This window comes from Entelurus aequoreus, linkage group LG16 (genome assembly GCF_033978785.1).
Source record: "Entelurus aequoreus isolate RoL-2023_Sb linkage group LG16, RoL_Eaeq_v1.1, whole genome shotgun sequence".
Classification (NCBI taxonomy): Eukaryota; Metazoa; Chordata; class Actinopteri; order Syngnathiformes; family Syngnathidae; genus Entelurus; species Entelurus aequoreus.
The window spans coordinates 40,209,410-40,481,909 of record NC_084746.1 but is presented as its reverse complement, the minus strand read 5'-3'; the positions used below and the strand labels follow the sequence as shown (position 1 = coordinate 40,481,909).

Below are 272,500 nucleotides of genomic sequence, written 5' to 3'. Positions count from 1 at the left end.
AAATATTTGATTGTGACGTCACATCTTCTCATGCACGCTGCACACTTAGGAGCCGCACATCACTTTATAATAACAACCAAATATTTGATTGTGACGTCACATCTTCTCATGCATGCTGCACTATAGGAGCCGCACATCACTTTATAATAACAACCAAATATTTGATTGTGACGTCACATCTTCTCATGCATGCTGCAATATAGGAGCCGCACATCACTTTATAATAACCACCAAATATTTATTGTGACGTCACATCTTCTCATGCACGCTGCACACTTAGGAGCCGCACATCACTTTATAATAACAACCAAATATTTGATTGTGACGTCACATCTTCTCATGCATGCTTCACTATAGGAGCCGCACATCACTTTATAATAACAACCACATATTTGATTGTGACGTCACATCTTCTCATGCATGCTTCACTCTTTAGGAGCCGCACATCACTTTATAATAACCACCAAATATTTTATTGTGACGTCACATCTTCTCATGCATGCTTCACTATAGGAGCCGCACATCACTTTATAATAACAACCACATATTTGATTGTGACGTCACATCTTCTCATGCATGCTTCATTATAGGAGCCGCACATCACTTTATAATAACAACCAAATATTTGATTGTGACGTCACATCTTCTCATGCATGCTTCATTATAGGAGCCGCACATCACTTTATAATAACAACCAAATATTTTATTGTGACGTCACATCTTCCCATGCACGCTGCACACTTAGGAGCCGCACATCACTTTATAATAACAACCAAATATTTGATTGTGACGTCACATCTTCTCATGCATGCTGCACTCTTAGGAGCCGCACGTCACTTTATAATAACTACCAAATATTTGATTGTGACGTCACATCTATTTGATGCCATTTATGCAATAAAAACACCAATATACTATTTGACAAAAATATATTTACTTAGCCATCCGTGACAAAAATACAATTATGGGTGTACACATTGTTTGATATTAATTATGAATAGTTTTATATTTTAACTTTGCCATGCAGCTGTCATGAGGCCGACATTTCCCATAATAGATATGTGGAAATAACTTGTCAAATACACTTGTTTTTATTGATGTTTGTGAACAATTAGGAATATCTAATGGTGTAAATATATAGTTGAACCCTATTTAACTTACATTTGAACATAAATGTTGTTTTGGGGGTCTACAATATTTAGCATACATTTGAATGAATGAGGACCAAAATAAAGTAGGTTGTTGTTTTTTTCACAGTCATGACAAATATGTTCATACAACATTTTGCAAAGAGACGAGGCTAATATGCAAAAATAATGCATTTAGATGTCATCCAGAATCATTAGGAACCAAAGTCATTCTGATCATGAAAATGATACAAAAATAAACCTGCTGCATTTGAGTTATTAAATCTACATAGTCTGTTGTCCTGTGTTCCTTCAGGGATATGGTCCTTGGACTGTGTGAGTCCACCCCTGTGTTCCTTCAGGGATATGGTCCTTGGACTTTGTGAGTCCACCCTCGTGTTCCTTCAGGGATATGGTCCTTGGACTGTGTGAGTCCACCCTCGTGTTCCCTCAGGGACATGGTCTTTGGACTTTGTGAGTCCACCCCTGTGTTCCTTCAGGGATATGGTCCTTGGACTTTGTGAGTCCACCCTCGTGTGCCTTCAGGGATAAGGTCTTTGGACTTTGTGAGTCCACCCTCGTGTTCCTTCAGGGATAAGGTCCTTGGACTTTGTGAGTCCACCCTGGTGTTCCTTCAGGGAAATGGTCCTTGGACTTTGTGAGTCCACCCTTGTGTTCCTTTAGGGATATGGTCCTTGGACTTTGTGAGTCCACCCTTGTGTTCCTTTAGGGATATATGGTCCTCGGACTTTGTGAGTCCACCCTTGTGTTCCTTCACGGATATGGTCCTTGGACTTTGTGAGTCCATTCTCGTGTTCATTCAGGGATATGATCCTTGGAGTTTGTGAGTCCACCCTTGTGTTCCTTCAGGGATATGGTCCTTGGACTTTGTGAGTCCACCGTTGTGTTCCTTTAGGAATATGGTCCTTGGACTTTGTGAGTCCACCCTTGTGTTCCTTCAGGGATATGCTCCTTGGACTTTGTGAGTCCACTCTCATGTTCCTCCTTGGACTTTGTGAGTCCACCCTCATGTTCATTCAGGGATATGATCCTTGGACTTTGTGAGTCCACCCTCGTATTTCAGCAATGTTCTCGGCGGACAATATGACTGAAATATAACTTGGATGTACTTTAGAGTAGTCAGTGTACAGCTGTACTATTCCCAGAACAAAACTTCCACACTACCAGTCAATCATGGTGGTGGTATAGCATCATGGTTCGGGCTGCACGAGTTCTACCGGCAAAAGGGAGCTGCGGTGCATTGACAAAATGGGCCGCGTGGCAATTGTCTAACATACTAAGGAGCATTACCAGCGTAGGCTTTTTGTGGCCCTCGATTTGACAATAAGCAGTTGAATTATGGAACATTTAACCCCTTCCTCCCTCCGTAGCTAAACAAACTATTTGTTTGGTCTTTTTCTTTGAGGTGGACTAAGTCACACATAGGATGTTTATTTACAGGGACCCCATTAGCTGGGCTTAACAAACAAACAAACATATACAGTCATCTTTCCCATCAGATTGGACTATGAAGATCCTTAGTCAGAGACCGCCCCAATTGGCGCCCCCAAGTGGTTGTGGCCCTCAACAACAAAGAGCCCAAGCACGCCTCCAAAATCTGTATGAATCCAGACCTGGATCCAATTGAGCACCTGTGCATTTTTGGGGGAATTGTGTGCATTGTTGACAATGTTTATGTGAGACAAGAACACACTTGTGTCCTTCCCTTTGTGCGTCCTACACACTAAAACATGCTGGGTTATTTTGATAAGCCAATTTATGAGTTGCGAGTGTTGAGTTCAATTTTGGAGTTATTTTTATGAAGTGCAATCCATTTTTTGGGTTATAAGGGTATTATTTTAACTAAATTTCTGGGTTTTCAAAATTATGAACCATTTCTGGGTTGTTTTTCAATGAGTAACGCATTTTTGGGTGAACTGCTTTTTTTACTTAAAGGCCTACTGAAACCCACTACTACCGACCACGCAGTCTGATAGTTTATATATCAATGATGAAATCTTAACATTGCAACACATGCCAATATGGCCGGGTTAACTTATAAAGTGCAATTTTAAATTTCCCGGGGAACTTCCGGTTCAAAATGCCTTTGGAGGATGACGTATGCGCGTGACGTCGCGAGGTCCACGGAAGTGTTTGGACCCTTTTGGACACAATACAAACAGCTCTGTTTTCTTCGACAAAATTCCACAGTATTCTGGACATCTGTGTTGGTGAATCTTTTGCAATTTGTTTAATGAACAATGGAGGCTGCAAAGAAGAACGTTGTAGGTGGGATCGGTGTATGCGGCTGGCTGTAGCAACACAACAAGGAGGACTTTGTTGGATAGAAGACGCGCTAGCGGCGAACTCACCTTGACTTCCTACGTCTCCAGGCCGCCGACCGCATCGTCGATCGCTGGAACGCAGGTGAGCATGGGTGTTGATGAGAGGAGGAGGGCTGGCTGGCGTAGGTGGAGCGCTAATGTTTTTATCATAGCTCTGACGAGGTCCCGTTGTTAAGTTAGCGTCGTTAGCAACAGCATTGCTAGGCTTCGACAGGCGTCGAATACACATTAACCGTGTATTTACATGTCCAGTGTTTGGTTCGGTGTCTCCTGATAGTAGTATTGTTGATCTTCTGTCTATCCTTCCAGTCAGGGATTTATTTATTTTGTTTCTATCTGCATTTGAGACAGATGCTATCACGTTAGCTCATGCTAAGAGCTTCGTCGATGTATTGTCGTGGCGATAAAAGTCACTGTTAATGTCCATTTCGCCTTCTCGACTCTCATTTTCAAGAGGATATAGTATCCGTGGTGGTTTAAAATACAAATCCGTGATCCACAATAGAAAAAGGAGAGAGTGTGGATTCCAATGAGCCAGCTTGTACCTAAGTTACGGTCAGAGCGAAAAAATATATCTCTTGAACTGCATTCTAGTCTGTCACTCTGACGTTCCTCATCCACGAATCTTTCATCCTCGCTCAAATTAATGGGGTAATCGTCACTTTCTCGCTCCTAATATCTCTCGCTCCATTGTAAACAACGGGGAATTGTGAGCAGCACTACCGCTTGTGACGTCACGCAACTTCCGGTAGGGGCAAGGCTTTTTTTATCAGCGAGCAAAAGTTGCGAACTTTATCGTCGATTTTCTCTACTAAATCCTTTCAGCAAAAATATGGCAATATCGCGAAATGATCAAGTATGACACATAGAATGGATCTGCTATTCCCGTTTAACTAAAAAAAATTCATTTCAGTAGGCCTTTAAAAAGTACCTTTATTGTTGAAGGGAATTTTATTAAGGATTAATCTCATTAACATTATTTACAATCACACATCTTATGTACATGAACATATATGAGCTTGCTGTATAGAACTACTATGACCATACACGGCAATTCACTCATATCTTGCTTTTGAGTATATTTTAATGGTATAAAAATAATTTAGCTCAGTAGTTGGGAAGAAGGAGTAAAATGTATAATTTTTAACCAACTATTGGGTCAAGGAGCGCGGAATTGTGCAACCCAATAGTTGGATTGAGAATAACCTAACATTGTAGTGAGCATAACTCAGCTTTTGTGTTAAATAAACTTAAACCCAATAGTTGGGTTATGAATCAACCAACATTGAGTTAACATAACTCAACTTTTGGGTTAAATAATTCAACGCAAAAGTTGGGTTGGAAAAATGAACCCAAAATGTAGAGTTAAAATAAATCAAGTAAGGGGCTCGTCCTATTTTGAACCAGCAGTTGGGTTAAAATTGGGTTATTTTTTAACCCAACATTTTTTAGTGTATAAATAGTGAAAAACCACTAGCGAGAGGCGGCTAACTGCAGATAATTGGGATTAATCAATTCCGCCAATAACACACTTTTAAAAAACATAAACCCGCCTACAAGGCTAATCTGCATAATAACCAAGCTGTAGTGACATTGTTATTGTAAGAGCTAACACAGAGGAACTACTTTTCTGGCGTCGAGACACATTGTCTTACTCACACTGCTCCTCCGACAAGCAGCTACGAGCTAGCTAGAGCAGCTAATAACCTTGATTGCTGCCGGCCATAATGTAAAGAAGCGTGACCTTCTGTTAGTACAAGTTCATGCTGGATAATAATAATAATCATGTAGGTCACATATGGTAGAAGGTTGTGGCACCAAGACAGGAAGTTGGTCAATCTTGAAAATCCACACGCTACCAACTTGATATTGTATGGCTCAAAACTCGACATAAGACCATCGCAACATTGCTAGGAAGCTTTTTAAAAAAAAAAATCTGAGTGAGGATTATTCTGAATTTAGCAGCTCGACGAGAGCACAAGTGCTGAAAGATACAACCATCAGTCGAGAGCCCACATATAAGCCACTGTTCTATGTTCTTGTTGGAAATATTACATTTACAAACAGACTAACAGCATGTATATAAACTGTTGTTGGATGTTTTTTAGAGGTTTTATAGCCTAAATGAAATGTATCCCCAGTATCTGCCTTGCTAGCTGCCTCTAGCGGGTTTTTGTTTACTATTTATAATGCACAGAAAAGGCATAAACACGTGTGTCCTTGTCTCACGTAATGGACAACATTTTAAAAATAGTGCAGAAGGAAGGTAGAAGATTCCAGTAAGAACCTCTGAAGGTCTGCTGGATTTAATGCACATGAGGATTAAGGCAGGGCTGGATAATAATGGTCAAATATTTACAACTTGACAATTTAGTCATGTGACGTCTATATTCGCTTGTGTTGCCATTGTGTGCACTAAATCTGTTGACTTATTTTCAGAGCAGTTCATTTATACCAGGGGTGTCCAAACCACGGCCCGTGGGCCAAATGTTCTAGGCCTGAGAGGCGTCACAAGTTTAAAAGGAATCTGGTGCCTTTAACTTAATTTGAAGTATCTGATAGCATAATTGCTACAATTGTGTTGTCATCTTGCGGATATTATGAGTTATTTGGGTTAATGACCATGAATTGTACTTTAAGGCGAGCACAGCACAGGATTTTTATATATGACCCAATACAAACCTTTCAGACTCATGGCGCAAATGAACACACAAAGTCAACACACATGACACAACCTGCTCACTCAACTTTGTGGATATTATACAAAAAATGTCCAAACACAGCACATAATTCAAATTATTTAAATCTCCTGCAATGCATGATGGGAAAAATGCAAAACACACTCCACACTTATCCATGTTTGGCGCATTTTAGCTGCTTGATATTTCTGATTGATTACAAAACTTTAAGGAGATCGTTACGGAAGTAAACAAGGGACTCTGACTTTCACTTTTTCTTAATATCCAATTATAGGATCCATTAAATTAATATATTGTTACTTTTAATGTGGTCGGCTTTCGGCCCCCGGCCAAACTATTTTAGCCCAATCCGGACCCCAAATAAAAAAGTTTGGACACCCCTGATCTATGCCGTATACGAGCTGTACATGAAAGTATCTTTTGAAGAAGGGCTGTTGAACTCAATTGTTTTGGGGAACACAGGAACTCTTTATTTACTATTTCTCTTATTTTGTATATTCCGGACCAACCAACTTTAAGGAACACTACTAGTGTAACTGAAGAAGGTGAACAAAAGACCACTGATTGCATCTGAAGTAAACAAGTTCCAGAAATGCAAAAATGTGTAACTGCCCAAAAGGAGAGGACTTAAAGGGGTGCCTTGAGGAACGCCTGGTTTGGACCCCAGTGTTCACTGTTTGCTAGCAATGTTCAGATGTTAATGCAAGGATCTGCCAATGTGTTTACAGCGGTCCAAGGTCCTCTATACAACAGGAGTACTGCTGCGAAAATGTTTGTCCCCAAGTTTTGAACTGAACCCGGGAACCAGTCTGGTGTCAAGCCCAGGCCGGATGTGGCTCCCGGGCCGCCAGTTGAGTAGCCCTGCTTGAAAGTGTTATTTGCTGCAGTAAAATGGTTGCTGAAAAGCGAGGGGTGTCCAGTATCGACGCAACATAGTATTTATTTCTACGCCTCCCAGTCAACGTGGGCTGCATCGGGCCGGCATGATCCGAAGGCAGGCAACACTTTCCCGTGTCATGAGTCGGGTGACTTGGTCCAGACTGAGTCCTGCCACCACTTCCCCATTCACCTGTAAGATTTCATCACCAACGCCCAGGAGACCCACGTAGGGAACGTCGCCAGTGCCGTCACCCACTTTCTCCACATACACACCTAGGAACCACAAAAAGCAAAGCCAGTAAATTCAAAGAAAAGTTTCTAAACAAAAAGTAAAACTTTTTTTTTTAAAAAAAGAGTCCTTACCTGTATCAGGTCGACCTTTGCCCCTCGAGATGACGAAACCAAAAGGACCGTTCGGGGGTCTAATTAGCTCCAGGAGGAGGGAGCCATCAGGGAACGCTTGAGAAACCCTTCCAGCTGGTCGGACCACCCGAGAGGCCAGAATGTCCTCAACACTGAGGGCCCGCTGGAGCTGGCCATCGGGGCTGTCCAGGCTGTGATGTATCATCGAGTTATTTCATCTACTTTAGCCTCAAGGGGAACTGGGGGGGAGGAGGGTTTAGCTATCGTTCACAATCATTATGAGAGACAAGAAGACAAAATGTTTTTGTTTGCTTTCTAACATGTAAAAATCGTCTCTTTCTAGGTGGCCAGCAACACAGCTAATGGGAGCAATCACATTTTTTCTCTAAAATCACTTTAAAAATGCATTTAAAAATACTTCATTTACATTCTGTAACCTGTATAATAACCAAACTGTAACAACATTGTTGTTGTAAGAGTGAACGCTGAGGAACTCTTTTTCTAGCGTAGTAACACGTGGACGTGCTACGGTATTAGCCGTAAAAGCTAACTACGGCAAGAGATAAGCTAGCTTCTACAACAACACAAAACGTGTTTGAGTTTGTAATACACAACACTGTGATAGAACACCAATCTGTACTGAGTGAAAAACACTAACAATCATATTACAGTATCTGTAAAGTATTATTTCATGTTTTGTTTGTACACAGCTAGCGAGTACTGTAATGTACGGTGAAGTGCTGCACGTATAGTGACTCACTCCATGGACAGTTGTCTGTTTGGTCCAGCTGGGCGGGGACGTTTTTTTCCAGTCAATTATGGGTAAGCACACCATTTATGTCCAAATAGTTTGGCTTCAAATTCCACATGTTGCAGCTTCGAGTGACTTTCATCTCACTCTATCGGCTTCTGTCTGCTCCAACATCTCACTCTTCCTTCTTGCCGATTTCTATAAGCAGCAGTTCATCCTTTGTATATTTAGTTTGAAAAAGATAAGGTTGTGAATCCTCATTTGTCCAAAAATAGTCGTCTTTGTTGTTTGTTACCGAGTGAAGACACACGCCTTGTTTACGGACCTAGGACGCACCTTGTTGCCAGAAGTCGGAAGTGCGCTACCATGGAAACAGAAATAAATGCGTCGAAGAACTAGTTCCGCCAATGATTAAAATGACTAAAATACAGTAAATATTGAACATATTACATATTGTTATGAAGGTGTCTGTTACTACATTATATATATATACACTTGCAGTGTGTATATTGTACATATTACATATTGTTATGAAGGTGTCTGTTACTACATTTTATATATATACTTGCAGTGTGTATATTGTACATATTACATATTGTTAGGAAGGTGTCTGTTACTACATTATATATATACTTGCAGTGTGTATATTGTATATATTACATATTGTTATGAAGGTGTATGTTACTACATTATATATATACTTGCTGTGTGTACATTGTACATATTACATATTGTTATGAAGGTGTCTGTTACTACATTATATATATACTTGCAGTGTGTATATTGTACATGTTACATATTTTTATGAAGGTGTCTGTTACTACATTTTACATATATACTTGCAGTGGGTATATTGTACATATTACATATTGATATAAAGGTGTCTGTTACTACATTATGTATATACTTACAGTGTGTATATTGTATATTTTACATTTTGTTATGAAGGTGTCTGTTACTACATTATATATATATACTTGCAGTGTGTATATTGTACATATTACATATTGTTATGAAGGTGTATGTTACTACATTATATATATACTTGCAGTGTGTATATTGTACCTATTACATATTGTTATGAAGGTGTCTGTTACTACATTATATATATACTTGCTGTGTGTACATTGTACATATTACATATTGTTATGAAGGTGTCTGTTACTACATTATATATATACTTGCAGTGGGTATATTGTACATATTACATATTGTTATGAAGGTGTCTGTTACTACATTATATATATATATATATATATATATATATATATATATATATATATATATATATCTATATCTATATATATATATATATATATATATATATATATATATATATATATATATATATATATATATATACTTGCAGTGTGTATATTGTACATATTACATATTGTTATGAAGGTGTCTGTTACTACATTATACATATACTTGCAGTGTGTATATAAAAGGTTGATGAAGGCTTTGAAGGCTACAACGGTGTCGCATCTTCATAAACATTTTTTTAATCATCTTTAAAATACTACTAAAAAAAGACATGTATGTTCTTGTCTCATAATGATTGTGAATGATAGGCAAAAGTCCCCAAAAAAAGTGCAGTTCCCCTTGAATACACACTGGACATTGTATTAGTTGTGTGTAGAATGGTTCAGTGTGACCTACCTTGGTGCCAGCCCATAAGGAATCTGCACCTCACCCAGAATGGTTGCACGCTCTGTTCTCCTCTCCAAACTCTGCACAGATGAGGCTTTACGCAGTTGGGCCAATGGCAGCACCTGGTGGCAGAAGACAATATTGCAAGACATAACAAGCTGACCCATTGACACTTTAGTGTAGGTCAGGGATGTCAAACATGCGGCCCAGGGGCCAGATCAGGCCCGCTAACATGTTCTCAGCGGCCTGGGAGACGAGCTTACTAAGTGTAAAATGAAGCTGCATTTTCAAATGACAGAAAGTGCTGTTCTGCACATTGATATAGTTTTGTGAAAATTACTGTCTTCTATGCAAATTTTAAGAAAGTGAACAGTGTGTGATTTACTGCAATACTTTCAGTCTTTTAAGTTTTTATTTCTGTTTTGTTGAAATTGTTCACACATTGCACAGCTTTTATTTTTCTATCAATACACACGGATGCCTCAAAGGCAGTGAGTAACTTAAGCCTCTTGAATAGTTTCTACCTCAGTGTGGTTTGATGAGTTAGCACATGATGAATATGTGGAAATGACAAATGAGGGAGTTGATGCATGGAAGAGTTTGCATTTATGCTTTATTTAATTTTTTGTTCAATCCCAGATGGGCTTAAAGTTTAATTGCTTTGTAGATACACTGGGAATAACTTTAAGTTCATTGTGTTCTTCACTGTGTTTTTGAAACGGCACTGATTTTTTCCTAGGAATTTTCAACCAACTTGAAGTGTTTTGTCAAGAGGATTATTTGTGATATGTACATTTTAGCACGGTGGCACAGGGGTTAGTGCATGTGCCTCACAATTCGAAGGTCTTGAGTAGTCCTGAGTTCAATCCCGGGCTCAGGATCTTTCTGTGTGGAGTTTGCATGTTCTCCCCGTGACTGCGTGGGTTCCCTCCGGGTACTCCGGCTCCCTCCCACCCCCCAAAACATGCACCTGGGGATAGGTTGATTGGCAACACTAAATTGTCCCTCATGTGTGAATGTGAGTGTGAACGTTGTCTGTCTATCTGTGTTGGCCCTGCGATGAGGTGGCGACTTGTCCAGGGTGTACCCCGCCTTCCGCCCGAATGCAGCTGAAATAGGCTCCAGCGCCCCCCGCGACCCCAAAAAGGGGTAGAAAAAGGATGGATGTACATTTTCAGAACTGTTCTATTTTGGGTCGAAGTAAAACAAAGACAACAATTTTGTTGTATTTTTAAGTTATTGTGGCATGATTTTACCTGTGTAGCCCACGTGGGACTAGATTTACCTTCATGCAACCCCTGAGCTAACATGAGTTTGACACCCCTGGTCTAGATACACCTGAGAAGATAAGCCTTGTGCAGCCAACATGTTGCTGACCGTGTGCAGGGTCTGCAGCGAGGGCGTCCTCTGCATGCGGGTGGCAGGCTGGGGTCTGCGTGTGGGGCTCGGGGAAGAAGTGTTGGGCCTGGCAGTGGGGATGCTGAGCTGCTCCATGCTGCTGGAGCGGCCCCCTTTTACAAGCCTCCCAACACTGTTTAGACCGATGGAGGAAAAGAAGCGACGAAGAAAAAGCTTTGGGCGCCCATCCGTCTTCCTATAAAAGCACAGGTTAGTACAGTATTCGGTTGTTCGTTGGAATTAGGTCCGCAAGTGTCCACAAGAGGGCGGTGTTGCTTTGACTATCATCCCCCATCCTGTTGACTACAGGTCAGGGTTTTAATCCCCTCAGGAGTAGCTTTGGGCGAGGGATTTATCAGGGCAAACTAGATAAACTATCTGGGCTCACCTGGACCCATCAGAGGTGTCCTCCCATGCGGCCTCAGCTCTCAGATGTTCCGCTCTCAGAAGCTCAGCTCTGAGATCCTCGGCCCGAGATAAGGCCAGGTTGCGACTGGCGGGATGGAACTCTGAGGCAGGGCCGGTGTCTGCGCTCACTGGTGAAATAACAGGAAATTGTTGGGCATTAAATATCAGGGGCCTAGCTCCAAATTCAGGGGCCCCAGGGTACCCATCCCACCCTAAAATAAATGAGTTTTAATCTTTTTTGGCCAAAGTATGAATTGAAATACTCATAAAACCTTTCATTATTCATGTAAATATGATGATACATCTGCCAGGTGTTCCTTTACTTCACAGTGTCAAGTAGGGAGATGAGCTGATACACATAAGATTATAGTCAGAGGCAGGCCCGGCCCTAACCAATCTGGCGCCCTAGGCAAGATTTTAGGTGGCGCCCCCCCACATCGGCAGTGAAGTGTATATACTCACAAGAAACCGAATAGCTTTGTCGTTGACCTTTTTTTTTTACTTAAAGAAAGCAAATTAACAATCAGAATAGTTACCAAGATAAAAAAAAATATGAATAAATAAATGAATACAAAAAATAAAAAATGAATATATGAAATACAATATTTTTTACATACATAAACACAAAATAAAACGTGTCAACAAGTTGCATAAAATAAATTAAAAATACAATATAAATAAGGCACTGCACAAAACAAGATATCAAACCAGTATGACTTTAACAACTATATTACAAAAAAGGGGATCCTACAGAGTTCTTTATTTGTGCTTTTTAATATTGCATTAACTAGAATGACTTACAAATGACTGCACACCAGGGAGTACTGTAATTACCTAACGTTACATTATTATTTTCCATAACAATTTAGCCCCCTCCACAATATTAACCCGACGTTGAAACAGAACTAGCTATTTATTGATTAGCAATTGCCGAATCATGTAACATTAGCTTAATGCTAAAAAGCCAGGTTACTATCACATTCTGTAACAGACAAATAATTTCATGTAGGCTAACGTTACCTACCTGCTACCTCTGTCTTTTTCTCGTTTCTCCTCCTCTTCTTTTCTATTTTTTCTTCCCTGGGCACCTGACAGTTTTGGCCGTTTTGACATCTTGTGTTGATTTTTTGATGTGGTGACGTCCAAAAAGAGTCATGATACGGAAAGGGAGGGGGCGCACCGTGCGGGGGGAAGGGGGGAGGCGTAATGTTGTAACAAATAATATTTATATTAAATAGGCTTTACTTTGTATTTTAATTAACGTGGGATTATTATTTTTTGTGTTTAGAAATAATAGTACCAACTTGTTTTTTGTTTTTTTTTCTCCAACATTTGTGGCACTGGCGTGGCGCCCCCTGATGGACGGCGCCCTTAGCATTTGCCTATACGGCCTATGCCACGGGCCGGCCCTGGTCAGAGGATAATACGAGTCATAAAAATACATCATTATTATGAGTGCATCTTCTGGGAGTTAAGTCCCCCGGTCTTTAAAAAGTAGCGAGGCCTGTTTGTAACTTTAATCGAGGGTCTTTGAACGCTTCACAGTTATGAGCAATGAGATGCAAAAGTGAAATGTTTTAAAGAGTATTACAAGTTTTACAGTCATTTCTTGTAATGTTACAGTAAATTCTGATTACAGTATTTAACTGTGGAAAAATATTGTTAATTACTGTGATAAATGTGTGTCTATATACAAGCTCCTATTAACATAAACAGCTCAAATCAAAAGTTTCTGGTCTAAAACTGCACACGCAATTCTCTATTTGTGTGCCCTCACCTACTCCATCCAGCGGGTCATCCCAGACGGCAGCAGCTGGCAGAACCGGGGAGTACCTGAGCGTGGAGGGTCTTATACAGGGTGCTGGATTGCTCGTTGCAAGGGCCCCTTGTGGTGAAGATGTAAGTGACTCCGTTCTCATCTCTGGTGGGTCTAAGAGGACTGAATGCTGATGCCCGACTTCACCCGCCTGATTTGAGGTCATCAGACCCGCAGAAGAACGGTTCCTTGAGCTTGACTTGAGAGCTGACTTTATAGGCAAAGTAGGCGTTTCTCTCAGTCCAACAGAGGCCCCCAGCAAGCGTGGTTCCAGAGTGACGGGGCTGTCTGGGGCGAAGGAAACAGCTCTGCTCAAGTTGACTCTATTCCTGGGATTGGAGTTCCGCCTCTGAGCCCACGACGGCCCATAAGGCCCATGGCCGCCGGACTCCAGTCGACTTTCTCCTTTTCTGCTCCTTCTCCTCAGTTTCCCAAACCCTGAAGATTTCCAACCGATGCTGCTTTTACTCTCCCCAAGAACAAAAGCTCCTGCAAATGTTACGGTTAGAGGAGCTTTAGGACGGGCGATGACTTCCGGTTTGGAGGGAGGCACCCAGCAAGGAACCGTTTTTCCCCTTGTGTCTTCAAGATATCCAGTCTGCTGTGACTCAGTCGTTTGTGGATCTGGGAGTGAGGAGACCGGCTGAGGTTCCCTCATGACAGAACCACACGCCTCACATTTCTTCACCAGCACAATAATCTCTTTAATGACTGTGGTGGTATTAACACTCACACCCATGTCTTGCTTCTGTAACACAGGCATAGAGACACTCCTGTGGCTCCTGCTCCTCTCTGAACCACTACTGCTAGAGTCTGTATTGCTGTCCCGAGTCTTGGATTTGGGCAACGTGGGTCTACCGCGCTGTTTCACTCTGTCCAAGTAGCGCGACTCCGCTTCTTTCTCTGATTCATCCTCAAAACGTACGCGTGTGGGTGAGCAGCCATACCGCCTGGATCGACCTGCCTGATCTCCGGGGGAAGTGTCTTTTTGGTCAGGGACAAGGAGGGCACCAGACGTACTCTGACATGCCAGATCGTCTTTGGCTTGAATACATTTCTGCGCCGATGCTGGATTGTGAGATTCCACTTGCTGCTTTTTACTGCAAGAAATAAACCATTGACTTCATTACCATGCATCATCAAATCTGTACGCATCTTTATGTGCGGTATCGATCATGCTAGGGCCAGCTATCAGCCCACTTACACAGTGGATCTGTGATCAGAACTGGATCTTCTGCAGGGGCGGTCACCTTTAACCTGGTTGGAGCGAGCCTTGAGACGTGCTCGCTCCAGGAGCCGCTTGGCTTGCTCGTGTCTTGGACTCAGAGGAAGTTCATCGTTGATTACAAGGAGTGAACTGAACCAAAGGAAAGAAAGGAAGGACGATTGTCAGAGCGGTAGAAGTAAATGTACATTCCCACCAGAGATGGGGACTTGAGTCTGAGACTCGGACTCGAGTCGCACAAACAAAGACTCATGACTTGACTTTCGATTTGCTGTCAAAGTGTGTCATGAACAATGTTCATGTCATTATCCATTTCATAATTTAGTTCATTTCAGTTTTTCCAATTTGTTGCCCAGCGATATGAAAAATTGCAAGCAGAACTGGTTCCTCTGCCTTGGTGTTACACGCAACCTAACGCATGCATGTAGCCAGATTTCAAACCAACATTGACCATGGCAGCTCCATTTAAAATTGGTTTGAATTTGGTTTTAAAGACTGCACACAGACATGCTGACTGACTCAACAACTTCAAGCTCCGTCTGGCACCTCACAACGCAGAAGGAAAGGCCAGTGAGTCACTTTGTTAGGTGAAAGTGAAACTTAGCCTCTCGCTGAATGCAGCCCTTGTCGCTGCTGCTGAACGAATAATGAAGGAGTCTTTCCCCGCACTTAAAATGACAAAATTGGCTGTTGGGGAATATTTATCTGAGTTTAGCGCACAATTGTGCTAAACGTATTTGCAGAGTGCAGACAAGTTAACAAAACCAAAGGCGACACACATGATCATTTGTCCACCACAGCAGTAACCCTCGCAATTTTCTAAACTCAAGTGAAATAAAAGTTGTGTTAACATGAACTAACTACACTTTGGCACAAATACTAACTTGTTACCCAGGAAGATATAGTAAGCTGACATGCTAACCTGCTAGCTAACTAATTGAAGCTAAGGCATGTTATGTTTTGCTTAAATGCTAAAAATAAAATACAATTGAGGCAGACAATCAGATGATTAATCAATTCATAGATAACATTAATATATAATATAGTACCCCGCCTTCCGCCCGAATGCGGCCATTTGAGACTCAAGACTTTATTTTGGACTCATGCAGAAGTCGAAGTCAAGTGACTTGGACTTTTAAAATAAAATGACTTGTGAACATCTCTGTTCACACTATATTTGAGGTATTGTGCAGAAATATGGGAAACAACTACAAATGTGCGCTTCATTTCACTAACTGTGTTACAAAAAAGATCAGTTATAATAATACATCATGTTGGATATAGTGAACATAAACACTTTATTTATTGAATCACAAATATTGAAATTCAATGCCTTGGTGCATTCGCAAACATCTAAAATTATGTAAACTAGGGATGTCCGATAATGGCTTTTTGCCGATATCCGATATTGTCCACGATATCAACCGATACCGATATATACAGTCGTGGAATTAACACATTATTATGCCTAATTTGGGAAACCAGGTATGGTGAAGATAAAGTCCTTTTAAAAAAAATTAATAAAATAAGATAAATAAATTAAAAACATTTCTTGAATAAAAAAGAAAGTAAAACAATATAAAAACAGTTACATAGAAACTAATAATTAATGAAAATGAGTAAAATTAACTGTTAAAGGTTAGTACTATTAGTGGACCAGCAGCACGCACAATCATGTGTGCTTACGGACTGTATCCCTTGCAGACTGTATTGATATATATTGATATATAATGTAGGAACCAGAATATTAATAACAGAAAGAAACAACCCTTTTGTGTGAATAAGTGTGAATGAGTGTAAATGGGGGAGGGAGGTTTTTTGGGTTGGTGCACTAATTGTAGGTGTATCTTGTGTTTTTTATGTTGATTTAATAAAAAAAACAAAAAACAACAACAACAAAAAACGATACCGATAATTTCTAATATTACATTTTAAAGCATTTATCGGCCGATGATATCGGCAGGCCGATATTATCGGACATCTCTAATGTAAACTATAACCTGCTAGCCAAGAATGTACAACAATTATTCTCAACAAAAGAGAAATATAACCTTAGATTTAAAACGTACAACACTTAAGACCTTTGGTATATCAGTATGTAGAATTAAATTATAGAATGGCAAGTACAAAGAACAATGTTGATAAACGTCTTGGACCATTTAAAAAAAATTGATAATGCTTATTTATGTATTTTATATTATTTACTTACTTATGGTAAATCTATGTATTTATTATTTATTCACTGTTCTGTTACAAACAGAAAACCCAAAAATGAGAGGACACTGCTATGACATGGAAAGGGGTAGGATTAAATAAGCTCTGTCTCTTCCTACTCCTTTTCGGACGTGCTGTGATGAAACAACTGGAAATATGTGATGCATTACATTATATCGAAATAAACTGAAATTTAACTGAACTGGAAAAAAACTGCAGAGTATGATGCCCAATTCGGATTGTTTAAATCATGTTACCAAGAAAAAATTTGACTTCTATCTACAACCACTGACAAAATGATGGAATCACCAGACTTGGAGGATGTTCATTCAGTTGTTTATTTAGTAGAAAAAGCAGTTAGCAGACAGGACAGTTACGTCTGATAGTGTGGATCCCAAAAAATGCAAGCAATAACTCTTCATCTTTATTGTGAAGGCTCTCAAAAATTAGTCAACAAAATGCGATGGGGGCGTAAACAAGCACACCAAAAGAATAGGAAACAAACCTAAAACATAAACCAGGGCGCTGGGCAAAGCTAGGAGTAAACTGGGCAGACCTGGATAACGGGAGAGTAGCTGGGGACACAGACAGGATTCTATCCTGTGGGAAAATACTGCAACTGTGGAAACGTCGTAGGAAAAACAAAGCTACGGTGCCAACATGCTGCCCGAGTACAGGTAAATGGTGGGCCCACTAATTAGGTTCAGGTGTGCCCTGCCACCCACCACACTGTGAGAGAGAAATGGAGAACAGGTGCGGGGAACAGAAAACAAACCCAGAGGGACATGAGAATGCCACAGACACAACTATGGTCATTTCAAATGGCAACTCTCTGGCTTTAGGAAATGAAATCGATCATTTAAATGGTTGTAGTCAGTAAGTTTTATTTTTAGATCAAGCAGAGTGAAAACAAATATGAAGTTACCCTGTACATTTTCATTTCCAAAGCTAACACCTAATCTGTTCGTAGACTGTAGTTAAAAGAGTGTTCAGAATTTGGAGAGCTGTTGCAGCAGGTGGATTGACATGAATCATGGCGCCACCTCGAGTGATGCCAATTGAAACAAAGTTATCAAACTTCGTCAAGAAGGTAAATCATCACTCAATGTTGCAAAAGCTGTTGATTGTTCAGTCAGCTGTGTTTAACATCTGGACCAAGTACAACTGGTTGTACTGTAAAACATATTTTGTTTGACCTTTTAAGTGAAATGACAATAAATTAATGTATTACATTAGGGTTAGAGGTTAGGGTTAGGGTGCCACTCATACACCCGTATGAGTGGCACCTGAAACAATGGAGGTGAAGTGTCTTGCCTAAGGACACAACAGGGTTGATGGAAGCTGGACTCGTACCTGGAACACTCAAGTTGCTAGCACGGCCGCTCTACCAACTGAGCCACACCATTCCATTCCATTTATAAAGTTCCATTCCATTCCAACATGGGATGTTTGTAAAAGGCCAACATAGTGGTCAACCAAGGAAAGCATCAAGACTGAAAACTTAAATCAATGTCTTGAAAACAGAAAATGAGCAGCAAAACAAATGAAGTCATCGTCTGTAACTGAATTGTAAGAAACGCTCTAAAGGAAATGGGATTTCAATACAGAAAAGCTAAAAGAAAGCGGTCGTTATCATCTAAACAGAAAAAAACAAGGTTCCAAAGGGCAAAGAAAAAGCAATGGTGGACTATGGATGACTGCATTAAAGTCATAATCAGTGATGAATCGCAAATCTGCACTGAGCAAAGTGATGATGTTGGAACTTTTGTTGGGTGTCCTTCCAATGACATTTCTGAAGACGACTGCCTGAAGAACATTAGCAGTCATTGATGATATGAGGCTGCATGTCAGGTCATGGCACTGGGGACATCAATACATCTTCTATACATGCACAAGTTGAAGACTTTTCTTATTCCATCAGTCAAAAAGAGGTTTGGGGACAATGATAACGCATCTTTAGAGCAAAAACTGAAGACTTGAGGTCAATGTCATGGCCTGCAAAAAGTACGCATCTCAATCCAATGTAAAATGTGTGGTGGAAATAGAAGAAAATGGTGGATGACAAGACTCCAACCTGCAAAGCTGATCAGCAATCTGAGAAAGTTGGAGCAAGAGTTCTGTTTGTCACTCGTTAAGTCCATGCCTCAGAGACTACAAGCTCTTATAAAAGCCAGAGGTGGTGCAACAAAGTACTACTGGTGTGTTATTGGTTGGCTTTTCATGATTCCATAGTTTTTTTTTCCCGCAGAATTGGCCGATTCAATACATTTTACTCTGCTTTATCTGAAATGAAAACAGTGACTGACGACCACGATGTATTTTCCTCATTTCTTTTACTGAGTCTTAAAGCCAGAAATGACATTTGAAATTACTTTAGTTTTGTGTCAAGTCTGTTATATGCTTTTTTTCTACAAAACTAAACAAGTGAATGAACATCCTCCAAGACTAGTGAGTCCATGATATGTTCTAAGGGTTGTATACCACAACATCTTTTTGCAACTGACGGTTTTCTTTCCTTCATCCAGCATTTACTTTCACGCCCGTCTGTTTTGGTGAAAAATGGCGTCGTTTCTCACCTTTCGATGATGAATGAACTGATGAAGCGACCTGAACCTTCAGAGTCTGAAAGTTCAAATATGTATGCAACGCCAGTCGCATTGGATACATATTTGACTTATAGACTAGACAGAATAGGATACTTTTTTGTATTTATCCCATAATTACCTTGTTGCAGTGCAGCAAGCGTTATGAAAAACAAAAAATAATTAAAGCTGCAAACAGCGATGGACGGGACCGACTTTGAGGGCTCATAAAATCCAAACCGGAGCAGTAATTGAAACTCTTTCATCAACCTTTAATCAGAAGGGTTCAATCTCTCTCCTGTGCTAATTTGAAGCCAACACGACAAACGCGCTCAGAGGAGATAATGTTTGAAAAAAGGTGACTGTTTTTACTCAACTTTTGTTTTGAAGGGGGAATTGCAAACTTCCTGTTGATTCTTTCTGGGGGTTGTCAGTGTATGAAGTATAGGTCTAAGTCAAACCTACATAGAGGTTTTTGTTTCATGTCTCTATGACATTCCTACTGGGAGTTAGAGGCAGTTTTGTCTGTGTTTTCTTCCTAGGGGGTTTTTGTGATCTTTGTTGCAGAAATTTTTTTAGTTCCATATTTTCTTGTTCAACAATCTTTGATGTTGTTTCAATAATCTCTATAAGTGTGGGAGGATGCAATCCTGAATGTAGGTCCTCTTGTTTAGTCGTCCCTTGGAACATAGTAGTGTCGATGCTGAATTTAGGTGCTTGTTTTCTGTCAGAGTCCATTATCATCGTTGTTGTGGTAGCTGTGTAAACTTTAAAAATTGTCCAGGTCCTTGATGTCATGGACAACAATTACTCTTGCTTCTGGACTTCCATTCAGCTTGATGTAGATTTTACAGTTGGCGCTCCAAGTTCCCTGGATTTTCCCCTGCTTCCTCAAGTCGCGTGCTTTCTTGGCGATTCCAGCATTACGTTTTGTGAGATGCTCATTCATGTACACATTTGTTCCCTTCAGCTTCTTTCCCTGTCTCAGCAATGCCATTTTAGATTTTCTGTTTACGAGTTTCACAAGAACGACTGGAGTGGCGTTGTTGTTTCTTCCGTTCAGTGGGATGCATGTTTCGATGGTATTAATGTCAATTTCAATTTCTTTTGATTTCAGAAAGTTGACCACTTGCTGTTCTGCTGAGACCATATCCATTTCATCTGGTTCACCTTCATTATTCACAGCTTTCACATAGGATCTAGGTTTAATTCGGTGCCCTGTCACGATGATATCATTCATTCGTTTATCCTGATCTATTTCATCTATGATGTTCCTCAGCATGTTGTTGTCTTCTTGAAGGGTCTTCATTTGTTTGCTCATTTCAGTGGCTTCATTATTTCTGGAGTTGTTCTCTTTTTTCATTTCTTTAATTTCTTCTTTAATTTCTTTTATATCATCTTTCCATCCATCCATCCATCATTTCTTTCCATTTTTCTATCATTTCTTCTTTAAATTCCTGGAGTATTTTTTGTAGTATCCCTTCTTGATTCCCATCATGTTCTGTATCAGTCTTTCCTTTAGCTTTTGGCATCGTGGCAGTCGCTGACGTCAGTGCCTCTTATGTCTTAACGGCAGTTACTTCTTTAGCGACTTGCGGCACTTTTAACTTGTTTTTTCAACAATTTCGTACCTTGCGCCATTCAGAGATCAATTTGAGGTGTCAGCCTGTCAACTTATATCACTCTGCGACATCTGAATCACTTTAAAACAGCTGTAAACTCGCCGTAGCTTTTGGTTGCATCAAGGCCATTCGAGGGAGTCAAATCGTAGATTAAGATGTTGTTTTCCTTCGAGCAGTCAAAACAATGGTCCGTGCTGGCTCTCTCAGCTAGGCTACCGGCTCTTCCAACTCGCCTTATTTCAGCGTATCCGTGCCTCTCAGCTAACCAAAATCAGATCGAAGATGCAGGGTGACTCTCCTGTGGCTGTGATCGCAAATCATCGCAAATCAGTGGTCAAAATCTTCAGACTTAACAAAAACTCCGGTAGCAGAAGCTGAGCCTTTTTCTTTGCGTCATCTCTCATTGAAGGAGGAGGAGCTTTTTTTAAACATTTGTTTGACATTTTTTGACACACAGGTAACAGAAATACAATACAAATCAAATGTTTTGCTTCCTTTTTTCCCGCCCACTTCATTTTATAGGATTATTAAGCCCTTTGCAATTAAAACTGGCAAACCAAACGACACACCCGCCGGACGTCGCTGTTAGATGAGGCTGGGTCATATAGCAAAAAGATGCAAACAGCAAATATATGGTATATAAAAATGCAAGTTTGTGGTAAAAATAAAACAAATAAAAAAATAAAACAGTGGCCCCCACCCCAAAACTCTTGGAGAAACATCCCACTAAACACGGTGACCACAATATGTCCTCCCCACAAAAAACAACCACTGACAAACAAATGTGACATTTGGTTAGCAAATAAAGTGCACTAAGGTATGTTTGAATAAGATCAAATTTAATTACAGATTACTATCAAAACCTAGTCCTTAAATCAAATATATGAAGATGATATACAACTGGCAAATGAGTCAATAAGGTAATATAAAAAATATTGACATCTGAATAAGGTAGAAGACAATAAGACAAGTTATCTCACGCTTCTGGGATTTGTAGTCCTCCAGCTCGCATGCTAGCATGCCTCCTAGATCTAATCTGGGGCAACTCCCATTTTAATTTTTAGTCCACAAAGTCTGCAGCCCTCGTTTGATCATCGAATCTGGCCGTTGGATAAAGTGATCCGCACGAGACCAAAGCTCACGTTGGGGCATGAATGCAGCCTTTTCACCGCAGTACGGCGGCTCGTTTCCGAGCTAAGGTTGGAGTGAAGCTGGGAAAAATCGCAATCCCAAGCCCAGGGGTGTCAAACTCAAATACAGAGTGGGCCAAAATTTAAAACAAAGCCGCAGGCCTAGGTTGAGCAAATTAACCTTTTTATAGGGACCCAAACAAGTTTTGCATTGAATATTGAACAAGCAAGGCTTATATAACTTTATAGTGACATGCAAAATCGAGTTTCAAATAATAATAATAATAATTAAAAAATATCAATGGCCTATCAAATACAATTTAAATAAAAATTGAATGCCTCTTTTCTATTTGCAGCCTTCTGAGGTAAATATCAACATTAACTTTTTCCACAGGCTAATAAATTTGAAAATAAAATAACAATGAATAAACCAACCATTCAGGACTTTAAACTGCTCAGTTTGCAACACACTGATCTAATCTGATGTGCCCAAGCCAGATACCTGCCATCTTTTCTTGGATGCTAGTTCATTAATGTCGGGGCTCAGGCTTTGAGCTGAGGCAACCTTCATTATCGAACGAAGGTGTTCATCAGTCATTATATATCTCGTCGTCCACCCGGACCACAGTCTTGGGGGCGTGCCTTAAAGGCACTGCCTTTAACGTCCTCTACGAGCTGTCGTTACGTCCGCTTTTCATCCATTCTAACAACGTGCCGGCCCAGTCACAAGATATGTGCGGCTTCTGTACGCACACACGCGTGAATGCAGTACTAATTCTTCCGGGACGCTACAAAATACACCTACGCTACCACCAAACCCCCCCCCCCCACACACACACACACACCTTGTAGCGTCCCGGAAGAGTTAGTGCTGCAAAGGATTCTGGGTATTTGTTCTGTTGTGTTTATGTTGTGTTACGGTGCGGATGTTCTCCCGAAATGCGTTTGTCATTCTTGTTTAGTGTGGGTTCACAGTGTGGCGTGTATTTCTAACAGTGTTAAAGTTGTTTATACGGCTACCCTCAGTGTAACCTGTATCGCCGTTGATCAAGTATGCATTGCATTCACTTGTGTGTGCGTGCAGAAGCCGCACATATTATGTGACTGGGCCAGCACTCGTTGGACTGGATGAAAAGCGGACGTGACGATTTTCGGGAGGGGCACTGAAATTTGTGAGTCTCCCGGGAGGGTTGGCAAGTATGAGAATTAGCGTTGAATGCGGTGTTACCGCGGCACCGCCGCTGTATATAATCGGCGGGCCAGCTCTAGTATTAAATTGATATCGCCTCAAGGGCCAAGTGAAATTACACGGTGGGCCAAATTTGGCCCGCGGGCCAGAGTTTGACACCCATGTTCTAGCCCATATAGGATAGAGGGGAAGCTTCACCCGCCCATCGTAGAATCTGGTTCCGTACTTGAAATAAATCCACTCGTATAACGAGCAGCCCGAGAAGTTTGGCCAACTTTAGGCCTTGTGCGCAGGGTCCGGTGGGTACGGTCTGATGTGGGCTTGTTTCAGCACCTCCTGCAAGAACTGAGCGGTGAACTCAGTCCTACGGGGGCCCCTTAAAGCCCTTAGGAAGTCCCACCACTCGGATGTTCTTCCACCTCGAGCAGCCCTGCAGATCATCGCGTTTTTATGTGACGAGAGAACGCTCTTGAATGGTTCCATAACAGCCGCTATCTCTCCTCTGACAAGGACTTCAAGATTGTCGAAGATGTCAGCTCGCATTTCGACCGTCTTCTGACTTCTGCTCCTAGAAAGGGCTGAGCCGACGGCCATCATACACTATATTGCCAAAAGTATTTGGCCACCCATCCAAATGATGAGAGTCAGGTGTCCTAATCACTTGGCCCGGCCAACAGGTGTATACAATCAAGCACGTAGGCGTGGAGACTGTTTCTACAAACGTTTGTGAACGAATGGGCCGCTCTCAGTGATTTCCAGCGTGGAACTGTCATAGGATGCCACCTGTGCAACCAACCCAGTCGTGAAATGTCCTCGCTCCTAAATATTCCAAAGTCAACTGTCGGCTTTATTATAAGAAAAGTGAAGAGTTTGGGAACAACAGCAACTCAGCCACCAAGTGGTAGGCCACGTAAACTGACAGAGAGGGTCAGCATAGTGCAAAGACTTTCTGCACAGTCAGTTGCTACAGAGCTCCAAACTTCATGTGACCTTCCAATTAGCCCACGTACAGTACGCAGAGAGCTTCATGGAATGGGTTTCCATGGCTGAGCAGCCGGAAAGCCATACATCACCAAGTCCAATGCAAAGCGTGGGATGCAGTGGTGTAAAGTATGTGCCCACTGGACTCTAGAGCAGTCGAGATGCCTTCTCTGGAGTGATGAATCACACTTTTCCATCTGGTAATCTGATGGACCAGTCTGGGTTTGGAGGTTGCCAGGAGAACGCTACATTTCGGACTGCATTGTGTTGAGTGTTTAATTTGGCGGAGGAGGAACTTTGGTGTGGGGTTGTTTTTCAGGAGTTGGGCTTGGCCCCTCAGTTCCAGTGAAAGGAACTTTGAATGCTCCAGGATACCAAAACATTTTGGACAATTCCATGCTCCCAACCTTGTGGGAACAGTTTCTCTTCCAACATGACTGTGCACCAGTGCACAAAGCAAGGTCCATAAAGACATGGATGACAGAGTCTGGTGTGGATGAACTTGACTGGCCTGCACAGAGTCCTGGCCTGAATGGTCAGGACTCTGAATGATGGAGATCTGAATGATGGAATTCATCCCAATCCTTTGGGATGAATTAGAACGGAGACTGAGAGCCAGGCCTTCTCGGCCAACATCAGTGTGTGACCTCACCAATGTGCTTTTGGAAGAATGGTGGAAAATTCCTATAAACACACTCCGCAACCTTGTGGACAGCCTTCCCAGAAGAGTTGAAGCTGTAATAGCTGCAAAAGGTCATATTGAACCCTATGGGTTAGGAATGGGATGGCACTTCAAGTTCATATGTGAGTCAAGGCAGGTGGCCAAATACTTTGACCACCGGGGCGTATAGCTCGGTTGGTAGAGCGGCCGTGCCAGAAACTTGAGGGTTCCAGGTTCGATCCCCACTTCTGCCATCCAAGTCACTGCTGTTGTGTCCTTGGGCAAGACACTTTACCCACCTGCTCCCAGTGCCACCCACACTGGTGTAAAAATGTAACTTAGATATTGGTTTTCACAATGTAAAGTGCTTTGAGTCACTAGAGAAAAGCGCTATATAAATATAATTCACTTCACTTTTGGCAATATAGTGTATCTGGATGTGGAGACGCACGAGGCTTGGAGCTGCCTGGCATGTCGGATTTCCCTCGGCCAGACATCGCGGAATTCACAGGCGCAATCCTCAAAGAAGCCTCATTGGACAGGTTGGTGAAAAGTATGGTGTCGTTGACAGCTGGAGTTAGCAAAAGTGCCAATAAACATTAAAAAAGTTCACACCTATCTCCCACTAAGCACGCCCTGCACTGTCCATGCTCAACCCGAAGTCCCTCATTTTGATAATTAAATGTGGAAAACTGCAGCTAAATGACACCGATTGACGTATTTAATCTTTTCTAAGCCGTTTTATGCAATATCCCAGATAGTCTGGGGCGTGGCATCAGCACACAGAAGCAAAGCAACACGTCATCTATCCATCCCTCCTCCTTATGGCCCCGCAGATAAGCTGCTCTGCATTGTTCCTCATCGCCTGTCACCGTCTTTATCCTCTGGCCCGGCGATAAAGATAGCATGATACACTCGCCACGTGGATTATCCTTGTCATGGACACACGTTCATTCATTCTCATACTGTTGTACATACTGTTTTTCACCAGATTAACTTTGTTTTATCCCAACATGGCCAAACAATGGTGAGCAGTCTGGTTATGGTGGCCCATCTGTTCCAGGCTACAGAATTATGATTCCATGAATACCTTCTGTAATAATAATCATGTCATCTTAGCGAGGTTTGAAGTTAAAACCAATTAATCAAATAGTTGTAGTACAAACCTCCCTTCTGAAAATACTCAAATCAATTATTCTTCCAATACTCAATCCATTTCTGTAAGGCTCCACCTACACGATCAATGATCTCATATCTCAACAGTGTCATGATTAAATTGAAGCGGATGTTAAAGGCCTACTGAAACCCACTACTGCCGACCACGCAGTCTGATAGTTTATACATCAATGATGAAATCTTAACATTGCAACACATGCCAATACGGCCGGGTTAACTTATAAAGTGCAATTTTAAATTTCCCGCTAAACTTCCGGTTGAAAACGTCTATATATGATGACGTATGTGCGTGACGTCAATCGTTGAAACGGAAGTATTGGTACCCCATTGAATCCAATACAAAAAAGCTCTGTTTTCATCTCAAAATTCCACAGTATTCTGCACATCTGTGTTGGTGAATCTTTTGCAATTTGTTTAATGAACAATGAAGACTGCAAAGAAGAAAGTTGTAGGTGGGATCGGTGTATTAGCGGCAGTGTTGGGACTAACGCGTTACAAAGTAACGCGTTAGTCCCAACACTGCCGTTAGTTTCGGCGGTAACTAGTAATCTAACGCGTTATTTTTTATATTCAGTAACTCAGTTACCGTTACTACATGATGCGTTACTGCGTTATTTTACGTTATTTTTTATGTAGTATTGGCTAGAAACTGAAGATCTGAGTGTGTTTTATTGCAGCGCTCCGGTGGAAAAGAAGAGGCGTACGTGCTTTGTGTGGGTGGGGGCGGGGGGGCTCTCATACCGTAGTCGAGGAGCGCAGGGGAGACGTATATGTACTAACAACCTTCACTTTACCCGGAAGAGGGTCTTTACAGCTGAGGGTGAATGACGAGCCCGGCGGTTTGTTGCAACTTGGTGACTTTATTGGACGCAGCCATCCACCAAGCTAGAGAACCTGCACACACTCACTGTCGCCGCTCCCTCACTTCTCTCGCCCACTCACTCACTGACGTCACTCACCCACATGCTGTCATATTTTAAAGGGCCACACACACACACATACGCTACTCTCATAACAACTAACGTGACATCATGGTGAAGCCAGAAGTCGAGTTTTTTAACATGGAGACATTCTCAATACTTTTCTTTTGTCGAGCACAAAGAAAATACAATTTTAGTTAAATGTAAGTTGTGTTTTGGATCAAAGATCCTATCTACTTAGGGTTAAAGTTAAAGTGCCATTATGTTGCAGCTATTTAAAATAGTTTTGTCAATTTGTTCTGGCCTGAAATAAATTGGCCCTTTGAAACATATCTTTGTCTTTGTGTGTTGTATGTAGACCACATTGTTTGTGTGTTGTATGTAGACCACATTGTTTGTGTGTTGTATGTAGACCACATTTTTTGTGTGTTGTATGTAGACCACATTGTTTGTGTGTTGTATGTAGACCACATTGTTTGTGTGTTGTATGTAGACCACATTGTTTGTATGTTGTATGTAGACCACATTGTTTGTGTGTTGTATGTAGACCACATTGTTTGTGTGTTGTATGTAGACCACATTGTTTGTATGTTGTATGTAGACCACATTGTTTGTGTGTTGTATGTAGACCACATTGCTTTCTGAGTTCAGTGATGCAAATGCATGTCAAGTTGATCAACAGATTGTATTATTCTCCAGTGCAATAACAGTACTGAAATGAAGGCTAAAAGGGCATTAATGGGAGCCTTAAAAAAGAAAGGGGGGCGGGGGGGGGGAGTAACTAAATAGTTACTTTTCACAGTAACGCATTACTTTTTGGTGTAAGTAACTGAGTTAGTAACTGAGTTACTTTTGAAATAAAGTAACTAGTAATTGGAACTAGTTACTGGTTTTCAGTAACTAACCAAACACTGATTAGCGGCTGGCTGTAGCAACACAACCAGGAGGACTTTGACTTGGATAGCAGACGCGCTAGCCGACGCTAGCCGACGCTAGCCACCGACCGCACGGATGATCGGGTGAAGTCCTTCGTCCTTCCGTCGATCGCTGGAACGCAGGTGAGCACGGGTGTTGATGAGCAGATGAGGGCTGGCTGGCGTAGGTGGATAGCTAATGTTTTTAGCATAGCTTTGTGAGATCCCGTTGCTAAGTTAGCTTCAATGGCGTCGTTAGCAACAGCATTGTTAAGCTTCGCCAAGCTGGAAATTATTAACCGTGTAGTTACATGTCCATGGTTTAATAGTATTGTTGATCTTCTGTCTATCCTTCCAGTCAGGGATTTATTTATTTAGTTTCTATCTGCATTTGAGCCCGATGCTATCACGTTAGCTCAGTAGCTAAAGAGCTTAGCTGATGTATTGTCGTGGAGATAAAAGTCACTGTGAATGTCCATTTCGCGTTCTCGACTCTCATTTTCAAGAGGATATAGTATCCGAGGTGGTTTAAAATACAAATCCGTGATCCACAATAGAAAAAGGAGAAAGTGTGGAATCCAATGAGCCCTTGTACCTAAGTTACGGTCAGAGCGAAAAAAGATACGTCCTGCACTGCACTGTAGTCCTTCACTCTCACTTTCTTCATCCACGAATCTTTCATCCTCGCTCAAATTAATGGGGTAATCGTCGCTTTCTCGGTCCGAATCTCTCTCGCTGCATTGTAAACAATGGGAAAATGTGAGGAGCCTTTCAACTGTTGACGTCACGCTACTTCCGGTACAGGCAAGGCTTTTTTTATCAGCGACCAAAAGTTGCGACCCTTTATCGTCGTTGTTCTCTACTAAATCCTTTCAGCAAAAATGTGGCAATATCGCGAAATGATCAAGTATGACACATAGAATGGATCTGCTATCCCCGTTTAAATAAAAAAAATTCATTCCAGTAGGCCTTTAATGATTGCTTATTTATAGTGAAATGACTGACAAATAACAGCAAAAGTAGGAAGAGAGAAAACAAGTCCACATCACAGTTGATAGCTTTGTGCAAAGGGAAGCATCAAATATTAATATCAAGCGTGAATCATCCCTTGGAAAAAAAAAACCTCATCTGTGTCATCATCAGCCTTGAGTTTTTTTCCTCTGATATGCCTCGTACCGTATTGAGAAGAAGAGATAGGATCTGACGTGTGTCATAAGAAAAGGATATAAATATCGCACAGAAGTGGTGACTGATTGCATACCTCAAGTAGGGCACAAGTTCCTGAAGAATGACTGAGTCCTCCAATCCCCCGTGGGCGCCTTCATCTGACATAAAAACACACAAAAAGAGGTGTCTTGTTTGCAGCAGGATGCAAAATAACTACCAACGCGATTTGTGTCAAGCCCATTTTTCAAATTTGGATAAAAATGCAGATTTCTTTTTTTTTCTTCTTTTTTTTTTAAGTCACAGCAAACAAGTTTTAATTAATTGTGCTTTTTGCTTTGACTTAAAAGATTGTATTGTTTATCCATTTGTTGCCTTGTTGGAGTCATGACATACGCTGCTGATTGCAGAACCTGCTACCTTCACAACAACTGGTTTACGCATATGAATAGATACACTCACACACACACACACACACACACACACACACACACACACACACACACACACACACACACACACACACACACACACACACACACACACACACACACACTCAGACCCCTCCTCCCCCCACAGCTCCAGCTGCTAATAATAGCAGCATGCACATCTGCACAGCTGACATCTGTTCTACAGGGAATATTACATTCTGCACTTTTGTTATGCAACAACTACTGCTGCAACTTGTGAATGGCAAACAAATAATACATTGTATACTGTATTAGGAAATTGTATATGTTTACTTGTATGATATATATATATATATATATATATTTGTCTGTGTTGCAATGGAGTTTTTTCAACCATAAAAACACATTGTTTATTTTTTTCTGTTTATGTTTTTCTCTCTCCATGCTCATTAAAACTAAAAAGCACAATATTCATGTAGACGTCATTGGTCAGTATTTAGATTGTAGGTTCATGTTTTTAGCTCACGCCTGGACAGATTGATAATTGTCATTATACAACTTAATATAAGATACCAGAAGGAATTATAACGATGAATTAAGGGATGTCATGAGATGAGTTTGCTCAGTGTAAAATTGGGCTGCAGTTTTAAATGAAAGAAACTGCAGTTCTCAATGTGTCCACTGGATGTCGCAATAGCAATTTTGTTAGGCAAGCAATTGGGGCGAGCAGGTATACCAAACAAAAAGTACACGGTAAAGTGACTCCTCCCCCTCCACCCAACGTAAAACAAACAGGAGTAAAATAAATAATTGGTAAGTAACCCCATTTCAAATGCAGCATGAGACTCTGCACATTGACATAGTTCTGTGAACATTATTGTATTCTTTATAAGTTTAAAGAAAGTAAAATAAAGACTTAAATGCAGCATGAGACTGCATTGACATAGTTCTGTGAACATTATTGTCTTCTCTACAAGTTTAAAGAAAGTGAAATAAAGACTTAAATGCAGCCTGAGACTCTGCACATTGACATAGTTTTGTGAACATTATTGTCTTCTCTACAAGTTTAAAGGCCTACTGAAATGAATTTTTTTTTTATTTAAACGGGGATAGCAGATCTATTCTATGTGTCATACTTGATCATTTCGCGATATTGCCATATTTTTGCTGAAAGGATTTAGTAGAGAATAACGACGATAAAGATCGCAACTTTTGGTATCTGACAAAAAAAAGCCTTGCCCCTACCGGAAGTAGCGTGACGTAGTCAGTTGAACATTTCCGCAAAGCTCCATATTGTTTACAGTGATGGCGGTCAGAAGTGAGAGCAATTAGGACCGAGAAAGCGACGATTTCTCCATTAATTTGAGTGAGGATGAAAGATTTGTGGATGAGGAAAGTGCAAGTGAAGGACTAGTGGGGAGTGAAAGCGATTCAGATAGGGAAGATGCTGTGAGAGGCGGGGGTGACCTGATATTCAGCTGGGAATGACTAAAACAGTAAATAAACACAAGACATATATATACTCTATTAGCCACAACACAACCAGGCTTATATTTAATATGCCACAAATTAATCCCGCATAACAAACACCTAGGTGTTTGTTATGCTAGCTCCTAGCTCCTAGCTACTAGCTCCCGTCCATATAACCCGCCAATACAATTCAAACACCTGCACAACACACACAATCACTCAGCCCAAAGGACCGTTCACCTAACCCAAGGTTCATAAAGCTTATATATTTAACCAAAGTTACGTACGTGACACGCACGTACGGGCAAGCGATCAAATGTTTGGAAGCGCAGCTGCGTACTCACGGTAACGCGTCTGCGTCTGTGTATCCAAATCAAAGTAATCCTGGTAAGAGTCTGTGTTGTCCCAGTTCTCTACAGGCGTCAGTGTATCGAAGTCAAAGTCCTCCTGGTAAGAGTCTCTGTTGTCCGAGTTCTTCGATCTTGACTGCATCTTTCGGGAATGTAAACAAACACCGGCTGTGTTGTGTTGCTGACTTCCCTCGCAAAATACTCCGCTTCGCACCGACAACTTTCTTCTTTGCTGGCTCAGCTTCTTTCTCCATAATGCAATGAACAAATTGCAACAGATTCGCCAACACAGATGTCCAGAATACTGTGGAATTTTGCGATGAAAACTGACGACTTTAAGCTGGCCGCTGTGCTGGACTAAAATGTCCTGTCTAACTTGTGACGTCACATCCGCAGCGTCATCATACCAAGACGTTTTCAGCAGATATTTCGCGGGAAATTTAAAATTGCACTTTAGTAAACTAACCCGGCCGTATTGGCATGTGTTGCAATGTTAAGATTTCATCATTGATATATAAACTATCAGACTGCGTGGTCGGTAGTAGTGGGTTTCAGTAGGCCTTTAAAGAAAGTGAAATAAACACTTAAATGCAGCATGAGACTCTGCACATTGACATAGTTCTGTGAACATTATTGTCTTCTCTACAAGTTTAAAGAAAGTAAAATAAAGACTTAAATGCAGCATGAGACTCTGCACATTGACATGTCAGTCTTTTAAGTTATGAAGGTTCTCGTTCACCCTCTTGAATAGTTTCTACCTTAGTTTGTAGGTTTGTTGACATAGCACAGGATGAATGTCTGTAAATGACAGCTGAGGTAGTTCATACATAGAATAGTTTTTATTTATGCTTTATTTAGTTTTTTGTTCAATCCTAGATGGGCTTAAAGTTGAATTACTTCGTAGATACACTGGGAATAAGTCCAAGTTCATGGTGTTTTTGAAACCCGCACTAATTATTCCCTCAAAATTTTCAACTCACTTGAAGTGTTTAGTCAAGACCATTATTTGTGATATGTACATTTTCAGAATCTGCTAGTTCTATTTTGGTCAAAAGTGAAACAAAGAAACAATCTGACATAGTTGTATGTTTAAGTTATCATGCCATGATTTTAACCGTACGGCCCACGTGGGAATAGATTTTCCTCCATGCGCCCCTGAGCTAACATGAGTTTGACACCCCTGAATTAGACTTTATATGGTTATTTATATGGCCAAAATACTCTTCATTCTGCCAGGCTGTTTTTCAACGTTCGTCTTCCACATATCTTATAAGGCTGCCTGTTGCAGTTAAAATAGTATTCATTTTCTTCTGGGCACCAACTTAAAGGCCTATTGGAACATATTTTGTTTACATTCGAGATGTCCAAAGTGAGGCAATTTCCTGCAGCTTATTTTTCATTAACCCTTCGCATTTCTCACTGAGATGTCACATTTTACACTTTGTCACATGACACATCAAAATTTGGATGTTTTATTCAGATGAATTTGCATATATTGAGATTTTTGTATATGCAGATTATTATTTCATGCATGAAAAGTATCGGCATGACCCTGCATCCTTCAATTGTTCTGTATGCCATCCTCGCTGGAAAAAGTTTGGACACCCCTGATTTACATCCTACTTTAGGGGTCACCAAAGTGCGCCTCTGGGGCCAATTGTGACACGCAACCATTTTCATATACCTGTGGCCCATTCTCAAAATTTGTTTCATTCTTAAAACTGTGCTGTAGGTTGACTTTTATTGTTATATACTGTACCCAAGTCACTCATACTGTACACAGAACACACAAGGGACGTAAGTACAATTAAAAAAAAAAATTAAATACAAGGATTAAATAAAAAATGAATAGAAATCATACTGTTGTATGATTTATCAGTGCAGTGGTTGTGTTGCAGTGGAATAGGTATTGGCAGATTTATTTTAAGACGGAATAATGAAACCACGACACCTTTTAGTTATCATTGTCCTCGTTATAGAATAGTGGTTCTCAAACTTTTTGTCATGACGCAGAGTCGAACCCACGTTTCCTCTGCAGCTGGAGCTGCCAGCACCTCCGCTGGCAGCGCGCTCAGACACGCCCCTGCTCGCGCTGAGCGCAACACGCCCACACAGCAACAAGCCTGCAGACAATCACTGATCTGCGCACCTGGACTTGATGAGGGGGAGCGGCATAAAGACCAGCGGACCCGAGGAGCCTTCCAGTAAGCATCACGTTTGGCATTCCCTTTCCCCGTACTTTACTCGCCTTTGTTTTGCTCTCTCTCTCCGTGTCACCCTGGTTCATGTCCCTTGTGTCTTCCACAGTGACTTCCCTGTCTTCCGTGATCGTTAGTGATGGGTCCGGCAACACCGATGCATGCGTCGAGCTCATAGAGCAAAACCCTGTGTCGGTGCGCGTACCACTTTTAGAAAGTCACGTGACCGATCATGAGCTGTTTCGGTCACGTGACCGATCCACGAACTGTGTCGCACTCCCGCCTCTTCTGTGCCCTGAGAGCGGGTCTTTTCTACAGCCGGAGAAATAATAACTAAGAAGAAAAATCGTCTAAAATGTAATACTTTGGAAAAACTTTTTTTTTTGTTGTAAAAATGTGGAAAAAAAAAAATTCCCAGTCTACGATCTCTTAGATTTCCATGTTATGATACATGTTCACATTATTTATTGACTGTATCTAAAAAAGATAAAAATATATTTTTATTTAAATGAAAATATGAAATAATCCTAAATGAAATACAATGACTTGGTTTATATTATTGTATATACTAGGTCATAAAATCAGTGTCAGTTGAGTCGGTCCATAGGTTGCCTGTAGGGATTTTTAATGTCCAGCAGATGTCAGTATTTAATGATACAGTATCGACACAGTATCAATACAGTTTTGCAATGTGTCGAAACGCTTCATGACGCCTCATCAACCCATCACTAGTGATCGTGACTTGTCACTCGACATCCATCCGGATTCCTGACTGCCTTCCTCGATCCACGACCTCCCTGCTCGGATCTGGACCACGCTGCCTCGCTCCTGCCCTCAACCTCTTGCCTGTCCACGAACTGCCTCTTCGCCTTGCCCCTCTTGATTCGACGAAGGATACAACCAACACTCACAGACAACAACCCCTGGTAACATTTACATTATTAATATTACACATAGTCCACACTCATTCAGTAAGAGTAGCATACACAAGCCACGTAATCATCAAAGGTTTAAATAAACCTTGTGAAACCGCAGTTCTGCCTTGGTCGTCGCCTCCTTCCCTTCTCCGTACATAACATTTTTTTCACCAAGTCCCACCTCCAGAAAATACCAAGTATTCATTAAAACATGGCAGGTTTTATTTTAACTAGGGAGATGTCCGATAATATCGGACTGCCGATATTATCGGCCGATAAATGCTTTCAAATGTAATATCGGAAATTATCGGTTTCAAAAAGTAAAATTTACGACTTTTTAGAACGCCGCTGTACGGAGTGGTACACGGACGTAGGGAGAAGTACAGAGCGCCAATAAACCTTAAAGGCACTGCCTTTTCCTGCCGGCCCAATCACATAATATCTACGGCTTTTCACACACACAAGTGTATGCAATGCATACCGGGTCAACAGCCATAAAGGTCACACTGAGGGTGGCCGTATAAACAACTTTAACACTGTTACAAATATGCGCCACACTGTGAACCCACACCAAACAAGAATGACAAACACATTTCGGGAGAACATCCGCACCGTAACATAACATAAACACAACAGAACAAATACGCAGAACCCCTTGCAGCACTAACTCTTCCGAGACCCTACAATATACACCCCCGCTACCCCCCCCCCCCCCCCCCCCTCCCAAACCCCGCCTACCTCAACCTCCTCATGCTCTCTCAGGGAGAGCTGCCAAATTCCAAGCTGCTGTTTTGAGGCATGTTAAAAAAAATAATGCACTTTGTGTCTTCAATAATAAATATGGCAGTGCCATGTTGGCATTTTTTTCCATAACTTGAGTTGATTTATTTTGGAAAACCTTGTTACATTGTTTAATGCATCCAGCGGGGCATCACAACAAAATTAGGCATAATAATGTGTTGATTCCACGATTGTATATATCGGTATTGGTATTGATATCGGAAACGGTAATTAAGAGTTGGACAATATCTGATATCGGCAAAAAAGCCATTATCGGACATCTCTAATTTTTTATTTATTTTTTTTTTTTTTATAATGTCCTGCCCAGCTTCTCGGGCAAATCATATAGCAGATGTAGATGCCCATATCGGCTGTTCAGATTTACTTTACAAAAGAGAAGTGTAGGATACTTCTCTTGTTGCCTTACTTGTATTTTGACTTTATTAAATGTATTTATATTATCATTTGGTGCAGCCGGGCCGGAGCAGGAGGGGATAGAAAGAGAGAAAAAGGAAGACAGAGGGGGGGATTGTGGGGACAAGAGGGGGATTAGACAGAGAGACAAAAACAACAACAGCAAACACAACAACAACAACAACAACAGAGCAACATCAGCAAATACGACATGTACAAATATGATGGTAAAAGTAATAGCAAATAAGCAGTTAGCGAAAATTTTAAAAAAATAAATAAATTAAAAAAAATACAGAAATGACAATGAGCATTATTACACAAAAAATGGAGCAATATGAATACCAATAGAAATAGTGCTATTGATAATAAACAATACCAGTACTTTACCTTTATTATCAGCAATACAATTGTTCAAATGCAACAATACATATACATAATGATAACTTGAGATACGAAAGAATGCAGAAAAATGGAGGGGAAGAAAGAGAAGCAACCTTAACCTTGTAGATTGTCATAGTAACAATAGGTTAAGCTTTGTCAGTGTGCCATGTGTTATACCCAGTTTACCCTAGGGCAACAACGTTAATATATGTTTGATGAAACGTGATTATGTGCATGAGTGTATGTGTGCATATGTACTTGTATATGTACAGTATGTGTATGTGTGCTTGTACAGTGAATGTATATGTACAGTATGTGTATATGTGTGTACAGCGAATGTATATGTACAGTATGTGTATACAGTATGTGTGTTTGAACAGTGAATGTATATGTACAGTATGTGTAAATGTGTGTTTGTACAGTGAATGTATATGTACAGTATATGTATGTGTGTGTTTGTACAGTGAATGTATGTGTAGTATGTGTATGTGTGTGTTTGTACAGTGAATGTATATGTACAGTATGTGTATATGTATGTTTTTACAGTGAATGTATATGTACAGTATGTGTATACAGTATGTTTGTATAATGAATGTGCGTGTGGATGTACGAACTTTGAGTGTGTAAATATGTACTGTATTTATTTGTATATGTATGTGGGAGCGTAGGTACCTATGTATGTCTGTATGTATGTGTGTGAGTATATGTGAATTTGCATGTACAATACATTTGACTCCCAGTGTGTGCGGGAGCCAGAGTACGGCCCCAGCCTCCCCGAGAACCCATCCCACAAACAGTAGGTGTGGTGCCCAGGGAACCACGGGCCACCGCCCCCACGCAGCCAAGCCGGACAGTGACAGGAACCCCAGAGCCTGGCCCACCGTGCCGCCCACAAGGGCCAGCAGCAGGCCGCAGACAGACGCACCCGGCAGAGGACAAGGCACGAGAAAAACAGGGGGAAGCCAGACCCCAAGCCAGCGAGAGACCACACCCCACACGGACAGAAAGGCGGGACGCCCCGCCCGAGGGGCCCGGAGACCCCCCGCAACCGGACGGGAAGACCGCCCCCGCCCCACCGGCAACAGGGCCCCCACGAGCCCCCCCCCCCACCCCCGGAGAGCGCGGCGAGGCCAGCCCACGGCCACCCCACCCAAGCCGGCCGCCACAGGACCACCCAGCACAGGGCCACAGGAACCACCCACCCCACCCGCAGGGACCCCAACGATGGAGATGGAACAACCAGCAACCGCCCCGCCGAGTCCCCCCCCCCCCTGAGGTAGGGGAATAAATAAATAAAATAAATAAATACATAATAATAATAATAATAATATTAATAAAATATTTTTTTTTTAAAAAGGGGAAAAGAATAAATAAATAAATAATTAAATCTATTTATAAAAACAATAAATAAATAAATAAATAAAAAAAGAATTAAAAGAAGATCACAGATATGCTGACACACAAGGTCGCTACCCCAACATCTCTAATTTTAACAAGTAAATGTAATATTTTACCACTGTGACAGTACACACGCTGCACAAACATCATCAATGATACTCCATGTACAGAACATATTTACAGAGGTCTACAGCGTACACTAGATAGATCCGTATACCAGTTGAACAATCATGAAGAATACCAACTGTATCCTTGATCATGGTCCCGGCATTTGAGCAGTTTGGACCAGACATTTAGCCAATGTTAATTGCTCTCCTTTTCCACTGTTAACTTTAACTTTCCCTTTCTTTGGCCCCCAGACAATGCTGCCTCTAACTTTGGGAACATAATGGAGGTTACATTTAAAACGTTAATACAGAAAAACTAAAGTTTTGTCCTCCTGCAACTATGTATTATTCTGCCACACATGATACTTGTCACACCGCGGTGAGGGATGTCTTGTCTTGGGTTTTTTTGTGTCTTGTGAATTTCATGTTTTAGTTTTAAAAATAACTCTCCTCTCGTTTCAGGTCACTTGCCCTCCCTTATGTGTCATCAGTCTGACGTCATCCCTGATCCCTGATTGTTTCCACCTGTTCCCCATTACCCCCATGTGTCGGAATGCTTCGTGCATCTCCAGCCTCATACCCAAGCCTTGTCTCGTCTTGTTATCCAGATCCTGAATTTCCAAGTTGGTATTTTGAGTTTTCCTTTTCTCCTCTTAAGCAGAGTGAATTTTTGTTAGTGAAGTTTTCAAGTCGCAGTGGTGAGTTCAGTTTACTTTTACCGTCTCTTCTTTTTCTCATTTTTGAGTGACCTTTTGTTAATTATTTCTCTAGATAAGAATCAGTGTAGAAGCTTTATAGCCTGTTTTTCCCTCCTTTTGGAGCGTCTTTTGTTGTTTAAATTCCATAGTTATATTCCTTGTTCCGGTTGCAGTTAGTCCAGAACGCACGACTTTTAACAGGGGCCAGGAAACGCGAGCATATAACCCCAATTCTTCAGAGTTTGCACTGGCTCCCTGTTCATTTTAGAATTGATTTTAAAACTTTGCTGTTTGTTTTTAAAGCTTTACATGGACTGGCACCTCAGTATATCTCGGACTTCATCCAAATTTACAATCCCACGCGCGCTCTGAGGTCCGAGAGCCAGCTCCAGCTCGTAGTGCCCAAGACCAGACTTAAATCCAGGGGTGACAGGGCCTTCTCTGTGGTCGGCCCTAAGCTCTGGAACACTCTGCCCCTCCATGTTCAAACTGCTCCCACAGTGGAGTGTTTTAAGTCTCGTCTTAAGACCCACTTTTATTCTTTGGCTTTTAACACTACGTGAGTTGTGTGGTCCTCTGTTGTCTTGTGTTTTTAAAATGTTATTTCTCTTTAGTGTTTTAATTGGTTTTACCCTTCAAAATCGTTTTTAATATTTATTTAATATTTTTAATATTGGTTTTATATGTATACATTTTTTGTGTTTTTATTCAGTCATTGGTGGATCTAAGGATTATATTTGAATATTGTTTTTAATATTGTTGTGCAGCACTTTGGAAACATTTTGTTGTTTAAATGTGCTATATAAATAAAGTGGATTGGATTGAAAGTGGATTAGAGAGATATTTTGGTTTCCTCCTTTTGGAGTGATTTTCGGTTTGTTTACATTTTGTGAAACCTTTTCGCCGAGTTAAAGTTTATAGCTGTTGTTGTATTGCCCTGACTCAAGAGGTGAAAAGTGAACTTTTCAAAATAAAAGCCCGCCGGATTATTCCCCACCTCTGCATCTGAGTCCTATTTTTTGACCAAGTCCTGACAATACTGAAGTGCTGTTTCTTTCTGTGTTTGTAAGGACGAAACGTGCGCCCCACAACCAGCACGACCTGTGTAAAACTCTGCCTGGTGGGCTACTGCTCAGCAGTTCTGTACACTTTGCAAAATATGAGGTTATTTCACAGGTGTGCATCTGAGTTTATTTGTGATTGACGAATGACCAGTCCAAGGTGTATCCTGCCTCTTACCCAAAGTCAGCTGGGATAGGCTCCAGCTGACCCTAATGAGGATAAGCGGTATAGAAAATTAATAAATTAACGAGCTTATTAGCCTATTGAACTGGTTTTAAAGGCCTACTGAAACCCACTACTACCGACCACGCAGTCTGATAGTTTATATATCAATGATGACATCTTAACATTGCAACACATGCCAATACGGCCGGGTTAACTTATAAAGTGCAATTTTAAATTTCCCGCGAAACTTCCGGTTGAAAACGTCTATGTATGATGACGTATGCGCGTGACGTCAATGGTTGAAACGGAAGTATTCGGACCCCATTGGATCCAATACAAAAAGCTCTGTTTTGATCGCAAAATTCCACAGTATTCTGGACATCTGTGTTGGTGAATCTTTTGCAATTTGTTTAATGAACAATGAAGACTGCAAAGAAGAAAGCTGTAGGTGGGATCGGTGTATTAGCGGCGGACTACAGCAACACAACCAGGAGGACTTTGAGATGGATAGCAGATGCGCTATCCAATGCTAGCCGCCGACCGCATCTATGATCGGGTGAAGTCCTTTGTCGCTCCGTCGATCGCTGGAACGCAGGTGAGCACGGGTGTTGATGAGCAGATGAGGGCTGGCGTAGGTGGAGAGCTAATGTTTTTATCATAGCTTTGACGAGGTCCCGTAGCTAAGTTAGCTTCAATGGCGTCGTTAGCAACAGCATTGTTAAGCTTCGCCAGGCTGGAAAGCATTAACCGTGTAGTTACATGTCCATGGTTTAATAGTATTGTTGATTTTCTGTCTATCCTTCCAGTCAGGGGTTTATTTATTTTGTTTCTATCTGCAGTTAAGCCCGATGCTATCACGTTAGCTCCGTAGCTAAAGAGCTTCACCGATGTATTGTCGTGGAGATAAAAGTCACTGTGAATGTCCATTTCACGTTCTCGACTCTCATTTTCAAGAGGATATAGCATCCGAGGTGGTTTAAACTACAAATCCGTGATCCACAATAGAAAATGGAGAAAGTGTGGAATCCAATGAGCCCTTGTACCTAAGTTACGGTCAGAGCGAAAAAAGATACGTCCTGCACTGCACTCTAGTCCTTCACTCTCACGTTCCTCATCCACGAATCTTTCATCCTCGCTCAAATTAATGGGGTAATCGTCGCTTTCTCGGTCCGAAACGCTCTCGCTGCTGGTGTAAACAATGGGGAAATGTGAGGAGCCTTTCAACCTGCGACGTCACGCTACTTCCGGTCAAGCAAGGCTTTTTTTATCACCGACCAAAAGTTGCGAACTTTATCGTCGATGTTCTCTACTAAATCCTTTCAGCAAAAATATGGCAATATCGCGAAATGATCAAGTATGACACATACAATGGATCTGCTATCCCCGTTTAAATAAAAAAAAATCATTTCAGTAGGCCTTTAACTGAGGCTGTAAAATGCACTAACTCATGCAATTAATCATAAAACATTATCGCATTAATCACACAATTTATTCTGACCACACATGCTCCTCTACCTTTACGGTCAATGATCAGGTCAATGCATAAATGGCCCCCGTGGACCCAAATCAAGTTTGGTCACTAGTGACCTACATTCACTGGATTTGTGTCCACAGTCTTACCTTTATAATCTGTTGTTGCATCTCCAGCTTGTCCACCGCACTCCTCTTGTCCTCCTCTGTTCAATCTCACCTGAGGTCTTTGCCGCACTTTCAGTTTCTCCTGAGCTGCTCCTTGTAAGGAAGCGCCGGCCGAGGTGCACGGCCCGCCATGCTCCCGATGAGGGTCTGTCTGAGTGTCGCCCTTACAATGTAGAGCGGAGGGGATGCTGTGGGGGTCCATGCCATTTAGGAGCAAAGTCTCTGGGCGAGCCACCCTCCAGAAGCCCTTTGGGGGTGCCCAGCGTCTTGTTATTGCTGTTGTGGACCATGTAAGACTGTCGTCTGCACGCTTCTCTTCTTCTGCAGCTTGGGTCTGGAACACTGCCAGATCCACATCCGCCGGAGGGCTGTGGATCTCCAACCTGACCTGCATCTCCACCTCCTCCTCCTCGTCATCGGTGCTGCTCACCGGGCCTGATTGACAGGAAGGCAGAGATGCCGGACTTTTTCCAACGGGGCTCAGCCTGAAGGGAACATCCTGCTCCTTGTTAACCGGCTTTGTTGCTCCCGGAGAGTTGATAGTGAGCCCGGGGGCTAAACTGGAGCTGGGTCCTGGTTCGATTTCCTCTTCCAGTTTCTCTTCCTCCATTGGCTGCTCGTTAACAATAAAGCCCACTCATATCCTGCACAGAGAACATCAACGTGTGAGCAACTTCTAGTTGTTGTAGAGACGTGGACTCGGTCACGTTGCTTCATCCACTGATTACTTTGCAATGCACAGGATAATCCTTTAGAATGAGAGTTAAGCAACTGAGCCCCATCTCCACCCAGCACTGTTTATTCCGAGATAATAACACACTACATAAAAAAAAATTTAAAAAAAAGGAAAGTCTAGTCGTTTCTTCAATCGGGTGCGCTTAGATTAAAGCAGAGCGAGGGAAGAATGTATGAAAAGCAGGAGCGTTAGCGTCTTTTATCAATGAGAAAGTTACCGTAATTTTCTGCCAGAGTCGCATGACGATCTCAGCGCAAAAGATGGAGCAACTTTCCTCCGCGGATGGGGAAGCATCCTCAAATGTTCTGGCTGGATGCTGATGTGGATCCGCGTTGCAAGCAGCTCGATCGGTCCTTCTCTTTGGCCTGATTGGCGCGGTAATCCCCCAGAAATCAGTGGGATTAAAAATGGAATATAAATGTTTCCTCCTGCGTTGCGCACTATAGTCGCTTTCCGAGTGTTACGTAACGTCCACGCACTGATATGGCAATGAAGAGGATTAAATAACAAAACGGGGTTCAGGATATTCGATTAAATCCCTTAAATGGTGTCAAAGGCAAACATTGTGAAATAATCAGAGTAGTAAAACAGCCCCGTGTATTTTTTTTTTTTTTTTTTTTTCAAAACCTTTATTTATAATCAACATACAATCAAGAAATATAATAATCAAAATAGTACAAAACAGCGCCAGGGGGTTGTAAACTCAATAAAGCAACTAAAGAAGAATGCTATATATATATATATATATATATATATATATATATATATATATATATATATATATATATATATATATATATATATATATATATATATATGTGTGTATGTATGTATGTATGTATATATATATATATAAGTGAATTATATTTATATAGCGCTTTTCTCTAGTGACTCAAAGCGCTTTACATAGTGAAACCCAATATCTAAGTTACATTTAAACCAGTGTGGGTGGCATTGGGAGCAGGTGGGTAAAGTGTCTTGCCCAAGGACACAACGGCAGTGACTAGGATGGCGGAAGCGGGGATCGAACCTGCAACCCTTAAGTTGCTGGCACAGCCACTCTACCAACCGAGCTATACCGCCCCGTATGTATGTATGTATGTATGTATGTATGTATGTATGTATGTATATATATATATATATATATATATATATATATATATATATATATATATATATATATATATATATATATATATATATATATATGTATATTGTGTGTAACGCCATAGGCTCATACAAGTTGTGTAAATAATCAAAATTTGGAGCACAGAATCATCGTTTTCACAGCTTTTTGGTTTTCAGAGGTAGAAAGCGTTTTAAAGTAAAATTCTAATTCTTTTTTAAAGGCACAAAAAACAGGTCGGGTATTGAGAAACTTACATTTTTGAATATAAAACTTGGCCAATAGTATAATGAGGTTGCAAAGGTAAAATTCATTTAGCTCCGTGTAATTTCATCGTCTTATTCCCTCTGTGTTGATGTAATAATATCATGCAGGCAAAAAAATTATTCCACTCCGGTTGCAACAATCTCAAGATTGTGATCATCACCCTTGTTCACTACTGCCTCGTTTCTCTTGTTATATTCTTATTTTTACTGTTATATTGTTATTCTAATTGTTGCTTTTTATTTTCATTCTTATTGTAATATTTTTCTATTTTATTTCCATTTATACCCCCATTATTTACTTTTTACTTTTTAAATTCGATCTCAATTCTGTACACTGCATGCTGGAATTTGAATTTTCCTGAGGGAACTCTCCTGAAGGAATCAATAAAGTACTATCTATCTGATAGATTGATTCCTTCAGGAGAATTCCCTCAGGAAAATTTAAATTCCAGCAAATTCCAGTTTTTCAACCACTGTGCCGTGGCACACTAGTGCATACTTGCCAACCTTGAGACCTCCAATATCGGGAGGGGGGTGGAGGGTGTCTTGGCCGGGGGGGCGGAGCGGTTGGGGGCGTGGTTGGGCGGGGGCGTGGTTGGGGGCGTGGTTAAGAGGAGAGTATTTTACAGCTTGAATTCACCAACTCAAGTATTTCAATATATATATATATATATATATATATATATATATATATATATATATATATATATATATATATATATATATATATATATATATATATATATGTAAATACTTGACTTTCAGTGAATTCTAGCTATATATATATATTTATTTTATTATATATATATAAATATAAATAAAAGAAATACTTGAATTTTAGTGTTCATTTATTTACACATATACACACACACACACAACACTCATCTATACTCATTGTTGTACTTGAAAGTACAATGCTTTGCAGCCAGAAGCACAGCCTTTGAAGGAATATAGCTGTGGGCAGCATCTGTGAAATTTATTTTGCAGGAAAAGAGTGAGTTAAGGGTTGAATTGTCCATCCTCTTTCTATTCTCTGTCACTATTTTTCGAACCATACTGAACACCCTCTCTGATGATGCATTGCTGTGTGGCACGCATAAAAGTGCTTTCATCAAATGCACGAGTGTGGGGAATCTTCCATCTCTCCCTAGCATGGCCCAAAACCGGTCAATCCTTGCTTCCTGGGGAAGATGTTCCCTGGCAAGCAATTGGTACTCCAGTACTTGTACCCGGAGGCTGGTCAGGTCCACTCGCAGCTGCAGCAGACTTTTTCCTAGCTCCATAAGTGCAAATGAAAATGAGCAAATTAAGCACAAGTGAGCTTGGGATATAATTGCTTTCTCTAGTCTTATCCTCTATAACGGGTCGGGAACCTTTTTGGCTGAGAGAGCCATGAGAGCCATGAAAGCCAAATATTTTAAAATGTATTTTCGTGAGAGCCATATAATATTCTTTAACTCTGAATACAACTAAGTGCGTGCATTTTTAAGTAAGACCAACATTTTTAGAGTACAATAAGTCTCTTTTTCTTTTTAATAACATTGTTATTCTGAAGGTAACCAATAATAAATTAAATACTTCTTACCATTAATGCTGCATGGTTTCGTTTCTCCAGTCAATTTTTCTGTCACTAGGAATAAACAAAGCACAACATTACTTATTAGTGGTCTGTCTCCTAGCAGTGGTTCTCAACCTTTTTTCAGTGATGTACCCCCTGTGAAAATGTTTTTAATTCAAGTACCCCCTAATCAGAGCAAAGCATTTTTGGTTGAAAAATAGAGATAAAGAAGTAAAATACAGCACTATGTCATCAGTTTCTGATTTATTAAATTGTATAACAGTGCAAAATATTGCTCATTTGTTGTGGTCTTTCTTGAACTATTTGGAAAAAAAGATATAAAAATAACTAAAAATTTGTTGAAAAGTAAACAAGTGATTCAATTATAAATAAAGATTTCTACACATAGAAGTAATCATCAACTTAAAGTGCCCTCTTTGGGGATTGTAATAGAGATCCATCTGGATTCATGAATTTAATTCTAAACATTTCTTCACAAAAAAAGAAATCTTTAACATCAATATTTATGGAACATGTCCACAAAAAATGTAGCTGTCAACACTGAATATTGCATTGTAATGAATGGAATAGCCTACTTGATTTGATGTTCAGTTTATGAACTTACATTCATATTTTGTTGAAGTATTATTCAATAAATATATTTATAAAGGATTTTTGAATTGTTGCTATTTTTAGAATATTTAAAAAAAAATCTCACGTACCCCTTGGCATACCTTCAAGTACCCCCAGGGGTACACGTACCCCCATTTGAGAACCACTGTCCTAGCATATTGTAATATATTTACATTTACACATAAGCGACTTTACATTTACCTTAGCACTGTGTTCAGTGACTCAAAGAGGTTTTCTGCTGTGCCAATGTTGCACACTGGCATGTGCAGAAACTTCGTCACCACCTCCTCAGTTTTCGGATCGCAAACCCTGGCCAATATCACAAACTCCTTAAAAAAAAAATATATATATATATAAATATATTTAGAAAGCAATTTTCACAGCAGCCACAACATTTCAACATCTTCACGGATTTGTTGTAAACATCCGCAAATGAGAATGGGATGTTGCTTGCAGCTATCAGCATAGACATCTTTGTCTCGGCATATATTACACCATCGGGTCTCCATTTTGCGAGGTGGCCCATAACACTGGACTGTGACCGGTGCTGCGCTGCCGCCGCCTTGTGCTTCGCTCTCCGTTCATGAATGATTATATCATTTCGGCCACCGTGTTCAATTGAGAAGTCTGTTCTACAAAATTTACAGGCAACATAGCCCTTCCCCTTCGAACTGTCCTGGATGAATTGAAATTCTTGTTTCCTTTCGCTTTGGAACTTGCAAGCGTATTTCTTCATCTTGCTCGGCGTCGCCATGGCTGTATTCCTCGTTCTTCTGCTGCGTCTACTAATACTTGTTGTGCACTCCCAAAAGCCGTAGATCAGGGGTCACCAACCTTTTTGAAACCAAGGGCTACTTCTTGGGTACTGATTACTGCGAAGGGCTACCAGTTAGATACACACTTAAATAAATTGCCAGAAGTAGCCAATTTGCTCAATTTACCTTTAACTCTGTTATTATTAATAATTAATTATATTTATCTTTGTTGAAACACTGATCATCTTAATGATTTCTCACAATAAATATATATAGAAACAGATAAATATCAATATGCAACACTTTATTTTTATATTTTCTCTAAGTGCACATTTTTCAAATTGAACATTTTCAAATGATCACTTCTAAGACAGTCTTGTGAAATCACAATATCCCATTTTAACTAGCTAGCCACTAAAAAATTTTTAACAAATCATGAATTACTTTGCACCATGTTTGTACAAATAATAACTCATGTAAAATACAAAAGTAAACTCTCAAATTTTTAAATCATGTCACACTTTGAACTGGACACCAAATCTGTTATCTGTTTCTTTGTCAGTTAGTGGGAAGCCTGGCATTGCATGCTGTTAACTAATGTGTTGTACTCTGGTGTGTAACTTGACACTGCAACTCTGAGTGAGTCTTGCAGATGTGCATCAGTGAGGCGTGTTCTGTGTTTGTTCTTGATGAAGTTCATGTCAGAAAAGGCTGATTCACAAAGATAAGATTTTTCCTCATTGTTTGCGGAACCTTCTTAATCTTTTGGACATATTTTCACAGCAATCTGGCCTTAAGCTTAATTGATAAATGTAAAATGTTAAGGATCGGAAATCTAAAGGGAACGTCCTTTCGAATGGAATGCAAAGTGCCTGTTTTGTGGACAGATGGACCAGTTAACATACTTGGTGTTGTTGTCCCAGAAAATCTGGAAGATCTAGGCTCAGTAAATTATGATAATCGACTAAGAAAGCTGGACAAAATTATGCAATTATGGAAAGGGAAATCCCTAACCTTGTATGGTAAAATGTCTATTGCCAACTCGTTAATTATTCCTCAATTTATTTATTTGTTTTTGTCATTACCAGCTCCATCACAAAACTTTTTTAAGATTTATGAGCGGAGGGTCTTCGATTTTGTCTGGAACGGCAAACCAGAAAAGATTAAAAGAAAGGTTTTGTACAAAGAGTATGAATATGGGGGCCTGAAACTTCTCAACCTTGAAGCTATGTGTCTGTCTTTAAAAGCATCAATTGTTCCAAAGATGTATTTAAACATTGAGTGGTACACAAATGTCCTGTTGGACAAAAAACATGTACTGTATCAAAATAAAATTGTATCCTTTTTTACAAGTGATCCCCTCCCAGAGAGTCTGCTGGGAAACATGGCGGGGTTCATAAAGGAAACAATCCACTCATAGTGGTGTTTTCAATTTTATGTGCCAGAAAAAAGAGACGATATTTTGCAGCAGTTAATATGGATGAACTCTAATATTGTAATAGATGGAAAGCCTTTCTTTTGGAAAAATATGTTTGAAAGAGGAATCATTTTTGTCAATGATATTATCAATAGAATGGTAAAATTATGAAGTATGATGAATTTAGAGCTATGCATGGTGATGCTTGCTCAAGCTTTTCATTTTATCAACTAACTGGAGTAATTGGGAAAAGATGGAAACAAATAATTAATTAATTATGGAACTACTAAATTATTAGTTTGTAAACCACTAATAAGAAATTCTAGTTGGCAAAAAGGAACTAAAATAAATAGAAAAATATGTCATTTTTATTTAATAAAGAAATCTTTGAAGGCTGCTTCATACAACACAAATGGAAAATGGGAGGACTTTTTTGACTGCCCGTTGCCATGGGATGCCATATTCAAACTAATCTATAAAACCACTATCGATGTGCAAAATTGTTATTTTCAAATTAAAATTATTTATAACTTCTTACCCACAGGGAAAATGTTAAAATTATGGAATATGACAGAGTCCGATGATTGCCGATTTTGTTGTCAGGAGCCTGAATCCACCCGGCATTTGTTTTGGTATTGTCATATTGTGTCTTTGTTTTGGGTGGAAGTTGAAAAAATGTGTTTAAGGATTGGTTTCTTTATGAAGCTTAATGTGGTTTCTGTTATTTTAGGAGAGTTCATTGACAATCATGATTTAGTCAATTTAATTATAGTACTCGGTAAAATGTTTATTTTTAAGGCCAAAAACAGATATTCACTTAGTATTACTTTCTTTAAAACATTTATTCAGTATTTTCTAACTTTAGAAAGTTACATGGTTGAAAACGATAATGATGCCAAAAAACATTTTAAAAAAAGATGAGAAGTCCTCAAAGGCTTATTTTGAAAGTATAATTATGTTTATAGATTATATGATATCTGTTGTTGTGTTCCCTAATTTGAGTGACCTGGACATAATCTGGACTGTACATAAATGCTTATTTTGAAAATGTAATTTTGTTTATAAATTATATGCAATCTGTTGTGTTCCCTAATTTTTTTCCATGTACATGAATGAAGGTGTGTGTTGCTGAGTCCGACTTGGACATTATCTGGACTGGGCCTGGTTTAAAAAACCCTTTAAACAAATCTAATTTCATTGACAACCTGGTCTGTTGAAGATAAGGCCCTTTTTAAAAAAATAAAATAAAATAAGATAAATAAATAAAAAACATTTTCTTGTATAAAAAAGAAAGTAAAACAATATAAAAATAATTACATAAAAAATAGTAATTAATGAAAATGTTAGTGGACCAGCAGCCTATACAATCATGTGTGCTTCAGGGACTGTGTCCCTTGCAGATGTGTTGTCTATGTTGTGGGAACCAGAATATTGGTAGCAGAAAGAAATAACCCCTTTTGTGTGAGTGGGTGTGGATGAGTGTGCATGGGGGAGGTTGTTTGGGTTGATGCACTGATTGAAAGTGTATCTTGTGTTTTTTCTATGTAGATTTATTTAAAAAAAAAAAAAAAAAAAAAAAAAACATTTATTTTTTTATTTTTTTTATTTTTATTTTTATTTTATTTTTTAGAACAGGCCCGCGGGCGACTCATCTGGTCCCTACGGGCGACCTGGTGCCCGCGGGCACCGCGTTGGTGACCCCTGCCGTAGATGTTATGACGCAGGCAAGTTTATATTGTGGGAAAGCGGACGTGAGAACCGCTGTCCCCACTCACTCAGGTCCGCATTGAGCTGGAGGGGGCGTGGCCTCCAGCTCCGGCTGAATACCGGGAGTTTGTCGGGAGAAGGGAGGTTGTCGGGAGAGGCGCTGAATATCGGGATTCTCCCGCTAAAAACGGGACGGTTGGCAAGTATGCACTAGTGTCAATCAATCAATCAATCAATGTTTATTTATATACCGTGAGATACAGTCTGGTGTGCCGTGGGAGATTATGTCATAACACCTATTTGGGTTAAAAATATTTTTTGCCAACCACTAATTATAATCTGCAAATTATGTGCTGTTGTTGTGTGTCGGTGGTGTCTTCAGCTCGGCAGCGTAACCGTGTAATACTCTTCCATATCAGTAGGTGGCAGCCAGTAGTTAATTGCTTTGTAGATGTCGGGAACACTTTGTGTGAGACGACAAGGGTTTGTCGTATCTAATGCTTAAACCAAAAATAAACAAAAGGTGAGTGCCCCTAAGAAAAGGCATTGAAGCTCAGGGAAGGCTATGCAGAACAAAACTAAAACCTAACTGGCTACAAAGTCAACAAAAACAGAATGCTGGACGACAGCAAAGACTTACTGTGGAGCCAAGACGGCGTCCACAAAGTACATCCGAACATGAAATGACAATTAACAATGTCCCCACAAGAAGGATAGCAACAACTTAAATAGTATTGATTGTTAAAACAAAGCAGATGCAGGGAATAGCGTTTAAGGAAGACATGAAACTGCTACAGGAAAACACCAACAAAACAGGAAAAGCCACCAAAATAGGAGTGCAAGACAAGAACTAAAATACTACACACAGGAAGACAGCAAAAAAAACTCAAAATAAGTCACGGCGTGATGTGACAGGTCGTGACAGTACACCTACTTTGAGACAACAGCTATAGTGATGCATGGTTGGTTATGGTTTAAGTCATATCCAACAATTGTGACAACAACTTTATTGTCTACTGAGTTTCATTTTTTAATGATATCTGCTGGTAGTGTGCCTCCGGATATTTTCAATGAAAAAAATGTGCCTCGGCTCAAAAAAGGTTGAAAAACACTGAACTATCTATATATACATCTATATCAGTGGTTCTTAACCTGGGTTCGATCGAACCCTAGGGGTTCGGTGAGTCGGGCTCAGGGGTTCGGCGGAGGTCAAGACACACCCGACTCATCGTGTAAATAAAAACTTCTCCCTATTGGCGTATTACGGATACGGCAACAGCAGAAGTCAGACTGGTTTGCAGGTGTGTAATTTGTTGTGAGTTTATGCACTGTGTTGGTTTTGTTGTTTAAACAAGGTAATGTTCATGCACGGTTCATTTTGTGCACCAGTAAAAAAAACATGGTAACACTTTAGTATGGGGAACATATTCACCATTAATTAGTTGCTTATTAACATGCAAATTAGTAACATATTGGCTCTTAACTAGTCATTATTAAGTACTTATTAATGCCTTATTCGGCATGACCTTATTATAACCCTAACCCTCTAACCCTGGCCCTAGCCCTCTAACCCTAACCCTAACTCTAACCCGAACCTTAACCCTAACCAAATAACTCTAAATTAAATATTTGTTACTTAGAATATGTTCCCCTAGTGTCCAAAAAACTCTAAATTAAGTCTTTGTTACTTAGAATATGTTGTAAGTGTTACCAAAAATATATAATAACTTTGTCTTGAATTTGAAAAAAGGAGAGTTCGGTGAATGCGCATATGAAACTGGTGGGGTTTGGTACCTCCAACAAGGTTAAGAACCACTGGGTTAGGGTTAGGGTTAGGGTTAGAGCAGGGGTCGGGAACCTTTTTGGCTGAGAGAGCCATGAAAGCCAAATATTTTTAAAATGTATTTCCGTGAGAGCCATATAATATTTTTTTAACACTGAATGCAACTAAATGCGTGCATTTTTAAGTAAGACCAACATTTTTCGAGTATAATAAGTCTCAGAATAACATTGTTATTCTGAAGCTAACCATCAATCCATCCATTTTCTACCGCTTGTCCCATTCAATAATAAGTAAAATACTTCTTACAATCAATGCGACTTCTCGAACAGGTGGGGTAGAAAACGGATGGATGGATTAAAATGCATGAGAATGTTTTATATTTTGAACGTTATTTTTAACTCTGTGATTACCAGCGGAATTATTCATTACTTATCGTGTTAAGCAATGTCAGATGAAGCTAACCATCAATCCATCCATTTTCTACCGCTTGTCCCATTCAATAATAAGTAAAATACTTCTTACAATCAATGCGACTTCTCGAACAGGTGGGGTAGAAAACGGATGGATGGATTAAAATGCATGAGAATGTTTTATATTTTGAACGTTATTTTTAACTCTGTGATTACCAGCGGAATTATTCATTACTTATCGTGTTAAGCAATGTCAGTTAAGATTTATCTGAGAGCCACATACAGTCATCAAAAGAGCCACATCTGGCTCGAGAGCCATAGGTTCCCTACCCCTGGGTTAGAGGGTTAGGGCCAAGGTTAGAGGGTTAGGGTTATAACAAAGCCATGCCAAATAAGGCATTAATAAGTACTTAATAATGACTAGTTAAGAGCCAATATGTTACTAATTTGCATGTTAATAAGCAACTAATTAATGGTGAATATGTTCCCCATACTAAAGTGTTACCATGTTTTTTTTACTGGTGCACAAAATGAACCGTGCATGAACATCACCTTGTTCAAAGAACAAAACCAACAGTGTCTAAACTCACAACAAATTCCACACCTGCAAATCAGTCTGACTTCTGCTGTTGCCGTATCCGTAATACGCCGATGGGGAGAAGTTTTTATTTACACGATGAGTCGGGTGTGTCTTGACCTCCGCCGAACCCCTGAGCCCGACTCACCGAACCCCTAGGGTTCGATCGAACCCAGGTTAAGAACCACTGCTCTAACCCTAACCCTAACCAAATAACTCTAAATTAAGTCTTTGTTACTTAGAATATGTTCCCCTAGTGTCCAAAACACTCTAAATTAAGTCTTTGTTACTTAGAATATGTTCCCCATACTAAAGTGTTACCAAAAACATATGACTTTGTCTTGAATTTGAAAAAACCCCAAAACATTTTATTTTTCACTAAAGGGATCGGTGAATGCACATATAAAACTGCTGGGGTTCGGTACCTCCAACAAGGTTAAGAACCACTGGTCTATCTATATCTTGTTTTGTGCCCTTTTTAAGGGCGCACATGCATGCCTTCGCCACTAGAGGACGCCCTCCGCCCATTGCTCCCCCCCTCCGCCTCCCCAGCTAGCTGTAACCGGCTAGCCGTGTGGAGTTGACACCCTCCCCGAACCTCGGCAGCGGCTGAGCTGCACCGTCGACATGGCAAGGAAATATCGCATTTTGTTAAAAAAAGATGAACATCTTCCAAGTCGTTTGGAATGAGTGAGTAGCCGCGACAACGTTCGCCCCGCAGTATCTGCCGTGTGTTGTGTTTCTGGGGGGCATTATTAGTGTTGTGTAGCTGTGTTGCTAATAATGCTCGGCTGCCATTAGCATGTTAGCATTTGTTACTCATCCGAAGTATTTTTGTTAGCTGCTCAACAGCCGATATACTAATAGTTGCAGACATATACTAATAGTCGCAGACTTATACTACTAGTCGCAGACATATCATTTATTTGTGCGGCTAATGTGGCAGCGTTTAAAAACAATTAGGATGCTACGGGAAATAAATGTTACATAATCTCCTCAAGCCAAATGGCTTCACTTTTTTTGTATCACGCCCCTAATCCTTGATTAGTATTCGCCGACTGTTGACTTGTTGAAGTAAATATCAAGACGGTGAGCGTAGAATGAAGCACATGAAGTCACTTCGGCTGTAATTTACACGACGTTGACTGAGCTAGCCACCCTTAGCATCAGCAGGCTAATGCTCATCGCCGTAAGTCTGCAGAGTACAGCTTTCTATCAGTTAAACATGTGGTACGTGTGACACGATAGTCACGACAGTAAGCAAATTGAGCCTACAATCAAAGCGTACCTGTGGCTCAATGCTACTTTAATTCTATTAGCAAACGTCAGCCCTCACAACAAGTCGGGGATAGCGTTGAGAGGCTAGATCGGCTAATGCAAGCACCCTTTGTCCACAACCACAGCTAGACTTTAGTAGGCCACACAAGCAGTTGTTTTGGTCCCGAGGCTAGTTATTAGTCCCTGCTATTTTGCTCCGATCTATGCTGCAATACCACATATCTTGTCTGTATAAATACTCAACATAGTTACAATATAGTCAGGTTTTGCCAATTAAATGATGTGAGTATGCCCTTTTCACTGCTGCAATTGAAGAGATTGTTCATGGCAGTAACATGCTTTCATTCTTCTTTCTTGCAGTATTCATCGTGTGATGTGACCCCAAATCCACAATGTGTGAGGACATTTAAGAACGATTGAGTTCGGAAGAAAAAAATCTTGATTCCAGTGGAATCTTTCATATATTATTATTATTATTATATTTTTTTCTGTTTCATAGTTTATACACATTCACACACACTCATCCCACCCACATCAAAACAGTAATCATGCCCGTTCAAGCGCCACAGTGGACAGAGTTCCTGCTATGCCCGATCTGCACGCAGACATTTGAGGAGACTGTTCGGTGGCCCATCAGTTTGGGCTGCGGACACACCGTCTGCAAGATGTGCCTGAATAAGTTGCACCGCAAGGCCTGTCCCTTCGACCAGACGGCCATCAGCACGGACATCGAGCAGCTGCCTGTCAACACGGCCCTCTTGCAGCTGGTGGGAGGCCAGGTGAGTCATGGCTTTACTTATTTACACATTAGTGCAGTGGTTCTTAACCTGGGTTCGATCGAACCCTAGGAGTTTGGTGAGTCGGCCTCGGGTTCGGCGGAGCCTCCGCCACGGAGGTAAAGACACATCCGACATATCGTGTAAATAAAAACTTCTCCCTATCGGCGTATTATGGATACCCCCAAACAATGTTTCCTCTAATTTTACATCTGATTTGCAGGTTGTTTGATTGATCGATTGAAACTTTTACTAGTAGATTGCAAAGGAAGAGAATACATTATATGAAACAGTACAGTTTACACAGTACATTACATATTCCGTACAATTGACCACTAAATGGTAACACCCGAATACGTTTTTCAACTTGTTTAAGTCGGGGTCCACGTCAATCAATTTATGGTAATGTGTGTAAGGTGTGTAATTTGTTGTGAGTTCATGCACTGTGTTGGTTTTGTTCTTTGAACAAGGTGATGTTCATGCACGGTTCATTTTGTGCACCAGAAAAAAAACATGACTTTTTCTTGAATTTGAAAAAATATATACTTTTTTTTTTTCACCAAAGAAGGGTTCGTTGAATGCGCATATGAAACTGGTGGGGTTTCGGTACCTCCAACAAGGTTAAGAACCAATGCATTAGTGCCACCCTCTGTCTCAATCATGCACCGCCCTAATGGTACGTGGAATATGCAGTGCCGTAAGTTGTATTTAGCAAATTTGTCAAACTTGAGACTTTTCCATTCACTGTTAGGCCCACAAGTAGTGAAGTGAATTATATTGCGCTTTTCTCTATAGTGACTCAAAGCGCTTTACATAGTGAAACCCAATATCTAAGTTACATTTAAATCAGTGTGGGTGGCATTAGGAGCAGGTGGGTAAAGTGTCTTGCCCAAGGACACAACGGCAGTGACTAGGATGGCGAAAGCGGGAATCGAACCTGGAACCCTCAAGTTTCTGGCACGGCCACTCTACCAACTGAGCTATACCGCCCGTATGTATGTGGACAAAGACAGTTTTACCTGTGTACACCATCCCAAAACCTCGATGTGATTAAAGTATTTTAGAGCTTTTACAAAAGTATTTCAAATAACATTTTGAAAAAGAGTCCATGTAGGTATGTGTAAAATAAAAAATTTATTCACATGAAACCAGTGTTATCAGACGACGATTGCGGTGTTAAAAGTATAATTTTCCAGTGATAAATATTAAGAAAGTTATGGACTTTTAAAACCGGGGAAAACGCACTCATTTAGGGTCAACTTTAAATACAAAGTCACTGGGAATCAAGATTTTAGCTGTGACCGTTTTATTAAAAATGTCATGATTTTCTTAATATTTAGCCAATTTTTCAAAGGTTGGCATCATTAGAATGTTTGCTATACTAAGAAAAAAAGAGGTTTCACAGTTACGGTGTATTTTTAATTGAGTAAATTCATGATACTGTTGGAAGTTATTGAAAATCTGGGTAAACATGGCTGCTCGGACTGGACTTGTGAGTCACAAAACAAACGACCAGGAACTCGGCAGGTGCAAAAAATCAGTTTGCGATTGCCATCCATTTTCTACCGCGTGTCCCTCACGGGGTCGCAGGGGTAGCTGGAGCCTACCCCAGCTGCATTCGGGCAGGTGGGTACACCTTGAACAAGTCATCACCTCATCACAGTGTGCGAATGGATCAATTTAAAAGATATTTGGCAGGCTCACAGATAAATGTAAAACTTATGTTTTAATAGATATTTTTTGCAGAGTACTATTCCAATCCGAACATTTTGACATACTAGATCAACTAAAATATGTGTTCTAGGTCATAAGTATTGGTGTATAGTGGAGTTGAAAGCCGTGGTCCGGTCGCTACTCACGATGGCCCGATCAAGTGTAAAACAATGACCACGGCGGAGATCCAGCCAGCGGCAAATACACACATACCTACTACATGATATTTGAACATACTAGTTGTAGGTAGAACCCTCACAAACTTTTAGAGCTCACTGGTTTTCCGTCAGAAGTGATGGAAATTGAAATAATATATCATAAGCGCTATTAACTACTGTACAGAAGCCTTGTTTTTACATTAACTCCTGTTACAAGTGTGTAAAAAGGTCAACCACATTTTTTATTAAAATTATTATTAAAAGAAACAAAATAAAGTTAGTCATAGTTTTTTTCTGACATGTCTAAAACAAAAAAAAATAAATGTGAAAAAAATAACCATAGCGATATACAGGGTTTCCTCAGATGGCCAATATACCTGTGGCGGTCAGGGTGTGGCCAGGAGGTGTGGTCAATATGATGTCATCCTATAAACTGCATGATCTGTGATGATGCATATATTTTCTATAAAAACAATGTTATACATACATTTTAAAAACTAATCTGTGTTATTGATTAATATTACCATACATTGTTTCTTTACCTTGTTTTGCTCCATTTTTCAGTTGTTGCTGCTTATTTTACTCTGTACTTTGTTGAGAAATGTTCAAGTTCTGAGAGACTTCTCCAATGCATTTAGTGACATTTTCTTTATTAAAAAGCTACAAATTTAACAACACATTTAGCATATTTGTCTGGTGTTATTGGAGTCTGTACTTGTGTTTAGAGACTCTTCTGTCGCTCGATGTCCGCGAAGAACAGCGAGAGCTGCAGCGAGCCTGACGTCACACTTGCTTCACGCGTCTGCTCCAGCCTTTCACTTCTTAAAAGAGCTAATTGCACATTTAGTAGAGCTCTGTCCGCGGGTACATCTCGGATATAATAAAGTACATCCACATCGCAGACCTGCTGCCTCTGCTCCAGACAATCCCGTGGGTATCGCTTATGTCATCACAACATCTGCTTTCAACAATGGCTGCCAAATTTTTGATGCATCCCTAGTCAGTAGTGCGCCACAATTAGGCTATATATATATCCATTTATGCTTTAAGGCATTGCTGGTGTAAATGTTAATTTGTTATTGATGTCCGGAGTTCCAATGATTGTGAACATACTCCGGCTGCACGATTTTGAGAAAAAACATAATTGCGACTTTTCTCTTCAAAATTGCGATTGCGATTCGATTTGCGATCTTTATATTTTTATTTTATATTTTTTATAAATGCATAGAACTACACAAATACATGTCACTTTTAGACTGTCAACATATTCTTGGTGACAGTTCCAAGGTACCACACATTAGAACTACCGGTGTATGCAAATAATTTACTTAAAAATGTTTTATCTTTAATCAGACAGACTCAGAGCTTTTTACATCATGCTGTTAAACTTAAGAAATTATCAATAGAAACTATACAGTGTTTATAATGTAACGTATTTATAATAAATAATGCAAGTAACCATTTAAAAGGATATAAACTTGTATTTCTCATTACTGTATATTTGTTTACCATTGTACTGTAATTGGAAGGAAAATAACTTTGTTATCCTAGATAAACAAAAAAATAATAAAATTAACTAACTTCTAAGGAAAAATGTAACCTAAATAAATATTGGACATCTTAAAGTGCATTTTTCTCCCAGTTGGGAAAATTAGGTTGGACTTTGTCTCTTTGTTTATTGCTATCAGGTGATCAGGACGGCATTTTAGCAAGTTGGTCCGTGTTGATGGGCTCATATCGCCCATCCTATTTGATGCTGAAATATTCTCACTGGCAAGTTGTGAGGCTCTTTGTAGTGTGAGTGTGTTTGAGATTGGGTGTGACTGAAAAGAGAGCTCACTCTGTTCAGTTAATTCCAAAGTTAAATAAATGCACTCAGGTGCTGAGAGCGATGCACAAAGTAAGACGTCTTTCTTCCTGTTTGAGGCAAGAAACAAACAAACGCAAGGCTCCACAATTTTGATTTGCGAACATGGCTGTCACTCAAATGCCGGTGACGGCGGAGGGTAAAAAATACCTCATCCTCTTGTGGTTATTTACAGCACCAATTAAAACCTTGATGTCGATTTCGATTTGCCCGAAACTGGATTGGCGGAGAACGAGGAAGTGTTGTTGTGTATTTGAGAGTGAAGCTCGGAGACAGAAGTGTGTGCATGGGAGAGAATGTGTGTCGGAATTGGACCAGTTGTTAGCAAAATATCGGTTAAAAAGAGCGTCAGACAATATGTTACTTCATACATTATATTACTTTTATTTGTTTTCCCGTAAAAATCCCTCATTTTTAAGATGTGGCGGCTTTTACAGTATTATGCCGTGTCGAGGAGACACTTATCAATTGCATGCAGGGGAACCCTGATATAGTATTTCTTACAATTACGCTTAAAAATGAAAATCAATACATAGTTATTAGATTTTATTGTATTCAAAAAGCAGTATGAAAAAGTGGAACTTCCCACCCTTTATTTGAAAATTAACTACCTAGCTTTCTTGTCATTATCATGTATATAATAATTAATTTACCGCTATTATTTTAATGTATAATTTATGATAATCTTTACCCCCTGTATAAAACTTTTTTTTTGGCACCAACATACACATTAAGCACATGCACATACAAGTACTAAGTGATGGTAGCACCATAAAATAAGTAAATACCCAAATAATAAAAAATATAATACTGTAAGCACCTGGTGATACTATATATTGAAAATCATTTCTTAGTATCTCTTTAAACTGAAACACAAACACTTCTTCGTGTTGTGCGTACATTCCAAATTTAAGATGGAATTTACCCTTAAATTATAACCTCAAAGGGGCTTTTTGCAACTTGACCAACAGTTGCATTTTTTAAAGCAAAACATATAACAAAACCACCACCGGCTAGCTTTTGTTACCATTAGTGGTTTAACAGAACACATCTGTTTTACAAATGTGTCATTTTCCCATCATGTTGTTGTTATGACATTCAATGATGCTAGCTGTCTAAATCACTATTATTAGCTAACACCCAGAGCTAATGTGTGTGCAGTGTATATTGTGTAAAATACTTTGGAAAGTTAGCACCCTGTAGGCATCTGTAAATGTTGCAAACAGCCTCTTTAAATTACCCTTAAAATATAGAATGCCCAGTCTTACTCAACAAAAGTCAAAATGCAAACATCTTGGCAAATTTTTTAAATATCTTCACTTGTGACACAAGTAATTAACCACCGTAGAATGTACAAAAAAACAATATAATCCATTCTCTCATAACTTTATAATAGGTAGTGATAATTCCCTTTGGAATACATCTTTGAATATGTGCTACAATAAGCAAAACAACCTTTGCACCATTAATCCTTTTGATCCTGACATCTCACACGTACTGTGGAAAAAGTGAAAGAATAAGCAAACTGCACAGAAACATTGCTTTTAGCCGAGTTGCCGTCTCGCGGGATAGGCTGATCTTATGTGATATAAACCTCGACCGCTGTTCAAAGTCTAAAGTTTTGTACAACAGCAGATATATGAGAACATGTCCAATTAGTACATTGTAGTCTACATTTAAAATATAGCAACTGTTTTTAGACATATTTCAGTGCTGAAAGAATGCATTGTGTTTAATTCAGCGCCCAAATCAAGTGTTTACTTGGTCTAATCTTTGAGCCGGTGTTTGCAATTACTGTTTTAGCTTTCAATCACAAATAACTGATAAACACAGGCACCAGAAAAGCTGTCACGAGAATCTCTTGAGAACTAACAGTTCAAATCTTACAGTGCAAAGACGATAACTGTGCAAGTAGATTCAGGTTTATAAAAAAAGCACTGAAGGGATAAAAATAGCTACAGTTCTTGGATAAGAAGCTGGTATTTTTCTGTGTGTGTGTGTTAAGAGTAATTAATGCTGCTGTGGTGTGGTATGCATGGCCACATCATTTCGCAATAGAACTACAGCTAAGTAAAACAAGTAAAAGCCTAGAAATAAAAACTTCCGTCACTTTTTGCACGGCTGATAAAAGGAAGGACACGTTATACCGGTGGTTTTTACAGCCACTGGATAAATTATTAAATCGTGTTTTCCTCCTATCATTTCCTGTTGAAAATCTGAATCATATTTCTTTACTTCACCAATACCTTTTGAACTGGATGCTTCTAACTTTGTAGGAATAGTTTGGGAAGTTCGTAAGGGCGTGCTTGTAACTAAAATGGAGCGCTGACTGACCTCAACCCCATTGAACACATTTGAGAATATACAACCAACCTCAGTCTTGGGTCCAACATCAGTGCCCTCTGACTTCACAAATGTTAAATGACCAGACACACCCAAACATCTTGTACAGTGTTTCTTAGAAGTACATTTTTACTTCCTGTGCACCAGTACTGCGACTGAAGGCATTGCATTATTTCACTCTGATTTCTTATTATTGTGTGCAGGTCCCTAAGGCTCAGCCAGTTTCTTTGATTACCAGTCCTGAGGACTCTCAGCATTATGAGGAAGCCAAGCAGTGTGTGGAGGAGCTGGCTCTCTACCTGAAACCCCTCAGCAACACACGAGGTGCCCAACGCACACACATCCATGTGCTTGTTTGCCCTTTTGTTATGATCCCTTGACATTCTAGTTGCCCTCAGATTTAGTCTTGCTTTTGGGATGCCAGTTTTATATTTGGCCTGCAGCGATGTCTAGAAGAGATCAGATACTATAACAATATGACCAGTATCTTGCACCCAGCATTTCGAAATGTGCCTGGTTGAGCGGCATGCTCGTCTGCTGAGTCACGCAAGTTAGCGCATGTGATAAGCAAATTTCACATCCTTAAACACAAACTGACATTGTAGATGTGATTCATTATGATGAGATTTTTCAATGCAACCCAAAAGCACATGTTAACATTTACAGCCACACATGCAGTTAGCAGCTTGACTCAGTAAGGAGATTCAAACCCTTCGTAGTCCAAAATATAAGAATAAAGATGTTTCATTCTTGTGCCGCTTCTCTCCCTCTTCCAGTACCTCAGGGTTTCCCCTAAACTGCCAAGATACCTGTGGTGGTGGGGGTGTGGTTATGGGCGTAGTCACCATGATGTAATTGAATAATTTGCTATGATATGTATTTTTAAAAAAGCCCCCCAAAATATATACATACATTAAAAAACAAATCTGTTATTAGTATTATAATTTTGCTATATATTCAATTGTTGCTGCTTTTTGTACACTGTACAAGTGAGATTTTTTCAAGCGTCTATATTCAAGACTTTTAATTAGTTTTTTATTAAAAACAACTAGCAACAAATCTAGCATCTTTTCTGGTGTTATAAAATGTAGTCGTGTTTGGAGACTCTTTACTTCTGTCTCTCCATGTCCCTGACAAAAGAGGCAAGCAACAGCAAGCGTGACGTCACACTTGCTTGGCGCTGTTGCTCCAGTTGGACTTTTTCTTCTTAACAGCCGCCACTTTTCGGTACATCACTTGTCAATAGTGCACAAATAATAGGCTATACATATATCAATTCGACTGTAACAACCAGCTAATGTTAATATTTTATGTTCGTGGGGTTTGGATTTCATGTCAGTTTTTCCCATGTTTGCACACACCGTCTGTGCCTGACAGGTGATTGGCGAAGAATGAGGTAGTGTTGTGTGTCTGGGGTAGCGCAGACTCACAGAGACGAAAGTGTTTTCACGGGAGGTAAAACCTGTTGGAATTGTGCCGTTTGTTATCATAAGATTGGTAGTAAAATGTAAAAATAACGTCAGACTTTGTGTGATTTCTTCAGCAGGCTACAATATATTACTTTTGTTTGTTTTAAAGTAAAACACATATTTTGAAGGTGTGGCGGTAATACAAATGCTGTCATTCAATTACCCTGTTCCTGCATTATTGGTTCATGTGAAAATGGAAGGATTTATTATATTTAACAACTGAAGTAAGTTGTGATTATCATCAGTGTTTATAGGTGCCATAGCTGAAACAGCTAAATTAGTATATTGTGTAAGGTGCACGCACAGCACAAACACGCCTGTGAATATTAGATTATTTTTAAATGTCAAATTGAACCGTGCTTCACTGCACCAGCAAGTCCAAGTATTAAATTATAACATCCTTTAACACAAATACTGTGAAAGTAATTCATGCAACTAGCCAGAAGGGCGGCTTCTGACATCTTTTAGATTAACACTGCAAAGCAAGGATGCATTTACATTTTACAATACCCTAAATTTGTATGTTCCAAACTTTAATTGCAGAAGTTTGAGTGAGTGGTGTGGGTAGACCGGCGTCGCCGTAGGTGCCCATTTTAGGCTAATGTACTTGATGTTCATTGGAAGATCAGGGAAGTGAATATATGTATTTTGCCAGGGGTGGGTCTGAGCAGCACGGCTCAAAGCATGCTGAGTCGACCCATGCAGAGGAAGCTGGTCACTCTGGTCCACTGCCAGTTGGTGGAGGAGGAGGGCCGCGTGAGGGCTATGAGAGCCGCACGCTCTTTGGGTGAACGAACAGTCACAGAACTCATCTTGCAGCACCAGAACCCTCAGCAGTTATCTTCCAACCTGTGGGCTGCTGTACGTGCACGTGGATGTCAATTTCTTGGCCCAGGTAAATCACTCATGAAAAACCTAATTAATTTCTTCAAAATATTCTATTAATCAGTCTTTTGTTTGCTTCTTTAAGCGATGCAAGAAGAAGCTCTGAAACTGGTCCTTCTGGCACTGGAGGATGGCTCGGCTCTGTCCCGGAAGGTGTTGGTTCTCTTTGTAGTCCAGAGGCTTGAACCTCGCTTCCCCCAGGCCTCCAAGACAAGCATAGGCCATGTGGTACAGCTCCTCTATAGGGCCTCCTGCTTCAAGGTACGCAGTTTTGTCAAGAACCAGAAGAAATGTCACATTTGCTAACCATGTTTGGTAAATAGTGTTTTTGAGCATTATATTCTGTGGTGGATATTTACATTGGGTTTCAGTCATCTAGAATATAATTTATGTAATATATTTGTGGTGTTCTTAGGTGACCAAACGCGACGAGGATTCATCCCTCATGCAACTGAAAGAGGAGTTCCGTACTTACGAGGCACTGCGACGTGAGCATGACTCTCAGATTGTTCAAATTGCCATGGAGGGCGGCTTGCGCATCGCACCCGATCAGTGGTCTTCTCTGTTGTATGGGGATCAGTCGCACAAGTCGCATATGCAGTCCATCATAGATAAGGTGGGTGAGAGTCTTTGCTTCTGGTATACATTCTCTGTATATCTCCACATTGTCTGGTGTCTTTCAATGTAATGTTGGACAAGGCTGCCTGCCAAGCGTAAAACCGCATGTGTGTTAACCCCCTCTTTCACTTCGACCTTCATAGCTGCAGACCCCAGCATCCTTTGCTCAAAGTGTCCAAGAGCTGACTATTGCCCTGCAGAGAACTGGAGACCCAGCCAACCTCAACAGGCTGCGGCCTCACCTCGAACTGCTTGCCAACATTGATCCCAGTCCGGGTAAGAATGGCGCTAAATCAACTAAGCCGGAAAGACAGTGAGGGCTTGAAAAGACAAGTCTGTTGAGCTAGAACTGCTCAAGTATGAAATGGCAATGTTTAAATCTAATGTCTGCTTTGCTTATTTCTATTCCCAGACGCACCCCCTCCCACATGGGAGCAGCTTGAGAAGGGGTTGGTGGCAGTGAAGACTGTCGTGCACGGCCTTGTGGACTTCATCCAGAACCACAGCAAGAAAGGTGCGGACCCTCAGCAGGTCAGTGAGACTTCTGTTTACTATATTAAGTGCAAACATTAGTTTTTGTCCACTTACAGCAGGGCTATTCATCTGGCAGACCGGGGGAAATGACACCATACCGGCCCCTGAGTTCAGTTCAAAACTTGGGAGACAAACATTTTTGCAGCAAATTCTCTAAAAAGACTAGTGCTTCTGTTGTATAGAGGAACTTCAGATCCTTGCATCTATCAAACAACACTGCGGTCCAAACTTGTGATATACATATCTGAGGCGTTCCCAAGGCACCTCTTAAGCACTCCCCTTTTTGGCAGTTACACATTTTTTAGTCAATTGTTCAAGTTCTTTAGTTATACTGCTGGGTTTTCCCAATGTGTAATTGATAGTTGCGGCCCCCACAGCAAAATTAAAGCTGCCACAATTGAAAAATTAGTGTTTTTTACATGAAAACAAATTAAAGTAATATAATGTATTGCGTCCAGAAGAAGTCACACAAACTTGACGCTTTTTTAACATTTATTGCCAACAACAGACCTAATTCCAACACGTATTCCCTCCTGTGCAAACACGTCCGTGTCCGTGATTAACTCCCAGACACACAATAACAACACTTCCTCATACTCCGCCAATCCTCAATCAGGCACAGTATTAGAACCCTGAACATCAATAACACATGAACATAAACATTAACACCAGCAGGTCGTAACAGTATGAATGGACATATTTATCCTATTATTTGTGCACTACTGACGAGTGATGCACCGAAAAAAGACTTCGATCACCGGCTGTTGTGATGACGTGAGCTATACCCACTGGATTGTCTGGAACAGAGGCAGCATGTCTGCGATGTGGATGCACTTAGAAAATATCCGAGATATACCCGTGGAAAGAGCTCTACTAAATGTGTAATGTGCAAGTATTAAAAGAGGATAGTGGAGACTGTTAGGGAGAGAATGCAGTTGGAGCCTCGGCACTAAGCAAGTGTGACGTCAGGCTCGCTGCAGCGCTCACCGCTTGCCGCGGACATCTTGCTCGTCGTTTTTTAATTTTTTTAAAAAAGTCACCAAAAGGTTTGAAGGAGTTTCTAGTAAATTGAAAAATTATCAACGAAGTACATTGTAAAATAAGTAGCAACAATTAACAATAGAGAAAAATTATATCAGAAAAAATATTTGGTAATAATATTAATAAAACAGATTTGTTGTTAATTGTATGTCTAACTTTTTTTTTAGCTTTTTAAAGAAAATATTTGCATCATCTCAGATGATGCAAATTATATGATAATATCATATAATTGCCGCCACAGGTATAATGACAATCTGAGGGAAAACCTGTACTTGTAGAATTCCTCAAGGTTCCATTTTGGGTCCTCTTTTTTTCATTATTTGTGCTATTAAACTGGTGGACGTGCAACTTCAGTTTAAAAACCCTGTAAGAAACTCAACATTTTTGCAGAAGATTTTAAAAAACTAGTGATGTATACCGAGTACCAGTATTTAGTAACGTTTCCTAATTGGGTCGGTCCTCCTGGACTGAGAAGATTCTGGACTAACGGTACTGACGTCACTCCATTGCGACGCGTTTGCAATGTGGCATTAATTTTTATTTTTTTTATTTAGCCTTTATTTAACCAGGTAAAATCCCATTGAGATCAAAGATCTCTTTTCCAAGGGAGACCTGGCCAAGAGGGCAGCAGCAAGGTTACATTAAAAACCGCAAACAACACAACATCAAATTTACAACATTAAAACTTGCTCACATAACGCATGTGCATACAGACAAGGTAGACTGCAGTCCTTTCACAGAAGCTTTAAACTCATTCAATGTAACAAGGGTTTGAAGTTGAATATTCGATTGTAGGTTATTCCAAGCCTTCGGTGCTGAAAACCTAAATGCTTTCTTGCCCAGTTCAGTTCTTACTTTGGGGACGACCAATTGCAGAACATTCATTGAACGAAGATTGTGACTTCCTTGTTCCTTTTTTTAAAAGACAAGATAGATAGGATGGAGTGATACAAAGAATGGTTTTGTAGACAAAAACATACCAATGATTGAGGCGTCGAGCACATAAAGATGTCCAGTTAACCATTGAGTATAACACAATTAATAACACCTTGCTTAAATGTGTTTCAGTTAGTTCTGTCTCAATGCTACAACTGGACGATTGAGCATTACACTTGATCACTGAGTCTTTTGACATTTATTGTTCGCACATACATAGGTCCGTAGCTGTCAACCTACGGTCCGTCACTCAAATACGTCCGTATGCAACATAAACAAACTATTTCTATTGTTACGAAATGCACATTGATGGTATTGATTTATATGGTATATTGGATATGATATATCATTTAAAAAGTATGTGCTCTGTACATTAATACATAAATTATATTTCCATTTATTGTAGCTGAGAAAGGCTCCAGCGACCCCGAAGGGAATAAGCGGTAGAAAATGGATGGATGGATGGATGGATATTTCCAGCTGGGTGTAATTGCAATTAATTAAAAAAAAGTGATGGATCTGTGTGCTCTTTACAAGATGATTACATAAGAACTGCATTAGCAAACAGTTGACTTGTTTAAGACTTAAAAAGCAGGTGTCGATTAAAGACTTTCCTGCTGTGAGATGTGTTACACCATGTTATGGAGTTGTTCTTGTGCTAATAAAAAATGCTTTTTACCACATCTTTAATTACACATAGTACAGATAAATACTGGTATCAATAACAAATATCGTATCGATAAAATCTTAACGATATACATCCCTACTAAAAACACTAGAGTGCTGTCATAGAGCTGATCTTTGACTCGCTTTTTTTGCAAAAGGTCTTTATAAACAGCAGAGCGATTCTGTAACTCTGACAAAATTAATGGACCAAAATCAAATGTCTACTGTAGAGAATGCTGGTTCTCCAGAATAGAATATACAAAGTACGGTAAGACAAATAGTGAAGGGGGAAGTCCGGCCTCCCGATCTTTAGCTTTCTGGAAATGTGGCTATCAAAACAATTTAGTTGAATATCCCTGAATTACTGTATATAATAAGATGAATTCATATTTAGTAATGCACTGTTTGTCTTTAGCCTCCTCAGCACAGCAAGTACAAGACTTACATGTGCCGTGACATGAAGCTGAAGGGAGGCTGTCCTCGTGGAACGAACTGCACCTTTGCTCACTCTCAGGAAGAACTGGAGAAGTGAGTGACAGTTTAACAGTAATAATAATGTGTTTAAATGTGTGTATTTTTTCTTTTTCATGTTGATGTTTTTCAAATTTCTTCACTGTGCTTTGTGTATATAGGTATCGAAAGATGAATAAACGTCTGGGAGCTCGCCTCCCCGGTTCAGGAATGCCAGATGATGGCCTTCCCCTGGATGTGGGAGTGACCAGAAAGCCTTCTCCCCTCACCAATGGGAGCATCACACCCTCCCTGCCCCAGCTCATCGCACGCGGTGCAGACAACGTCCCGTATGAACTTCTGCGTAAGCCCATCAAGATGGATGGAGGGAGTGCTCCAGGATCACCACCTGATCTGTGAGTATACAATTATTTATACTGTTAATTTATGTGCAGCTGTGTATGCAAATTAGGCCTCTGGTCACTACTGGGTGCTTGTCTGTAGTTAGAGTTTGAGGCTATAAAACAGGGTAGTGCTCGGCGATATGGACCAAAACTCCTGAATATGGCTGAATATGCGATATAAATATCGCAATATTCTTTCCAGAAAGTAAATTTAGACAAAGTCAAACCCAAATATGCGTGCAAAGTTGTTTTAAAACAAATACTTAAAACATGAGTATATTTCTGTAAATGTTAAAGTTTCATATTCACATAGAAATATTAAAAAGCCTAAAAAATATAATAAGAATACCTTATTTTGCGGACTATAAGGCGCACTTAAAATACTTTCATTTTCTCACAAATCGACAGTGCGCCTTATAACCCGGTGCGCATAATGTACAGAATAATTCTGGTTTTGCTTGCTGACCTCGAAGCTATTTTATTTGGTACATGGTGTTATAAATGTGACCAGTAGATGGCAGTCACACATAAGAGATACGTGTAGACTGTCAAAATGACTATGACTTTGGCATGCTATGGATCGGCCTGGGCCGATATTTGATAAGTCAATTAAACAACGATAAATAAAAATTAAAGTTGGTAAGTTTTCCAGCGTTGTTAAATTGCCATGTGCATGTTTCAAGAGCATTCACGCTTTTGTCGCTTTCAGCGGCTACATGCGTTTGTACCACAGCGGAAAGAAAAGAATGGGGTAGATTATCTTGTCCTCATTAAGTGTCTTTGACTATTTTTGAAGCGACGCAGAGCCTGGCCGGCTCGCATCACACAGTGCAATTAGTTACTAACATGTAGCAGCTAACATGGACAAAATGAACACAACCAAATGCCACTGCACCAGTGTGGGAATATTTCAGTTTATACCTTTGGAACAAGAAGAGCCTATAAACGCGGAGAAGCCAGTTTGCCGAATGTGCTCGACTAGTACAACGCCCACTTGAAATACAACCACTTGACAGTCCAAACTCACTTGGCGTTGGGTGAAAACAAAATAGTGTACACTCACAGACATACAACGCCAAAGATATGTTGGCGTTGTAATAAAACTACCATTTTGTAAAAGTGCTGTCATGTCATGTTGGAGTTTCCTCACTCGGAATCTGCCGACTTAATTTTTTTTTGCATATGACCTGAATACATCTGTTTAAACGGTAGTGGTTATATTGTTACTTTGCACTTTTGTTGTAGAAGGTCCTCACTTGATTGTCAGTTAAGTCATGCACAACTCCACTTCTGCCTGCTTGTTCAATATTGGGAGTGCAACTTTGTTCGTCAGTAATTTATTTAGTTATTTTATTTATTGTTATGATTGTGTATATTTGAGCCCCCCTATCTGATGCATTAATTAAAAATTAATACATTTTAGTATATACCGGTAAGTGAAAAATATTGCTAACAAATTGTTTTATTTAACTTGGAGATTTAAACGTTTTCATTTCAATTACAACTTCAAAATACACGAGAATTACAAGTTTATTACATTTGAAAAGATATACGTGCATTGTTTTTATGTATTATTAAATCAATGTTTAATTTGGTCTCATAAAAATAATCGCAAGAATATCGTTTATTGGCAATAACTTGTAGGTCAATATACCGTCCTGCAAAAATGTGTTATCGGCCCAGGCTTAGCTATGAAGCCGTACCGCTTGATGGATTATCGCAGCATTACAGCTACAGTAGTCAGGCGTACTGTGCTTCAACATACAGTATTATTATGGCGTGTGTATAAGGACCACAAAATGGCACCTATTAGCAGACATAATCTGGCGTTTCGTTTTGCAATATTATGCAAAACCAACTTTTCTTGCCTTCTGGTACCTGCTGGTGTGTATTTGGTAAAGATGTCCGATATCGGTCTGCCGATATTATCGGCCAATAAATGCTTTAAAATGTAATGTCGGAAATTATCGGTATCGGTTTCAAAAAGTAAAATGTATGCCTTTTTAAATGGCCACTGTACGGAGTGGTACACGGGCGTAAGGAGAAGTACAGAGCGGCAATAAACCTTAAAGGCACTGCCTTTGCATGCCGGCCCAATCACATAATATCTACGGCTTTTCACACACACAAGTGAATGCAACGCATACTTGGTCAACAGCTTTACAGGTCACACTGAGGGTGTCCGTATAAACAACTTTAACACTTACAAATATGCGCCACACTGTGAACCCACACCAAACAAGAATAACAAACACATTTCGGGAGAACATCCGCACCGTTACACAACATAAACACAACAGAAAAAATACCCAGAACCCCTTGCAGCACTAACTCCTCCGGTACGCCACAATATACACCCCCGGCTACCCCGCTACCCCCCACCTCAACCCCGCCCACCTCAACCTTCTCATGCTCTCTCAGGGAGAGCATGTCCCAAATTCCAGGCTGCTGTTTTGAGGCATGTTAAAAAAAATAATGCACTTTGTGACTTCAATAATAAATATGGCAGTGCCATGTTTAAGATTAAAGATTAAAGTACCAATGATTGTCACACACACACTAGATGTGGTGAAATTTGTCCTCTGCATTTGACCCATCCCCTTGGGGAGCAGTGGGCAGCAGCGGCGCCGCGCCCGGGAATCAACCCTTGATGCTGAGTGCCAAGCAGGGAGGAAACGGGTCCCATTTTTATAGTCTTTGGTATGACTCGGCTGGGATTTGAACTCCAACCTACCGATCTCAGGGCGGACACTCTAACCACTAGGCCACTGAGATGTTGGCTTTTTTTTTCCATAACTTGAGTTGATTTATTTTGGAAAACCTTGTTACATTGTTTAATGCATCCAGCGGGGCATCACAACAAAATTAGGCATAATAATGTGTTAATCCCACGATTGTATATATCGTATCGGTTGATATCGGAATCGGTAATTAAGAGTTGGACAATATCGGATATCGGCAAAAAAGCCATTATCGGACATCTCTAGTATTTGGGACCTGCATAAGTACTGAAAATTTGCGTGCATCCGCCATTGTAGTTTTCTCTATGTTGTTATGGGACATTCATCCTCCACTGTTGCCATTTCTAATACTAAGTAGCGTAAAGTTTTCATTTACAGTATATTTGTCAGTAGACTCGCTATGGAAGTCATAATATGACCCCTTTAATGTGCCTTGTATTCTGGTAAGGATTTTGTATGGAAATTAACCTGAATAGACTCGCTCAATGGCAGTGCGCCTTATAATCCGGTGCGCTATATGGTTTGAAAAATACGGTAGTAAAGTATAATCTTCAATCTTTGAAACAAACCGTGGCTATGCTCAAATTATTCGCTAACAACAAAAATACAAAATATAATATAAAATAAAGTCCCTGGTTTAGGAAAACATTTTAAACGTCCGCAGCAACTTCAAAATAATTGATCAATCAATCAAAGTTTATTTATAAAGCCCTTAATCACAAGTGTCTCAAAGGGCTGCACAAGCCACAACGACATCCTCGGCTCAGATCCCACATCAGGGGAAAAAAAAAACTTAACCCAATGGGAACATCGAGAAACCTACCTTTTAAATCTGATTTTTTTTTCATACCATTGCAACTAGGAACATATTTACACAAAATTTGTATTTGGGCAGAAATGTCTTCTCCATCATACATCCATCTCTCTCGTGTTGTATCGATCGAATCAACTCGCCACGCATGAATACGTGTTGCTGGAATAATTTCAAGGTTAAAAGGACCTGATTGCTGACAATACTGCTGCAGATTCTTTTTTCATTGAGAGCAAAATCCGGAGATAAACAGCATCGGCAAGACGCTGACAAAGGAGAACAAAATACATGATACAAACTGGAAGGTTGACATATGCTTCACACAGTCCTTGTACTGGAGTTTGTGTCAAGCGAGCGCTGTACACTATGTGCGTAGAGAAGGGGGGACACTGCACGCAGCGCAATTGGAATGAGCAGAGAGACCTCCATGTCAAGATATTAAGGATTACATATATCACATGGCGGTCTTGTCTCAAATACATACCTCTTTCTTAAATATATCAGGATACTTTGTAATACCGGTATACCGCCCAGCCCTACAAGAGGGGTCCCCAAGTTTAATGACTTGGTTACCACATTGGGTTAACAGAATTTGGCCGGGACCCAGGCTATCTATTACTCACAAGTGAAAAGTTTCGCTTGTGCTGAACACCCTCTGACTTGTAAAATGTGTAGAGATAGACTAAAGCCCCGTTTACACACCAAATCAGATTTGTTTGCCCTCAAGTGACACAGATCTAAGCGCTTCAAATCTGATCTTTTGGCAAGCAACAGATTCAGGCCACATCAGGAGGTAGTCCTGAATCCCATTGGAATCTGATATTTTTAAATGTGACTGCAGTGTAAACGCAATCCAACCTGTATGTGATTTTTTTCCGTCGTCTTTGGGCGAGCTACGTCACTCGTGTGCGCCGTAAGGATGCAGTCGCCAGCAGAAATGGATATTTCATCACTACACCCGGGGTTGGTTTCTATTTAAAACCACCACATTTTCGGTGCATCACTTGTCAATAGTGCACAAATAATAGTCTATATGTAATATATGAATATATATTTTGATTCCAAAGAAATAGCGATTGTTGAAGGACCGGAATTGATGCTGTGCCGCATTTGTTTACATGTGAGTTGAAAAATAAATCTGATGTCCATGTCTTCTCTACTTAACAGACATAAAAAGATTACATATATTACACTATACACATCCATTCATACTTTATATTACTTTCATTTACTTTCACCTAAAAAAAACACTAATTTTTAAGGTGTGGTGACTTTTATTTTATTTTGTAATAGTAGCGACTGCCTTTGTTTTCACTTTATGGAAGTGCGCATGCAAGTGACGTCGGGGCCACATTGGGACCTGTGCGTGTTTACACTGCAGTCTGATAAAAGTCACATTTAATTGATGTGTAAACAGTCAGCTGGAAAAAAATCTGATCTCTAAAAAATCTGATTTGGGCCACTTTAACTTGCAGTGTAAACATAGTCTAAGAGTTTAGCCACCATCTGTAAAATGTAACCCTTTATGTTTGTAGCTTGGACCCTGTGCCCAAAACTGGTATGTCTCTGCCACCTCATGTCATGGCGCACCAAAGGATGACTGCAGATCACCTCTCCGGTGTGAAGCAGATGCCCGTGGTCGCCCGAGGTTCACCTGTGTACCAGCAGCCACAGCTCCCTGAGATGTTTTACTCTGGGAATCGCCCCCCACCTTCTGTGTCCCAGTATGAGACTTCACAATACCCACCAGGTAAGATTCAGCTATAGACTGTTTTACATCGGTTGTAAGTTACCTCTTAAGTTATACTGTATATAATCTTAATTTTTTCAGGGTATCCCTACCAACAGCCACCACAATATGTCTCTCGCGACTACATCCGTAACCCTCCACCACCCAATGAGTCAGGACCTCCTTACCATGACCCATACCCTGGTTACGGCCCACCAGATCGCTCCTATCAGGCCCCCCACTCCGGTCCTCCCTTTTCCTACCCTCATCCAACACACTATGACCGAGGGCGCCATGGGACCTACGCTGGTCCACCACCACCCCCGCAGCCTTACCCATCTCAAAGGGATAGTCTTATCCGGATGAGTTCAACGCCATTGGATGTTACCTCGGCGTCAGCCGGACAGGCTAACTCACTTTATCACACAGAGCCCAATGTACGGGATAGATACCCACCAGATGGCTATTATCAACCAGGAGGCCAACCTCAGCCCATGAGGACTTATGTCAGAGTGAGTCATGACCAACATCAGGCTCTTCACACAATAACCACACACACTTAGGCAACAATATCCTTGTTCCATTTTACAGGGGCCATCATACAGTGGGTCCCAGCCCAGTCTCGATTATTTACACCGCCGTCGCCAGGAGCTGCTATCCCAACTGGAGGAAAGAAAAGTCATCTCTCCTCCACCGTTTGCAGCCTCCCCGACGCTTTCTCATCCCTTTCCCAGCGATTACCCTCCTGAGGTGAGTAACATAGGAATTGTCTGATCTCAGACACAAATTAATTCTCAACTGGCTTGGTTAACTTTAAAGGGTGGGATCAATTATTATATTATGCATTTTATTAGAAAAAACAATAACAAAAAGGCAATATTCTACAGCAAACTACTTTTTCTGAGTTACTTATCAAAATTCCAAGCGTCACTTTTAAATGCCTCTGTCGCATTCATCTGTGCGACTGCAATATAAGCAATGGTGGCTTTGAATTCACTTCCTAAATATTTGATCATGGGAAGGAATTCAGTAACTTTAGGACTTTATGTATTTACATAAGAATAATATTGGGATTCTAACTGGAGTGCGTACAAATGATTTGTAAACAATATTGCATTTTTATGGCTATATTTATGGCTGTTGGTTTACTTTGATTGTAAAACCTGTACATGTATAAAAAGGTTTTTGAAATGTTGGACCCCGGAAAGAAAAGTTGCTGCTCTCGCAGCAGCTAATGTGGATCTTATAAAACGAACAGTTGTAAAGGTTGAGCTAAATCTGTTTAGATCGCATTTTCTTCAACAGTCTTTTTGTTGTATTTTGCAGTATGGTGATGAAAGCACCAAGACCATTAGGAAATGCAGAGAGCCAGATTATGCCGGCCAGTACTCTCCTTGGTCTTGTGATACCATCAGCTCTTACATTGGCACCAAGGATGCCAAACCCAAAGATATAATGGGTCCCGGTGCCATGGAGATGATGGTGAGTTATTTTTTTGTTTTACTCCTAGACTTTGAACAGGTGACCTATTCAAAGCTACGTGTTGAGGCTAAACTAAAGGCATTTTTATTTATTAACTTTTCTTGCCGTCCATCAGAATGTGGATACTAAAGTTTTGAGAGACCCATCACTGGAAGCCCCTCGGAGGGGTGCAGAGGTCAAGGATGATGACCCCATTATTCCGTTTGGTCCTCAACCGACTGTGTCACGCTTTGGTGCCATCTCCCGCACCTCCAAGACAGGTTACCAGACAACTGGACCTGTCCAAGCCATGGCTTCCACTCCCCAAAACACAAACTCTAAACACATGGCTATGCCTGGTAAGATTTGGTGTCTCTGCACCAATCTGTTGGCTTTACATCGTTCACGCATTACAGTTTGACTTCATATATTTGTAAATAATTTCCATTCCTGCAGAATATACATATGGAAGTCATCCAGGATGGGGTGGAGCTTCATATCCCTCCCACCAAACGTCCTCTTCCTCTCAGGGATCCTTCAGTGAGCGGTGAGCCCAGTTTTTTCTCTCATATCAAAATTCTTGTGCAAATTTCATGAATGTCTCGCTGCCTCTTGATCTCAGCACACCACCCATGGCAGCCTCGGACAGAGAACAGTTGAAGATGGAGCTGCAGCAGGTCACCCAGCAGATCAACCAACAGACGCAGATGCACAGCATGGAGGTAAATGTTCTCGGCTAGCTATTAGATGGAAGCCTGTGTTAGGTTTGGAAGACGATTCAGAGCATTCTGCATTTGACTTCAAAGCTAATTCCAAGTATTTTTGGTAAAGAGTTCAATTGTTTCTTGTAGTGCTGTAAAATTCAGTACATTGTAATCACGGTCACGATTTTGGCTGCCACGATTAACCTTTAAAAAGCAGGCTATACTGCATATCAAATCAAGCACTTACACAGCTGTGTTGGCAGAAAGGCAACAGCAGCTTATCTTGAAGCCCAGTGAAGTGAGAGCTGCCCACGCCAGAGGCCATTGTGTATGCACACAGAGCTCCATGATCATGCCGGCCAGCATTAACATTGACGGTTGCCTCGTTATATTTTCGTCGAGTCCTCGGCATGTGTTAAAATCCACACCGCTGTTAAATAGCAACAAGTATGAACGCCTGCACAACACCGTTATGCTTGTTTCCTGGAAGTCGCAATAGCAGGACTAACGGCTAACCATCAGACTACATAGAGTCTGCGGACACTTTTCCATCGATTGCATACACGCAAAACGCGCTCTCCATTGGAATTCATGCACCCCTCTGCATTTGTGCAGTTGTGTGAATCCAGGGAATGTGGAAATGTAATTGCGCATTGAAGAACTCCAACATGAGTACAATCGTTACACTAAATAATGCTATATTTTTGTATTTTGTCATATACATGTTTCACCCACGGAGCATGGCTGTATTTTTTATGGCCCTGAAAAAAACCATCAGAATAAACAGCTAAAGAGATCATGTAATGAGAAAAAGATAAAATGGTAATTCTAACAATGATTAAAAAAAGATTTGCCTTCAAATATATGAATAGTATTTAGACCTTTTATTAAACTATTTTTATTATAAATTGCATGATAACGTCACATTCATGCACCCTGGGACCTGATGAGTAAGTTGATTGCTTAACATGCACAGTTAATTTATTATCTTACACGTCCTTTTTAAACTAGATGGCTACGGGGACCGGAAAAACAAGTAATCATGGTTTCAATATCAGGGTTTCCCCTAAAGGGAACTCTCCTGAAGGAATCAATAAAGTACTATCTATCTATCTAATGTAACTGATGGTGGCCACAGCAATACCATCGCCGCCACACCGAAGAAATAAGGGTTTTTTACGTGGAAATGAATTAAAGTAATATAGTAAATTTTAGTCTTCAGAAAAAGTCAAAAGTCTGACGTTTTAAATTTTTAACAACCAGCCCAATTCCAACAGTTTTTACCTCCCGTGCAAACACTTTCGTCTCCGTGCTTCCCCAGACACACAACGCTTCCATGGAAAAATTAACCTCAAATTCAAACTACACAAACAAAACATTACCACCAGTAGGTCGTTGGAGTATGAATGGATATATATAGCCTATTATTTGCATACTATTGACTAGTGACACAACGGAAATTTGGCCACAGAAAAAACACTTTGATCACCGAAAACAGCGCGGATGTTGCGATTGTTTGGGGCGTAGTCAGCATGGCTGCAATGTTGATATACACAGTGAGCTGCAAAATGTGCAGTGGCGGATTTTAAGGAGAGAAAATCCAACTGGAGCAGCAGTGCAAAGCAAGTGTGACGTCATGCTCACTGGAGCTCGCTTTTTGTTGAAGACATCGAGGCACACAAGTAGAGTCTTTAACACGAGCACATTCAATTATAACAGCATAAAAAGATGCTAGATTTGTTGCTTGTCATTTTTAATAAAGAAAGACCCAAGTCTCGCGACAATTCTTAACAAAGTACGTTGCACAATAAGCAGCAACAATTGAAAATATAGCAAAATGATATAATATAAAAATGTGTTAATACTAAATAATAACACAGTTGTTTTGAAATGTATGCGTATATTTTTGAGCCTTTTTATTGAAAATCACATCATAGCAAATTATACAATGACACCATTGCAATCTAGGGGAAACCCTGAATATCGCTAAAGAATCATGATTATTTTGGCCATAATCGTGCAGCCCAAGTTTCCTAAATATTACCAGAGTTGTATTTTCTTGGGATGACATTCGCTCTCCGTATTGCAGGCTGCCAGTAACTCTTTATTGCTACAGAGAGAAGCCAGCGCCTTGGCTGGCCAGCCTGTGCCCAGCAACCAAGGCCAGGCAGTCACCTCTCAGTCGCATCAACAGCCCCCTAAGTGGCCCGCAGGGGGCACAAGTGCAGCGACCGTTTCCAGTGAACAGCTAAGCCTGGAGCTTCACCAGGTGGAGAGAGAGATTGGGAAAAGGACCCGTGAAATTGCTATGGTAAGGATGAGAATAACTGAAACTGTTGATGATTAAGCTGATTAAAGTTCTAATATACTAAACTCTTTTAAATCGTTCTCAGAGGACTATAAGTGTTATTTGGGTACCGTATTTGAAATGTTTTGTCCAAAATCATGCCTTGTTGCAAAATTTTTGACATTTTAAAAGGGCTTTTAGTGAGCCATATTGTGAACACCATTATTTGTGTGTCTAGCTTTAATGCTAATGTGCTGTGTCTCTGATTGGCTCAGTAAGTGCTAGTGTGCATGTTATCCACTTATTTTTTCCGAGTGATTGATCAGTATGTTTTTTCAGGTTCAATACTGATAAATAGTAGTGAAGGAGGCCGATAACTGATATTTGGACCCAATATTTATATGCAGTAAAAGTTAGCTAAACATGACTACTATATGTCTGTGAGCACCCTGGACAGAGCTTTAAGTTTTTAAGTTTTTTTAGAAAACGTCGGACCAGTAGCAACATAATGTTTTATGCAACGCTAATGTTGGTAATTTAGCACCAAAAAACATCGGGAGATTTCAAAAACTCCTTTGTGTATACTGAAGGTCGGAGGCGCATCAACCTTTGCATTTCAAAATATGGGAAATCCATCCATCTATTTTCTACCGCTTGTCCCTAATGGAGCTGCTTTCTCAGCTGCACTTGGGCGGAAGGAAAGGCACAATCATCTGATAATCGGTCAATCTTTACTTTTCACGCATACTATATACATTGTAACTCTGCACCATTGTAATCGATTCTGTATAATTACTGTTCCGTATACTGCATACGCCTAAATTATTAAAGTAGCAGTAGAGTGGAAAAACAAGTTGACTTTATATGCTTAACTGTGTTTCATTGTATCCAGTAAACCATATCCAATTGTATTTAGAATCCGCAAAGTATGTAAAAACACCACTTAAACATAAAATGCCACAAATTCAGTCAGCCATTTTAAAGATTCTGCTCTGAATACCTTCGGCTATTTTTGGAGATTGACATCACAATGGGAACGCTTCTGCACTCTGACCATTGTTAGTATCAGATCAGTCATACTGGAAATATGCAAAAATTAGAGAGATGTACTGTCTATCATTCCCAATTTCTATATAATACATGAACACATATTTGTCTTATAAAACGTCTGCTAACAATGTAGTCAATGGGGGCTCTCTATTTTGTCCACAAAATCCTCCTAAATAACCATCGAAAACCCGCCAACAATACTTTTCATACATACTGTTACCTGAATATTAACCAAACCATTAGTGATGTCGTTTAAGCGCTAACGCAGACAAAACCATTTTTTAAACTTTGGAAGTCTTTAGGTGTCAAATTTATATGATAATAGCTTCAATATAGAGGCAACTTGTCTTTCCACTCTACTGGTACTTAAAATTAAATCTAATCTCTTTAATAGCAGAAACAACAACATAACAAAGGAGTGGGGGACACGAGCACAAGCTACACGTCTTTAAAAGGATCTTTTAATAAGTGCAGCAAAGCCTATTTTACACAGCTGTCATCTGTGGAGTGATATTGGAGCCATATTGCCGATGTATCAACAGGACTCATCCATACATTTTAGGCCTGGGCAATACGATTTTATCGATAAATTCAAGTTTTTGTTGCAGACGATTTAAGAAATAAAAAAATGTTTTTCTCCTCTTGCTCCACATATTTTTTGGCCCCATGATACCTCGCTCTCCCCCTTACTTCCTTAGCGGAGATTCACAAATCCAGCAAACCATGGCTAATGCTAACAAGTGCGAGACGTTTGTTCCAAAGAAAAGAAAAATGTTGTCAGTGCTTTAGAATGGAACAAATGACTACGCTGCAAAAATTATTTAAAAAAGGCAACGGCACAACAAACTTATCCCAGCACCTGAAACGGCATCGGGCCGAGTGGTAGAAAAGCAACTATTTAGGCAAACAAGACCGCAACAAACTCCACCTAATAAACAGTTAAATGTGGTGGAATCATTTACACAATGTGCAATGTATGACGAGAAAGGAGAACAATGCACAGAACAACCACTAAAACAGTCGCTCTGCCCGTCCAGCTGTGCTGCTGCAATACTCATAACACATTCAATCATCATGTGCAGTGTACATTGTCTTTAGCATCCCTACACACTAACAAGGATCCCAGAAGTCTTCATGGAAAAGCCTGTTTATTTACTTACTGAAACTATATAGTTATCTCAATGTTTTACTTTTTTACTTATTTGCAATAAACGTTTTAGATTGATTTTTATTACTATTTAATGGTTATTGGTATCTTAATTGGTTTATTTGAGTTTATTTATTTGCATGCAATGTGCAATGCTACATTTTTATTTACGTAGTTTTTTTTTCATTACAGAAGTTTTTAGTTTGCACTTTATTCTCAATGTTGGAGATTATTATTTGCAGATTATTACCGGTATTTATTTTCTAGAAATGTGCAATGCTACATTGTTTATATAAGTTTTTTATTCAAGCGGAATTGCCTTCCACAGGAAGCTCTTTATTTGAAAACCATTGCATAAAATGTATAATTTATCTAGTCTAAAAAGAACAACAACATACACATTTGAATTTAGCTCAGAGTAAGATAGATGCATTGTATGCAGTGTCATCTCAAACTACTAGTTTTTGATCAATTCAAAGCAAAACTTGTTTTTGATTATCTCTGTCATTTGTATTCTTTGGTTTCTTTATAAAGTAGGGGGGAAAAACACAACTACTTTTTTTGTGGAAAAAATCAAAAAAATATTTAAGGCCATATTGCCCAGGCCTAATAAATTTATAATTTTTAGTGTGGCATGTTAGAAAAGTAAGTGAAATTATTTTGAGAACAATGGTAGTCATGAAAAACCCTAATATTATTAACCCTCCAGAGTGGATTTATTCTGTCTTCAAAGGGGAACTGCACTTGTTTTGGAATTTTGCCTTATCATTCACAATCATTATGAGAGACAAGAAGACACAATTTTTTAGTTTTTTTTCCGCTTTCTAATATGAAATTTGGCTAGCAGGGCAGCTAATGGTAGCAATCCATTTTACATCTAAATCACTTTAAAAATGCATTCAAAAACCGTCAACAATACTTCATTTACGTTCCGTAACCTGTATAATAACCAAACTGTAACAACATTGTTATTGTAAGAGTGAAAACTGAGGAACTAGCGTACTAACACATCGACGTGCTACGGTATTAGCCGTAGAAGCTAACTATGGAAAAAGATAAGCTAGCTTCTACGTCAGCACAAAACGCGTTTGAGAGTGTAATGCACAACACAATGCAATAAGACACCAATCTGTACTGAGTGGAAAAACATGAATCATATTACAGTATCTGTAAAGTATTATTTCATGTTTTGTTTGTACACAGCTAGCCAGACAGTGTATTGTAGCGTACAGTGAAGTGCTGCATGTATCATGATCAATAGTATAGTGACTTACTCGATGGACAGTTGTTCGTTTGGTCCAGCTGGCCGGAGACGTTTCCAGTTGATTTGGGTAAGCACTATTAATTTGGCGTAGCTTGGCTCAAAGTTCCAGATTTGCAGCGTGACCATGTCACACTCTCTGGGCTTCTGTCTGCTCCAACGTTTCAGCCTCTTCTTTGTGCTCGCTTCTATAAGCAGCAGTTCATCCTTAGTATATTCAGCTTCAAAAAGATAAGGTTGTGAATCCTCATTTGTCCAAAAATAGTCGTCTTTGTTTGTTACCAAGTCTGCCATGATTACAACACACTCGCTTTTGATTCTGGGAGCAGGAACAAATTTGTTGCGGGAAGTCGTAAGTGCTCTGCTATGGAAAATGAAATCAATCCGCCGAGGTACTAGTTCCGGCTGTGCATGAAAGGACCAAAATACAGTAAATATTGTACATATTACATATTGTTATGAAGATGTCTGTTACTACATTATATATATATACTTGCAGTGTGTATATTGTACATATTACATATTGTTATGAAGGTGTCTGTTACTACATTATATATACTTGGAGTGTGTATATTGTACATATTACATATTGTTATGAAGGTGTCTGTTACTACATTATATATATACTTGGAGTGTGTATATTGTACATATTACATATTATGAAGGTGTCTGTTACTACATTATATATATACTTGTAGTGTTTATATTGTACATATTACATATTGTTATGAAGGTGTCTGTTATTACATTATATATATACTTGCAGTGTGTATATTGTATATATTACATATTATGAAGGTGTCTGTTACTACATTATATATATACTTGCAGTGTGTATATTGTACATATTACATGTTGGTTTGAAGGTGTCTGTTACTACATTTCATATATACTTGCAGTGTGTATATAAAAGGTTGATGGAGTGTTTTGAAGTTGTTTTAGAGACTTTGAAGGCTACAATGGTGACTCAATAGCTGCATCTTGCAAGTGTTTATCTTTAAAATCCTTTAAAAAAAGACATTTGTGTTCTTGTCTCTCATAATGATGGTGGAAAAAAGTGCAGTTCCACTTTAATTATGTTGAAGTGGAGTGGCTATTTGGTTGTTTTGGCGACACCTATTGCCACAATAATTTATACATGCATGCTTGTTTATTTGGACAAATGTGTTTTATTTAGACAGCAATATTGTTTATTTAAGGACACCTTTTATACAGCATGTGTGCTATTGTGTGATCAGCTGTTACGTAGGTGCTATTTCCTTGCAGTTAATAGCCTACCATGTTTTCCTTTTGTAAATGAATTGACTGAAATACAAGAAAAGACCAACCTTGTGTGCTCATTGGAGGACATTTAGATGTTACTGTCTTTTAGAAGTAAACGTGCTGCAGATTGGGACACCCTTAGTTATAACATTGAAAAGTTGAATTATTGATTAACATTAACCAGTACCTAAGTCAGAAACTGATGCTCAGGACTCTTCATTACCAGGAGAACCAAGTGGCCCACGAGGTCCAGCAGTACAAGATGAAACCTGCAGAGAATGGACAACCTGAGCACAAGACTCAGCTTGAAGAGATCTCCCTTGCTCTGGGGTGAGTTCAACATCTACAGTTGTGGTCAAAAGTTTACATACACTTGTGAAAGATAATGTCATGGCTGTCTTGAGTTTCCAATAATTTCTACAACTTTTATTTTTTTGTGATAGAATGATTGGAGCACATACTTGTTGGTCACAAAAAACATTCATGAAGTTTGGTTCTTTTATGAATTTATTATGGGTCTACTGAAAATGTGAGCACATCTGCTGGGTAAAAAGTATACATACAGCAATGTTAATATTCGGTTACATGTCCCTTGGCAAGTTTCACAGCAATGGGGCGCTTTTGGTAGCCATCCACAAGCTTCTGGTTGAATTTTTGACCACTCCTCTTGACAAAATTGGTACAGTTCAGCTAAATGTGTTGGTTTTCTGACATTCACTTGTTTCTTCAGCATTGTCAACATGTTTATGTCAGGACTTTGGGAAGGCTTTTCTAAAACCTTAATTCTAGCCTGATTTAGCCATTCCCTTACCACTTTTGACATGTGTTTGGGGGTCATTGTCCTGTTGGAACACCCAACTGCGCCCAAGACCCAACCTTCGGGCTGATGATTTTAGGTTGTCCTGAAGAATTGGGAGGTAATCCTCCTTTTTCATTGTCCCATTTACTCTCTGTAAAGCACCAGTTCCATTGGCAGAAAAACATGCGCAGAGCATAATACTACCACCACCATGCTTGACGGTAGGAATGGTGTTCCTGGGATTAAAGGCCTCACCTTTGTATCGTGCCCAAACAGCTAAATTTTTGTTTTATCTGACCACAGAACTTTCCTCCACAAGATCTTATCTTTGTCCATGTGATGTCAGATGAAACCTGTGGACAATGCTGAAGAAACAAGTCCATGTCAGAAAACCAACAAATTTAGTTGAACTGCACCAATTTTGTCAAGAGGAGTGGTCAAAAATTCAGCCAGAAGCTTGTGGATGGCTAGAAAAAGCGCCTTATTGCAGTGAAACTTGCCAAGGGACATGTAACCAAATATTAACATTGCTGTATGTATACTTTTGACCCAGCAGATGTGCTCACATTTTCAGTAGACCCATAATAAATTCATAAAAGAGCCAAACTTCATGAATGTTTTTTGTGACCAACAAGTATGTGCTCCAATCACTCTATCACAAAAAATAAGAGTTGTAGAAATGATTGGAAACTCAAGACAGCCATGACATTATGTTCTTTACAAGTGTATGTAAACTTTTGATCACAATCCACCTGACACCTGTCTGCACGAGCCCCTCCTCAGATGTCTTGTCCTGTGTTCTGTGGCTGCAGCGAGGTGTCCAACGGCTCCAACAGTCTGCAAGAAGGTGCAGTGGGCGGGTCCATGCTGTCGCTGACAAACAAGACGTCTACGTTGAGCCTGTGTTCTGACCCGGTCGCTACCGGGTCAGAAATGCAGAAGAACGGGGTTGTTCATTCCTGCTCTTAAGCAGTACACGCTTACACACACACACCCACACACACACACACACACACACACACACACACACACACGCACACACACGTTCTATTTAGAAGATGAGCAGTATCTGCCGTGATATGAATTTTCTTTCTTTTTGTTCTGTGAATGAGCTTTTTTTAATGACTTTCCTCGCCTGGAAACCAGGGCATATGATAACAGTTCTTGTGTGTTTTTGGTGTTCCTTCACTTTTCTTTCTCCCTTTTAAACAATCTAGATTTAACATTCAGTATATGAGGAGAGGAATAGGGTGGTGATGACAGTGGCGCCGTTACTTTCTGCACACATGCCTCATCCCCACGCCACATTTGATGTAGACGGCAGTCAGGAATATTGGTGTGGTGACGAGGAGACAGCAGCATGCTCCCACAGAGTCCTTCAACAAAGTGCTCGCACAGATCCAGATGGTCTGGGAAGGGAAAGCACCGCCTTGGTTGCCACAAGAAGCATGATTTTTTTTTTTTTTTTTTTTTTTAATGCATTTTTAGGATTTCATGCTATGTCTTTTTTCATACTTAACATCACTATATTAAATATTTAAATGGAAGCATTCTGTTTTAAAGATTGCATCTTCTTGATAAGGGAACGATTGCTTCTTTTCATGTGGTAGCAGGAAACATGACAGTAGAAAAAAAGCTTTGGCTGAACGCACATCCTCAGGCTGGCTGTGTCCTGCGTCAGGGTCAAAGGAGCCCTTTCCCTCCTCAGAGCTTCTCATCTGGCCACTCACAAAGCCTCCCCATTGGGATTATCTCCTCACTTCTTCGCCTAACTTCTATGAAGTTGCCTTCCCATGTGTCTTTTGGGCTTTTCTCTTCCAATTTGTTTTCATGCTTTGCGTTGTTGTGCTTTTTGGGGGCCGACTGAAGGCTGTCAGGGACGTAACGTGTTCACTTCCTCCAGTGCTGTCATCACCATCACCACAATTAAAGTTAAAGTTAACCTCAACTTTAACTTTAACTATTCTGTTAAACCTTCGCTGCTGACACAGCACAATTTCACAAGTAGGATGAGCCCGTGTGTTCATCTGGATCCCCCTTTGAACCACACCTCCATCCTCTGGCCGCTGCCCCCACGGCTCCATTTATTAGGTCCACTGCTCACTTATACATACAAGTATGTATACATACATTAATATACTAAAGCACTATTAACGTGCCACCTCTTATTCTACTCGCTCAGCATTTATATTAAATGATCTCTACTTTAGAATCAGCAAGATATTTTTTATTAGGTTCTTTTTTTTTTTTTTCTGTCCACTGGTTGCCAACACAGACTTTATCCTTTCCCAGACGAAGGACTTCTGTGCGCATTGACGTGTGTAATCTTTTGTGTTCAAACAAAGATAGACTATGCTTCCCAAGAAGACATGACAATTCTGTAACTTTGGGTGGGAAATTATGGAGTTTTGTGTGTGTGTGCGTGCGTGTTAGTTTGTAGTTTTAGAAAATGTACCCTCAGTTATTTTTTTTTTTGCCCGCAAATTGTGCTGTACTGGATGGAGATGTTAAGGTGTTAGAAAAGTGTTGGGGTTGATCCGAACCCACCCTAAAGGGGATACATGGGAAGTTTACTTAAAAAAATAGCCTCAGCTCCTCTTAAATGTTCCCTTTTTTTCCTGTATGATCACTTAATATTAAATCCTAATTGGCATGACTGAGTGACGTCCTAATAGATTTAGTTGAAAGAACACAATGTATTTTTATTTCCTTTTTGGTTTTTCAAGGAAATGTCATTGAGCTCGCTGGATTTGTAGCTTCTCTTTTTTTTTTTTTGGCGTTCTGCAAAAGAATGAATATTTTGACCTCCAAGTCTTAAATCAACAGTGGCAGGAGAACATTGACGTTAGTTGAGCTGTTTGCTCAGTCAAGTGCTATAAACAGTAAACACCTTTGGTTTTTGGACAATTGACATGCAATGTCAGTTGGGATTACTGCATGTAGTGAGTAGCAAAAGAATTGAATTGAAGGGAGTGCAAGTGCTGCCTACTGCCTGTTAGTCACTTCCACTTTTGACCACTGACCCTGTTACTGCTCTTTGAGGCTCACCTTTTATTCCCCGACTTTGTGGGCAAATTCTAATGACTTTTTTATATGATTACTCCCCTTGTAAAATATCTCTTAAATTAAGGTACCGGTTTGATTTCAGCAAGAAAAAAAAAGGTTTTATATGTATATTATACTCCATTAAGGAATGTCTAGAATTATCTTCCTCCAATGTGGATGTAGCCATTATAACGCCATTTTGACTTTGTAAGAGAATTCACTGTGTGAAAATTGGTTTGCATTTTTGTATAATACAATCTGCTTTTTGTTGTTTTGTTTTTGTTTGTTTGATACGAGCAGGAAGTCAAACTGGAAGTTTGAAGAGGGGAGGAGAGAAAAAAAGTGAACCTGTGAAATTTGAGACAGCAAAATGTAACTTATGTACTACAGTGATTCCAAGCTGAGGGGGAAAGATTAAATGAGATTGCTAACTTTGACTTTCTGTGTCATTCTTCTCACGGTGAATAGTATCTTTTTATAATGTAGCTGAATATACCTTTGAATTCTCAGCTTGTATTTATGACTTCAAGTAATTTAATGTAAGTACAAATAAATGTTAATAATTTTTATGTGTTCGTATATGCTGGATAAATGACCTGTTAAGTGGCAAGTCACGTGACATAAATCATCCCATAAAAGATGGCGTCGATGATCGACAGGTGATGAGATAATGTTACGTCACTGTGTTCACGCCTCTTTGTTTACATCATCCGATGTACTTTTGCGCTTGCGCCAGATTTAAGGTTTTACGGCAAAATCGTGCGACAGTGACATACTCCGAAGCAGCACAACAGCAACCATATGCCAGCACTACACATTCTTAAAGTTGTACTACACGTACCTAAAGTTGTACTACACGTACCTAAAGTTGTACTACACGTACCTGAAGTTGCACTACACATACCTAAAGTTGTACTACACGTACCTGAAGTTGCACTACACATACCTAAAGTTGTACTACACGTACCTGAAGTTGTACTACACATACTTAAAGTTGTACTACACATACCTAAAGTTGTACTATACGTACCTGAAGTTGTACTACACATCCCTAAAGTTGTACTACACATACCTGAAGTTGTACTACACGTACCTGAAGTTGTACTACACATACCTAAAGTTGTACTACACATACCTAAAGTTGTACTACACATACCTAAAGTTGTACTACACATGCCTAAAGTTGTACTACACATACCTGAAGTTGTACTACACATGCCTAAAGTTATACTACACATTCCTAAAGTTGTACTACACATCCCTTAAGTTGTACTACACATACCTGAAGTTGTACTACACGTACCTGAAGTTGTACTACACATACCTAAAGTTGTACTACACATACCTAAAGTTGTACTACACATACCTAAAGTTATACTACACATACCTAAAGTTGTACTACACACACCTAAAGTTGTACTGCAAAGACAGGAGCACACACAAATCTCTTTATAAAAGAAGAAATATTCCAGGAACAAAAAATACTCGATGGTTGATTCTCGAATTGCCCAGAAACGGAAATACAAAGCTGTTAAAAAAATTTTTTTTTTTAAAGATCAGAAGGGCTCCAGGACCAGAATGTGTGTCCCCCTCCTGTCAGAGAGTCTGGCCTCCACCTTCACGCAGATCGTCAACCCATCCCTGGAGATGTGTGTGCTTCAAAGGCTCCACCATCATCCTCACTTCCAAGGTTTGACGTGACAGGACTAAAGACTACAGACCCCTCACCATGATGCCTCCTGTTGGACCCCCTGCAGTTTGCCTATTGGGAAAACAAGCAGTCATCATGGGTCTGAACCACTTCCTGCATCACCTTGGGTGCCACGCTAGGATCCTGCTTGTGGACTTCTGCTCCTCACTCCACACCATCATCCCAGGTGTCCAAACTCACCTGCCTCCCAGCCCACCTGGCAGCGGACCACCAACTTCCTGACTGGCAGGCTAGGCTGGGGAGCACATGATCCAGCACCCGGACAATCAGCACTGGTGCCCACCAGGGGTGTGGTCTCTCCACACTGCTTTTTTCCCTCCACAGTCTACAGCAAGGACTGCACATCGGGGGATCCTTCTGTGAAACTCTTGAAGTTGGCAGACGACACCACCGCCATCATTCTCATCCAGGACGGCGACAAGTCCTCCTACAGACGGGAGGTGGAACAGCTTCCTCTCCGGTGCAGTCAGAACCATCTGGAGGTCAACCTGCTCAGGACTGTGGAGATGACCGCCCAGCAGGCACAAGACATTGAAACAACGTTGACAACTTCTATAGGTCCTGATGTTCAGCAACTCAAACATAACGTTGGAACAACATGCTTTTTGACGACCTTGAATCAATGTCAGGTTGTGATGTTGATTTGACATTGAATTTTGGTCATTTCCAACAACGTGGATCCAATGTTGGACATCAACGTTGTCTCAATGTACAAATACAACTATTTGGCAACGTCGTTTTAAAGTCAGTTTTAAAGGACATGTACGTATAATCAGCGTTCTATCAAAGTCAGTTTTAAAGGACATGTACGTATAATCAGCGGTGTATCAAAGTCAGTTTTAAAGGACATGTACGTATAATCAGCGTTGTTTCAAAGTCAGTTTTCAAGGACATGTACGTATAATCAGCGTTGTATCAAAGTCAGTTTTAAAGGACATGTACGTATAATCAGCATTGTTTCTAAGTCAGTTTTAAAGGACATGTACGTATAATCAGCGTTGTATCAAAGTCAGTTTTAAAGGACATGTACGTATAATCAGCGTTGTTTCTAAGTCAGTTTTAAAGGACATGTACGTATAATCAGCGGTGTATCAAAGTCAGTTTTAAAGGACATGTACGTATAATCAGCGTTGTATCAAAGTCAGTTTTAAAGGACATGTACGTATAATCAGCGTTGTTTCTAAGTCAGTTTTAAAGGACATGTACGTATAATCAGCGGTGTATCAAAGTCAGTTTTAAAGGACATGTACGTATAATCAGCGTTGTTTCAAAGTCAGTTTTCAAGGACATGTACGTATAATCAGCGTTGTATCAAAGTCAGTTTTAAAGGACATGTACGTATAATCAGCGTTGTTTCAAAGTCAGTTTTCAAGGACATGTACGTATAATCAGCGTTGTTTCTAAGTCAGTTTTAAAGGACATGTATGTATAATCAGCGTTGTTTCAAAGTCAGTTTTAAAGGACATGTACGTATAATCAGCGGTGTATCAAAGTCAGTTTTAAAGGAAATGTACGTATAATCAGCGTTGTATCAAAGTCAGTTTTAAAGGACATGTACGTATAATCAGCGTTGTTTCAAAGTCAGTTTTAAAGGACATGTACGTATAATCAGCGGTGTATCAAAGTCAGTTTTAAAGGAAATGTACGTATAATCAGCGTTGTTTCTAAGTCAGTTTTAAAGGACTTGTATGTATAATCAGCGTTGTTTCAAAGTCAGTTTTAAAGGACATGTATGTATAATCAGCTTTGTTTCAAAGTCAGTTTTAAAGGACATGTATGTATAATCAACATTGTATCAAAGTCAGTTTTAAAGGACGTATAATTAGCGAATAAAGTCGTCCAATTTTATAGGCACTTTAGTGAAAGAATCCGTCCAACACATCTCTACTTTGTAGGCTCTTTGGTGATAGAATCCGTCCAACACATCTCTACTTTGTAGGCTCTTTAGTGATAGTCGCCATCCAACACATCTCTACTTTGTAGGCTCTTTAGTGATAGTCGCCATCCAACACATCTCTACTTTGTAGGCTCTTTAGTGATAGTCGCCATCCAACACATCTCTACTTTGTAAGCTCTTTAGTGATAGTCGCCATCCAACACATCTCTACTTTGTAGGCTCTTTAGTGATAGTCGCCATCCAACACATCTCTACTTCGTAAGCTCTTTGGTGATAGACGCCATCCAACATGGCGGTCGTGTGAGGTGATCCGTTTGTCTGCACTATTTGGAAATGAGGTGAGTTTGTGTTTACGGACAATTTGGAACATTCTTCTCACTATCTTCTACTAAAAAGTACTTTGTCAGGGGCTCGTAAATATTTGTAATGTTTTGTGCGTGTGATGAACTGGAACAGTTAGGCAAAACTTCTGTCTGCGTAAAATCCAGCAGTGCGGCAGGCGATGAGGTCTATTTTGTTGCTACTGTAACTTTATACCTTTTAGTTATTTTAATTACCATATCTATTGCCTCCTTCCACTATTATTCAAGGGGGTTGAATTTGAGCGACGCCAAATGTGATTTAAGCAGATGAAGACCAAACATGTGCATCTAGTTAGCATTAGCCCTTAAAAGGACTAACAGGCTGGCTTCAATCTGAAAAATTAAATATTACAACTCTTAGAGGTATTAAAATGTTCCTCCCTGCCAATTTGTGGGAAAATTAATTTGGTAACAATAAAAACATTCAAATAAAATACAAAAATGATCTATCCATTCCTCCTTTTTCTATAGCTTGTCCTTAGTTAGGGTACACTGCTGGAGCCTATCCCAGCTGACTGAGAATATTTCCTATTAAGTTTTGAATGTAATTTAGTCAATAATCGAATTATTATTTGTATTATACAATTGTTGCATCTACTGGTGGTCCTCAGATTGTGATGTACAGTGCATCAGGAAAGTATTCACACCACTTCACTTTTCCACATGTCGTTATGTTACAGCATTATTCTACAATGGAAAACTCATTTTTAGTCCTCAAAATTCTACAAACAATACCCCATAATTATTATTTTTTTAAATTTGCAAATTTCCATCCATCTGTCCATTTTCTACCGCTTGTCCCTAATTTATTAAATATAAACAAACATCATATGTTCAGATATATTCACAGCGTTTGCTCAATACTTTGGCAGCAGTTACAGTCTCAAGTCTGTTTGAATATGATGCCTTTGGACAGTTGCAGCCATTCCTCTTTGCAGCACCTCTCAAGCTCCATCAGGTTGGATGTGAAGTGTTGGTTGTCATCCAGGATGTCTCTGTACATTGCTGCATCCATCTTAGTCTAGTCAGGGAGGTGACCAAGAACCTGATGGTCACTTTGTCAGATCTACAGCAACCCTCTGTGGAGAGAAGAGAACCTTCCAGAAGGACAACCATCTCCAGCAATCCACCAATCAGGCCTGTATGGTAGAGTGGCCAGACGGAAGCTATTTCTTAGTAAAAAGTTTGCCAACATGCACCTGAAAGACTCTCAGACCATGAGAAACTAAATTCTCTGGTCTGATGAGACAAAGATTGAAGTCTTTGGCGTGAATGCCAGGCGTCATGTTTGGAGGAAACCAGGCACCGCTCATCACCAGGACAATACCATCCCTACAGTGAAGCATGGTGGTGGCAGCATCATGGTGTGGGGATGTTTTTTACCTGCAGGAACTGGGAGACTAGTCAGGATAGAGGGAAAGATTAATGCAGCAATGTACAGAGACATCCTGGATGACAACCAACACTTCCCATCCAACCTGATGGAGCTTGAGAGGTGCTGCAAAGAGTAATGGGTGAAAGTGCTCAAAGATAGGTGTGCTCAGTTTTTCAGATCGTATTAAAAAAGACTTGAGGCTGCCAAAGGTGCATCAACAAAGTATTGAGCAATGGCTGTGAGTACTTATGTACATCAGTGTTCATTTTGTTGACAAAAAATGTGCGTCTTTGTTATCACCTACGACCTATTTTCCCTTGACGAACAAAAACACGTTGCAAACAAAAACACGTTGACTGAAACAAAATTAATTGACAATTTAGTCAACGAATAAAAAGGAGACAAACAATTGACAGAGACAAAATCCAATCATATTTAATTTAGTCTGTAGGCGGGTTGGAGAAAATAACCAATCACAGTTGCAGGTGGGAAAAGAACAGAGTATCCAATCAGTACGAGCGTCTTTAAAACGGACACGGTTTTAATTCTTCACCCGGAAAAACTAGGCGTCAATACAAGGCGTCAATACAAGGCGTCAATACAAGACGTCAATACAAGACGTCAATAAAAGACGTCAATACAAAACGTCAATACAATACAAGACGTCAGTACAATACAAGACGTCAATACATGACGCAACACACGACGCAACACACGACGTCAACACAAGATGTCAACACAAGACAAGATTTCAATACAAGACATCAATACAATACAAGATGTCAATACAAGACGTCAATACAAGACGTCAATACAAGACGTCAATGCATGACGCAATACATGACGCAATACAAGACGTCAACACAATACAAGATTTCAATACAAGATGTCAATACAATACAAGACGTCAATACAATACAAGACGTCAACACAATACAAGATTTCAATACAAGATGTCAATACAAGACGTCAATACAAGACGTCAATACAAGACGTCAATGCATGACGCAATACATGACGCAATACAAGACGTCAACACAATACAAGATTTCAATACAAGATGTCAATACAATACAAGACGTCAATACAATACAAGACGTCAACACAATACAAGATTTCAATACAAGATGTCAATACAATACAAGACGTCAATACAATACAAGACGTCAACACAATACAAGATTTCAATACAAGATGTCAATACAATACAAGACGTCAATACAATACAAGACGTCAATACAAGACGTCAATGCATGACGCAATACATGACGCAATACATGACGCAATACAAGACGTCAACACAAGACGATAACACAATACAAGATTTCAATACAAGACGTCAATACAATACAAGACGTCAATACAAGACGTCAATACAAGACGTCAATACAAGACGCGATACATGACGCGATACATGACGCGATACATGACGTCTATACAAGACGTCAACACAAGACAAGACATCAAGACAAGACATCAATACAATACAAGACGTCAATACAAGACGTCAATACAAGACGTCAATACAAGATGTCAATACAAGACGTCAACACAATACAAGATTTCAATACAAGATGTCAATACAATACAAGACGTCAATACAATACAAGACGTCAACACAATACAAGATTTCAATACAAGATGTCAATACAATACAAGACGTCAATACAATACAAGACGTCAATACAAGACGTCAATGCATGACGCAATACATGACGCAATACATGACGCAATACAAGACGTCAACACAAGACGATAACACAATACAAGATTTCAATACAAGACGTCAATACAATACAAGACGTCAATACAAGACGTCAATACAAGACGTCAATACAAGACGCGATACATGACGCGATACATGACGCGATACATGACGTCTATACAAGACGTCAACACAAGACGTCAACACAAGACGTCAACATCAAGACAAGACATCAATACAATACAAGACGTCAATACAAGACGTCAATACAAGACGTCAATACAAGACGTCAATACAAGACGTCAATACAAGACGTCAATACAAGACGTCAATACAAGACGTCAATACATGACGCAATACAAGACGTCAATACAAGACGTCAATACAAGACGTCAACACAAGACGTCAACACAAGACGTCAACACAAGACGTCAACACAAGACGTCAACACAAGACGTCAACACAAGACGTCAACACAAGACGTCAACACAAGACGTCAACACATGACGCAACACATGACGCAACACATGACGCAATACATGACGCAATACAAGACGTCGACACAGGACGTCGACACAGGACGTCGACACAAGTCGTCGACACAAGTCGTCGACACAAGTCGTCGACACAAGTCGTCGACACAAGTCGTCGACACAAGTCGTCGACACTAGTCGTCGACACTAGTCGTCGACACTAGTCGTCGACACTAGTCGTCGACACTAGTCGTCGACACTAGTCGTCGACACAAGACGTCGACACAAGACGTCGACACAAGACGTCGACACAAGACGTCGACACAAGACGTCTCCTACACTGAAGAAAGAGAAGAGAAGACAACTATTTCCGTGGTAGACAACAAAACAAAACAACATGTAAACCCAGTGGCTCCATTTTCTTTGATAAAAATAGGACAACTTGAAGCCCCGTGTGGGACATCATAAGTAGGCCCAAGATAACAACTCCTATTGTACTGAATGAATGTCACTATTGAAGACGGTAGAGCATGTCCACGTGTCCAAAAAATACAAAGTACCTTTGTAGTTCACCACGATGCTGCCATTTTACCTGCCAATATAATAATACCTGCACTTTAATGATGTCAGCGCCACACTCTTCAGATATTAAATGCACAACTTGACAACCCAAAGAACATATTTGTCATTTTTCAAGCTCACACACAAAGAAGAATGTGAGACACATACACATTACTTTATAACACTGCTTGCTGTATTTACATGGCACAGCGGCCAAGGAGACGCCAATTATTATGCACACTCAGTGTAGTTATACACAATGTAGAATACAAATGCACGTTGGAAAATGAACTGAGAAAAATGGTGAGGTTTTAATTATTCTTAGTCTGAATTGATTGTGAAATAATGGGATGTATTCAGATGAATTGTATCTGAATTCAACTTAGCATATCAATGTATGCTAAGTTGTGTATTACCTTGTACAGTCATTTTAATAACCTCAACATCAGTGCTATCAAGACAACTTCAAAAATGCGTTATCCTTTATACTTCATATTTTAGTCAGCAAAATTGACTGTAATTTTAGTCGACTAAAATGTTGAGGAAATTTAGTCGACTAAAACTAAATCAATTTAGATGACTACAATATGACAAACTAACATACTTTTTCGTCAAAAGACTATGAATGAAACACATTTAAAAACGAATGAAGAATACATTTAAATGTATTTATTTATATATATACAAAAATGTTTTAATGTATTTATATATATATATATATATATATATATATATATATATATATATATATATATATATTTATATTTATATGTATATATATAAATATATATACACACAGTATACATATATATATATATATATATATATATATATATATATATATATATATATATATATAAGTCAGAAAAAGACTGTCCGCCGTGCACGCTGTCGTCAGTTTTCAAGTGAATATTTTGTTAGCGGACCAAAATAACCTTTTTGATGATTTCCTGAGGTGCATTGATAACCAGAAAACACAATAAAACTAACAACAATGGCATTTCAACATGTATGTTATGATGGAAAGTGATGCTGAGAAGCCTATCTCTAATATTTCCTTTCTCTTTCTCCGCAGGGTCCGTGGCTGCTGCAAGTGGACCAAGCCAGCCTATCTGGTTTGGCCCATCCTGCTGCTCCTGATGCTCGGCGCCGCCTTGACAGCCCTGCTCCCCTCCGCCGAAGACCATGCAGGGCGGGGTGTTCTCCAAGTGCTGCGGCGGGCGACATCGGAAAGCCAGACTTACGTTCAGGGTGTCCAGGGGGAGGAGCAGCAGAAATTTACGGTCATCATTCAAACGTACAACCGCACCGATATTCTCCTCAAACTCCTCAACCATTACCAAGCGTTGCCTCATCTCCAGCGGATTATCATAGTGTGGAACAACATGGGGGAGAAGCCTCCTCTGGAGTTATGGGACTCATTGGCTCCTCATCCTGTTCCTGTGCTTTTTAAGCAGCAGACAAGCAATCGAATGCACAACAGACTGCACCCTTTTCCTGAGATTGACACTGACGGTCAGTTTGCTTCTTCTATTATTACTTGTAAATGTGTGTGTGTGTCAGTGTTGTCTTGATACCAATATTTTGTTACCGGTTCCAAAATTATTTCGATACTTTTCTAAATAAAGGGGACCACAAAAAAATGACATTATTGGCTTTATTGTAACAAACAATCTTAGGGTACATTAAACATATGTTTATTATTGCAATTTAGTCCTTAAATAAAATAGTGAACATACTAACCAACTTGTCTTTTAGTAGTAAGTAAACAAACAAAGGCTCCTAATTAGTCTGTTATATGCAATAACATATTGTGTCATTTATCATTGTATTATTTTGTCTACATTATGAGGGACAAACCGTAAAAATTGATTATTAATCTACTTGTTCATTTACTGTTAATATCTGCTTATTTTCTGTTTTAACATGTTTAGGGCTGCAACTAACAACTAATTTGATAATTGATTAATCTGTTGATTATTACTTCGATTAATCGATTAATAATCGGATAAAAGAGACAAACTACATTTCTATCCTTTCCAGTATTTTATTGAGAAAAAAACAGCATACCGGCACCATGTTCTTTCAAATTGCCAAATAAAACAAGGCAAATGTTACAAACATTTTTTTAAAAATAAAGTGCACCATTGTCATGCACAATAGCAATCATTTTGCTCGGGGGAATTTCAAAGCTAGCTACTACCTATTCCAACCATTCTGCAATGTTGGATGCTGAATGTCTTTCCTCTAGTGGCATGGTCGTAAGGCAGACTGACTTCATGTTCCATTGGTATCCAATGTAATGGCATGTATTGCCAAGGTGGCTACACTTGTCCACACATCAGTAGTGAGAGCAAGTTTGCTCCGGGTGGCTTTTATGTCAGTCTACACTGCTTGGCATGTCAGCTTGTACTTCCTCTCCATCACTTTTATGTCAGTCTACACTGCTTGGAATGTCTGCTTGTTACTTCCTCTCCATCACTTTGGTAAAACGGGTCCTCGAGGGAAGAGTGTAACCAGGGTTGAGGACGTGAATCATTTGTCTAAAACCTTCATCCTCCACCATTGATAGTGGCCTCATGTCAGTTAGCAACATATTCAGGATAGCATCAGTCAATGCAGCCGCTTGCTGTGGTGTGCAGACCTTCCTTTGTACCAAGTCGCTAATGCTGGCTTGTTTCTTTCTGAAATGAGAGAAACCATATAATGAATGTACATAGTAGCAACATTTACATGTAACTTAATACATACCTAGTTGATTTAATTCATAATTTGTGACGTAAAAGGCAAATACGCCACCACATTAAAAAAAAGCTAAATGAAATAAATGGACATTGGGGATGCAGCATACACCAATAATAACACAGAAATGTAACTCATCAAATCAGAACTGGATCAGATATTGTACACGTTTCTGTTGTGAATAATAAAGGATTCATTTTAGGCTGCCTCTGTATAATAGCATGAAATATTCCAGCACCTTCATAATGTTTAGTTGTACTAAAGCGTCACTCAAATCTAAATATATTTATATAGCTTTATTGGGCCCGGCTACATTGATCCATTATGAAACCAACCTGAGATATTTCTGTCCGTTGCGTTTTTTTGGAATTGGTAACAGTGCATTTTCTCTCTCAAAACAGAGTCAAATCTGCCGGAGACACATTATCAGCCCCGCGTTGCAACAAAGGCATAACGTTAACGTTACACACAAAAAAGCTGAACTCATGAATGCCTGTTGCCACTCAAAACAACACAGAAAATGAAGTCGTCACACTCTCCAAAAGGTTCCTAACACTCTGAAAGTTAATACACAACCGTTGCTGCTGCGCTTCCTTAAAAAACATCCCCTCGTTAACAAAATATTAAAAGCACACAAAGACGGACACAACGGATCAATGTACCCGGACTATGGACTTAAAAAGTTACGTATCGTGAGTTCTTCCCTTCATCCATGGCTCCAACATGTTTCTCCCGAATGTAATCAAAAAGGTTAACCAACGAACGAGATTTCTCTACAGAATTTCCTCTCTGGTCAACAAAAGCACCTTGAGGATTGTGGCGGGAACTCTCGTTCAACCCTTTTTCGATTACGCATGCACCTCCTGGTACCCTAGCACCTCCAAAACCCTCAAATCTAAACTCCAAACATCCCAGAACAAGCTAGTCAGGTTACTTCTAGACCTCCACCCCAGATCCCACCTCACTCCTACCCACTTCTCTAAAGTGGGCTGGCTCAAGGTGGAGGACAGAGTTAAACAACTGGCACTGAGCCTAGTCTATAAAATCCGCTACACCTCCCTGATACCGAAGTACATGTCAAACTACTTCCTTAACGTAAATGACCGCCATAACCACAACACCAGGGGGAGCTCCACTAACCACGTTAAACCCAGATTCCGAACTAACAAAGGTCTTAACTCTTTCTCTTTCTATGCCACATCAATGTGGAATGCGCTCCCAACAGGTGTAAAAGAAAGGGCATCTCTATCCTCCTTCAAAACCGCAATAAAAGTTCACCTCCAGGCAGCTACAACCCTAAACTAACACCCTCCCCGGATTGCTAATAATCAAATGTAAACAATCAAATGCAGATACTTTTTCTTATGCCTTCTGATCTCTCTCTCTCTCTCTCTCTCTCTCTCTCTCTCTCTCTCTCTCTCTCTCTCTCTCTCTCTCTCTCTCTCTCTCTCTCTCTCTATGTCCACTACTTGATGTCCATATCCTACCCCCTCCCTCCACACCCCTGATTGTAAATAATGTAAATAATTCAATGTGATTATCTTGTGTGATGACTGTATTATGATGATAGTATATATGATAGTATATATCTGTATCATGAATCAATTTAAGTGGACCCCGACTTAAACAAATTGAAAAACTTATTCGGGTGTTACCATTTAGTGGTCAATTGTACGGAATATGTACTTCACTGTGCAACCTACTAATAAAAGTCTCAATCAATCAATCAAAACCGAAGCAATGTTGTACTTCCGTGCCATGCCAGGTCCATGCTGCACATTTAGCAGGAAATGGTCTTCTTTGAAGTCTTTAAAGTAAAGTGTTCCCACACTTTTGACGACTTAGGTCGTACACTTTTTTACCATTGAAGCAATAACCTCAAGATGTTTCTCCGCTGAACTATCGTATCGGTACTGCTTTCCTCCGCCATTTTTCGAATGTTTCCAGGCAAAGGAGACGGCGTGGTCACGTGAGCTGCACATGACACATCATTGGCTGGCTCACTGCCCCTCGTGAGACGTAGCCGCAGCACATGCGCATAGCATAGATCCAACGAATCGATGACTAAATTAATCGCCAACTATTTTTATAATCGATTTTAATTGATTTAATCGATTAGTTTTTGCAGCCCTAAACATGTTCTAACTACACTTCTGTTAAAATTTAGATAGGCTCCAGTGCCCCCTGCGACCCCGAAGGGAATAAGCGGTAGAAAATGGATGGATAGATGGACTTATTCTTCTCTTGTTTGACACATTAGTTTTGGATGATACCACACATTTATGTATCAATCCGATACCAAGTTGTTACAGGATGATACATTGGTCATATTCAAAGTCCTTATGTGTGCAGGGACATATTTCCTGAGTTTATAAACATAATCTACATTTTTAAAAAAGGAAAAAAGAAACTTACTTTATTTGTCGCCATGGAGACCAGGATTAGTGATTTAGAAGTAGCTAAAACACTGCCGACTGTTAATGAACGTCCGCCGCTAGCTATCTAGCCATGTCCTAAAGCACCTCTTCCTGAGGGCGTTTCAGTGTTAGAACTTCACCTTTATCATTAGTTTTTACACCAAAATGCGTCCATTCTCCCTTTTCTGTCTTCACACTGTGTCTGCTTGTAAGTACTCTGTGTGTGTGCTGCCCAACATGCTCCTCTGCCCGTAAACCAGCAATGCTACGACGTGACGATGGCGGGGGCGCATCATGGTGTAGCTGTATTTTAATTTTGCAATGAAAAATGAAATTTTAACATTTCTGTTTGTTTTTATTAATAATTGAGTTAGACTTGATTTATCTTAGTACTGCATAACTACAGTATATTAAATTTTTATTTAATTTTGTAATCAGCCTGACCCTAAAAACCTTTCAAGGTCAGGTAAAGGATGCATGAACTTTGACAGCCATGATATAAATATATTATTACTGGAGTGCTTTTGAACAAACACCATTTTTAATCAGGTTAATGACATGGATTCATTTCCATTAATCACGATTATATATAATACATTTTTAAAAATCTATTTTAATCTTGTTTCATTTTGCATTAGAAAAGAGACTCAACAAAAGGGAATATATATATACGTATATATACTGTATGAATGTATATATATATATATATATATGTATATATATATATATATATATATATATATATATATATATATATATATATATATATATATATATATATATATATATACATATATATATATATATATATATATATATATATATATATATATATATATATATACATATATATAAATACCCATTTTTAAACATATATACACATATATAAAATTGTGTGTACATTGTATATTACAGCCCTTTGAGACACTTGTGATTTAGGGCTATATAAATAAACATTGATTGATTGATTGATATATACACACGTATGTATGTACGTGTGTGTGTGTGTGTATACGTGTATATATATATATATATATATATATATATATATATTAGGGATGTCCGATAATGGCTTTTTGCCGATATTCCGATATTGTCCAACTCTTTAATTACCGATACTGATATCAACTGATACCGATATCAACCGATACCGATGTATACAGTCCTGGAATTAACACATTATTATGCCTAATTTGGACAACCAGGTATGGTGAAGATAAGGTCCTTTTTAAAAAAAAAAATCAATAAAATAAGATAAATTAAAAACATTTTCCTGAATAAAAAAGAAAGTAAAACAATATAAAAACAGTTACATAGAAACTAGTAATTAATGAAAATGAGTAAAATTAACTGTTAAAGGTTAGTACTATTAGTGGACCAGCAGCACACACAATCATGTGTGCTTACGGACTGTATCCCTTGCAGACTGTATTGATATATATTGATATATAATGTAGGAACCAGAATATTAATAACAGAAAGAAACAACCCTTTTGTGTGAATGAGTGTAAATGGGGGAGGGAGGTTTTTTGGGTTGGTGCACTAATTGTAAGTGTATCTTGTGTTTTTTATGTTGAATTAATAAAAAATAATAAAATAAAATAAAAACCAGATACCGATAATAAAAAAAACGATACCGATAATTTCCGATATTACATTTTAAAGCATCTATCGGCCGATAATATCGGCAGGCCGATATTATCGGACATCTCTAATATACTGTATATATATTGATGATGATGATGATTGAATATGCAATAAAGCATTAATTTCCACAGCCCTACTTATTGTAACAAATCCATCACGTCTGTGCTTGCCCTTCAGCTGTGTTGGTGCTGGATGACGACACTCTGCTCAGCGTTCCTGACATCAGCTTTGCTTTCACTGTTTGGAAGGTAAAACTCTTCAATGACAATGTGCATGATTTACTGTCAATGCTCTAATGGTCATTTGAAAACTGGAGATAGTGGAATTGGGGGGTGGGAATGCTCTTTTTGATCTCATGGATGTTTATGTACAACACAACAGACTATGTAATAGCGGTAAGAAACTGCTGAGTCAGCATTAATGCCGCTGGTGCGTTCATCTGCAGTGTTTCCCACAGAACTACAATCTATCTGTGGTGTTGAGTTGAGTGAGGGGGAGATGATTGACTTGTCTAATATGCATCATTATTGGCCGTGAGCGATACCTGCTTTCATGCAAGAGTTTACAAAAGTGTCAACTAGACCAGTATTCAAGATTTTTTTTAAAATTCAAGATGGGTCCAAGACATATGGAGCATTGAAATTACATTTCCTTCTTTCCGTGGTGCGATTATCAGTCCCTTCACAAATTCACAATCGTGCCAATTCAGCTAATCCTGCCCAATTATGTGCATCTTAACAACTTTGTCTAATGCCCCGACTTTGTCTTTAAGCGTCGCTCAAACCAGCACGTCACCTGTCTAATCTCACACTGTTAGTAGCACCTCAGAAAACACCTGCCTCTTAAAGTACTACCATTAATATACAGTAGTGTAGTAGACCTAAGTATTCATTAAGTACCACCATAATGACAACATTAAAATACAGTAGTGTAGTAGACCTAAGTATTCATTAAGTACCACCATAATGACAACATTAAATACAGTAGTGTAGTAGACCTAAGTATTCATTAAAGGCCTACTGAAACCCACTACTACCGACCACGCAGTCTGATAGTTTATATATCAATGATGAAATCTTAACATTATAACACATGCCAATACGGCCGGGTTAACTTATAAAGTGACATTTTAAATTTGCCGCTAAACTTCCGGTTCGAAACGCCTCTGAGGATGACGTATGCGTGTGACGTAGCCCGACGAACACGGGTATGCCTTCCACATTGAAGCCGATACGAAAAAGCTCTGTTTTCATTTCATAATTCCACAGTATTCTGGACATCTGTGTTCGTGAATCTGTTTCAATCATGTTCATTGCATTATGGAGAAGGAAGCCGAGCAAGCAAAGAAGAAAGTTGTCGGTGCGAAATGGACGTATTTTTCGAACGTAGTCAGCCACAACAGTACACAGCCGGCGCTTCTTTGTTTACATTCCCGAAAGATGCAGTCAAGATGGAAGAACTCGGATAACAGAGACTCTAACCAGGAGGACTTTTGATTTGGATACACAGACGCCTGTAGAGAACTGGGACAACACAGACTCTTACCAGGATTACTTTGATTTGGATGACAAAGACGCAGACGTGCTACTGTGAGTATGCAGCTTTGGCTTTTTTTTGCGTATGTACGTAACTTTTTTTAAATATATAAGCTTTATGAACCTTGGGTTAGGTGAACGGTCTTTTGGGCTGAGTGATTGTGTGTGTTGATCATGTGTTTGAATTGTATTGGCGTGTTCTATGGAGCTAGGAGCTAGCAGAGGAGCTAGGAGCTAGCATAACACGTACCGTACCGTACGTGCGCGTCACGTACGTAACTTTTTAAAAATATATAAGCTTTATGAACCTTGGGTTAGGTGAACGGTCTTTTGGGCTGAGTGATTGTGTGTGTTGATCGGGTGTTTGAATTGTATTGGCGTGTTCTATGGAGCTAGGAGCTAGCAGAGGAGCTAGGAGCTAGCATAACAAACACGCAGGTGTTATTATGCAGGATTAATTTGTGGCATATTAAATATAAGCCTGGTTGTGTTGTGGCTAATAGAGTATATATATGTCTTGTGTTTATTTACTGTTGTAGTCATTCCCAGCTGAATATCAGGTACCGTGAGTATGCAGCCTTGGCTGCTAAACATTCGATAACTTGACCGTATGTGCACGTCACGTACGTAACTTTTTAAAAATATATAAGCTTTATGAACCTTGGGTTAGGTAAACGGTCTTTTGGGCTGAGTGATTGTGTGTGTTGATCAGGTGTTTGAATTGTATTGGCGTGTTCTATGGAGCTAGGAGCTAGCAGAGGAGCTAGGAGCTAGCATAACAAACACGCAGGTGTTTTTATGCAGGATTAATTTGTGGCATATTAAATATAAGCCTGGTTGTGTTGTGGCTAATAGAGTATATATATGTCTTGTGTTTATTTACTGTTGTAGTCATTCCCAGCTGAATATCAGGTCACCCCCGGCTCTCACAGCATCTTCCCTATCTGAATAGCTTCAACTCCCCACTAGTCCTTCACTTGCACTTTACTCATCCACAAATCTTTCATCCTCGCTCAAATTAATGGGGAAATTGTCGCTTTCTCGGTCCGAATCTCTCTCACTTCATGCGGCCATCATTGTAAACAATAGGGAACGTTGCGTATATGTTCAACTGACTACGTCACGCTACTTCCGGTAGGTGCAAGCCTTTTTTTTATCAGATACCAAAAGTTGCAATCTTTATCGTCGTTGTTCTATACTAAATCCTTTCAGCAAAAATATGGCAATATCGCGAAATGATCAAGTATGACACATAGAATATATCTGCTATCCCCGTTTAAATAAAAAAAATTCATTTCAGTAGGCCTTTAAGTACCACCATAATCCATCCATCCCATCCATTTTCTACCGCTTATTCCCTTCGGGGTCGCGGGGGTCGCTGGAGCCTATCTCAGCTACAATCGGGGGGAAGGCGGGGTACACCCTGGACAAGTCGCCACCTCATCGCAGGGCCAACACAGATAGACAGACAACATAATGACAACATTAAAATACAGTAGTGTAGTAGACCTAAATATTCAATAAAAACATGGCAGAGGTATTATTTCACAAGTATATTTCATATTTTTCGGCCACTGTGACATTACACACAGTTTGAACAGTAACACTGTTGGAAAATAAAACACTGCACTTAATTCAAATGGTTCTTTGGCGTACCACTAGATGGAGCGTGCGTACCATTAGTGGTACTTGTACCACAGTTTGAGAATCCCTGGTCTAATCGAAACAGGTTTGTTTCTTTGGTAGATGAAGCAGGAGCAGCAACACGTAACAATATGTCAACTCTTTATTGCCTCAACAGCACAACTGGGGTCCTATTTCCTGTTCCTGTCTACAATGCTAAGCCTTCTGGGTAATGTAATATATAAACATTTACTTCCTCGCTTACATGTCGTCATGTATTTATTTAAGCTTTATTTATCCAGGGTAAGTTAATTAACTAAGTATTCTGATTTTCAACTCTGACCTAACAAAGAGGCAACGTTTACATGACAGAGATGTTGAAGTGTGATGATAATCTCTTATTCTTTTACCAACAAAAATGCTAGCTCTATTAGCTAATTTTGCAGGTATAGACCTCAGACTCAAATTTTTGTACTTGACGCAGGCCTATCGTTGACATGCTAATGCTAGGCATGCTAGTATTTTTAGCCCATTTTGCAGAAACACCTCTAAAATGAATATATTTTGCTACTTGACACTATCTGGCTAGCATGCTAACTGTTAGTGTTTCACTTCGGCTTGTCAGTATTCACACAACATTTCTAACAAAATTGCCTTTTGTGGTTACTATTATTCACTGTGTAATACATTTAAACAGTACAGTAATTTAAACATGAGCTTTATTTCCACACTAGTATATAGGCCGCCCCCACTAATTTTATGAGGATTTTTTTTTTTATATGTATATATTAGCCGCACCGGACTATAAGCCGCAGCTATAAATGTTGTGAAATGAGTTATTTACACAGAAATATTGTTTTTATGTTAATTTACATACCTTAATTGTTGTCAAACAATCCCTGTAATTTGGCAGTAAAACAGCTGATCGAACAAAACAGAAGTCATCGTCATGGACCCACTAGCTGCGGAAGCTAGCTCTCCAATCAGCTAAACAGACTCAATAAGTCCAATAGACATTTTGGTGAATTTACTGAGGGATTTGTGAAACTGGAAGAACACAAAAAGAATGCCGTTGTAAGTTAATAATATTAACACTGACACTTGTAGACGTGTTAGCATATAAGCTAATGCTAAAGACGCTAGCTTCATTACATTACGATAGAATGAAATCTGCATGAAAACCCTACCTGCAGACATCACACACGGGACGGTTTAGTAAGTATGAATTGTTTTAGTTATATTGTACAACCTACAAACGTTGCTTGGAGTGATGAATGAAGAACCCTTTCGAGCAAAAAACGCTATGGACTGTTTAAGGCAAAACCAAAACAGGAAGTACATTTTCAAACTGCAGCACTTGCAGTGAGCGAACTTGTCCAAATGATGGCGCCATAGCACAAACCATAATAGACCATTTCAGTCCTCTGCTCGGGTTGAAAGAAAACTATTGAACACAAAACATTATGGCAATTAGCAGAAAAAAAAAGCATAAATTAGTCTCACCGTATTAAAGGCCTACTGAAACCCACTACTACCGACCACGCAGTTTGATAGTTTATATATCAATGATGAAATCTTAACATTGAAACACATGCCAATACGGCCGGTTAACTTATAAAGTGCAATTTTAAATTTCCCGTGAAACTTCCGGTTGAAAACGTCTATGTATGATGACGTATGCGCGTGACGTCAATGGTTGAAACGGAAGTATTCGGACACCATTGTATCCAATACAAAAAGCTCTGATTTCATCGCAAAATTCCACAGTATTCTGGACATCTGTGTTGGTGAATCTTTTGCAATTTGTTTAATGAACAATGGAGACTGCAAAGAAGAAAGCTGTAGGTGGGATCGGTGTATTAGCGGCGGACTACAGCAACACAACCAGGAGGACTTTGAGATGGATAGCAGACGTGCTATCCGATGCTAGCCGCCGACCACATCTATGATCGGGTGAAGTCCTTCATCGCTCCGTCGATCGCTGGAACGCAGGTGAGCACGGGTGTTGATGAGCAGATGAGAGCTGGCGTAGGTGGAGCACTAATGTTTTTATCATAGCTCTGATGAGGTCCCGTAGCTAAGTTAGCTTCAATGGCGTCGTTAGCAACAGCATTGTTAAGCTTCGCCAGGCTGGAAAGCATTAACCGTGTAGTTACAGGTCCATGGTTTAATAGTATTGTTGATTTTCTGTCTATCCTTCCAGTCAGGGGTTTATTTCTTTTGTTTCTATCTGCATTTAAGCCCGATGCTATCACGTTAGCTCCGTAGCTAAAGAGCTTCGCCGATGTATTGTCGTGGAGATAAAAGTCACTGTGAATGTCCATTTCGCGTTCTCGACTCTCATTTTCAAGAGGATATAGTATCCGAGGTGGTTTAAAATACAAATACGTGATCCACAATAGAAAAAGGAGAAAGTGTGGAATCCAATGAACCCTTGTACCTAAGTTACGGTCAGAGTGAAAAAAGATACGTCCTGCACTGCACTCTAGTCCTTCACTCTCACGTTCCTCATCCACGAATCTTTCATCCTCGCTCAAATTAATGGGGTAATCGTCACTTTCTCGGTCCGAATCGCTCTCGCTGCATTGTAAACAATGGGGAAATGTGAGGAGCCCTTCAACCTGTGACGTCACGCTACTTCCGGTACAGGCAAGGCTTTTTTATCAGCGACCAAAACTTTATCGTCGATGTTCTCTACTAAATCCTTTCAGCAAAAATATGGCAATATCGCGAAATGATCAAGTATGACACACAGAATGGATCTGCTATCCCCGTTTAAATAAAAAAAATTCATTTCAGTAGGCCTTTTAAAAGCCGCAGGGTTCAAAGTGTAGGAAAAAAGTAGCGGCTTATAGTCCCCAAATTTACAGTATGTGCTTTTACCACTCTGTGGTGTAAAACATCAATACAGTATTTGTTTTGCCATTTTAGTTGCAATCCTGAGCGTTTAAAGTTAAAAGGAACATTTCAAACATTGAGAAGTAAATCATCAAATCACAAGTTGATTCAACTTTTTGAAAAAGCTGTCGCAAATTCTGGCATTTTAGGCCGCAACAATCACAGAAAAAAAACCTCGAAATCCTAGGTGAACTGGATTACAACAGAAGAGTATATCAAATAGATAAAAACATGTCAAAACAAAAATACAGAGGTCTCAGTTTTCCTTAGTTGCCCGTTCTAAAAGGTGTGACAAAGACCCAAACCTTTTTGCCACAGGAAATAATGCAAATTAATTTGTTTTAGACATGGACAAAGCACATTTCATAGAGATTTACTTGCAGAAAACAAATGTGAAATACATAATTAATACAAATGTAACATCCACAGATTGTCAGTCCCATTATAATGTGTTAATGAGGTTGCTCGAAATATAACAGTGGTGGTGGGCCGCCACAAATAAATGACTGCATCGCAAACAACCGCACAGATGTGACACACATTAGTTTCACACACAAAGCTGCTGACTCATCATGATACTTCAAATGAAGCTACTGCCATCTTGTGGAGTTCATAAAAACTACATTAGGAGGGTGCTTACAGCCACCTCTTGTTATGTGGGATACCACTGATTTTCTTTCCGATCCGATACCAAGTACAATTCAGGCTGGCATCGGCGATACTGATCCGATACTTTGTGCAAATATACCTAACGTGTCTGCCCCATTTGGAAAAGTTGTCTTTTCAAATAAGAACATATCAGTCTAAAAACAACAACAGTAGAACTGTGAGAATAAAGAGCAAAACATTGGAATGTAATGAGGAAAAGCTGAATTCTTTAAAGTACTGATAATAATATACTCCGTCACCTAAAACACAACGTTGTGTCTTTAAATGAATAAAACACATATCAAAATGACCCTCCATACTTGACTTTTCAGTATGTGGCCCTTGGTGGAAAAGTTTAGACACCCCTGATCTAAGGTATTAGGAGCTCTCAAAATACAAATAAGATATATTTAAAATACAAATAAAGTTTAGTTAGTTAATTAAAAAATGTAATAATACTAACTTATGAATTAATTTGAAAAATTACAACAATAATAAACACTGTTAAATATGAACTGAATATTAACATTTTCCTACAGGCAGAATTTTAGGTTATGCAGTTACACAATCGTATTTTAAATGTCTTTATTCTATTCTTACATGGAAAAAAAACAAAACCGTAAAATATAAGAAAAAATTTGATTTCTAATTAGAAAAAGCGGAAATGTTCCAACTAAAAATGAATAGTAATATATTTTAGTCACCAACAATACTAATCTGTTTTTAGCATTAAAAAAAAAAAAAAAAATCAATATGGCCCCCACATATTTTAGTAGGCAATGCAGCGCTTAAAGGTAAACGTTTGGACACACTTGAACTAAAGAATCGATATGAGAGCATAAAGATCTGGTATCGATATTTCAGTATCGACCTGCACGTCATTAATGATTAGGTGACAGTACTGGTTTTTGTTGAGCACACACTCCAACTATGTGCGCTTACTTGAATAAAGCCATTCATGGACACAATTTTGTGCAAATGTTTACTTCACAGCAATTTCCAGAGCAAATTGTTGGCTGTGTGCCGCGCAGACACGTGGCAAGTGCATCAGGCGTGTACAGTTATGGAGGCTTTGAGCTGCAGGATCCAGAAAGTGCAGGAGGCGACAAGTAAGGCAGAAATTTAGGATTTATGCGTTTGATTCCACCTTCAAACCAACGTTTTCCTTCTTGCTGTCCCCAGATATTCCATGGTGCTCATCAGTGCCTCCTTCTTCCACCGCCGCTACCTCCACATGTTCCAGGAGCAACCCGCGGCGGTGCACGCTCTGGTGGATGCGACGCGGAACTGCGACGACATCGCCATGAACTTTGTGGTCTCCATGCATCTGAGGAAGCTCTCTGGCGCCAGCAGACCCTCGGGGGTGTTCGTCAAGCCCGTGGACATGCGCAACCTGGAGAAGGACGCCAGCAGCGGCTTCCAGGGCTTGTGGCATCGGCCTGAACACCTCCTGCAGAGGTCTTACTGCCTCAATAGGTTGGCGCACATTTATGGCGTCATGCCTCTTCACTTCTCCAACCTCATGGTCGCCCAGTTTGGCTTCCCGAGCTATGCCAACCACAAAAGTAGATGCTGAGTATTTAAGTACAAAAACAACACAATGCTCGTATTACATTTATTTACCCAGTGCTATTATACTGTACTACATTTCAGCAGTTCTAAGTGAGTCCCACAACAATTTAGTGGCCACTTTAAAGGTACTAAGCCCTACTTTTGTATGTCGGTACATTTATTGCTACTTTATCCGCTTTTTACCAGGGCTGTCCATAATGTGATGAATCTGAACAAATACTGCACTAATCATGTATTTAACCACGCCTCTTTACCTGGATGGTTACCTGAAAGGCGGCACAGTCAGTCGTCATGGCGACGCATAGTCAGTGCAAAGATGAGTGAGGAGACTCTGACTAGTGTGCAAATTTCAGCCCTACCTAATTTTTGATGAAACTGTTTTGAGCAAATAAATGCAGTGCATTCAAGTAACACTTTTAAAAATGACATTCCGACATTAAAATTGAATTTATGTCCAAATATCTGGGTCTTTCTTTAGGTTTAAAATTTATTATTTAAATTGTGCAAGCAGGTAATCACCTGTGATTATTCACAATCAGCATTCTTGCCAACCCTCCCGAATTTTCCGGGAGACTCCCGAATTTCAGTGCCTCTCCCGAAAACCTCCCTGGACAACCATTCTCCCGAATTTCTCCCGATTTCCAGCCGGACTTAAGGCACGCCCCGCCCCCTCCAGGTCCGTGCGGACCTGAGTGAGGACAGCCTGTCGTCACGTCCGCTTTTCCTTCATATAAACAGCGTGCCGGCCCAGTCACGTTATAACATCTACTGCTTTTGGCGAGTGCACAACTGCACACACAACAAGAAGGAGACGAAGAAGAGACAGTCATGGCAACGACGAGTGACAGAATAGAACGAGGATGGACAATTCAACCCTAAACTCACTCCTTTCCTGCAAATTACATTTCACAGATGCTTCCTGTAATAGAGTGATCTAAGTTGTTTGTTGCCATCTCCTGGTTAATGTTGGGTATAGCAGTGGTCCCTAACCACCGGGCCGCGGACCGGTACCGGGCCGCACAAGAAATTAAAAAAATTAAAATACTTTTTAAAAATTAAATCAACATAAAAAAACACAATATATACATTATATATCAATATAGATCAATACAGTCTGCAGGGATACAGTCCGGAAGCACACATGATTGTATTTCTTTATGAAAAAAAATTACAAAAATAACCCCACCCCAGTCAGTTGCATTGCATTGCACTTTCAAATACAACAATGAATAGAGGAGTGTTATGTGTGTATATGTGTAAATAAATGAACACTTAAATTCAAGTATTTATTGTATTTATATGTATATATATATAGTAAAATACATATATATTAGGGCTGTGAATCTTTGGGTGTCCCACGATTCGATTCAATATCGATTCTTGGGGTCACGATTCGATTCAAAATCGATTTTTTTTCTCAATTCAACACGATTCTCGAGTCAAAAACGATTTTTTTCCGAATTCAAAACGATTCTCTATTCATTCAATACATAGGATTTCAACAGGATCTACCCCAGTCTGCTGACATGCAAGCAGAGTAGTAGATTTTTGTAAAAAGCTTTTATAATTGTAAAGGACAATGTTTTATCAACTGATTGCAATAATGTAAATTTGTTTTAACTATTAAATGAACCAAAAATATGACTTATTTTGTCTTTGTGAAAATATTGGACACAGTGTGTTGTCAAGCTTATGAGATGCGATGCAAGTGTAAGCCACTGTGACACTATTGTTCTTTTATTTTTATTTTTATAAATGTCAAATGATAATGTCAATGAGGGATTTTTAATCACTGCTATGTTGAAATGGTAACTAATATTGATACTGTTGTTGATAATATTCATTTTTGTTTCACTACTTTTGGTTTGTTCTGTGTCGTGTTTGTGTCTCCTCTCAATTGCTCTGTTTATTGCAGTTCTGAGTGTTGCTGGGTCGGGTTTGGTTTTGGAATTGGATTGCATTGTTATGGTATTGCTGTGTATTGTTTTGTTGGATTGATTAATTTAAAACAAATAAATAAATACAAAATAAATCAAATAATAAAAAAATAAAAAAATCGATTAAAAAAAAAAGAGAATCGATTCTGAATCGCACGTGGGAATCGCGATTCGAATTCGAATCGATTTTTTCCCACACCCCTTAACTTTAAAGAAATACACTCTATACATTGCTAATGTGGTAAATGACTATTCTAGCTGCAAATGTCTGGTTTTTGGTGCAATATCTACATAGGTGTATAGAGGCCCATTTCCAGCAACTATCACTCCAGTGTTCTAATGGTACAATGTGTTTGCTCATTGGCTCAGAAGGCTAATTGATGATTAGAAAACCCTTGTGCAATCATGTTCACACATCTGAAAACAGTTTAGCTCGTTACAGAAGCTACAAAACTGACCTTCCTTTGAGCAGATTGAGTTTCTGGAGCATCACATTAGTGGGGTCAATTAAACGCTCCAAATGGCCAGAAAAAGAGAACTTTCATCTGAAACTCGACAGTCTATTCTTGTTCTTAGAAATGAAGGCTATTCCACAAAATTGTTTGGGTGACCCCAAACTTTTGAACGGTAGTGTATATATAATAAATACATGGATTTCAGTGAATTCTAGCTATAAATATACTCCTCCCTCCTTAACCCCGCCCCCCGGCCCCAATCTCCCGAATTCGGAGGTCTCAAGGTTGGCAAGTATGACAATCAGATTTAAAAAATAAATATTTGACATGCTTTAACAAGTGTACCCACAGCCTTTTTAGAAGCACCTTCGTGACGTCATAAAGGACCCGCCTCGAATGGAGAAGGACCCGCCTTTGGTATCCTCAAGGAAAATTGAGCCTGAATCTCTTCTAACATTTTAAGAATAAAGCCTGGAACTCCTCAAAACGCCCTCACGAGAAAGCTGTAAGTTTGATCAACGTGTTACTCTTCATAGGCTAACCTATAGCATGATGAACTCTGATATATGGGACTACTGTTAGCGCACACAGCTATGCTAATGTTGCGAATGTTTGTGTCCTCCTGTTCGACTCCTTAATGTTTCTTTGTTGTCAGTAATAATAGATATATACTGCGTTGGACAAGAGCAAAGTTGCAGTGTAAATGTAAAAGGTGGCTAAAGTGAATAGTAATGCTTATTGGAGTAGACTGACCATACGTCCTCTTTTCCCCGGACATGTCCTCTTTGCGTCGCTGACCGGGCGAAGTTTCTTAAATGCCTCAAATGTCCGGCATTTTGAGTTAGGGTTGCATGTATTTTCAATGTACTTTCAGGGTTAAGAAGGGGTTAAAAACAAAACAAAAGTGTGCCCCGGAGGCCAATTTCGGCCCACAGCTAATGTTTTAAAGGCCCACGGCACATTCTAAAAATACTATTAAAATAAACAAAAACATAACAAAAGTCAAATAAAAAAAAAGGTTAAATGTAATTTTGAAAAAGTTGCAATGTTGACTAATAAAACAAAGCTGTTTTTTTCTTCTTTCAAACAGTCATTGCTCAAAACATAATATTGAATCAAAATCAATGTTATTATGAATTATTGACCTATCCAAGGTTCCGATTACTTCACATCAAATATTCCACTTAGAAAAATATTTTTGGTGGAAGATTTTGCATATTTTGTGTGTTTGCCATTAGAAAACATAGTTTTGTTTGACAAAAAAAGGGCAGAAAACAAACAAACAAAAAAACTAAAACATTTTGAAATGAGGAATAGATCTGAAGTTGATGTAGACTCCAGAGATTTAAGCGTTAAATATAAAATGTATGTATGCCCTGGCACACCATTATCATCATTTCATGACCCAAGCAAAACACTTTTTAACACTTTTATACTGAAATAAATACACCTACAACTTATTAAATAAAAACATAGAAAAAAACTACCAGCAGTGGTAAAGTTTAGATCCATGAAGGACAAGAAAGTGAATGAATGTTTATAACTGAACACATTTACATATGCATACACATTTGTTTTCTTTTATTATTATTTTTTAATGAGTTAAGTAACGTTTATGACAACCTTTTTCCAAAACACAATGTAGAATGTGAGATATAACAGGATAATGCATAGCTGTATTTTTTTTCAAAACGCTTACAAAAAAGTGGGACCCCAAAAATTTACTGTGGGACCCCATTTTTATGACTTGATGGGTTCCCTGGGACCCCATTTTGAAAATTCCTAGCGCCAACACTGCTGTCAACAGAGAAGGAAAAAATGTTTTATTTAAATAAATATATTATTTATAAAGCAAGTTCGAGTATCATTGGCAAATTTTCACCTAGTCCCGGACTTGGCGTGCTCCCCGCCTTGGCACGCATATATGTGTCCTTTTTGGGATTTCACAATATGGTCAGCCTATATTGGAGCCACACATTTTTGAAGGGAAGAGGTGTGGACAAGCATTGTTCATGAGCATTAAAGCTGCAGGCACAAAACGGCGTCTTCCCAGAAGGCAAATTAAAAGTATCACGATTCTATTGTGGTACCTCTCAGACTTATTTGAAGTGATTTCACATTTGTTGCATATGAGCTCTTACTATTGATCTCACCTTGACATAGGGATGCACAAATGAGTATTAGCATTTATTGAATATATAACAAACTTTGTGCATATTGGACCAGTGATCAATACTTCATACAGGACATCAATACAAATTGTTGATGACCACAATCTAAGCCTGGGTTCGCGTCCCAGGCGGAACTGAAGCAGGGTCTGGACAGCCTTATTACAAAATGGAATCAATTCATGTTTGTCCTCAAAATTCTACGCACAATACCCCATTATGACAATGTGACGTTTTTTTTTTTAAATGTTTGCTATTTTATTAAATATAAAATGCCCCAAAAAATCTCATGCATGTAAGTATTGACAGCATTTGCTCAATCCTTTGTTGATGCACCTTTAGCAGCAATTACAGCCTCAGGTATTTTTGAATACGATGCCACAAGCTCGCCTGGCACACCTATCTTTGGGGAGTTTCAACCATTCCTCTTTGCAGCACCTCTCAAGCTCCATCAGGTTGGATGGGAAGCGTTGGTTTTCATCCAGAATGTTTCTGTACAGTGCTGCATGTATCTTTTCCTCTATCCTGACTAGTCTCCCAGTTACTGCCGCTGCGAAACATCTCCACAGCATGATGCTGCCACCATGCTTCACTGTAGGGATGGTATTGCCTGGTTTCCTCCAAACATGCTCCATTAGATTAGATGGAAATAGTTTTTCATCCAGAATGTCTCTGTACATTGCTGCATTCATTTTTCCCTCGGTTCTGACTAGTCTTTCAGTTCCTCCTGAATAAAAACCAACACTTCCCATCCAACTTGAGAGGTGCTGCAAAGAGGAATGGTTGCAACTGTCCAAAGATAGGTGTGCCAAGATTGTGGCATCGTATTCAAAAAGACTTGAGGCTGCCAAAGGTGCATCAACAAAGTATTGAGCAAAGGCTGTGAATACTTATGTACCGTATTTTTCAGAGTATAAGTTGCACCTGCCGAAAATGCATAATAAAGAAGAAAAAAAACATATAAGTCGCACTGGAGTATAAGTCGCTTTTTTGGGGGAAATTTATTTGATAAAACCCAACACCAAGAATAGACATTTGAAAGGCAATTTAAAAATAAATAAAGAATAGTGAACAGGCTGAATAATTGTACGTTATATGACTCTTAAATAACCAACTGAGAACGTGCCTGGTATGTTAACGTAACATATTATGGTAAGAGTCATTCAAATAACTATAACATATAGAACATGCTATACGTTTACCAAACAATCTGTCACTCCTAATCGCTAAATCCCATGAAATCTTATACGTCTAGTCTCTTATGTAAATGAGCTAAATAATATTATTTGATATTTTACGGTAATATGTTAATTTCACACATAAGTCGCTCCTGAGTATAAGTCGCAGCCCTGGCCAAACTATGAAAAAAACTGCGACTTATAGTCCGAAAAATACGGTACATGTGATTTTTTATTTTCAATAAATAAATAACAAATTTCACATGGTCATTATGGGATACTGTGCGTAGAAACAAACAAGACATTATTCCATTTTGGAGTAAGGCTGTAACATAACAAAATGTGGAAAAAGTGAAGCGCTGTGAATACTTTCTGGATATGCACTTTATTTAGAAAAGAAAACCAGGTTTCAATAATAGCTCAAATGACGCTCAATATGATCAAGTCATACTTTTATCAGTGTTGAAGTCAGTGGGCATAGTGAAATCTCACGTACACATTAGAAAGCGATACAATGACTAAAAAAGGTTAGATGGTAACTAACTTGAGGTTAACTTTACTGATGGGCTTTTGCTTAGAAATGTAGTTGATAGTTGGTGAAGAGGTAGGAGCAACACATTTGTCACCAGAAATAAGTACCTTTACAATGAATGCAAATGAATATAAAAGTATTATTAAACATCATTGGCAGCACAATCTCACTGAATAAAAAGTGTCCTGAAGCCAGTAATCATGTACAAGAAAAAAGGAGCGTCAGTTAGGTCTGTGTGGCCCTTCTCCGCCTCCAGGTCTGGACCCTCCGCGTCCAGGTGAGCGAATGTCGTGCCAGATCTTGACAAGAGGCTCCCTCTTGCTCCAGATCAGTTTGTGGCCATAGGTGACATACCAGCTGCACAGCGGGAAATACAAACTCAGTGACGATTAGGACATGGAAAAAAAAAAAAGACTTACGCTCCAAAGAGAGCTCCGCCAAGGTGAGCAGCGTGGTCCACCAGTCGCCATCCCAACAGCAGCCCGACTGTGTCCACAGCAACAACTGCTTTAATAACCTGTGGAAGTGAAAAGCATCACGTGTGCATTATTCACACGTCTTGCCTGCACGATGCACATACTCACATTCCCTGCTGTTACAGACACCGCGGGCAGGAAAAGGATGCCCAGTTTGGCTTCTGGCACGTTTGCACAGAATGCAGCCAGAACCGCCATGACTGCACCTGACTGAAGAATCCAGGGGTTAAACTTCATCTTTGCCCTTGATTAGTTCAAATGTAAGAAGAGTCTCACCGCTCCTAATGAAGGATAAATGCGTCCTGAGGCTGCTTTACATACGTAGCTAACCATGGTGGAAATCACACCTAGGAGGAAATAATAAGACAGTTATCTTTAGTTTATTTTCCTTATTATTAGTCTTTGTAGTTCTCCCACACAAGATCATATATTCGCTTTCTCAATGCCCATATCCTCTTGTTGTTTTGTCCTTTTGCAAATGATGCTACAAAGGAGTGTTAGTTTTCAAAGTAAAAACATACGCAAGAATAAGGATGGAATTTTGTGAGAATAAAGCAGTAATTTTAGGGAGAAATGACATCAGTACACATTTAGTGAGTTGTACAATACAATTGCGGTACTAGAAAAAAGGCCTAATTCTATAGAAATAGTATTCTAAATGTATTTCTATATAGTTGCAGTAATTAAAAAATTGTGGCAAATTATTAAAAACAAAATAAAGTTGTAATACAAGACGAATAAGGTAATATTACAGGAAAAAAACTAATGTTTTTCAGTCCTTTTTAACTATTGTAGTTATAAGATTAGTTCAAACTTTATGAAAACAACATCAAATTTGATGTGAAACCCCAAAACACTGTTCAGCTATTTCAAGAGTAGTTTTTTTTCCAATTTTGTCAACATTGATTGTGACAAATAAACTTAATTAGAAGTTGCAATATTTGTACAATAATATCTGTACACTTAGGATGAGTATAATCTTCTGTATATGTATGTAGAGATGAGTTTTTTGTACTTCTCCCTGAATGTATTTTTTCTCTTTAGTTATTTTTGTAGTAATTGTTTATTTCTTTAAAAAGCAATTTTAAAGGAGAACTCTATGATTTTGTTAAAATCATTGCAATAAAGTAATAAACAAAAAGTTTCAATATTTGTAAAACAAACCAATTTTACGTGAATAAAAAATGGAAAATATTTTAATGAAGAGAATAAAGTTGAAATACTACAAAATACTGTCATTTTATGAGGAAAAACCTTTTTCGAGAAAAAAGTTGTATTCACAAAAAATTCTAAACTTACCAGTAATTATTTTTTACTTAATTTTTAAAAACAAAAATACAGTTATAATTACAAATAATAACATAGCTAAAATAATAATAATTTAAAAAAGTCTAATATTAATATTACTTGTGGGAATTTTGTACTCGAAGGAATACTCAATGTTCAATTGATAATTTTTTATCAACTTCTCTAAAAGCTAACGCTATTGTCATTGTTTTTGTAATTTTACTAATTGGACTTTTCTACCGTCAGTATAAACCAGTGATTCTCAAACTTTGGTACGTGTACCACTTGGTATGTGGGCTCCATCTAATGGTACGGCAACTAATTAATTAAAGTCCAGTGTTTTATTTTCAGACAGTGTTACTGTTCAAACTGTGTGTAATGTTACAGTAGACAAAAATATTGAATACACTTGTTAAATAAAACCTCCTCTGCCTTGTTTTTACTGAATGCATAACGCCTACTACGCTACTGTATTTTAATGTTGGTCAGTATGGTGGTACTTAATGAATACTTAGGTCTACTACACTACTGTATTTTAATGTTGGTCAGTATGGTGGTACTTAATGACTACTTAGGTCTACTAAACTACTGTATTTTAATGTTGTCATTATGGTGGTACTTAATGAATACTTAGGTCTACTACACTACTGTATTTTAATGTTGGTCAGTATGGTGGTACTTAATGAATACTTAGGTCTACTACACTACTGTATTTTAATGTTGGCCATTATAGTGGTACTTAATGAATACTTATGTCTACTACACTACTGTATTTTAATGTTGTCATTATGGTGGTACTTAATGAATACTTAAGTCTACTACATTACTGTATTCAAATGTTGTCATTATAGTGGTACTTAATGAATACTTAGGTCTACTACACTACTGTATTTTGATGTTGGCCATTATAGTGGTACTTAATGAATACTTAGGTCTACTACACTACTGTATTTTAATGTTGGTCAGTATGGTGGTACTTAATGAATACTTAGGTCTACTACACTACTGTATTTTAATGTTGGTCAGTATGGTGGTACTTTAAGTTCTTTCTGTACTTGGTAAAAAAAAGTTTGAGAACCACTGACATAGACATTAAAACATATGTTTCTGAATGCCACGTGGTAAGGAATTGAGGAGCGTTCCAGACCTACCAGCAGACATGTAGACAGCGAGGAACTGTTCCCTCCCTAAAAGGGAGACGATCCCAGAGGAAAATGTCCACAGGACATACATGTTGGCCATCATGTGGATGATGGAGTAGTGACTAAAACAGGACAGGACCATAGGAAGGCATTGACTCTCTGGAAAAGACAGAAACAACACCGAGTGTCAAATCCTCTCATTTCAAATTGGAATATGGACATTTTCTGCTATGCATCTCACTGGAGGCTGGGCTGGATATAAAATACTTGAGCATGCTTCTCTGCATCGAGGGGATCCGCCAGCAGCACAGGACTACAGCATTGAGCGCTATAATACCTGCGGAAGAACCACCATGAAATACGCCCCACCCTAAAGAAATGTGGAATCAAATAAAACATGGTGGAGCACCTGAGACGGTTTTCTGGCCTTCAGTGAGGCTGCCCCAGAGGTCATCCGCTATAGACATGAGGAGGATGAGCTGGCGCTGGAAGCCCGTCAGCTGGTTCCACCAGTCATGCCAGTGCACCATGTCTGCGGAGCCCTGCCAAGTACATATCCTATTGCTCAATGACATTCAACAAGAAACAACATAACCGTGTTGTTTGTCATTCAAACATCACCTCGAGGAATTCTTCCGGCTCTTCTTTATCTCTTAGAGTCCTAACTCTTGACTTAATGCTCTCATATTGCAGGATGGCAGCAGCACCAAAAGAACAACCTGTAAACTGAGTCAAAACAATATATCAACGCCACAATTTTAAGTATTAACACCTACAGCATGAACCTTTAAGTAAATTCAAATAATTGTACCACTGTCATAAAGGAGTATTACGTCATACTGGGCCTGGTATACTTCTTGGATAATCCACTTTTTTTTTGAAGTAATGTACATGCTGATAGAAATATTGTCCTCCAGCCATCCATCGAAAACTTACCCCCACTGTAAACATCAGTGGCTTAAGCAGCTTTTGTAGGCGGACATTAGGTCGCGGTGGAGGTTCCGCTGGACACGTGTTGTGTGTTTCTGGGCTGACGTTGCCTTCCTTTGTCTCTGTTTTTTTAGCTTCACGACGGAATCCACGCCTCAGTTGGTTGTAAGAGTCCACTCTTAAAATGCAGGTAAGCACAAACAGCAAAATCCTTTATTTATGCTATGCAGAGTACAATAACTGAAGCGCGTGTCAATGTTCCAGTGATTTAAAATGCCATTGCTCTATGGCACATGTGTCAAACTCAAGGCCCAGGGGCCAGATCTGGCTTGCCACATCGTTTTATGTGGCCCGCAAAAGCCTAGAAATGATGTGCAAAAATAAAGCACTTCAACTTTCTTAATAAACATATTCATTCTTTCAATTTTGACAGAAAATGTGTATGTATTGCATACAATTGCATGTCTTTTAAGTAGGGCTGCAACAACTAATCGATTATAAAAATAGTTGGAGATTAATTTAGTCATCGATTCGTTGGATCTATGCTATGCGCATGCGCAGAGGCTACTTTTTTAAATTTTTTTAATAAACCTTTATTTATAAACTGCAACATTTACAAACAGCTGAGAAACAATAATCAAAATAAGTATGGTGCCAGTATGCTGTTTTTTTTCAATAAAATACTGGAAAGGATAGAAATGTAGTTTGTCTCTTTTATCCGATTATTAATCGAGTAATCGAAGTAACAATCGACAGATTAATCGATTATCAAATTAGTTGTTAATTGCAGCCCTACTTTTAAGCTTGAGAACAATCTAATCATGCAAAAAACATTATTATAACACAGGGGTGTCCAAATTGCGGCCGGCAGTTGTAGTTTTGTTGGCCCATTAAAAATTTAAAAAGAGCAAACATTTCTGATGCACTGCTAAAAAAAACCTACAAAATTTGACACTAAGAACTCTGGCATTTACAAATAAACATATCACAATGCCTCCATGCTTTGACTTTAGTGTGGCCCTTGTTGGAAAAAGTTGCGACACCCCTCTTATCTATTTCAAACATTTTTTGTTACAATAAAATGCTTATCCTCCTGACGTTATCCATCAATTACATTGTTCATAAAGAAATGAATAATCAAATCCATAGGGGATTGTGCAATATTATACATGATACAATTCATATATATTCACTGTAACAAGCTGCCCTCTTGAGATCAGCCATAACTGGAATGTGGCTCTCAATGAAAACGAGTATGACAACCCTGCTTTATGGCGATAAACATTACACAATACTATTTAAACAAGCTATAACATACAATTAGCAGACATATGTGTAACAACAACAACAACAATAACAACACAACTGCAAAGCTGGCGTTGAAAGTTACATGATAGTACCCAATGACAGAACTGTTAGCTAACCACAAACACTATTCCACTGTTCCTCTTTTCACACCACCTTTTTAATATTTTATTTACTGACCTGGAACCTGGCGGAGTTACATTTTTAGCTGTAATTACGTTTGTTTGAGCCCATTTCACGACGAATCCTCTCCACGCCATGTTTGTTTGTGTTGACCTCCACCGGAAGCCCCGCCCACTCAGAGTTTTCATTTGATGTTGCGTTCATGACTGCTGCGGGGAGGGGTTTTCTGCGTTCTCCCAAAGGTTCAATATTGCTTTTGGGGGAAAGAATATAGTAAAGGGAGAAGGAAAATAAATATATACAAATATGTTTATGTAGCAAATGTACAGGTGCACGTCTATTGTATCTAGTATGTTTTATTTTTTTTTAAAAAAACAGACATTGTGGCGTCATTGAAGGCAGCATCTTTTTCGAATACGTATTTTTCACGAGGCTATCACTTTGCTTCCCTCTTGTGGCGGAAATGAACACCTACATAATGCGTGTACTTGGCCTCACAGTTATAGAATAGAATAGAATAGAAAGTACTTTATTGATCCCTGGGGGAAATTCAGCACCACAGTTCGCTCACAATAGACAATAATAAATAATATAATATATATAATATATTATGTATATAATATATAAATATATTCTACATATACTCTACATTTAAGTGCAGTCAAGGAACATATGCATTACACAGTCTGATGGCTGTCGGTATGAAGGACCTCCTGTGTCGTTCCGTGTTGCATTTTGGGAGTCTGAGCCTTCCACTGAACGTGCTCATTCTCCCCGCAAGGTCCGAGTGTAGTGGGTGGGAGGTGTTGTCCATAATGGCTAGGAGTTTTGCTAGACTTCTCCTCTCTGACACCACCGCCAGAGAGTCTAGCTCCACTCCCACCACGTTACTGGCCTTCTCTACCAACTTGTCCAGTCTGTTTGCGTCCCTCGCTCTCAGCCCGCTGCCCCAGCAGGCCACGGCGTACAAGAAGGCGCCCGCCACCACCGACTCGTAGAACATCTTCAACATCTTTGTACAGACGTTGAAGGATCCTAGCCTCCTGAGGAAGTAGAGGCGGCTATGTCCCTTCTTGTAGAGTGCCTCAGCGTGTTTTGACCCATTCAGCTTGTTGTCGATGTGTACTCCCAGGTATTTATAATCCTCAACCATGTCCACATCGACCCCCCTGATGGAAACAGGGGTCGCCGGAGTACTCCTCCTCCTTCCCAGGTCCACAACCAGCTCCTTGGTCTTCATCACATTAAGCTGGAGGTGGTTCTTTCCACACCATGTGACAAAGTCCTCCACCTGTGTCCTGTATTCCTCATCATCATCATCCTCAATACACCCCACTATCGCAGAGTCATCAGACAACTTCTGAAGGTGGCAGGACTCTGAGTGATAGTGGAAATCGGTGGTGTAGATGGTGAAGAGAAAGGGGGAGAGGACTGTGCCCTGCGGGGCCCCAGTGTTGCTGACCAGCCTGTCAGACACACAGTCCTGCAGTTGCACGTACTGTGGTCTGTCAGTCAGGTAATCAACAACCCAGGACACCAAGGGGGCCTCCACCTGCATCGTCTCCAACTTCACACCCAGTAGCCCAGGCCGTATGGTATTGAAAGCACTGGAGAAGTCAAAAAACATGACCCTCACACTGCTCGCGGGCTTGTCTAGGTGGGTGTGGGCTCGGTCCAGCAGGTAGATGACTGCGTCCTCCACTCCCAGTCGGGGCTGGTAGGCGAATTGGAGTGGGTCCAGGTGGGGCTTGACTGTAGGGCGGAGTTGTTCTAGGACCAACCTCTCCATGGTCTTCATGATATGGGAGGTTAGAGCCACCGGCCTGTAGTCCTTCGACGTGCTGGGTCGCGTGCACTTGGGGATGGGGACCCCGCATGAGGTTTTCCACAGTGTGTCTATATTGTCTATATATTACTTACACATAAATATACTTTTTAAATGTTTGTTGAAATTATGTAATACTTTTGAATTAGTACATTACAATAATTAATACATGTTTTTTTGTTTTTTTTTACCTTAGTGGAAATTAGTACAAATGTGCTTAAGATTCTTCCATTGTTTCTGTAAACACAATTGCCTTTTTTCTACAATATTCTTTGTCAAATGTAGTGCAGTACATCAATTCTAGAAAGTATTGATTTCAATTAATGTCTTATGTTGGTATATCATTTCAAAACAATCATTACTGACCAGTCCCAATCCCATGTATGGGATTGGTACCTAGTTTGTATCAAATCATGGCAGAAAGCAGCAGGAGACCAGAGGAAAGCAGAATTGATGACAGTGGGTGTTGCTATTGGCATCTAGACAAGTTCCACAAACTTCTCACTGGCTGGCCATTGGCTCTGAAATTAGGCGAAGAAGTTCCAATATAGCTGCACTGCAGTGTCTGCAGAGAAGCTGTAGGCTCACCTCCAATCTCGTATCTGCAATATACTTGCTGGGCTTTGGCGTCATACAATATTACATACTGCAAGTCACAGCAGGGAGCCAGTGTTTGTATAAGATCATTGTTTTCGGATGCAAGTCAGCTAATTAATGCATGTATTAGAATGGATGTGACTAAAGGACAACCGTGTGCCTTTGCTGCTGTGTAGGCCCAAGGACACACTGCCAAGTTAGATGATATCCTATTGAGGATTGTATCCTGCGGGTGCTGGTTTGGGTCAAAGCAGGACATGGCGGTGGAGCACAGGAGAAACACGATGATGGATGACAAATAAAATAAACAGGACAATCACAACAGTGGTAATATTAAAATGTGTTTGCTACTGCAGTTTAAAACTTGTATCATTCATTTTCCCTTATGAATGATATCAAAATACATGCAAGTTGCTCCATGATCAATGCGGGACATTTATTTTCCCAGCATAGGTGTCCTCTTTCATTGGACCTCTCATATACTTGCAGTGAGCCAACGCCACCGGAAACAGGGCCTCGATCATGCGACAGGAATAGAGGTGTCTGAAATGACTAAAACCTCATCCATGTCATTTAGCTGTTTACACTGATGAATTCACTGTCCCAAGCATGACACGGAACATCATTTAGCCTTGAGACTTCATCGCCAATGTCTGCAACCGGCAACATAGTCCCTTTTTATACATCAGAGGAAACACGAGCTGCAATCGCCGCGTCCCACAAGTGCTGACAAGGCGCTTTCTCCAACACTGATCAATGAGCCCGTTGGATATTAACACACTGGCGCTTGTTTTCTGTCATTTTCCCACCTCTCCTTTTACTGCACCGTGGTTGCAGTGTTTGCATTGTGAATTACCCACAGTGACATTTAAAATGAGTTATGTTTGCACGACAGCATCCAGGTCCAAAATACTCGAGGTGAATGTTTTAAAGATTTAAAATGCAACAGATCACAGGAAAGGCTTTTGAAAAAACAATTATGCGTACACTTAAGCTCTTTGTGTGTTTAAAGGGGAACTGCACTTTTTTTGGAATTTTGCCTATCGTTCATAATACAAACAAGTAGAAGAAGACACAAGTTCTTTTTTTTGCATTCTAATATGTAAAGATCGGCTTGTTTTAGGTGGCTAGCAATGCAGCTAATGGGAGCAATCCATTCTGCCCTTAAATCACTTTAAAAATGCATTCAAAAAACGTCAACAATACTTAATTTACGTTCCGTAACGAAACTGTAGCAATATTGTTATTGTAAGAGCAAACACTGAGGAACTATTTTTATAGCGTACTAAAACATCGGTGTGCTACGGTATTAGCCGTGAGCTCGCTACAGTGAGAGATAAGCTAGCTTCTACGTCAGTACCCGAATTGTGTTTGAGTTTGTAATGCACAACAATAAGACACTAATCTGTACTAAGTGAAAAACATGAACAATCATATTATAGTATCTGTAAAGTATAAGCCCACATTTTATGCTTTGTTTGTACATGGCACCTGTCCAGTGTGTACCCCGCCTACCGCCCGAATGCAGCTGAGATAGGCTCCAGCACCCCCTGCAACACCGAAAGGGACAATCGGTAAGAAATGGATGGATGGATGGGGTTTGTACACAGCCAGCTTGACAGTGTATGTACTGTAGATGCAATAACATGCATGACGTGCTGCATGTATCATAATTGATAGTATAGTGACTCACTCGATGGACAGTTGTGCTTTTGGTCCAGCTGGCTGGGGACGTTTCCAGTTGATTTTGGGTAAGCAATCCATTTTTGTCGACATAGCTTCGCTCCAAGTTCCACATTTACAGCGTCAAAGTCACGCTGACCTCACTCTCTCAGCTTCCGTTTGACTCAGCAGCAGTTAATCCTACGTATATTCAGCTTCAAAAGTATAAGGTTGTGAATCCTTATTTGTCCAAAAATAGTCGTCTTAGTCGTCTATTAGCAAGTATGTCATGATTACAACACAATCGCATTTGTTTCCGGAAGTAAGAACACGCATTTGTTGCTGGAAGTCGGAAGTGTGCTGCTATGGAAACGGAGATAAATGCGCTGAGGAAATTAAAGTTAAAGTACCACTGATGGTCACACACACACTAAGTGTGGTGAAAAAACCCTCTGCATTTGACCCATCCCCTTGTCCACCCCCTGGGAGGCGAGGGGAGCAGTCAGCAGCACCGGTGGCCGCGCTCTGGAATCATTTTGGTGATTTAACCCCCAATTCCAACCCTGGATGCTGAGTGCCAAGCAGGGAGGCAATGGGTCCCATTTTTATAGTCTTTGGTATGACTCGGCCGGGGTTTAAACTCACGACCTACCAATTTCCGGTAATGCATGAAATGACTAAATGCCTTGCAATGTGTATGTAAAACATTGACAGAGGGTTTTGAAGTTGTTTTAGCTGCATTTTCCAAGTTTTTTTTTACCATCTTTAAAATCCTAAAAATAAAATGACGTGTGTTCTTGACTCTCATAACGATTGTGAACGATAGGCAAAATTCCCCCAAAAAGTGCAGTTCTCCTTTAAAGGCCTGACAATTCGCAAATTACTGGTCACTTCATTTTAAGAGCTTTTTACTCAAACCCATTGCACAACACATTTACAATCCATTGTTTCATATACCGTGCTGCACACCCTTGACATCAGAATTCCACCGCCATATCCAATAACTGCCACAATATGGCTTAGGACACTGTATTGATTGCATTCTTTCATTAAATATTGATATCCCTCAGCAAATTAGCACCTGCCGGGGCTACTGTCTACGCTTTCGAACGTGTGGTCAGACATAAATGGCAAGGACAGGACATAACTGTAATTTTGAGAAATGTGTTAATAATACAAGTATTACAGTGCGAAGTATATATGGGTTGGTGGACAGGGAATACAATCTTTAATACGTCAGCATAGAATTGAACATGAATAAAACTACATTGTTTTCTCTAAATCTTAATTATGAGCTTATTTATGTTTATCATAGCAGCAACAGCAAGCTTCTAAAAACATGTTGGATCAGCTTTTTACTATAATCAGCTGATGTCCTCCTGCGTCAATAAGACTCCAAAAGACACACACACACACACACACACACACACACACACACACACACACACACACACACACACACACACACACACACACACACACACACACACACACACACACACACACACACACACACACACACACACACACACACACACACACACACACACACACACACACACACACACACACACACACACACACACACACAGAATTAGAACACTATAGAGAAGGAGAGAGAGAGAGACTTTACCTGAGTGGGTGCTGCCACGTGCGTCAGTGGGTCCCACACAGGACAGCAGGAGGTCATTTTGCACTCTGTTTATTGAAGCAAACGTCCTGACTCAAGGCTGCTCTTCTCACCAGACGAAGCGAGGACGGAACCCCGGTCCGAGAGCATCCACTAGGAGCAATCGCATCCACTTCTGCACCACAAGAGGACATGGGTGATAAAAACGCTGGTAAGACACACTCATTTTATTATTATTATAATTTTTTTTACAGTTGGTATACTTTTGTTGTGTTGATGTAAGTTGCATGCATACGCTTGTGTGGTGATGATAGTGTACTAATGCAGCATGCTATTACCTTAACAGCTCCCTCTACCCCTTCACTCTGTTACTCCGTGTAAACACAACACAAGTTTAACCAACACAACTATTACCAGATCTGTTTTGGATTAGGTCAGACTTATTTCAAGTTACATTTGCAGCCAATGTTACCCATTTGGTTTTAATTGACACTAAAAACCAAGCACAATAACCAACAAAAAAACAGGCTGGCTGTTTCCAAAAAGTTGCTAGTCAGTGCCCATTCAAATTAAATACCACCTTTTATCCACTCAAAGAAAACAAATAGCAAGTAAGACCACAAAGTACTTTGTTTGGTTCATACATGCGTACAATTTAGTGCGCTATTTCTTTCATGGAAAGAAGAAAACAGGCAACACAAAAATCCTGAGTCTTGGTTTTGTTTTGTTTAGAGCAGTGATTCTCAAACTGGTACGCAGCCTCCGTCTAGCGGTACACCAAATACTCAGTTAATTAGATATTGTAATGATGTGACATGTTTTATTTTTCTATATTCAAACACAGTGTTACTGTTCAAACTGTGTATAAAGTTACAGTTACCAAAAATATTAAATATACTTGTTAAATAAAACCTTGGCTTTGTTTTTAATGAATACCTAGGCCTACTATGCTACTGTATTTTAATGTTGGTCATTAGGGTGGTGCTTGGAGAGCCAAGTGTTTTCTGAAGGGCTACTTGATGAAAAAAAGTTTGAGACCCTCTGGATTTAGGAGTTTTTTCTTGCCTCTGTCGACAATGCATGGCTTTCTATTACTTACAAAGCAGGGGTGTCAAACAGTTTTTTTTGAGGGCCACATTGCATTCATAGCTGCCCTCAGAGGGCCGCGTGTAACACTAAATATATATGAATATTAACCTATTATAGCCTCGTTACACAATATGCTTATCGGCAACTGTTTTTGATTATTATACTTTTGAACAGATTGATGGAGAACTTGCTTTGAAATCGTAAGTCAAGATGTCAAGCAGATATATAGGTATTTATTTTTGATAACCAATAAAAAACAACGTTTGGAACATCTTAGACTTAGACTTTGACAACATTTTAAGATACACAAGGGAAATTGTTCCACACAGTAGCTCAGTTACAAGGGATGGAAAGGATATAATGCACATAAGGGCACAAAAAGAGGGTGAAAACAAAAGTAGACTAAAAATGTACCGTGGTAGCAATATAAATATAACATATATGTAATATTTACATATTATATATACATTATATAATATATACAATGTATATATATATATATATAAGAAATCCCAATTGCCATGTACAATATTACAATATATGTAACAGCTGCAGGAAAAAAAGGGCAGCATAAAAAAAAGAGTAGATCCAGCAAAAAATATACATTATACATGTACACATGTATACGTGCGCCTGAAAGAGTGGCAGCACATCACAGTAGCTCCTTTGTTGCATGATGAGACAATATTAAAGTATAGAACAGGGGTTCTTAACCTTGTTGGAGGTACCGAACCCCGCCAGTTTCATATGCACATTCACCGAACCCTTCTTTAGTGAAAAATTTTATGTTTTAAAAAAAAATTCAAGACAAAGTTATATGTTTGTTTTACTAGTGCACAAAATGAACCGTGCATGAACATCCCCTTGTTCAAAGAACAAAACCAACACAGTGTATGAACTCACAACAAATTACACACTTGCAAATCAGATGGAAAATCAGAGGGAACATTGTTTAGGGGTATCCATAATACTTAGACTTAGACTTCCTTTTTAATGTCATTCAAATGTTAACTTTACAGTAGTACAGATACGCCGATAGGGAGAAGTTTTTATTTACACGATTGATTGATTTATTGAATGAAACTTTTATTAGTAAATTGCACAGTACAGTACATATTCCGTACAATTGACCACTAAATGGTAACACCCGAATATGTTTTTCAACTTGTTTAATTACGTCGGGGTCCACGTTAATCAATTAATGAGTCAGGTGTGTCTTGACCGCTGCGGCGGAGGCTCTGCCGAACCCCTGAGGCCGACTCACCGAACCCCTAGGGTTCGATCGAACCCAGGTTAAGAACCACTGATATAGAACATATGCAATTGCATGCTGAACAAATACATTTAGCCAAGGGCTTTATTGCTTCCAGCCTTGTGCAGGCCACATAAATGATGCCATTTGATGTGACGGGCCACTTTGAATGATGTGGCGGGCGAGTTAAAATGATGAAATGACTTGACTTAAATCTTTTCCTTTTTCTATCAGTCTTTTTTTTGTAAATGGTGTTTTTGTTTTCCTCATATAGCATCTCCAAATGTTGCACAAAGCAAGAGGTCTTGGTCACTGCTTTAGGACAAATTGGAACTGAAAATGTAATACAGCAAGATACACATCAGCATTGTCTTAATGCTAAGTAGAACTATCACAATACATCTGGCGTCATAAATAAAGTAATACTTATGCCTCACAAAAGTGTCTTAAACATGCCTTGTGGGTTGCTAACTATTTTGAAGAGCTGAATCGAATCTTGTCTTACAATGATAACTTTGCCAAAATACTTCCTTGTGTCTGCTATCTGAGCCAGGTGCGTGTATAGTTAGATCTGCCTCTAACTGCACTGCATTATTGATACAAATAAAAGGACAAGGCCAATGTAAGGAAACTACACATGTAATCCTGAAATAACAATTAGACCAATCATTGGACAACATGTATAAAGGTACAACCTTACTTCATGATCAAAATAAATGCGGTACTAAAATTAAGCTGCTAGCTAAAGAAATCAGTATATATAAAATGTACATGCATAGCAGTTGTATGTTGGAAGAATATTATGGCTGGAAACCAACATTGTAATGAAATGCTCAGTAGTAATAGTACTGTTGCAAAAATAGTTTTAATGATTAAGTGGCTCTTTTATACTTTGTAATAATCTGTTTTGCTCTTCTGGACTGTGCTGCTGTAAACAGTGAGTCATCCTGACATCCCATCATGACCCTCAGTGTCACTTTAACAATATGTTAGGAAAACATATTTATCTGAAATATATACTGAATATTTTTTTAAAATTCAAAATTTACAATGTTTGACTTCAGCTCTGTTTACATTACAGTTGAGACACAACCCATTGTTATTTCAAATATATGCTGCACAAAATCAACTTACAAAGCAAATAAAGTTATTTTTAATTTCATATTAAATAGATGACATGTATTTTTTTTTTGATATTTGCATTCAGAGCAAATGTCACCAGCAAGGTGAATTTATGGATGTTTCTTATGTTGAGGTGAAATTAGAGCTGGCTTATATTTCCATGGTGTCATCAAACACACATCAGCGTTAACTCAAATACACACAGGACATCTTGTTTTTCGGGCGGTCAAGACGGGGACAGTGGAATCAGTTTGAGCCAAATCATGCAAGCATACAAGCTCATGAAGTTTTGAATCAAATTCAGATTTGTCTAAGTGCTTGCTACAGGCCCGGTTGTCTTCATGCCGATTTTGGTTTTGCTTCTGCGGAGAGATTGTAGTGGGAGTTGAATATTCCGCACCATGGCACTATCTGAGTCCTCTTCCCTCATCCAATCTTCCCTTAAACACCTCACTGACCTTTTCCTATTTGCATGGCTGCTGCTGTTCAGACGTTTTGCTGACCTGAAATATCCTTTTATGTACATTGTATACATTAAAACACTGTAGACATGAACCCAAGGGCGGGGGAGGCGGCATAATGCGTTGTGCTTCCTGTGCAAACTTGTATGGCACTGTATATAAATGATATGGAACCGTGCAGCAATGCTATCTGCAGTGCGCAATACTGTCAGTTGAATGAAAACATTCAAATGAAAGCTCTCTATTCATCCATCTCCTACATGTTTACCTTCCCCAAAAATGAAAACTAAAATCACTATATTAAACTATTTTTGGGCAACATTAGCATCACTAGAATTCTTCCCTCATACCCCTCAAAATCTTCAATATTTTTTCTGTGGAAATCCCTGTTTTGCTCATAAGCACAAGGCCATTTTTTCATATAAATTAGAAAACCCTTGGTAATAATTAAAACATCAATTATAAGTGAATGGGTGAAATCGTACATTTTTCCAAACACTGTTTTTGTAACATAATGTTATCATTTTGTTGCTACAAGCTACACCTTTAAATACAGTGGGACCTCAATTCACAGACTTAATTGGTTCTTGAACGGCATTCGGGAATAAAAAAAAGTTGCTATATTTGAAATCAGTTTTGCCATAAGAAACAATGTACATTTGAATAATGGGTTCCAGTCTTCAGTCTATATTTTAATAAAAGTAAACATTTAAAAAAAAAATTTGTTTATTGGATTTTTGACATATATAGTCCAGAAATACAATTGAACACATGTCAAATGCTCTTTGTTCAACGGGATGTTCTGTTGTTTATTGATAAGGCTTCAACATTGAATTCAGCAGTAATTGGTCTCTCTAACTCTACCGCAGCAGACTGATCAACCAACGGAATGTCCAGATTGTCATCAAGCTCAGGAGTAGAACGATGAGAAGATGAGTAAAGGGATGCATAGAAATTCCTAAATATATTATTTATGTAAAGATCATCTGTAACTATAACTGAATTTGATTAAATCTGCGGAATATAGTTTACCAGTTTAATCGCCATGCTCAGAAAACTGAGATCGAGAACCAAGTACTTGTTCAGTAGCACGGTCTGTCGCAAGGACATTTAGTTATGCCTGTGGAGAGAGCCTTTCCTTATAAGTGTCTGGGTTTTGAGAGGTGGAGTACAAGTTACCTACCAGAGATATGCGTTATGTCAAACTTGTCAATTTATTCTTCCTGAGTTTTTTCTCATAACTTGTATTGGATATTATCTCCCCCCTAATGTATGCCTTCAGCGCCTCCCAGAGTACAGAGGCCGTCATCCCGGGAGTCTTGTTCAAGAGCACAAAAAAATCTATTTGACACGGAACAATATCCACAAAGTCCTCATTTAGACGCCAAGGCGCACGTGTGGTTGTCAGGTTTTCTAAGAAAAAAATACTGAAATTAAAGCATGATCAGAGATAACAATTGCATCATATTTGCATATAGATATAGATACAAGTAATTTACTATCAACTAGAAAGAGTTATTGCGGGTGAAAGTGGTGATGAATGTGAGAGAAGAAGGAATATTGCCTCCTAGAGGGATTTAAAAAGCACCAGACATCTGAAACAGAAAATTCTTCCATAAAAGACTGAATTATCTTAGCGGACCTTGACAGTGGCCACGTTTTGGGTGAATATCAGTCATGCTGGGGATCGAGCCAACAGTTAGTCTCCTCCTAGTATTTAATAGTACATTGACAGGTTAGGGAGATTCAGAAAAAGACGTTTGAAAAAAGTGTCTTTGTCATAGTTGGGAGCATAAACATTTACGAGGGCTACTGGGGTGTTGAAAATCTGGCCAATGGGATCAGAAATACCATTGAAGTGTACAAAAGGGAGAGATTTATGTAGCAAAATAAGAACTCCCCTCGATTTGCCCAAACATGTAGAGTGGTAAGTCTGTCCTATCCATCTTCTCCTCAGCCTGAAGTGATCAGAAAGTTTAAGATGAGTCCCCTGCAAGAAGATTATTTGGGCGCCCAGATGAGTGAGATAATGAAATATCTTACTTAGTTTTATAGGATTAAAAAGACCTTTGTAATTAAACCTGGTAAACCTAATGCCACACCCACGCAACGTGGTTGTTAGATTAGGCTGGGTCATAGCAAAAGGATGCAAACATCAAATAAACGGTATACAAAAATGTAAGTCTATTTAAAAACTCAAAAAATAAGCTTGACTGATGCAAAGAAAAGGAAAAGAAAACAGTGGCCATTTTATTGTTTTTGTCGACAAAGTCTGCCGTCTTTGTTGATTCTGGCCGTTGAAAAAAAGTGATCCACAACATTGCTGGAAAGAAAAGACCAAACCTCACGTTGGGACATGAATATAGCCTCTTCTGCACCGCAGCAAAGGCCGTTCGCTTCCGAGCCACGGCCGGGGTGGAGTGGGAAAAATTGAAATCCTCTTGCCCATACAGGATAGCGGAGAAGCATCACCCGCCCTGCGCAGAATCTGGTTTTAGACTTGAAATAAATTCACTCATGCAACTAAGCCTGAGGAGGTTGGCCGTCTTTAGACTTGGCGCGGAGGGCACGGTCCATTGTGGGCTTGTCGACAAGATTTAGGACCTCCTGCAAGAATTGAACGGTGACCTCAGTTGGCCGGGGGCCCTCACTGCCCTTAGGAAGGCCCACCACTCTGACATTATTCCACCTCCAGCGGCCCTCCAGATCATCGCAATTTTTTTTTTAGAGAGGAGATCAACGGTGACAGCTTGTTGATGCTAGTGCAGAGTTTGGTTAGCTCGTTAGCATTAGCAGTGCACTCCAGGCTAGCGATGGCTCCACTATGGGACGATAGAATGTCTCAATGGCAGCCACCATCTCCCGTCTGACACAAGATTTAAAGGCCTACTGAAACCCACTACTACCGACCACGCAGTCTGATAGTTTATAAATCAATGATGAAATCTTAACATTGCAACACATGCCAATACGGCCGGGTTAACTTATAAAGTGCAATTTTAAATTTCCCGCGAAACTTCCGGTTGAAAACGTCTATGTATGATGACGTATGCGCGTGACGTCAATCGTTGAAACGGAAGTATTCGGACACATTGTATCCAATACAAAAAGCTATGTTTTCATCGCAAAATTCCACAGTATTCTGGACATCTGTGTTGGTGAATCTTTTGCAATTTGTTTAATGAACAATGAAGACTGCAAAGAAGAAAGCTGTAGGTGGGATTGGTGTATTAGCGGCTGGCTGCAGCAACACAACCAGGAGGACTTTGACTTGGATAGCAGACGCGCTATCCGACGCTAGCCGCCGACCGCATCGATGATCGGGTGAGGTCCTTCGTCGCTCCGTCGATCGCTGGAACGCAGGTGAGCACGGGTGTTGAGCAAATGAGGGCTGGTGTAGGTGGAGCGCTAATGTTTTTATCATAGCTCTGACGAGGTCCCGTAGCTAAGTTAGCTTCAATGGCGTCGTTAGCAACAGCATTGTTAAGCTTCGCCAGGCTGGAAAGCATTAACCGTGTAGTTACAGGTCCATGGTTTAATAGTATTGTTGATTTTCTGTCTATCCTTCCAGTCAGGGGTTTATTTCTTTTGTTTCTATCTGCAGTTAAGCCCGATGCTATCTTGTTAGCTCCGTAGCTAAAGTGCTTCGCCGATGTATTGTCGTGGAGATAAAAGTCACTGTGAATGTCCATTTCGCGTTCTCGACTCATTTTCAAGAGGATATAGTATCTGAGGTGGTTTAAAATACAAATCTTTGATCCACAATAGAAAAAGGAGAAAGTGTGGAATCCAATGAGCCCTTTTACCTAAATTACAGTCAGAGCGAAAAAACATACGTCATTCACTGCACTCTAGTCCTAGTTACTCATCCACGAATCTTTCATCCTGGCTCAAATTAATGGGGTAATCGTCGCTTTCTCGGTCCGAATCGCTCTCGCTGCTGGTGTAAACAATGTGCAAATGTGAGGAGCCCTTCAACCTGCGACGTCACGCTACTTCCGGTACAGGCAAGGCTTTTTTATCAGCGACCAAAAGTTGCAAACTTTATCGTCGATGTTCTCTACTAAATCCTATCAGCAAAAATATGGCAATATCGCGAAAGGATCAAGTATGACACATAGAATGGATCTGCTATCCCCGTTTGAATACAAAAAAAATCATTTCAGTAGGCCTTTAAGATTGACGAGGATGTTTGCTCTCATTTCGTCCACCTTCTGACTTATCCACTTACAGAGGGCCATGTTGATAACCAACTCCTCCATGATATTTGGATCCGGAGACGCACGGGGCTTAGAGCGTCCTAGCTTGTCGGATTTCCTTTGGCTAGACATCGCGGAATTTGCAGGCGCACTCCATAAAAAAGAAGCGACGCACGTAAGGATGGGAATCGAAAGCTGGTTCTTGTTCAGAAGCGGCTCCCAGTTCATCAATTCCTTGGAATCGCTTGCCATTTTTTCAAAGGATTGCCTTAGGATGACGTCATCACGCAACGTGCACACTTTGCTTAAAGCACCAATATAAAGGAAAAACAAGTTGACTTTATATACTGAATTGTATTTACAATCTGAAAAGTGTGTGAAAATAGCGTCTAAACATCACAAAATGCCACAATTTCAGATGGCCACTTTAGATATTCCGCTCTGAATGTCTTCGGCAATTTCCGTAGATTCGGGGTGGGATGATGTCAGAAGGGGAACGCTTCAGCACTCTGCCCATATCAGCAGTTCAGTGATGATTGAAATACACATACATTGGAAAGAGATGTGCTGTTTATTATTAACGCATGCTTTTTTTTGTATTCGAAATGGTAAATAAATAAATTAAAACATCCGCTATCAATTGATCGAACAGGGGCTTCTAAATAACCATCCAAAACACGGCAACAATACACTATTTACATTTCGTGACCTGAATATTGACAAATATCAGCAATATTGTTGTCATAATCACTAACAGATAAACATTTTTTAGCAGCACATTAATCACAGAGAGCTAACTAGCTTATGCTGCTGTATTGACATACTGTCAGCCGGTCTACTGCTGCCAGGCAGATCGCGTCTCAGTTTGTCAAAGTTATTGTAAATTATAAATCATGACTCTCACCTGGATAATAGGATGGTTTAGCCATATATTGAGAAGTTGTTCATCTGTGACATTCAATTTTATACTCTGGGATTGAGAGAAAGACGTGAAAACCAAAGACGAGCGCCTGCAGCAACTTTTGCTTTTAACCCTTCGTATGGATTATGATTAATTTTTCATCTAAACGGGAAGTAAGAATATCTTATCAGTCGGCATCCCTGTGAAAGCAGACATTTTACAGTAAGTGATTGTTTTATGTTCATAGTATATATTTCCTGTTTAGCACTTAGCAATACTGCTACATGATGCTATAGTGTTTCACTGAAGCTGGATCTGTTTAGCACTCAGCCTCTAAAACTTGTAGATGATCCTCCTTATATTCAGGCTCAAAAATATAAGGTTCTGGTTCTTGTGATTGGCTTGCTCATTATTTCCCAAAATGGCTCGGGACTATCATTGAAATTCATACTATTTCCATCATATCTATGTACTCACAAACTTTGTAAGTCTTTTGGTGTTGTAAAATCATACGATAATAGCTTCAAAATAGAGGCAACGTGTTTTTCCTTCATACTGGTACTTTAAAATCACCTAAAGTAGCACAGTAGCTAAAGACAGCACTGCCGTGGTGACCGAATGGGCACTGGGGATCGATCAGATGTGCTGTGGCACAAATTGGCTGCGCTTCGAGGCACACAATGGGTGAACGGAATGTTCCCACACTAAGACAAGTTTTGTACACCAAAGAATATTTTTTTCAGTCCGTGGTTTGTAAATCGAAAAGTCTGTATAATGAGTGGGTTTGTAAATTAAGGTTCTACTGTCTAGTTATGCCGTCCCCTCTAATAAATATCTTATCCCTATTATGCCTGGTACTCTCTGCAGTAAATAGTAGCACTAAAAATCACTAAGGATCTCAAACATTTAGTTTGTATGATCACAAAGGAAATGTTTGATGTGCAGGCTTCCATCTATGAAAGCCTGCACATCATTTCTTCAACTCCTGCATTACCTCACCCAAACACCGGCCAGCTTGCTTGCTTGCTACTTATGCAGCTTAAGTTTGGCGTGCATGCTCCGCGTCTCCCCTCCCTCATGCACAAAACCTCCCCCATCGCTCCTCTCCTCCTCCTCCTACCCACCGCTCTCTCTTCTCCTTGTCTCTTTTTTTCCCCCCCTGCTCTTACGTCCGCTGACGGTGCCATACAATTGGAGCACAGTGTGTCGTCCTTGCGTTGCCTGGAGAAACGAGAGGAGTGTGGATGCCGACAGTAGACCGAGCGGACTAGATGAGAAGCCTGGAGTAAGGTGGTGGTGGGGAGACTGCCTCAAAATGCCTGATCCTAGCCTAACGTGTCCCACAGCCTGTGCCCTTCCGAGGCTGTAGAGAGATAGAGGCGATGCTGCCTGACCCTGCATGCTGTGTTGTGGTGTACCATTGTTTGGATTGAGACAGGCTCCCATCAAAGCCAAATCAATGAGGATTCTGAGGCCATTCCTTCAGAAAGGAGCGCATATGCTGCAGTGTTTCTGTGGACAACGATCGAAGTCGCCCACTATCACCAACGGTGAGAGACCTCACACACACCGTGCTCGTTTTGTGGAGGGGGGGCGGGATGATGGTGAGGATGAAGAGGATGGAGGTTGAGTGGTTTCATTGGCCACAACAAGTCCAGTGTGTGTGTGTGTGTGTGTGTGTGTGTGTGGCTGCGGCGCATGCATGGAGTCTCTCCTTTAGCGCTGAGTTAAGTGTGCACCAGTCAGCTGCCGAGCCCCGCAGTCCTCCGCGCTTCAGCCTGTGCGCCAACGGGTGCAATGTCGCGTCAAAGTCCCCAAAACTAAAGACGGCAATCAGTAACGTGGATATAGACACCACTAGGCCGCAGTTCCCAAACTTTTCATTTCCTGGTATCGTAGACAATTTCTTCTTACGTCAGTTGTACTTCTAAAAATGTCTATTATTCTTAGTCCTTGCATCTGGACTGTCAAATTTATTTAGACCTTGAAGCCGTTGCTCAAGTTGACGTATACTCCAAACTTTGGAAAGTTTCTGTGCTACAGCCCACACAGATGATAATACAATTACTAATCAATACTTAGGCAATACAAAAGCAGAGAAACATTATGATCATTACAATTAAACGTAACTTTCTGGTTTGAATGTATATAGCATGTCTCTGACTCATACATGCACATTTACACATGCTGCAATATGACGTCCATAGTTGAGTTGGGTGGGACTATAAAAAACTTAAAACGTGAAACATGACATTTACAGCTGGAGAACATACTTGGAAAAGTTGCACTGGAGTCTAATAAGTAGTTTTATTGGGCTTCATACTCAAGAGACAGTTGTAAATTCCTGTTGTGTCGCTACATTAACTCAGTGCTTCTCAAATATTTTCTGTTACGCCCCCCTAGGAAGAAGAAAATATATCCCCCCCACTCTCCCTTTGACTATAAAATCAAATCAACTTTATTTATAAAGCACATTTAAAATTTACCACAGGGGTAGCCAAAGTGCTGTACAATGGGCAGGTTAAAGGCCTACTGAAATGATTTTTTTTTACTTAAACGGGGATAGCAGATCCATTCTATGTGTCATACTTGATCATTTTGCGATATTGCCATATTTTTGCTGAAAGGATTTAGTATAGAACAACGACGATAAAGTTCGCAACTTTTGGTCTCTGATAAAAAAAGCCTTGCCCCTACCGGAAGTAGCATGACGACACCGGAGGAAGGGCTGCTCACATTTTCCTATTGTTTACACCAGCAGCGAGAGAGATTCGGACAGAGAAAGCGACGATTACCCCATTAAATTGAGCGAGGATGAAAGATTTGTGGATGAGGAACGTGAAAGTGAAGGACTAGCGTGCAGTGCAGAACGTATCTTTTTTCGCTCTGACCGTAACTTAGGTACAAGGGCTCATTGGATTCCACACTCTCTCCTTTTTCTATTGTGGATCACGGATTTGTATTTTAAACCACCTCGGATACTATATCCTCTTGAAAATGAGAGTCGAGAACGCGAAATGGACATTCACAGTGACTTTTATCCCCACAACAATACATCGGCGAAGCACTTTAGCTACTGAGCTAACGTGATAGCATCGGGCTTAACTGCATATAGAAACAAAACAAATAAGTCCCTGACTGGAAGGATAGACAGAAGATCAACAATACTACCAAACTCTGGACATGTAACTACACGGTTAATGCTCTCCAGCTTGGCGAAGCTTAGCAATGCTGTTGCTAACGACGCCATTGAAGCTAACTTAGCTACGGAACCTCGACAGAGCTATGCTAAAAACATTAGCTCTGCACCTACGCCAGCTCTCATCTGCTCATCACGACCCGTGCTCACCTGCGTTCCAGCGATCGACGGTACGACGAAGGACTTCACCCGATCACCGATGCGGTCGGCGGCCCGGAGACGGAGGAAGTCAAGGTGAGGTCGGCGGCTAGCGCGTCTGCTATCCATCTCAAAGTCCTCCTGGTTGTTGCTGTAGTCTGCCGTTAATACACCGATCACACCTACAACTTTTTTCTTTGCAGTCTCCATTGTTCATTAAACAAATTGCAAAAGATTCACTAACGCAGATGTCCAGAATACTGTGGAATTTTGAGATGAAAACAGAGCTTTTTGTATTGGATTCAATGGGCTCCGAATAATTCCGCTTCAACTGTTGACGTCACGCGCAAACGTCATCATATCGAAACGTTTTCAGTCGGAAGTTTGCCGGGAAATTTAAAATTGCACTTTATAAGTTAACCCGGCCGTATTGGCATGTGTTGCAATGTTAAGATTTCATCATTGATATATAAACTATCAGACTGCGTGGTCGGTAGTAGTGGGTTTCAGTAGGCCTTTAAAAGATAACACAAGAGAAACGAGCAAACACAGCACAACACAACACAAACAGAGCACGATAAAAAATAACTAACTAAAATAAATAGAACATAAAAACATTAAAACAGTTTCAAAGCCGGTGTATTATGGGGCGCCATAGCAGGATGGATATCACTCAGTGTTAAAAGCCATGGAATAAAAGTATGTTTTTAAGAGAGATTTAAAAACAGGAAGAGAGGATGCCTGTCTAACACTCAGAGGTAGGTCGTTCCAGAGCTAGGGAGCAGCAGCGGCGAAAGCTCTGTCACCTCTATCACTATACTATAAATGTATAATCTGTCTATAAAATTGTTATATGTACACCTCTGCATAACTTATCAACATTAAAGGAAACAACACACTGGTCTTTCCTGGTCTCCCAGCGAGGTTCCAGTGAAGCCAAGTGCTACATACGCTTCATCATATTATGGTATGGCAAAAAAAATTGAAATAACTTTAGGCTTTTCTTGCTTTTGTCAAATTGACATCATTAACTAATTTGCTTAATTGATCTTGACTCAGGTTCATATCATTTTTTTTTAAATGTTAAAAAAAACATTTACAAATCTTTGTTTTAATAGATGTTAGTATCTACTTTTCAGTTTTTTCTTTTTACGTTATGTTCTTTTGTTCTATTTTATTTATTTATTTTCTAAAATTTTGGCAAATAGGCCCATGGTTGAATTTTGAAGAATCCTGATTTACATATTTAGTGTCTCCAAGTTCTGTCTTCATCACTATCACTAGTCATGACTCACAGACTCCCGGCACGCTTGCAGAGTTGTTCGGCACGCTTCCACGCCTCACCTTTCGCGACACACTCCCCTGGCTTGTGGAGGAGCCCAAAATGCTTGTCTGGATCTTCACTCCTGTGGCAAATACTTTGCCTTTCATTACCGCTTGTGTTTAATTGCAGAGTAGATGCATTTGTGAAAAACGCACTTCCTGTCTTTCACTTTTAATGCGTATCATGTAAGAATTTTGAGCGGCGTTACGATGCGTATCCCCACTTAACATGTTTTTCTTCTTCTACGCTGCCGTTACATCAGCCTGTGTTTTGCTGTCGCCCCTGCTCAGCGGAGGACATACTGCATCAATGAACACTTCTCTGAGTGGCTTCATTATTTGGGGGATGTTTGGCGGGCCAAATGAACAGCTTTGGCCCCTATTGAAGGCTCCTGCACTGTGGTGGTTTATCGCTGGTACTTTAGCTGAAGTGTCTCTCAAAAAAAATCAGGGCAGATAATTAGAAACTCCATCAGGCACAGTGGACTCCTTTGAGACAACTGGAGCAGAAGCAGCACACACTGGGATCTGTGGTAGTCAAGAATAAAAGCTTTTTATTTGTTCTGTTGGATAAACCCTCATCACACCTTCACGAGTCGGCGCATTGTTTCATAAACTTTTTCAGCGGTTTTTGGTTTCTCTCCAGGTCCCAAAACATTGTGTAGAGCCATAACATTGACTTATACCGTACACATCTCCATCCATTCATTTTCTACCGCTTGTCCCTTTCAGGGTCGCGGGGGTTGCTGGAGCCTTTCTCAGCTGCATTCGGGCGGAAGGTGGGGTACACCCTGGATAAGTCGCCACTTCATCGCAGGGCCAACACAGATAGACAGACAACATTCACACTCACATTCACACAGTAGGGCCAATTTAGTGTTGCCAATCAACCTATCCCCAGGTGCATGTCTGTGGAGGTGGGAGGAAGCCGGAGTACCCGGAGGGAACCCACGCAGTCAAGGGGAGAACATGCAAACTCCACACAGAAAGATCCCGAGCCCGGGATTGAACTGAGGACCTTCAAATTGTGAGGCACATGCACTAACCCCTGCTCCACCGTGCTGCCCCCGTACATATCTATTATTCATAATAAATAACACATGCAAATATGAATCAAAGTATGTTTGTCTGCTTGAAAATCATCAATTATCTCAACATTTCACTCCGACTGCAGTACATACAGTGCCTGCTGATGCTTGTATTGTTAATACATTTATTGTGTCTATAAATTATCCTCAAATGTACGATATCAGGAAGAAATTAGTTGTCACTGAATCGTCTGTCAGACTTGGTGAAATAAGGGGTGCGTATTATCAAATTTGGTATAAGATGCTATTCTTTGGGGCAGCACGGTGATACCAGGGGTTAGTGCTGGTGCCTCACAATAAGATGGTCCTGGGTTTGATCCACAGGCTCGGGGTCTTTCTGTGTGGAGTTTGCATGTTCTCCTTGTGACTGCGTGGGTTCCCTCCAGGTACTCCGCCTTCCTCCCACCTCCAAAGACATGCACCTGGGGATAAGTTGAGACTAGTGTGTGAATGTTGTCTATCTGTGTTGGCCCTGCGATGAGGTGGCAATTTGTCCAGGGTGTACCCCGCTTTCTGCCCAAATGCAGCTGGAATAGGCTCTAGCCACCCCTGTGACCCCCGAGAGGGACTAGCGGTAGAAAATGGATGGATGGATGGTATGTTTTGCAAGCTGAAATGTCAGGTATTCCCTCCTGTATTGCAAACATGAAAGCTACATTTCACATCATCGTTTTGGCAGCAGCACATTAAGTTAAAGTTAAAGTTAAAGTACCAATGATTGTCACACACACACTAGGTGTGGTGAAATTTGTCCTCTGCATTTGACCCATCCCCTTGATCACCCCCACATCAATTTACCTGCTGCAGTCTTTGAGCCTCATGTTCAAATGTGTCAAATTTATACCAGGCTTTTATCAGGTGTCAATGTGTGCTTGAAAATAATCACATCATGCTCTTCTCTTGTAATAACAATCCATAATATTCACCATTTTTGTAAATCAGAGATAGTTTTGTATATAACGCAACTTTCTCACACTGTTTCGATGCCCCTGCACTGTGTTGTCAATGTTGTTTGTTAGAATCTGACAGGCTGTGTTTTTATATATTTGCATAAGTCTAATCCCTTCTAATGCAAAATTCATATTCAATTGTAATTTTTTTCTAGCATAATTAAGCCATTTTCTCATAATTGAGTACACTAAATTTAAATACACAACATATTGTTGTGTATTTAAATTGTATATATAAATTGTGAAATAAATATTAAGGTAACTATTACTTGGGTTGCAGGCACAAGTATTTACTGGTTGATATCCCCTTTGAGAATATGTTGGCCAAGAAAATATATAAACCACTTTTAGACATTAAACATTCCAAAAGCAGAATTTTACTAGAAAATATTAATATACAGTAACTTCGGTCAAATTAATAATAGTTGATTGAAATAAAGATAGAAAAGATTAGAAAAGACTGGGAAGCAGAATTTGGCAAGGTTCTGGATGACAATGACTGGAGATCTGCATTGATACAAATAAATGATAGCACATATTTTTCAAAGCTTAATCTAATACAGATTAAGGTTGTCCATCGCATCTAGTTTACTAACTCTAAACTTTCCAAAATGTATGCCAATGTTGCAGACACATGTAATCAATGTCAATCGACTCCTGCAAACAAACACACATGTTCTGGTCCTGTCCCTGTCTGAAAGCCTACTGGGTGAATATTTTTAAACATCTTGCAGATGCACGACATTTTAAATTGACGCCTTGTGCAGAATTGGCTATTTTTGTTTTCTCAGTACTTGTATTATGATTCCTCTGTTAAATGAAAAAAAAAAAAAAAAAAGTATAAAAAATTAAGATAGAAAATTAAACAGCATTATGAATATTTTGTTTTATGGTGCATTATTTGCTCAATATTGTCACAAAAACAGTATTACATTGGGAGTGCTAAACTCCATGAACATGAGATTTAAATAGTTCCAATATCAAAAAAATGCACAAATTTAAAACTTAAAAATAGATAGGAAATAGTTCAATTTAAAGATACACATGCCACAAAAATACACCAACATTTTTACTTGATATTAAACATTGATGACTTCTGAATAAACCCTGATGAAAACTAAACACCTGTAGTAAATGTTTCTTCCACACGGGGGCAGCAGACCTACATAAACATATCATGTGTGAGCAGGCCTTACTCCTGTTAAGTTGACCGTCTCTGATTATAAGACGTGCATTGAAAGATGCCCATGCAGGGAACCCACACTACTGTTGGAATGATAGACGTGTTTATCCATTATTTCTTGTTGCTGCCCTGACATATCCATTCTACCAAGTAAACGACAAGCCAATAACATTACGACCTGATTTAGACTCTTGCTTGCATACCTTGTTTGTCCCTACTCTCTCCTGTGGAAAGCGAACTGCCCCTCCTTATCTCACCCTCAAACATTCTGTTGTATTCAAGTGTTATGTAAAGGAAAAGCGTATGAATAAAATACTTTTTTTTTTTTCCTTTGAAAGGAAAATGATGATCTGTAAAAACACCTTCTAAATATTTCATGCAGAAAGGAAGATTTAGTGTGCTGGTGAAGACACTCTTCCTGCCACACATTGTATGCATATTATATTTGATTATTGTATGCATATTATATTTGATTTTACACCCTCAAGCAACAATACCAATGAAACATGGATATACTTTAGAGTAGTCAGTGTACAGCATGTATTGATTTGCAATAAAAGTAACTCAATTGGCAGCCATAGTTGGTCTGGATGTGTGGCAATGTACTACCAAGAGAAGAAGTGTGTCTTACAGTGAAGCGTGGTGGTGGTAGAGTCATGGTCTGGGGCTGCATGAGTGCTGCACGGAGGAGGATTCCAGTACCAACCTGTGCAGCTCTCATGCAAGAATCCCAAGTCCAAGAGGATTTCAGACTTTGGACACACTTTCAGCGCATACAATAATGGCTGTGTGTTGGGTTATTGCTTCATTAGCTGTACACTGACTACTCTTAAGTTACAGTTTGTCCACATTTTTTTGTCCTTGGAAAAAATATAATAAAATGGCTGATGAAAACAAATGTAAATGAATAAACACAATCAATAAGGTAATTTATTCAAGGTCATAAAATGAGCACTTATAGACATGCATTTACACATCTATATTTTTACATCCTGACATTTTATCTGGGCTGTGTGCAACGCAGTACATATACATTTCTCTTTTTTTATTTTATTTCTATTTTGTTTCATTATTTTTTTAAATAATTACCTGTTTTTTCTTTTCATTAATTACCCAAATGTTAATGAGTCTGTGGTAGTGATCCTGACTTTTCTTTGTTTTATTGATCATGTTATTGTCATGCAGTACATCAATCATGGGGACTACAGGCGAAAATTGTCCTTTAGCTACAACCTGACACATTTACATATCATACATATATATGTTCATTAGTATGTGCTGACACATGCATTTTAACATAGTATTGCTTTTTTTCTGTGCATTTTCCCCCCCACAATACACATTGAAAATGTAGCGGTTGTAGGCCTACCTTTGTAAATGAGATAGAAGTATTCCAATGATTATATCTACAACCTTTCCTCATACCCTTTAGCACATAACCCCCACAAAACAAATCACATTTTGCCCTTTGCTCTGTGTTATACAGTAGATGTCGAAACAAATAGTTTGATAATATTGTGTATCATTCTTTGTAATGTTTGTCATTTATTTTGCTATATGCTGAGAAGGTAAAATGTCAATGAATGAAGGACATAATATCACAAACCTATTCCTAGCCTCTGATTGTAATATGTCCCTAAGTAGCTCACTGTCCTCCAAAGCGTGCAGTGTCAATGCTTGTTCCTGCAAAAGATGTCGTGGCTTGGATTCCTGGTGCGGGAGTTGTGTCGAGAAGGCTTGCTAATTTATGTTTTAATCCTGTCAAATTAGTTTTTTTGCACTGAAAAAGTTAATTATTGAGCAATGTATTTCCCATTAAATCGTTTTAGTCCAAAACATGCATTCCATTTGTTTAAATTTTGAGTGAAATAGTGTGAAATATATGTCACACAAAATAGAAAGTGTGAACAATTGTTGGGGCTGCATTTAGGCCCCTAATTTGGATTTTGAACACCTATTTTCTACGTCTTTTAAGTCAGTCTTCCGTGTTACCTCAGAGTGTTCAGTGTAACTGTCTTCTATGTTCCATAACATATGGAATGGTTATTTTTCGCCAAGTCACTCCCCCTTATGGGTAGTACCTTATTATTATAAATGTTTATGTTAAAGTTAGTGTCAAGATACCCATAGTCCATCCATCCATTTTCTACCGCTTGTCCCTTTTGGTGTCGCGGGGGGTGCTGGAGCCTATCTCAGCTGGATTCGGGCGGAAGGCGGGGTGCACCCTGGACAAGTCGCCACCTCATCGCAGGGCCAACACAGATAGACAGACAACATTCACACTCACATTCACACACTAGGGCCAATTTAGTGTTGCCAATCAACCTATCCCCAGATGCATGTTTTTGGCGGTGGGAGGAATGTTATACCAATGAAATTAAATGTGTATGATTATTTTACATTTATTTACGCTAATCAAATTCGATTTTAATATATCACCCCAAAGAGTGGCTTGGATCAGGTTTTTGAGTGTACAGTACCACCTCAGAAAAGGCTCAGCTCTCCAAGTACCACCATAATGACAATGGACAAAATGGAGGGATGGATGGAAGTAAACAAATATCAAATACATAAATAATTCTTATCTAAAAAAAAAAGGGTTGAAGATGTTCATCATAATTATTGTTGTGTGTACTTTGTGAACACTTGTAGTTTAAACAGTCTCTTAAACTGAATCATATTGCTGCTTTGTTGGATTTATTTGCTTAATCCGTTCCACAATTTAATTCTAAATACAGATATACTAAAGGTTTTAAGTGTTGTACGCGCATACACATGTTTTAAATCTAAGGTTATATTTCTCCTCCTTCGATGAGAATAATTGTTGTACATTCTTGGCCAGCAGGTTATAGTTTACATCATTTTAGAGGTTTGCAATATTACCATATCATTGAATTTCAATATTTGTGATTCAATAAATAAAGTGTTTGTATCTTCTCTATATCCAACATGATGTATTATTATAACTGATCTTTTTTGTAACACCGTTAGTGAATGAAGTGTACTTTTGTAGTTATTTCCCATATTTCTACACAATAACTCAGATATGTAACACTAGTGAGCAGTAGACAATATGAAGTGATTTTTGGTCCAGGACATATTTTGCTTTATTCATTATTGATGTGTTTCTTGTATATTTTTATATGACATTTCCAGTTGATTTTTATCATCTATTATTACACCCAAAAATGTGTTTTCTTCGAACCTTTCAATGTCTACTGCGTCTAAAGTAGATGACTATATATAGGGGCTTTGACTCATGTCCTCAGTGGTGTGATGTTTGCCATTCTTGTGTAAATCCACATGTTTAGTCTGAATGTATATTCAGATGTTTTCCACTTTGCTTCTTGTAGCATGGCAGAATTCCTAATACAATCACGTATGGTTGCGTTAAAAGAGTTGGAGAGAGGGAGAGGGGGGAGGAGAAGGAAGGAGGGGGAGAAAGAGAGAGAGGGAGGGGGAAGTGGGGATGAGGGGGGGCGGTTTATAGAGCTTTCACTTTCCCTTTCGGCGATGGAACAAACCCACAGCATCCACGCACCGGAACACACGGAAGAATGATAGCACTCTCTGACTAATTGTTGCTTTGGATACGGAGATCTCTCCCCTTCCCCTGCATCCATCTCCCCCGCAGCCCCCCCTCCCGGTGCCATCGTTGGAACTGAAGCGTGCATGCATGGGCTCGTCTGAGCTCACAGCACACTGGAGCCACTGCGTCCCTCTTTCTTTTCTGCGCATGGATTCAAAAGGACCTTTTTTTTTTGCAGCCCTGATACTCATTTCTTAAAAGAACCAGAAGAAGCAGAAATAAGGGGGGGAAGGCTGATGTGCCGCTGAGGGTCTGGGAAGCGTGCTGGTCACCTGGAGTGTTTCCACTGACACGAAGCTGCACCAACTTATCAACACTGTTGCATGTCGCTGGCACGCCGGGGATTTATAGCAAGTCCCGACAGCGGAACAAAGTTGTCCATCACGCAAAGATGCATGCTGAATCTCAATGATGTTCCGGACTTCTTCATCACAATGACATTTGGCTGAAACCTTTCTGGGCCAACACTCTTTTTGCATGATCTGCAGCAGGTGACAACCTCAGCCCAACTAGACTCTTGCCTGTTTTTCTTTAAAAAAAAAGACTCGGTTCAGTTCTGGGAGATGGCTGCGATCGCCAGCTCTCTGATCCGCCAGAAACGCCAGGCGAGGGAATCGAACAGCGACCGCGTGTCCACGTCGAAGCGTCGGCCCAGCCCCAGCAAGGACCCCCGCTCGCTTTGCGAGAGGCATTTTTTGGGGGTCTTCAGCAAAGTGCGCTTCTGCAGCGGCAAGAAAAGACCCGTGCGCCGGCGACCAGGTCAGTGCCGTAGCACCGATGCCACGCCGCCACCTAACCAATCTCATGTGTGCGAATGGACACCCCCCCCCCACTTCCCCCCACACCTCCTTCCACGAACCCAACCCAAACCCTCCCCCGCCCCTCTTTGGAGCAGCAGAGGCATTGTGCTGCAGTCACTGGCTTCAATCTGACCCACACAATGTAGAAGCAACCTGTTCCATTTTGGCAGCAGCCTGGAAGTGCAGAACATGTCTCGGCTGTGACGTCACCCCAGACACACCTTCCCCCTTTTTGTAAACAAATTGAACCCCCTCCCTCCCAAAGAGGTTGTCAATTGCCTAATTCCAAATGAGTGCTGATTGGGGAGGGGGATAAGTCGCACCGCAGTGCACCACAAGGCTCTTTTCAGATGAAATGTTTTAATGGTAAATGTTTATTGCAGAGTGGGAGCTTTACTGCAGTGGAGAGGGTATAGCCTCAGTGATTAAGAGCTACTCTGCTTTTATTGATGGTTGTGTTTGTGCAAAAAAAAAAAGTCACACAAAGGTAGAGTAAAAAAAAAAAAAAATATATATATATTTGGCAGGTAGGTATGTATAACTCCTTGTTAATGTCGACCACCCCATCATTTTTCTTCATATAAGCCCATTCACTGGATTTAAAAAGATCTCTTCTGCCTGTTTTAAAAGACTGTTTTTCCTTCTGTCCCAACCTCCACCCCTACTTGGTAAGACGCACCTTCGAAACCTCCACAGGTGTCCCATAAGGGCTGCAGGCTAGGTCAGTAGCTCAGCCTCCATCCGTGTGTGCTGTGTTTCTTCTCGTCTCCACCCCATCTTTGCGCCGCCCCCCCCCCTCCCCTTCCTCTTTTTTCTGGGCCGGGGAGGGACACATTGAGGAAAGGGGGGGGAATCCGTTGGGCTTCAACACCTGTCTGATTGCTGACTTTTATTTTTTCTTCCATCTCTTTGTGTGGCTGTCTTGAAAAAAACAAAAAAAAAACCTGATTCCTTAGCTCCGCCTCCTCACTTTATTTCTGCTTCTTTTTTTTTGGTTAATGTTGAATCCTCCCTCTTAAGTCTATATATTGTATATAGGTGTTTATTGGTGTTTATTGATATAGTGTGTTCCCCCACCCCCTGCTGTTAGAGCAGGGGATCATTCACCATTTCACGGCCATGACACCATTGTCAGCGTGCCTAAATGTCTTGTCCTGTATTAGTATGAAGTACATGTCTTGACCTTTTTATGCTGCTCCCCTCATGTTCCACATGGCAACACTTGCTTTGTGCCCCGGACTTCTTTCACAATACTCTCACTGCTAAATGATTGGAAGCCGTCAACAACATTTATGGAAGTGTGCTGATCGCATGTAATTTACTGTCGTGTGCGCTCTCAGGCACCTTTCATGCAAATGCACACACACTTTCTCTTACACTCACACACCTCACCCTGGCCTGTGATGGAGGATGAGGGGCCTGTCCCAGGAATGGATAGCCCGACCACAGGGGTAGGTGAGTTGGCGATTGAGTAGACAAAAGGAATCCATTAGAATTGTAAATTATGCGGAGTATTATGATAAAACCAATGCTCTTTTTATTCAATTAAAAACATTAACACTGCATGATCTTGTTGACCTCAACACTGCTATTGTGACATATAAAGCTGCCTCTGTGTCTACAGGAGAGGTTCAAACCCAGGGAGAGTTCATACGACCTCAGATATTCATCAGTCTTTAAGAAATTAAACATAAGAACTAGGTTAAAAAGTAGATGTGTTTCTGTCAGGGTGGTACATCTGTGGAACAGCTTGGATGATTCCTTCAAATGTTCCAGTTCCATTCACACATTTAAAAACCAATATCTTAGAAAAATATATTGCTTTGGAATCAACAGCAGTAGTTAATACTATGATCAATATTAATTACAAAACTAAATATGTGACATAAATAATAATGGAATTATAAGTGTTTGTATATAGTATATTATTGGTACAAATGTTTAAAGGCCTACTGAAATAAAATGTTCTTATTTAAACGGGGATAGCAGGTCCATTCTATGTGTCATACTTGATCATTTTGCGATATTGCCATTTTTTTGCTGAAAGGATTTAGTAGAGAACATCCACGATAAAGTTCGCAACTTTTGGTCGCTGATAAAAAAAGCCTTGCCTGTACTGGAAGTAGCGTGACGTCACAGGTTGTGGAGCGCCTCACATCTGCACATTGTTTACAATCATGGCCAGCAGCGAGAGCGATTCAGACCGAGAAAGCGACGATTACCCCATTAATTTGATCGAGGATGAAAGGTTCGTGGATGAGGAAAGTGAGAGTAAAGGATTAGAGGGCAGTGGAAGCGATTCAGATAGGGCAGATGCTGTGAGAGGCGGGTGGGACCTGATATTCAGCTGGGAATGACTAAAACAGTAAATAAACACAAGACATACACTACCATTTCAAAAGTTTGGGGTCACCCAAACAATTTTGTGGAATAGCCTTCATTTCTAAGAACAAGAATAGACTGTCGAGTTTCAGATGAAAATTCTCTTTTTCTGGCCATTTTGAGCGTTTAATTGACCCCACAAATGTGATGTTCCAGAAACTCAATCTGCTCAAAGGAAGGTCAGTTTTGTAGCTTCTGTAACGAGCTAAACTGTTTTCAGATGTGTGAACATGACTGCACAAGGGGTTTCTAATCATCAATTAGCCTTCTGAGCCAATAAGCAAACACATTGTACCATTAGAACACTGGAGTGATAGTTGCTGGAAATGGGCCTCTATACACCTATGTAGATATTGCACCAAAAACCAGACATTTGCAGCTAGAATAGTCATTTACCTCAAAAGCAATGTATAGAGTGTATTTCTTTAAAGTTAAGACTAGTTTAAAGTTATCTTCATTGAAAAGTACAGTGCTTTTCCTTCAAAAATAAGGACATTTCAATGTGACCCCAAACTTTTGAACGGTAGTGTATATATACTCTATTAGCCACAACACAACCAGGCTTATATTTAATATGCCACAAGTTAATCTGCATAACAAACACCTCCCCCCTCCCGTCCATATAACCCACCAATACAACTCAAACACCCGCACAACACACTCAATCCCACAGCCCAAAGTACAGTTCACTTCCGTAAAGTTCATACAGCACATATATTTCCCCAAAGTTACGAATGTGACATGCACATAGCGGCACGCACGTACGGGCAAGCGATCAAATGTTTGGAAGCCAAAGCTGCGTACTCACGGTAGCGCGTCTGCTATCCAACTCAAAGTCCTCCTGGTTGTGTTGCTGCAGCCAGCCGCTAATACACCGATCCCACCTACAGCTTTCTTCTTTGCTTTCTTCATTGTTCATTAAACAAATTGCAAAAGATTCACCAACACAGATGTCCAGAATACTGTGGAATTTTGCGATGAAAACAGACGACTTAATAGCTGGCCACAATGGTGTCCCAATATGTCCGCACAATCCGTGACGTCACGCGCAAACATCATCATACCTAGACGTTTTCAGCAGAATATTTCGTGGGAAATTTAAAATTGCACTTTACTAATCTAACCCGGCCGTATTGGCATGTGTTGCAATGTTAAGATTTCATCATTGATATATAAACTATCAGACTGCGTGGTCGGTAGTAGTGGGTTTCAGTTGGCCTTTCACCAATAGGGATATTTCACATGTCTTTACTGTGTATATATTTGAACAGTATTTTATGTTGTGTATAAGGTGTATTTATAATATGTTGTGTAAAGTAAATTTCACATTTCTATGAAGCTCAAGATCAGAGCCCAATGTCTCTTGGTTTGGCTACATCTTTTATTTGAGAGTGTTAATAGGGTTAGGCCAAATAAGTGCTCAACTTCAGCCTATAACCTTTCTGTCTGTAAAATTGTCAATTTATGTAAAACTGTTTGTTTTGTTGACCGCTGACCGAAGAAATAAACTAAACTAAACATCGGGCCCATATTTGGCTCATAGTGCCTGAATTAAGCTATAAAGTAATATATACATTTTGCAGTGCAACCTTTGAAAATGAGTGAGGTCATGCACCTCAGAATTCAAATACGTTTTTGGGGCATTTTTCGTATCAGAAAAATCCTTAGTTTGAACTGTATACGTGCATGAGCCTTCAGCTCAGTGAGCATCTGAAAGCATTAGTCCTCAAACGCTTTAGACAAAGTACCATCGCAAAAATATATTGCCTTGCAAGTACCACCGTTTTTGTTGCCTCTGCTTATCGTCCTGCTTGAGGACCCCTTACCTATAGATCCTGTATAAAATGGTTTTAACTTGCTGTGCAATACTAAAACACTCAAATATTACAGTTGAGTGCCGCGAATAGCTAGCTGGGTTATAATCGCTAGCTGGCAATTAGAGTGCCAATCGCTAGCCATCTTAAATGCTTACATTAATTTAAAAATATAGTGAAATCTCAATTCATGAACTTAAAGGCCTACTGAAACCCACTACTACCGACCACGCAGTCTGATAGGGTATATATCAATGATGAAAGCTTAACATTGCAACACATGCCGATACGGCTGGGTTAGATTAGTAGAGTGCAATTTTAAATTTCCCGCAAAATATCCTGCTGAAAACGTCTCGGTATGATGACGTTTGCGCGTGACGTCACGGATTGTAGCGGACATTTTGGGACACCATTGTGGCCAGCTATTAAGTCGTCTGTTTTCATCGCAAAATTCCACAGTATTCTGGACATCTGTGTTGGTGAATCTTTTGCAATTTGTTTAATGAACAATGGAGACAGCAAAGAAGAAAGCTGTAGGTGGGAAGCGGTGTATTAGCGGCCGGCTGCAGCAACACAAACACGTAGCCGGTGTTTCATTGTTTACATTCCCGAAAGATGACAGTCAAGCTTTACCATTGGCCTGTGAAGAACTGGGACAACAGAGACTCTTACCAGGAGGACTTTGAGTTGGATACGCGGTACCGTGAGTACGCAGCTGCGGCTTCCAAACATTTGATCGCTTGCCCGTACGTGCGTGCCGCTATGTGCATGTCACATACGTAACCTTGGGGACTTTGGGGAAATATATGTGCTGTATGAACTTTGCGGAGGTGAACGGTACTTTGGGCTGTGGGATTGAGTGTGTTGTGCGGGTGTTTGATTTGTATTGGCGGGTTATATGGATGGGAGGGGGGAGGTGTTTGTTATGCGGGATTCATTTGTGGCATATTAAATATAAACCTGGTTGTGTTGTGGCTAATAGAGTATATATATGTCTTGTGTTTATTTAGTGTTTTAGTCATTCCAAGCTGAATATCAGGTCCCACCCGCCTCTCACAGCATCTTCCCTATCTGAATTGCTTCCACTGCCCTCTAGTCCTTCACTCTCACTTTCCTCATCCACAAATCTTTCATCCTCGCTCAAATTAATGGGGAAATTGTCGCTTTCTCGGTCCGAATCGCTCTCGCTGCTGGTGGGAATGATTGTAAACAATGTGCAGATGTGAGGAACTCCACAACCTGTGACGTCACGCTACTTCCGGTACAGGCAAAGCTTTTTTATTAGCGACCAAAAGTTGCGAACTTTATCGTCAATGTTCTCTACTAAATCCTTTCAGCAAAAATATGGCAATATCGCAAAATGATCAAGTATGACACATAGAATGGACCTGCTATCCCCGTTTAAATAAGAAAATCACATTTCAGTAGGCCTTTAATTGGTTTTTGAACATGGTTTGTAAATAGAAAGTTTGTATATCGAAGCAAATTTCTCGATGAAAAAGTCCATATTTGAGTAAAAGTTTGTACACTTTGAACACAATTTAAAGCGCTGTACAGAACTGTATATCAAACATTACAATGGGTTAATAGGTCAACTACACTGGAAAGGAACTTCATATGGCCCCATTTGTCGTGGTTTACCTGACACATGAAACGTGACAAATTGGAGGGATTCACTATCCACTTAAGCTGCCAGATGGCAGTAGAGTATTGAATATCTTAAAATGTGTTTTGTGGCAATTCCAACTTTGACCACAGCGTCAGTTGCTATGTAGAGTTGCACTTTTTCAGCAGGCTGCATTGCAAAATTAATAACCCCCGCCCCCCCACCTTCCTCTGACGCAAGAAACATCCAAGAGTGAGGCCATATGAATCCCTTCTATACTGTATCTATTTAATAAAGCAAAAACAAAAATGAGTAGCTGAACTGTCGTCCTCTGTAGCTACCCTGCCGACAAAACACATCACATTGTCACTAGCCCTGTGGTGCACTCACTGTTTAAAATCACGACATTCCTTAACTTGAACATCCAGGCCGCTACAATGATTATGAATAGAAAATAAAATCCACTTAAACTTGTTGGGTAATCTTCTTGGCATACAGCTGAAGGAAGGAGGAAGAAGTAATGTCGACAATACTGTGGATACTTCCTGAGTGTTTCAAACCACACATCACTTGTCTATTGCTTTCTTTGGACTCATATTGAGCTAGAAGAGGTAGAACAATTCTGTAAAAAAGCTAAGAAAAAAGCACTTAAAAAGCACACTGCTGATCTGCTGACAGAGATCAATAAGTGGATGCACTGCAGGCACACAATGAAACTTTCGTACACGAAGACAAGTTTCTTACAACAAAGCATATTTCTTTTCAATCTGTGGTTCATGAATCGAAAAGTTCGTATAATGAGAGGTTTATAAATCGAGGTTCCACTGTAAAGTCATTGATTCATGTTTTATTTCAAACTTGCAAGGTACAGTAAGTAGGGTGTCTATGCTACACAGTGTATTGGATCAGTGTTGATGTGTATTTAAAGACATATACACTGGTGGAAAAATTGCAGCGGAAATGTAAAATAAATTAGGGCTGTCAAAGTTAAAGTGATATTAATGAGTTAACTATAAATTACTTAAACAGAACCATTAAAGGCCTACTGAAACCCACTACTACCGACCACGCAGTCTGATAGTTTATATATCAATGATGAAATCTTAACATTGCAACACATGCCAATACGGCCGGGTTAGATTAGTAAAGTGCTATTTTAAATTTCCCGCGAAATATTCTGCTGAAAATGTCTCGGTATGATGACGTTTGCGCGTGACGTCACGGATTGTAGCGGACATATTGGGACACCATTGTGGCCAGCTATTAAGTCGTCGGTTTTCATCGCAAAATTCCACAGTATTCTGGACATCTGTGTTGGTGAATATTTTGCAATTTGTTTAATGAACAATGAAGACAGCAAAGAAGAAAGCTGTAGGTGGGAAGCGGTGTATTAGCGGCTGGCTGCAGCAACACAACCAGGAGGACTTTGAGTTGGATAGCAGACGCGCTACCATGAGTACGCAGCTTTGGCTTCCAAACATTTGATCGCTTGCCTGTACGTGCATGCCGCTATGTGCATGTCACGTACGTAACTTGGGGGAAATATATGTGCTCTATGAACTTTATGGAGGTGAACGTTACTTCGGGCTGTGGGATTGAGTGTGTTGTGCGGGTGTGTGATTTATATTGGTGGGTTGTATGGACGGGAGGGGGGAGGTGTTTGTTATGCGGATTAATTTGTGGCATATTAAATATAAGCCTGGTTGTGTTGTGGCTAATAGAGTATACATATGTCTTGTGTTTATTTACTGTTTTAGTCATTCCCAGCTGAATATCAGGTCCCACCCGCCTCTCACAGCATCTTCCCTATCTGAATCGCTTCCACTGCCCTCTAATCCTTTACTCTCACTTTCCTCATCCACAAATCTTTCATCCTCGCTCAAATTAATGGGGTAATCGTCGCTTTCTCGGTCCGAATCGCTCTCTCTGCTGGTGGCCATGATTGTAAACAATGTGCAGATGTGAGGCGCTCCACAACCTGTGACATCACGCTACTTCCGGTAGAGGCAAGGCTTTTTTATCAGTGACCAAAAGTTGCGAACTTTATCGTCAATGTTCTCTACTAAATCCTTTCAGCAAAAATATGGCAATATCGCGAAATGATCAAGTATGACTCATAGAATGGACCTGCTATCCCCGTTTAAATAAGAAAATTTCATTTCAGTAGGCCTTTAAACATTATTTAACGGATATTAGCGTGCTAGCGTCATGTATTACTGTCTTCCCACATTGTAATGCAGAACAACGCATCGGCGCGAACAAACAAAGCAAAAACAAAGAAAAGTGCAAATAGGTGGGTTGCAATCACGTGACCTAGAGGCACTTCTGGGTTTCAGGCCATGGCCTAAGCTCCGTTAGGCTACTGTTTATTTAACCGAATCTGTGCAGATTTTGGCTTATTTTGAAATGTTTCAAGGCAAATTATAAAAGCTATCATGAAAACAATATTTTAAATGGGATGGAGTGGAGTTTTACACTCTTAAGAAAAATATTTAAAAAAAAGATTTAAACCGTTTATCATCACCAAGAGGTTACTACTACCTCACTTCCTTTGACACATACACGGATTTAGAGAAGAAAAGATTGGAGGCACATCATGTCTTTACATCTGAGGGGTCCACAAATTAAACATTAATCAGTGAAAGACAAAGTTGGATTTATTCGTATATCCCTAAGTAACGTATTTGATTGACATAACGAGTGCTGCTGTGATCGTGATGCTAATGACAAAAAAAAAACTTTTGTTTGCAGTTGATTTCCTGCTACAAATATTAGTCTCGTCTACAATTCATGTCTGCAGTTGTTTTTATGCTGTGAAGTTGATATTTTGGCTCATTATTTAGCTGTAGATATCCCTATTGTTCAGCAATGTTTGCTAGTGATATCAAGATTCAGTTTATTCATCTAGTGTATCAATACTATTAAGGATATTTTCTTGATGCTAACAAATATCACCAAAGACGCTATAATGTGATCATCTGTGTTAAAAAAAGCACTTATTTTTCCTACACAACAACACATTTTTAGATTGTTATGAAAATGGACAATGCAGTGGATTGGACCAACAATTAAAATATTTATGACTAGGACTTAACATGACTTAGTTTATTTACACAAGTAGGTCTTCTAGTTATATTTAGGCATAGCAACCACAAAAGAACACAAATTAATGCGATCTAATGTCATTTCTTTAGTTTAGTTCTTCTCTCAAACACTACTAATTTAGTAGAGAATAAACTTGATTGCATCACAGAAAGTCTCTCAAACAAAATCAAATGTTCAAACAAACATTTTACAAATTGATCTCTGTAGACACGAGCATGGTCCGATGATGAAAGTGATATTTTTAGGAGCCATTTCCTTTGACATACTTTCCCTTATACCCTGACTTTATTACCTTTATGAACCACTTCTTTGGGGACTCTGTAGAAGCTCTTTCCTATCTCTCTATTTAAACGATTGGAACACCCAAGAACAGAACAGCAATACGGCATTTTCTGATCAAACTTTACACTCTCTCACTTGTTTTAAAGCTACGCTCAATCTGCTTGACCATCGTGTCAATTAAGCCGCGATAAAGAAAAAATCGTATGTGACGTCATATGCAACCCTCCTATTGTATGGCAAAGCTAGCTCCAAAGCCCCCGCAAGTGGCTCTCCCATGCTGCAGATGCAGAGAACCCCCCAACTAAGGTAGAACTCACTGGGAAGTCCACATTGAAACAAAAAGTAAGCATGTGAGAAAGTGTATTGTAATGACCTGCAGGGAAGAAGTCGACTCAGGGTCGTAAAAGCACTCTCAGATGCTTTATTAACAGCGGTAACAATGACACTCAGCCAGCATAAACACACATCGACAGAGCTGCTCAACATTCTTACTCTGTTAAGTCGCACTAAACCCAGTCAAACTTCCCCACCTGTCACACACAACAGCACTGTCATTCACACTCGATATGTGAGACAAGAGCACATACAGTGCATTAGGAAAATATTCACAGCACTCCACTTTTTCAGCATGTTGTTATGTTACAGCCTTATTCCAAAATGCAATGAGTTCATTTTTGTCCTCCAAATTCTACATCATGACAATGTGAATTTTTTTTTTAAATGATGCAAATTTATTTAAAAAAGCAACTAAAAAACACATGTACATAAGTATTGACAGCCTTTGCTCAATACTTTGTTGATGCACGTTGGCAGCCTCAGGTCTTTTTGAATATGATGTCACAAACTTGGCACAACTTTCTTTGGACAGTTTCACCCATTCCTCTTTGCAGCACCTCTCAAACTCCATCAGATTTGATGGGGAGCATTGCTTTTCATCCGGAATGTTTCTCTACATTGCTGCATTCATCTTTCCCTCTATCCTGACTAATCTCCCAGTTCCTGCAGGTAAAAAACATCCCCACACCATGATGCTGCCACCACCATGCTTCACTGTAGGGATGGTATTGACCTGGTGATGAGCGGTGCCTGGTTTCCTCCAAACATGACGCCTGACATTCACGCCAAAGACTTCACTCTTTGTCTCATCAGACCAGAGAATTTAGTCTCTCATGGTCTGAGAGTCTTTCAGGTGCATGTTGGGAAACTTTTTACTAAGAAATGGCTTCGGTCTGGTCACTCTACCATACAGGCCTGATTGGTAGATTGCTGAAGAGATGGTTGTCCTTCTGGAAGGTTCTCCTCTCTCCACAGAGGATTGCTGTAGATCTGACAGAGTGACCATCAGGTTCTTGGTCACGTCCCTGACTAGACTAAGATGAATGCAGCAATGTACAGAGACATCCTGGATGACAACCAACACTTCACATCCAACCTGATGGAGCTTGAGAAGTGCTGCAAAGAGGAATGGTTGCAACTGTCCAAAGATAGGTGTGCCAAGTTTGTGGCATCGTATTCAAAAAGACTTGAGACTGTAATTTCTGCCAGAGGTGCATCAACAAAGTATTGAGCAAAGGCTGTGAATACTTACGTACATGTGATTTTTTTTTTGGTATTTTTTAATAAATTTGCCAAAAGTTTAAAAATAATACTTTTCACATTGTCAGTCATTATGGGGTGTTGTCTGTAGAATCGTGAGGACAAAAACACATGTATTCCATTGTGGAATAAAGCTGTAGCAACACACACTGTATTTTTGTAATTGTCAACAGTGGGCAATCCCAACAGTTGAAATATATTTTCAAGACTTACTGGCCTTTTTCAACATCACATTTTGTTGTCAATTATCGGTCCATTTCCATACAATGTAGAAACAAAGGCAACCTGCCAAATTCAGCGTGTCACAGCGGTTGCACACCAACCATTGGCTGATGTCATGTCCACTCTTCTATACGCAACATCCCTCCCCATGGTCCTGCTGTGCCTGCAGCAGATGGCCCATGATGCGCTGACATCAGCTCCACATAAAGTTGAAAGAACCGTGTTCAGTAGTCTGCATCTTGAGCCTTCTGCTCTCTGGAGATGTAGTAAAAGGAATTGGGGGCTTTATGTTACTTCCCTTTAATGGCCTGACCTCTAAGTTTAGTTATGGAACACACATTATGTTGATATTCTTTCATTTAGCTACCAAACAGACATTTCCAGCTGGTACTACAATGAAAATAGTCAACACTGGAGCTGCAGAGTATTTTACCTTATGGTTTTTCTTCAATACGTCGGAACCGAGCACCGCCGGATTGCTTTTTCATTTTTTCTCCCCCGACTTTCTCATAAATATGCAGAGGCAAACCTTATTTGCCATTCTCAGCCGCTTTGTTGGCAGAATGTGATATTAGGCATATGTGGTCCACTTATGCATGTTCTTGTATGTGAGAATGAGTTATGCCTAAAAGAGGTGCAAATGTTAGCACATCTTCCACACATCTGCATCATTTAGGCCCTTTTGCCTGCCAGAGAATACAAAATGATTTGTTTGTCTCTCTGCTTTCCCTTCCCCTCGAAAACATCAACTCCCGGGTGAAAAAAGAAGAATTGTATTACAAAACCTCAAACCTTATAGAACAGGATGATGTTAGATAAATGGGGTATTATCTTTTACCTGTATAGAGAAAAGATAAAGGTTTTATTAAAGGTTTGCGTGTACTAAAACACATGCAAAACTGATAGCACACGCAAAGCTGATCGACCAAACGTAGTCGTACATAGTGGATTGTGTCTGTTTAGTGAGCAGACTAAGGTGTGCAATCCTTCTCTGTCTTCATTAATGTGCAAAATGTATGCTGATCATGCTCCCACAGTACTGGGAGGACAAACAGGCAAATATAACCATTTAGCACGTGCAATGTGATTTATCAACAAGCATCACTGTTCTGCGAACACTATTTCACGTTTTATTTAGCACATATCAGAAAGACGTGCAAACTGACAATTCCACACAGGATCAACGATGGACAGGCAAGAATCCTCTGTCTTACGTCTTTGTGTGTCAACATTTTGGACAATCAAAAACAACAAAATATTAGACACATTGTCTGTTCAGCAATTTCCTTTTATAATTTTATAGCTGGTGGATGACTTCAAGGGCTGATTTAAAATGAATGCGTTTTGGTGTCTGACGGCATTTTTTTTTATTAATGTCGTTCATTTTTATTATTTAGGAAATATTTGACTATATCGCCTACATGAAAATATGTCTTTCGCTATGCATTTTCTCGCGTCTGAGTCATTCCGCACGAATGCGTTGGTGATGTGATCCACAGCCTCGCGCACCGAATACGTTTCTGTTGTCAGAAAAGGTGCTACAAATGCTGGTTCAACACATGGCACACAGGTACTAACATGACAACAAACACCAATGTGCACGCACAATTATTATTTAAATAAGACTCTGCACAACTTTTCAATTACAGTGTTAGTAGATCACAGGCACCACGCCATCTTATTTTTTGCGCATGGTATTTGGATCTTAGTAGATCAGGCCCATCGTTTTCTGGCCGGCATTGCCAGATGTCCTGTTGTTATTTAACCTGATATCTGTTCCCCCAACTCTGCTTCCCTGAAGCTTTGAGGGCTTTCAGCAGCACCCTGGCGAGGCACCAGATGACACAGACCCAAAGTTGGAGGTCGGTTCAGGGTTATTGTAATGAGAAAAAAAAAAAACCTCTGGAAACTTTTCGATTAAAACCGCTCGGGAAGGAATCCGTCGTTCAACCTTGCTTGTTCAATCTCCGTGTTCAAAATAAGTGAACTCTAAATAATGTGCATGTAGCGGTTCTGCAAAGATGCAATATTCCTAGGGATCAATATTAGTGACAGTGTTATTGATTGCCAACAGTAAGTAAGAGGGCGGATTGTGAATACAAATGGATGCCCTATTTCCATTTAATGTATTCCTAACATTCTGTTTTTATTTGGTGCCAGCCTCCACTACAAACGTATTTTATTGTGGTCATTGAAATCCAAACATCCATTCTAGTCTGACAAATGATTTGTGTGTTTCTGGCTTGGCCCAATGTGTGTGCGTGCGTGTGTGTGCGTGTGTGTGCGTGTGTGTGCGTGTGTGTGTGTGTGTGTTACAGAGCCACAGCTGAAAGGCATCGTGACACGACTGTTCAGCCAGCAGGGCTTCTACCTGCAGATGCAGCCGGACGGAACCATCGATGGCAGCAAGGACGAGAACAGCGACAACAGTGAGTGCTGGCTGTATGCATTAATCATGATGTGTCCTGCATCTCATTATGTTCAGCTCATATTTTCATGAAGTGCGTATTCGCAGAAGTGAGAAGGTCTTAGAGCATAGGACAAGGAACCATGGTTTATCTTGTTTGGGAATTTTGTGCACAATCCCTTTGTGAGACAAGAACACACATTTCCTTTTTTTGTGCATTTTAATAGTACAAAAAAAAACTACTAGTGCGAGGCGACTATTATGCAAGTCATGGGTTTTTATCTATTCTGCCTTAGGCCTCCAACATTTTATATACTCCACATGTTGCAGGCACATTTTGGTCATTTTAAACACTACTGTAACTTCTTTCTAGAGATATCCGATAATGGCTTTTTTGCCAATATCAGATATTGCGATATTGTCCAACTCTTAAGTACCGATTCGGATATCAACCGATACAGCTATATACAGTTGTGGAATTAACACATTAATATGCCTAATTTTGTTGTGATGCCCCGCTGGATGCATTAAACAATGTAACAAGGTTTTCCAAAATAAATCAACTCAAGTTATGGAAAAAAAAGCCAACATGGCACTGCCATATTTATTATTGAAGTCACAAAGTGCATTATTTTTTTTAACATGCCTCAAAACAGCAGCTTTGGAATTTGGGACATGCTCTCCCTGAGAGAGCATGAGGAGGCTGAGGTGGGCGGGGTTGAGGTGGGGGATAGGCGTAGGGGGGTAGCGGGGGGTATATATTGTAGCGTCCCGGAAGAGTTAGTGCTGCAAGGGGTTCTGGGTGTTTGTTCTGTTGTGTTACGGTGCAGATGTTCTCCCGAAATGTGTTTGTCATTCTTGTTTGGTGTGGGTTCACAGCGTGGCGCATATTTGTAACAGTGTTAAAGTTGTTTATACGGCCACCCTTAGTGTGACCTGTATGGTTGTTGACCAAGTATGAATTGCATTCACTTGTGTGTGTGAAAAGCCGTAGATATTATGTAACTGGGCTGGCACGCAAAGGCAGTGCCTTTAAGGTTTATTGGCGCTCTGTACTTCTCCCTATGTCCGTGTACACATCGGCGTTTTAAAAAGTAATACATTTTACTTTTTCAAACCGATACCGATCATTTTGAAACCGATAATTTTCAATATTACATTTTAAAGCATTTATCGGCCGATAATATCGGCAGTCCGATATTATCGGACATCTCTACTTCTTCCCTTGGCGCATTGATTTCAAACACAACAACAACAAAGAGAGCACATTCTATGTTTGCTACCACTCATCACACAGCACTATTGCTAAACATTTGAAATAAGATAATAAAACAGTCACCTACAATCATTACTAGGGATGTCGACTTGATGGGATGGTTGTATCTTTTAGACCTAAGCGCTCCTTGAGCTGGTAAATTCAAAAGTATCCTCACTCCTCAGATGAAAAATGCTAGGAGGAAACGAGCATCTTCCCAGCAATGTTGTCTGGTTTGATGCTGCATTCCATTTGTTAAGAAATTGACAGAGAGCAAGTATCTACTGCTTCAGTAGGTCGGGATTTTCCGTAGAGTGTGGAATTTCAAAGTTTGGTGCCACAATCTTCTACTGTACAGGTGAGAGGCATGATTTATACCCTAGACAGCATTAACCTTGACAAACTCAAAGGTGATACAGCAGCATCAGAAGATGCTCAGTTAGCTAAAGTAGCATACCTCTTGATAGTTGCTGGAGAAGCAGTGTGAGCATAGCGCTGTGTCACTACGCCAGGGAGTAGTCGTTGTAGCTTGTTAAATGTAATGTTGTTGGTGTTTTTTTTAAAAGGGTTTTATAGGCAAAATAGATGAATCACCATTACCTGCATTTTTAACCACCTCTTACTAGCAGTTTTGTATATGCATGCACCGAAATTAAACTTTTTGGCCGAAACCAAAAATGACAAAACCAAGGCTGAAATAAATGAAACCATTTAATATTACCATTGCATTTATGGTAGTGACTGTGTACTAACCTCACTAAAATCAAGGTGTTACTTTTGCACACAATAATATTTATCCTTCAAATATTAAAACTATTTATGGAACACACATTTACCACTGGTATTCCAACAATATAAAATAATGTATTTTATAATAATGATAATGAAATAATGAATAGGCCAAATATTAAATGGCACAAGAGACAGAGCCGTCGCGCTCCAAAGAAGAAGTTCACAGGGAAGCATAGAATGGATACTGATTCGCTCATTCAGCCTCAGACAGATAGTCCAATCACAGCAGCTACGCCAGCCCACTATCTATACACTCGTACAGACCAGCATCCATCCAATGACTGTCTAGTTTCGCAGCAACATTCCTGTTTCGGTAATTAAAGTATTTCATGAGAGAACACGGCGAATAGAAAAGGACAGGTGTGTTCTTGTCTCACATAGGGATTGTGGATGACAGGCAAAATTCCCCAAAAAGTGCATTTTTCTTTTAAGGATTAGGGGCCGGATTTACTCGAGGCCTGCGTGTACTAAATCATGTGCAAACTTGATAGCACACGCAAAGCTGATTTACTAAACGTGTGCAAAGTGAGTTGCATCTGTTAAGTGAGCAGAATAAAGGGTGCAATCCATTATTCATCTTTGTCTTCATTATTTTGCAAAAATATATGCCAATCATCCAAACGCCCACAGTACTGGGAGGAGAAGATGCAAATATAATTATTTAGCACGGGCAATGTGGTTTATCAACACTCACCACCTTCTTGCGAGCACTGTTCAGCGTTTTATTTAGCACGTGTGGTAAGGTTGTGCAAACTGACAGTTCCAGGATCAGTGCTTGCGCTGCACAGACAGACGAGAATCCTCGCTCCCACGTGTGTGTGTCAACATTTTGGACGGTCAGAAATAAAACATATTAGACACATTGCCTATTCAGCTACATAATTTTATAACTTTATAGTTGCTATATCATTTAAGGACTTTAATAAAACCAATTCCGTGAATGCGTTTTGGTGTTATTTAAAACATTTTTAATTACCGTATTTTCCGCACCATAAGCCGCCCCGTGTTGTAAGCCGCACCTTCAATGAATGGCATATTTCAAAACTTTGTTTACCTATTAGCCGCCCCGTGTTATTAGCCGCACCTACGCTACGCTAAAGGGAATGTCAAAAAAACAGTCAGATAGGTCAGTCAAACTTTAATAATATATTACAAACCAGCGTTCTAACAACTCTGTTCACTCCCAAAATGTAATGTGCAAAATTGCAATCACAAAAATAGTAACACTCAAAATAGTGCAGAGCAATAGCAACATCAATAACTCAACGTTGCTCATACGTTAATGTCACACAACACACAAAATACACATTTAAAGCTCACTTTCTGAAGTTATTACTCATCCACAAATCCCTCGAATTCTTCTTCGGTGTGCTTCACTTGTTTTTTGACACCATCTGTGATGTGGACGCGCATGAAGTCGTAGATCAACAGGGACGGCGCTGCGTGAAAAAAGTCACCCGGTCTCTTCGCTCATTTTTTCTTCATCCATCCATCCCTTCGAGTTAGCTTTTATGATGACGCCGGCTGGAAAGTTCTCTTTTGGCAAGGTCTTCCTTTTGAAAATCACCGTGGGTGGAAGTTTCTGGCCGTTAGCATGGCAAGCTAGAACCACAGTGAAGGACGACTTCTCATTCCCTGTGGTGCGAATATTCACCGTACGTGTTCCCGTTGTATCCACAGTGCGGTTCACAGGAATATCAAAAGTCAGTGGAACCTTGTACGCGTGTCTCTTAGTAGGAGCCATTTTGTGGTCTTTATAGAAACACACAAATGAAATGAAACGTAATATCCGCGCGCTTCTTCTTCTACGGGGGCGGATGCTCACCTTGGCGGTTGCTTACAGTAGAAGAAGAAGCGCTTCCTCTTCTATGGGGCGGTTGCTTACCGTAGAAGAAGAAGCGCTTCCTCTTCTACGGGGAAAAAAGATGGCGGCTGTTTACCGTAGTTGCGAGACCTAAACTTTATGAAAATAAATATTAATATTAATCCATATATAAGGCGCACCGGGTTATTAGCCGCACTGTCAGCTTTTGAGAAAAATGTTGGTTTTTAGGTGCGGCTTATGGTGCGGAAAATACGGTACCTTTGTTTATTTCACATAGAATATATAAATTATTAAAACATTTCTTAAATGGAAAAAAAACTTCTTTATGAATGAATTTTTTTGTGTCTCCAATGAGCGCATACCTTTGGTGTCAATGTAGATGCACTGCACGACTGCTTTTAAAATGCCCATAAAAAGTGGTAGATGTCTCTTGCATGTTTGAAAACATTACAAAATGCCACAGGTAGGAGCAGGACAGTACACACAAAATCCTCATTTAAATAAGGCTTTAAAATTGCACACAGTCTTAGTCGCCCACTAATAGTACATGCTATTTTATAGACTGCACACGCTGTTTACCGTGTGGTATTTGGATCTTAGTAAATCAAGCCCTAAGTCTTTTAAAGTTCAGTTATACAATTGTTAACTTATTTTTAGACTTGAATGACACTTACTTAAAACTTTGCCTGTATAGTTTTCAAAGGTTTTGTAAGTTTGATTACAATACTTCAAATTCAATAGATTCTTATGAGAAAACCTCAACCCACTATCCTCTCTGAACAGAAAGTGTAAGAGGCTCCAGTGCACAGGCTTTTGTTTTGGAGGCGGAGAAGAATAAAGGAAACAATATGCCAGTGATGCTCTCCTCGTCTGGAGTGAAGCCAAACAAGGAACCCGTCATGATTTTTCTTGTCTGAAAACATCTTGCCAAAGCTTCTAGATCCCTAGCAGCCTTCTAGTGGAACGAACAAGCTCTCTCTGTCGTTGGTGCAATGTTTTACAAGGATAGTGAGAACCTTTTATATATTATTGTCAAAGCAGGGTGTTGAGAAGAAAAATGGTGAGTGCAAAAAGTGGAAAGAGGGTTCAGCAAAAAAACATTGTTCATTCTGTGCCCTTGGAATCCATTTCCATTTTGGGGCATCAGTTGTATCCTAAAGGTTTTTGTAGTATGTTGAGGGCTTCCCCGCCTGGTGGTAATCCTGTTGTGAAGCAGCGATGTCAGTCCAGAGATGAACGGCCGCGGTGAATAATTCAGCCGCATGAAACTAAAAATACCATCCTTCTCCGTTTGTACCCAATAAATAATTCTCCATACGTGATGCCGCAAGCTCAGACAGTTCGACAGGAGACACAAAAAAGAAAGAAGAGGGGGAAAATCAAATGAGTTCAGCATTCACATCCAACACCAATGTATTGATTGGGATTATTTGAATAATAGATTACCCTCCTCTATGACCTGCAACAGCACATGGAAACAGTCATTTATTTTTGGAGGGAGGTTCTGCAAAATCAATGTCCCTGAGGGTCATTCAGGTTACACTGGCACCTTTTTTTTAAATTATTTGCTGTATTTTAAGAGTATGACCTGACTGCAAGGCATCATTTTAAAATGTATAGTAACCAGTATGCTACATGGCGCCTCTAATAGAGTGCTAAATATCCGGCCTGCTAACACTGAAACCTTATTCTATTAATTTACACCCATGTTCAGATCAGAGATGTTATTAACTCGGTACATGCAACTCAAATATATTCCTGCTTATGACACCAGTCTGATGCTTGCAGGTGATGGATGGAATGAAACACAAATAACTAGACCACTTGTTTCAACACACGCATGACGCAGTCATATTTGACCTAGTTAGACCAGTAGTTCAGTCGATGACGTCTCGGCGCTCCGACTTGTCTACATGCAAGAGGATCCCCTGCTGGCCCCACTATGGACTGGACCCTTACATTATTAACCGTATCCACTGGCATCCATTGCACCGGTCGTCCAAGGTGGGGATAGGTGGGGGGTGCCCACATCTGCAGTCCTTTCCAGGGTTTCACGTTCTTCCCATTGGTTTGAGTTTTTTCTTGCCCTGATGGGGGATCTGGACAGAGGATGTAGTTGTGGCTTGTGCAGCCCTTTGAGACACTTGTGATTAAGGGCTATGTACGTCAGCTTTGATTGATTGATTGATTCTCAAACCTTTTTCCACCTCAGAAAACACTTGGCTCTCCAAGTACCACCATAACAACATTAAAATACAGGAGCGTAGTAGGCCTAAGTTTTCATTAAGAACAAGGCAGAGGTTTTATTTAACAATTGTATTTATTTCATAAAAACTACTGAGCATCATGGATGATGCCAGTCACCCTCCGCATACCGTTAATATCAGTAGCCAGAGGAGCATGTTCACTGCTTCATCCCAAGTGCAGGACTAATAGACTAAAAAAGTCCTTTGTCCCACACGCCATCAGACTGTACAACTCCTCTCTGGGAGAGGGGGAACTAGGATGACATGGGATGCAAAACAATAACAATACTGAAAAAAACTGCAACAAAAAACAGTGCAATAACAGTGCAATACATTTTCATAACATGGTCACTACTGCCTAGTTTCTCTTGTTATATTCTTATTTTTACTGTTATATATATATACTGTATATATATATATATATATATATATATATATATATATATATATATATATATATATATATATATATATATATATATATATATATATACTGTTATATTTTTACTCTTATTGTTGCTTTTTCTTTTTCTTTTTATTCTTATTGTTATAGTTTCTATTTTATTTCCATTTATACTCCCATTATTTACTTTTTACTTTTTTAAATTCAAACTCAATTCTGTACACTGCTGCTGGAATTGAAATGTTCCTGAGGGAACTCTCCTGAAGGAATCAATAAAGTACTATCTATCTATCTATCTATCTATCTATCTATCTATCTATCTATCTATCTATCTATCTATCTATCTATCTATCTATCTATCTATCTATCTATCTATCTATCTATCTATCTATCTATCTATCTATCTATCTATCTATCTATCTATCTATCTATCCATCTATCCATCTATGGAATATTTTTGGCTACTATAACATCACACACAGTTTGAACAGTAACAGTCACTACGTTTCCATGCACTAAATGAGTCTGATTTCTCAAATAGTTCTTTTTGTTGTATTTTCACACCTACGTGTGCAGTCCAAGTGTCCATGCACTTTCTCTAATGTGACTATTGGTCATACGCCATGTGCCTCCCGTACACTGGGGGGCACTATTTCATTTTAGTGCGGATACATTAATTCCTTTTCCGTTTGACCAATGACGTCACACTAGCGATCTGCGGATCCTTACAGCTTGATTTAAGTGATGTCCGCTGTAATATTGGCACATATTACAAATATTAGGTATCTAATGGTTATGCTGATGTTAAATAGCAGACAAAATAAATTAAAATTGCAACCAAGGTAATCAAAAAGGTCAACCAACGAGCGAAATTTCTCTATAGAATCTCCTCTCTGGTCAACAAAAGCACCATGAGGATTCTAGCGGGAACTCTCGTTCAACCCTTTTTCGATTACGCATGCACCTCCTGGTACCCTAGCACCTCCAAAACCCTCAAATCTAAACTCCAAACATCCCAGAAGAAACTAGTCAGATTACTTCTAGACCTCCACCCCAGATCCCACCTCACTCCTACCCACTTCTCCAAAGTGGGCTGGCTCAGGGTTGGGACAGAGTAAAACAACTTGCACTGAGCCTAGTCTATAAAATCCGCTACACCTCCCTGATACCGAAGTACATGTCAAACTACTTCCTTAACGTAAATGACCGCCATAACCACAACACCAGGGGGAGCTCCACTAACCATGTTAAACCCAGATTCCGATCTAACAAAGGTCTTAACTCATTCTCTTTCTATGCCACATCAATGTGGAATGTGCTCCCAACAGGTATAAAAGAAAGGGCATCTCTATCCTCCTTCAAAACCGCAATTAAGGTACACCTCCAGGCAGCTACAACTCTAAACTAACACCCTCCCCGGATTGTTAACAATCAAATGTAGACAATCAAATGTAGATACTTTTTCTTATGCCAAGTCAGACCTACACTGTTCCAATATCCATTTCTCTGTTCTCAATTGTTGATGACTGATGATAACAACCAAACCTAACCCCCCCCTCCACACCCCGGATTGTAAATAATGTAAATAATTCAATGTGATTATCTTATGTGATGACTGTATTATGATGATAGTATATATCTGATAGTATATATCTGTATCATGAATCAATTTAAGTGGACCCCGACTTAAACAAGTTGAAAAACTTATTCGGGTGTTACCATTTAGTGATCAATTGTACGGAATATGTACTTCACTGTGCAACCTACTAATACAAGTCTCAATCAATCAATCAATCAGCATCAAGAAATGATGTTGGATTGTGCTACCAACATGACGCTACTACCAGACCGGCGGAAGAGTTTTTTTTGAAGGAAATTTTGGACGAAAATCAGGGAAACAAAACTTTTGAATGTCTCAGAGTTCATTCAAAAGGCTCTGTGGATTGATGGAAGGAGTTTTAAATATGAAGGAAAAGAGCGTTGGTGATATCCAGAGGAAGGTTGCTATTGTTCTGGACTATCTTGCCCGTTGTGTGGAACATGCATCAGTTTGGAGTGCACAAACGCTGTATTATTCACCTTTAATATACCTGTTCCAATATCTTTCATCTCAGTCATATTCCGTTTGGAAGTCCGAATTAAGCCGTCATTTTACATTTCCTTAACTACCTTCTTAAATAAATCTCAGTTTCTTTTTTTTCTACCATCGATGCACTTGAAAATGTTCTGTTCTTTTAATTAACAGTCTTCATCACAATTGTTGTTCTGTTTTTATTGAATGGTATCTGCTTCCGGGTTATATCCCGCACGTTGAGACTGGTGCACGTGTGATACCAAGTGCCCTCTACGGCCACAAACACCACCTTGCGAGACCTGGTTCCCAATCGCATAATACAGGTGTGTTAGTCCCACTTTTCAAAAACAGAACTCTGTCTGATTAAGATGTTTCCATGGGCCGTAGCAGGCTCATTTAGACCTGAACTATTTGAGAAATCGGACTAATTTTGTGCATGGACACATACTGACTGTGTTTAAATATTCAATTAAGTGATTCCTTGGCGTGCCACTAGTGGTACACATACCACAGTTTGAGAATCACTGATCTAGATGTTATGTGAGATGCACAGAGAATGTCTGGAGTTTAGGGAGTTGTTTCATCTACCTCAGTTTTTCTAAATACCTCTCTGTTAAAAATGTTGAGGGTGAGAATTAAAAAAGAAAAAGTGGTAGTACCTAAAGTCAGTGATGTAACATTCAAGCATTGGTTGCACCATTTCCTTCTCCCCTCCACATTTAGGTGTCCCTGTAAAGATGCATGAAGCCAATTGAAGAAAGGTTGATTTTAAAACACAGTTTGGAACACAACACATACTGACTCATCTTTAGGGATATGTATCCTTTACATTTGAACCGATACTTGTACAAAATCGGTACTTTAAAACCAGTGCCGGTTAAAAAGTGGAAAGTAATGTTAATGGAAGCGCTTTTCTAAAAATCCTGACACATTTCCATAAGCAATAACAGTAGAATTGATTGAATACAAAAAGCAATTCATAGAGAAATAACAGTTGTTTGCTTACAAAACAGAAATCAAAAGCAGATGTTTGTAAAAAAAACAAACATACAGTGACTTTTTATATTTTATGGAATTTTGTGTCATTCAAGTTGAATGGACCAGTAACTTATAGAAATGAAACAATAACTAAGTAATACATTCAAAAATAAGAAATACAATTCCTTGTGTTGCTATGTTTAATACTCATAATTCCGGGCATGGGTAAATGCAATCTCGCTTGCCGTAACCTTAAATGGTGCATCATGAGGAAGTGTTGTTGTTGTTGTTGTTGTTGTTGTGGCTCCTGGCTTGCATATGAGGGCTGCTGTTGGCATGTTAAGGTCGGCAATAACGTTTAAAAAGAGCCTCAGACTTTGTGTGCTTCTATCGGGACGGTACATTACTTCAATTATGTTACCGTATTTTTCAGACCTTAAGGCGCACTAGATTATAAGGCGCACTGTCGATGAACGGGTCTATTTTCATACAAAAGGCACACCAATTATAAGGCACATTAAAGAGGTCATATTATGACTTTTTTTTCTACATTTAAAAACACTTCCTTGTGGTCTACATAACATGTAATGGTGGTTCTTTGGTCATAATGTTGCATAGATTATGTTTTACACACCATCTTCAAGTCGCTTTCTGTCCGTCTCTTCTGGATGTGCCGTTTTGTGGGCGGTCTTATTCACGTGCCTCCACTTCGACAGCCTCTTCTCCCCGTCATCTTTGTTGTACTGGTAGTTTTTAGCGCTTCCATAGCGAGTCTACTGACAGATAAAGATTAAAGATTAAAGATACCAATGATTGTCACACACACTAGATGTGGTGAAATTTGTCCTCTGCATTTGACCCATCCCCTTGGGGAGCAGTGGGCAGCAGCGGCGCCGCGCCCGGGAATCATTTTGGTGACTTAACCCCCAACTCCAACCCGTGTTGCTGAGTGCCAAGCAGGGAGGATATGGGTCCCATTTTTATAGTCTTTGGTATGACTCAGCTGGGATTTGAACTCCAACCTACCGATCTCAGGGCGGACACTTTACAAGTTAGAACTGTACGCTACTTTGCATGAGAAATGGCAACAGCGGAGGATGAATGCCCCACAACAAGAAGATAGAGAAAAAGAAAGAGCTCATTGACTACGGCGTACATTTTCGGGACTTGTGCAGATCCTAAACACACATCAGCAAGTACCAATAGGTAAGAAAAGTTCATTTTGCATAATATTGCGAAACAAAACGCCACATAATATGTCTCCTAATAGGTGCCATTTTTGGTTCCTTATCCACTCACCATAATAGTAACGTACGTTGAAGCACAGTATGTCTGACTATGGTAGCTGTAATGCTCCGTGTTCCATCAAGCAATGTGGCTTCGCAGCTTAGCAAAGTCATACTAAAACATTTTGACAGATTTTTGAGTGACCTGTGTAATGTTCTATTTTGTCAATGAAACATCAGTTTTGGTCTTGCTTGCTAGCATACTATATTGAACAGGCGTCAACCTGCAATCCACACATATCTCTTATGTGTGACTGCCATCTATTTGTCAGACTTATCATTACACCATGTACCAAATAAAATTGCTTTGAGGTCGGTAAGCACAACTACAATTAATGCGTACATTAGGCGCACCAGGTTATGAGGCGCACTGTCTAATTTTGAAGAAATTAAAGGATTTTAAGTGCGCTTTATTGTTAGAAAAATATGGTACTTGTAGAATATCACATTCAAGCACTTGTTTTAGGAGGCTGGGTCTGCTTTTATTTACCACCTAAATGGGTAACCGATAGCTTTTTCACCGGTGCCATTGTGGAACCGGGTTTCAGTACCCATCCCTAATCACCCTAAAGTTACCCTTTGTGGTGAGTACACCACTCTTATTCAACCATTTCCCTGGAACCTTTCAAGGTACACTGCTATAAAACTTGGTTCAAACCTATAGGAGTCAGTGTACAGCTGCTGCACTGGTCACTGGATTGATAGCCTGGGCTTTTAGCCTAGTGGCTCTCAATCAGTGGGGATTGTTGTCAGGACATGTCTGTCTACTATTTCTAAAGGCTTGAGCAGGCAGCCTGTTCATTAGTCACTGAGCTAGAAGCACAAGTGTCATTCAAGCATGAATAAAGGCAAGTATTGCAACGGTATAAGTCTCTGAAATGTGAGAAGTGTACACACTTTTGGGTGTTTTGTTGCATAACATCAACATTCCACAACTGTATGCTTATTTAGAACACAGGGTCCAAATAACTGGAACGCTAGCTTTTGCAAACTATCCTAATATGCAGTGTCCCTCTATGGCAAGCCTTCTTGCAGACATGTTTGAAAAGAGGGAATTGCGAGGGATACTGAACAGAAGTGCAAGAGAGGCACATGCAGCCATCAGAGTGACAAATGTGGCCGTGTAGGACAGGGAATGGAGTTTTTAGTGAGAACAGACAGAGGGTAACCAAGGGACACCAGAACATATATGTAAGCCATTCAAAGGCCCCAGAGTCTTTCATTTAGACTGGCATTATGGCTTTTGTAATGCCCGTGCCTCAAGGGTACATTACTGCAACAGTTGCCCGTGTCAATCAGCTGCATCAGCCATCCACGGTCCGGAGCAAAAGTCGATATTTATTGAGCGAAATCCAATCTCCTCGGAGGACAGTCTTGTGTTGGCACGTCGCCTCCGGCTTTATCCGATAGTACCCATCACCACTTGCTAACGATCATCATACTGCACAATACAGGAAACCTGCAGTGCATAGACCAGGGGTGTCAAACATACGGCCAGCGGGCCTGATAAAGAACAGGTTAAATCCGGCCCGCAAAATGAGTTTGCGAAGTATAAAAATGAGCTGCAATTTTTTCGTGAAAGAAACTGCTGTTCTTAATGTGTCCACTAGATGTCGCAATAGCAGTGTAACCCACATCACACTGTTTAGGATGACGTGTCAGCTGACTTCAAGAGCCCTCTGGATTGGCTGCCGCTACTCCAATCAATGCAGGTGCAAGCAATTAGAGCTGCTCCTGTTGAGGTTGGCAGCAGACTAATGCTGTAGCGACGCACATTACCATTAAAAAAAAAAAAGTAAATTATCCACTCAACAGATAAAATAACGAAACAGTAAGATGTAGGGGTGTAACGGCACACAAAAATTTTGGTTTGGTACGTACCTCGGTTTATAGGTCACGGTTCGGTTCATTTTCGGTACGGTAAGAAAACAACAAAATGTAAATGTTTTGGTTATTTATTTACCAAATTTGTAAACAATAGCTTTATCCTTTTAACATTGGGAACACTATAATAATTCTGCCCACGTTAATCAACATTAAACTGCCTCAAGTTGTTGCTCAGATTAAATAAAATGACAAAACGTTTCTTCTACATATAAAAAGTGCAACATTAAACAGTTTCAAGTCAACTCATCATGCTTAATTTATTACAGCATTTGGGAAGCCTGTAGTTGATTTTTATTATGTAAATGTTATATTTTTATCAACATGTGATAACAGGGACCCTGCCATTCAAAACTAGGCTGCTACATTACTAATGATTACACACACACACACACATACACACACACCGCACAATGAGCTAACACACACACACCGCACAATGAGCTAACACACACACCGCAAAATGAGCTAACGTTACGCTAAAAGCTAATTAGCCTTCACCTCAAGCTAGGACTGAGCTGCAGTTTAAGTTTCTAGAACGTCAACGGGCTCATAGTGATGTTACTAGTAGTTGACTGGGAGGTGTTTATTTTAATTTGGGGAGAGTCTGCTGCCTGATGCTCACCTGCTAAACACCTACCTGCTAACCCCACCGCAGAAGCACTGACTCCATGCGCTCTGAATACGCACTGCTGATTGGCTGTTACCGCTCTGAATACGCACTGCTGATTGGCTGTTACCGCTAAGGTTGTAACCAATCAGATTGTTGTGTGGGTGGGACAATGCTGGGTGCTGTGTAGGAGACAGAGGCAGAAAGCAGAGCAGCTTGTTAAGACTTTAGCTTAGGCGGCTACTTAATATGTTCTTGTGGAAACTCGTTCGGTACACAACCGAACCGAACCGGAACCCCCGTACCGAAACGGTTCAATACAAATACACGTACCGTTACACCCCCAGTAAGATGCAAAGACTTAAGTCAACATGACCATCATCTTTGAAGTAGTTAGAGTTCTGTGCAGTGCTTGCAATTGGTGGACGGCACAATGCGCACCCTGAACTCCTTTCTAAAAATGTGTGTTTCTACATTTGTTGTTCGTTCTATTTTATTTTATGCTTAAATCTAGCATGTTCACACTGGTTAATTTTGTAGTTATGTTACCTTTAATTTGGCTATTATGGTGTCAATTGTTTTGTTTATATCATAATTGTAATATTTGAATGATGATAAATGAATTTGTTGTGGCAGTTGTGGATGTCACCAATGCAACGGTTTGAGGAAACACTCGGTTGCTTTTCCAAACATGTCTTTAATGGTGAACTGCCATATCTGAGTTATTGTGTAGACATATGGGGAACTACAAAAGTACACTTCATTCATTAACAGTGTTACAAAAAAGATCAGTTAGAATAATACATAATGTTGGATATAGAGAACATACAAACCCTTTATTTATTGAAATTCCACTACATAGTGAATTTGCAAACAGCTAAAATTATACACAAAGCAAACTACCCAAGAATATACAAAACCTGTTTCCATATGAGTTGGGAAATTGTGTTAGATGTAAATATAAACGGAATACAATGATTTGCAAATCATTTTCAACCCATATTCGATTGAATGCACTACAAAGACAACATATTTGATGTTCAAACGCAAACTTTATTTATTTTTTTTGCAAATAATAATTAACTTAGAATTTCATGGCTGCAACACGTGCCAAAGTAGTTGGGAAAGGGCATGTTCACCACTGTGTTACATGGCCTTTCCTTTTAACAACACTCAGTAAATGTTTGGGAACTGAGGAGACACATTTTTTAAGCTTCTCAGGTGGAATTCTTTCCCATTCTTGCTTGATGTACAGCTTAAGTTGTTCAACAGTCCGGGGGTCTCCGTTGTGGTATTTTAGGCTTCATAATGCGCCACACATTTTTAATGGGGGACAGGTCTGGACTACAGGCAGGCCAGTCTAGTACCCGCACTCTTTTACTATGAAGCCACATTGATGTAACACGTGGCTTGGCTTTGTCTTGCTGAAATAAGCAGGGGCGTCCATGGTAACGTTGCTTGAATGGCAACATATGTTGCTCCAAAACCTGTATGTACCTTTCAGCATTAATGGCGCCTTCACAGATGTGTAAGTTACTCATGTCTTGGGCACTAATACACCCCCATACCATCACAGATGCTGGCTTTTCATCTTTGCGCCTATAACAATCCGGATGGTTCTTTTCCTCTTTGGTCCGGAGGACACAACGTCCACAGTTTCCAAAAACAATTTGAAATGTGGACTCGTCAGACCACAGAACACTTTTCCACTTTGTATCAGTCCATCTTAGATGAGCTCAGGCCCAGCGAAGCCGATTGCGTTTCTGTGTGTTGTTGATAAACGGTTTTTGCCTTGCATAGAAGAGTTTTAACTTGCACTTACAGATGTAGCGACCAACTGTAGTTACTGACAGTGGGTTTCTGAAGTGTTCCTGAGCCTATGTGGTGATATCCTTTACACACTGATGTCGCTTGTTGATGCAGTACAGCCTGAGGGATCGAAGGTCACGGGCTTAGCTGCTTACGTGCAGTGATTTCTCCAGATTCTCTGAACCCTTTGATGATATTACGGACCGTAGATGGTGAAATCCCTAAATTCCTTGCAATAGCTGGTTGAGAAAGGTTTTTCTTTTTCTGGCCGAAGCAAGACAAAGAAAACAAGTTTGAAGTTGTCTTTATTTTTAAATGATTATGACCAGTCCGGCCCGCGTGGGAATAGATTTTCCTCCATGCGGCCCCTGAGCTTAAATGAGTTGGACACCCCTGGCATAGAGAAGGTTTCTCCATGCAGAAGCAGAGCCCATGAAAGTCACAGTCCTGTCCTGCATTCAGTAGCAGGTAGCACAGAGGTAGCTGTGAATCAGAGCTTTAATGAATGGAAAAGAAGCAAATGTGACATTTCCAGATAACCAACGACCTGGATGATGAGAATTTCTAATAATCACCATTTTATCTTTGCCGCCATGAACATGCTGAAGGAGAGTTGAGGTCATCTTCTTGAACTACTTACACTTTGCTGCTTTCTTGAGAATATTCAGATGTGCTGTCATCACTGGGCATCTCGCTGTGATTGATGACAACTCGCCATTATGTCGTGTTTCCAACGGTTTTACATATTTAGACCTGAGTCAATTCTGCTGGTCAGTGTTTTTTATTGCAGCACTCTGGCGCCAATCAGCATTTGTGATAACGCAAGGCGATAAAGGCTGTGAGGCGCCGTGCTTATGTTGCAGACTCAGTCAAATCTGATGAAAGTTATTGTGATAAAGCAGAATAGCTGAATGTTTTCTTGTATTAGTTTGTGCTGATGTATTGGGGGGGATCTTCTTTTGTCTGACACATTCGACACCATAGCATTTCTTTTCTTTATAATTGGTGTATTTTATACGCTAAAGCGTTCATAATGTAACAATATAAATGTCACTGTATGCAATTTCAGCGGACATTACTTTTTTTTTTATCAGTCAATAATAAGCTCCCGTTAGGCAAATGAAGAGGACGATGGTGGAGATGGACTATGTAGAGGGATTCCATGAAACTAAAATACATGTATTTATATAGCCAGTGTGTATATTTATTACAACTGTACACAGGAGGCAGAGAAGTAGACAATAACTGGAGCAAGGCTGTTGATACTGAAATTTAAAACTCATTATATATATCGGGGCGGCGTAGCTCGGTTGGTCGAGCGGCCGTGCCAGCAACTTGAGGGTTTGTAGGTTCGATCCCCACTTCCGCCATCCTAGTCGTTGCCGTTGTGTCCTTGGGCAAGACACTTTACCCACCGGCTCCCAGTGCCCACCCACACTGGTTTAAATGTAACTTAAATAATGGGTTTCACTAGGTAAAGCGCTTTGAGTCACTAGAGAAAAGCGCTATATAAATATAATTCACACAAGTCACATAATAGATAGAATAGAATAGAATAGAAAGTACTTTATTGATCCCTGGGGGAAATTCAGCACCACAATAGACAATAATAAATATAAATAAATAATTAATATAATATAATATATATGATATATATATAATATATAAATAACATAAATATATTCTACATATACTCTACATTTAAGTGCATTAAGGAACATATGCATTATACAGTCTGATGGCTGTCGGTATGAAGGATCTCCTGTGTCAGTCCGTGTTGCATTTTGGGAGTCTGAGCTTTCCACTGAACGTGCTCATTCTCTCTGCAAGGTCCGAGTGTAGTGGGTGGGAGGTGTTGTCCATAATGGCTAGGAGTTTTGCTAGACTTCTCCTCTCTGACACCACCGCCAGAGAGTCTAGCTCCACTCCCACCACGTTACTGGCCTTCTCTACCAACTTGTCCAGTCTGTTTGCGTCCCTCAAATACATATAATACATGTATAATACCCTATACATGTATTTTTTTGTATATTCTGGGGACATTCAATTATAATTATCTACAAAGCCGGGGGGTGTATATTGTAGTGTCCAGGAAGAGTTAGTGCTGCAAGGGGTTCTGGGTATTTGTTCTGTTGTTTTTATGTTGTGTTACGGTACGGATGTTCTCCCGAAATGTGTTTGTCATTCTTGTTTGGTGTGGGTTCACAGTGTGGTGCATGTTTGTAACAGTGTTACAGTTGTTTATACGGTCACCCTCAGTGTGACCTGTATGGCTGTTGACCAAGTATGCTTTGCATTCACTTGTGTGTGTGAAAAGCCGTAGTTTTTATGTGACTGGGCCGGCATGCAAAGGCAGTGCCTTTAAGGTTTATTGGCACTCTGTACTTCTCTCTACGTCCGTGTACACAGCGCCGTTTTAAAAAGTCATAAATTTTACTTTTTGAAACCGATACCGATAATTTTGAAACCGATACCAATCATTTCCGATATTACATTTTAAAGCATTTATCGGCGCATATCATCGGCAGTCCGATATTATCGGACATTCCTACTTTAAAGAGTTGAAATTAGTGCAGTCAAACAATGAATTTTTAAAATCAGATTGCCGTACTTACCAGGTTATATAGTCCACCGGTATTTAAGCCGCACCCACAAAATTTTGGAAGATATTCACTGATGCTAACGATGCTAGCTTGATTACGTTACGATAGCGCGTACAAATTTGCATTAAAACACTCCCACAGACATCATACATTAAGAGTTAACCAAGTATGAATTGTTTAAGTTATATTGTAAAACTTCCAAACGTCGCTTGGAGTGATGAATGAAGAATCTTTTTGAGCCGAAACGCCGGGGACGGGAAGTTTATTTTCAACCTGCAGCACCTACAGTGGGCAAACTCGTCCAAAAAATGGCGCCATAGCACAAACAATAACATCTGTCTGCGTCTTTGCCGGTGTAATATGATACCTATTTGTTGAATGCAAAACATTATGGCCGTTAGCGAAGAAAAATCCATGAATTAGCCGCACTGTTTTATAAGCTCCAAAGTTTGTTGGAAAAAAGTAGCAGCCTATAGTCCAGAAAAATACGGTAATCACACTTTTGAATAATCACAGGCTATTACTCGCTTGCTTAATTTAAATGATCTTAAAACCACATTTTTTAGATAAATCAGTGTCAGAATGTCATAATAAAACATTTTTAAAATGTAAAAAAAAAATTGTTTTACTTACGTAATTTATTCGCTCAAAACTTGGCAAACAATTGATCTAAAGTCCTGTCAGAGTGTATTTTGTAATCAGTCACCTCACTCATCTTGGCATTGTTGTATGCACCTGATCACTGCCTGCACAACAAGCCACGCCCCCGTTCAGGTAACTGTCCACAGTTTGGAGAAATAAGCATCCGTGGTCAAAATGAATTTAGTGATTAATGTGCGTTTATACATGATTATTGTGGTGATTCACATGAGTTCACTTGTTCATTTTCAAACCCAAGTTCAAATAAAAAAAAAAAACAACATTATATGTTCGGTATAATTGTTTAGAGCTAAAGTTTATTGAGAGATTTGAGCAAAAAAACCAAAAAAAAACTTTTATGTCATATTTGGCTTGGAAGCATTTTTTGGATAACTGCCGGTGTATCGTACACCTGGGAAATAATTCTAAAATTTAACATGAAAAAAAATCCTTCTTAAGAAAAATCATGTAAAAACACAGCATCAGTCATGGCTAAACCTACAGTAAAAATGTCCTGGAATGACAAAAAAGTCAGCCTTTGACCCTTAATGTTTTAACAAAAATACCGGTAAAAATATACATATATAGATAATAATAATACATTTAATTTTTAATGCACTTGTAATCAAACAGGATCTGAAAGTGCTACAAAGTTGACAACAAGGTGAAGGAGACAGAACATTTGGAGTGCATGAGAAATTGGAAGGAAAACATAGCTTTCTTTGAGTGTAGAACCCAACACAGCAGCTGCAGAACCACTGTTGGAACAACAGTACAACAGCATTAGTGTAACCGACAGTGTAACACCCATGAGCTTCACACCAACAGCTAAGGAGCACTACTGACATTTTAAAGTGCATGCAGAGCTGCTGAGTGCTGACCACTCATAGTTGAAATGCAGATACTGCCTTTGTGTGGACTTAGTATCATCAGAAGGTTGCCTACAGCCTCAGATCTTCATCAGAAGGTTGCCTACAGCCTCAGATCTTCATCAGAAGGTTGCCTACAGCCTCAGATCTCAGATCTCCTATCCAGGAGATCGCAAAAAGCCGCTGCCTGACCAGGGCTCAGAAAATCTGCAAAGACTCCCCCCCCCCAAGGACTGTTTTCACTGCTGGACTCTAGAAAGAGGTTCCGCAGCCTCCGAAGCAGAACCTCCAGGTTCTGTAACAGCTTCTTCCCTCAGGCCGTAAGACTCTTGAACGCATCATAATTAAATTATCCCCTCAACTCCCCCCAAAATGGATTAATTCGCTGGAATAAAAAAGACAATATAACATACATCCATAAACGTGGATGCATGTGAAAAAGTGCAATATATTTATCTGTACAGTAATCTATTTATTTATTTATATATGCACCTTATTGCTTTTTTTTATCCTGCACTATCATGAGCTTATGTAACGAAATTTCGTTTTTATCTGTACTGTAAAGTTCAAATTTGAATGACAATAAAAAGGACGTCTAAGTCTAGTGTAAGTCTAAGATAAAAATAATGCACCCACTAAAAGCATCTTGGCGTTTAATTGAACAGCGGTATTAATCGGTACATTAATGGTCTGTTGGATCAATATAGATGGATATAAAAGATCAATGTAACAGAATAATGGTATTAATCGGTACATTTATGGTGGGTTGGATCAATATAGATGGATATAGTAGATCGATGTAACAGAATAGTGGTATTAATCGGTACATTTATGGTGTGTTGGGTCAATATAGATGGGTATAATAGATCAATGTAACAGAATAGAAACATCAAAGCAGCAGAATCACATACTAGTTAGTGTATAGGCAGAAACAGTTGCTAATGTTGGGGGACAGCTGACAGTGGTTCCTTCCAATCTGCCATCTGTCCCATGACAACTTTTACTATAATACTCCTCATCTTGTTCTGTTCACGTTACTGGTGTCAGGGCAGCAAGGCGAGAGACACTCTCATGTCTACAAGTCCAAACTAAATAGTCCTCTTCTTTTCCTTGTGTCCTCTATGTGTGCCCTCCTCACCACCAGCCCTGTTTAACCTTATTCCTGTGGGTCTGAGAGTGGTGGCCATCCAAGGAGTGAAGAGTGGCTTCTACATCGGCATGAACGGCGAGGGCATGCTCTACAGCTCGGTAAGACCCAAACACGTGCATTACCACTTTTTGATTTATCCAGCACACGTTTTGTCTTGTCCTCTTGAATGAATATCCAGCATAAGGAGCCCTTCTGATGGACTGTTATTGTGTTGTTGTGCACCACTTGTCCTCCCACTTTGTTCATCAAGCATGTTTTCATCATTTGGAAAGTTCAGGACACATTAAGCTTTTCTGACTCACCGTTGTTTGAGTCTAATGCTTTCAACTTGGAATGAAAATACCGGAAAAAAGCTGTTGCCAGGCCCAGATGCGAAAGAAGAAAGGAATTAAGGTTAATACATTACAGCATATAATATAAATTCCCAGTACTTTGCAAATATGCCCCCCTAGAAGCTTTTTTAAAAACTGCATATTTCATAAAGCAGTTGTTCTCAAACTTTTTTCACCAGGTAACACCTCACCTCAGAAAACACTTGGCTCTTCAAGTCCCACCATAATGACAACATTAAATACAGTAGTGTAGTAGACCTAAGTATTCATTAAGTACCACCATAATGACAACATTAAATACATTAGTGTAGTAGACCTAAGTATTCATTAAGTACCACCATAATGACAACATTAAATACAGTAGTGTAGTAGACCTAAGTATTCATTAAGTACCACAATAGTGACAACATTAATATACAGTAGTGTAGTAGACCTAAGTATTCATTAAGTCCCACCATAATGACAACATTAAATACAGTAGTGTAGTAGACCTAAATATTCATTAAGTACCACCATAATGACAACATTAAATACAGTAGTGTATTAGACCTAAGTATTCATTAACTACCACCATAATGCATACTTGCCAACCCTCCCGTTTTTAGCGGGAGAATCCCGGTATTCAGCGCCTCTCCCGACAAACTCCCGGTATTCAGCCGGAGCTGGAGGCCACGCCCCCTCCAGCTCAATGCGGACCTGAGACTGAGTGGGGACAGCCTGTTCTCACGTCCGCTTTCCCACAATATAAACAGCTTGCCTGCTCAATGACGTCATAACATCTAGGGCTTTTAGAGAGTAGAGTGGACAACTGCGCACACAACAAGGAGACGAAGCAAAAGAACGAGGAAATTACAGACATGGCGACGCCGTCGACGAGCAAGATGAAGAAATACGCTTGCAAGTTCCAAAACGAATGGAAACAAGAATTTCAGTTCATCCAGGACAGTTCGAAGGGGAAGGTGTATGTTGCCTGTAAATATGTAGAACAGACTTCTCCATTGAACACCGTGGCCAAAATGATATACTCATCATGAACGGAGAAGTTAAACAGGACAATACTGCCATCTAATGGATAGCCACCGGTACACGGAAATTCAAGTATTTCTTTTATGTAAATAAAATAAATAAATATATATATAGCTAGAATTAACTGAAAGTCAAGTATTTCATACATATATATATGTATGAAATACTCGAGTTGGTGAATTCTAGCTGTAAATAACCACGCCCCCAAACAAGCCCCCCCCCCCCCCATCCACCCCCACCCCCTACACCCCACCTCCCGATATTGGAGGTCTCAAGGTTGGCAAGTATGCCATAATGACAACATTAAATACAGTAGTGTAGTAGACCTAAGTATTCATTAAGTACCACCATAATAACAACATTAAAATACAGTAGTGTAGTAGACCTAAGTATTCATTAATTACCACCATAATAACAACATTAAAAAACAGTAGTGTAGTAGACCTAAGTATTTATTAAGTACCATCATAATGACAACATTAAAATACAGTAGTGTAGTAGACCTAAGTATTCATTAAGTACCGCCATAATGACAACATCAATATACAGTTGTGTAGTAGACCTAAGTATTCATTAAGTACCACCATAATGACAACAATAAAATACAGTAGTGTAGTAGACCTAAGTATTCATTAAGTACCACCAAATGACAACAATAAAATATGTTAGTGTAGTAGACCTAAGTACTCATTAGGTACCACCATAATGACAAAATTAAAATACAGTAGTGAAGTAGACCTAAGTATTCATTAAGTACCACCATAATGACAACATTAAATACGGAGACATATATTTTTACACAGACAAATCATAATACGGAAAGACATATTTTTTTGCACACACACAAATCATAATACGGACAGACATATTTTTTTTACACACACAAATCATAATACGGACAGACATATTTTTTTGCACACACACAAATCATAATACGGACAGACATATTTTTTTTACACAGACACAAATCATAATACGGACAGACATATTTTTTTGCGCACACACAAATCATAATACAGACAGACATATTTTTTTACACACAGACATATCATAATACTAACAACTTAAAACACAAACATGCAGATCTGATTACACACACACGGATTGATATACAGACAAACACATGGGAATTGGTTTACACACACACAGATTGGGATACATGTTTGCAAATAATTTTGCTAAAGTAACACTTCCATAGAAAGTATCCAGTAACAAATGTGTTAGGATCAGAAAAATAACAAAACATTTGTCATTCAATCATTATTATACTATTATCAGTATTAATATATGATCTGTTATGAATGATATACATTTTTTATATTATTGTGATGACAAAAACAATTACTATTACACTTTTTCAGCCCTTTGAGACACTTGTGATTAAGGGCTGTATAAATAAACTTTGATTGAATTATTATAAATTTTTGAAACTGCTTTTAAGTGCTGTACAGCGATTTTACCAAAAAGTGCACTATAAATTTTTTTTATTATTATTATTATTTATTTTTTATATTATTGCTACTGATGCTACTTCCCAATAATTATAATATTTACATTCATATTATTAAAGTCACTATTCCACAATAATATTTTGCTTTATATTTTTTGTGGAATTAATTTGAGGTTCATTAAATGTAACATTTTAATTCTTTCATTGGGTTCCAGCAGTGAAAGTCAACGCTGAGCGGGGGTGTAAATATCATGCGGGTGGATTGTAAGGATGTGAGAAGCGCGCACAGGCGAGTGTGGGAAGCGGATGGCTGGGTGGGGGTGGGTACAGTCAGTCACGGTTGTCATGTTTAATTTCTCTGCCTTTTACAGCAAGGTTTGAGGTTTCTGCAGCACGTTGCAATGTTTGACATGCAGAGGAAGTGACAGAAATATATACAGTAGAATCGGGAAGATTACATAATTTCCCAGTCTTGTGATGCTTATACTGTAACCCAGTTGAAAGTTATAGGAAAAAAAGAAAAGGGAGGGACTATGCTTGTCATCATTAATGGAATTCTCAAACTGCCCATCAGGTCAACATGTTGATTTTGTAATCTTCATAAAATGTGAAGGACAGTGTGTTAGTTGCATGTATTGATAACGGAGCAGTTATTAGACGGATCCAGATGGCCAACCTTGTGCTTGAACGTGGCAGTATCCACTGTCATTTCCATCTCAGGACTTGACAATTAGTATAAACACGGGACAGCACTTTCATTCATAACTTAAGACTCATAAAGTGTGCTCCCAGTCTTATTACAACCCTCCTCCCAGCTGCACAATGAATGTTCAATAGTGCACAGGCCGTGTGATTCATTGAAATGATTCCAAATTGAGGACGCTCTCTGACCCAGACCCCCTTCCTGAAAGCATCATTTGTGTCCCATGGCATGAGGATGATTATGAATAAGAAGCCAGGCAGTGCGCTCGTGTCGAGCCAACAGCCATGACACTCCATCCATCCTTTTAATTATCACTTTTATGTGCGGGAAAATGCCATTTTGACCGTTTCCGCCGTGTGCGATGACAATGTTTGTCCAAACGGAGTGCGTTTAACGTGACCGTGGAAAGGGCATTTCAATTAAAGACATGATGGACATGCACTCTGCTCCCATATGGAGCAGGTCTGCTTGCAGGGATGGGAATCCTGGGAAAATCAGCAGAATGCAGGAACTGGGCCTTGGAGCCTCAGAGTGCCACAAAGTGCTCACATGGGCCGAATTAGCATACAGCATACAAAGTCCGTATTCCTTCATCTGAGTATTCAACAGCACAGAGAATTTGTTATGCGATTGAAGAGGAACATTTGTGCTCCTTTAAGACACCACATATGGTGCAATGACATAACCTTCACTTTTTGCTAGTGCTGTCAAATGATTATATTTGACATACATTAATCACACTTTTGAATTTGGATTATTCATTATTAATCACGGCTTGTATCTGACTGCATCGTTTAAAAGGGTCATATTATGTTTTTTTTTTCTGCATTTAACACACTTCCTTATGGGCTCCCCAACCTTTTTTGCACCAGGGACGGGTTTAATGTCGGCATTATTTTCAGGAAGCGGCCTTCCATGTGTGGGAGATAAATTAGCAAATAAGTGCATGAAAAAAGTTACCATAACATTGAATTAGTGGGAGCCCTTGGCCTTTTTTCTTTGCAAAAAATCTCTCCACTGACTTTTGTTTTTGACTCATTTTTGCTAGTAGTAGGCTTTTTTTGTCTCTAGTATGTGATGGGTTATAGGTGATACATCACATTCAAGGACAAGAACATAGAGATATAATTCAGCTAGAAATACTTGCCATTAGTTCCAATAGAATTCTATTTCCATTGTAAAAGTGATGTATTCATATTTTGTGCAATATTTTATACGTAGATACACTAATGTTAGCTTGTTTTGGTCCAATGTTGCATGCATAAGTACATGTGTTATTGCTCACTGCTTGTGTAATAGGACTATGTGCGATAATAGCAGCACTTTAACTTAATAGGCCAAAGGAGATGTGCATTTTCTTCCTTCAGCACAATTATTATGTGCAACAATTTAGCACTTCTCCATCTGCCTTATGCACTTGAACCACTATGGTCACTTTGTTCCTGATCTTAGGTCACCAACCTGCCTCCGACTTCAGATGGAACTTACTATAGCTTTTGGCTACAATTTGTCACCTTTACATTTGATATGTTTATTAGTGTGCATTGTCCCATGTAACAAAGATGTAACAAATATAACAAATGGTGACTTCCTATCAGGAGTTTTATAATACATCAAGCCAATTGGTTGGACCGGCCAAAGTTAAGTAGGAGAAAATGTCTCCGTGTGGCCCGGTAGCAAATGTGTCACGGACCGGTGTCCGTTCTTTAGTCAAAATGTTGCATGGATTACGTTTTACAAGCCGTTTTCTGACCGTCTCTTCAGGATGCACGGTCTTATTTACTGTATGTGCCTCCACTTGGACTGTCTCTTCTCCCCGTCAGCCATGTTGTAGTTTTTAGCACTTCCATATGGAGTCTACTGACAAATATAAGTTATAACTATACGCTACTTTGTATTAGAAATGGCAACAGCAGAGGATGCATGTGCATGTACGAGCCAGTCTCTCAAAGTAAGAACTGAACTGGGCAAGAAAGCATTTAGCTTTTCAGCACCGAAGGCTTGGAATAACCTACAATCGAATATTCAACTTCAAACCCTTGTTACATTGAATGAGTTTAAAGCTTCCGTGGAAGGACTGCAGTCTACCTTGTCTGTATGCACATGTGTCATGTGAGCAAGTTTTGATGTTGTAAATTTGATGTTTTATGTGTTGTTTACTGTTTTTAATGTAACCTTGCTGCTGCCCTCTTGGCCAGGTCTCCCTTGGAAAAGAGATCTTTGATCTCAATGGGATTTTTACCTGGTTAAATAAAGGCTAAATAAAAAAAATTAAAAGTCTGCCCCACACCAAGAATATCGCGAGAAAGAAGGAGCTTATTGACTACAGCACAAACTACAATGGTGGACTCGCACTAAACTCTTCGGGTAAATCTTGACCATATATGGAGATATCCGCCGACATCGTTCTTGGGAAAAACGTCACAATTTGGGCAAACTCCAAGCGGCTTCATTGGAGGAAGTATGAAGGAAGGCAATATTGTTTTATATATATTTACGCCATGTTTCCATGGTTTGATTTCTAATTTTTGGGACTAATGCAGATCCCAATTACATAAACACAAGTACCCAAAGGTAAGAAAAGTTGTTTTTGCATCAGAGGTCCCCTTTAAATAAACCTTAAAAAAGACTCCAATACTTTTACGTAAATGCAAATTTACTATCAGAATGTCATACAGGAACATGTGTTTGTTTTAATTGAATGCACGTTATTATTATGCTCAAAACTTGGTAACAGTTTTATCTAAAGCCCTGTAAAGGTGTATTTTCACCATATAACAACCATCCATGGTTATGGTAAAGGAGCAAGTGTGGCATGATTAATCTACACAAACATGATGAATTAATTTGTTGTGATTAATCGCATGAGTTAACTCATTAACCCTACTTTCCTTATATTCATTACACAAATTTCGACATAACGCGGTCGTTGGGGTCCACAAAATACCAGTCACGTTATTCTCAAGATTGCGTTACATAGAAATCCTTTTCTTTTACACTTTGAATTTGGAAAACGTATGCACGTAGCTCGGCTGTCTAAACCTGCTCGGTGGATAATGCCCCCACGTAACTTCACATGAATGGTGTATTGTCCTCCCACATCGCAGGATGGCACTATCCACCAATAGGTTTAGAGATAACCGAGTCAATATATTGTTATTTTTAATTAGTTTTTTTTTTTTATTCCTTCTTTTTCAAGACTTTTATAAAGATTTATAGTGCAAGTTTGTAAATACGCGATCATTTGATGACAAACAACAGCATTGACTCTAGTGGAAAAAAACTGGCGAAAATTCCGCGTCCACGGCACGATTGCGTTATATAGAACGTTGCATCATATTGAACTTAATACTTTTATCTTTAGTATTTGCCAACAGCCCCCTCATCACTTACAGTACCAAGATCCAAGCTGGTTTTATTGATGTATTTTTTTGCCGCCCTCCAATATCCCAAGGATACACATATCTCTCTCCTGGGAGGTAATTACTGAGGGATATCCTCCTATTTCGCTCACGCTTCCCTCACTGCTCCCATTTTTTTGTTTTGCCTTGTTGGAAAAGAGAAGTTGCAGCGGCACGGCAACGTGAGATTTAAGAAGCCATTTTGGTGTTCATCAGTTAAAGTGGTTGTTGATTGGCTTGAGCCTTGTTGAGGCTTTAGCTGATGAGGCTGTGGGTGAGCGGGGTGATGATGATGCTGGTCTTAACCATGTTAGTGTGTGTGAGGGCTGAGCCGCTACAATGAAGAGATCCTTTCCATTATTCATAACTTCTTCTCAATATGACCTAGTTTGCCGCACACAGCAGTAATCACGACTTTATCTGTCGGTTTGTTCATCTCTCTGGCTGTCCGTCTGCAGTTAAACCTTCACTAAAAGTCCTGAAGGAGGAACAGTGGCTGACAAAATGGTTTTATGAAATTTTGCTTTGTTCACTCACCCCTAACCATAGTGATGTTTGTACAGTACGTAGTCCTCGGGTAACGATTATCATTCCCCTCAATCAGTCTGCTTAGTTTCAAGTGCATTCCTTAATTGGTCCGTCTGTAACATGCCGAAGCTGTTTGTATTGGAGATGCCTTTAACAGCGTGTTTGTCTTGATATGTTAATGCCTTACATTTTTTTTGTCTTCTGTTCTAATTCTAAACCAGGCAGTTTGTGCCGTACAATAATCAACAACTAAAAAATGCCTTAGACTTGTCAAAAATAATTTTTGGTTATTCAGTGTTTCTCTCCCTGACCACAAGGTTATTAGTCTGTGTTTGTGGTTTGAGTTCAGTCATTTATCATCACTGTCTTCTCTGCAAGGACTTCAGCAAGGTCAACACACAAGCACATTCTGGCTCTTTGGAGTGAGACCGGGAAAAAAAAGACGAGCAAGGAGGAGCGGTAAGGGGGAAAGAAATGGGGAAAAAAACAGTTTAAAGAATATACCAGTCTAGAGCAGCCCTGACCTGAATCCTTGCCGGAGTATGAATGAGCTCCTGGGAGTTCCATGGCAGTCCTGGGATTCTGTGTTAACGCTGAATATTTTGGGTACAATAATGGCACAGACCCAAATTCAAATGAAAGTTCTTCGCAGCCTCATCCAAAGTCAAAGAACACCTGTCGGCGAGCACTGATTAGGATGCCAAATGCGTTCAATCCAGTTCTGCTGGTAACCCACTTCCATATCAGTTTTTTTCATTGACGTTCCCTTCATCCACCAAACCACGTCACCCCTTCGCCTTCACAGGCACACAAATCACCCAGTAATTACATACCTAATTAATGCTGATGAAGGTGTGAAATCCTTAGGAAATCATCAAAACTGAGCTCAAAAGGAAGGTTAATAAATCCCAAGGTGGAACAAGATTGGAAAGATGCCCTGCGAGGTTTTATACACAAAGAAGTTAGAGCCTCTACTAGATGGCAGTGGGTACAAAGCAGGGTACACTTAGGGTCTCATTTACACTTAACCGATGTTGATGCCAGATGGGTACTTTTGAATTGGCACTGGTGCTTAAACCTTAACAGAGCTAATACATACTTAAAAAGGGACAACAGAATAGTAATTTAAATACAGTGGTACTTCAACTTAACAGTGTTTTGGAGATACGAGCTGTCACTCGACTAGTTTGTGTGCTTTAAGTTACAAGCATCCCTGCCAATAGTCGGCATAGAAAATGTCACAGTGAACCTCGTAAGATCGGAGCAAAACATCTGGCTAGCATTACCTTATAGCTAGAAATCTACCTAACTTTGTTTTCCAACCATGGGAAGGAAGAAAGTGAGGCAACATTGATTTGAGATGCAAGTGTTTTGAGTTAAGAACTCTGTCCCAGAACCATTTTAGCTCGTAAGTTGACTATTGTACTTCAATAATATACACAAAATAACAACTAATTAACAAGTTCAACATTAATAATATATTTGTCATATTATTGCAGCAAAACCGGCTGCAATATAGAACAAATTTGCAAAAAAACAACCTGTTTGTGTTGTAGTATGCTCCTCGCATAATTGGTGCATATTGAGGAAGTGTTCTGTTGCTTTTGTGGCTAGCGCTACCTTGAAATATCTGTGTGTGCAGTGTTGGACTTGAGGCCTGCTGTTAGCGTGTAAGGATCGGCAATAAAGAGTGTCAGACTCTGGCTACGTTCACACTGGATGGTACCATGCCCAATTTGGATTTTTTTTAAAATACCAGCTTTTGATCATGTGGTGTTTTATTTAAACTGCCTAAAAATGTGCGACATCTTTGTGTGTATAATGTGAACAAATGAATCAATGAACTAATGCGCAAAACATGCCGATTTGTGTTGATGTCAGTCCTGGCACATTTGTTGCAATTTCAGGGAGTCAACATTTATTATTTCATGCAAGAGATAAGAAGAAGGCAAACATTTTAGCTGTGGTAGTTAGTACTGAGCAGCGTGTTGGTGACTCACACACACACGATATATATATATATATATATATATATATATATATATATATATATATATATATATATATATATATATATATATATATATATATATATATATATATATGTATATATATATATACACATATACTGTATACCGTACTTGCCAACCCTCCCGTTTTTAGCGGGAGAATCCCGTTATTCAGCGCCTCTCCCGACAACCTCCCGGCAGAGATTTTCTCCCGACAAACTCCCGGTATTCAGCCGGATCTGGAGGCCACGCCCCCTCCAGCTCAATGCGGACCTGAGACTGAGTGGGTACAGCCTGTTCTCACGTCCGCTTTCCCACAATATAAATACGCTTGCAAGCTCCAAAACGAATGGAAACAAGAATTTCAGTTCATCCAGGACAGTTTGAAGGGGAAGGTGTATGTTGCCTGTAAATATGTAGAACAGACTTCTCCATTGAACACGGTGGCCGAAATGATTTCTCAGTCATGAACAGAGAAGTTAAACAGGACAATACTGCCATCTAATGGATAGATAATTCAAGTATTTCTTTTATGTAAATAAAATAAATATATATATATAGCTAGAATTCACTGAAAGTCAAGTATTTCATATATATATATATATATATATATATATATATATATATATATATATATATATATATATATATATATATGAAATACTCGAGTTGGTGAATTCTAGCGGTAAATAACCACGCCCCCCGCCCCCTACCCCCCACCTCCCGATATTGGAGGTCTCAAGGTTGGCAAGTATGCTGTATACATACACAGAACTATTCATGGACAAGCTGCCATTCATATTAAGTAAACAATGTCCCTGCGGAATAGCAAATATTCAAATGTTTTAGAGAAGTAGTGTGTGTGTTTCCTCAGCAGTATTGTGACTGTCCATTTTTATATTCTGTGCAGCTATTTGCCCTCAGATTAGTTCCGCCGAGACCGCCATCCTGGATCTTAATAATTTCTCCCCATTTTCACTACAATAGTCCTTTTATTTTGTTGTTTGACTCCTGTTTTATTTGCCAAACTGAAATGATGTTCAATGTTTGGTGTAGTGAGGTAGCTCCTCAGAAAACATAAACGGTGTAGGGCCTCTCTTACCCATCATAAAATATTTTCTGGGGCCTATTTATGTTTTCGGCTAAACCTAGATTTTGTACTCTCACTACAGGAACTCGAAATACATAAATCTTGGCCAAAACTACAATTATCCTTGCAACTTATCTTAGAACTTTTTAAAAAACCACAGGACCTTGGTACTGGTGTCTGTGTTGCTATAGTAATTGCTCAATAAACACATGCTCGCTAAAAGCTAAAAGCTGTTTTTTAGCAAAACAGAAAAACCACAAGCCTTGAAATGGGCAAATGTTGAAAACAAGTGAACAGTCTTAGACTAGCATATGCCATTAGTAATTTCATAAAACAAGGACTAATATGACAAACTCATTCCAACGCTATAAGTATCGTTCCAAGCGCTAATACTCGCTGAACAAGCATCATTTACACTTACTCAGTGGCATAGATATCTACATTTTCTAAAGTAGTAAGCAATAAAATCTCTCCTTACTTTAAAATCAAGATTATCCATGCAGACCTTGTCGACGCGGAGAAATTACACATTTTTGGAGCACAAAATAATTTTGGGGTGTTTTTTTTAAAGCTGCTGTGCTTCTGATGCCTGAGACTTTGAAAACACCTGTTGTACAGTCATGTTATTTCACGTCCTTCCCCAAATAAATGCCTAGACACCTGGTACTCTCTGGAGTTGAGATAGTGACTTAGACTTAGACTTCCTTTTATTGTCATTCAAATTTGAACTTTACAGTACAGATAAGAACAACATTTTGTTGCTTTAGCTTGTTGTAGTGCAGGATAAAAGAGCAATAAGGTGCAGATATAAATAGATAGATTACTGTACAGATAAATATATTGCACTTTTGCATATGCATCCACGTTTATGGATGTATGTTATATTGTCTTTATATTCCAGCGAGTAAATTCGTTTTTGGGGGGGATTTGAGGGAATTATTTTGATGCGTTCAAGAGTCTGATGGCCTGAGGGAAGAAGTTGTTACAGAACCTGGAGGTTCTGCTTCGGAGGCTGCGGAACCTCTTTCTAGAGTCCGGCAGTGAAAACAGTCCTTGGTGGGGTTGGGAGGAGTCTCTGCAGATTTTCTGAGCCCTGGTCAGGCAGCGGCTTTTTGCGATTTCCTGGATAGGAGGAAGAGGAGTCCTGATGATCTTTTCCGCCGTCCTCACCACTCTCTGCAGAGACTTCCAGTCTGAGGCACTGCAGGCTCCAGTCTTGACAGAGATGCAGTTGGTCAGCAGGCTCTCTATAGTGCCTCTGTAGAATGTGGTGAGAATGGGGGGAGGGAGCTGTGCTCTTTCCATCCGACGCAAAAAGTGCATGCGCTGTTGAGCTCTTTTTACAAGAGCTCCGTTGTGTAGGGACGAGGTCATATTGTCAGTTATCTGCACCCCCAGGAACTTGGTGCTGCTTACCATCTCCACCGCTGTGCCGCTGACGAAGAGTAGAGTGTGGCTGCACTGGTGCCTCCTGAAGTCAGCAATGATCTCCTTGGTCTTGTCGACGTTCAGGACCAGGTTGTTGGTTCTGCACCAGTCAACCAGATGTTTCACCTCCTCCCTGTAGTCCATGTCGTTGTTGTCACGGACGAGGCCCACTACTGTTGTGTCGTCCGCATACTTCACAATGTGGTTAGTAGTGGACCTGGCGCAGCAGTCATGGGTCATCAATGTGAACAATGTTATCAGTTTTCTGAAAATAACTTTAAGACAGGGGTGACCACACTTTTTCAGCAGGCGAGCTATTTATCAAAAAATGTCTGTTATGTATGTATGTATATATATATATATATATATATATATATATATATATATATATATATATATATATATATATATATATATATATATATATATATATATATATATGTATATATATATATATATATATATATATATATATATATATATATATATATGTATATATATATACATATATATATATACATATATATGTATGTATATATATATGTATGTATATATATACAGTATATATATATATATGTATGTATATATATACAGTATATATATATATATATATATATATATATATATATATATATATATATATATATATATATATATATATATATATATATATATATACTGTATATATATACATACATATATATATACATCCATTTTCTACCGCTTGTCCCTTTTGAGGTCGCGGGGGGTGCTGGAGCTTATCTCAGCTGCATTGGGGCGGAAGGCGGTGTACACCCTGGACAAGTCGCCACCTCATCGCAGGGCCAACAAAGATAGACAGACAACATTCACACTCACATTCACACACTAGAGCCAATTTAGTGTTGCCAATCAACCTATCCCCAGGTGCATGTCTTTGGAGGTATATATATATATAGCAGAGTGTGTGTGCCTTTAAAATTTGGTGCCTGTTGCCAAGTGATGCATGACCTCAGCAAGAGCGCACTCATTGGTTGTTATAGCTGGGTTGTGTTTGTTAGCTTAGCGGCGGCAGTTTGTCGACAATGACGCCAGCTCTTTTGAATCTTTGTGAATCTTGTGTTACCTCTGGTAATGAAGAGATTGAATGTGCTTCCATTGCTGTCATATCTCTTTGTACACAAACGTGGTATTGTTTGGATTGCAAGCTTGTCACTTCAATCATTGATTTGTTGTTCATTATTGCCACGTAGTAGCAGTAGTGTGTATGTATGGGTTTATTACATGACGTTGTCTGCTGTGTGATGCTGCCTCCTTCTATACTTCCTGCATTAATCTTGCTGTGCTTCTGACGCTGTCATGTTGACATAAACACCACATCAAAAGTAGGGTGGCACGCTATGTCATGCGTCTCGCTATTGGCATTGTAATGTCCAGAAAAGTAATTGATTAGATTACCCATTACTAGTAAAAGTAACAGCGTTACTTACACTGTTATTACGAACACTGCTGATTAAGATGCTTCTTTAGCTTCCCACCTAGGTGTTAAATGAATCCCGGTAGACAAGAAAATGTACAGTAAATAAGCTAAGTAAGGACTTGTCTAGAGTCTGCTTTGCAGCACTTAGAATTGTGCTTCATAATGTATCAGACATTTGTTGAACCATTGGGCACGCATTTTAGTGTGTGTGTGTGTGTGTGTGTGTGTGTGTGAGTGTGTGTGTGTGTGTGTAGGGCACTCCTTTTAGGTGTTTATTCTTTTTCATTGTGTGCCTTTGCGCTTCACAAGTGTCCATTAAGGAAATGTCATTAATCATAAGAGACTGCGACCCGCGCTCCTCACCTCATTTTCCCACTCAGTCATCTGCAAACAAGGTCCTCTGACAGACTTCAAAGTCACTCAGGTAGCGCCCTCGTCATTCCCAAAAGCTTCAATCTCCCCAGGCTTCATGGGGCGACGTCCTTGGCTGTGTTGTTTTGAAGTGGACTATTAAAGGCCTACTGACACCCACTACTACCGACCACGCAGTCTGATAGTTTATATATCAATGATGAAATCTTAACATTGCAACACATGCCAATACGGCCGGGTTAACTGATAAAGTGCAATTTTAAATTTCCCGCGAAACTTCCGGTTGAAAACGTCTATGTATGATGACGTTTGCGCGTGACGTCGATGGTTGAAACGGAAGTATTCGGACACATTGTATCCCAATACAAACAGCTTTGTTTTCATCACAAAATTCCACAGTATTGTGGACATCTGTGTTGGTGAATCTTTTGCAATTTGTTTAATGAACAATGGAGACTGCAAAGAAGAAAGCTGTAGGTGGGATCGGTGTATTAGCGGCTGGCTGCAGCAACACAACCAGGAGGACTTTGAGTTGGATAGCAGACGCGCTATCGGACGCTAGCCGCCGACCGCATCGATGATCGGGTGAAGTCCTTCGTCGCGCCGTCGATCGCTGGAACGCAGGTGAGCACGGGTGTTGATGAGCAGATAAAAGGCTGGCGTAGGTGGAGCGCTAATGTTTTTATCATAGCTCTGACGAGGTCGTAGCTAAGTTAGCTTCAATGGCGTCGTTAGCAACAGCATTGCTAGGCTTCGACAGGCGGCACAGCATTAACCGTGTGGTTACAGGTCCAGTGTTTGTTTCGGTGTCTCCTGATAGTAGTATTGTTGATCTTCTGTCTATCCTTCCAGTCAGGGGCTTATTTCTTATGTTTCTATCTGCATTTAAGCAAGATGCTATCACGTTAGCTCCGTAGCTAAAGTGCTTCACAGATGTATTGTCATGGAGATAAAAGTCACTGTGAATGTCCATTTCGCGTTCTTGACTCTCATTTTCAAGAGGATATAGTATCCGAGGTGGTTTAAAATACAAATCCGTGATTAACAATATAAAAAGGACATAGTGTGGAATCCAATGAGCCATTTTACCTACGTTACGGTCAGAGCGAAAAAAGATATGTCCTGCACTGCACTCTAGTCCTTCACTCTCACGTACCTCATCCACAAATCTTTCATCCTGGCTCAAATTAATGGGGTAATCGTCGCTTTCTCGGTCCGAATCGCTCTCGCTGCTGGTGTAAACAATGGGAAAATGTGAGGAGCCTTTCAATCTGTGACGTCACGCTACTTCCGGTACAGGCAAGGCTTTTTTTATCAGCGACCAAAAGTTGCGAACTTTATCGTCAATGTTCTCTACTAAATCCTTTCAGCAAAAATATGGCAATATCGCAAAATGATCAAGTATGACACATAGAATGGATCTGCTATCCCCGTTTAAATAAAAAAAATTCATTTCAGTAGGCCTTTAAGAACAGTAGTGTGGTCTTATACCTTTAATTGTCAAGCGATGATAAACAGTGCGTCATGGGAGACGCTGGAGGTTGTTGGGATTTTGAGGATGCAGACGAACGAGGTAGCAGCGTGAGGTGAAAGAAGGGTATTTACTAATAAACGAACAAAAAGCGAGAGCAACGGGAAAATGCTCTGCCCGGACAGACTATGAAGGAAAAAACAAAACAAAAAACTGCTGAAACCCAGCAAAACACACACGGGAAATGTGGAGCAGACGGCGTCCACAAAGTAGTGCGTATTAGGCTTGGCATCAAAAGGATGCTAAGAATGTACAACAATGTCCCGACAACGAAGGTAGAAAAAGGATCAACTTAAATAGTCTTGATTGCAAACAGAAAACAGGGGAAGGGAAATGCTCTGGGACAGAAGTGAAGTAGCCACGGGAAAACACCAACAAAACCGGAAGAGCCACCAAAATAAAAGCACAGGACAGGAACTAAAACACTAAACTGTGGAGAACACTAGCAAAACGCAACATAAGGCACGGCCTGGTGTAACAGTAATGCATGTGCTTAGGGGATATTGACAGCGAACGGTCTTTTCCTTCGGCTTTAAAACTCCTTCCATTCATCCCCAGAGCCTTATAAATGAACTTTGAGACATTGGAAAGTGTTGTTTCCATGATTCTCTGTCTGAAAAGTCCTTCGAAACAACTTTCTCCCACCGGTCTTTCTTTGCTTTGGAACTGCATACGCTCCGAGACATTCTTGGTGTTGCACCATTATTGTGAAAGTGTGTGGGTGTGAGAGAAGGTGCCTTGCCGACAAGCGAGGCGTGTTGTTGAGAGACGTCTATAAAGAACGTGCTTCTCGATTCCCTTGTTAATGGATGTCCTTTCTGCACTGGATGGATTCCACCGCTGCCACCAATGTTTTGTTGACCACCGTCACTTCTCTCCACAACACACCTCACTTCTCGTCAAGGCACCTTCTCTCACACCCACACACTTCCGGCTTCACAGTAAGAAAGAAGAAAAATGCCCTATGCTTCCCTTGTTATCGGCTGTACGAACCGTTCAAATTAGAAATGTCCGATAAATCCTTTAAAATGTAATATCGGAAATTATCGGTATCGGTTTCAAAAAGTAAAATGTATGACTTTTTAAAACGCCGCTGTACGGAGTGGTACACGGACGTAGGGAGAAGTACAGAGTGCCAATAAACCTTAAAGGCACTGCCTTTGCGTGCTGGCCCAAGCACATAATATCTACGGCTTTTCACACACACAAGTGAATGCAACGCAAACTTGGTCAACAGCCATACAGGTCACATTGAGGGTGCTCGTATAAACAACTTTAACACTGTTACAAATATGCGCCACACTGTGAACCCAGACCAAACAAGAATGACAAACACATTTCGGGAGAACATCCGCACCGTAACACAACAGAACAAATACCCAGAACCCCTTGCAACACTAACTTTTCCGGGGCGCTACAATATACCCCCTCCCCGCTACCCCCCCCACCTCAACCCCGCCCACCTCAACCTCCTCATGCTTTCTCAGGGTGAGCATGTCCCAAATTCAAAGCTGCTGTTTTGAGGCATGTTAAAAAAAATAATGCACTTTGTGACTTTAATAATAAATATGACAGTGCCATGTTGTCATTTTTTTCCATAACGTGAGTTGATTTATTTTGGAAAACCTTGTTACATTGATTAATGCATCCAGCGGGGCATCACAACAAAATTAGGCATAATAATGTGTTGATTCCACGACTGTATATATCGGTATCGGTTGATGTCGGAATCGGTAATTAAGAGTTGGACAATATCGGAATATCGGATATCGGCAAAAAAGCCATTATCGGACATCTCTAGTTCAAATCACAAAAAGGATAAACGCTTCTTCAGAGTTCCTCGAGAGGTAATCAAAAAGGGTGAAAGAGTGCAAGATTTTACAAAAGACAACGAGAAAAGTGGCACGCAACCCAGTCCAAGGGAGCGGAGTCGAAGAATCCACGAGTTTACAGTGACCACTTCATTAATGGTTTCTTTGACATACTTTTAATGTTCAGTACTTCCCAATTAAGTATTATCTGCATATTAGTTGTAGGTCTCAAAACACATTTTTGCAACAAGTGTTTTATTAAGCACTAACTTGGCACACCAAAATAAAATAAAGCATATGTGAGAATACCCTAAAAGTGTTAAGCTTTTACCAAAAGCAGCAATCATAAATGAATCTTTCAGCACATACACAATGTTGACATCTACAGTTATATTTTGATAAACAATCATAAATGAATCTTTCAGAACATACACAATGTTGACATCTACAGTTACACAATGTTGACATCTACAGTTATATTTTGATAAACAATCATAAATGAATCTTTCAGAACATACACAATGTTGACATCTATAGTTATATTTTAATAAACAATCATAAATGAATCTTTCAGAACATACACAATGTTGACATCTATAGTTATATTTTAATAAACAATCAAGCCCTTTGAGACACTTGTGATTTAGGGCTATATAAATAAACATTGATTGATCGATTGATAAATGAATCTTTCAGAACATACACAATGTTGACATCTATAGTTATATTTTAATAAACAATCATAAATGAATCTTTCAGCACATACACAATGTTACATCTATAGTTATATTTTGATAAACAATCATAAATTAATCTTTCAGCACATACACAATGTTGACATCTATAGTTATATTTTGATAAAAAATCATAAGTGAATCTTTCAGCAAGTACACAATGTTGATATCTATAGTTACAAACCCTGTTTCCATATGAGTTGGGAAATTGTGTTAGATGTAAATATAAACGGAAAAGAATGATTTGCAAATCCTTTTCAAGCCATATTCAGTTGAATATGCTACAAGGCAAGATATTTGATGTTCAAACTCATAAACTTTATTTTTTTTTGCAAATAATAATTAACTTAGAATTTCATGGCTGCAACACGTGCCAAGGTAGTTGGGAAAGGGCATGTTCACCACTGTGTTACATAGCATTTCCTTTTAACAACACTCAGTAAACGTTTGGGAACTGAGGAGACACATTTTTTAAGCTTCTCAGGTGGAATTCTTTCCCATTCTTGCTTGATGTACAGCTTAAGTTGTTCAACAGTCCGGGGGTCTCCGTTGTGGTATTTTAGGCTTCATAATGCGCCACACATTTTCAATGGGAGACGGGTCTGGACTACAGGCAGGCCAGTCTAGTACCCGCACTCTTTTACTATGAAGCCACGTTGATGTAACACGTAGCTTAGCATTGTCTTGCTGAAATAAGCAGGGGCGTCCATGGTAACGTTGCTTGGATGGCAACATATGTTGCTCCAAAACCTGTATGTACCTTTTAGCATTAATGGCGCCTTCACAGATGTGTAAGTTACCCATGTCTTGGGCACTAATACAGATGCTGGCTTTTCAACTTTGCGCCTATACCAATCCAGATGGTTCTTTTCCTCTTTGGTCCGGAGGACACGACGTCCACAGTTTCCAAAAACAATTTGAAATGTGGACTCGTCAGACCACAGAACACTTTTCCACTTTGTATCAGTCCATCTTAGATGAGCTCAGGCCCAGCGAAGCCGACTGCGTTTCTGGGTGTTGTTGATAAACGGTTTTCGCCTTGCATAGGAGAGTTTTAACTTGCACTTACAGATGTAGCGACCAACTGTAGTTACTGACAGTGGGTTTCTGAAGTGTTCCTGAGCCCATGTGGTGATATCCTTTACACACTGATGTCGCTTGTTGATGCAGTACAGCCTGAGGGATCGAAGGTCACGGGTTTAGCTGCTTACGTGCAGTGATTTCTCCAGATTCTCTGAACCCTTTGATGATATTATGGACCGTAGATGGTGAAATCCCTAAATTCCTTGCAATAGCTGGTTGAGAAAGGTTTTTGTCAAACTGTTCAACAATTTGCTCACGCATTTGTTGACAAAGTGGTGACCCTCGCCCCATCCTTGTTTGTGAATGACTGAGCATTTCATGGAATCTACTTTTATACCCAATCATGGCACCCACCTGCTCCCAATTTGCCCGTTCACCTGTGGGATGTTCCAAATATCAATGAGCATTCCTCAACTTTATCAGTATTTATTGCCACCTTTCCCAACTTCTTTGTCACGTGTTGCTGGCATCAAATTCTAAAGTTAATGATTATTTGCAAAAAGAAAATGATTTATCAGTTTGAACAGCAAATATGTTGTCTTTGTAGCATATTCAACTGAATATGGGTTGAAAATGATTTGCAAATGATTGTATTCCGTTTATATTTACATCTAACACAATTTCCCAACTAAAATGGAAACGGGGTTTGTATATTTTGATAAACAATCATAAGTGAATCTTTCAGCAAAAGTACACAATGTTGACATCTATAGTTATATTTTGATAATAGTGGAAACAAACATGCGTACTCGTAAAGGGCGCGTGCACCAACAACAACAAACATGGCTGTAGACGCGATGTTAAATCATGAAATGCAACCTTAGCCGAACAAAAACGATGCATGTTTTTTTTGTATAAATTTCCTTCATCCAGCCGCACACAAAGAAGTTGTAGACCAAATATTCCTTGATATCACTCCACAAATCTTTTTTGATGAAACATAGGGATCTATCCCATTGCATAATTAGATTGTTTTGCTCTTATTTGTTTTTTGCAGGAAGATCTAGGCCCTGTGCGTACTCAGAGAGGTTTCTTGCTGCTCAACAGCCATCTTAGCTCGGTTTACCACCACTTTTTTTCACTTCCGAGAAGAAGTCATGTGACGGAGTGCTAGCAACAGTCGCATTACAGAGTGTGCATGCACATGGACTTCACACGTGGGTGTGCAAACCCAAAAAACCCGAAATATACTCATTTAGTGCATGGAAATGTAGTCAGAAGCTGCGTTTCTATTGGGAGTTTTTCCGCAAAATAAAACCTATAATTCAAAATTTCGACAAAGTACTTTGGTGTTTACATTAAAGGGTGTTTTTACCCGTAATTGTCGTAAAATCTCGTCCTGCGAGACTCCACTTTGAGGAAGATGGATGCTTAGTGATTCCATGGTTTTGGACAGTTGCTGCCACTGCTGTTGTCGTGATGGTCAACAGAAGATCAAGGCAACGTCCGTACATATGGCAGCAGCCACGTAAGGACCATTCGGTGTTTAGGTGCCCTGTAAATGCAAAAAAGTGTTTCCATCATGCTTTTGCGACACACTTCAATATGAAAAACCACTTTGTGAGAGCGTAAAATTTTTTTGCGATATGTGAGTTGTTTTGAAATATGGGTTTTTCCATTATTAGGTTCTTTTTGCAATATTTAGGTTTTGCGTATTTCTGGGGGTAATGGAAATGTCTCTTACACACACACACACACACATGCTGTATCCGCACACTCCTGCCGCCAGACAAGTAGGACGTGACCCTCTGGGCCCCAGCAGAGATTTCCACGTCTGCAGTTTGACAAAACGTCCGCAGGCCAGATAACTTCCAGCACCTGCTGACTGTGTGACCTTCCCTTCCCAAACTTCTTTACTCAGCTTGCCTTGCCTCTTTATTTACAGCAGTGATCATACATCTGGGCAACAAGCTGTAGCATAGCTGTGAAATACTACACATCCACATCCATCTTCTATTTAGAAGACTTTTTTTTTTTTAATTGGCCGATACTTCATGACACCAATGAGACAAATGCACAGAAGATAAACAAAGCAATTAGCCGGTGAATATCGAAGATACAGCTATTATTATTTTATTTGATAACAATATGTGAGTGTGTTTGTCGTTCTGCTCTCGTGTGGATAAATACATTTTTAAAGGCCCTTTTACTGACTTGGTGAAATGAATGCTGCTGTTGGAGAGGACAAAGATTTGACTGAAAGCGTATGCACGACTGATGCATCATTCATTCATACATTGAAATTGGAGCAGGTGAAAACACTTAGATAAGCAAAACCCACCAATAACAAATACCCCCTTCTGTCATGTTCTCTCTTTCTCGCACAAACACAGGCACACACACACACACACACACACACACACACACACACACACACACACACACACACACACACACACACACAAATACACACAATAACAGCATAAATGGTCACCTCCAGCGGGATGCGGAATTGGACAACTTTAAAAGGACACAGACACAGGAGATGTCGTGAATAAAATAGTCACACGCACACACACACACGCACACACAGGCACACACACACACACACACACACACACACACAAATACACACAATAACAGCATAAATGGTCACCTCCAGCGGGATGCGGAATTGGACAACTTTAAAAGGACACAGACACCTGCAGGAGATGTTGTGAATGAAATAGGCACACACGCACACACACGCACACGCATACATACACAAGCAGCTTTAAAGGCCTACTGAAATGAATTTTTTTTATTTAAACGGGGATAGCAGATCCATTCTATGTGTCATACTTGATCATTTCGCGATATTGCCATATTTTTGCTGAAAGGATTTAGTAGAGAACATCGACGATAAAGTTTGCAACTTTTGGTCGCTGATGAAAAAAGCCTTGCCTGTACCGGAAGTAGCGTGACGTAACAGGTTGAAAGGCTCCTCACATTTCCCCATTGTTTACACCAGCAGCGAGAGCGATTCGGATCGAGAAAGCGACGATTACCCCATTAATTTGAGCCAGGATGAAAGATTCGTGGATGAGGAACGTGAGAGTGAAGGACTAGAGTGCAGTGCAGGACGCATCTTTTTTCGCTCTGACCGTAACTTAGGTACAAGCTGGCTCATTGGATTCCACACTCTCCTTTTTCTATTGTGGATCACGGATTGTATTTTACACCACCTCGGATACTATATCCTCTTGAAAATGAGAGTCGAGAACTTGAAATGGACATTCACAGTGACTTTTATGCCCACGACAATACATCGGCGAAGCACTTTAGCTACAGAGCTAACGTGATAGCATCAGGCTTAACTGCAGCTAGAAACAAAAGAAATAAACCCCTGACTGGAAGGATAGACAGAAAATCAACAATACTATTAAACCATGGACCTGTAAATACACGGTTAATGCTTTTCAGCCTGGCGAAGCTTAACAATGCTGTTGCTAATGACGCCATTGAAGCTAACTTAGCAACAGGACCTCACAGAGCTATGCTAAAAACATTAGCGCTCCACCTACGCCAGCCAGCCCTCATCTGCTCATCAACACCCGTGCTCACCTGCGTTCCAACGATCGACGGCGCGACGAAGGACTTCACCCGATCATCCATGCGGTCGGCGGCGAGCGTCGGATAGCGCGTCTGCTATCCAAGCCAAAGTCCTCCTGGTTGTGTTGCTGCAGCCAGCCGCTAATACACCGATCCCACCTACAACTTTCTTCTTTGCAGTCTTCATTGTTCATTAAACAAATTGCAAAAGATTCACCAACACAGATGTCCACAATACTGTGGAATTTTGAGATGAAAACAGAGCTTTTTGTATTGGATTCAACGGTGTCCAAATACTTCCGTTTCAACGATTGACGTCACGCGCATACGTCATCATACATAGACGTTTTCAACCGGAAGTTTAGCGGGAAATTTAAAATTGAACTTTATAAGTTAACCCGGCCGTATTGGCATGTGTTGCAATGTTAAGATTTCATCATTGATATATAAACTATCAGACTGCGTGGTTGGTAGTAGTGGGTTTCAGTAGGCCTTTAAAAATGACATAAGGCTGCAATAAAGCAGCCAGCTGTCCTGCATCTGTTCTGCATTTTGCACAAATACATCTCACCTTTCAAACATTTTGCAAAAATACACCTCACCTATCAAACATTTTGCACAAATACACCTCACCTTTCAAACATTTGGCACAAATACACCTCACCTATCAAACATTTTGCACAAATACACCTCACCTTTCAAACATTTGGCACAAATACACCTCACCTATCAAACATTTTGCACAAATACACCTCACCTTTCAAACATTTTGCACAAATACACCTCCTCTCAAACTGTCTGCTTCAGATGACGAAAGAGAAGATTCTTTAAAGACGATCTATTCAAATTAAATCTATTTGTACGTATTTTGTGGCAATTATGATAGCGCTCCTACCATACCTTCATGATGGCTCTGGTCTTCTTGTACTGTACTTCCAATGCACATGTCGTGCATGGCTTTACTTTCTATCATTCAGACCAGAACACGTTATCCCACATGATATGTGAGATTTAGAGACGCACAATTTGGACCAAGCATGAACATCAATTACAGAATGGCTACGCTGTTTTGTTACAATCGATCAACGACAGCCAGGACCTAAATCAAATTGAAAAAGTATGACCTGTGGAGGGTGCCTCCATAATCTCACACCTGGACAAAACATGGACCACTTAATTCTTCAGGGTTTTCAAAGTGCGGTAAAGTCTACTCTCAGAGAACATTAAGGGCCATGTTCTCATAAAAACTGATTTTCCGGGGCATTTTGTGGCATTTTCTGCTCCAGACTGTTTCCATTTTTCGCCTTTAAAAATGTTTAGTTTAAAATGTGTTTTACTTTACTTTACTGAAACTATGTTAAACTATATTAACTATGGAGAACAAGTTTCAGAATATCCATCCATCCATCCATCCATCCATCTTCTTCTGCTTATCCGAGGTCGGGTAACTCACTCGTGAACAAGACTCCGAGGTACTTGAACTCCTCCACTTGGGGCAAGATCTCCTCCCCAACCCGGAGATGGCACTCCACCCTTTTCCGGGCGAGAACCATGGACTCGGACTTGGAGGTGCTGATTCTCATCCCAGTCGCTTCACACTCAGCTGCGAACCGATCCAGTGAGAGCTGAAGATCCTGGCCAGATGAAGCCATCAGGACCACATCATCTGCAAAAAGCAGAGACCTAATCCCGCAGCCACCAAACCGGATCCCCTCAACGCCTTGACTGCGCCTAGAAACTCTGTCCATAAAAGTTATGAACAGAATCGGTGACAAAGGGCAGCCTTGGCGGAGTCCAACCCTCACTGGAAACGTGTCCGACTTACTGCCGGCAATGCGGACCAAGCTCTGACACTGATCATACAGGGAGCGGACCGCCACAATCAGACAGTCCGATACCCCATACTCTCTGAGCACTCCCCACAGGACTTCCCGAGGGACACGGTCGAATGCCTTTTCCAAGTCCACAAAGCACATGTAGACTGGTTGGGCAAACTCCCATGCACCCTCAAGGACCCTGCCGAGAGTATAGAGCTGGTCCACAGTTCCACGACCAGGACGAAAACCACACTGTTCCTCCTGAATCCGAGGTTCGACTATCCGGCGTAGCCTCCTCTCCAGTACACCTGAATAGACCTTACCGGGAAGGCTGAGGAGTATGATCCCCCGATAGTTAGAACACACCCTCCGGTTCCCCTTTTTAAAGAGAGGAACCACCACCCCGGTCTGCCAATCCAGAGGTACCGCCCCCGATGTCCACGCGATGCTGCAGAATATCATTTGTCATAAAACTGTCCTACCAAGAATGCAGTATATATGTGTGTATATATACATGTTGTGTGTGTGTGTATATATATATATATATATATATATATATATATATATATATATATATATATTTATATATATATATATATATATATATATATATATATATATATATATATATATATATATATATATATATATATATTTATATATATATATATATATATATATATATATTTATATATATATATATATATATATATATATATATATATATATATATATATATATATATATATATATATATATATATATATATATATATATATATATATATATGTGTGTGTGTGTGTCTGTATATGTATATATGTACATATACATGTGTGTGTCTACAAACGTATATATACATGTGTGTGTGTGTGTATAAGTGTATATATGTGATGTGTGTATATATTTATGTATATATATATGCATGTACTGTATGTATATACATATATATGCATATATATACATTTATATATGTGTGTATTTGTAAATATATGTGTATATATTTATATGTTTACATATATGGATATACAGTATGTGTGTATATGTGTGTGTGTGTATATGTAGATATTTGTGTTTATATGTTGACCCCAAAAGGGACAAGCGGTAGAAAATGGATGGATGGATACATACTGTATGTATGTATATATACATACAAAGTATGTAAATATATTTGTATAAATGTATGTATATATATATATGTATATATATATATATATATATATATATATATATATATATATATATATATATATATATATATATATATATATATATATATATATATACATATATATATGTATAGTCAAAATGAATTGAGTGATTAATCTTCATACATACATGAATATTGCAATATTTTCTGTGATCAATCACATTAGTTACCCGTTTTTTTATGTATCTATCCATTTTCCACCGCTTGTCCCTTTTGGGGTCGCGGGGGGTGCTGGAGCCTATCTCAGCTGCATTCGGGCGGTAGGCGGGATACACCCTGAACAAGTCGTATATACTGTATGACTATAGTATACTGTATATTAGGGCTATCAAAACAAAAAAAATTATATATATATATATATTTGTGTGTGTGTATGTGTATGTGTATATATGTGTGTGTGTATATGTATGTGTATATATGTGTGTGTGTATATGTATGTGTATATATGTGTGTTTGTATATGTATGTATGTGTATATATGTATGTATGTGAGTACGTTTTTATGTATGTATGTTTTTTTAAAAAAAGTTTTAGTAACTATATTTTTAGATTGTGTTGCAGGCTGCAAATGTCCCCTGAGCCGCACTCACCCCTGGTCTACACTATTATGCATCAACTCTTTTGCCGTTTTCAACTGAATTGTATAGGTTATAGTTTTCCTTTTTAATGTGATATTTTGAAGAAGCGTGGGCTCAAGTTTTATGTACACTGGAGGGTTGCTTTATAGTGATACCTTAAAAAGGGTTCTGTCACCATGTGGAGTTGAGGACTGGACTCTCACATTATGAAGTCTGGACCCGGGCTGGACCACTCTTTATGCATCAATGGATGACTTGTCTACATCCGAGAGGATCCCCCACTATGGAGTGGACTCTCACCTTATTAACTGTATCCATTCAGCATCCATTGCACCGGTCACCCAGGGGGTCCCGACCAGGGTTTCTCCTTCTTCCCATTGGGTTGAGTTTTGTCTTGCCCTGATGTGGTTGTGGCTTGTGCAGCCCTTTGAGACACTAGTGATTAAGGGCTGTATAAGTAAACTCTGATTGATTGAGGAGATAATGAAGAGTGAATGAAAGTATTGTGAGACGAACAGTGTAGTGATGGACTACAGGATGGGGCAGAAGCTCCCAGGAGAAGGTGAAACTCAACCTTCACCAAGGCGTAATTGAGACTCATCCCATTACTCAAACTCCACATTAATTTTTGGTTAGCACACACAAGATGTTGGAATGGATTGGGACTCAGTAGTAGAGCAGGAAGATGGAGTAGAAGTGGATGAAATGAATAAATACACGAAGAGAGGCAGCACATCCATAACACAGCTGATTATTCCCTCATGACAGTCATGTAACAAACCGACAACACCGTCACTATTACGTCTTTCCATCGCTCCTCTCCACCTCCTCCTTGTCTCCCTGCTTGGCTTTGATAGTGAAGTGTGGCCATTGTTCCCCGTTATGCTAATAAGAGCATCACTCTGTTCCCAAGGACACATGTGGTGTGTTCACTGACCTTGGTAATGTTCACATGCAAGTGGACAGAGACAATTTTGAGCAAAGAGGCAAATAAATAAATGTTGTGGATGTTTTTTTTCCACTTGTTAACTCATGTTGACTTGTCATGTCTGCCATACTCTCTCACAGGAAATGTTCACGCCCGAGTGCAAGTTCAAGGAGTCGGTTTTCGAGAACTACTACGTGATCTACTCGTCCACTGTGTACCGGCAGCAGGAGTCGGGCCGAGCCTGGTTCCTGGGCCTCACCAAGGAGGGCCAAGTCATGAAAGGCAACCGGGTCAAGAAGACCAAGCCCTCGTCACACTTTGTACCCAGGCCCATTGAAGGTAACACAACTGGTTCCAATTGTGTTTGAGTGTAGAGGTTCTATCAAGCACGTCCTAATTCATGTTTTTCATTGTCTCATCAATAATACAAGTGCAGGAGCAATAGACTGTCTCAGACTATTGTTCTCTGTGGGCTTCCACACACCAAATAGAGGAGTAAAACGTCAACAAATATCAAAGAAAATTGTTGCACATTTACTAGCATTGATTATCATCCACAGCAGCTTTTTTATCATACTGTATTACTTTTTTTTATCATACTGTGTTACTTTTTTATCATACTGTGTTGCTGCAAGTGGAATTTAGTTGTGTAGAAAGAGATAAAGAGGTGTAAGACAAAATCAAACTACTGTTTGTCCTGAAGACAGATTGATAATGATATTTACAAATACATGTCATATTTTATCATGTCAACATGTGTACATTTGTTATTATTTGTATTCTAGTTTGATGTGGTGAACTACTTCCTAACGTGACCTTGTCTTTACACACTTTTATCCCCCATCATCTTCTCCTCATCTTTCTGTTCATCTTCTCATCATGCCATTATCATTTCCTCATCTTCACCTCGTTTTCTCATATAACAATTCTGCCATCCTTCTCATGTGCTCGTCTTCTCCTCTGTCCATCATCATGATCATACTCTCATGTCCTCGTCTTCTCCTCTGTCCATCATCATGATCATACTCTCATGTCCTCGTCTTCTCCTCTGTCCATCATCATGATCATACTCTCATGCCTTCATCATCTTGTCCTCTTCCCCTTATTTGCTTGTGTCTTTCCGTCCACTTGTCCCCCCCCTTGTCATTTCCTCATCTCCACCTCATCTTTTTGTTCCTTTTTACTTTCCCCTCCTTGCCATCTCCCCATCTTCTCCTTGCCATTGATCCACCTCATTCTCATTCATTAATCTCATTCTCATGTACTCCTTTCTGTTGTTATCATACTCTCCTTCTTCATCTACTTCCTCCCGTCCTCATCCATTATTGACCTCTTGTTGTCTTACTTTTCTTCTCATGCTGTCATGTTGTCTACACATCTCATTATCATGCCATCATCCTTTCATTTTGTGATCTCATCATTCCTTCCCATGTGCTCATCTCTTCTGTCCGTCTCACCAACCCTCATCTTCTACTCCCCATTCCCCTCATCACCACAACTTTGTATTCTCATCCTCTCATTGCCATTTGCTCATTTCCTTCTGTCCCTTCATACCAACCTCATTCATTCATCTCCACATCTTTCCTATGTTTGGTTCACATTCCCTTTTTTTTGCCATTTACTCAACTTCATCCTCCTACCTGTATCCATCATGGTCCTCATCTTATCATGCGCTCATCTTCCTCGTCCTCTTTTTAATTTCCTCTTCTCATTACTGTATCTCATCTTCATGTACTCATCTTTCTAATTGTCTCATCTTCTCCTCATTCCCTTATGGTCTCCTCCACATTCATGGTGTCCCTCATCTCATCTTGCCTGTCTTCAAATCTAATGTAATGTGTTCATCTTATTCCTTCCTCATAATTTCTTCATCTCCACCTCATGCGCTTGTCGTCCTATTCTCATACACATTCACCTCATCCTCTCATTGTCATCCACTCGTCTTTTCATTCCCTTATTTCCTCCTCCTCACGCTGCCATCTACCCTTCACCTTTTCCTCAACTCTTCCCTTACTTTCTGTCCAAATTTTGTCTCCCTCGTTGACTAACCTTCTCATCTCGGCACATCATCCCTTCATCATCTCATCCCCGTCAGTTTGTATGTACCGAGAGCCGTCGCTGCACGAGATCGAGGACAAGCACCGCTCCAGGAAGAGCTCAGGGACGCCCACCATGAACGGAGGTAAAGCCGTCCAGCAGGAGTCCACATAGCAGCGGAAGGGAGGGGCTTCAACGGAGGGGCGTGGCCTGACACTCACTTCCTGCCCCCTCAGAAGTTCGCTTCCTCTCAGAAATAGAGGCGTCGTCGTGACGACCGAGGAGCTACTATGGTACACTTGAGACAAAACAATCTTGCCTGTGAAAACTTTTAGGAGAAATAATATGAAAGCAGAGAAAATATATATCTATATCAACATTTTCAATCAGGACTTGACTAATATTTTATGCAAAAAAGAGAAAAAGCTGTGACACAAGGAAATGGAGCTTGTCTGTCTTCACACAAATAATTGTCATTTCCATTTGATGCTGTGAAAACAAAGCTTTAATACGTGTTGATATGTGGATTATTTTGAACATGTTACGTTTGCAGCTAATAACGCACGCCATCGTGCTGTCAAACTAACCATCGTGTCTTTTTTCTGCGTGGGACTAAATGACAGGTTTGGTTATTTTTTAGTTTCCTCATGGATCCCACAGGAATGTACTTGGCTAGTGGGAGAGCTTCAAATGGATCTTCTCAGGTGTGTGCTGTTAGTGACAGGATGAGGCCGGCGTCAGAAGCAATATGATAACCGGGTATGTCTTTAGCTTGTATTACTAGCAGGTTTCCAACATGAATGAAGTATTCAATACGCTGCTAAGGTGAGAGTTGAATGTCCAGGCAAGGAACCAACATGCAGAATATACTTCCATTAGGTAACAAAAATGTGATTTTATTGTTCAAAAACGCTTTCCTGGCCTTGTGACCAATGAACTGTGGCGGTGAACTTGTTTTGGCAGAGAGTGAACTGGTGTAACAATGCAGAACACGTCATGAAATATGTAGTGATGGGCCAGCCAGCATTTTGCCTTTCTCCAAGAAAACTGCCCCATGCTTGCGATGTTTTAGGCACGAAAAGGACAAAAGGGAGCAGATGGAGTGGGAAGAACACACGAGTTTGCAGTGATCACTTCCTTAAAGGTGTGTTTGAAGTACGGTTAGTATTTCCCATTTAAGTGAGATTGTTTGTATTTTATCTTGTTTCAGAGTTCTTCAAACGCTTTTTTGCTACGAGTGTTTCGTAAAGCAAATGTCAGCAAAACCTAAAAGAGTTAAGTTGTTACCAAATCATAAATTAATCTGTCAGCACATATGCAACATTGAGATTTATACTTATGTTTTGATAAAGATGTGGGAAAACTCGTAAACGGCGCGTGCAACAACAACAACAACAAACATGGCAGTAGACGCCAACTTAAATCAGGAATGACCTAATCCGGGAGAGTCTTGATACCAATTTCCTTGACTCAGACCTCCATTCTTTTCCAAGTTTGTATCTGTTTTGTCGTGACGTCTGGAGCACCAGTTAGTTCGACATGTCTGGGAACGCGCACAACAGATAATCCTTGAGATCACTTGACAAACCTTTTGTTGGTTCCATTGCGTAGCTCGATTTTTTTTGCTTGTATTTGCTTTTAGTGGTAAGATCTAGTCCCTTTGCGTATTCAAATAGTTTGCACTCTGTTGGCTGCACAGTAGCCATGTTGGTTTGTTGGCCCACCACTTTGTTTACTTCCAAAGTCACGTGACCGGATACAACCTATTCCCAAAACTCCAATGAGGTGGTCTAAGTCAAGAAGCGTATTCCATCCTTTAAAGCAGCACATGTAAAGATGTGTCTAGTAGCCATCACACAACAATGGCTCTTCTGGGTGGAGTCAAAGTCAGACTCGTTGGTAGTGGAGCATGATCGATGCATGACTAGGATGTTGTTGTGCAGTGTAGAGCCCATCGCTCAAGAATTTAGTAGGATTTTATGCAAAGGATTTATATATTTTGATGAAAATGATAGCAGGGACACACTGATAAGAAAAAAAAGCTCACATTACAGAATGAAAAAGTGTTAATGAATAATGTTCACATTTAAAGGCCTACTGAAACCCACTACTACCGACCACGCAGTCTGATAGTTTATATATCAATGATGAAATCTTAACATTGCAACACATGCCAATACAGCCGGGTTAGCTTACTAAAGTGCAATTTTAAATTTTGCGCCAAAATATCCTGCTGAAAACGTTTCGGTATGATGACGCCTGCAACGTGACGTCACGGATTGTAGAGGACATTTTGGGACAGCATGGTGGCCAGCTATTAAGTCGTCTGTTTTCATCGCAAAATTCCACAGTATTCTGGACATCTGTGTTGGTGAATCTTTTGCAATTTGTTCAATGAACAATGGAGACAGCAAAGAAGAAAGCTGTAGGTGGGAAGCGGTGTATTGCGGCCGGCTGCGGCAACACAAACACAGCCGGTGTTTCATTGTTTATATTCCCGAAATATGACAGTCAAGCTTTACTATGGAACAGAGAGGTCAAGCGAACACGGTTGGATTGGACCACACACACAAAGTACAGTGTATTATCCAGCGATCATTTCGAAAGATCGTGTTTCGAAGAGGGTCCCTTGCGAAGGGCAACAGTAACAGTGCAAGACTAGGCCACAAGCTAAAACTAGTCTATAAATAAATAACATTTTACCATTCTGTATTCTGAAGGCGATTTATGTCGTGTGCTACTCCAGCATCAATATCAGCAGCGTCCTCCTGACCGTCACCGTCAGCGTCGGGTTCAAAGCGGTATGGCTCTATTCCTTGTTGCGGTTGGGCCTGGCCGAGTGGTCCTGCCACGCCCACGGCTGCCACGGCGCCTCTCACAGCATCTTCCCTATCTGAATCGCTCCCACTGCCCTCTAGTCCTTCACTCTCACTTTCCTCATCCAAGAATCTTTCATCCTCGCTCAAATTAATGGGGAAATTGTCACTTTCTCGGTCCGAATCGCTCTCGCTGCTGGTGGCCATGATTGTAAACAATGTGCAGATGTGAGGAGCTCCACAACCGGTGACGTCACGTGCATATCGTCTGCTACTTCTGCTACAGGCAAGGCTTTTTTATCAGCGACCAAAAGTTGCGAACTTCATCGTCGATGTTCTCTACTAAATCCTTTCAGCAAAAATATGGCAATATCGCGAAATGATCAAGTATGACACATAGAATGGACCTGCTATCCCCGTTTGAATAAGAAAATCACATTTAAGTAGGCCTTTAAAGGGAACTGGAATTTTCCCCTATCGTTCGCAATCCTTATGAGAAACAAAACATGTTTTTTTTTTGCATTCTAATTTGTAATGATCATCTCCTTCTAGATGGCATGAATCCATTCTGCCTCTAAAACATTAATACAAAAACCATCAATAATACTTCATTGATGTTGTGTAACCTGCATAATGTTAACTAGATCCACTATGGACTGGAGTCTTACACTATGATCTAGATCCACTCGACGTCCATTGCATTGGTCGCCCAGGGGGAGGGGGGGTCCCCACATCTGCGGTCCCCTCCAAGGTTTCTCATTGTCATCCCATTGGGTTGAGTTTTTTCTTGCCCTGATGTGGGATCTGAGCCGAGGATGTCGTTGTGGCTTGTGCAGCCCTTTGAGACAATTTAGGGCTATATAAATAATCTTTGATTGATTGATTGATAATAACCAGGCTGTAGAGACATTGTTATTGTAAGAGAGAACACCAAGGAACTATTTTTGTAGCGTACTAACACATCACCGTGCTACAATATTAGCCGTAAACTAGCTTGTGCGTCAGCAGCTGAATGGCATTTGACCCTGTAATGCACAACACAACGCGACATCGTTCTCATAACATCACAACTTTATTACCTTTTTTTGCAACTATTCTCAAAATATGCCAACTTTTTTTTCCTAACTTTATTGTTTTTACTTTACAACTGCAATATCGTAACATTGCGACTTTATTCTCACAACACTGCAATTCAGTTTCACTCATGAGACTCGATTCTCGTAACATGATGACTTCATTCTGGCAATATTTACATTTTGACCTTGTAATACTCCGATTTTATTGGGCTCACATTAAGATATTCATAATGACTAACAATAAGTTCTTGTAGTAACATTATGACTTCAATATATGCTTAATACTGAGACTTTATTCTGCCAACAATTGGACTAAACTGACATTTTTGTTATGCACTGAGAATAATTTGTATTGTTTAAACTTGAATCTGGTAACACCTTAATATTTGAACATTAGGTTTATTTTCATCACAGCTTTATTCGGATAAGACTGTAGTTTGACAAAATTACGTTACAACTTTCACTGAGTAACATTATGTTTCTATTCTGATAGTTTGGTGCGTAGTAAAGATATTTCTCAATTTGTTCTCACGACTATTCGCAAAGTATTCAACATTTTTATTGTAATGTCTTATTTTTACCACTTTAATCTCGTAATACTAATATGAAGACATTTTTTTCTCGTCACTATAAATAGCCCAACCTTCCCCTCATAAAAATACAACTTTATCCTTCTAACTTTAGAATTCCTTTCTTCTTGTCCGTTTTAATCCAATAAAATATAATTGCTGGATTCTATTATTTTCTAATTTACTTTATTCTCCAAACAAAGGGATTCCGATTTCTCTCGTAAATTGAGGATTTTCTTTCAGTGTGGACCCACTACTGCTTTGTAAAGCAATCCTGTTATGACACTTACAGTAGGGAAGGGATTATACATCTCGCGTGAGAGGAAGAGGGGCGGGGGGTTAGCTCATTTTGCAATGCAGTCTCGCGTTGGTCATATTTGCATAAAAACACATTTTAAGAAGTGGCTAGTGCAACCCTCCATTTGTCACGTTTCATGTGTCAGGTGAACGGTGATGAATGAATCCCCTTCCTACTGTACTTAGCTGGAATTGAGTGAAGTTTGAGTGCTTACTTTCCCTTTGAGTTTCCTACTCGGTTCTTGTGAGAAGACATTGTAAGCAGCACAGTGGGCGACATGTGTAGGAAGGTTCATGTTGACTCCACTTCCACAGTAACCTGGAGCGTATAGTACATGCATTGTATTCAATGTGGTAAAGCAATATTCTATCTTTTCTACAGAGGTTTCTATTGGTGCAGAGTCAAAGTAGTGCATGTTAATTGGATTACTCAACAGTGGAAGGAGAGGATTTGCGGGGTGGAAAAAATAAAACATTTACAAGGATTTGTTTGAAAAAGGCTTATATTGTAGGTGGTATGAATGAGTTATTTTTATGTTTCGCACCCATATATGCACTATGAATTGTGAGATGACAAAAAATATGCATTGATAAAGAAACATCTGAATGAAGTTAGTGATTGTTTAAGAATAAAAATGAGCAAAAAGCACCGTTTGAGTGATTTGTTGTGAATGATGATGGTGAGTTTAAGTGTCAGTCTGCTGACCAAGCACATCCATCAGCGTTAAGGAGGCTCACATTGACCAAATCCACTCCCTATCAGTTCAACCCCTGGAGTGATTTACAGTCTCGCTTAAATACGTCGCGTCATTTTGGGACGGCGCGCCTTCGCCCTTAATTCTCCCGTTGTCATGGAAACAGACCTTCCGAGGAGGAGGAGGCTGACTTTCAGGACGTGTCTTCCCTCCTGCACAATGGCTGCATGCAGAGGACGCCACTTTGTCCTCTGGGAGTCATGTTTGCAAGTGACTTTGTTCAAAAAGATGTTTGTTGCTTTCATTGTCAGCACTTTCTGAAGGAAATTGTTTGGCATTGGAGCTCAGCAAATAAACAACGCGTGCACGGCTCTTCAACAAGTAGTGAACAAGGTGTGATCACAATGCAGTCTTTTGTCCCACGCCTCGGTCTGTCCTGCACTCCTGGGACCTAAACCCCTTTTCTCATTCAATTCATTCAAAAATAATTGGCCTCTGCTCAATTCAAGCTAACTGGGGCTTCTTTGATGTGTGCATTTAGTTGGCGGGAATACATTTGTTGTCTTCCAGATATGGGCCAGCTGCATGAAAGTAATGTGAGGACGTACTATATTTATTTGATTTGATGCACGTGAGCACCCCGCTAGGAATACAGCAAGCAAACACATCCTTCCAGTGGGGGCTGTAGTGCACCCACTCATCCGTCCGCCCACCTCCACACGTGTATTTGTCCTCGCCAGCACGCACTATGAATGATCACGTGTGCATTTAGGAAGAGTATTTATTTACCTTCTACTTGTTTGTGCATAATGCAGGCTGGCCAGTGCAATAGAAGGTGTTAAGATTCTCTATGAGTTAGGGTTGTATTTAGGTACCGGTACCAAAATGTATTTCGGTACTTTTCTAAATAAAGGGGACCACAAAAATTACATTATTGTCTTTATTTTAACAAAAAAATCTTTGGGTACATTAAACATATGTTTATTATTGTAATTTAGTCCTTAAATAAAATAGTAAACATACTAGATAACTTGTCTTTTAGTAGTAAGTAAACAAACAAAGACTCCTAATAAGTCTGCTGGCGTATGCAGTAACATATTGTGTCATTTATCTACCTATTATTTTGTCAACATTATGAGGGACAAATTGTAAAAATGTATTATTAATCTACTTGTTCATTTACTGTCAATATCTGCTTACTTACTCTTTTAACATGTTCTATCAACACTTCTGTTAAAATGTAATAATCACTTATTCTTCTCTTGTTTGATACTTTACATTAGTTTTGGATGATACCACACATTTAGGTATCAATTCGATACCAAGTAGTTCCAGGATCATACATTGGTCATATTCAAAGTCCTCATGTGTCCAGGGACGTATTTCTTGACTTTATAAACATAATATGAATTTTTAAAAATGAAAAAAGATTTTGTGATAATAAAAAATATCGATGTAATCATAGTAGTATCGACTAGATACACTGTTGTATCATTACAGTGGATGTCAGGTGTAGATCCACCCATGGCGTTTGTATAAATTGTGACGCCGGTGAGCTATTGTATCCTCCTACGGTGTGTAGTGAAGCATGTTTAGCTATTCCTCGTCCTCCAGTGATAATGTTACTTGTAACATACTTACTTGATTTCTTGCCATGGAGACCAGGATTAGTGATTTAGAAGTAGCTAAAACACTGCGGATGTTAGCTCCTAGCTTATATAAGTGTTATAATGAAGGCAACACATGATGCAAGTGTCTATATTAGCCTACTATCAAAATGACTTCAAATGTCTTATATAATTGTTATAATGAAGGCAACACATGATGTAAGTGTTTATATTAGCTATATTAGCCTACTATCAAAATGACTTGAAAAGTCTTATATAAGTGTTATAATTAAGGCAACACATGATGTAAGTGTCTATATTAGCTATATTAGCCTACTTTCAAAATTACTTTAAAAGTCTTATGTAAGTGTTATAATTAAGGCAACACATGATGTAAGTGTCTATATTAGCTATATTAGCCTACTTTCAAAATTACTTTAAAAGTCTTATGTAAGTGTTATAATCGGCAACACCTGATGTAAGTGTCTATATTAGCCTACTATGAAAATGACTTTAAAAGTCTTATATAAGCGTTATAATGAAAACACAGGATGTAAGTGTCTATATTAGCTATATTAGCCTACTATCAAAATTACTTTAAGTCTAATATAAGTGTTGTAATGAAGACAACACATAATGTAACTGTCTATATTAGCTATATTAGCCTACTATCAAAATGACTTTAAAAGTCTTATATAAGCGTTATAATGAAAACACATGATGTAAGTGTTTATATTAGCTATATTAGCCTACTATTAAAATTACTTTAAGTCTTATATAAGTGTTATAATGAAGACAACACATGATGTAAGTGTCTTTATTAGCCATATTAGCCTACTATCAAAATGACTTTATAAGTCTTATATAATTGTTATAATGAAGGCAACACATGATCTAAGTGTTTATATTAGCTATATTAGCCTACTATCAAAATGACATTAAAAGTCTTATATAAGTGTTATAATTAAGGCAACACATGATGTAAGTGTCTATATTAGCCTACAATCAAAATGACTTTAAAAGTCTTATATAAGTGTTATAATTAAGGCAACACATGATGTAAGTGTCTATATTAACTATATTAGCCTACTTTCAAAATGACTTTAAAAGTCTTATGTAAGTGTTATAATGACGGCAACACCTGATGTAAGTGTCTATATTAGCCTACTATCAAAATGACTTTAAAAGTCTTATATAAGTGTTATAATGAAGGCAACACATGATGTGTCTATATTAGCCTACTATGAAAATTACTTTAAAAGTCTTATATAAGCGTTATAATGAAGACAACACATGATGTAAGTGTCTATATTACCTTTATTAGCCTACTATCGAAATTACTTTAAGTCTTATATAAGTGTTATAATGACAAGCAACACATGATGAAAGTGTCTACATTAGCTATATTAGCCTACTATCGAAATTACTTTAAGTCTTATATAAGTGTTATAATGACAAGCAACACATGATGAAAGTGTCTACATTAGCTATATTAGCCTACTATCGAAATTACTTTAAGTCTTATATAATTGTTATAATGAAGACAACACATGATGTAAGTGTCTTTATTAGCCTACTATCAAAATGACTTTATAAGTCTTATATACATGTTATAATGGAGACAACATATGATGTATGTGTCTATATTACCTGTATTAGCCTACTATCAAAATGACTTTAAAAGTATTATATAAGTGTTATAATGAAGACAGCACATGATGTAAGTGTCTTTATTAGCTATCTTAGCCTACTATCAAAATGATTTTAAAAGCTTTATATACGTGTTATAATGAAGACAGCACATGATGTAAGTGTCTATATTAATCTACTATCAAAATTACTTGTGAATGACTGCTGGGCCACAACATTAGGTACACCTGCAGACTGCAGCACGGATTTCATATTTCATTCATTCACAACTCCTCCAACACGAACATTATTGTTTTTGCACTTTTTGGCTTCTTATTAAATAACTTTTTTAAATAGATTCAATCTTGCACGTGGAAAGTTTAAGTGTGGGCTTTAGTTGATATAACACTCCCGTCAGGGGGTGCATTCTACGGCAGGGGTGCATTATCCAGCACAACAGCGGCGCATGGACTTCATTTATAAGTAAAGGTAAGACCATAATAACGTTTTTTTTTAATTAATTGTGCTTTTTTGTGTGCTACAGTTTGTATGTGTAAAGTTAAAGTTAAGTTAAAGTACCGATGATTGTCACACACACACTAGGTGTAATGAAATTTGTCCTCTGCATTTGACCCATCCCCTTGATCACCCCCCTGGGAGGTGAGGGGAGCAGTGGGCAGCAGCGGCACCGCGCCCAGGAATAATTTTTGGTGATTTAACCCCCAATTCCAACCCTTGATGCTAAATGCCAAGCAGGGAAGAATGCTGGTATGAGCTTTTAGACATAACCCGTTAACTGCTGCCAATCAAATGGTGAATAAGATACTCTTTAGGGTTCATATGTTTGTAAATCTGACTGTGATGAAGTCAGTGCCTCACCAGCCATGAACCTCACCGCACGTCACTGTAATGAAGACAACACATGATGCAAGTGTCTATATTAGTTATATTAGCCTACTATCAAAATTACTTTAAAAGTCTTATGTAAGTGTTATAATGAAAACAACACATGATGTAAGTGTCTATTTTAGTTATATTAGCCTACTACCAAAATGACTTTAAAAGTCTTAGGTAAGTGTTATAATGAAGACAACACATGATGTAAGTGTCTATATTAGTTATATTAGCTTTATATCAAAATGACTTTAAAAGTCTTATGCAAGTGTTATAATGAAGACAACACATGATGTAAGTGTCTATATTAGTTATATTAGCCTACTACCAAAATTACTTTAAAAGTCTTATGTAAGTGTTATAATGAAGACAACACATGATGTAAGTGTCTATATTAGCCTACTATCAAAATTACTTGAAAAGTCTTACATAAGTGTTATAATGACGGCAACACATGATGTAAGTGTCTATATTAGCTATATTAGCCTACTATGAAAATGACTTTAAAAGTATTATATAAGTGTTATAATGAAGACAACACATGATGTAAGTGTCTATATTAGCCTACTATCAAAATGACTTTAAAAGTATTATATAAGTGTTATAATGAAGACAACACATGATGTAAATGGATATATTAGCCTACTATCAAAATTACTTGAAAAGTCTTACATAAGTGTTATAATGACGGCAACACATGATGTAAGTGTCTATATTAGCTATATTAGCCTACTATGAAAATGACTTTAAAAGTATTATATAAGTGTTATAATGAAGACAACACATGATGTAAGTGTCTATATTAGCCTACTATCAAAATGACTTTAAAAGTATTATATAAGTGTTATAATGAAGACAAGACATGATGTAAGTGTCTATATTAGCCTACTATCAAAATGACTTTAAAAGTCTTATATAAGTGTTATAATGAAGACAAGACATGATGTAAGTGTCTATATTAGCTTACTATCAAATAATTATAAAATTGTTATAATAACAGCAACACATGATGTAAGTGTATATATTAGCCTACTATCAAAATGACTTTAAAAGTCTTATATAAATGTTATAGTGAAGACAACAAATGATGTAAGTGTCTATATTAGCTATATTAGCCTACTATCAAAATGACTTTAAAAGTCTGATATAAGTGTTATTATGAAGACAAAACATGATGTAAGTGTTTATATTAGTTATATTAGCCTACTATCAAAATGACTATGAGTCACAGGCTGACACAAATCTTTGTTGACAGAAATGGTGAAATGTAATATTTATTTTACACATTTTTACAACATTGGAAAACACTAGTAAAACTTCTCAGAAGGTGAGAAAACTCTTGGAAACGACTGTCTTAGAATGGCCAAATGTATAGATGTGTGTGTCCAAGTTAAGTTCTAATGGATTCATTACAATCTTTGCAAGCTGGGTAAAGTTTGCTGTGGTCTGGAACAACATGGCACACAAACATCTATCATAAATGCAGCTAATATTACATACAGATAATGTGTCATGAGACATGCTACATTAAATACAGCTAGCCTAAATAGCATGTTGGCATCAATTAGCTTGCAGTCATGCAGTGACCAAATATGGCTGATTAGCGCTCCACATTAGTCAATAACATCAACAAAGCTCACCTTTGTGCATTCACACACAGCATAAAACGTTTGGTAGACAAAACTATATATGTGTGTGTGTGTGTGTGTATATATATATATATATATATATATATATATATATATATATATATATATATATATATATATATATATATATATATATATATATATATATATATATATATTATATGTATACTTACAATTGTTAGTCAAATTCATACTGATTTTATATAATTTTATATTTCGTCTAAAGAGCTAGCGGAAAAATAATAACAATAAGCCCCAGTTATATAAAGCTTCTGTAGGGGAACAAAGGTGCTGAAATCAATAGATCAATTAGTTAATACATACAAAATATTAATTCATAATTAGTTACCCGGTAGTTTAATTAAAGTAAAATCATATTTTTAAAAACTATTACCAAAATTAACAATTTCAAAAATGTTAATGATTCTATCCCAAAAAGAAGAAAGAAAAATACATACATTAACAATTAAAAGTCCTATTGTTAATAACGTTTTGAAATAAAACATTTGTAATTCTCAGATTTTATTATTGCTTTAATTGTTTTAATAATAATAATAAAAAATTTATTATTATTGTTGAGTTTTCTATGATGCTAAGACAGTATGTTTGTTTAAAACAGTGATTCTCAAACTGGTACACGTACTATTCCATCTAGTTTTAACCTAAAGATTTTGATTCATTATTTGAGTACAGTGTTTTTTTCCCCTATATTTAAACCCATTGTTACTGTTCAAACTGTGTGTATATTTAATATTTGTATATTTTAATGTTGTCATTATGGTGGTACTTAATGAATACTTAGGTCTACGACACCACTGTATTTAATGTTGTCATTATGGTGGAACTTAAAGGCCTACTGAAACCCACTACTACCGACCACGCAGTCTGATAGTTTATACATCAATGATGAAATCTTAACATTGCAACACATGCCAATACGGCCGGGTTAACTTATAAAGTGCAATTTTAAATTTCCCGCCACACTTCCGGTTGAAAACGTCTAGATATGATGACGTATGCGCGTGACGTAAACGGTTGATAGAAGTATTGGTACCCCATTGAATACAATACAAAAAAGCTCTGTTTTCATTTCAAAATTCCACAGTATTCTGGACATCTGCGTTGGTGAATCTTTTGCAATTTGTTTAATGAACAATGAAGACTGCAAAGAAGAAAGTTGTAGGTGGGATCGGTGTATTAGCGACGGACTACAGCAACACAGCCAGGAGGACAGAGATGGATAGCAGACGCGCTAGCCGGCAAACTCACCTTAACTTCCTCCGTCTCGCCGACCGCATCTGTGATCGGGTGAAGTCCTTCGTCGCACCGTCGATCGCTGGAACGCAGGTGAGCACGGGTGTTGATGAGCAGATGAGGGCTGGCTGGCGTAGGTGGATAGCTAATGTTTTTAGCATAGCTCTGTGAGGTCCGGTTGCTAAGTTAGCTTCAATGGCGTCGTTAGCAACAGCATTGTTAAGCTTCGCCAGGCTGGAAAGCATTAACCGTGTATTTACATGCCCATGGTTTAATAGTATTGTTGATCTTCTGTCTATCCTTCCAGTCAGGGATTTTGTTTCTATATGCAGTTAAAGGCCTACTGAAACCCACTACTACCGACCACGCAGTCTGATAGTTTATATATCAATGATGAAATCTTAACATTATAACACATGCCAATACGGCCGGGTTAACTTATAAAGTGACATTTTAAATTTGCCGCTAAACTTCCGGTTCGAAACGCCTCTGCGGATGACGTATGCGTGTGACGTAGCCCGGCGAACACGGGTATGCCTTCCACATTGAAGCCAATATGAAAAAGCTCTGTTTTCATTTCATAATTCCACAGTATTCTGGACATCTGTGTTCGTGAATCTGTTTCAATCATGTTCATTGCATTATGGAGAAGGAAGCCAAGCAAGCAAAGAAGAAAGTTGTCGGTGCGAAATGGACGTATTTTTCGAACGTAGTCAGCCACAACAGTACACAGCCGGCGCTTCTTTGTTTACATTCCCGAAAGATGCAGTCAAGATGGAAGAACTCGGATAACAGAGACTCTAACCAGGAGGACTTTTGATTTGGATACACAGACGCCTGTAGAGAACTGGGACAACACAGACTCTTACCAGGATTACTTTGATTTGGATGACAAAGACGCAGACGTGCTACTGTGAGTATGCAGCTTTGGCTTTTTTTTGCGTATGTACGTAACTTTTTTAAAATATATAAGCTTTATGAACCTTGGGTTAGGTGAACGGTCTTTTGGGCTGAGTGATTGTGTGTGTTGATCATGTGTTTGAATTGTATTGGCGTGTTCTATGGAGCTAGGAGCTAGCAGAGGAGCTAGGAGCTAGCATAACACGTACCGTACCGGACGTGCGCGTCACGTACGTAACTTTTTAAAAATATATAAGCTTTATGAACCTTGGGTTAGGTGAACGGTCTTTTGGGCTGAGTGATTGTGTGTGTTGATCAGGTGTTTGAATTGTATTGGCGTGTTCTATGGAGCTAGGAGCTAGCAGAGGAGCTAGGAGCTAGCATAACAAACACGCAGGTGTTATTATGCAGGATTAATTTGTGGCATATTAAATATAAGCCTGGTTGTGTTGTGGCTAATAGAGTATATATATGTCTTGTGTTTATTTACTGTTGTAGTCATTCCCAGCTGAATATCAGGTACCGTGAGTATGCAGCCTTGGCTGCTAAACATTCGATAACTTGACCGTATGTGCGCGTCACGTACGTAACTTTTTAAAAATATATAAGCTTTATGAACCTTGGGTTAGGTAAACTGTCTTTTGGGCTGAGTGATTGTGTGTGTTGATCAGGTGTTTGAATTGTATTGGCGTGTTCTATGGAGCTAGGAGCTAGCAGAGGAGCTAGGAGCTAGCATAACAAACACGCAGGTGTTTTTATGCAGGATTAATTTGTGGCATATTAAATATAAGCCTGGTTGTGTTGTGGCTAATAGAGTATATATATGTCTTGTGTTTATTTACTGTTGTAGTCATTCCCAGCTGAATATCAGGTCACCCTCGGCTCTCACAGCATCTTCCCTATCTGAATAGCTTCAACTCCCCACTAGTCCTTCACTTGCACTTTACTCATCCACAAATCTTTCATCCTCGCTCAAATTAATGGGGAAATTGTCGCTTTCTCGGTCCGAATCTCTCTCACTTCATGCGGCCATCATTGTAAACAATAGGGAACTTTGCGTATATGTTCAACTGACTACGTCACGCTACTTCCGGTAGGTGCAAGCCTTTTTTTTATCAGATACCAAAAGTTGCAATCTTTATCGTCGTTGTTCTATACTAAATCCTTTCAGCAAAAATATGGCAATATCGCGAAATGATCAAGTATGACACATAGAATAGATCTGCTATCCCCGTTTAAATAAAAAAAATTCATTTCAGTAGGCCTTTAAGCACGATGCTATCACGTTAGCTCCGTAGCTAAAGTGTTTCGTCGATGTATTGTCGTGGGGATAAAAGTCACTGTGAATGTCCATTTCGCGTTCTCGACTCTCATTTTCAAGAGGATATAGTACCCGAGGTGGTTTAAAATACAAATCCGTGATCCACAATAGAAAAAGGAGAGAGTGTGGAATCCAATGAGCCAGCTTGTACCTAAGTTACGGTCAGAGCGAAAAAAGATATGTCTTGCACTGCATTCTAGTCCTTCACTCTAACGTTCCTCATCCACAAATCTTTCATCCTCGCTCAAATTAATGGAGTAATCGTCGCTTTCTCAGTCCGAATCGCTCTAGCTGTATTGAAAACAATAGGAAAATGTGAGGAGCCTGTCAACTGACTACGTCACGCTACTTCCGGTAGGGGCAAGGCTTTTTTTTAGCAGATACCAAAAGTTGCGATCTTTATCGTCGTCGTTCTCTACTAAATCCTTTCAGCAAAAATATGGCAATATCGCGAAATTATCAAGTATGACACATAGAATGGATCTGCTATCCTCGTTTAAATTTAAAAAAATTCATTTCAGTAGGCCTTTAATAAGTACTTAGGTCTACTACACTACTGTGTTTTAATGTTGTCATTATGGTGGTACTTCAAGTCAAGTCAAGTCAACTTTATTTATATAGCACGTTTTCAACAACTTTTAGATTGAACCAAAGTGCTTTACAGGTTAAAAAAAAGCATGGAGCAAAAAAAAACAAAACAAAAAAAAAACAAACAAACAAAAAACATAAACAATGAATGTGCTGAACAAAATAGTGCAAATGCAATACGGTGAAAGGGGTCGAATAAAAAGTTTTAAAAAAACAAAAAAACATTTGCAGGATAAAAATAATAATAATAAAAGTGCGACAAATTGAAAAATACAACTAAAGCGAAGGGGTGGGAGGGACTAGAAATGGTGGCCTAGTGGGCGGACTCAGCTCGGGTCAAAGGCCAGCGAGAAGAGGTAGGTCTTAAGGAGGGTTTTGAAGACCCCCAGGCTCTGGGCTGACCTAATGTGGAGGGGAAGGCTGTTCCAGAGCTTAGGGGCGGCAACGGAAAAGGCTCTGTCCCCCTCTGGTCTTTAGCCTGGATCTGGGGACCGCCAAAAGCATTTGGTCAGCTGACCTCAAGGCTCTAGACGAGGTATGGTGATGCAGCAGCTCGGTCAGGTATTGTGGGGCCAGACCATTTAGGGATTTAAAAACAATTAAAAGTAATTTAAAATCAATGCGGTGACGGACAGGGAGCCAGTGGAGTGAGGCCAGCACTGGGGTGATGTGCTCGCGTTTTTTGGTACTGGTGAGGAGACGGGCAGCCGCGTTTTGCACAAGCTGCAAACGGCGGAGTGATGCCTGATCAATGCCAGCGTACAGTGAGTTATTGTTGTCTAGCCGGTGTGTGATGAAGGCGTGGATAGCAGTCTCCAGGTCGCTTTGGGAGAGATAGGCCTTGGTCTTTGCTAGGGTTCTGAGATGGTAAAAGCTGGTACTAACCACTGAGCTGACCTGTTTGGTGAATATGAAGGCACTATCAAAGATCACACCGAGATTTCTCACGGAGGACCGGATGTTTACACCCAGAGGACCTAGAGCACTGACAAACGAGACTAGAGATGTATCGCCGAAAATGATGATCTCGGTCTTGCTCTCATTAAGGTTGAGGAAGTTAGCACTCATCCATGCTTTAATGTCAGTCAGACAGTCAAGCAGTGGTTGAAGTGCGACCTGTCCTGTGGCCTTAAGAGGTAAATAGATCTGAACATCATCGGCATAACAGTGGTTATGGGGTACTTAATGAGTACTTAGGTCTACTACACCAGTGGTTCTCAACCTTTTTTCAGTGATGTACCCCCTGTGAACATTTTTTTAATTCAAGTACCCCGTAATCAGAGCAAAGCATTTTTGGTTGCAAAAAAGAGATAAAGAAGTAAAATACAGCACTATGTCATCAGTTTCTGATTTATTAAATTGTATAACAGTGCAAAATATTGCTCATTTGTTGTGGTCTTTCTTGAACTATTTGGAAAAAAATATATAAAAATAACTAAAAACTTGTTGAAAAATAAACAAGTGATTCAATTATAAATATAGATTTCTACACATAGAAGTAATCATCAACTTAAAGTGCCCTCTTTCGGGATTGTAATAGAGGTCCATCTGGATTCATGAACTTAATTCTAAACATTTCTTTACAAAAAAAGAAATCTTTAACATCAATATTTATGGAACATGTCCACAAAAAATCTAGCTGTCAACACTGAATATTGCATTGTTACATTTCTTTTCACAGTTCTTTTTGACAGACATTTAAAAAAAAATCTCACGTACCCCTTGGCATACCTTCAAGTACCCCCATTTGAGAACCACTGTACTACACTACTGTATTTAATGTGGTCATTATGGTGGTACCTAATGAATACTTAGGCCTACTACAGTACTGTATTATAATGTTGTCATTATGGTGGTACTTAATGAATACTTAGGTCTACTACACTACTGTATTTATTGTTGTCATGGTGGTACTTAATGAATACTTGGGTCTACTACACTACTGTATTAAATGTGGTCATTATGGTGGTACTTAACGAGTACTTAGGTCTACTACACTACTGTGTTGTAATGTTGTCATCATGGTGGTACTTAATGAATACGTAGGTCTACTACACTACTGTATTGTAATGTTGTTATCATGGTGGTACTTAATGAATACGTAGGTCTACTACACTACATCATGGCGGTACTTGGTGAAAAAAGTTTAAGAAACCCTGGTATGAGAAGTATATTGCAAATGTTGATGATATTATACAAGCACCAAACGATCTGAAGTCCTTATAAATCTTCACAAGCAAGAACTTGAAATGCAAGAATTTGTCACATCTAATCTGCAATTTCACAGCTGAGCAAGCGTGAGGATATCGGAGTGTCACAAATGTGACAGGTGACTCCGACAGTGTGTCTGATTTAGGTCAAAAAGGAATGAAATGTCACATCTTTACATCAAGATGAAATATCCCTTTTTATACATAAGATGACAGTGTGCAGGCAGGATGTCCTTATATGGGCAGATAGCTGGTATAAAGCCGGCTGTTTTTAAACTTGGACTTTTTTGTGCCTTTATAAAAAAAAAATGTAATCACAATAACAGCTATTTTAAATTAAATGATAAATGGGTTATACTTGTATAGCGCTTTTCTACCTTCAAGGTACTCAAAGCGCTTTGACACTATTTCCACATTCACCCATTCACACACACATTCACACACTGATGGAGGGAGCTGCCATGCAAGGCGCTACCAGCACCCATCAGGAGCAAGGGTGAGGTGTCTTGCCCAAGGACACAACGGTCGTGACTAGGATGGTAGAAGGTGGGGATTGAACCCCAGTAACCAGCAACCCTCCGATTGCTGGCACAGCCACTCTACCAACTTCGCCACGCCATCCCCACTCCCCACTTTATTGTTGGATGCATTTCTATGGAGCTTATGTTGTGACACAAAGCAGGCACTTACCTGATTGTCTTGTAATGTGTTGCTCCAAGCCAAGTCTTCTTGATCTTCTATTCCCTGCACAACACAACACAACACAACACATTCAAATGCAACAACACAACATGTACAAGTGCAATAACACAACGAGTGTGCACCATTCTTACAGGGCAATTTGTGTCTTACTTCTGGGGAGTGATTGTGTGTATCTGAGGTGACCCAAGAGGGCGGGGGCTATTTGCATGAAGACCACCCTGTTGCATCACTGATGATGCAATAACTCACCATGCCAGGTCACTGATGTTGTAAAAGCAAGTCATGTATGTGAGGAAATAATGATGTCATAAAGTTGGACACACGCACGCACCACAGGCCATGAAGGTCATGTGATCATTTGTTCCACCCAGGTGAACTTTCTTGTGTCCTGTCTAATGAGATTTATGCTCTGTGGAAATGTCTATATTGACAATGTTATATATTAATATTGTACCCACTAATATGTAGCATATATACCTATATTGCAGCGTGTCTACGGTACAGTATATTATCAAGTATGGCAATCTTATTTCATTTAGGGATAGGCCTTTGAATAAATTCAAGAAAATGTGAATTATTCTGCAACAATGTCAAGTGAATTATATTTATATAGCGCTTTTTCTCTAGTGACTCAAAGCGCTTTTACATAGTGAAACCCAATATCTAAGTTACATTTAAACCAGTGTGGGTGGCACTTGGAGCAGGTGGGTAAAGTGTCTTGTTCAAGGACACAATGGCAGTGACTAGGATGGCGGAAGCGGGGATCGAACCTGGAACCCTGAAGTTGCTGGCACGGCCACTCTACCAACCACGCCCCACACAATCACAATTATTATTGCCTTTATGATTTTAATATATATGTATATATATATATATATATATATATATATATATATATATATATATATATATATATATATATATATATATATATATATATATATATATATATATATATATATATATATATATATATATATATATATATATATATATATATATATATATATATATATATATACATATATATAATTGTATCTAGGAGTGGGAATTTGACTAAATTGAGGAAAATATAATTTACAATAATTAATTATGCCTTTAAATACACATTATTTAACAAGAATAACAACCAATTAAAATGTATGGGTAATAATCATAATAAAACTGATTATGTACAAAATGGATTATGAGGGATGTACACAATCCTAATATACATTCAGTACAAATTAAAACATTGTGTATATATTTAATAAATATGAAGGTTTATTTAACCATATTGTTGTATTTTATAAGAAGAAGAATTGTTGTTCCTTATAGATATTTTCAAATCTATATAACGCAAAGAAAATTGCAGCGCTCATGGCGTTCTTCTTCGGGCCACAAAATGTAGTTGAGACGGACTCAACAGTGCTTTCGGTGGTTGCAGCTCAGTAGTGCAGTTAGAAATGTTTCCAAAAAAGGAATTAAAAATGACAAGGACAAGAAATGCCAGGGTGAAGAATATAAATGTGACACGTACATGAGACTTAGTGGAGCGAGTAAGGAGCGTCAGTTTAAGTAAGAATAAAAGTGATTTATAGTGGATGAGGATGATTACCGTAATGTGGATTTTATTTTTTAGGAGAAAATGAATATATTGTTTTCCTGGGACTTCATCAAAAAGCTAAGTAGCATTTCCGTCTGCATTCCATTTTGTCCTTTTTAAAAAAAATTGCTTTCTCTCTGCATTTTCCTACACAATCTCCAACCTTGGTTTGTGTCACAAGCGTGCAGAGAATGTATGTCAACACATTGTCCTTGAGAGGCAGCAACCTTTCAACAAACTAACACAATTAGCGCCGCGCAGCTAACTAAACAATTGGCAAGCGCAAAGTCGTGAGAGGAATAATCTTGTTAGAAAGCTCACACACTATGAACTGTTAAATGAAGGTGGTGTCCGTGATGCATTCAAGGAGTCTACTAAAAAGTAGGACATTTTAATCCTTACTCTAAAAAAACAGCTGCCGGCGCCTAGCGCTAAAGCTTGTGTTTGATTTCATAATCTATTTCGTTTTCATTCACCACTCCTAATAACCCAATGCAGAGTTTTAGATCTCAATTCTAGTGAATAGTTTCCAAAATTCACAATTACAATAGATTTTGACACCTAAAGGCCACCGTACAAGGTTTTAATAGCGCTAAGAAACAAGCCTGAAATGAAAACAAAATATTGAATTTCAATGAATAAAATAATTTCATTTTAAAATCATACATGTAAATATTTGTCTTTAAAATATTATTAATTAATTGTTATTTTTAAAAAAGAAGTACAAAACTTGATTCAAAATCAAAAGTATATTTTTTCTAAATAAACAGTATCCATCCATCCATCCATTTTCTACAGCTTGTCCCTTTCAGGGTGGCGGGGGGTGCTGGAGCCTATCTCAGCTGCATTCGGGCGGTAGGCGGGGTACATCCTGGACAAGTCGCCATCTCATCACAGTATATTAAATGATTAAAAAAAAAAAAGACTTGGTCAAAAATAATTGGTGCAATAAAATTATTTGTATTTAATTATTATTAATATATTGTAAACGTATTGAAAAATGAAGTACACCCACTACTTGAAAACTTATTTCAAAATCCAAAGGAAAATTATTTTTGATAAAACAACTTGGTCGAAATCATTGGTACAATACAAATATTAGTATTTAAATTATTAATAATTTATTGTAAAAATATTGATTTATTGTGTATGTATTGTTTTTAAAAAGTACATAAAATGAAATACACCCATTACTCAAAAATTTACAGAGCCCATAAAGGGACATGGGAAATTTTTTTTTTTAGATATGTATCTCGTGCGCACGAGAAACTTTTTGCTCACGAGATACATACAGTATCTCGTGAGCAACATCAAACACGTAGCGATACAATAACCAGGCAGATAAAGTGTTTGTCTTACACCGAGTAATCCACTGTGGACAGAACAAGCCAAAAATGCAGGTTCAGCGAGCGCTGCGCGCCCCCGCGAAGGAAATAATTTTTGGCAGGCATTCAGATTTTGTCACAATACCCCGAAAGGGACATGGGGGAAAGTCCTAGTTGGAAATACAGCAGAATTAACTCCTGAACTGGCATTTTTACACACACCTCAAACCATCCGCACGCATCCAATGCTTTCTGGTGCATACAAGAAACTATGTTGTGCGCACAAGATATGTATCTCGTGAGCACGAAAAACTTTTGCGTGCACAAGAGATAGTTTGTCGTTTGCACGAGATACACATCTAACATTTTTTTTTCCCCCATGTCCCTTCCGTAAAAATTTGATTAAAAATCAATAGTTAAAAAAAAAAAAAATTATATTTAAATATACAGTACATTAAATGATGAATACAACTTGGTCAAAATCATTAAATGGTACACTAAAATTACATATTTTTAAACAATCATTGATTTATTTAAGAAATATTTAATATTTTTTAAATTTCTGAAATAATAATTAAAAAATATAGATATATTTTAAATATAACAATTTGATACATTTATCATGTACTGTAAACATATTTTGAACAATACAATTACAGTAGTATATGAAACAAACATGATAAATGGTTAGAACTACTTTTAATGTTTAAAAACAAATTCCAAATAATAAATTTCATCCAATTAATCTTAATATATTATTAATCTAAAATATTTTTGACACAATAAGGTTATTACTTAAATTTGATTAAACATCAGTTGATAAAATATTTTCTCCAACATATTTTTGAGTGGAATGTAAAAACATGTATTCTCTTATAAGTGAGATAAAATCGCGGCTTTAAAGGCCAACTGAAACCCACTACTACCGACCACGCAGTCTGATAGTTTGTATATCAATGATGAAATCTTAACATTGCAACACATGCCAATACGGCCGGGTTAACTTATAAAAGTGCAATTTTAAATTTCCCGGGAAACTTCCAGTTGAAAACGTCTATGTATGATGGCGTTTGCGCGTGACCTCAGTGGTTGAAGCGGAAGTATTCGGACACATTGTATCTCAATACAAACAGCTCTGTTTTCATCGCAAAATTCCACAGTATTGTGGACATCTGTGTTGGTGAATCTTTTGCAATTTGTTTAATGAACAATGGAGACTGCAAAGAAGAAAGCTGTAGGTGGGATCGGTGTATTAGCGGCCGGCTGCAGCAACACAACCAGGAGGACTTTGAGTTGGATAGCAGACGCGCTATCCGACGCTAGTCGCCGACTGCATCGATGATCGGGTGAAGTCCTTCGTCGCGCCGTCAATCGCTGGAACGCAGGTGAGCACGGGTGTTGATGGTCAGATGAGGGCTGGCGTAGGTGGAGCGCTAATGTTTTTATCATAGCTTTGACGAGGTCCCGTAGCTAAGTTAGCTTCAATGGCGTCGTTAGCAACAGCATTGCTAGGCTTCGACAGGCGGCACAGCATTAACCGTGTGGTTACAGGTCCAGTGTTTGGTTCAGTGTCTCCTGATAGTATTGTTGATCTTCTGTCTATCCTTCCAGTCAGGGGCTTATTTCTTTTGTTTCTATCTGCATTTAAGCACGATGCTATCACGTTAGCTCCATAGCTAAAGTGCTTCGCCGATGTATTGTCGCGGAGATAAAAGTCACTCTGAATGTCCATTTCCCGTTCTCGACTCTCATTTTCAAGAGGATATAGTATCCGAGGTGGTTTAAAATACAAATCCGTGATCCACAATAGAAAAAGGAGAAAGTGTGGAATTCAATGAACCCTTGTACCTAAGTTACGGTCAGAGCGAAAAAAGATACGTCCTGCACTGCACTCTAGTCCTTCGCTCTCACGTTCCTCATCCAGGAATCTTTCATCCTGGCTCAAATTAATGGGGTAATCGTCGCTTTCTCGGTCCAAATCGCTCTCGCTGCTGGTGTAAACAATGGGGAAATGTGAGGAGCCCTTCAACCTGCGACGTCACGCTACTTCCGGTACAGGCAAGGCTTTTTTTATCAGCGACCAAAAGTTGCAAACTTTATCGTCAATGTTCTCTACTAAATCCTTTCAGCAAAAATATGGCAATATCGCGAAATGATCAAGTATGACACATAGAATTGGTCTGCTATCCCCGTTTAAATAAAAAAAAAATCATTTCAGTAGGCCTTTAAGTTGACAGCAATACAACTGGCTATTATCGGTGCATAAGCTATCACGAGGCTGACATTTTTCACAGTTGGAGGTGTCACATTTTCCCACTTTAGCTTCCTGCTACGCGGAAATATAAAATGTAAAAAATGCCATAAAAGAATGCAGACTAGTAGTTTGATCTCCTCTTCAGCTGGGATGTGTTGCGTTGTGTGCACGCTGACATCCATGTGTTCTTTTACACTGCCAGCAATGAGTGCTGCGGAGAATGTGTGTGTGTGTGTGTGCCATAAAGCAGCAACATTTAGGATGTAGTTTCCTGTTGGAGCAAATATATGGAGGGGATGTCAGTATTGACCCTGCAGTGACGGCTATGGATGTGCAGGCTGGAGGAACAGCACCTTGGGGGGGCATTGCTCTCATGCTAGTTTTCTGAGTGAATAGAGCAGAAACCTTCAGTGATGAAGTACGACAATGTCTGTACATGTTTGTAGCAACTTGATGGCAGCTGCCTTCATGTAAAGTGAATAAAATGTCCAAGCAGCATAAGTCAGTCATCAAAAAATTATTTTCACACACAATTTAACTTGAAAAATGAAAATCGTCATGTGTCCCCTTATTTAGTTTAAAACCACATCAAGTTAAATTCACACACGTTTTTCATGAATATCCCCAACATTACTCAGAATGATGCAGTGCACTTTGACACTACAATAATCAGTCTCTCCGGGTATTTTCCACGTCGCCAATCCGACCAATCCCCACCAATTATGTGCGTCCTTGAAACTTTGTCCAATATGACTTCTCTCCATATTTTGGTTAATCTGTGACCACGTCTCAATGCAGCAAATTAGTCTCATTTCTCAAATAGTTAGTTTTTTTTTGTATTTTCAAACCTAAATGTGCCGATATCAATATTTTGGTACCAGTACCAAAATGTATTTTGATACTTTTCGGTACTTTTCTAAATAAAGGGCACCACAAAAAATGTCATTATTAAAGTTAAAGTCCCAACCAATGTTCCCTCTAAGGTGCGCGCCTGTGCAATTGCGCACTGCTCAAGCGTCCTCTGCGCACGGCAAATCTATGCCACGCACAAAATCAAATAAAAAAATAAGCGCATAACAATTTTCGACACGACACGGACACGACAGAGAAAACAGTTTTCGTCATCATTGTTCAAATATTGTAACGTCTGTTGTAGGGATGATGTTTGATAAGGAATTATCGAGTTCGAGCCTATTATCGAATCCTCTTATCGAACCGATTCCTTATCGATTCTCTTATCGAGTCCAGATAGGTTGTTGTACATGGAAAAAAACACACAATATTTGGTTTAACAAAAGCTCACTTTTATTATATAATAAAAAAATAAAATCTAATAAATAAATAAATATTGACTGTTACCCACCTAAAAAAATAAAATAAAATAAATAAATATTGACTGTTGTTACCCAAAGAATATTAAGTGGGATTTTTCAGAGAAACAAATATATACAGTAACACAAAAACAACCTGTCTCTTTGATCACTATAGGTGTATAAATAATAATATAGTGTTAAATAAAATCAGTCCCTTGGGCACAAACCTGAAAATAATACAGCTCTCCAAAAAGTGCACTTCTGCTGCTATTTGACATAACTGTTTAGCGGTAGAAAATGGATGGATGGATGGATGGATGGATGGATGGATGTTTGTTATGATGCTTTGACATTTTTGCACTTTATTTCTTTATTGAAAGAAAATTCTATGAAGAGAAAAGTTGTTTGCAAATGTGGTTACAATGCTAAAAAATGAAAAGTTAAAGCTAAAAAAAGAAATACACTTTATTGAGTTAACATTATTTCTTTATAGGGGGAAAGATGTTATGAGCTAGAGAATATAACAACTACACTACCCAGCCTGCAACGGGAGTTACGAGCATGCGCGGTCACCCCGAAAAGTGTTGCATGTTGCCACGCTGTGAAAGTAAACGTCAAGAACTCAGCCAACACGCCACGTCTGCATTATTTATAATTCGACAGACAACACATATACAGTGTGATTTTGTTTTGTTTACAAGGAAAGAAAAACAAAAGTTAAAAAAGGGAGATATGTTGTATATATATATATATGTGCTGCGGTTGTTTTAAGAACGTTGCGACAGCTGCCGTAAAGGAGGTGCGTTGCTAGCCTGGTTGCTATGTTTCCGGTTGGTCGTAAAAGTGTTCGTCATGTGTTTGTACCCTGCTCAAATCTCTCAGTAAAGTTATTCGTTGGATTATACCTTTTGTTTCGAACTGTATTACACCTTGGAGCGCTTTTTCCCGTCCATTGTTTTCCTGCTTTCCCTATCTGCGCCTAATGACTGAGCTACGTGATGTCATTTCTTGTGATGTCCCACGGAGCATTTCTGGTCGGGACGGGATTCCACTCTTTTTCTTTACTATAGTGGTCTCGATAACGGGTACCGGTTCTCAAAAAGGGATTCGAGTCCGAGGACTCGGTTCTTTTCTTATCAAACAACCGGGAAAACCGGTTTCGAGTATCATCCCTAGTCTGTCGAGACAATTTGAGGACATGAATTCCATCGATCACTTTACTGAGCAAAACTCTTTATTGTCGGCCATAAACACATCACCAAAACATTAGTAAAAAAAAATATATCTAGCAAAACTGGTAATTTTTTGCAGTACAAACCAGACCAAAACCAACTTTGTTATATCAACAGCAGCCACTCGCTCTTTCTCACATGCGCCAACACATGCACATATGGCACTTAGCCAGTGATGCGTTTACAGCCACACAAAAAGTCGGACAACTCCAACACCACACATAAAGTGTCACTCCAGGTTGTTACACTATGATTTACCAATCAAATGTGTGCCTATTCTAGTGTCATTTATTAGGAGTCTTAATTTATAAATATTAATCATGAAATGCTGTTAGTATATTAAATAAATACCAATAAAAATATATTTTTTTACAAACAGGAAGTTGCAGGAAGGTACACATGATCCCCTGCTTACATCTCATTGTGCAACATGTGAATGTTTTAATGGGAACTAAATGCAATGTCTGAAAGGGGTACAAACTATTTCCAAAGCAGGACCTCCACCCAGACAAACAATACAAGTACACAGTTCATGAAAAACAATATTTTTTGTTATTGTCATTGTAAGTGGGCCTAAACACTTATATTAGAAATGGAAATGACTGCTGTCATTTGATTATAATAATAAGAGAATGTTGTCTGTTTATCTGTGTTGGCCCTGCGATGAGGTGGTGACTTGTCCAGGGTGTACCCCGCCTTCCGCCCGAATGCAGCTGAGATAGACTCCAGCGACCCCGAAAAGGACAAGCGGTAGAAAATGGATGGATGGATGGAGATTGAACTTGTTATTTAGTCAGGTTTGGGACAGGTGTGCTGCTGGTGTAGCCACAGTGTGCACGTCTGATGTTGCTCACATGGGCTCCACTGAATGCTCAGGGAGTTTTTGCGTTTGCTCACACACATGAAAAATTACAGGGAACATTGATCACAACGATAGTCACACGCACACTAGGTGTGGTGAAATTTGTCCTCTGCATTTGACCCATCCCCATGTTCACCCCCTGGCAGGTGAGGGGAGCAGTGAGCAGCACCGTGCGCCGCGCTTGGGAATCATTTTGGTAATTAAACACCCAATTCCAACCCTTGATGCTGAGTGCCAAGCAGGGAGGTAATGGGTCCCATTTTTATAGTCTTTGGTATGACTCGGCCAGGATTTGAACTCACGACAAAAGACATCACAAAGTCAGCAATTTCAATACAAAAACTAAACATATTTATGCACAAATGATGTCTACTTACAAATGTTTGACCAAGTTTGGTGATGAAGGATTTCTACCATTGTTGCTGCTCGTCTGGATCAATGTGTCCGTCACTTAAAAGGTCCGCCAGGAAACAAAGACTCGAGGATAGAACATTCATACTTGTTAAAAGTCAAATTTTTGCTATTTATTTAGATTTTTTTCCCAGGGTTGACTGAGTAGTCTTCTTCTACTCACTCACTGCTGCTTCACTCTGACACATATGTCTCACTGTTTCCCCCTGTGGGGTGGTGGGAGTACTGCACACATCATCAACCCTAGTTTGAATGGTTTCATCAAGACTATTTGGCTGATGTTCTGTGGACCAAATGAAAAGCTTTGGCAGGCCGGATGTGGCCATCGGGTCCCCTGACTTAAAACATTCACAACAAATTGATGTTGTTATATTGTAACTTTTGCCGCAACTTTCTTAAAAAGCTTCTGCAAATTCAGACATTTTAGGTCACAACAAATGACAAAAAAAAGCCAGCGAAATTCTGGGGAAACAAAAATGAGCGTATTGTTAAATTGTAATGTCAATCAAAAAGAGGAATTTTATTATTCACTTTGCAACTGACGATTTTTTTTTTAATACAGCTCTTGTACCTAATGTAATGTCCAATGACTATACATTAGGACCTATGGCTATATTCACTGCCATGCACGACATCAGAAGCTTGAATGCAGTAATTAAAAGCTCATGGCTGTAAGACGTATCGACTCACTACGCATTTCATTAATTTTAACGTACGTTAGCATTATCGTCCTCTTCCGCTTGCACGGCTGCCATTAAAATCATATTCCATTTGCTAAATGCTGAGGTGTGTTTTATTCCAAGGTCCACGAAGCCAGTGTTCTACACAGGAAAGATATGCACATCCCAGACATTTTCTCAAGAGGCTTTCATTGTTTTCCGTGCAAAGATTACAGCGCATAGCAATATTTTGTTTGAAAATGATGGATGTTGGTATAATCCCAAACCTCCTGACGTCTTACATTTCTGCAGCAAAGTAAAACGCTATATAGAGCAGCTCTGTGATTTTTGTTGTTGATGCAAAAAATGTATTAAATTAAAATAGAAATGAATTAATTACATTGTGAACTATCACAAGTTTTCCATTTCTCTTTACAACATGCTCGGAAAGGAGTAGGAAGAAGCAGAGCTTATTTAATCCTACCTGTCCCACTTCATAGCAGTTTCTTACACATGTTTGTTCACTTCCTGTTTTCAATGAGTAGCACAGTTATGGCAATGTTTTCTAAATAGGACACTTCTCTTCATAAATACTAAAGTCAGTTCCGATTCACATAAAGAGATGAATAATATCTTATTTTCAATAATCATCATTGTTCTATAATCTTTGTTATATTTCATGTATTTACAATTTAGTTTATACATGTCCTGGCCTTTTTACTGTTTTTTAATCACATTTTTTAACGGGTTAATTGCATTTTTTCACTTTAATTTAATAAATTATTTTAATTTTTTCAATTTAATTTGGGCATAAAAAACTCAAAAGGGACACTCTTATTTTTGCTGAATGAATACAATTAATACATATGAATGATGCTGTTTGTAATTGTACATTTTTGTAACATGAGAAGTGTAAGAAGCCTTTTTTTTCTATTTGTCATTAGAACTTGGGAAAAATACACAAATAGTATATTTTCCTCTTACTGTTCCTCCGTGTGCGCACTTTGAAGCAGCGCACAACATTTTTGTAATACACAAGCCATTGGGGCGGTATAGCTCGGTTGGTAGAGTCGCCGTGCCAGCAACTTGAGGGTTCCAGGTTCAATCCCCGCTTCTGCCATCCTAGTCACTGCTGTTGTGTCCTTGGGCAAGACACTATACCCACCTGCTCCCAGTGCCACCCACACTGGTTTAAAAATGTAACTTAGATATTGGGTTTCACAATGTAAAGCGCTTTGAGTCACTAGAGAAAAGCGCTATATAAATGTAATTCACCAATTCACATTGACATACAATAGCACTCAAAAGGGCACATGCAATGCATTGTGGGGGCTGGGTAGCCATTGTTGCCGGACAAAGTTTTTGTTGACATGGTTGTACTCAACTAGCAGTATTGTGAGAGAGAGAGCAACAAATGAATAAAATGGATCGTGCAGAAGAAAAAACTCTGGGGACAGCACTGACACAAACATGACCATGTCCCAAAGGCTCGCTAGCCTAAAAAATAGGTAAAATAGGAACTGATCCATACGAGCATGTCCGATAGACAAGATTTGTGCAAGCTGCAGAACGTGTCCTGTATCTCGGCCGTCTTTAGAGTCATTTTATACACAGGTCAAACATTTCAGAATGCCATGTTGGGAAAGGCTCACGGACAAACCGACTTTGGGTGTCTGCAAAACTTGGGAATTGTACATCAGAAAGAGAAGACTGTGGTCCTTTCGGAGGTGGGTCAACAGGACTTGTCACTCTGCGGTGTCTCCTGGATAAATTTGTTTCAAACTGAATATATTTCAAGTCTGAAATACACTGAGCATTGATGTGGGAACAATTTCAAGTCATCTCAGTTATTGATCTATGAAAAAGGGTATTGCTTTTTTCCCGAATACTGCGATGTTCCTAACCCACAGCTAGTTCAGCTTAGCTAACATCCTACTAAATGCTACGTGTGTAACTGACTAAAACATGCTTTGATTCAAACTTACCAGTGTGAAAATGCCGTGAACACACCAACATGTACCAGGTGATGGCGTTAAAAGTCATGTTGGATGGTCTCACGGCTGCTATCCAGGTTATTTATCATCTCTTTATTAGTTTACTAACCCCACTTCCTTGGCTTTGTTTATACACTGGAAATGAGACAAATCTCACTGAATCGTTTTTGTTTTCTACCATTGTGGCAGTTAATTAAAGGCCTACTGAATTTTTTTTATTTTTATTTAAACGGGGATAGCAGATCCATTCTATGTGTCATACTTGATCATTTTGCGATATTGCCATATTTTTGCTGATAGGATTTAGTAGAGAACATCGACGAGAAAGTTCGCAACTTTTGGTCGCTGATAAAAAAAGCCTTGCCTGTACCGGAAGTAGCGTGACGTCGCAGGTTGAAGGGCTACTCACATTTCCCCATTGTTCACACCAGCAGCGAGAGCGATTCGGACCGAGAAAGCGACGATTACCCCATTAATTTGAGCCAGGATGAAAGATTCGTGGATGAAGAACGTGAGAGTGAAGGACTAGAGTGCAGTGCAGGACGCATCTTTTTTCGCTCTGACCGTAACTTAGGTACAAGCTGGTTCATTGGATTCCACACTCTCTCCTTTTTCTATTGTGGATCACAGATTTGTATTTTAAACCACCTCGGATACTATATCCTCTTGAAAATGAGAGTCGAGAACGCGAAATGGACATTCACAGTGACTTTTATCTCCACGACAATACATCGGTGAAGCACTTTAGCTACGGAGCTAACGTGATAGCATCGGGCTTAACTGCAGATAGAAACAAAAGAAATAAACCCCTGACTGGAAGGATAGACAGAAAATCAACAATACTATTAAACCATGGACATGTAACTACACGGTTAATGCTTTCCAGCCTGGCGAAGCTTAACAATGCTGTTGCTAACGACGCCATTGAAGCCATACTTGCCAACCTTGAGACCTCCAATATCGGGAGGTGGGGGGGGGGGGGGGGGGGGGGTGGGGGGGGGGGGGGGCTTGGTCGGGGGTGGGGGCGTGGTTGGGGCGGGGGGCGTGGTTAGGGGCGTGGTTAAGAGAAGAGTATATTTACAGCTAGAATTCACCAACTCAAGAATTTCATATATATATATATATATATATATATATATATATATATATATATATATATATATATATATATATATATATATATATATATATATATATATATATATATACATATATATATATATATATATATATATATATATATATATATATATATATAAATACTTGACTTTCAGTGAATTCTAGCTATATATATATATATATATATATAGATATATATATATATATATGTATGTATGTATGTGGCAAAATGCAGCTCCACACTGCTGTCGCTTCAACATATCACTGGCACCAGGTGGATTATGAATTTCTTTTATTACAGTGTCCTGCAAAACAGTGAAAATTGTGAGACTGTGAGTCCACTTGGGTCACGGGATTATCAGTTAGAAGGCGTCACAGTTCTGAGCACTTCCCGCAGGTAAAGTACATACCACTTCTCGCCAGCAACAGGCGCTGTTGCAACACTTCATTCATAATTTAATCAAGCATAATGAACGTCTGTTTCTACACCGTTACATATATATATATATATATATATATATATATATATATATATATATATATATATATATATATATATATATATATATATATATATATATATATATATATTTTTTTTTTATTTTATTTTATTATATATATATAAATAAAAGAAATACTTGAATTTTAGTGTTCATTTATTTACACATACACACACACACACACACACACACACACACACACACACAACACTCATCTACTCACTGTTGTACTTGAAAGTACAATGCTTTGTTAAGGGTTGAATTGTCCATCCTCTTTCTATTCTCTGTCACTATTTTTCTAACCATGCTGAACACCCTCTATGATGATGCATTGCTGTGTGGCACGCACAAAAGTGCTTTCATCAAATGCACGAGAGTGTGGAATCTTCCATCTCTCCCTAGCATGGCCCAAAACCGGTCAATCCTTGCTTCCTGGGGAAGATCTTCCCTGGCAAGCAATTGGTACTCCAGTACTTGTACCCGGAGGCTGGTCAGGTCCAATCGCAGCTGCGGCAGACTTTTTTTTGGGGGGGGGCGTGGCCTCCAGCTCCGGCTGAATACCGGGAGTTTGTCGGGAGAAAATCTCTGTCGGGAGGTTGTCGGGAGAGGCGCTGAATATCGGGATTCTCCCGCTAAAAACGGGAGGGTTGGCAAGTATGATTGAAGCTAACTTAGCAACGGGACCTCACAGAGCTATGCTAAAAACATTAGCTATCCACCTACGCCAGCCAGCCCTCATCTGCTCATCAACACCCGTGCTCACCTGCGTTCCAGCGATCGACGGAGCGACGAAGGACTTCACCGGATCATCAATGCGGTCGGCGGCTAGCTTCGGATAGCGCGTCTGATATCCAAGTCAAAGTCCTCCTGGTTGTGTTGCTGCAGCCAGCCGTTAATACACCGATCCCACCTACAGCTTTCTTCTTTGCAGTCTTCATTGTTCATTAAACAAATTGCAAAAGATTCACCAACACAGATGTCCAGAATACTGTGGAATTTTGTGATGAAAACCGATCTTTTTGTACTGGATACAATGTGTCGGAATACTTCCGTTTCAACGATTGACGTCACGCGCATACGTCATCATACATAGACGTTTTCAACCGGAAGTTTCGCGGGAAATTGAAAATTGCACTTTATAAGTTAACCCGGCCGTATTGGCATGTGTTGCAATGTTAAGATTTCATCATTGATATATAAACTATCAGACTGCCTGGTCGGTTGTAGTGGGTTTCAGTAGGCCTTTAATGATGTTGCACATTGGCACCATGTTTTAAAATTAAAAAAAAGAATACAACTTTCGGACAGTCTTGCATTCAGCCATGTAAATACTGTAAGTTAATCAGACGCCAGCAAGAACCACAATGCATTGCGTTTCCACGTCACGTAGTATGGAGCCCTATTGTGACGCAGTTTGCCGTCAAGACAACAGCAGACATGTCCAAACATGGTGAGTCCGCCATGTTAATTTATGTTGTAGTTCCAGCTAACATGCATTCCCATGCAATGTTTAATTTTTTTTGTACCGCCCGAATGCAGCTGAGATAGGCTCCAGCGACCCCCTGCGACCCCAAAAGGGACAAGCGGTAGAACATGGATGGATGGATGTTTCTTGAATTTTTGACATATACAGTTACCAGAAATACAATCCAGTACATATCAAAAGTCAAACATTAGTCAGGTAGTACAAGCAAATATTGACATAAAGCCACGTACACCTGCACACCTAAATGGCCCCAACAGGGTGCAACCACAGACACAGTGAAGTGAAGTGAATTATATTTATATAGCGCTTTTCTCTAGTGAATCAAAGCGCTTTACATTGCGAAACCCAATATCTAAGTTACATTTAAACCAGTGTGGGTGGCACTGGGAGCAGGTGGGTAAAGTGTCTTGCCCAAGGACACAACGGCAGTGACTAGGTTGGCAGAAGCGGGTATCGAACCTGGAACCCTCAAGTTGCTGGCACGGCCACTCTACCAACAGAGCTATACCGCACGGCTACTTCCTGCTTCGGTGACTGCACGCAACACCATCTCCAGTGCTGCTTCAAGTGGGTCTTCCGACGACGCCACCTCATACTTGCCAACCTTGAGACCTCCGATTTCGGGAGGTGGGGGGCGTGGTCGGGGGGGTGAGGCGGGGGCGTGGTTGGGGGCGTGGTTAAGAGGGGAGGAGTATATTTACAACTAGAATTCACCAAGTCAAGTATTTCATATATGTACTGTATATATATATATATATATATATATATATATATATATATATATATATATATATATATATATATATATATATATATGTGAAAATATGCAAACAAAACTGTGTTTAGATAATTGATAAATCTTAAGGAATATAACATAACTTGGCTTCTGAGAGCTTCAAAATGTAATGACTAAAATGCTAAAGTTGTTGATAAACAAGCAATTATTTTAATAATTAAATATGGTCATTTTAAATGAATTATTATGATCATTTAAAATTAATTATTTCAAATATGTTTATTTTAATGTATAATTCTATGGCTGGATGTAATAAGGAGTCAGAAAAAATATAAATAAAAATACAATTAATTTGAATGTTTTTAGCAAAATATAGTAAAAATTTATTTTTTTATTTGTTTTTTTAAATAAAAATTTTTTTTTTATATATATATTTATTTTTAGGTAAGATAAACATAATAATACAATTTATCTCTAGTCTGGATGATTTAGTTCTTGTCACCATGTTGTCCTCCCGTCTCTTCCTCGAGGATGGCTCCATGAGCTGGGCAAACGCCTGGAGATGCCCTACGTCAACAACACGGTCGGCGGCCCGTCGGTGCGCAGCAGGCAGCACAGTGGCACAGAGGTCAGTGCATGTGCCTTACAATACGAAGGTCCTGAGCAGTCCTGGGTTCAATCCCGAGCTCTGGATCTTTCTGTGTGGAGTTTGCATGTAGCAGGTACTCCGGCTTCCTCCCACCTCCAAAGACATGCACCTGGGGATAGGTTGATTGGCAACACTAAATGGTCCCTAGTGTGTGAATGTGAGTGTGAATGTTGTCTATATCTGTGTTGGCCCTGTGATGAGGTGGCGACTTGTCCAAGGTGTACCCCGCCTTCCGCCCAAATGCAGCTGAGATAGGCTCCAGCGACCCCAAAAAGGTACAAGCCGTAGAAAATGGATGGATGGATTATTTTTACTAACCGTCTGCCTCCCGTCCACTAAAGCTACGTTCCAGCTCCTGACAATAATATCGTACAGTAGGTGGTTTTTCACTGAATCTCAAGGGAATACTTTTTATTGACCTAGATTGGAGATGTCCCTGAATACAAGACAAAACCTCTTATTCAAGATTTGTTTTTAACAACCAAAAAAAAACCTAATGTGTGTTTTCTGAACATTATGTTTTCTATATCAGTGAAAAACAACTGGTAAATTCCAAAAAAACAAACATTTACTTGCTGTTTAACAATTGTTTGATGCTATGTCTGAGTGACAGACAGAAGTGGTTTGGCTTAATACATCTGTAAAAATACTGCTTCAAATGGGTATTTACAATTCTGTGAAGTTGCACTTGTCTTTCTTCGTTTGCTATTGTTTGCGGCACACCCGACAACGACCAATGACACTTTCTTGAGAAGGCCCCTTCACCGTCCGAGGAACAGGTTTACTGTCAAAGGAGAAACAAACAACCATTATATATTATTTTCAAAAGTAGCTGCAAAGTTTGTCCTCTTTGTAATTTTACCTGAACATGCCGGTGCTTACTGACGCCAGCCAGTAGCTGTAGGAATCAGGGTAGTAGTTGCATGTCCCCCTACCATGACACTCTATGAACGGTACTTGGCGGAAATGTTCAAGGCATGACCCTGGAGAAATCAGCGGCTGGGATGAGCCTTCGGCACCGGCACCTGTTTGCTGGATGGATGAAGGCCAAAGGTTGACAATTGCATAGTAAATTGAAAATGGAGCGGATGCTCTTATACCAATCTTTACCATGACAAATGAATATCCAGTCCAGAGGGACTCCCAGCTTCTGGGACATTCTGGTATCAGAGTTGTCTGACTGTGAACTGCTATGACATTTGAGGTAGTCTCACACACCGAGCACCTAAAAAAGAGTGAAAACTGTTTGGTTTGGTCCCACAAATACATTAAAAAAACCAACAAACAAGAATGCAATACTCATACAGCCATCTTTGTTTTGGACCACTAAGGGCAAAAGACTAGCCTACAACATAGACTGGTTGCCATTAAAGGAAAAACAAGTTGACTTTATATGCTTAATTGTGTTTCATTGTATCATGAAACCAGATCCAATTGTGTTTACAATCCGCAAAGTATGTGAAAACACCGTCTAAGCATCACAAAATGCCACAAATTTAAGTCAGCCATTTTAATTATTCCGCTCCAAATACCTTCGGCTATTTTCGGAGATTGACGTCAGTGTAGTAACACTTCTGCACTCTGACCATATTATTAGATCAGTCATACTGGAAATACGCAAACATTAGAAAGACATGTGCTCTCCATCATTCACAATCCTATATAAGACATGAACACATATGTTTTTGTTTTTTTTTATACATTCTAAGTCGTAAATAAATTAAATAAAAAGTCAGCTAACAATGGAGTCAATCGGGGAATTACTCTTTCGCCTCTATAAATAACCATCCAAAATCTGCAAACATTACTCTATTTCCATCTTGAGACCTGAATATTAACTAAATATTAGAAATGCTGTTCTTATAAGCGCTAAAAGAGCCAAAGTATTTTTAGCATGGAAAACCGTGAGCTAACTATAGTTTATGCTTCACTTTAATATAATTATAAAATGAAATTGAAGATGGCAGTAATGCAACATACAGTATATGAATGCAAACTTCCATAAAACTGTAAAGAAGAAGAAGCTTCTGCAGCATTGAGGTCTTGTTTTCTGCTGTTCTGCTCCCACATCATCGCGTCTCGCCCCGTCAAATGTATTCTAGATTATAAATCATGCCTCTCATCTGGATAATAGGCGGATTTAGAAGTTTTTCATCTGTGACATTCAGGTAATACCCGGAGACAAACACAATATAACAGCAACTTTTTTTTTAATCCTTTGTGTGGATTAAAATTAATTATTCATTTAAACAGAAAGGTATGGACATCCTATTAGTCGTCATCGCAGTGATAGCAGACATCGTACAGTAAGCAATCGTTATGTTTGCAGTTTGTATTTCTTGTTTTTAGCACTTAGCAATACTGCTACATGATGCTTAGTGTTTCACTAAAGTTGGATCTGTTTAGCAAAGCTTCTAAAACTTGTAGCTCACTCTCCTTATATTCAGGATAAAAAATATATGGTTCTGGACCATCATTTGTCCCAAAGTAATCGTTGTTGGCTCCCACAAAGTCTGCATGATTAGCATTGTTGTTGGTAGGGAAGGGATCTGTGGTTCCTACCTCTACTTCACACGACCACGTGACTGGCTAGTTCATTATCTCTTAAAATGGCTCAGGAATCTCTATGAGATTGAGACTATTTTGATCATATCTATTTATTCGCAAACTTTGGGAGTCTTTCAGTGTCATACATCAAATATATATGATAATAGCTTCTATATAAATGCAACTTGTTTTTCCACTCTACTGCTACTTTAAGTGTCAATCTACTCTACCAATTAGAGAAGCATGTTGATGTGCTCATCCAACCAGGGATTTTTCCAAATTGCTTGGTTTGTTTTGGTTCCGTTTTGACAGAAAATGCTCTTCCTGCTTGGGACAAGCACTGGAGAGCCCAAATGTTTGGGTCTTTGGTAGTCATTTAAAGCCACACAGGCTACATAATTATATTTTAAAAATATATTTTTTGTGCCACCTGCTGATGTACAAAGGCAGGCTGTTTCCCACGATGGCAACCATGGAGGGTAACATAGGGGCATCAGTTGACAGCCAATAGGAGTAGTCGTTACGAGAGGCATAGCGGCAGTTTGTTTCCGTGTCGCAGAAGAGGAAAGGCATGGTGGAGAATCGAGGAAGGCAGCTTCCCGAAGTCCCTGAGAGACAGTTTGAATTGTTAAATGGGGCAGAGGAAGGATTTTTATAGTTTGATTCTCAGTTAGTTTTTCTGGACATGCATACCAGGTTACGTTTGGCCACAGACTCGAGTTAACGGTACGAAAGATATTTGCGGATGATGCTTTTTCTTACCAAGATCCTGGCCGTGAGCGCGCTCGTTTCCGTTGATGAAGAGGAAAGAGTAACCACTGTATATTTGACTGGTGCCTGCTGGGCACGCTGGCACTTGGCTGCTCTGACTGTGTCGTGCTACCAGGAAGCTGCTTACATAGCGTGAGCCACCTTTGCCTGGTAACCCAAGAGGACCCTTGTTACCAGGATCTCCAGGTCCGCCTGGAAGACCTACAAAGGGAAAGCAGATTGTATTACAGTACATGCGCAAAAACATTTGTCAATGCAAACACACCTGGCACACCAGCTTCTCCTTTATCTCCCTTGTGACCTGTAAATCCAGGTGGTCCTACTTGGCTGGAACCTCGAACTCCCTTTACACCCGTGAGACCTAAGAAAAAGAAAACATCCAAAATCTCATGGGCATGTAAATCCATCCATCCATTTTCTATATTGTTTTTATCTCTTAAGTGTCGTGGCTGAGATAAAGCATACCCCAGCTGACATTGGATTGGATTGGTTACCAATCCACTTACAGGTGATATGCAAACAACCATTCAGACTCATAGTCACACCTTGGCTAACATGCATGTGTTTGGATTGTGGGTGGAAGGACCTGGAAACATGTTTTGAACCTGAATCTAATAATCTAATGACTGTGAGACGGGCGTAATAACCACTACCTGACTGTGCTGCTAAGGCTTAATTTGTGTACACAAGTACAGTGGAATCTTGATTTACGAACACCTCTTAGCTACCTGTTCGGTTTACGAATCTTTACATCGCGCCAAATATGGCTCTGTATGCGAACCATATTTCAGCGTATGAACACTTCATCCATTTATTTATTTTGCATGATGTTGGAAGTCTTAGTGCGCTGCCATTTTAATGGCATTACTTCCTTTTTAAAGAGTCTGGGCCGCTTACGTCACATCCTATTTACGCAGTCATTACTCGGTCGTCAGTTTTATGTGCTTCAGCACGTATCTTTTTTCTTGCCACTACCCCAATTTTGTCTATTGTGTTGTTCAATGTGGGTCCAAAAAGTCAGAAAAAAGAGCCTGAAAAGATGGTGGGGTTCGCCGTGGACTTAGAAAGGACTATTTGAGAGGAATACGGCACGGCAGTGTCGCACGCGTTGTTGATTTGGCTCGCAAATACGGAAGAATTAGTCTACAATTTGCAACCACTGTAAATAAGAATGACGTTTATACAGTTGCTGAATTTGCCAAATGCGAGCCGTGGGTGGTGTGAAAAGTTTAGAAAGAGGACAGGCAAGCCTATGAAGGATCAGCTCACACTGCTAGTTTGTGCTAATGCAAGCAGTGTTTGTAATATGAAGCCACTGCTATATTACCACTCCAAAACTCCCTTACCATTAAAAAAAAAAAGCCACAAATATTCGCTGACTCCGACACCAGGCAAAAAACATTTTCCTTGTTTTGTTTTTCAATTTAGCAACATGGTTGTTAACGTTTTGGAGAACACCGAAGGCAAGGGGAGTTTTGTGTGTGTGAGCGCATTGACATTTAAGCTTCTTTTGTTGTTGTGTTGTTTGGATAACAAATAGATTATGTTGGTTTGATATATTTTTTTCGAGGCTATAACCATTTATTCATGTTTACATTGTTTCTTATAGGGAGCTCTGCTTCACTATACAAACTTTTATGAACCATGTTCAAGAAACAATTACGATCGTAAATCGAGTTTCCACTGTATTGTACATGACAGTATTTCAATCGAACCTCGTGGGCCTGCTGGTCCTTCTGGGCCAGTGTTTCCAGGCGGTCCAGTGTCGCCACGAGGACCATGTAAGCCAGGGGGTCCAGGTTCACGTATCACCTTGCCATACCCTGGATTACCTTTGATGCCTGAAGAAAAAGAAGTGTTGTAGAATTTATTTTCACTTTGAACCCTCATTTTATCTCATGTTCGACAAACCTGGTCGTCCTGGAAAACCTCTCACCCCAGGTGGACCCGTTGGGCCCGGGATGTATCCAGGGTCTCCCCTATCACCTAAATAAGGAACATGTTAAATTGTGTTTATCCTCAGTCATGCAAGGACAAGTGCTTGTCTGAGTAAGATATTGGAGGTGGTGTTGCACCCAAAGACTAACATCTGAATGTGGTATGTATAAAAATATTCTTTACCAGGCAACCCATGGATTCCGGGAAGGCCAGAATCACCTCTTGGTCCTTGATACCCAGGTCGGCCTTTTGGACCCTGGAGAAGTGAATCAGACAAAGTAGTTTATTCAAAGACTTCCTCTAGAAATATTTTGGGTGGTAAAAATTTGAGATTGACCGATATGGTTTTTCCACGGCCGATAGCGATTATTAGCGGTGATAGAGGCCGATCACCGATATTTGGAGCTAATATTCATCTCCAGTAAAATTGACAAATTGGCGTTCAAATTTAGAATAATACTAATACAAACTCCAACACTTAACTCTGTGTAAATGCATGAAGCATGTTTATTTACAAACAAAAAGTGCAAGGAGTTTCTTGGCACAGTAACGTCTCTTATAAAGGTGAATACATATTTTTTTTTAAAATTAGCTTCCTGAAGTTTTGTATCCCTGAAATAATTTGTATCTTCATAACGTCAACTGTGACCTTGGGGACGGCGTGGTGCGGTTGGGAGAGTGGCCGTTCCAGCAAGCTGAGGGTTCCTGGTTCAATCCCCACCTTCTACCAACCTCGTCACGTCCGTTGTGTCCTTGAGCAAGACACTTCACCCTTGCTCCTGATGGGCCATGGTTAGCACCTTGCATGGCAGCTCCCGCCATCAGTATGTGAATGTGTGTGTGAATGGGTGAATGTGGAAATAGTGTCAAAGCGCTTTAAGTACCTTGAAGGTAGAAAAGCGCTATACGAGTATAACCCATTTACCATTTAACTGTGAATAATGAAGTGATTCAAATTCGCAAGTGTTGACATTGACACACAAAACGTAATGTACGAATCATCAAAAGCAATATTTAGGTAGAAACATAGATTACATCAACAACTTCCTTCCACATTTTGTATTATTTAAGTTAAAGTTAAAGTACCAATGATTGTCACACACACACTAGGTGTGGTGAAATTTGTCCTCTGCATTTGACCCATCCCCTTGTTCACCCCCTGGGAGGTGAGGGGAGCAGTGGGCAGCAGCGATGCCGCACCCGGGAATAATTTTTGGTGATTTAACCCCCAATTCCAACCCTTGATGCTGAGTGCCAAGCAGGGAGGTAATTGGTCCCATTTTTATAGTCTTTGGTATGACTCGGCTGGGGTTTGAACTCACAACCTACCGATCTCAGGGCGGACACTCTAACCACTAAGCCACTGAGTAGGTTTATTATCGTCAACTGCGCGTAAACGACAACTGCGCGTAGCTATTCTTTATCCTCTTTGTGTGTCCCTGCAATAAAACCAGTCTGACTAATCCCTTTATCACACAAACATTCCTCTACTCTAGTGTTGTCCCGATACCAATATTTTGGTACCGGTACCAAAATAATTTCGATACTTTTCGGTACTTTTCTAAATAAAGGGGACCACAAAAAATTGCATTATTGGCGTTATTTTAACCAAAAATCTGAGGGTACATTAAACATATATTTCTTATTTGTCCTTAAATAAAATAGTGAACATGCAAGACAACTTGTTTTTTAGTAGTAAGTAAACAAACAAAGACTCTTAATTTAGCTGCTGACGTATTCAGTAACATATTGTGTCATTTATCATTGTATTATTATGTCTACATTATTGGCGGACCGGTACTTTTCAGAGGCGGTATAGTACCGAATATGATTAATTAGTATCGCAGTACTATACTAATACCGGTATACCGTACAACCCTACTCTACTCTAACTCGTTTCCATATTGCTATTTTCAGCAGTTTTGTTTCGAGTGATTCACAGACACATAGTAAGGTACTATGAGCTAGCAGAGCCGCCGCTTATGTTCATTAGTTTTTTTTCCCTGTATTCTGCTTATAGTAACAATATTAGTAATTGTGACATGTAATAGACTGACACTGGGACCTTTATTACAATTCTGAGAGTTTTCTGATTTTACGTAGCTTCGACACATTCGTACACATTCTCTGCCGTGAGTTTGACGAGCCGGCCTAAGACCTTGGCTTCTGAATGGCTTTGCCTCTTACCGCATGGTTTGCGTAACCAACACAAAATTGCTTTTGATTGGCTCTGTCTCCTACTCATGTGCAGTTTGCGTAACCAATCAGATGGTGCCGTGGCCGCGAGAAGGCTAGAGACTGCATCTGAGCCAAACTGACCAGTTTTAATTGGGTCCGTCGGAATAAAAATGGCAGACGTTGTTTGATGGTTAATACATTTGAAATGATAGCAATGGTGATAAAAGAGATGAAATATTACTATTCATTGTCAATATTGAAAAAACAAAACAAACGATATTGATAAAAAAAAGTCTGATGCCGATATATGTTAAAATGCCAAATATAGGCACAGATAATTGGCCCGGCTGATAATCGGTCAATCCCTGGTAAAAAAATACTTCAGATTATGACTTCAGCTCACAGATGGACCAGGAATGCCGGTCTCTCCTAGGGGTCCAGTGTAACCAGGAATCCCTGTAGGGCCCGGGTCTCCTCTGTCTCCTTTCAAACCGAATGCTGGGGGGCCTGGAGGTCCAGGTGGCCCGCGAGAGCCTTTCATATAACAAAAACGAAGAGTTTCATGCAAGTCGAACACATAAAAGTGTTTTATAGTATGAAAAACCATCAGATTGCTTCGGTAATTAAATTGTTTTGAGATGATGGTGTGGAGTGTCATGGAGGCCAAGGAACGAAAAATATGTTAGCTGCTTACCTGGCCTACCGTGACCACCATGAGGTCCATGGTCTCCTTTTGTCCCAGGAAAACATGCCCCCTCTCTTCCCGGTGGTCCCCTCTGACCAGGTACTCCACGTCCACCTGAAGGTCCTTTCTCTCCTCTTGCTCCAGGAGGTCCTGTGCCAGGCAAGCCAGGAGAACCAGGATACCCAGGATCCCCTATAGAAAAAGGAACATGAGTCCATGTTGGTGAATTGAAAGGCAATGCTCAGTTTTAGCCTACTGTATGTTCATAAGTCGCTAGTTATGAACATTCTGCTCAAACGTTACATGATTCTCAATAAGTAAAGCGTTGGGGAAACGAAGCGTTCTGGCAGAGAGCTTCTAAGTTTAAAACATACCTAGTTTACCAGGAAGACCACGTGGACCAGGTGGGCCCCCTAATACAACTGTAGACAAGAAGGAATACATGTCAATTGCAGCCAGGACATTGGAAGCTCCATTTGCCACCACATTTGTTCAGAACTACAACACTAACTACAGAATGGACATGAACTCATCCTTGCGACACACATAACTTTTCCCATGTCTCACTTGTATCTCCTTTTTGCCCTGATGGTCCTGGAATCCCGTCCCGTCCCTGGTTACCTTTGGAACCTGGAGAACCAAGAGGACCTGGTGGGCCTTGGACACCTAATGTCACACACAAGGCAATGAATAAAATGCAGACTAATTCAGTCTAAATTTGCTGTCAGCTATTTAATAAGGAATTTGCCTGATGGTCCATTTGGCCCTGGGACTCCTTTCCTTCCTTGAATCCCATTTAAACCTCTTGGCCCACAATTGCCTGGAGAACCTGGAGCAGAAGGTGTTGGGATAAAAGACAATACACTGTTAATAGCATTTAAATGGCATATATCCACTTTTAACACATTGCTGGTGATAGGAACCATTTTGTCCATCAGGTCCCGGTTCTCCTTTAAAGCCAGAACTTCCTGGCTTTAAACCCACTGGCCCAACAATACCAGGCTCTCCTTTGTGACCCTTCATTGTATGAATATGGCTTATTCCTGGTTCCCCCTAAGGACAATGAACAATCATTATTTCTAATTAGCACATACATTTAATTGTGGAAAAAAATAACTTTTACACCTTTTGTCCAAGTGGTCCTGGTGGGCCATATCCACGATAATTTGGTTCTCCCTTTTCACCTTGGTAACCTCTTCGACCTGGTATCCCATTTATGCCTGGCGCTCCATGGTTACCTTGATCTCCTTTTGACCCCTTTGGCCCTATGAGAGCATTAACGACACACATATCAATAATGATAAAAACCAGGTGGTTGAACTTAAACCAAATTGTGATTCTTACCAGTGCTGCCTCTGATCCCTGGATCTCCTGTGATACCTGTAGGTCCTTGGTTTCCTTTTGTGAAAACTGCACCATCAAAACCAGGCTCACCTGTGGGACCTGAGCACCAATAAGAACACAGAATGTCAAATAATTTTTCATTTTAGCATTGTATTGAATTTTGGGGTGAAAAATATGTACCTTTTTGTCCGGGCCTCCCTGGTGCTCCAGTATTTCCCCTTGGTCCGTTTTCTCCAGTACTTCCAGGATCTCCCCAAAAACCAACTGCACCTGGGTCACCTTTAGACAGAATCGCTAAAATATCAGTACATTATAAGATGCATTCGAATGAAATGGAAATTAGACCACCTGGCCAGCCAGGCTCTCCTTTGGGCCCAATCAACGGTAGTGGAGCTTGAGGCCCAGGAGGACCCCTTTCACCAGGGTCACCAATCATTCCTGGTGGGCCCCAGGAACCTTTGATTCCATCAGGACCAGGGTCACCTATACAATTTAATTTGAAAATAGTAAACCTGGCTCTTCTTGTATGTAAAGTTTTTCTATGAATTCCTGATCTACCTATTTGGCCTGGTGGTCCGATAATTCCAGGCAATCCCTGTGGCCCAAATACTTGTAACCCATCTGGTCCTGCGTCTCCCCTGGGTCCTGAGAAAAAATAAGTTAATTAACAGAGATCTAAATGTAGAATGAGTTCTCACTGCAGTAGATTTCTGCCTTACCTGGTTGGCCCGGTAGCCCGTTTTGGCCCCTAAATCCTTTTGGACCAGTATTTCCTTGGGGACCTGGCACAGTTGGCCCAGGAGGACCAGGCTCACCTGGTAGGCCTGGCTTACCAAACCCAGGAAAGCCTTTGTTTCCCTTTTCACCTGGCAATCCAATGGTTCCTTTGAAAGGGGGTGTGGCAAAGATGCATTGACAACACACAATGATGATCAGGTGATTAAAAACAACAATGGAACACATACCCGGATGCCCTGTTGTGCCATCTGGTCCTGCTGGTCCTGCTGGTCCCGAAAGAGACGAATTACATGATCCTTTAGCACCCGTTGGTCCTGGAGGTCCAACTAACCCTTTAATTCCTGAAATGCATGATGTGAAAACATCCGAACATGTGGTTTTTTTAGGATGGGATTCATTGTCATCACTATTTAACTGACTAAGGACTTTAAGAACCTCTTTCTCCTGGTGACCCTTGATTTCCTGGTAACCCCGGGTTTCCAGGGAGCCCAGAGATTCCCGGGTCGCCTCCAGATCCTTGAACCCCATCATCTCCACGTAGTCCTGGAAGGCCTTTGGGGCCCGGGTATCCATAACCGCTATCACCCTCGGTGAAGAAGTAGAACCTTAAACCTTGGTATTTGGTAAATACTTGACTGTCGAGGTTACTTTTGTATCACTGACTTTCAATCCTGGAAGACCTGGAGGGCCTTGTTGACCTGGCCGACCAGGTGGACCCACACCTGTGAGACCTGGGAAACCAATCATACCCTTCTCACCTGTATAACACACACACACACACACACACACACACACACACACACACACACACACACACACACACACACACACACACACACACACACACACACACACACACACACACACACACACACACACACTTGTAGTACAGTACTATAGTGCAACACTAAGCATGAGTGTAAAATCCAAAGTGGCTAATTTGGGTGAGTATCCACAACCTTTCTCTCCATGAGCCCCTGGGCGTCCAGGAAATGATGCATCGCCAGCTTCCCCTTTCTGTCCCGGGGAGCCTGGTATGCCAATGAAACCTGGCGCCCCTGGAACACCTGGATATAAGTTTGTCTTTGTCACATCAAATGATATTAGATTATTGCACTGATATAACCATGCAAATTACCTGGCCTGCCTGGTGATCCAGGTAGACCTGTAAATCCACGGGGCCCAGGAAGACCTTTGATGTAGATGGAGCTCGGTTCTCCTTTCTGACCTACCAGTGAAACAGAAGAAAGGCCGCACAATGTTCGACTGCCTGTCTTTCAGAGGTACTATACTGTAGGTCAAAATGTTTATTCACCTGGAATTCCAGGTTGTCCCAGAAATCCAGGTACTCCAAAATCTCCCTTAGTTCCTGGAGGTCCAGTAGGCCCATATCCAACTGCCCCAGGGTAGCCTTGTGGACCTGATCTACCTGTAAGCCCAGGTGGACCTGAGAAACCTTTGTCTCCTTCTCCACCCTGGTAGGGATACTACAAAAAGAATACAAATGCCTTTTATAATCCATATTTGATCAAAAGTTTAGAAAAAATGTTTGAAGGAAAAAGAAAAGCTTCCCACGGAATCCCCTGGAGGACCTTGGACACCTTTGAGACCAGACAACCCTGGATACCCAGGGCGACCGTCTCTTCCGATACTGCCACAGTATCCTTGATCTCCTTTCTCCCCTTTTATCCCTGGACTGGTATCGGAATATGGTTCCCCTTTTGCCCCGGGAAGGCCTGGAACGCCTGTTCTCCCAACAGGACCCTTAACAGAAGAAGGAATAATTCAACAAAAACTAAATTTATTCAATTTATATTTTCTTACCGGATTTCCAGGGAAGCCCTGGAGTCCCGGGAAGCCCAGATCACCTTTATCTCCCGGTCCTTGATTATATCCTGACAGTGTAGAGAAAACATTTACTACTGGTACAAACTTATCTTTGGGATTTGATGTTGACTACTTTGAATGTTTGGAAAGAGCGGAATAACTGATATCTCCTTTTACCTGGTAGTCCTGGTGTGCCAGGTGGACCGGGTAAACCTGGTTCTCCTGTTCCTGTGCACTCATAGCAAGGCTTACCCTTTTCACCTGTTAAAAAAAACAGTTATTGTACTTCAAATAATTAAAAGTTAAAGTACCAATGATTGTCACACACACACTAGGTGTGGTGAAATTATTCTCTGCATTTGACCCATCACCCTTGATCACCCCCTGGGAGGTGAGGGAAGCAGTGGGCAGCAGCGGTGGCCGGGTCCGGGAGTCATTTTTGGTGATTTAACCCCCAATTCCAACCCTTGATGCTGAGTGCCAGGCAGGGAGGTAACGGGTCCCATTTTTATAGTCTTTGGTATGACTCGGCCGGGGTTTGAACTCATGACCTACCGATCTCAGGGCGGACACTCTAACCACTAGGCCACTGAGTATTAGCACTTTGCTCCATCAACCAACATCTCAAAGTAAACAAAGTGTTATTTTCCCACCTTTCATTCCAAACACCCCGTCATATCCAGCCGGTCCTGAGATCCCACGGACTCCCTTGCTTCCTGGCTGACCTCTGACCGTTGTGCAAGCTGCAAGCAACACTGACAGTTCAACATAGCATTCTTTTCTCTGCATTTAGCTGAATATGCTTCATATTGAATCACAATGAGCGCCTGTTGCAGCATTTGTTTGGCTTTGCAGCAAATGCTCTCTGCTGAGACCGTTTGATGTCAAAGAGAGCGAACAGACATAAAATGTTGCACATAGGTGCTATAAAAATACAATAAAAAGTCATATTTAGTCCATATTTTTTAATCCCCCTTGTTGCTGTGTTATGTGGAGAAACAGTTTATCAGGCTGTAACAGAGCAGAAAAAGGAAAGCGTATCAATCACTTTATATTAGCAAGTGCAGTTCAACACACTATTAGCAAATTGTTCAAATCACTGACTGTCAATCATTATCTTTGCGAAGGTATATATTATTTATTGGCCTCTGGTGACGAACATAAGAATATAAGTGCCAGGCTCTCTGATTCATACAGAGTCAAGAATCATTGACAAAAACAGCTGTGGCTGTAGGCCAGCTCCTAACTTTAGCTCTTTATCAATGCCCCAAAATAGCAGCCGCTGCATTAGAAGTATCATGAGTGGTATCTACCTATCTACAGTGGGGTCAGGAATAGGGGACTCTGTGATGTATTTTGTCTCTTGTGACTTGAAAAGAGTTTGAATTGATCCCTGGTGTGCAGGTGTACCTAATGTTAAAGGCCTACTGAAATGAAATGTTCTTATTTAAACGGGGATAGCAGGTCCATTCTATGTGTCATACTTGATCATTTCGCGATATTGCCATATTTTTGCTGAAAGGATTTAGTAGAGAACATCGACGATAAAGTTCGCAACTTTTGGTAGCTGATAAAAAAGCCTTGCCTGTACCGGAAGTAGCGTGACGTCACAGGTTGTGGAGCGCCTCACATCTGCACATTGTTTACAATCATGGCCAGCAGCAGCGAGAGCGATTCGGACCGAGGAAGCGACGATTACCCCATTAATTTGAGCGAGGATGAAAGATTCGTGGATGAGGAAAGTGAGAGTGAAGGATTAGAGAGCAGTGGAAGGGATTCAGATAGGGAAGATGCTGTGAGAGGTGGGTGGGACCTGATATTCAGCTGGGAATGACTAAAACAGTAAATAAACACAAGACATATATATACTCTATTAGCCACAACACAACCAGGCTTATATTTAATATGCCACAAATTAATCCGCACAACAAACACCTCCGCCCTCCCGTCCATATAACCCACCAATACAAATCAAACACCCGCACAACACACTCAATCCCACAGCCCAAAGTACCGTTCACATCCGTAAAGTTCATACAGCACATATATTTCCCCAAAGTTACGTACGTGACATGCACATAGCGGCACCCACGTACGGGCAAGCGATCAAATGTTTGGAAGCCAAAGCTGCGTACTCACGGTAGCGCGTCTGCTATCCAACTCAAAGTCCTCCTGGTTGTGTTGCTGCAGCCAGCCGCTAATACACCGATCCCACCTACAGCTTTCTTCTTTGCTGTCTTCATTGTTCATTAAACAAATTGCAACAGATTCACCAACACAGATGTCCAGAATACTGTGGAATTTTGCGATGAAAACAGGCGACTTAATAGCTGGCCACAATGCTGTCCCAATATGTCCGCACGATCTGTGACGTCACGCGCAAACGTCATCATACCGAGACGTTTTCAGCAAAATATTTTGTGGGAAATTTAAAATTGCACTTTACTAATCTAACCCGGCCGTATTGGCATGTGTTTCAATGTTAAGATTTCATCATTGATATATAAACTATCAGACTGCGTGGTCGGTAGTAGTGGCTTTCAGTAGGCCTTTAAATCCATATATTGTGTGCAGGAGAAAGAAAAATAGCGGTGACGACTTGAAGATATATATTTAAACAGTGTCCATTTTCAACAGTAAAATGATGATTAATTTGGAGAGGGTGGGGCGTCGTTTCATTTGCAATCTGGGAACGCCTCCAGAATGGACTCAAAAAACGGGTCATAATAGTGCGCTCCATTTGTACTGGGAAGTCGGAGTTTCATTTGTACTGGAACGCCTCTTGAGGTCGGATTTCCCACTCGGAAAGTCAGAGCATTCTCACCAACCGAGTTGGTTTAAAAAATGGCTGCTTTGAATGTAAACAATGATATACGTTTCTATAATATCCGTTATTAGCACTTCTGATTAGTTTTTGTTGCACTAGATCAGCCATATACGATGTAGTGAAGTGAATCATATTTATATAGCGCTTTTCTCTAGTGACTCGAAGCGCTTTACATAGTGAAACCCAATATCTAAGTTACATTTAAACCAGTGTGGGTGGCACTGGGAGCAGGTGGGTAAAGTGTCTTGCCCAAGGACACAACGGCAGTGACTAGGATGGCAGAGGCCGGAATCGTACCTGGAACCCTCAAGTTGCTGGCACGGCCACTCTACCAACCGAGCTATGCCGCCCCGTATTTTATGTATTTATTTTTGTACGTTTGTATATGGTAACGTTACTGTTGTGTAAACTACATTTATTTGTATGTGTTTTATACATTCACTGCTAGCATTAGCGTTTTAAAAGAGTGCATATTTCTCCATGAGTGGTTTATAGTCAGACAAGGCAAGCGCAAAAATAGCTTTCGTGGACGCGGCCAACTTGATTTCCGACCTCGTACATGGAGCGCTCACAATTTGGCTGTGACGTTATTCTTCCAACTTGTGGTGTAAATGTAAAAGAGCAATACACGACTGTCGAGCCAAATGTACGTTAAAGCCTATCCAATACATATTATCCAGACCACAAGGAAGTGTTTTAAATGTAGATTAATATCATCATAAATCCCCATCCAGGGTTCCTAAAGCTATCAGCAAATCTCATTACATTTTTTTTAATGCCACTTTAAAACATGTATATGCTTATTATATATATAGTCAAAATATTACAAGTGTCTGTATAAGTTAAAGTTAAAGTACCAATGATTGTCACACACACACTAGGTGTGGCGAAATTGTTGACCCATCACCCTTGATCACCCCCTCGGAGGTGAGGGGAGCAGTGAGCAGCAGCGGTGGTCGCGCCCGGGAATCATTTTTGGTGATTTAACCCCCAGTCCATCAGGGAGGTAATGGGTCCCATTTTTATAGTCTTTGGTATGACTCGGCCGGGGATTGAACTCACAACCTACCGATCTCAGGGGACACTCTAACCACTAGGCCACTGAGTACGAATTTCAAAATAATAATGTTGAAATGTTTACATTAACTTTTACCATCTAGTGAATTAGAATTGTCCCGCAAGTATGTTTCATGTGAGAATTTATTTATATTTATCTATTTTTCTGTAGTAACATCCTGTGTTCTGACGTTGTGCGCATGCCGCAGACAATGGCCAATTAAACGTTTCAACCTGTCAATCATCACACAGTACCTTCAATCAAAAATGGTTGAAAAAGGAACTGCACTTAAGACCTGTAAATAAACATCCAATTCTGAATTAGTTGATCAATATAATTTACCTAGAAGTCATTTTTAAAATGTTATCTCTGCAAAACATGCTGTAAAATGCATATCCTCTGAAAATATGACTTATAATAGCCACGAACTGGAGGACAAGTTTTATTTAAAACAATTTAGAAAAAGTTAAAATGTTTTATGGAATAATAAACGAACATCAAAACTAGGAATTCAAAAAGACATGTCATAGAAAATGGATGGATGGATGTCATGGAATGATATTTGGAAAAATGCCAATAAACCCTTTAGATGCATTAAAAATAAACTTAAGTCAATTTAACATCTTGAATAAATTGTATTTTTACACCCTCTCAGTTGTTTAAAATGTTTGTATAAAGCGTCAGGCAGCTGAAGGAACTCTAATCCATTTACTGTGGGAATGCGGGAATGTGAGAATTGCCTTGTTTGTCCACCCGAGGCCACCGTAGGTCACGTGAGGTGTCTCTGCCACGAGAGTTGCTAATGTTAGCCGAGTTAGCTCAGGTGTGTTGAACTGGCGACCGAAACGAAGGAGTCGTGTATGAAACGAGCTCGGCTTCCTCATGAACATGACCTGGTGTCACAGTTCAGGACTACGCGTCTACAGTCTACAGGTTTGGACCTCCAGAGCCGTCTGGTGTTGCCGTCCAGCGGAGTGTCCGCTATGGAGGCAGCGCTTTTCCCGCCTTCGGACCTTACAAGACCTCTTGTCTCCAGTTTGAAAGCCACAGACGACAAAACGAAACAAAGAGCTTGCTCATGAACATGACCTGGTGTCACAGTTCAGGACTACGCGTCTACAGTCTACAGGTTTGGACCTCCAGAGCCGTCTGGTGTTGCCGTCCAGCGGACTGTCCACTATGGAGGCAGCACTTTTCCCGCCTTCGGACCTTACAAGACCTCTTGTCTACAGTTTAAAAGCCACAGACGACAAAACGAAACAGACAGATGTAGCAATTTATCGATGACCGCAACGTTCTTAAGTTCATATTCATTTATCGTTGGTATTGACTAACTAACGTCCTTACGTGTTGTAATGCCACTTAAGGCCTTCATTTTGGCAGAATACATTTCATGAATTTGAATGCCACCATCATTTGTGTAAATGGACTCTTCAAACATCTGCACGTACGTTTTCCTTTTTCGGGAGGGCTGCGTGGGCCTTGATCCCCGGTCGGTCCTTGATCCCCGGGGTCCCCTTCCGGACCAGTAGGCCCCGTATAAATCTCGCCCGGTTCTCCAGGATCCCCTTTCGGGCCCGGAAAACCATCAGGACCCGGTGGACCCGGAATGTTCTGTGATCCCCCTGTAAACAATGTAGTGAGAGATGATGAGCTGCAAATACTGTAGGTGCATTTTGTACATGTTATGGGCAAAAGTCTTGGGACACAACACGAAGATAATCTGTCAAATAGTACAGTAGTCCGACAGCAACGCTTCAGAGGTCTGGTGTTTCAGGGAGTTTCATCAAGGTCATTTCCTGTGGCTATGTGTTCTAAAAAATGTGTCCTCGATTAGTAAGCACCTGGCAGGCCAATAGGTCCGGGAAATCCATCAAAACCTAAAAAAGAAAAATAGCCCATTTCATTTGATGCATTCCCTCATTCAACTCAGACCTGTGTTCGTATACCTGGGTGTCCTACCAGTCCTGGTTGTCCTGGATGACCTGGCTCCCCAGGGTAGCCCTTTAGTAGTCCATCCACAGGTGCCACTGTCTACAAATGGAACGAGCTTGAAAATCATGTTAGAAAATATTGTGCATTGAAAACTAGGAGGATTACTTTTAGTTCCCCCGGTGGACCAGGGAGACCTCGATCCCCCTTTGCCCCCTGCAGAGGACGGAGCACACAGTTAATAAAACCCATTAGAATGATTGTGTTACGAATGGATGTCATTATGACTGACCGTTGCTCCTTGAGTTCCTGGGTATCCGGGATCACCTCTACGACCGGACCTTCCCTAAACACAAGTTATTATCAGCACACACACACACACACACACACACACACACACACACACACACACACACACACACACACACGGTCTGCAAACAACACTCCCACCATAAATCCAACTTGTCCAGGTTCGCCATCCTTCCCCATCTTTCCCTGCAAGGACAATGAAGTTCAGTGAGGACGTTGGGTCGGTACACTTGTGTTTGCTATGAAGAGAACAGTCGACGCAGCGCCTCTGGCCTTCATTTATTTTCTACTTTTTTTTTGTTGGGGACACATTATGTGCCAGTCATCGTAAAAGCTGTGACTCCAGGTCCTCTCTTGCATTCTTCACTGAGGCTGCTTTGCTTTGGAGAGAGATGTTGCTATGATCCTAGTTTCACTTTGATGCCATTCAAGGTGTGAGAGAATAATCAAGTCTGACAACACACATTTATTTACTTCAGTACTTTACTTTACTGCCCTCTGCTGGTCAACATACACTATTTAAATACCTCTACAGCACATAATGCAATATTTTCTTACTTCTGCGCCTGGTTGACCTCGGCCTCCCTTTGCTCCTTTTGTGTAGGAGCCCTCACCAGGGTCTCCCTGGGGAGGAAGAAAACACTTAGGGCCAAACTCAATTACTAATCTGCGAACAAAGTCACTGAATTACAAAGTCATAATATAAAAAAAATAGTGGTAATTTTGCGCAAGTGTTTAAAAACTACGAAGAAAAAAGTGAAATCGTCCTAACATAACACAATTTGTAATGCTAGGAGAAGGAAGTGCTTGTTTTGGGACCATAAAGTTGTACTTATGCAAGACAAATTACAAGTTACCAAATTACAAGAATAAAGTTGTAAATTTACAAGGAAAACTTGCTTGTACCAAAGTGTAAGTATTATATTAAAACAAAAAGTATTTTACTATAATAAGAATAAGAAAAATATCTTTTTTTTTATTACATGAAAAAAAGCTGTCATTTAATGAGGAACAAAACTTGCATTATGATAACAAAAAGGGACTCATTTTATGAAACAGTCATATCATTGCGAACAAAAAAGTCATGACCTTATGAGGATGAAGTTCTGATTTTGCAAAAATGTAGTTTAAATGTTACACGAAAAAACATCATATTTTTGGAGGGAAAAAGTTCTAATAATACGGGAAAAACATTTTTATTTCATAAGTTAAAACATTTCTACTTTACTAAGAATATGGTCATCATTTTACAAGAAAAACCTACAAATAATATGATACCAAAGCATAATATATATATATATAGATATATATATACTAAGGCTGCGAATCTTTGGGTGTCCCACGATTCGATTCAATATCGATTCTTGGGGTCACGATTCGATTCAAAATCGATTTTTTTCGATTCAACGTGATTCTCGATTCAAAACAGATATTTTCCCGATTCAAAAGGATTCTCTATTCATTCAATACATAGAATTTCAGCAGGATCTACCCCAGTCTGCTGACATGCAAGCAGAGTAGTAGATTTTTGTAAAAAGCTTTTATAATTGTAAAGGACAATGTTTTATCAACTGATTGCAATAATGTAAATTTGTTTTAACTATTAAATGAACCAAAAATATGACTTATTTTATCTTTGTGAAAATATTGGACACAGTGTGTTGTCAAGCTTATGAGATGCGATGCAAGTGTAAGCCACTAAAACTATTATTTATTTTTAATTTTTTATAAATGTCTAATGATAATGTCAATGAGGGATTTTTAATCACTGCTATGTTGAAATTGTAACTAATATTGATACTGTTGTTGATAATATTCATTTTTGTTTCACTACTTTTGGTTTGTTCTGTGTCGTGTTTGTGTCTCCTCTCAATTGCTCTGTTTATTGCAGTGCTGAGTGTTGCTGGGTCGGGTTTGGTTTTGGAATTGTATTGCATTGCTACGGTATTGCTGTGTATTGTTTTGTTGGATTGATTAATAAAAAAATAAAAATAATAAATAAATAAATAAATGGAAAAAAAAGAAAAAAAACATTGATTTTTTAAAAATGAGAATCGATTCTGAATCGCGATTCGAATTCGAATCCGACATCCATTGCTTTCGGTCTCCCCTAGAGGGGGCGGGGGGTGTTGCCCACATATGCGGTCCTCTCCAAGGTTTCTCATAGTCATTCACATCGACGTCCCACTGGGGTGAGTTTTCCTTGCCCTTATGTGGGCTTTGTACCGAGGATGTTGTTGTGGCTTGTGCAGTCCTTTGAGACACTTGTAATTTAGGGCTGTATAAATAAACATTGATTGATGATTATTATAATAATAATAATAAAGCATCTTTTTAAACAGTCGTATTACTACAAGAAAAAATATATAATATTTATTTGCAAGAATAAAGCCGTCATTTTTTGAGAAACAAAACTTACATTATAATAATAAAACAGCCTCAATAAACAGTCGTATTACTACGAAAAAAAGTCATTTCTGGGGTGAAAACATTCTAATATTACGGCAATCAAGTTTAAAATGTTTATCTTATGAGTTAAAAAAAAGTTCTACTACACTAATAATATGGTCATAATCTTACAAGAAAACCCTCCCAGTAGTATAATACCAAAGCGGAAGTATAACATTTAAAAAAAAATAATACTAATTTTACTCGAATAAGAGTTAAGGTATTTAGAATGAAAATATACTATAAATAAATATATAATATATATATAATAAATATAAATATATTTTTACAACAATCATTTCAGTCATTTTACGAGAAACAAAACGTACATTATTATAGTAATAATTTAAAAAAAACTGCCTCATTAACCAGTTTTTTGTAAAGTTGTAATATTACAGGAATCAAGTTCAACATTTTGATTTTATGAGTAAAAAAGTTATACTGTAATTTTACAAGAAACACTTCCTAATACTATAATACCAAAGCGTAAGTATTGCATAAAAAATGTTTCACTGAAATAACAGTTGTGATATTTAGAAGACCAATCTTTTTTATTTTTTTACAAGAATAAAATTGTCCTTTTATGAGAAAAAAAGTTACATTAACATTAAATCGTGTTATTACAAGAAAAAATGTCATAACCTTATAAGAATGAAGTTGTAATTTTGCAAAAAAAAAGTCATATTTTTGGAGGAAAAAAGTTACAGGAGTTAAGTTCAAAATATTACTAGAGAATACATTTTTATTTTTATGTAAAAAATGTTTATATTGCAAGATGAAGGTTGTTTTTTTTTCCATAATACTAAAATGACAAAAAAGCTACAATATTAAAAATAATCACAATTCATGAGAGTATATTTTAACAAGGAAAACAATTTTACAGTTATAAAGAAAAAAAAACGTCACAATTGTACAAAATACACAAATTATACACAAAAAAAATAAATATATCTCTCTCTTATTTATATAAATGTTATATTATATAATTATTATTTATTGTATACATTCTTGTCACTTTACAACTTTTTTTTCCTCCTACTTTGACTTTTGTGTGGGAGAAACTTACCGTAGCGCCTTTGCAACCTTTGTCTCCTGCGTGGCCCTGGGCTCCCTTGGCCCCCTGGCCAACAGGTCATGACAATACATACGTGATGTTGTGTTGAATAGTCACTACATGATAACGTGTCTGTTGTCTCCTGCACCGCTACTCTACCTTCAACACAAGACTCTGAGTGAAGTAGTCCTTGATCCGACCCGGGGGTCCAGGTGGTCCTGGTAGACCTTGTCTCCCCTACATTAACATTCATGGAAGATTTCAAGTGTGAAATAAAAAGATCACTTTATAAAATGTAATCATGCAGTTTTTAGTGAAAACAAAAGACCTTTAGTCCACGGGGTCCTGGGGTAGCGCCCAAGCCTTCTTGACCCTACAAGGAGAAAAACAGGTTTTGAGTTCTAGTTTTGTTCTGTAGATCTAAAGCTGCGGTACATACTTACCTTAGACCCTGGAGCGCCTGCACGGCCCGGAGACCCCTGTTCATGGAATCATCGTTTATCGATCCTGAGACATGTAACCTAACTTTTTCACTTACAACTGGACCACGTAGTCCTGGATCTCCCTTTGGTCCTGATTGTCCGTGGAAACCTGGCTCTCCCTACAACACCAGGATTATTTGATCCTCCGCATGAAACATCCAAGTTGTGTACTCTGACTATTATTCTATGAATATTGTCAACACTTCAATGTGTGCAAAAACATTTACCAGCTCTCCATTTGTCCCAGGAGGTCCTGGTACTCCTGGAGCTCCATTCACCGACTCTGGAGACTTGCCCTGGACAGAAGCAGGTGAGGAAAGCTAGCCTTTGTTTGTATTTTCCTGCCGTGTGCAGCGTGTGAAGTAGTCCTCCAGTGATAATTGTGTGTATGTGTATGTATATTTAAATCAAGAGCACGATTACTAATTCAGTGTTGATATTTAAGTGGGCCCTGGGGCCTCTGTAGTGGTAAAGTTTGGCCCTGAGGTCAAAAAGGTTAAGTCTTAGATATCGTGTATATTGCACAACCCTCGTGAGTGTACACTTTGCTGTCATTAGGTGTGATAATTGATTAATTTATTAATGACTAATACATCAGTATTATATCTGAAAAGGGTGGTGTTCACAAAACCTTGTCCATAAGTAGCAGTCCAAGAAGAATTTGCAGAAAGGTGACCAACTATTTTCTTCCATTTCTGCATCTGCATGGAGACTGCGTGGCGCGGTTGGTAGAGTGGCCGTGCCAGCAACCTGAGGGTTCCCAGTTCGATCCCTACCTTCTACCAACCTCGTCACGTCCGTTGTGTCCTTGAGCAAGACACTTCACCCTTGCTCCTGATGGGTCTTGGTTAGGGCCTTGCATGGCAGCTCCCGCCATCAGTGTGTGAATGTGTGTCCTGGGCATGACATTAAAGGCCTACTGAAAGCCACTACTACCGACCACGCAGTCTGATAGTTTATATATCAATGATGAAATCTTAACATTGCAGCACATGCCAATACGGCCGGGTTAGATTAGTAAAGTGCAATTTTAAATTTCCCATGAAATATCCTGCTGAAAACGTCTCGGTATGATGACGTTTGCGCGTGACGTCACGGATTGTAGCGGACATTTTGGGACACCATGGTGGCCAGCTATTAAGTCATCTGTTTTCATCGCAAAATTCCACAGTATTCTGGACATCTGTGTTGGTGAATCTTTTGCAATTTGTTTAATGAACAATGAAGACAGCAAAGAAGAAAGCTGTAGGTGGGAAGCGGTGTATTAGCGGCCGGCTGCAGCAACACAAACACGTAGAGAACTGGGACAACAGAGACTCTTAGCAGGAGGACTTTGAGTTGGATACGCGCTACCGTGAGTACGCAGCTGCGGCTTCCAAACATTTGATCGCTTGCCCGTACGTGCGTGCCGCTATGTGCATGTCACGTACGTGACTTTGGGGAAATATATGTGCTGTATGAACTTTGCGGAGGTGAGCGGTACTTTGGGCTGTGAGATTGAGTGTGTTGTGCGGGTGTTTGATTTGTATTGGCAGGTTATATGGACGGGAGGGGGGAGGCGTTTGTTATGCGGGATTAATTTGTGGCATGTTAAATATAAGCCTGGTTGTGTTGTGGCTAATAGAGTATATATATGTCTTGTGTTATTTACTGTTTTAGTCATTCCCAGCTGAATATCAGGTCCCACCCGCCTCTCACAGCATCTTCCCTATCTGAATCGCTTCCACTGCCCTCTAATCCTTCACTCTCACTTTCCTCATCCATGAATCTTTCATCCTCGCTCAAATTAATGGGGTAATCGTCGCTTTCTCGGTCCGAATCGCTCTCGCTGCTGCTGGCCATGATTGTAAACAATGTACAGATGTGAGGAGCTCCACAACCTGTGACGTCACGCTACTTCCGGTACAGGCAAGGCTTTTTTATCAGCGACCAAAAGTTGCGAACTTTATCGTCGATGTTCTCTACTAAATCCTTTCAGCAAAAATATGGCAAGCAGGCGGAAGACGGTAGATGTAAGAACTACCACAACGGCTGCGATGGCGGAAGAAGGCGCCCCCACATCCATGTGGGCCCAGTTATGGGAAATAACAACCCAAGACCTCAACGGTGGAACAGGCGGAGGATGATTGCTAACCCTATGGAGCGTCACAACGGCTGGGATGGTGGATGAAGGCTGCAGCAGAAAAGGGTCTCCAGTCATCTTGCCAAAGATCGTGTGGTGACTGTCTGTGCACCAGTCTCCCCACATTAAACAAAGTCACGCACAGGCATCCTCCATAAAGGGATACCCCCTACCAGGAGGATCGTCATACTCGCTTCGAGTGACCGCCGATGATGATTAGGGATGTCCGATAATGGCTTTTTGCTGATATCCGATATTCCGATATTGTCCAACTCTTTAATTACCGATACCGATATCAACCGATACCGATATATACAGTCATGGAATTAACACATTATTATGCCTAATTTGGACAACCAGGTATGGTAAAGATAAGGTTCTTTTTAAGAAATAAAATAAGATAAATACATTAAAAACATTTTCTTGAATAAAAAAGAAAGTAAAACAATATAAAAACAGTTACATAGAAACTAGTAATTAATGAAAATGAGTAAAATTAACTGTTAAAGGTTAGTACTATTAGTGGACCAGCAGCACGCACAATCATGTGTGCTTACGGACTGTATCCCTTGCAGACTGTATTGATATATATTGATATATAATGTAGGAACCAGAATATTAATAACAGAAAGAAACAACCCTTTTGTGTGAATGAGTGTAAATGGGGGAGGGAGGTTTTTTGGGTTGGTGCACTAATTGTAAGTGTATCTTGTTTTTATGTTGATTAAATAAAAAAAAACCAAAAAAAAAAAACGATACTGATAATAAAAAAAACGATACCAATAATTTCCGATATTACATTTTAAAGCATTTATCGGTCGATATTATCGGCAGGCTGATATTATCGGACATCTCTAATGATGATGATGATGAATGTGTGTGTGAATGGGTGAATGTGGAAAGAGTGTCGAAGCGCTTTGAGTACCTTGAAGGTAGAAAAGCGCTATACAAGTATAACCCATTTATCTTGCAGGAGGGACCAGGTGCTTTTATCGGAATAACGCAACACAATCCATCCATTCAGCACCTCTATCCAATCATCTTCCATCCCTGTTTGGTGTGTGTTTTCCACAAAACCCCAGGTCTCTAATTAGCGCAGGGTCAAACAAACAAAACAATACTGTGGCTGTAGGCAACCTCCCGATGTTAAGTCCAAAAGATAACTGCATTGGAAGGGGTCTGTTTCCAGCAGATTTGTGCACCCCACATGTGCTTCATCATGTTGCTGAACTACGGATGCTGGCTCAGCAGTTTGTTCCTTACCACCATTACAACTCCTGCTATTGTGCGGCGAACAATATTTTGGTCACTAAACGGCCATGGTTTCTCATGCACTCTAAATCATTGTTCCTAAAAAGAGGAGGTTTCATGTTTTTGACAAACTAGAACTGGTCCTTCATGTGCATGATGGAAGGCAGAATTGTACAATAGCAGCCCCTCGTGGTCCCTCTTCAACATATTGCAAAATGAGCTGAGGGAGCCGAGGGAGTGCTCACGTCATCTTCTCACATATGAATATATTCTCCCACTGCCTTCCAAAAGGGCCGGCCTGTGCACTTTTGCAAAAAGACACTTGTAGAAAAAGTACTTAACAAGTGATCTCAGCTGGCGCAGCAAATACTTGATTACCTTTGGTCCAGGAGCGCCCGGTGGACCCTGTGGATGAAAGAGCAAAGTCAGAGGACAACAGTGAACATCTTCTCTGATGGGGTGATGCAGTAGAACATCAGACACAGTGAGGAAGTTGTTCAAAACTTTGGAATGGCCGTCATGCACGACTGCAGGTGACAACGTGTGTTTCAAAACATGTGGTTTGTGTTTCATTTGGCGTTTTTCAGACACTTAGGATAAGCCTCAACAACAATCTTCTAAAGCAGGAAGTGTCAGTTTTGATCAAAGTTGAATTCATTTTTACATTTCACTATTAACAGCATTTCGACTTCTTTTTACACTTGTATGAAAGCTGGGAATGTTGAAATGTTTAAATTTTACTTTATGTGTATATATATATATATATATATATATATATATATATATATATATATATATATATATATATATATATATATATATATATATATATACCGGTATATATATATATATATATATATATATATATGTATATGTATGTATGTATGTATGTATGTATGTATGTATGTATATATATATATATATATATATATATATATATATATATATATATATATATATATATATATATATATATATATATATATATATATATATATATATATATATATATATGTATATGTATGTATGTATGTATGTATATATATATATATATATATATGTATATATATATATATGTATATGTGTGTATATATACATATGTACTGTATGTGTACATGTATAAATGTGTATATCTGTTTGTGTATATCTGTGTATATATATGTATATATATATTTATATACATATGTATATATATATATATGTATATATATATATATATATATATATATATATATATATATATATATATATATATATATATATATATATATATATATATATATATATATATATATGTTAATATATATATATATATATATATATATATATATATATATATATATATATATATATATATATATATATATATATATATATATATATATATATATATATATATATATATATATATATATATATATATATATATATATATATATATTTAGAGGTTCTACTGTATAGTGCAATCATTTCTTACTGGAGGTCCATCAAGTCCAGGGGCACCCAGTTCACCAGGAAGTCCGTCTTCTCCCTAAAAAAGAATTACAACATCCTCTTTTAATTATAGGTACTCTTATTGTATACAATATTAATGATTCCAATTTTTATTTATTTTACACATTTTTAATATATTATATAGGTACTATTTCATACTGAATACTGATTTATTTCATGAAATCTCTCAATTCATTAATGATATTTAGAGTTTTTTTTCAAGAATTATACAATTTATACGTAGGTGTGTGTGTGTGTATATACATTTCTGTGTATTTATGTGTATGTATATATATATATATATATATATATATATATATATATATATATATATATATATATATATATATATATATATATATATATATATATATATATATATATATATATATATATATATATATATATATATATTAGGGATGTCCGATCATGGCTTTTTGCCGATATCCGATATGCCGATATTGTCCAACTCTTTAATTACCGATACCGATATCAACCGATACCGATATCAACCGATATATACAGTCGTGGAATTAACACATTATTATGCCTAATTTGGACAACCAGGTATGGTGAAGATAAGGTACTTTTTAAAAAAAATTATCAAATAAAATAAGATAAATAAATTAAAAACATTTTCTTGAATAAAAAAGAAAGTAAAACAATATAAAAACAGTTACATAGAAACTAGTAATTAATGAAAATGTGTAAAATTAACTGTTAAAGGTTAGTATTATTAGTGGACCAGCAGCACGCACAATCATGTGTGCTTACGGACTGTATCCCTTGCAGACGGTATTGATATATATTGATATATAATGTAGGAACCAGAATATTAATAACAGAAAGAAACAACCCTTTTGTGTGAATGAGTGTAAATGGGGGAGGGAGGTTTTTTGGGTTGGTGTACTAATTGTAAGTGTATCTTGTGTTTTTTATGTGGATTTAATAAAAAAA

The 272,500-nt window shown here is 39.6% G+C and overlaps 6 protein-coding genes and 1 long non-coding RNA gene across 14 annotated transcripts in view; 4 read left to right on the top strand and 3 right to left on the bottom strand.

Annotated features, from left to right (window-relative positions):
• The window catches only part of LOC133630957 (uncharacterized), a 31,590-nt gene extending 6,008 nt beyond the window's left edge, over positions 1 to 25,582 (top strand). Inside the window, exon 3 of one of the 2 annotated variants that reach the window (XR_009821381.1) lies at positions 25,472 to 25,582. This is a non-coding gene — a long non-coding RNA (uncharacterized LOC133630957). Of the gene's footprint in view, positions 1 to 8,123; positions 8,365 to 25,471 lie in introns of those variants that run through there. The other variant, XR_009821380.1, reaches the window with a different exon arrangement.
• On the bottom strand, positions 4,864 to 42,485 carry si:ch211-13f8.1 (uncharacterized). The gene is made up of 10 exons (XM_062022845.1): positions 42,159 to 42,485; positions 41,188 to 41,849; positions 29,315 to 29,378; positions 14,644 to 14,796; positions 13,401 to 14,539; positions 11,604 to 11,751; positions 11,195 to 11,411; positions 9,827 to 9,939; positions 7,414 to 7,604; positions 4,864 to 7,323 (listed from the first exon to the last, which is right to left on the bottom strand). Exons 2-10 carry the CDS (start codon positions 41,813 to 41,815, stop codon positions 7,130 to 7,132), a joined length of 2,847 nt encoding a protein of 948 aa, XP_061878829.1. The 5' UTR covers positions 41,816 to 41,849; positions 42,159 to 42,485; the 3' UTR covers positions 4,864 to 7,129.
• A 10,212-nt stretch (positions 42,486 to 52,697) lies between these two features.
• Positions 52,698 to 86,040, top strand: rc3h1b (ring finger and CCCH-type domains 1b). Of its 2 annotated transcripts, none has more exons than XM_062022844.1 (20): positions 52,698 to 52,863; positions 53,812 to 54,230; positions 60,512 to 60,632; positions 62,433 to 62,672; positions 62,748 to 62,923; positions 63,078 to 63,278; positions 63,424 to 63,556; positions 63,693 to 63,811; positions 66,873 to 66,985; positions 67,090 to 67,323; positions 72,399 to 72,613; positions 72,695 to 73,104; positions 73,184 to 73,342; positions 73,919 to 74,074; positions 74,190 to 74,412; positions 74,510 to 74,600; positions 74,676 to 74,775; positions 76,874 to 77,068; positions 81,992 to 82,095; positions 83,377 to 86,040. In XM_062022844.1, exons 2-20 carry the CDS (start codon positions 54,000 to 54,002, stop codon positions 83,531 to 83,533), a joined length of 3,378 nt encoding a protein of 1,125 aa, XP_061878828.1. In that variant the 5' UTR covers positions 52,698 to 52,863; positions 53,812 to 53,999; the 3' UTR covers positions 83,534 to 86,040. The 2 variants fall into 2 exon arrangements, with proteins under 2 accessions (XP_061878828.1, XP_061878827.1); XM_062022843.1 differs by having other exon boundaries at positions 76,847 to 77,068.
• Positions 86,041 to 89,235: 3,195 nt separating this feature from the next.
• On the top strand, positions 89,236 to 109,769 carry extl2 (exostosin-like glycosyltransferase 2). The gene is made up of 5 exons (XM_062022835.1): positions 89,236 to 89,555; positions 94,769 to 95,208; positions 100,677 to 100,747; positions 108,197 to 108,312; positions 108,386 to 109,769. The coding sequence occupies exons 1-5, from the start codon at positions 89,551 to 89,553 to the stop codon at positions 108,777 to 108,779; spliced, it is 1,026 nt and encodes a 341-aa protein (XP_061878819.1). The 5' UTR covers positions 89,236 to 89,550; the 3' UTR covers positions 108,780 to 109,769.
• Positions 109,770 to 111,400: 1,631 nt separating this feature from the next.
• Positions 111,401 to 216,532, top strand: fgf12a (fibroblast growth factor 12a). Of its 6 annotated transcripts, XM_062022839.1 has the most exons (10): positions 111,401 to 111,451; positions 111,519 to 111,672; positions 119,015 to 119,070; positions 124,230 to 124,304; positions 126,139 to 126,233; positions 147,990 to 148,037; positions 160,642 to 160,752; positions 181,148 to 181,251; positions 208,311 to 208,509; positions 210,266 to 216,532. In XM_062022839.1, the coding sequence occupies exons 5-10, from the start codon at positions 126,215 to 126,217 to the stop codon at positions 210,379 to 210,381; spliced, it is 597 nt and encodes a 198-aa protein (XP_061878823.1). In that variant the 5' UTR covers positions 111,401 to 111,451; positions 111,519 to 111,672; positions 119,015 to 119,070; positions 124,230 to 124,304; positions 126,139 to 126,214; the 3' UTR covers positions 210,382 to 216,532. The 6 variants fall into 6 exon arrangements, with proteins under 6 accessions (XP_061878823.1, XP_061878822.1, XP_061878825.1 ...); XM_062022838.1 differs by lacking the exon at positions 124,230 to 124,304 and having other exon boundaries at positions 111,402 to 111,451; XM_062022841.1 differs by lacking the exon at positions 147,990 to 148,037 and having other exon boundaries at positions 111,405 to 111,451.
• On the bottom strand, positions 114,295 to 120,483 carry parla (presenilin associated, rhomboid-like a). The gene is made up of 10 exons (XM_062022833.1): positions 120,366 to 120,483; positions 118,887 to 119,058; positions 118,572 to 118,676; positions 118,360 to 118,492; positions 118,192 to 118,287; positions 117,960 to 118,109; positions 115,798 to 115,868; positions 115,630 to 115,731; positions 115,465 to 115,562; positions 114,295 to 115,402 (listed from the first exon to the last, which is right to left on the bottom strand). Exons 1-10 carry the CDS (start codon positions 120,443 to 120,445, stop codon positions 115,267 to 115,269), a joined length of 1,143 nt encoding a protein of 380 aa, XP_061878817.1. The 5' UTR covers positions 120,446 to 120,483; the 3' UTR covers positions 114,295 to 115,266.
• A 28,386-nt stretch (positions 216,533 to 244,918) lies between the features above and the next one.
• The window catches only part of LOC133630943 (collagen alpha-5(IV) chain-like), a 36,407-nt gene continuing 8,825 nt past the window's right edge, over positions 244,919 to 272,500 (bottom strand). The window contains exons 7-52 of the mRNA XM_062022820.1: positions 271,527 to 271,580; positions 270,428 to 270,454; positions 266,904 to 266,972; positions 266,733 to 266,795; positions 266,638 to 266,673; positions 266,523 to 266,567; positions 266,354 to 266,431; positions 266,207 to 266,260; positions 263,251 to 263,316; positions 262,834 to 262,878; positions 262,676 to 262,729; positions 262,552 to 262,599; positions 262,401 to 262,485; positions 262,296 to 262,331; positions 261,903 to 262,076; positions 257,221 to 257,310; positions 256,745 to 256,828; positions 256,565 to 256,635; positions 256,316 to 256,504; positions 256,056 to 256,227; positions 255,879 to 255,968; positions 255,700 to 255,807; positions 255,404 to 255,498; positions 255,176 to 255,326; positions 254,968 to 255,081; positions 254,722 to 254,886; positions 254,561 to 254,647; positions 254,351 to 254,485; positions 254,183 to 254,281; positions 254,003 to 254,101; positions 253,784 to 253,923; positions 253,582 to 253,711; positions 253,407 to 253,487; positions 253,226 to 253,324; positions 253,033 to 253,080; positions 252,668 to 252,850; positions 252,377 to 252,507; positions 249,979 to 250,051; positions 249,769 to 249,843; positions 249,573 to 249,698; positions 248,123 to 248,218; positions 247,849 to 248,058; positions 247,517 to 247,694; positions 245,650 to 245,764; positions 245,402 to 245,571; positions 244,919 to 245,323 (exon numbers count right to left, since the gene is read on the bottom strand). Of these exons, the coding sequence (XP_061878804.1) occupies positions 245,245 to 245,323; positions 245,402 to 245,571; positions 245,650 to 245,764; positions 247,517 to 247,694; positions 247,849 to 248,058; positions 248,123 to 248,218; positions 249,573 to 249,698; positions 249,769 to 249,843; positions 249,979 to 250,051; positions 252,377 to 252,507; positions 252,668 to 252,850; positions 253,033 to 253,080; positions 253,226 to 253,324; positions 253,407 to 253,487; positions 253,582 to 253,711; positions 253,784 to 253,923; positions 254,003 to 254,101; positions 254,183 to 254,281; positions 254,351 to 254,485; positions 254,561 to 254,647; positions 254,722 to 254,886; positions 254,968 to 255,081; positions 255,176 to 255,326; positions 255,404 to 255,498; positions 255,700 to 255,807; positions 255,879 to 255,968; positions 256,056 to 256,227; positions 256,316 to 256,504; positions 256,565 to 256,635; positions 256,745 to 256,828; positions 257,221 to 257,310; positions 261,903 to 262,076; positions 262,296 to 262,331; positions 262,401 to 262,485; positions 262,552 to 262,599; positions 262,676 to 262,729; positions 262,834 to 262,878; positions 263,251 to 263,316; positions 266,207 to 266,260; positions 266,354 to 266,431; positions 266,523 to 266,567; positions 266,638 to 266,673; positions 266,733 to 266,795; positions 266,904 to 266,972; positions 270,428 to 270,454; positions 271,527 to 271,580 (4,617 nt within the window). The 3' untranslated portion in view covers positions 244,919 to 245,244. The remainder of the gene's footprint in view (positions 245,324 to 245,401; positions 245,572 to 245,649; positions 245,765 to 247,516; positions 247,695 to 247,848; positions 248,059 to 248,122; positions 248,219 to 249,572; positions 249,699 to 249,768; positions 249,844 to 249,978; positions 250,052 to 252,376; positions 252,508 to 252,667; positions 252,851 to 253,032; positions 253,081 to 253,225; positions 253,325 to 253,406; positions 253,488 to 253,581; positions 253,712 to 253,783; positions 253,924 to 254,002; positions 254,102 to 254,182; positions 254,282 to 254,350; positions 254,486 to 254,560; positions 254,648 to 254,721; positions 254,887 to 254,967; positions 255,082 to 255,175; positions 255,327 to 255,403; positions 255,499 to 255,699; positions 255,808 to 255,878; positions 255,969 to 256,055; positions 256,228 to 256,315; positions 256,505 to 256,564; positions 256,636 to 256,744; positions 256,829 to 257,220; positions 257,311 to 261,902; positions 262,077 to 262,295; positions 262,332 to 262,400; positions 262,486 to 262,551; positions 262,600 to 262,675; positions 262,730 to 262,833; positions 262,879 to 263,250; positions 263,317 to 266,206; positions 266,261 to 266,353; positions 266,432 to 266,522; positions 266,568 to 266,637; positions 266,674 to 266,732; positions 266,796 to 266,903; positions 266,973 to 270,427; positions 270,455 to 271,526; positions 271,581 to 272,500) is intronic.

Coding starts and splice junctions, on each gene's coding strand:
- fgf12a (XM_062022836.1), top strand. CDS start 147,080: ATGGCTGCGATCGCCAGCTCTCTGATCCGCCAGAAACGCCAGGCGAGG. Junction 148,038..160,641: donor CCATAAGGGCTGCAGGCTAG/GTCAGTAGCTCA, acceptor TGTGTGTTACAG/AGCCACAGCTGAAAGGCATC. Junction 208,510..210,265: donor TGTACCCAGGCCCATTGAAG/GTAACACAACTG, acceptor CATCCCCGTCAG/TTTGTATGTACCGAGAGCCG.
- extl2 (XM_062022835.1), top strand. Junction 95,209..100,676: donor TCCTGAGATTGACACTGACG/GTCAGTTTGCTT, acceptor CTTGCCCTTCAG/CTGTGTTGGTGCTGGATGAC. Junction 100,748..108,196: donor TTGCTTTCACTGTTTGGAAG/GTAAAACTCTTC, acceptor TTTACTTCACAG/CAATTTCCAGAGCAAATTGT.
- si:ch211-13f8.1 (XM_062022845.1), bottom strand. CDS start 41,815: ATGGAGGAAGAGAAACTGGAAGAGGAAATCGAACCAGGACCCAGCTCC. Junction 29,379..41,187: donor TGCAACAACAGATTATAAAG/GTAAGACTGTGG, acceptor TTTTTATGTCAG/ATGAAGGCGCCCACGGGGGA. Junction 14,540..14,643: donor TCTGATCACAGATCCACTGT/GTAAGTGGGCTG, acceptor TATTTCTTGCAG/TAAAAAGCAGCAAGTGGAAT.
- rc3h1b (XM_062022843.1), top strand. CDS start 54,000: ATGCCCGTTCAAGCGCCACAGTGGACAGAGTTCCTGCTATGCCCGATC. Junction 72,614..72,694: donor GACTTCACAATACCCACCAG/GTAAGATTCAGC, acceptor TAATTTTTTCAG/GGTATCCCTACCAACAGCCA. Junction 74,776..76,846: donor CGCAGATGCACAGCATGGAG/GTAAATGTTCTC, acceptor TCCGTATTGCAG/GCTGCCAGTAACTCTTTATT.
- parla (XM_062022833.1), bottom strand. CDS start 120,445: ATGGCGTGGAGAGGATTCGTCGTGAAATGGGCTCAAACAAACGTAATT. Junction 118,110..118,191: donor TATATCCAGCCCAGCCTCCA/GTGAGATGCATA, acceptor TGTCTTTTCCAG/AGAGTCAATGCCTTCCTATG. Junction 115,563..115,629: donor TGTCTGTAACAGCAGGGAAT/GTGAGTATGTGC, acceptor TCACTTCCACAG/GTTATTAAAGCAGTTGTTGC.